General features: G+C 41.6%; 12 protein-coding genes across 16 annotated transcripts; 7 read left to right on the plus strand and 5 right to left on the minus strand.

Annotated features, from left to right (window-relative positions):
* Positions 1-20,255: 20,255 nt before the first annotated feature.
* LOC124148705 lies at positions 20,256-30,049 on the plus strand. Its single transcript, XM_048383250.1, has 5 exons — positions 20,256-20,436; positions 23,351-23,441; positions 24,915-25,039; positions 26,504-26,588; positions 29,849-30,049. The coding sequence occupies exons 1-5, from the start codon at positions 20,273-20,275 to the stop codon at positions 30,047-30,049; spliced, it is 666 nt and encodes a 221-aa protein (XP_048239207.1). The 5' UTR covers positions 20,256-20,272.
* Positions 30,050-35,199: 5,150 nt separating this feature from the next.
* LOC124148704 lies at positions 35,200-44,334 on the plus strand. Its single transcript, XM_046519950.2, has 6 exons — positions 35,200-35,411; positions 37,928-38,018; positions 39,236-39,360; positions 40,729-40,813; positions 42,661-42,863; positions 44,121-44,334. Exons 1-6 carry the CDS (start codon positions 35,242-35,244, stop codon positions 44,278-44,280), a joined length of 834 nt encoding a protein of 277 aa, XP_046375906.2. The 5' UTR covers positions 35,200-35,241; the 3' UTR covers positions 44,281-44,334.
* Positions 44,335-50,683: 6,349 nt separating this feature from the next.
* LOC124148706 lies at positions 50,684-62,121 on the plus strand. The gene is made up of 7 exons (XM_046519952.2): positions 50,684-50,983; positions 53,827-53,923; positions 54,637-54,758; positions 56,607-56,691; positions 58,008-58,123; positions 59,189-59,315; positions 60,698-62,121. The coding sequence occupies exons 1-7, from the start codon at positions 50,832-50,834 to the stop codon at positions 60,752-60,754; spliced, it is 756 nt and encodes a 251-aa protein (XP_046375908.2). The 5' UTR covers positions 50,684-50,831; the 3' UTR covers positions 60,755-62,121.
* Positions 62,122-64,650: 2,529 nt separating this feature from the next.
* On the minus strand, positions 64,651-65,673 carry LOC124148673 (trace amine-associated receptor 1-like). The gene has a single exon (XM_046519905.1). It carries the CDS (start codon positions 65,671-65,673, stop codon positions 64,651-64,653), a length of 1,023 nt encoding a protein of 340 aa, XP_046375861.1.
* A 9,751-nt stretch (positions 65,674-75,424) lies between these two features.
* On the plus strand, positions 75,425-76,390 carry LOC124148674 (trace amine-associated receptor 1-like). Its single transcript, XM_046519906.2, has one exon. The coding sequence runs from the start codon at positions 75,425-75,427 to the stop codon at positions 76,388-76,390; it is 966 nt and encodes a 321-aa protein (XP_046375862.2).
* Positions 76,391-84,887: 8,497 nt separating this feature from the next.
* On the plus strand, positions 84,888-89,356 carry LOC124148707. 3 transcript variants are annotated; one of them, XR_007218217.1, is made up of 3 exons: positions 84,888-84,999; positions 86,523-86,606; positions 87,448-89,356. XR_007218217.1 is itself a non-coding variant. In XM_046519953.2 (3 exons), exon 3 carries the CDS (start codon positions 86,951-86,953, stop codon positions 88,214-88,216), a length of 1,266 nt encoding a protein of 421 aa, XP_046375909.2. In that variant the 5' UTR covers positions 84,888-84,999; positions 86,523-86,606; positions 86,947-86,950; the 3' UTR covers positions 88,217-89,356. The 3 variants fall into 3 exon arrangements, 2 of the variants coding, with proteins under 2 accessions (XP_046375909.2, XP_048239157.1); XM_046519953.2 differs by having other exon boundaries at positions 86,947-89,356; XM_048383200.1 differs by having other exon boundaries at positions 86,523-89,356.
* A 3,590-nt stretch (positions 89,357-92,946) lies between these two features.
* LOC124148708 (60S ribosomal protein L37a) lies at positions 92,947-97,084 on the minus strand. The gene is made up of 4 exons (XM_046519954.1): positions 97,029-97,084; positions 94,726-94,854; positions 93,982-94,064; positions 92,947-93,045 (listed from the first exon to the last, which is right to left on the minus strand). The coding sequence occupies exons 1-4, from the start codon at positions 97,029-97,031 to the stop codon at positions 92,982-92,984; spliced, it is 279 nt and encodes a 92-aa protein (XP_046375910.1). The 5' UTR covers positions 97,032-97,084; the 3' UTR covers positions 92,947-92,981.
* A 229-nt stretch (positions 97,085-97,313) lies between these two features.
* Positions 97,314-116,148, plus strand: LOC124148709 (zinc finger protein 622-like). Of its 2 annotated transcripts, none has more exons than XM_046519955.2 (8): positions 97,314-97,452; positions 100,245-100,437; positions 102,153-102,444; positions 104,990-105,166; positions 108,261-108,423; positions 111,200-111,327; positions 112,329-112,460; positions 115,208-116,148. In XM_046519955.2, exons 2-8 carry the CDS (start codon positions 100,252-100,254, stop codon positions 115,333-115,335), a joined length of 1,206 nt encoding a protein of 401 aa, XP_046375911.2. In that variant the 5' UTR covers positions 97,314-97,452; positions 100,245-100,251; the 3' UTR covers positions 115,336-116,148. The 2 variants fall into 2 exon arrangements, with proteins under 2 accessions (XP_046375911.2, XP_046375913.2); XM_046519957.2 differs by having other exon boundaries at positions 100,245-100,422; positions 115,208-116,147.
* Positions 116,149-122,604: 6,456 nt separating this feature from the next.
* Positions 122,605-144,310, minus strand: LOC124148690 (fibrinogen alpha chain-like). The gene is made up of 4 exons (XM_046519920.2): positions 144,290-144,310; positions 129,336-129,657; positions 125,699-125,798; positions 122,605-123,443 (listed from the first exon to the last, which is right to left on the minus strand). The coding sequence occupies exons 2-4, from the start codon at positions 129,654-129,656 to the stop codon at positions 122,788-122,790; spliced, it is 1,077 nt and encodes a 358-aa protein (XP_046375876.2). The 5' UTR covers position 129,657; positions 144,290-144,310; the 3' UTR covers positions 122,605-122,787.
* Positions 144,311-160,763: 16,453 nt separating this feature from the next.
* On the minus strand, positions 160,764-177,073 carry LOC124148711 (tubulin gamma-1 chain-like). Its single transcript, XM_046519959.2, has 13 exons — positions 176,959-177,073; positions 175,645-175,695; positions 174,897-174,958; positions 173,877-174,044; positions 172,117-172,185; positions 171,084-171,163; positions 169,772-169,898; positions 168,749-168,835; positions 166,210-166,359; positions 165,024-165,182; positions 164,261-164,422; positions 162,911-163,102; positions 160,764-162,319 (listed from the first exon to the last, which is right to left on the minus strand). The coding sequence occupies exons 1-13, from the start codon at positions 177,005-177,007 to the stop codon at positions 162,296-162,298; spliced, it is 1,380 nt and encodes a 459-aa protein (XP_046375915.1). The 5' UTR covers positions 177,008-177,073; the 3' UTR covers positions 160,764-162,295.
* A 3,045-nt stretch (positions 177,074-180,118) lies between these two features.
* On the plus strand, positions 180,119-201,895 carry LOC124148712 (reticulophagy regulator 3-like). Of its 2 annotated transcripts, XM_046519961.2 has the most exons (9): positions 180,119-180,362; positions 180,565-180,671; positions 184,311-184,341; positions 189,419-189,545; positions 190,745-190,765; positions 194,346-194,430; positions 196,477-196,605; positions 197,793-197,996; positions 199,621-201,895. In XM_046519961.2, exons 1-9 carry the CDS (start codon positions 180,190-180,192, stop codon positions 200,199-200,201), a joined length of 1,458 nt encoding a protein of 485 aa, XP_046375917.2. In that variant the 5' UTR covers positions 180,119-180,189; the 3' UTR covers positions 200,202-201,895. The 2 variants fall into 2 exon arrangements, with proteins under 2 accessions (XP_046375917.2, XP_046375918.2); XM_046519962.2 differs by lacking the exon at positions 190,745-190,765.
* An 18,100-nt stretch (positions 201,896-219,995) lies between these two features.
* Positions 219,996-243,593, minus strand: LOC124148675. The gene is made up of 11 exons (XM_048383233.1): positions 243,460-243,593; positions 237,806-238,120; positions 236,617-236,826; positions 235,599-235,774; positions 234,706-234,762; positions 231,297-231,418; positions 229,867-230,003; positions 225,733-225,900; positions 223,641-223,729; positions 222,131-222,314; positions 219,996-220,562 (listed from the first exon to the last, which is right to left on the minus strand). The coding sequence occupies exons 2-11, from the start codon at positions 238,106-238,108 to the stop codon at positions 220,479-220,481; spliced, it is 1,530 nt and encodes a 509-aa protein (XP_048239190.1). The 5' UTR covers positions 238,109-238,120; positions 243,460-243,593; the 3' UTR covers positions 219,996-220,478.
* Positions 243,594-251,485: the final 7,892 nt, after the last annotated feature.

Here is a 251,485-nt window from a genome sequence, read left to right on the forward strand (position 1 = left end):
GATATCCAAAATCGGCTAACAGAGTTTGATGTGATATGTATGGAGACAGTACTCAGAAGGTTTGGATGCATTTCATGCAGTGGATTCAGAGGAGATAGGATTTGAAGACAGGTACCCCCAAAACCCCGTAAAAACTTTGAATCCAATATGGCTGCCAAAGCACGTGACCAATGACCCAGATCAAAGAACAGAAAATGTTCAGCACCCGAAGCAGCAGACATGTGTAAAGTTTGAAAGTAATCGGACGAGCGGTTGCGGAGCAATAAGGCGAAATATATCTTCAAAAAATACTTGTTTTTCAGTTATCTGCCCTTGGCCATTGGGCCTACGGCCTTGGAATTTTTGTGGTATCTGGTACCTAACAACTTGCACCCACACACAAAATTTGAACAAAATCGAGCCAGTGGTTAAACTGCTATCTCTGGAACAAAAAACGGCGGAATAATAAATAATAATAATAATAATAAATAATAAATCGAACGATTACAATAGGGCTCTACAGCCTTTCGGCTTGGAGCCCTAATAATAAATAATAAATCGAACGATTACAATAGGGCTCTACAGCCTTTCGGCTTGGAGCCCTAATAATAATAAATCGAACGATTACAATAGGGCTCTACAGCCTTTCGGCTTGGAGCCCTAATAAATCGAAAGATATCAACAGGACAACAGGATTACAATAATAAGCTGGACAATCCCAATCTACACACGAAATTTGGTCGAAATCGGACCAGTAGTTTCCGAGTTACAAGTGTTCAGAGGTCTGCCATTCAGAGGTCTGCTGTACGGCAGCTTGTGGCAGGGTGACAGGCAGGGTGGGTGGCTGGCAGGGTGACAGGCCGACAGGCCGGGTGGCACTTTGTGACAGGGGGTCAAATAGTCCGGGAGAAGAATGAGCGTAGCTCCTTTGTCCATTGAGCTACAGACAAACGGATCAGCGTTCCGAGCTCGCCAGCACCCCGGCTTTCTGTCGCACTGCTCGGATAAAGTGCCGAACCCGAACCTGTTTCCGACCTCGTCCATGTTCGAATCCCCAGATGGTTTGGTTGTACCGACGCCGTCAAAAGCAAGGAAACGCTTGCGAGACATCGCCGCTACGAAACTGACGTGTCCCGGAACGTCCCGCGATGTTCTACGCCCATTTCAGACGTCGCGCATGTTCGAATCCGCATAAGGTTTGCCTGTACCAACGCCGTCAAACGTAAGGAACCGTTTGCGAGACATTACCGCATGTGTCCCAGTGAGTTCTTAACCCATTTCCGACCTCGAATCCTCATGTTCGAATCCTGAAAGGGTTTTGCTTGTCCCAACTCATGCAAAAGATGGTCACTGTTTGCAGGACATCGCCGCTACAAAATTGGCGTGTGCCTGAGTCAACCAGAATGTTCTAAACCCATTTACCACCCAGACAATGTTCGAATCCCGATAATCGCCTCTTAAGACAAGCATGGGTTGCTGAAGACCAATTCTAACCCTCATCTTCAAGGGCAGCATACATACTGCAAAAGACACTTGACGGTCAAAGGGAAATAACCCTAGGTTTTCTGAGCGATGTATTCGGTATTTTGTCAATATTACCACCAAGCGGTGTTACTTTTAGCATGCAGCCAAGAACAAAAGATGAGCTACATGTGTCCGACTAACTTCATGTAAACTTTCAATAGTTTCTGTGGAGAACCTTACAAGATGTGATCTTTATATAAAGGAAAAATTCGGTGAAAGAAATCATCAAAATCAAAATCAAACAGAGCCGTCACTAAGACAGATATCCCAAAACGGCTAACAGAGTTTGGTGTGTTATGTGTGGAGACAATTCTCAGAAAGTTTGAAAGCATTTCATGCAGTGGATTCAGAGGAGATAGGATTTGAAGACAGGTACCCAAAAAACCCTGTGAAAACCTTCAATCCAATATGGCAGCAACTAAAAAAGATATCCAAAATCGGCTAACAGAGTTTGATGTGATATGTATGGAGACAGTACTCAGAAGGTTTGGATGCATTTCATGCAGTGGATTCAGAGGAGATAGGATTTGAAGACAGGTACCCCCAAAACCCCGTAAAAACTTTGAATCCAATATGGCTGCCAAAGCACGTGACCAATGACCCAGATCAAAGAACAGAAAATGTTCAGCACCCGAAGCAGCAGACATGTGTAAAGTTTGAAAGTAATCGGACGAGCGGTTGCGGAGCAATAAGGCGAAATATATCTTCAAAAAATACTTGTTTTTCAGTTATCTGCCCTTGGCCATTGGGCCTACGGCCTTGGAATTTTTGTGGTATCTGGTACCTAACAACTTGCACCCACACACAAAATTTGAACAAAATCGAGCCAGTGGTTAAACTGCTATCTCTGGAACAAAAAACGGCGGAATAATAAATAATAATAATAATAATTAAAGCTGCTAGCAGCAATGGCGGGCTCCAAGTAACACTGCGCACAAAAGTCCAGGTTCGAATCCTCAAAGGGTTTCCTTGTGCCAAATCCGTCATATGTAGGCAGCACTTGCAGGGTATCGCCGCTACGAAATTGTCATGTGCAGTGGCATCCAAGTCTGTTCTAAACCCATTTCCGACCTTGAACATGTTCGAATCCTCAAAGGGTTTGCTTGTACCAACTCCGTTCAAAAATTGTCACCTAACATCGCTGCTACGAATTGGCGTGTTCCAGGGGTGTCCCAGGGGTGTCCCAAATATTGATCAAATATTACCACGAAGCGATGTTACTTTAAGCATGCAACCAAGAACAAAAGATGAGGTATACATGTCAGACTAACTTCATGTCAATTTTCAATAGTTTCTGTGGAGAACCTTACAAGATATGATCTTTCAAGTAAAATTTCGGTGAAAAAAATTATCAAAATCAAAATCCAATAGGGCCGTGACTAAAAAAAAAATCCAAAAACGGTTAACAGAGTTTAATGTATAATGTATGGAGACAATTCTCAGAAAGTTTGGATGCAATTCAGACTGTGGATTCAGAGGAGATAGGATTTGAAGACAGGTACCCAAAAAACCCTGTGAAAACCTTGAATCCAATATGGCTGCCAAACCACGTGACCAATGACCAAAGTCAGAGAACATCAAATGTCAAGCACCCAAAGCAGCAGACACATCTAAAGTTTGAAAGTAATTGGACAAGCGGTTGCGAAGCAATAAGGCAAAATATAGCTTTTAAAATTGCTTATTTTTCAGTTATCTGCCCTTGGTCTTTGGGCCTACGGCCTTGGAATTTGTATGGTATCTGGTACGTAAGTATCTGGATACACATACAAAATTTGAATGGAATCGAGGCAGTGGTTATTATGCTAGCTCTGGTACAAAAATCGGCGGAATGATAATAATATTAAATCGAACGATAGCACTGGGACTCTTCAGCTTTTCGGCTTGGTGACTCTGAACCAGACTGTAACTTCTTTGTCAGTTGTGCTCCAGTCAAATGGATGAGCATTCTGAGTTCGTCAGGGCCCCGGGTTTATGTCGTATTGCTGAGATAAAGTGCTAAACCTGTTTCCGACCTCGTCCATGTTCGAATCCTCAAATGGTTTGCCTGTACCAACGCCGTCAAATGTAATGAACCGCTTGTGAGACATCACCACGTGTGTCCCAGTGTGTTCTTAACCCATGTTTGACTTCGACCATGTTCGAATCCTCAAATGGTTTGCCTGTACCAACGCCGTCAAATGTAATGAACCGCTTGTCAGACATCACCACATGTGTCCCAGTGTGTTCTTAACCCATGTTTGACTTTGACCATGTTCGAATCCTCAAATGTTTTGCCTGTACCAACGCCGTCAAATGTAATGAACCGCTTGTCAGACATCACCACATGTGTCCCAGTGTGTTCTTAACCCATGTTTGACTTCGACCATGTTCGAATCCTCAAATGGTTTGCCTGTACCAACGCCGTTAAATGTAATGAACCGCTTGTGAGACATCCCCACATATGTCCCAGTGTGTTCTTAACCCATTTCTGACCTCGAATCCTCATGTTCAAATCCTGAAAGGGTTTGCTTGTACCAACTCCGTCAAAAGATAGTCACCGTTTGCAGGACATCACCACTACGAAATTGGTGTGTGCCAGAGTTAACCAGAGTGTTCTAAACCCATTTACCACCCAGACAATGTTCGAATCCCGATAATCGCCTCTTGAGACCAGCATGAGTAGCTGAAGACCAATTCTAACCCTCATCTTCAAGGGTAGTATACATACTGCAAAAGACACTTGACGGTCAAAGGGAAATAATCCTGAGTTTTCTGAGCGATGTTTTCGGTATTTTGTCAATATAACCACCAGGCTGTGTTACTTTTAGCATGCAACCAAGAACAAAAGATGAGGTACATATGGCACACTAACTTCATGTAAACTTTCAATAGTTTCTGTGGAGAACCTTACAAGATGTGATCTTTATATAAAGGAAAAATTCGGTGAAAGAAATCATCAAAATCAAAATCAAACAGAGCCGTCACTAAGACAGATATCCCAAAACGGCTAACAGAGTTTGGTGTGTTATGTGTGGAGACAATTCTCAGAAAGTTTGAAAGCATTTCATGCAGTGGATTCAGAGGAGATAGTATTTGAAGACAGGTACCCAAAAAACCCTGTGAAAACCTTGAATCCAATATGGCAGCAACTAAAAAAGATATCCAAAATCGGCTAACAGAGTTTGATGTGATATGTATGGAGACAGTACTCAGAAAGTTTGGATGCATTTCATGCATTGGATTCAGAGGAGATAGGATTTGAAGACAGGTATCCCCAAAACCCTGAAAAAACTTTGAATCCAATATGGCTGCCAAACCACGTGACCAGTGACCAAGATCAAAGAACAGAAAATGTTAAGCACCCTCAGCAGCAGACATGTGTAAAGTTTGAAAGTAATCGGACAAGCGGTTGCGGAGCAATAAGGCGAAATATATCTTCAAAAAATACTTGTTTTTCAGTTATCTGCCCTTGGCCATTGGGCCTACGGCCTTGGAATTTTTGTGGTATTTGGTACCTAACAACCTGCACACACACAAAAAAATTGAACAAAATCGAGTCAGTGGTTAAACTGCTATCGCTGGAACAAAAAACGGCGGAATAATAAATAATAATAATAATAATAATAAATAATAATAAATCGAACGATTACAATAGGGCTCTACAGCCTTTCGGCTTGGAGCCCTAATAAATAATAAATCGAACGATTACAATAGGGCTCTACAGCCTTTCGGCTTGGAGCCCTAATAATAAATAATAAATCGAACGATTACAATAGGGCTCTACAGCCTTTCGGCTTGGAGCCCTAATAATAATAAATCGAACGATTACAATAGGGCTCTACAGCCTTTCGGCTTGGAGCCCTAATAAATCGAAAGATATCAACAGGACAACAGGATTACAATAATAAGCTGGACAATCCCAATCTACACACGAAATTTGGTCGAAATCGGACCAGTAGTTTCCGAGTTACAAGTGTTCAGAGGTCTGCCATTCAGAGGTCTGCTGTACGGCAGCTTGTGGCAGGGTGACAGGCAGGGTGGGTGGCTGGCAGGGTGACAGGCCGACAGGCCGGGTGGCACTTTGTGACAGGGGGTCAAATAGTCCGGGAGAAGAATGAGCGTAGCTCCTTTGTCCATTGAGCTACAGACAAACGGATCAGCGTTCCGAGCTCGCCAGCACCCCGGCTTTCTGTCGCACTGCTCGGATAAAGTGCCGAACCCGAACCTGTTTCCGACCTCGTCCATGTTCGAATCCCCAGATGGTTTGGTTGTACCGACGCCGTCAAAAGCAAGGAAACGCTTGCGAGACATCGCCGCTACGAAACTGACGTGTCCCGGAACGTCCCGCGATGTTCTACGCCCATTTCAGACGTCGCGCATGTTCGAATCCGCATAAGGTTTGCCTGTACCAACGCCGTCAAACGTAAGGAACCGTTTGCGAGACATTACCGCATGTGTCCCAGTGAGTTCTTAACCCATTTCCGACCTCGAATCCTCATGTTCGAATCCTGAAAGGGTTTTGCTTGTCCCAACTCATGCAAAAGATGGTCACTGTTTGCAGGACATCGCCGCTACAAAATTGGCGTGTGCCTGAGTCAACCAGAATGTTCTAAACCCATTTACCACCCAGACAATGTTCGAATCCCGATAATCGCCTCTTAAGACAAGCATGGGTTGCTGAAGACCAATTCTAACCCTCATCTTCAAGGGCAGCATACATACTGCAAAAGACACTTGACGGTCAAAGGGAAATAACCCTAGGTTTTCTGAGCGATGTATTCGGTATTTTGTCAATATTACCACCAAGCGGTGTTACTTTTAGCATGCAGCCAAGAACAAAAGATGAGCTACATGTGTCCGACTAACTTCATGTAAACTTTCAATAGTTTCTGTGGAGAACCTTACAAGATGTGATCTTTATATAAAGGAAAAATTCGGTGAAAGAAATCATCAAAATCAAAATCAAACAGAGCCGTCACTAAGACAGATATCCCAAAACGGCTAACAGAGTTTGGTGTGTTATGTGTGGAGACAATTCTCAGAAAGTTTGAAAGCATTTCATGCAGTGGATTCAGAGGAGATAGGATTTGAAGACAGGTACCCAAAAAACCCTGTGAAAACCTTCAATCCAATATGGCAGCAACTAAAAAAGATATCCAAAATCGGCTAACAGAGTTTGATGTGATATGTATGGAGACAGTACTCAGAAGGTTTGGATGCATTTCATGCAGTGGATTCAGAGGAGATAGGATTTGAAGACAGGTACCCCCAAAACCCCGTAAAAACTTTGAATCCAATATGGCTGCCAAAGCACGTGACCAATGACCCAGATCAAAGAACAGAAAATGTTCAGCACCCGAAGCAGCAGACATGTGTAAAGTTTGAAAGTAATCGGACGAGCGGTTGCGGAGCAATAAGGCGAAATATATCTTCAAAAAATACTTGTTTTTCAGTTATCTGCCCTTGGCCATTGGGCCTACGGCCTTGGAATTTTTGTGGTATCTGGTACCTAACAACTTGCACCCACACACAAAATTTGAACAAAATCGAGCCAGTGGTTAAACTGCTATCTCTGGAACAAAAAACGGCGGAATAATAAATAATAATAATAATAATAAATAATAAATCGAACGATTACAATAGGGCTCTACAGCCTTTCGGCTTGGAGCCCTAATAATAAATAATAAATCGAACGATTACAATAGGGCTCTACAGCCTTTCGGCTTGGAGCCCTAATAATAATAAATCGAACGATTACAATAGGGCTCTACAGCCTTTCGGCTTGGAGCCCTAATAAATCGAAAGATATCAACAGGACAACAGGATTACAATAATAAGCTGGACAATCCCAATCTACACACGAAATTTGGTCGAAATCGGACCAGTAGTTTCCGAGTTACAAGTGTTCAGAGGTCTGCCATTCAGAGGTCTGCTGTACGGCAGCTTGTGGCAGGGTGACAGGCAGGGTGGGTGGCTGGCAGGGTGACAGGCCGACAGGCCGGGTGGCACTTTGTGACAGGGGGTCAAATAGTCCGGGAGAAGAATGAGCGTAGCTCCTTTGTCCATTGAGCTACAGACAAACGGATCAGCGTTCCGAGCTCGCCAGCACCCCGGCTTTCTGTCGCACTGCTCGGATAAAGTGCCGAACCCGAACCTGTTTCCGACCTCGTCCATGTTCGAATCCCCAGATGGTTTGGTTGTACCGACGCCGTCAAAAGCAAGGAAACGCTTGCGAGACATCGCCGCTACGAAACTGACGTGTCCCGGAACGTCCCGCGATGTTCTACGCCCATTTCAGACGTCGCGCATGTTCGAATCCGCATAAGGTTTGCCTGTACCAACGCCGTCAAACGTAAGGAACCGTTTGCGAGACATTACCGCATGTGTCCCAGTGAGTTCTTAACCCATTTCCGACCTCGAATCCTCATGTTCGAATCCTGAAAGGGTTTTGCTTGTCCCAACTCATGCAAAAGATGGTCACTGTTTGCAGGACATCGCCGCTACAAAATTGGCGTGTGCCTGAGTCAACCAGAATGTTCTAAACCCATTTACCACCCAGACAATGTTCGAATCCCGATAATCGCCTCTTAAGACAAGCATGGGTTGCTGAAGACCAATTCTAACCCTCATCTTCAAGGGCAGCATACATACTGCAAAAGACACTTGACGGTCAAAGGGAAATAACCCTAGGTTTTCTGAGCGATGTATTCGGTATTTTGTCAATATTACCACCAAGCGGTGTTACTTTTAGCATGCAGCCAAGAACAAAAGATGAGCTACATGTGTCCGACTAACTTCATGTAAACTTTCAATAGTTTCTGTGGAGAACCTTACAAGATGTGATCTTTATATAAAGGAAAAATTCGGTGAAAGAAATCATCAAAATCAAAATCAAACAGAGCCGTCACTAAGACAGATATCCCAAAACGGCTAACAGAGTTTGGTGTGTTATGTGTGGAGACAATTCTCAGAAAGTTTGAAAGCATTTCATGCAGTGGATTCAGAGGAGATAGGATTTGAAGACAGGTACCCAAAAAACCCTGTGAAAACCTTCAATCCAATATGGCAGCAACTAAAAAAGATATCCAAAATCGGCTAACAGAGTTTGATGTGATATGTATGGAGACAGTACTCAGAAGGTTTGGATGCATTTCATGCAGTGGATTCAGAGGAGATAGGATTTGAAGACAGGTACCCCCAAAACCCCGTAAAAACTTTGAATCCAATATGGCTGCCAAAGCACGTGACCAATGACCCAGATCAAAGAACAGAAAATGTTCAGCACCCGAAGCAGCAGACATGTGTAAAGTTTGAAAGTAATCGGACGAGCGGTTGCGGAGCAATAAGGCGAAATATATCTTCAAAAAATACTTGTTTTTCAGTTATCTGCCCTTGGCCATTGGGCCTACGGCCTTGGAATTTTTGTGGTATCTGGTACCTAACAACTTGCACCCACACACAAAATTTGAACAAAATCGAGCCAGTGGTTAAACTGCTATCTCTGGAACAAAAAACGGCGGAATAATAAATAATAATAATAATAATAAATAATAAATCGAACGATTACAATAGGGCTCTACAGCCTTTCGGCTTGGAGCCCTAATAATAAATAATAAATCGAACGATTACAATAGGGCTCTACAGCCTTTCGGCTTGGAGCCCTAATAATAATAAATCGAACGATTACAATAGGGCTCTACAGCCTTTCGGCTTGGAGCCCTAATAAATCGAAAGATATCAACAGGACAACAGGATTACAATAATAAGCTGGACAATCCCAATCTACACACGAAATTTGGTCGAAATCGGACCAGTAGTTTCCGAGTTACAAGTGTTCAGAGGTCTGCCATTCAGAGGTCTGCTGTACGGCAGCTTGTGGCAGGGTGACAGGCAGGGTGGGTGGCTGGCAGGGTGACAGGCCGACAGGCCGGGTGGCACTTTGTGACAGGGGGTCAAATAGTCCGGGAGAAGAATGAGCGTAGCTCCTTTGTCCATTGAGCTACAGACAAACGGATCAGCGTTCCGAGCTCGCCAGCACCCCGGCTTTCTGTCGCACTGCTCGGATAAAGTGCCGAACCCGAACCTGTTTCCGACCTCGTCCATGTTCGAATCCCCAGATGGTTTGGTTGTACCGACGCCGTCAAAAGCAAGGAAACGCTTGCGAGACATCGCCGCTACGAAACTGACGTGTCCCGGAACGTCCCGCGATGTTCTACGCCCATTTCAGACGTCGCGCATGTTCGAATCCGCATAAGGTTTGCCTGTACCAACGCCGTCAAACGTAAGGAACCGTTTGCGAGACATTACCGCATGTGTCCCAGTGAGTTCTTAACCCATTTCCGACCTCGAATCCTCATGTTCGAATCCTGAAAGGGTTTTGCTTGTCCCAACTCATGCAAAAGATGGTCACTGTTTGCAGGACATCGCCGCTACAAAATTGGCGTGTGCCTGAGTCAACCAGAATGTTCTAAACCCATTTACCACCCAGACAATGTTCGAATCCCGATAATCGCCTCTTAAGACAAGCATGGGTTGCTGAAGACCAATTCTAACCCTCATCTTCAAGGGCAGCATACATACTGCAAAAGACACTTGACGGTCAAAGGGAAATAACCCTAGGTTTTCTGAGCGATGTATTCGGTATTTTGTCAATATTACCACCAAGCGGTGTTACTTTTAGCATGCAGCCAAGAACAAAAGATGAGCTACATGTGTCCGACTAACTTCATGTAAACTTTCAATAGTTTCTGTGGAGAACCTTACAAGATGTGATCTTTATATAAAGGAAAAATTCGGTGAAAGAAATCATCAAAATCAAAATCAAACAGAGCCGTCACTAAGACAGATATCCCAAAACGGCTAACAGAGTTTGGTGTGTTATGTGTGGAGACAATTCTCAGAAAGTTTGAAAGCATTTCATGCAGTGGATTCAGAGGAGATAGGATTTGAAGACAGGTACCCAAAAAACCCTGTGAAAACCTTCAATCCAATATGGCAGCAACTAAAAAAGATATCCAAAATCGGCTAACAGAGTTTGATGTGATATGTATGGAGACAGTACTCAGAAGGTTTGGATGCATTTCATGCAGTGGATTCAGAGGAGATAGGATTTGAAGACAGGTACCCCCAAAACCCCGTAAAAACTTTGAATCCAATATGGCTGCCAAAGCACGTGACCAATGACCCAGATCAAAGAACAGAAAATGTTCAGCACCCGAAGCAGCAGACATGTGTAAAGTTTGAAAGTAATCGGACGAGCGGTTGCGGAGCAATAAGGCGAAATATATCTTCAAAAAATACTTGTTTTTCAGTTATCTGCCCTTGGCCATTGGGCCTACGGCCTTGGAATTTTTGTGGTATCTGGTACCTAACAACTTGCACCCACACACAAAATTTGAACAAAATCGAGCCAGTGGTTAAACTGCTATCTCTGGAACAAAAAACGGCGGAATAATAAATAATAATAATAATAATAAATAATAAATCGAACGATTACAATAGGGCTCTACAGCCTTTCGGCTTGGAGCCCTAATAATAAATAATAAATCGAACGATTACAATAGGGCTCTACAGCCTTTCGGCTTGGAGCCCTAATAATAATAAATCGAACGATTACAATAGGGCTCTACAGCCTTTCGGCTTGGAGCCCTAATAAATCGAAAGATATCAACAGGACAACAGGATTACAATAATAAGCTGGACAATCCCAATCTACACACGAAATTTGGTCGAAATCGGACCAGTAGTTTCCGAGTTACAAGTGTTCAGAGGTCTGCCATTCAGAGGTCTGCTGTACGGCAGCTTGTGGCAGGGTGACAGGCAGGGTGGGTGGCTGGCAGGGTGACAGGCCGACAGGCCGGGTGGCACTTTGTGACAGGGGGTCAAATAGTCCGGGAGAAGAATGAGCGTAGCTCCTTTGTCCATTGAGCTACAGACAAACGGATCAGCGTTCCGAGCTCGCCAGCACCCCGGCTTTCTGTCGCACTGCTCGGATAAAGTGCCGAACCCGAACCTGTTTCCGACCTCGTCCATGTTCGAATCCCCAGATGGTTTGGTTGTACCGACGCCGTCAAAAGCAAGGAAACGCTTGCGAGACATCGCCGCTACGAAACTGACGTGTCCCGGAACGTCCCGCGATGTTCTACGCCCATTTCAGACGTCGCGCATGTTCGAATCCGCATAAGGTTTGCCTGTACCAACGCCGTCAAACGTAAGGAACCGTTTGCGAGACATTACCGCATGTGTCCCAGTGAGTTCTTAACCCATTTCCGACCTCGAATCCTCATGTTCGAATCCTGAAAGGGTTTTGCTTGTCCCAACTCATGCAAAAGATGGTCACTGTTTGCAGGACATCGCCGCTACAAAATTGGCGTGTGCCTGAGTCAACCAGAATGTTCTAAACCCATTTACCACCCAGACAATGTTCGAATCCCGATAATCGCCTCTTAAGACAAGCATGGGTTGCTGAAGACCAATTCTAACCCTCATCTTCAAGGGCAGCATACATACTGCAAAAGACACTTGACGGTCAAAGGGAAATAACCCTAGGTTTTCTGAGCGATGTATTCGGTATTTTGTCAATATTACCACCAAGCGGTGTTACTTTTAGCATGCAGCCAAGAACAAAAGATGAGCTACATGTGTCCGACTAACTTCATGTAAACTTTCAATAGTTTCTGTGGAGAACCTTACAAGATGTGATCTTTATATAAAGGAAAAATTCGGTGAAAGAAATCATCAAAATCAAAATCAAACAGAGCCGTCACTAAGACAGATATCCCAAAACGGCTAACAGAGTTTGGTGTGTTATGTGTGGAGACAATTCTCAGAAAGTTTGAAAGCATTTCATGCAGTGGATTCAGAGGAGATAGGATTTGAAGACAGGTACCCAAAAAACCCTGTGAAAACCTTCAATCCAATATGGCAGCAACTAAAAAAGATATCCAAAATCGGCTAACAGAGTTTGATGTGATATGTATGGAGACAGTACTCAGAAGGTTTGGATGCATTTCATGCAGTGGATTCAGAGGAGATAGGATTTGAAGACAGGTACCCCCAAAACCCCGTAAAAACTTTGAATCCAATATGGCTGCCAAAGCACGTGACCAATGACCCAGATCAAAGAACAGAAAATGTTCAGCACCCGAAGCAGCAGACATGTGTAAAGTTTGAAAGTAATCGGACGAGCGGTTGCGGAGCAATAAGGCGAAATATATCTTCAAAAAATACTTGTTTTTCAGTTATCTGCCCTTGGCCATTGGGCCTACGGCCTTGGAATTTTTGTGGTATCTGGTACCTAACAACTTGCACCCACACACAAAATTTGAACAAAATCGAGCCAGTGGTTAAACTGCTATCTCTGGAACAAAAAACGGCGGAATAATAAATAATAATAATAATAATAAATAATAAATCGAACGATTACAATAGGGCTCTACAGCCTTTCGGCTTGGAGCCCTAATAATAAATAATAAATCGAACGATTACAATAGGGCTCTACAGCCTTTCGGCTTGGAGCCCTAATAATAATAAATCGAACGATTACAATAGGGCTCTACAGCCTTTCGGCTTGGAGCCCTAATAAATCGAAAGATATCAACAGGACAACAGGATTACAATAATAAGCTGGACAATCCCAATCTACACACGAAATTTGGTCGAAATCGGACCAGTAGTTTCCGAGTTACAAGTGTTCAGAGGTCTGCCATTCAGAGGTCTGCTGTACGGCAGCTTGTGGCAGGGTGACAGGCAGGGTGGGTGGCTGGCAGGGTGACAGGCCGACAGGCCGGGTGGCACTTTGTGACAGGGGGTCAAATAGTCCGGGAGAAGAATGAGCGTAGCTCCTTTGTCCATTGAGCTACAGACAAACGGATCAGCGTTCCGAGCTCGCCAGCACCCCGGCTTTCTGTCGCACTGCTCGGATAAAGTGCCGAACCCGAACCTGTTTCCGACCTCGTCCATGTTCGAATCCCCAGATGGTTTGGTTGTACCGACGCCGTCAAAAGCAAGGAAACGCTTGCGAGACATCGCCGCTACGAAACTGACGTGTCCCGGAACGTCCCGCGATGTTCTACGCCCATTTCAGACGTCGCGCATGTTCGAATCCGCATAAGGTTTGCCTGTACCAACGCCGTCAAACGTAAGGAACCGTTTGCGAGACATTACCGCATGTGTCCCAGTGAGTTCTTAACCCATTTCCGACCTCGAATCCTCATGTTCGAATCCTGAAAGGGTTTTGCTTGTCCCAACTCATGCAAAAGATGGTCACTGTTTGCAGGACATCGCCGCTACAAAATTGGCGTGTGCCTGAGTCAACCAGAATGTTCTAAACCCATTTACCACCCAGACAATGTTCGAATCCCGATAATCGCCTCTTAAGACAAGCATGGGTTGCTGAAGACCAATTCTAACCCTCATCTTCAAGGGCAGCATACATACTGCAAAAGACACTTGACGGTCAAAGGGAAATAACCCTAGGTTTTCTGAGCGATGTATTCGGTATTTTGTCAATATTACCACCAAGCGGTGTTACTTTTAGCATGCAGCCAAGAACAAAAGATGAGCTACATGTGTCCGACTAACTTCATGTAAACTTTCAATAGTTTCTGTGGAGAACCTTACAAGATGTGATCTTTATATAAAGGAAAAATTCGGTGAAAGAAATCATCAAAATCAAAATCAAACAGAGCCGTCACTAAGACAGATATCCCAAAACGGCTAACAGAGTTTGGTGTGTTATGTGTGGAGACAATTCTCAGAAAGTTTGAAAGCATTTCATGCAGTGGATTCAGAGGAGATAGGATTTGAAGACAGGTACCCAAAAAACCCTGTGAAAACCTTCAATCCAATATGGCAGCAACTAAAAAAGATATCCAAAATCGGCTAACAGAGTTTGATGTGATATGTATGGAGACAGTACTCAGAAGGTTTGGATGCATTTCATGCAGTGGATTCAGAGGAGATAGGATTTGAAGACAGGTACCCCCAAAACCCCGTAAAAACTTTGAATCCAATATGGCTGCCAAAGCACGTGACCAATGACCCAGATCAAAGAACAGAAAATGTTCAGCACCCGAAGCAGCAGACATGTGTAAAGTTTGAAAGTAATCGGACGAGCGGTTGCGGAGCAATAAGGCGAAATATATCTTCAAAAAATACTTGTTTTTCAGTTATCTGCCCTTGGCCATTGGGCCTACGGCCTTGGAATTTTTGTGGTATCTGGTACCTAACAACTTGCACCCACACACAAAATTTGAACAAAATCGAGCCAGTGGTTAAACTGCTATCTCTGGAACAAAAAACGGCGGAATAATAAATAATAATAATAATAATAAATAATAAATCGAACGATTACAATAGGGCTCTACAGCCTTTCGGCTTGGAGCCCTAATAATAAATAATAAATCGAACGATTACAATAGGGCTCTACAGCCTTTCGGCTTGGAGCCCTAATAATAATAAATCGAACGATTACAATAGGGCTCTACAGCCTTTCGGCTTGGAGCCCTAATAAATCGAAAGATATCAACAGGACAACAGGATTACAATAATAAGCTGGACAATCCCAATCTACACACGAAATTTGGTCGAAATCGGACCAGTAGTTTCCGAGTTACAAGTGTTCAGAGGTCTGCCATTCAGAGGTCTGCTGTACGGCAGCTTGTGGCAGGGTGACAGGCAGGGTGGGTGGCTGGCAGGGTGACAGGCCGACAGGCCGGGTGGCACTTTGTGACAGGGGGTCAAATAGTCCGGGAGAAGAATGAGCGTAGCTCCTTTGTCCATTGAGCTACAGACAAACGGATCAGCGTTCCGAGCTCGCCAGCACCCCGGCTTTCTGTCGCACTGCTCGGATAAAGTGCCGAACCCGAACCTGTTTCCGACCTCGTCCATGTTCGAATCCCCAGATGGTTTGGTTGTACCGACGCCGTCAAAAGCAAGGAAACGCTTGCGAGACATCGCCGCTACGAAACTGACGTGTCCCGGAACGTCCCGCGATGTTCTACGCCCATTTCAGACGTCGCGCATGTTCGAATCCGCATAAGGTTTGCCTGTACCAACGCCGTCAAACGTAAGGAACCGTTTGCGAGACATTACCGCATGTGTCCCAGTGAGTTCTTAACCCATTTCCGACCTCGAATCCTCATGTTCGAATCCTGAAAGGGTTTTGCTTGTCCCAACTCATGCAAAAGATGGTCACTGTTTGCAGGACATCGCCGCTACAAAATTGGCGTGTGCCTGAGTCAACCAGAATGTTCTAAACCCATTTACCACCCAGACAATGTTCGAATCCCGATAATCGCCTCTTAAGACAAGCATGGGTTGCTGAAGACCAATTCTAACCCTCATCTTCAAGGGCAGCATACATACTGCAAAAGACACTTGACGGTCAAAGGGAAATAACCCTAGGTTTTCTGAGCGATGTATTCGGTATTTTGTCAATATTACCACCAAGCGGTGTTACTTTTAGCATGCAGCCAAGAACAAAAGATGAGCTACATGTGTCCGACTAACTTCATGTAAACTTTCAATAGTTTCTGTGGAGAACCTTACAAGATGTGATCTTTATATAAAGGAAAAATTCGGTGAAAGAAATCATCAAAATCAAAATCAAACAGAGCCGTCACTAAGACAGATATCCCAAAACGGCTAACAGAGTTTGGTGTGTTATGTGTGGAGACAATTCTCAGAAAGTTTGAAAGCATTTCATGCAGTGGATTCAGAGGAGATAGGATTTGAAGACAGGTACCCAAAAAACCCTGTGAAAACCTTCAATCCAATATGGCAGCAACTAAAAAAGATATCCAAAATCGGCTAACAGAGTTTGATGTGATATGTATGGAGACAGTACTCAGAAGGTTTGGATGCATTTCATGCAGTGGATTCAGAGGAGATAGGATTTGAAGACAGGTACCCCCAAAACCCCGTAAAAACTTTGAATCCAATATGGCTGCCAAAGCACGTGACCAATGACCCAGATCAAAGAACAGAAAATGTTCAGCACCCGAAGCAGCAGACATGTGTAAAGTTTGAAAGTAATCGGACGAGCGGTTGCGGAGCAATAAGGCGAAATATATCTTCAAAAAATACTTGTTTTTCAGTTATCTGCCCTTGGCCATTGGGCCTACGGCCTTGGAATTTTTGTGGTATCTGGTACCTAACAACTTGCACCCACACACAAAATTTGAACAAAATCGAGCCAGTGGTTAAACTGCTATCTCTGGAACAAAAAACGGCGGAATAATAAATAATAATAATAATAATAATAATAATAATAATAAATAATAAATCGAACGATTACAATAGGGCTCTACAGCCTTTCGGCTTGGAGCCCTAATAAATAATAAATCGAACGATTACAATAGGGCTCTACAGCCTTTCGGCTTGGAGCCCTAAATATCTGTTGACAACGAGTTAGCGGTGCACATGCTTTGCAAATCCTGCAGTCGACCGAAACCTGCATGACACTTTACGAACCGGATTTCGATTTCGGTGCGCGATTTTGATTGGACTATGCATAGACTCGTTAGTCCAGCCTAAATGTAACTCCATAATACCAGCCTAGTTCGCCAAGGGTGGAAACTGGAATTTTATAGTCAGTTAACTCACTTGCCTCGGGAAGATGGACATGAACAAAAGCCAACAAGCTTCATAAGGTCTGAGTGAGTGTGTGAGTGAGTATGGTTTTACGCCGCTTTTAGCAATATTCCAGCAATATCACGGCGGGGGACACCAGAAATGGGCTTCACGCATTGTACCCATGTCGGGAATCGAACCCGGGTCTTCGGCGTGACGAGCGAACGCATTAACCATTAGGCTACCCGACCGCCCCTCATTAAGTCTGAGGATGTTGACAGTGGAATCAACAGTTGAAGAATATGGTGTTCATGTCTATGACACACTGATTGGATGATTATAAACATGGGGAAATGGACAAAGACTAATAAAAACAAAGAAGAGTTCAGGATTGAAGGTGATAGGAAAAAGCTACCCAAAACACCCATTGGTTTGGACCATGCACGTGCACTACGTGAGAATTAACAGTCAATGTGGGTATAAAATGGTTCATTCCACATGCAATTGTGCTGAAGTTGAAAATGCGACGTTTTTAAAAAATACTTCTATCTCTTATCATCTGTCTGTTAATATTAGCCCACTCAGACACAGAATCCTGACTCCGAGACAAACAAAAATGTTTTGTATCTTAATGCCGAGCACCAGGCTTGGTAACAACAAATAGCCTCTTTTTGCGCCTTTTGGGGATGATGCAGACGGAGATTGAACCACCGACCTTTCGCTCTCAGACGGATGCTCTATGCACTAGAACACGGAGGGCCCACCCACCCGGATGCTCTATCCACTAGACCACGGAGGGCCCACCCACCCGGATGCTCTATCCACTAGAACACGGAGGGCCCACCCACCCGGATGCTCTATCCACTAGACCACGGAGGGCCCACCCACCCGGATGCTCTATCCACTAGAACACGGAGGGCCCACCCACCCGGATGCTCTATCCACAAGACCACGGAGGGCCCACCCACCCGGATGCTCTATCCACTAAAACACGGAGGGCCGACCCACCCGGATGCTCTATCCACAAGACCACGGAGGGCCTGCCCACCCGGATGCTCTATCCACTAGACCACGGAGGGCCCACCCATCCGGATGCTCTATCCACTAGAACACGGAGGGCCCACCCACCCGGATGCTCTATCCACTAGACCACGGAGGGCCCACCCACCCGGATGCTCTATCCACTTAAACAAGGAAGACCCACCCACCCGTGTTACCTACCTGGGACTTCCATCTTGGTTTCCCAGCGGGGTAATATCAACTCTGCCAGACACAGTGTCCACCACACAGGAATTCAGTCCCGGGGTAGCCGCTGTGGCTCCTTGTAGGACTAAGCCTACAGCTATGACACAGAGATACACAGGGGTTGGCATGGCTGCTGTGAGTGTGTGAGGGCAAACTGACCTCGTGATGGATAATATATCACATGCTGATAAGATAATCAGTTGATATCGTATCCTTGTGATATACAGGGCCCATTGACTCAGATTTGAAATTTTGTTATGAATCAAAGTAAAATATTATACAAAATAAAATTGTTGGATGGTGGCTAGAAATGAAACACACAAGAAATGGTTATTCGATGATGATGATGATGATGATGATGATGATGATGATGATGTTTTTATACGGGTATCATAGTCGTGTTTTGGACCTTTTGTTTGCAATGTTTGCAACGTTTGTAATTATTTGTTCAAATCTTTCCTTGCCCTATAGTTTGCAATTAAAGTTATTTATTTTAGGTGATATTTGAGATTTGAGCTTGTTATGTATCTGTGACACAAAGGTGACGTGAATGGTTTAAATATTTCATTGGGGGACACTAGACATGGGATTCGAACCTGGACCCGGTATTCGGCATAACGAGTGAACACTTTAACGACTGTGCTTCACTGATGAATTCGTTGCCCCGAGAGTTTACGGTTTGCGGTTTCTGGTCGTTGGTCTGTCAGAAGGAGGGTTTCGTAAATGTGGAAATATGGTCGATGCGAAGTTAAATTTCATCTCACTCAAACATCTAGTGAAACAGTATGTAGGCTAATGTCAACGGTCAGTTTTATCGCATATTATGTCGAATACTCACTCGCTTAATTTTGAATTATAATGACAGGTTTTGGAGACGAATCTCTCATACTGCCTTGGGAGTTGGGTTAGCCTTGTTGTTATAGCGAGAGAGGGCATTTCTGGGGATATTTTCCGACACCATCAAAAGCAGTGTAAAACCCCACTCACTCTTTTCATATCTCTTTCTCTCTCTCTCTCTCTCTCTCTCTCTCTCTCTCTCTCTCTCTCTCTCTCTCTCTCTCTCTCTCTCTCTCTCTCACACACACACACACACACACACACACACACCACACACAACCACACCACACCACACCACACCACACCACACCACACCCCAATTCCCGCTAACGAATCTTAAATGTGATATGTTCTGATATTTATTCATATTTAAAGTGTACTGATACGGCTACTATTAAGTGAAGTAACGTGATCCATTGTTTTCACCAGCGCTGTATACGTTATACTGCTAATTCGTATTGACAAAGGCCAAAGATCGACCCCTACTACCGCGACCCGCCTCGGCAAATGAACGAATGATGTGGTACATTGCCATCCTCATAGAGAGCCTCATTCGGCCGATGAGACTACCAATTTGTATATACATATCAATATTACATGTGGTATTAAAATATTTTTAGTTTAAATCTTACGTCATAAGATAAAGAAAATATATCATGTTATTTTTAAAAAAGATTTACGTGGAGAGTACATTTTAAAACACATTTCATCCAAATTCCCTAAAATAACACATTTGGCATTAAAAGATCCATCCTCTTTGGTGTTATTAATAACAAAAAATAAAAGCGTCAAAATCCTTTCTATATTCATAAGAAGTCTCTGCTAAAGGTGTTGTCAGCAAATGCTGGATTATTTAAGTATTCGTAATTCAGCTTAACGAATATCATAATAAAAAAGGACATTGTAAAAAGAAATGTTTTTCTTCTTTTATACAGTTCAAACAAAATGTTCATATTATTAAATTGGGGGACGAGGGGATTACAATAATACCCGTTTCTATTTCTAGTTTTAAAGAGCCACGCCTTTAAGAAGCTAAAAATAGAACGCCTACGTCATGTGATCTGTCGGGGGGGTGTACCATGGTCCGGCAGATAAGACAACCTGTCCGGCCTTCATTCGTCACCCCGCTGCAATAATGACCCGGGTCTTGACCCTTGCGTTGTGTCTACTGGTCATGTTTAAATCTGGAATCTGTGACTTTCCTTTAAACACTTGCGACCCCATAAGCACGTGTTCATGTGAAACTTGGGAAGGACGAATTGACCTTCACGCACTTGCTAATACCGACGGGACTCCGCGGTGAGTGTGAAAGTGTGTATGATGTTGAAATGATATGCAAACGTAAGGTTTACCTGATGCGATTTCGCATTGGTTCAATTTGGTCACGTGGTGTTTTTATTCTGTCTCAAGGCAGTTCTGGCATGGGTACGTTTTCTGATTTAGTCGGGTGTTGCTCAAACAATGCAAGACGCCTCAGTGGTCTAGTGGTAGAGCGTCCGCCCGGAGAATGGAAGGTCTTGGGTTTGATCCCCGGCCGCGTCATACGGCCTCAGACCACAATTAATTTCCTTCTTTGCTATCTACAGTGACATGACAGCCCACCATAATTATTATCAGTCGTAGGCTGTTCTCCTGTTGCATGCTGACCAACCTGCCACTTGTCACTTAATACAAGTTTCGGCCTGCATTGACCAGCTCCCTTTCGCGGTAACCACTGTCAACAGTGCTCACCGGAAGTTTCGAGCCGAAACACACAGAGCGGCCTTCAACTTGGGGGCCAAGTCATGGGAAGCTGGAATCAATACCTTCACAGCATGTGGCTAACAAAAAATTGGAAACATACTACAATGTCTAATCTTTCATTTAAGCTATCACAAGTCACTCCCAAAAAAATTGGCACAGGCTGAACAGCCCATTTGAACAGGGCACTATATTCTCCTATTTTCCTTCGGTTCATGGTCAAACTTAGGGGGGATAACTGTGGTCTGAGGCCATACTAAAAGACGTTAAAAGATGGTACTTGTTGCATGCAGAGTGATCTCCCTTTAACCCGGACTCCGCTAATCCGGAATGTTGGGAACAAACAGGTATATGTCATTTAAATGAATGGATATGATTTGCAAAGTTTGTTAAAAATCCGTCAAACTGATCGGGATAAAAAAAATACTTTTCTTTCATATTTAAACATTTCAGTGTCTCCAAACATTTCGGATGAGTGAGTGAGTTAAAATATGACGTCGCTTCGGCATTATTTTAGCCATATGGCGACGAGACAAAGTTGGTATATACACAATTTATTGATAAATATAGAGCTATATATAAGAGCAAATTATCAAAGTTATTTGGGTATAACAGCATTTGGGATGAGCTGAGGTGAGATTTTGGTATGACGTGGTCAGAGGATCGAACCGCTGACCTTCCATGCTCGTCGTAGTTTATTAAAATAACGATCGGATTCTTGCCTGAGAGTAATCACAGTATTCTCAGGAACCTTGTTCTTTTTCTTGGTCCAGGCTTGATTATCTTCAGACAGTCGTGTCATTGCCGTTATATTGAAGTAAGTGAGTGAGTGAATTGGGTTTAACGCCGCTTTTAACAGTATTACAGTTATATCACGGCGTGTCAGCTTAATGTGGGAAGAAAGCCCGAAGTGATGCAGGTCTCAGACGTTTACCACTTCGGTAAAACCCACCAGCACGGGTATGGTGCTGGCAAACCTAGAAACATAATCGGGGCGAACCGGGATTCGAACCCACACTCATAGGTTTCTGGCGTGCCCAAGGGACGCAACTCTGCACAGCGAATCGCGGCGCCTTAGACGACTGGGCCACCCGTGCCCCCGTAATATTGAAGACTCATTCACTCACTGACAACTCAAAGAAACTCATTTCTCGGAGTGAAGTTTATAAATTTAGCCAGTGTCAACATGACATATATCGAGGATGTATGTTACACGCAGCAATACTAATCCGCAATGGGCTGGGATTCGCTAGTTTCACTAGTTCGTATTACAGTTCACAATCCGGTAACCCTCTCCACCCTAAAATAAGTTTTAATTAATTATTATTGATATCAAAGTGTATACCTAATTTCTATTTACAAGAGGTTTTGTTATCAAAATCTGCCTGCACATGTTGAACGAACTATATGCGGAAGTTCGTTCGGAATGCGGTTTAAAGTGAAATCAGATCCGGGGTAGAATAGGTCTTCAACAACCCATGCTTGCCGTAAAAGGCGACTATGCTCTGTGCCTAGTGTTAGAACGGCGACTTTTGGAGGTCGGAGTTTCGCCAAAGTTGCCCCTGAGCTATGGAATAGGCTGCCATTGGATATCAGGAACATTGACAGTCCTAGCTTGTTCCGATCAAGACTCAAAACCTATCTTTTCACCAAATCTTTCTTGGAGTATTGAGGTTTTGTGTTTTCCTAGCTGTGTTATGTCTCTTTTTTGTGTAGACTCAAATTAAATGAAGCGCTTTTGAGCAGTTCTTCGAACTGGATACCAGCGCTATATAAATCTGTAGTTATTATTATTATTATTATTATGCTTGTCGAAGAGGTGACTAACGGGATCGACTGGTCAGGCTCTTTGACTTTGTTGATGCATGTCATCGTATCCCATGTCTGGTCCAAACTCGATTACTTACAGACCGTCCGTCATATAGCTGGAATATTGCTGAGTGCGGCGTTAAACAACAAACAAACAAAAATAAAGTGAAATCATGCAATATCTCTACTCCATTGCTGCCTGGGGTATTATATAGGTAACGGAATAAGCCGATTTGACCCGAATGACTGCAATTATTGATCTCTGTCTCTTGTTCAGTGACGAGTGGACGTTCTTTCAGTACTGCTTGAACTGGTTTTGTTTCATGTCACAGAGCATTCCAGATCTCAATCTTTTAAAATAAATCTTAATTAATTTGATCAAGTGTTATCGCACATCAAAACCATGGTTCGTTCATGTGGTGGGGACACGGCACGTGTGCCCTGGACCTTCAAGGCGTCCACTGTTGAAATTTGCGTCCCATGGTCTGCAATTATCCCTGATGATGTTTCTAGGTTTGTCTCCACCATGCCAATCCTCGTGGACTCCTACATCAAGCTTGAAATAACTGAAATACCGTTCAAAGCGGCGTTAAACCCAACTCACTCACTCACTCACTCCTGCCGCATAGGACGTGTAATATATCCTCCAATACTCCCCCTGCAGGTTCCGGGACATCCCCGACCCCGACGGGAAGACGTTCTACTCCTGGAACCCCTGCTATGGATTCGATGAGGAAGGATGCCGGGATGTGGCGGTAAGCTGGGCAACCTGGGCTATTTTATACACGAATTAAAACAGAGGCTCGAATCCGATTTTCAATATGGCCACCGCGGCTGCCATATTGAAAACGCTTTTTATGGACATTACTAATCCATTTTCTTTCAATATGTAAATGAAGTGTGGTATATGTGTAGGTCTTAAGACATAGGTTACTTTTTTCGCAAACAAGCACCGACTACCCCCGCCACTCACTCAACTTCTGGTGTGAAATTACCAAACCTAGGCAGTTGAACGTTGGCTTTTTTCCATGCCGATGACTGTATTTTGTTGTTTGGCGTTATAAATGAAGGTGAAAGTACATACGGCTCAGAGTTGAAACATTGTGTGATGTAATTTTAACTGTAACTGTTGTATATTGCCATTTAGCTCTAAATGAGTTCATTTGTTCTTGCAGATTTAGAAACATTCTGGATATTTAGTTGTTTTATTTTTTATGATACTTTTGTCCTCTGTACGTATGTACTTTAGCTAAGTGGCTGCTGACATTTTCAACTGTAGACGAAATAACCAGGTGAGCTACATTACAGTGGCACTATTTTTTGTTTTAGAACGAATATTACATGGTTATGTAAGAACTAGAGGAAATGATAAAATTGCAATCTTCATAATCACGACTTTGGTGGGATCACTATAAATATCATTGCGCCATGTACACAGTTTTCGTGCAACACGTTGTGCCGTTCGCGAACCTGACAGGTGGGAACTGAGGTGAGGTTAAATGAGGTTTAACGCCCCGTTTAAGATTATTGCACTTATATAGCGATGTGTATGAACGTGTGTGAGGCTGCTTGTACTAGTCCGGACTAGTGAAAGTTTTATAGTGTTAGCCCACTGAAATTCCATGCCGCAGTTAACATGGATACCCACTCAGACACACTATACTCACTCCGAGACGTCCAGTCTCTGTTTGAACCCCTTAATGCCGAGCGCCAGGAACTGTTTCACCTCTGCTTTATCGTTGCGTTGTTAAGAGGATCGTGTTTGGAAAATAAAGAATACAACTTGCAGTATCCCGTGACATCATTTGAGTTCAGTCATTGCTTTGCACTACAAGTAAGATTTCTGTTTCCACAGGACCGCCTCCGTGGTCTTGTGGTAGAGCGTCCGCCCGGAGAGCGGAAGGTCCGGGGTTCGATCCCCAGCCGCGTCATACCAAAAGACGTTAAAAGATGGTACTTGTTGTTACCCTGTCTGGCGCTCGGCATTAAGGGGCTAAAACAAGGACTGGTCGGCTCGGAGTCAGTATACTGTGTCTGAGTGGGGTATTCCTGTTAAACTGCGGCATGGTATCTCAGTGAGCTAGCACTATAAATCGGCATCAGTCCGGACTAGTACAAGCAGCCACACAAACACAAACACGTGCATGCACGTCGCTATATAAGTGCAATAATCTTGGACGCGACGTTAAACCCCATTTCACCTCACCACCTCACCTCTGTTTCCACAGATGTGTAAGATCACGGACCACGGCTTGTCCAGCATGAGTCTGGGTCAGCAGTCCAGTCGTCTCTATGTGGCCGACACACGGTATGGACAGTTGCTGCAATACACGCAGTGGGGAGGTGCGAACAAGTACGTATATCATGATACCACGGTGGCCCATAAGGGACATGGAGTCTGTTTTTCAATATTTTGATGTTTAACTTACTTTTATCTTAGCCTTTTGCAAATTAACACAATCTGCCATACAAATATGTGATAAATCATGTATAAAAAACATCCGAAAACATAGAAAATGTACTTTTAAGTAGCTTTTGAGTCGCTGAAATGTGAAGTGAAAATGTCAAAAACTAAAATGGAAATGTCACGATAAATGTAAGTGAAATATCAAAATATGGAAAAACAGACTCCATGTCCCTTATGGGCCACCGTATGATACAGTATACAGCCTGACGTGAATCCCTCTCGCTGGACAAGAATCCATAGAAATATATCATCTCAATAAGTTGGGTAGGGCAATCATTGTGTAGCTGACAATATGCTTCACTCCGTCATTTACACACGAGGACCCCACCTAAGCACCACCGCTTCCTTATATTTCATACAGCTCAAACTTATTTATCTACTGTAAAACAAACTCACGCACTCACAGTGGCATTTCATTTATCTTGATTAATGTCTGTGATATTCCTCCGATGCCTGCTGAGACATTGATACAAAACACTCAGTGATGATACCTAGACTAACACTTAGTCTGTGAAACATCTTTTTAAAAGAGTCTTTCTTCATCTGCTGTTCATATGTGAAATAAAAAAAAATAGACTTGGTTTAATTTGATCCTGTCTTGCCTATGCTTTTAGCACACACACACACACACACGCACACGCACACACACACACACGCACGCACGCACACACGCACGCACGCACAAACACACAAACACACACACACACACACACACACACACACACACACACAAACCCAAACACACACACACACAAACCCAAACACACACACACACACACAAACACACACACACACACACACACACACACACACACACACACACACACACACAAACACAAACACAAACACACACACAAACACACACACACAAACACACACAAACACACACACACACACACACACAAACACACACACACACACACAAACACACACACACACACACACACACACAAACCCAAACACACACACACACACACATATATATATATACATACATGGCTCAGAATCACTGCAAGAACGTGCGTGGCGTCATCATAATTTAAGGATACTGTTATTAGATGCCATTTAATCTAATTGAGCCTATTGCTAGATTCCATATTGTAATTACCTAATACAAAAGAACCCGAATAACTCAGTACACACTCTGTAATACATGTATTGTACATCATAAGCATATAAACAGCATATATACATCAAATGCCCGGGACTAAAAAATAAGTTCGTTATATCCATCAGTTCATTATAAGAGTGTTCGTTATAAAAGTAGTTTACTGTATAACTGTTTGCTGATCTTTTGAATCAGTACTATATCGAATATTTCTGTCCGCCTTCTATCCACGTCTCGCGTAGTTCAGGAAACGTCATCCTAACCTGTGATCACACTGCGGAAGGCAGCGTTACTCGACGCCCGGACAGTGACAGCGGCAGGTACTTCGTGAGTACAACGTCCAGCCTTCTAATACCAATCGGTTTTTTTACCGCTGCCATCTTTGCTGTTTTTATCTCAAAATCTTAGGCAAGGTCCGTTTTTATGTGTGGATTTGTTTGACCATCATGTTAAGACGGTAACATGTTTGACCAGTATTCTAAGACGGTATCATGTTTGACCAGTATGCTAAGACGGTATCATGTTGTTTGACCAGTATGTTAAGACGGTATCATGTTGTTTGACCAGTATGCTAAGCCGGTATCATGTTATTGGACCAGTATGTTAAGACGGTAACATGTTGTTTGACCAGTATGCTAAGACGGTAACATGTTGTTTGACCAGTATGCTAATACGGTAACATGTGTTTTTACCAGTATGGTAAGAAGGTATCATGTTGTTGGACCAGTATGGTAAAGCGGTAACATGTTGTTTGATATTATGCTAAAGGGGTAACATGTTGTTTGACCAGTATGCTAAGACGGTAACATGTTGTTTGACCAATATGCTTAGCCGGTAACATGTTGTTTGACCAGTATGCTAAGACGGTAACAAGTTGTTTGACCAGTATGCTAAGACGGTATCATGTTGTTGGACCAGTATGCTAAGACGGTATCATGTTTGACCAGTATGCTAAGACGGTAACATGTTGTTTGACCAGTATGCTAATACGGTAACATGTGTTTTTACCAGTATGGTAAGAAGGTATCATGTTGTTGGACCAGTATGGTAAAGCGGTAACATGTTGTTTGATATTATGCTAAAGGGGTAACATGTTGTTTGACCAGTATGCTAAGACGGTAACATGTTGTTTGACCAATATGCTTAGCCGGTAACATGTTGTTTGACCAGTATGCTAAGACGGTAACAAGTTGTTTGACCAGTATGCTAAGACGGTATCATGTTGTTGGACCAGTATGCTAAGACGGTATCATGTTTGACCAGTATGCTAAGACGGTAACATGTTGTTTGACCAGTATGCTAAAGCGGTAACTTGCTGTTTGACCAGTATGCTAAGACGGTAACATGTGTTTTTACCAGTATGCTAAAGGGGTAACATGTTGTTTGACCAGTATGCTAAGACGGTAACATGTTGTTTGACCAGTATGCTAAGACGGTATCATGTTGTTTGACCAGTATGGTAAGACGGTATCATGTTGTTGGACCAGTATGGTAAAGCGGTAACATGTTGTTTGATATTATGCTAAAGGGGTAACATGTTGTTTGACATTATGCTAAAGCGGTAACATGTTGTTTGACCAGTATGCTAAAGCGGTAACATGTCGTTTGACCAGAGTGCTAAAGCGGTAACATGTTGTTTGACCAGTATGCTAAGACGGTAACATGTGGTTTGACCAGTATGCTAAGACGGTAACATGTGTTTTTACCAGTATGGTAAGACGGTAACATGTCGTTTGACCAGAATGCTAAAGCGGTAACATGTTGTTTGACATTATGCTGAGACGGTAACATGTTGTTTGACCAGTATGCTAAGACGGTGACATGTTGTTTGACCATTATGATAAGGCGGGAACATGTTGTCGGGGATTAAACATTGTACATATAATACAAGTTAATCCAGCAGCTTCATGTTTTTGTTCATTGTGGCAGACTTTATGTCAATCATATTAAGACAGGAAAGAAAATGAAGCCTTGCAACGCTACTTATCTCAGCTTTTCCAGCCTCTTTGAACATTATTTGGGTTAAATGGTTAAATCTTGTTTAAATATACACAAAGAAAAAGGTAAAGCACACCCTTATATATTTCATTATTGTTTGGTCCCAATATTTGTAACAGTCATGAAAGATATAATTACGGGAAGAATTATGTTTTCTCGAGATGTAATAAGTCATACGTGACGAAAGCTCACGTACCATGCACTGAATGCCTGTGCAGCATGCTACACTCGAGTATCTCTAAAAACAGTATATCCAAACGTTAAAATTGCTTTCTTAAGCTCGGTTTTAAAGAGTTATTCCATGACATTGTGTGACCATGGCACGAAGGCGATTATCAAACGCCACAAGATGGCAATTAATGGGCATGCATAGCGCAGGAATGACTTGTAATTCCATTGGTCGGAATTTGGGGTATCACACTGTCGTAAGCCGTTTCGTCGAGAAACATGCTCAGACCGTTGATGTACAGGACCGTCCCAGATCCGGAAGACCCCTTGTGACGACACATCGCGAAGACAGGCACATTCTTCGTCTCATACGCCGAGAACCCTTTTTAACAAGTACTCGTCTTAAACAGCTGTGGTTGCCCAATCGTCGTTTCAGCACCAGAACCGTCAGGAACCGACTGAAAGCAACAGGCCCGAGGGTAAGACGAGTCATAAAGCGTCCCTTGTTGAGAGATCACCACAAAGCCGCTCGTTTAGCATGGTGTATTGCGCGACAGAACTGGAATCTGAGAACTTTGAGATGAACCCATTGGTCAGACGAAAGTCGCTTTCTGCTCCACGTCACTGATGGAAGAACGATAGTTTGGAGGCACCGGAACACGGCCTACACCCCCAGGAACATTAAACCGACTGTTGCATACGGCGGGGGCTCGGTAATGGTTTGGGGGCTGTATCTCTCATTATTGCAGGTTGGATTATGTCACCATGAGGGGCAACTTAACAGGAGCTCAGTACATCCAGTCGCCATTCCTCATTTTGACAAGCATCTCCTTGCTACTCGACATCAGTACCTGGATGACAATGCCAGGCCTCATCATTCGCATGCAGTCGTGGATTACATGAGGGCCAATGCAATAACGACTACACCCTGGCCAGCAATGAGCCTAGATTTGAACAAGATTTACGCCAATTGGAAGCAGCATTGGTTGTTGTTGACCCATCAACAGATCCAACGGAGGCATGAGGCGTAGGGTGGAATGCGTCATCCGGGCACGTGGCGGTTGTACCCGCTACTGATCTGTTTCACGTGTCATGTCAAGTAGAGACACATGAAACATCAAACGTAACTCGTTTACTTAATCCTGCAGCTCCATACTTTTTTTAGGTATTGTCTTGGTCAAAAACAGTACCTGTGTTACTTTGATGTTTTCGTCAGTAAATTTCAATCACAACTCACCAATATCTTCTTTAATTGTTGTCAATGTTTGTTCTATCCGATGACATTGGTATCGCCCAGCTCCTGTGGTCAGCCATCCCAGGCCATGATTTTTGCCATTTGTCATGGTTAAGAAATAGGGGGTGCTTAACCTTTTTCATGTTGGATGGTTTTTTTTGTTATTCTGTAGCAAATCTCGTTTCAGTACCTAGAATTGAGGAGTAAGTACGCATGTCCGGTCAAAATAAATAGAAGCACAACAGCGCCGCCCACTGAGTCCACAACTAGGCATCGACGGCCGATACCCCTTGCGTTCATTAGACCAGCGATAACACCCTCCTCTCCTACCTCCCCGCCACTGTTAGCTCTGAACACACTAAGTACAGTCTTCATCTGTCACATGTAAGTGGAAGCAAGACCGTCACAGTATTAGGTAGTAAATAGGTTAAGTAGAAAAGTGGCGGCCATATTGGCGGCCATCTTGGATTTCAGGGTGACCGCAGTGAAAAAAATTGAGCACACCAAAAAATTATTCTTTCTCATCACATAATCTATCAATCTAAATAGGTGAACTTAGTTTGTAAAGCGGGTACAATGGTAGTGTCAGATATGAGAAACAGACCTTCGCTTAGGGGCACTTACGTGCACACAGAAATGAATTGAAACCTGAAAAGTTTGATTTTGATGACATGAACTGTATGGCGTTTACGGTCTTCCAAATATGAACCCCCCAAAATGAATGTGTAAAACTTAACACCACACCTTATATAATCCTGTCCACATTAATAACAAATTGTACGATATCATTATCATGTGTTTATGAATCACTGTCAAATTGTGGTGATGTTCTCGAAAGGAAGAGCGTATCCTGCCCCATCGGTGGCATCCGTCACAATCACATGGTGTATTTCCTTTTGAAACTATTGTCTATCACTGTTGTATATCATGAAGATACTGACGTAAAAAGACGCTTAGTAACCACTCCGTTTGCACAGATTATTAAAATTTCCAGGAAGCAAACAAATTAAATATTTTTAAATATCAGCTAAACGAATGGGCTGTCAGGAAAGAAACCTTTAGAAGATTTTAGTTGTAAACTTCCTAAAGCGCAGATGCACGAGTTCTGTTTCCCGCTCGTATAGGTAATTATATACTACTCAATGTTTGCTAAGGGTCAGCACTTTAAAAGGTAATGTACTGATGGAAACGAATAAGGAAGCAATAAAAGAAAGAAAGAAGCAGTACATAAAAATTCAAGCTAAGAACATGTGAGAATCAAATGTCAAAATCTGGTGAGTCCCCCATGTCTACGGATATTTCCTTCCTCATTTATTTCCACCAGTATAGGTCAAATTGTGTGCATTTGTTGAAATAGAAAAAGACAATATTTCGTGAAGACATGTTTAATGATCAAAAGTCCGTTGTAGACTCGTTTTGAGTCCGAAACGAAATATACTACTCAAAGTTTGCCGAGGGTCAGCATGTTATTAGATGGTAATATGCCACATTGTATGCATCTGTTGAAATAGCCATGCACACATGTTTAATCAACAAAAGTTCGTTGTCATAAGCCAAACAATTCCAACAAAGAACATCAATAATAAGTCAGGTCACCCGTCAAAATGAGCGTATCTGATCAAAACTGAAACGTACAAAAACCACGACAACAAATTCATTATCAAAAGAAAAATCACAGTAGCGAGTATGTGATCCATGACAGCCTGGCACCGCCGTCTCATGCTCCCAATAAGGATGTGGAGTGTGGCTAAGGAACAATGGCCCACTCCTCAGTGAAAGCATTGCCGAGATCCTTTTGAGTTGCCGGAAGGACAGGGTGTCGTGAGAGGGCGATCTGCAGCTCGTTCCACGTGAGAACGACCCTGTCACGATAAGGTCGTGCGATATCGTCCATGAGGATAAAGTCCGGTTCCATTGCACCAGTAAACGGCCTCATGTACATATCCAGAATGTCATCCCTGCAGCGCAAACTGTCATCGTGCCCCGCTGTAGGACAAGGAGACCGTTCTTTCAGCTCTACATATCCTACCTCAAGTCATGATTGAGCCCCCTCCATAGCGACCATAGCGGCTACGTTAGAATCCTGAAATCATTCTCTTTGTCTATGCCACACTTGGGTACGACGATCTGTGAAGTCTAGGCAGTATCTCGATTCTTCAGTGACAAGGACTGGGACTCTGTTCTGTACAATTGACGTGATCTTCAGGACAATCCGAACGTGCCTTCCTGTGATGTCGGATCAAGGAGATACGAATGCATGCCCCCCGTGATCGGAGACCAGCATCACGGAGACGATTACGCACTGTCATTTCTGAGTGCGGTGGCAGTCACGAAATGAAGACGCCTTACTGCAATCAAGAAGACCTTTCTTCCCGCTGTGTAGTGGAATGCTGTCGACGACCTGCATGGAGCTGGGTGGCTGATCCAAACGTCTGGTATCGATTCCATGCCCTGCTGATCACACATTGGCTGACACCAAAGACGTTTGCAACGTGACGTTGTGTTGACCAATTTTCTAGCATTCCTATGCATCTGTGTAATTCTTCGGTCGTCAAACGTCAAACGCTCTGGCGCCAAATATGCATTGTTGTTGTGCTCTTTGATGATGATGTGCAACGATTCTGTCACGATACACCCAAACACAGGATTCCATGCACCTCGTGCACCTCGTGCACCTCGTGTACCTTGAGTCAATGACTTCAACGTGAAAATGAAGTTCCATGGGAGTTACCAATTCATTGTGTACCGGGATATTTCAATCTTTGCTTTGTCGATTTGTTTTCATCAGAACTTGACCCTGAGCAAACTTTGAGTGGTATATATTTGAAAATATAGAAAGAAGAAGAGTTGAAAAGAGGATCGTGAGATCGAATCCCGTTCGCCCCGAATATTTTTCTAGCTTTGGCAGCACCATACCCGTGCTCGTGGGTTTCACGAAAGTGGTAAACGTCTAAGACTGCATCGGTTCGGGCTTTCCTACCACATAAATCTAACACGCCGTGATAGAACTGGAATCATAGTTCAAAACGGTGTTAAACCCAACTCACTCACACACTTCTTTTTCAATTACATACATTATTTCTCGTTCAAGTGCAAGTGTCACATTGAAAATGTTGTACCATTGTATGAATGATGAATAATGATGCAACGATATGGTTAACAAAGTACTTTTTATTCCAGGGTGTTGATGGTCCTTCTGATTGTCCTAGCGTCAGTCATGTTCTACTTTCTCTTCCGACGGCTGAAAGCTATCGCTGGGCTAGGATCTTCATATAAACCGTCCCCTGTGGCAATCAATGGCAAACATCGCATTGGCGAGCCTTAGTACAAATGCCCTAGAAAGCGAAACATGGCCGAAACGATGAAACTCGGATCACCTGTCACATTCACTGCTGCTTTGTCCTGTAAAGACTCTCAGTAGGAACTGTGCATGCATATAATCTGGCCCAGGATTAAAAGTCATTGTTTTTCGATCCATTGAGATATTAACAAAAACAGCAAAGTGCATAGGAAACCATAGGAAATCATAGGAAATCATAGGAAACCGAGATTGTAATTTGATGTGCACGTCCATCCATTCATTCATGGGTAATAATTGTGTACACCAATGATCCTGCATTAGTGCATGGCAAAATATAATTAAAATTTCTAATTGAAGAGAGTACGTAAATTGTATTTTAAAATTATCAACACCGCCAATAAGCTGTCAATCATATATAGCTATCGGAATCAACATCAAATTCAACCAATCAGAAGCGCGTAAACAACTTGAATCTTAACCACCCTGATGCAGTGACGTCATACAAGTGTAATGTTGAACAAATAAAAGATTGTGCATACATTTTTTCGACTCACTCATTAAGCTGTTTGTTTCCAGTTCCACAAATATCTGTTCCTCGATAGCCAATCAAAATGCTGGAATATATATATATTGTTTGTAAAAAATGCCCGATAATAACTGTTGAATCCTAGAAGGGACATTGTCGAGTTGTCGCGATGGCGCATTGTCTCTCTTAAAAAAACAAGTAAAAAGTGTAAAAAATTTCCCAAAGCGCGGAAAACGCGAACGCGAGATCTCTAAAATGTCGCAGTTTGATTAAGGTTTTTGTGGAATATAGGGAGGGAGTGAGTATGGTTTTACGCCGCTTTTAGCAATATTCCAGCAATATCACGGCGGGGGACACCGGAAATGGGCTTCAGACATTGTACCCATGTCGGGAATCGAACCCGGGTCTTCGGCGTGACGAGCGAACGCTTTAACCACCAGGCTACCTGACGTTGACCACAGCGATGAAACCCACGAGCACGGGTATGGTGCTGACAAACCTAGAAACATAATCGGGGCGAACCGGGATTCGAACCCACAATCATAGGTTTCTGGCGTGCCCAAGGGACGCAACCCTGCACAGCGAATCTCGGCGCCTTAGACGAGTGGGCCACCCGTGTCAAATGGTTTTTTTACAAATCGATCAAAGAGACACGCATTTTCTTATTATTTCATTTCATGTTTTACTATATATTAAGAGATCATATAAATTTATGTGGTGATAACTCTACTTTATTTTACTGTATGCGTTCAGAAACAATCAATTGTGACCATTTTGTGTTTTGTGAGTGACTGGTGTGTGGTGTCTTATGGCTACTTTTATCCCCCAATGCGGTTTCCGATATCGTGATATTTTTTAGTCTCATGGATTTTTTACCCGCGCAAGTCCTAATTGGTAGCTATAACAATAGTGGCACGTGCAGAGGTGAGGTGGGTGAGGTGAAATGGGGTTTAATTAGTCAATTAGTCATTGATATAGCGACGTGCATGCACGTGTGTGGCTGCTTGTACTAGTCCGGATTGATGACGATTTATAGTGCTAGCACACTGAGATACCATGCCGCAGTTTAACATGAATACCCCACTCAGACACAGTATACTGACTTCGAGCCGACCAGTCCTTGTTTTAGCCCCTTAACGCCGAGCGCCAGACAGGGTAACAACAAGTACCATCATTTAACGTTATTTGGTATGGCGCGGCCGGGGATCGAACCCCGGACCTTCCGCACTCCGGGCGGACGCTCTACCACTAGACCAATAGATAAGAAGTTACATATTTTTTCCAAATGTACAATATTCAGTAAACTACGGTTATAACGAACTCAAGGGAACCACTAATTTCGTAATAACCGTAGTTCGTTATAAGCATATATACATCATTTATACAATAAATGGTCGGGACTAAAAAATAAGTTCGTTATATCGGTCAGTTCGTTATAAGCGTGTTCGTTATAAACGTACTTTACTGTATTACAAATGCCAATATTCATGTTTGTAAAATACAGAAGTGACCAGTATGAGACCTCGATGTGTCAATATTGAGTTTTAGGATGTATGCGCTTGTTCATTAAACTACCAAGTACTCTGACCCACATCCCACATCCCACCCCCAACATTGATACATATGATATACTAGACACATGTCGGGCTTGGTGATGGTCAAAGTTTACTCGGAACGTGTCACAGAGATAAACCTCAATATAAACCTACGTATCAGGCTTCAGTGGCCACTTCAAACAGCCCTAGATGCAGCCATGGTGAAGTCAGTAAGCATTGTGTTGATGATCGGTCTCCTTAGTATATTTATACAAGGGACCTGCAGTGTCCCCTTGAAACCCTGTATTCCCAAGTCTAGATGTTCCTGTGTTAACGCTGACGGGTTAATAGATCTTCACCCCCTTGCAAACAACGATGGAACACCCAGGTGAGTGTAGACTGGCGCAGTGTCCATTATATTATTAAAACGTAATAATATAATGTCTCAAATTACCTGACACAAACAAACAGACAATATAGAACCAGAAAATCTTGAAACATTTGTCCAAAAATTGTTTCCGGGGGTATTTTGCTGTTTTTATCATTCTGAACACCCCAGGGACGAGGAAAAAAATATATATCGCATTTTTTGTATTTAGTTTTTGTTCATTCAGAGACTGCTTCAAGTCTAAGGTGGGTTGTGATTATGTACTTATACCTAAAATGATGTCATCTAAAACAAGACACGATAACTAAAAGGCTGTCCCACGCAATGCAAGATAATCCGTAAGTAACTTGAGATTATGACATTTATCACATAACAGGTAGGATAAAGTATATATAAGGTCGACCGCCTCCGTGGTCTAGTGGTAGAGCGCCCGCCCGGAGAGCGGAAGGTCCGGGGTTCGATCCCCAGCCGCGTCATACCAAAAGACGTTAAAAGATGGTACATGTTGTTACCCTGTCTGGCGCTCGGCATTAAGGGGCTAAAACAAGGACTGGTCAACTCGGAGTCAGTATACTGTGTCTGAGTGGGGTATTCATGTTAAACTGCGGCATGGTATCTCAGTGTGCTAGCACTATAAATCGGCATCAGTCCGGACTAGTACAAGCAGCCACACACACACATACACGTGCATGCACGTCGCTATATAAGTGCAATAATCTTGGACGCGACGCTAAACCACATTTCACCTCACCTCATATATAAGGTCAGGTAGGTACTGCTTACAGTGTTTACAAACATGGAATGCCCCTTGTCTTTCGGCGATCTATTCAGATTTGACCTTTGGGGTTCTGGACAAATTGCTTGGATTATATATCACAATTCAATAGAGAAGTCATTGTTACTTCAGATCAATAGGAATGTAGACACTTGAACCAAAACATACCTTTGTAGTTGTTTATCAGACGTACTCTGAAGCATACTGTGCGTCCTTCCATGCGTTTGTTGTCATCTAAATAATTGCCAAAGAAACTAGAATTCAGTCTTACGAATTTCCATTTGGAGTGATGTTGCCTGTTGTCACTGTTCGACTGGCTAATCACTGACCTTGAGACGTAATATATTACCCTGTACATTCCAGAAAACACTTGCGACAGACAATCATTGAGCCTGTTGACAGTGAAAATCGTGTTTCACTTCATGCATTCGGGGGGGGGCACGGGTGGCCCAGTCCTCTAAGGCACCGCGATTCGCTGTGCAGAGTTGCGTCCCTTGGGCACGCCAGACACCTATGATTGTGGGTTCGAATCAAGGTTCGCCCCGATTATGTTTCTAGGTTGTCAGCACCATACCCGTGCTCGTGGGTTTCACCGAAGTGAGATGTTTAGATGTTTGGATGCCGTATGTGAGATTGAAAATACCTTTTTCGACGATGGAATTTAAGAATGACATTATTACGCTTGTTTGATTTAGGAAGGTAGATATCATGTGTTAGGAATAAACATTATGCATTTAGCCCACAACTCACTGGCGTGATAACCTTAATGTATTACCGGTAGTCTTCTTTGGTAGTCACGAAAAAGGCATCGCTTCAGTAAAAAGACATCTTCACGTCCTGTTTTCTGTGATGACATAAGCAGATGATGGACGTTCTTTAGGGCCAGCACGTTATTGCTTGATGTGAGAGGTGAGATGAGGGGTTTAACGTCGCGTCAAAGATTATTGCACTTATATAGCGACGTGCATGCACTTGTGTGTGTGTCTTCTTGTACTAGTCCGGACTGATGCCGTTTTATAGTGCTAGCACACTGTGATACCATGCCGCAGTTTAACATGAATACCCCACTTAGATACAGTATACTGACTCCGAGCCGACAAGTCCTTGTTTTAGCCCCTTAATGCCGAGCGCCAGTCAGGGTAATAATAAGTACCATCTTTTAACGTCTTTTGGTATGACGGGGCCGGGGATCGACCCCCGGACCTTCCGCTCTCCGGACGGACGCTCTACCACTAGACCACGGAGGCGGTGCTTGATGTAAGAAGCGATTACACGGACTACGTTTATCAACCACTGTTTTTTTCTGGTCCATACTTGATTATTGACAGGCCGCCGTGATATAGCTGGAAATTCAGCCGATTTCGAAGTAAAACCATCAAAACATCAGGCCACGTTCACCTCAATAAAAATGTTTCTGATTTCTCTGTTAGTGTGTCTTTGCGTTTAACACATTATGTAATATAGTTAGCCTAACTTAATGTACCTTTATTGGGGCGGTCGGGTAGCCTTGTGGTTAAAGCGTTCGCTCGTCGCGCCGAAGACCCGGGTTCGATTCCCGACATGGGTACACTGTTTGAAGCCCATTTCTGGTGTCCCCCGCCGTGATATTGCTGGAATATTGCTAAAAGCGGCGTAAAACCATACTCACTCACTAATGTACCCTTATTAGATGATAAAACATTTTAATGCCCTCTTCAGCCTAGATTCCAGTGTACTTACCTTAAATATACTCCCCCTGCAGATTCCGAGACATCCCCGACCCCGACGGGAAGACGTTCTACTCCTGGAACCCCTGCAATGGCTTCGATGAGGAAGGATGCCGGGACGTGGCGGTAAGCAAACTGGAATACTCTACAGAAGGATACAAGTTATCATATCAGTAACATTTCAAAATGAACAATGAGGTTACTAAATGTAGAATTATCGAGAGTAGTAGCTTTCCAATATTTGAACATGCGTATTTAGCAATTCCCAATGCTGAAGCGACATGACGTCACATTGATTCATTTTTGAGAATAATAGGGTATAACGCCATCGATTGTTCATGACGTGATTACACTATTACGTCATCAGAACCAAAGGCGTGTTGGATTGACACTTCATACGTTTCTCCCAGTGCGTACCATGCAGTATAACGTCCTTAAATCTCGGAATTACAACATTCATTGACGAAGAACAGACAATCCTTGAGCATGTTGACAATGAAAATCGTGTTTCACGTCATGCATTCGAGGGGGCACGAGTGGCCCAGCAGTCTAAGGCGCCGCAATTCGCTGTGCAGAGTTGCGTCCCTTGGGCACGCCAGAAACCTATGATTGTGGGCTCGAATCCAGGTACGCCCAAATTATGTTTCTAGGTTGTCAGCACCATACCCGTGCTCGTGGGTTTCACTGAAGTGGTAAACCACTAAGACCTGCATCACTTCGGGCTTTCCTCCCACATTAAGCTGACACGCCATGATATAACCGGAATACTGTTAAAAGCGGCGTTAAATCCAACTCACTCACTCACTCACTCATGCCATTCGATCCTCACTTACCAGAATCCGAGATCGATTCCTTGTTTTGCCCCGACTGGTCGATCAGCTATGTCTTCTCGAAGGACACGACTTCCTTTCCTCCAACAGTAAGCTGATACGCTTTAATATAACTGACGTGCACACCATTCAGTGTTGCGCCAGCCCGACCATTCGTTGAATATTTACCGCGCATGTCGTTAATCCAATGGCGACAGATAGATACAGGGGGCACAAGTCGCCTACAAGGCAGAAGTTCTCTGTGCAGAGTTGCGTCCATTAGGTTTAAACCTGTCGTGGGACTGAAACCCATAATCGTCTGGTAATGTTTCTTTGTTTGTCAGCACCTTACCCGTGGTTTCTCTAAAGTGAACAACGTCTGACTTCCGTATTACTTTCCTCCCACACCAAGCTAACACGCTGTGAGGTATCTCGACTATTGTTCAAAGCAGCGTAAATCACATTTACTAACTTACTTACTTGAACAGACCAAAGGAGACCATGTGTTCCACAAACCTGTTTTGACCATTTCAGGTGTGTCAGATAAAGGACAACGGTGCCACCAGCCTAAGCCTAGGCAACCAGTCCAGCCTGGTGTTCGTTGCGTCCTCCGCGTACGGCCAGGTGTATCAGTACACCAACTGGGGAGGTGCTAACTTGTAAGTGACTCGATTGGTAAAGAAAGGCGAGTTAATAGAATCCCATACGAAGCACAAGAGAAATATGGATTCCGTGCGTTCAATGGCATATTTCTGGGTGAGTGAGTGAGTTAAGATTTAACGTCACATCGGCAATATTTCAGCCATATAGTGAAGAGGGCATATATTTAAATGTGAAGGTTATATCACATACGACTTTTTCATTTAAAAAAAGAGGCTAGTAACATGACTGCGAAAGTGACGTCCATGTGCGCATTCGTGAACAACACAGTTTGATGGATTTTTCACGAGACTTGAAGTGACGAGAACACTGGGAATTCCCCATCTTGAATAACTAAGGAACAGTTAAATCGTATCGTTTTGACACGTTAATCTTGAACTCTGAGACTGCCTTCTTGTGATCGAATATTATGGCTACGAACCAGGGCCCCGTTCCACTAAGTGATCTTAACATTACGGCTGTCCTAAAGTCCTATACTTAAGCATTGACTTACGATTGTCGTAGCTCTAAGATCGCTTTGTGGAAGCAGCCTGCCTTGTCAACAAAAAACACATGCACACAACTCGATCCGTCCCTAGACTGTTCATTGAGAGACCCGTGAAGATCCAGAGTGGAGAAGGTCTTCAGCAACCCATGCTTGCCGTAACAGGCGACTAAGTTTGCCGTAAGAGGCGACTATGCTTGCCGTAACAGGCGACTATGCTTGTCGTAAGAGGCGACTATGCTTGTCGTAAGAGGCGACTATGCTTGTCGTAAGAGGCGACTATGCTTGTCGTAACAGGCGACTATGCTTGTCGTAAGAGGCGACTATGCTTGTCGTAAGAGGCGACTGACGGGATCGGGATTTGGCCTTGACTTTATATAGGTTAATACTCCAATGAACTCATAGAAGATTTATATTGTAGACTTTCAACAGACAGCATTGTTCACACATTGCAATGACGTCACAATAATAACAGCATCACAGCTTATCATTGTTGATGTCACGTTGAACCTGTTAACTTCCCTGTCGTCTATGGCGCCGCGATTCGCGGCGCAGAGTTGCGTCCCTTGGGCACGCCAGAAACCTATGATTGTGGGTTCGAATCCCGGTTCGCCCCAATTATGTTTCTAGGTTTGTCAACACCATACCCGTACTCGTGGGTTTCACCGAAGAGGTAAACGTCTTAGACCTGCATCACTTCGGACTTTCCTCCCACATTAAGCTGACACGCCGTGATATAACTGGAATAATGTTAAAAGCGGCGTTAAACCCAACTCACTCACTCATTTCGTAAAATTAGTCCGACACACAGACTCTTAAAAGAATCTCAATTCTTAGTAACAATGACCCAGAACAGTGAAGAAAGGTTCACTTCTTATTTCAGTTCCGGTAACGTGATCCTGACATGTGACGCAGGCGAAGAGGGCGTGGTCACAAGACGCCCGGATGCTGATTTTGGCAGTGAGTTTGTGAGTAGTGTAGCTTGGTCTAAGCTTCTTCTTCATCGAAATCTCGAGTGATTATTCGTTTCATGTCAACATAAGGCTTGAAGCTGTCAGCATCCTATTGTTCCTATTGATCACTACTACACTCCGGTGCAGTGGTGATAGCAGCATGCTACCACTGCCACGGGCTAATTTGCATATCACGTGACCGGACTTTTCTCTTGTTTGTAAACAAACGCGCTTTTTCAGAAATCAGAATAGAACGGACTAATGCATGTATTTGGGTGCGCTTACATATTGTTTTGCATAATTATATAGATATGATACTACAACTGCGGCAGTGAGTTGCATGACGATACATATTTACAGATCAAAGTGACCGTGTCGCTAGCTCTCCGTAGGGATTCGATGACAGCACGTGGAGGCGTACAACCAATGTAAACATAGGATAACTACGCAAATGGATATAGATTTTCACGATTTAAGATATGTTCTCAATGAAAGTTAACCATTCTATGACATATGTTTATCTAGATATATAGACGTGTCAAAAATGAAACAGATGAAAAAAATATGCAATATCTTGAATGGACTGTGTAAGATGTGACGAATCGTCACATGGCGCTGGCCTGTGGCAGAGGTACTATGCTGGGCGCATTGAACTCTGGGTAGGAGAGTAGATCACTACTTCGCGTGGCAATCACTTCTAGTTTAGATTCATACACCAAGTCTAAATCATATAATGCTTATACAACCGTCCCTAAAATTGGCCGTCGTGTGATACGTAATATAAGCGGAGGGATCGGTCGTTATGCGGTTTTCAGTGAAATTATGCAAAATCTCTACCCCGTCACTGACCGGTGTATTAAGAAGGGAACGGGAAAAGGCGAGTTTCCCCGAATGTATACTGTACGAAGAGCCTTCCCAGGGCGTGAGAACTTCGCTAACTTCTTGGTACCTGCGATGGCACCAGTATGGACGCGATTATTGCAAGAATCTTGAATATTTTCAACCAAGCACAAATTGTATTAACGTGTATATTTTGTGTGTGTATGTGAATGTAATTAAAATGAATTGCGAAATGGTTTCCAATTGATTTACTATTTCCCAGATTTATTAACTCGTTAGTTTGATAAGACATGTGCGAGATTCCAGACTTGACAAATTTATCCCAATTATTTTCAGTACACAAACTGCATGTAAATTAAAATATAGTTTCAAATGGACAAACGATCAAATACAATAACGCAGGGGTAAGCAATATTCTGTGTCACGACAATCGCAGTGTGATTGTAAACAGAAATCCCAGTAGGATTTCCGCCTAGCAACCCCTGCTTGTTGTCTATGGCGACTTAGTGGATCGGGTGGTCTGGCTCAGTCTCCTGGCTGATTGCATGTCGACGTACCCCGGAAACGTGGAGCGTTGCTCATGATATCAATCACTGGATTGGCTAGTCCAGATTCGATACAGACCGGCGTCATACAGCTGGAATATTGCTGAGTGGGGCGTTAAACAAAACGCCGAGTAAGCAGGTCAGTAGGCTGACCTATCGCTGTGAGGAGCTTTGCCTACTATGAGTGAGTGAGTGAGTGAGTATGGTTTTACGCCGCTTTTAGCAATATTCCAGCAATATCACGGCGGGGGACACCAGAAATGGGCTTCACACATTGTTCCCATGTCGGGATTCGAACCCGGGTCTTCGGCGTGACGAGCGAACGCTTTAACCACTAGGCTACCCGACCGCCCGCCTACTATGATGGGGATGAAGGTGTTATTATAACAATGTCATGTGAAATTTTGCAATCTGTTTGCAAAGTAACCGTTGATATCTGCATATTGTTTCTTTGTATAAAGTGTGATTTGTTCACAGTACCTTGAACTGAAAAGCAAGTACGCATGCCCACAAAAGATCAACGTAAGTACCTCATCACTACCTACGGCCTCCACGACAACGCATCGACGGCCGACAACTCCGGCCTTTATCGGAACAGCTAAGACTCCGTCCCCACCTCCCACTACGGAGAAGCCACTATTTGACATGGACCACCTCGGCGTCTTAATGATTGTTGTTTTGTACGTAACATGCATACTTCTTTCCTTGTATAGTTTATTGATGTCTAACACGATAGAGGGTATGATGGGCAAAGTCTTCCATGGCAGCGGAACACTGTGCAAAGTTGCCTCCCTTTGGCGCGTCAGAGGCCTATGATCATGGGGTCGAGTTCCTCATAAAGATGCTTGGTATGTCAGCACCTTTCCCTGTTCGGGGCCTTCGTCAATTTAGGAAACGATTAAGACAAGAGTCACTTCGTGATGTTCCCCACACTGTAATATTGAAACTGAAACACACTCACTCTACCATACCTTCTTCCAATTTGTTTTGGACCGCCTCCGTGGTCTAGTGGTAGAGCGTCCGCCCGGAGAGCGGAAGGTCCGGGGCTCGATCCCCGGCCGCGTCATACCAAAAGACGTTAAAAGATGGCACTTGTTGTTACCCTGTCTGGCGCTCGGCATTAAGGGGCTAAAACAAGGACTTGTCGGCTTGGAGTCGGTATACTGTGTCTGAGTGGTGCATTCATGTTAAATTGCGGCATGGTATCTTAGTAGGCTAGCACTATAAATCGGCATCAGTCCGGACTAGTACAAGCAGCCACACACACACGTGCATGCACGTCGCTATATAAGTGCAATAATCTTTGACGCGACGTTAAACTCAATTTCACCTCATCTCACCTCCAATTTGTTTTGCTGTGTGAGATATTTGTGTTCAACGCCGCTTCGAGAGTACTTCCGTTATATCACACGTGCCTATCTAAGGTGAAAGGAGAGCCCTATTAAAATGCTAGACGTGCTGGACGTGTACGAAGGAGACTACATAATTGAATTACCTCATTATTAGACCCGTGAAGATCCGGATAGTATAGGTCTTCAGCAACCCATGCTTGTCGCAAAAGGCGACTGAGCTTGTCGTAAGAGGCGACTAACGGGATCAGGTGGTCAGGCTCGCTGACTTGGTTGATGCATGTCATCGATCCCAATTGCCTGGATCGATGCTCATGATATCAATCACTGGACTGTCTGGTCCAGACTCGATTATTTACAGACCGCCGTCATAGAGCTGAAATATTGCTGAGTTTGGCGTTAAACAACAAACAAACAAAACCTCATTATTATTCTCGTCTGTTGTTTCTAACATATTTATGTTTCTTCAATGTCACTGAATATCAGCAACACTTCAGCAATTTCAGCCACAATATCCTTATCCTTAATATCTAACTATTATTTGTCAAACCGAAGCACTTTACAAGTTTTGGTATTTTTTATTTACAGGGCATTGTTGTCTCTGCTTGTTGTGGCAGTGTCAATGATGATATTTTACATCTTCTACCGTCTCGGCGATGCGATGACGACTGCAGCATCCCCAAAGCAGGACTACGGTAGCAACTCCTCCCTGAGAGGCAATGAGAAACAGAAGCTGGTCACACCTTGAGACAACACCTCCATGTATCTGTCAGCAAACCCGTAGTAAACTAACTCAAGACAACGTTTGTTTGTCTGTTATTATCAGCTGTGGGTATTCGGCGTTAAATTTCTCAATCGTTATTCATTAATACCGTAATCGAAATAAACAGGGCCTTTAAACACACACACTCGCGCACACACACACACACACACACACACACACACACACACACACACACGCACACATGCACACATATACACACACATGCATACACATACACACACAGACAGACACACACATGCATACACATACACACACACATACATATGCACACACACGCACATACACATACATATACACACGCACACATATACACACGCGCGCACACATACACACGCATACAAACACACAACACAACACATACATACACACATACAACAGAGACACAACCGAACACACAACACACAAATACACACACATGCACACACACACACACACACACACACACACACACACACACACACACACACACACACACACACACACACACACACGGATTGTTGAGTGGCTCAAATCAGGTCGAAATAAACCATCACCTGATCCAATGTAGTCGCCCATTACGACAATCAATGGAGTGTGTGATCATGAGATCCATTCTCGCCCGGGTCACTGCATTACATAACGTTAGAGAGCTGCATTATTGCATCAATGGAATGTGCACGTTACAAATATTGCCAATTATACGTACATGCACAAGAATGTATCTATTTTTTGTAACATTTTCACACAACCATACAAAATCATAATGTTGACTAACAGATGAACGTTGTAACCATACTTAAATTATTTTTAAAAGTTTAATACTATCAATTATGCTTTTATGCATATCTGTTACGACGGTGAGTAATTTTCCCCTGTGCATCTTTAGTAACTGAATTTGGCCGTTAATAAATGTTTCCAGTGCAACCGAATGCATACTGACTCCTTTTTTTCAAATAGTACTTCTGATAGACCTAGTTTTAAAAGAACTAAATATTGAATACAACCAGCTGACATCCACACCAAGACAACAGCTATAGGGGAACAAGGCTCAGAAATATACACCCAACGGAATTAGTTCGCTTCCTCCAAGTAAACCTCCCAATATCCTGTATGCCACAACTATAAAATTTACTTGCAACAAAGGGATGTTCCCTACTCCTGTGAGGTGAGGTGAAATGGGGTTTAACGTCGCGTCAAATATTATTGCACTTATAGCGACGTGCATGCACTTGTGTGTGTGGGGGTGCTTGTACTAATCCGAACTGATACCGAAGGTTGTGAAGAATTTGCTAAGGTGGTAAAACGAAGAAACAATAAGATCCTAACAGCTTCCTGACCTTGTATGAGACGAATAATAAAACTCGAGGTTTGAATGATTGATTGTGTGTGTGTGTGCGTGCGTGCGTGCGTGCGTTTGTGTGCGTGCGTGCGTGCGTGCGTGTGCGTTTGCGTGCGTGCGTGCGTGCGTGCGTGCGTGCGTGTATGCCTGCCTGCTTGTACCAGGCTCGACTAATTCCAATCTTATAGTGCTAGCTCACTGAGATACCATGCCGCAGTTTAACATAAATACCCCACTCAGACACAGTATACTGACACCGAGCCGACCACTCCTAGTTTTAGCCTTTTAATGCCCAGCGTCACGCAGGGTAACAACAAGTACCATCTTTTAACGTCTTTTGGTATGACGCGGCACTGGATCGAACCAACTTAAGGGATTAGAGAATAAGCGGGTTTGAGCTTAAGAGGGAACTTACGTCTTATAACAGTTACACGTGATCAAACAGGTTTGTGTTTTTCTTCTTTGAGGTGCATTTTAAAGTTGGAACAGTAATCCACGAGATTTATAACGTTTTTGATTGCAACTAAAGATGTCATAGTCGGTAAATAGATTTTGCAAAATAGCATGCCCATTCATACACATTGTCTCTATTAAACAGAAAATGTCATAATTTCTACAAAAGGCAGAAAAATCTGAATCCACAATTTTATATTTCAAGCCGTTACTATTCCGTGAACATATGGTGGTAATCAAATCTTGTATAACTAATCGACTGTAGTCACTCATAGCATCAGTTGTATTCCTGTCTGATGTTGAGTCAATGTTTACAGGGGGCACGGGTGGCCCAGTCGTCTAAGTCGCCGCGATTCGCTGTGCAGAGTTGCGTCCCTTGGGCACGCCAGAAACCTATGATTGTGGGTTCGAATCCCGGTTTGCCCCAATTATGTTTCTAGGTTTGTCAGCACCATACCCATGCTCGTGGGTTTCACCGAAGTTGTAAACGTCTGAGACCTGCATCACTTTGGGCTGTCGTCCCACATTAAGCTGACACGCCGCGATATAACTGGAATACTGTTAAAAGCGGCGTCAAACCCAACTCACTCACTCAATGTTTACACTGGGTTTTGCCTGACAAAAGTATTGAGTACTCTCTTCATGACTGGTAAACTTGGTTGAGTCTGGTATTCGATTATCTAAGATCTGTAGTATCAAGGTTAGTATCTACATTGATAAACACACCACCACATGGTTCCACAGGCTGTTGTGCAGAGAAATGTGTGAACTCTGTACTAGAATTCAGGTTTGAGTTTACATACATAACAGTTTGTCCAGAATTATTGTCTGTAACAATGTAATCATAAGCGCTAGATTTAGTGTCACTGTGGCCATTGCCATATCCCTGCCCTGATGACTGACTTGGGTCAGCTCGTGACTCGTCTCACTGATGGAAGTGGTCCAGTTGCGACGTCTTCCAACCTTGCGAATATCAGAGATTTCATGGTCGTATATAAACACCGGTACCATCGATAACCAATTTGTCGTAGCTCATATAAGCGACATTTTTATCCCTCCTCGCTGCCATCGTCAAGGGAATTAATTTCGATCTAATCTGTCGCACTCGCTCCGTAAAATCTTCAGACACTCTAAATTGCTCATTCCAATCTCATTAAAATCAGATCTAAGTTCTAGCTGCCGCTTAACAAAGATCTGAGGACATCCCATTACGGGTCACGTCAGACCGACCTCACGGAAGTGAGAGATAACTTTGACAGAATCAGTCGTACGGGCCGTAAAGGTCGTTCGGAATACCCCGTGTAAACGTTTTCGAGGTTGCATGATTAGAAAACACATTCCGACTGTCACTTTCAGGATCTGGTAAGCGACGCTTTGATTGGTCTGATGAAAGGTCCTTCTGACGTGACCCGTAATGGGATGTCCTCAGATCTTTTTTTAGCGATAGCGAGAACTAAGATCAGATTTTAATGAGATTGTGCTCATTCCCTGTTAAGGTTTTTCTTGCAGCATCCAATACTTCAGATTTGTCCTTAAAGAAGGTGAATTTGGCGACCACAGGTCTGTTTCCTCTGCGACACTGCAGCCCGTGTGCACGTTCAATACTAACTGTGCTGGCGGAGCTTATGTTCAGTGACGAACTCATAAAATCCCTCACCGTGCTCTCTGTTTCACTCCATGCCTCACCCTTTCTTTCGCCCATGAAATATCAAGATGCAACGCCGGGACTGAGCCTCCAGATTATCAGGTTTTTTATTTCCAGGTCTGATACGTACGTGGACCCATAAGGGACATGGAGTCTGTTTTTCAATATTTTGATATTTCACTTACTGTTATCGTAACCTTTTGCAAATTAACAAAATTTGTCATACAAATATGTGATAAATCATGTATAAAAACAACCGAAAACATGGAAAATGTACTTTCAAGTAAATTCATCCTCTCTATCACCAGGGCGACCGCCCCCGGCCGCGTCATACCAAAAGACGTTAAAAGATGGTACTTGTTGTAACCCTGTCCGGCGCTCGGCATTAAGGGGCTAAAACAAAGACAGGTCGGCTCGGAGTCAGTATACTGTGTCTAAGTGGGGTATTCATGTTAAACTGCGGCATGGTATCTCAGTGGACTAGCACTATAAATCGGCACCAGTCAAGTACAAGCAACCAAACAAACACACACACACACACACACACACACACGCACGCACGCACGCACGCACGCACGCACGCTCGCACGCACGCACGCGCGTATGCATGCACGTCGCTATATAAGTGCAATAATCTTGGACGCGACGTTAAACCCAATTTCACCTCACCTATCACCAGTGCTCGCATTTCGGTCAACCTACACTTACCCCACGACCTTCACGTTAATCAAACCCCATTATAATGGTCTCTCGCGTGATCAAGTTCATGGTGGGTGTAGTGATTCTGCTGTGGGAAAAAAGTTTCATACCAACACAAGTCGTGGACCCCTAGACAGACTTCATAGACTACCAAGCTGTTAAGTATACACACTTTCGGATTAATCAACATGAACATTGATATTAAAGTTTGGAGATCTAGAATCGGGTGTTTTGTCCCTCGGGGCAGACGGCCACGATGCATGTATCCCGATATACCAGTGTTCGAAATACCTGCCTGCCCGACCGTCCGAGACGGGTTGATTTCAACTCGGGCTGCCAGATTTTCAAATCCCCCAGCCCGACGGTCGGGTTATATTTCATATGTGAAAATATTTCCTGATGATAAGCATTAATTAACATGTAAAGATGAATGATAAAATGTAACCCAAAAGAAACCCCATTAGCTTATCCTGAGAAACATATGATTATAGTGGGATTATAGTGATTATTATGGTCAGGGCTGGCAAGTATTTCAGCTAGCCAGTCCTGTGGTCTGGCTGAAATTTTTGGGAGTTTCATACCGTGGATATACAGCTACCATGTGGAACGAGGTTGGGATGTCGCCTGCTCTTGCTGTATTTAACATTGCTACTTGCCTCATGGGACGTCGAGTCTAACCCAGGCCCACCTTAAACACCCAACAGTTCTTCAGATACTAGGGTTCAGACTAGTTTATCATATCAGAATGTGGCAGGTCAATGTGTGACCCCGGATAATGAGATCACTCTTAGTGAGTGAGTGAGTTGGGTTTAACGCCGCTTTTAACACTATTCCAGTTATATCACGGCGTGTCAGCTTAATGTGGGGGGAAAGCCGAAGTGATGCGGGTCTCAGACGTTTACCACTTCGATGAAACCCACGAGCACGGGTATGGTGCTGACAAACCTAGAAACATAATCAGGGCGAATCGGGATTCGAACCCACAATCATAGGTTTCTGGCGTGCCCAAGGGACGCAACTCTGCACAGCGAATTGCGGCGCCTTAGACGACTGGGCCACCCGTGCCCCCCACTCTTAGTGACCTCGCAAAAACGCTTGAATGTATTCAATCACAAATGACATCACTCAATTCAAAGATCGATCAGTTTCTTAAGTAAGTGAGTGAGAAACTGGATACATTACAGGATGAAAACGACAAGTTGAGAAAACACGTACCTACGGTTGCCCAAAAGGGACATGGAGTCTGTTTTTCAATATTTTGATATTTTACTTACTGTTATCGTAAGCTTTTGCAAATTAACACAATTTGTCATACAAATATGTGATAAATCATGTATAAAAACAACCGAAACTTCCAGAATGTTGTGGACTTGTGTTGAATATTCTGTAATGCTCTAGTGCCGCTAGACTGGCGATGCCAATGTGTAGAAATTTCCAGAAGCAAATTAGACTCTATATAAGGGGAGAAGAGCATGCATGTCGTATCTCTCACACATCTGAGAACACATCAAGACCAGCTTTCGTGGGAAGATCACGCGGAATCTCTGCATAGGCCCATCTCGGAAGTTTGACCACCGTCGCGCTGGGTGGAAAAATTATTATCACTGACCTTTACTTTTACAACTGCATTTTTGTATTTGATACTGACCACTTTCATCATATGATATATACTTTCATTGAATATTTTACTGCCGCTCTATTTTGTACTGCCATTGTAATTGCGGTGTAGTAATTTGTTGTAATTCGTAATCCTAGTTATTCTAGTTAGTTGTATACTATTTGTTGGTTGTTTGATGGTTTCACACGAAGTTCTTTCACAGATTTCTGGGTTAAAATTGACACGTAACAATATGCTGCCACATAACACACTTCGTTTCGCTATCAAATCAGTGAAAGTGGTGGAAGTCAGCTAAATGTCGAGGGAAAGCCGGAAGATTCGCAAGTGTGGTAACAGGAAGCCATTTATTGCCAAATCATGCTTATATCACGCATATACAAATAAACATTACAATGCTCGTCACTCCCTCGTCACATGTCTGTCTTATCGGAAACAATGACAGTGAACAGTCTATTGTTTGCATACCTGGAGTACATCCTAATCAATCTAAGGGAGATAACTGTTGAGTGTGATGAATGCTCCACAATCTACTGATATCTTCATATACAAGTTCAAATACGATAATCTTTGCAGAGTTCATTGTAATCATATGACTGGCATCTGCTTTCATTCGGAAAACTTCGGAGAACCTCGGTCAATCGTGTGGTTATTGTATCTCCGTGTCCCTCAAGATCCAACGAGAAGGTGCGGATCGCCGTGTCACATGATTCTCACGTTTGATGACATTGTTGAACCGGAGTGGGGTTATGATTGTCTGATGCAAGTTTCTCTCCTGATCAACAATGAGTGCCTCTACGTTGATTTTAATTCTGTGCGTTTATTTCATCACGCACTGTTCATCTGAAGATTGTAAACTTATAAATCCGTGTTCATGCAAGAACTCTAAAGGAACCATTGATCTAAAAGCCCTGGGGAAAAATGACGGAACGGCAGCGTAAGTATAACAATGTTATCACGTTTGTTTGATAACCGATCAAGTATGTGCTAATGGAGTAAATAATATTTTATTCAACTTCGACCCCAGGGGGCACGGGTGGCCCAGTCGTCTAAGGCGCCGCGATTCGCTGTGCAGAGTTGCGTCCCTTGGACACGCCAGAAACCTATGATTGAGGATTCGAATCCCGGTTCGCCCCAAGTATGTTTCTAGGTTTGTCAGCACCATACCCGTGCTCGTGGGTTTCACCGAAGTGGTAAACGTCTGAGACCTGCATCACTTCGGGCTTTCCTCCCACATTAAGCTGACACGCCGTGATATAACTTGAATAATATTAAAAGCGGCGTTAAACTCACTCACTCACTCACTTCGACCCCAAACTGATATTACAATATTGGGATATGCCTAGGTTATCTATATCTACTGATAAGTGAGTCATCCTAACTATATCAAGGCGGTCAGTACATAACTGAGGAATGTCAAACCAGTGAGCGATAGTATGAGCAAGGAAATTGGCAAGATGTAATGTCACAGAACGTGGCCACCCGAACCCAATTTTCGTGAGCACTTTCTCTACTTATATATGGATCCTGTGCCATTAGCGTTATAACAATCGTAGGTCGTATCCACGAAAGAGATTATTTGATAGCTTTCTTACATACGTATTTAAGGAAAAATACTTAAATGAAAATGACAAAAACAAAAACAAAAATGTCAAAAACAAAAGCGAAAATGTCAAAAACTAAAATGAAAATACAGAAAACGATTTCCACCGCGGTGATAAAATTTCCACCGCGGTGGAAATACTTTTCACCACAATGGAAATAGTTTTCTGCATTTTTCATTTTCGTTTTAACATTTTCGCCTTTGTTTTTGACATTTTCGTTTTTGTTTTTGTCATTTTCATTTAAGTTTTTGACCTTTTCGTTTTTGTTTTTGACCTTTTCGTTTTTGTTTTTGACATTTTCATTTTAGTTTTTGACATTTTCGCTTCACTTTTCAGCGATTCAATATCTTCTTTATACATGATTTATCACATATTTGTATGACAAATCGTGTTAACTTGCAAAAGGTTACGATAACAGTAAGTGAAATATCAAAATATTGAAAAACAGACTCAATGTCCCTTATGGGCCACCGTAGCCCTGGTTCACAACGAATGTCGATAATCATGGTACAGGGCTTCAGAACTGATTAGAATTATAACCTTTGCTGATAGGAGACAAGTAAGGATTGTAACCACACGTGGCCGTACACAATGTGATGATAGCACAGGATAACGTATGCACTTGACCACAATAAAGATACATACATAAAACCAGGTTAAATGTTTACAACTAAACTGACGGCCAAAAGAACCTTTATCACTTTACCAATTAAATTATAAAAATTAAAATCACAAGTTCAAACTAAAACAAGGCAAAACACATCGTCCAAACACAGCAATGCTCTATACAGAAAGTGATTACACGTCCATTTGAAGAAAATGCGAAAAAGCGAAAAACACGTACCACTTGGGCAAACTACACGTGCTAAAAGGGTACATACATTATGAAAAGGCGGACCCAGGGTAACTACGCCCAACGAAGACCGGTACTTGCGTACTTCGCATCTCCGCAATCGATTCCTGACAGTAACGTCATCAGCGTTGAATACTTTAGGGAATTGGTTAGTCGAAAGACAGTAGCCACATGACTCAGGGCTCAAAGAATTTGGGCCTACAGACCTTACAGAGGACAGTTATTTACAGCGCAACATCGTCGTCAGAGATTGAGATGTGCCCGGGCTGTACGTCGTTGGCGGCGACATGACTGGCAGAGGATCATCATCACTTATGGAAGCCGGTTCTGTCTGTTAAGAGCCATCTTCCCGATGCAAGAGAGTTAACTGACTTTAAAAGTCCAGTTTCCACCCTTGCCGAACTACGCTGGTATTATGCAGTTATATTTTGGCTGGACTAACGAGTCTATGCAAAGTCCAATCAAATTCGCGCAACGAAATAGAAATCCGGTTCGTGAACTTTCATGCAGATTTCAGTCGATTGCAGGATTTGCAAAGCATGTGCACTGCCAAAACGTTGTCAACAGATATTTTCCTAATCTATTCATGTTTTTAATCAAGGTGCTCACGTGATTTGATGCACTTCTTTATGTAAGGCCCGTTTTATCACAGTATAGATAATCGATCAGATCGTCTTGACTGGGAGCTGCCATTTTGGTTGAAGCAAATGCAAGTCACACGAGAGGTGGAATCTGATTGGTTCATAGGAGAGGCATAGCTGGGACATAACTCGTAATAGCCAAAGGTGGCGCGATGATCGAGGCCAGAAATTTCAGTATAGTTAACAATAACAAAGTTAATTATATAATAAAGAATTACTATAACACACAGTTAACTATAACAAAGTTAACTATAGCAAAGAGTTACTATAACACACAGTTAACTATAACAACGTTAACTACAACAGAGTTACTATAACACACAGTTAACAATAACAAAGTTAACTACAATAAAGAATTACTATAACACACTGTAAACTATAACACACAGTTAACCATAACACCAGGTAAACTCTATACCAAGTTAACTATCACGTCTGGTTAGCTGCAACACCAGGAATACCATAACTCCAGGTAGCTGATATTCATACATAGTATGTAACGCGAGACACGTAAATGTCAGCATGTGATGATAACATTACGTTTGAAATGACACAGAGAGAAATGTTCTCGCTTTCTGATGATAACCTGCTGATTTGCACCATAAAAGGAGTCCTTGCCTCGCAACAGTAGTGAAGCCATTGTTCAGACTATAATGCCCTGTTATTGTTACTACACCGACAGGTATGCCGACAATCCGGACGGTACAGGGCACTGGTACTACTCCTACAATCCTTGCAACGACTTCTCCGAGGGCAGTGGAGGATGTCAAAATGTTGCGGTAAGTGGGAATTTTCACCGATGGAACACCACCTAGGAGTGGTTGCGGAAGCTGCAGCATTGTGAGTGAGGGTGACAGGGTCCATTTTTTTTTCGATAAAATCCGAGCCCCCCAGAATATCATATGGTCGGTTCCTAATGTAATTTTACCAGCTGTGTATACTGATACCTCTCAAGAGTGCGTAAACTGGATGCCATTAAGTGGTATGCCGTATGCCTAGCTCCAGGCGCAGGGTTTGCACCCTCCATCATGTTGACATGTTTGCAGGAAGTTGCAGTGGTGCAGATGCATGTTTATCAAATCCTCATCTTGTAGGTAACAACAAGTATCTTGAGATACGAAGAACGGTGCTTTGGTTTTGTCATTCTGTTATTTTGTTAAAAAGCCTAACTAGATTCCTTTGCGTGTATGGCTGGGAGGGCCAAGCAGCTTCTTGTGTTACGGTGATCCATGTCATAGTTCACCTTGCTCGAAGACCGCGTGGTCTTGTGTATACATATATACTATAACACAACAACCAAATGTATTCTTACATTGATTGGAAGTATTTAATGTTGATTTAAACATAATTGAGTTGTCTCAAGGTGTTTCAAATTAATGATAAACTAAGGATCATAACTGGATTTGAACCGGTTAAGGGGCGCAATTGGGTATCGTATGGCCGCTTCTGGAAACGATAGAGACTCAGCTGACATGTAAGTCTTGGTGTACAGGCCTGTCAGACGGACCAAGGCAGCTCCTACTTCAGTCTCGGCGATCAAAAATCGGCAAAGTTCCAGGATGACCCGACAAGTGGACTCCAGGTAGTGTACAGCGCCACGACAGATACTACAAGGTAAAATTATCTACTAATCTCACTTGAGAATCACTTCAGATACTACAAAATGTATAGAACTAGTTGTCTTACCTGAGCATCACTATAGATACTACAAGGTGAAAATATCTACTTGTCTTACCTGAGCATCACTATAGATACTACAAGGTGAAAATATCTACTTGTCTTACCTGAGCACCACTATAGATACTACAAGGTGAAAATATCTACTTGTCTTACCTGAGCATCACTATAGATACTACAAGGTGAAAATATCTACTTGTCTTACCTGACCATCACTATAGATACTACAAGGTCAAAATATCTACTTGTATTACCTGACCATCACTATAGATAATACAAGGTGAAAATATCTACTTGTCTTACCTGACCATCACTATAGATAATACAAGGTGAAAATATCTACTTTTATTACCTGACCATCACTATAGATACTACAAAATGTATAGAACTAGTTGTCTTACCTGAGCATCACTATAGATACTACAAGGTGAAAATATCTACCTGTCTTACCTGACCATCACTATAGATAATACAAGGTGAAAATATCTACTTGTATTACCTGACCATCACTATAGATACTACAAGGTGAAAATATCTACTTGTCTTACCTGACCATCACTATAGATACTACAAAATGTATAGAACTAGTTGTCTTACCTGAGCATCACTATAGATACTACAAGGTGAAAATATCTACTTGTCTTACCTGACCATCACTATAGATAATACAAGGTGAAAATATCTACTTGTATTACCTGACCATCACTATAGATACTACAAGGTGAAAATATCTACTTGTCTTACCTGACCATCACTATAGATACTACAAGGTGAAAATATATACTTGTCTTACCTGGCCATCACTATAGATACTACAAGGTGAAAATATTGTGTCCCCACTGTTCTTTACGGCGTCTGAGTGAGTGAGTGAGTGAGTGAGTTGGGTTTAACGCCGCTTTTAACAGTTATATCACGGCGTGTCAGCTTAATGTGGGAGGAAAGCCCCAAGTGATGCAGGTCTCAGACGTTTACTACTTCGGTGAAACCCACGAGCGCGGGTATGCTGCTGACAAACCTAGAAACATAATTGGGGCGAACCGAGATTCGAACCCACAATCATAGGTTTCTGACGTGCCAAAGGGACGCAACACTGCATAGCGAATCTCGGCGCCTTAGACGACCGGGCCACGGCGTCTGACCTAATGAAAGCAAACAGAAATGGACAAAAACGATTGCCATTGATCCCTTGATCCGAACATTCATGCCCCTTCTCTTATCACGTCCGCTTTTACGAGATATTACGCGCTAACCCTTTAAGTTCCGAATGCAATGTACAGGTGGTAAGGTTTATCTTCTAATTAATACCGCTGGCGGTCCAATCAGAATACAGAAATCTAAAATGTGATACTGGTGAATATTAATGAATATAGATCAAGATCATTTTCATTTCCTGGTTAGTCTTTATCAGTGTTGCACTTCTCCGTTGTCTAGTGGTAGAGCGTCCGCCCGGAGAGCGGAAGGTCCGGGGCTCGATCCCCGGCCGCGTCATACCAAAAGACGTTAAAAGATGGTACTTGTTGGTGGTACCCTGTCTGGCGCTCGGCATTATGGGGCTAAAACAAGGACTGGTCGGCTCGGAGTCAGTATACTGTGTCTGAGTGGGGTATTCATGTTAAACTGCGGCATGGTATCAGTGAGCTAGCACTATAAATCGGCATCAGTCCGGACTAGTACAAGCAGCCACACACACACACGTACATGCACGTCGCTATATAAGTGCAATAATCTTGGACGCGACGTTAAACTCCATTTCACCACCACTTTATCAGTGTTCTTTATTTTCAGAACATCTTATGTAACTCTTAAATGTGATGAAAGTACTGAAAGTTTTACGGTTGATGGAGAAAACCCCCCAGGGAGTGCAAAGTATGTGAGTAATTTGCTGTATATATTTCAAGTGAGTGAGGTTGGTTTAACGCCAGCTTGCATGTTGGCTTAATATGTGATCTTTGGTAGACGTTGAGGTTGGTTGGTTGGTTTGTTGTTTTACGCCGCCCTCAGCAATATTCCAGCTATATAACGGCGGTCTGTAAATAATCGCGTCTTGACCAGACAATCCAGTGATTGACATCATGAGCATCGATCCACGTAATTGGGATCGATGACATGTATCAACCAAGTCAGCGAGCCTGACCACCCGATCCCGTTAGTCGCCTTTTACGACAAGCATAGTCACCTTCTGCGGCAAGCATTGGTTGCTGAAGACCTATTCTACCCCGGAGTAGACGCGGAGGACATTTCCAAATTTGATGCATCAGTGACAAAAAATGATGTCCGATGCAGTTCCCTATCTGGACATGTACGTAAGTTCCCATGTTCCCAGGTAAACAATTGACTTGCCTTTTCATGTGTTTGTGACGGGTGCCACCGGTGGGGCAGGATGCGCTCACCTTTTCGCGAACACCTGGTATCATTACTATTTGATAGTTATTCGTAAACACATGCTCATGACATAGTCGGAATAGTACAATCGACTCTGCTTTATGAAGAGATTTCTATTGGATATGGAAAGGGTTTTGTTGCTTTATTATTTTCGTGAAACCCACGGTCACGGGTATGGTGCTTACAAACCCAGATTCATGATCAGAAGGAAATGACTGCATAACGAATTGTGGCGTATTTGAGAAAGGAGTTGAGAGTTTATGAATACCGATCACGTGACCTGGGTAATACCATCAAGAAGTCGGGTATACTCGAACAATCTATACCAGAAGTGAGTTTGTTTTTACGCCGCATTGAACAATATTTTACTTATAACTCAGCGTATCAACTGTGTGAAACAGGTCTTAGATGTTTACTAAGAGTAACAAGTGACACCCATTGAGCTGATTGAATGGACACATTGAACTTCGTTTTTCGTTAGTACACTAAAAGTAAAACGATCCGTGAAGATCCGTGGTAGAATAGGTCTTCAGCAACCCATGCTTACCGTACCAGGCGACTATACTTGTCGTAAGAGGCGACTTACGGGATCGGGTGGTCAGGCTCGCTGACTTGGTTGATGCATGTCATCGTATCCCAATTGCGTAGATCGATGCTCATGATGTCAATCACTGGATTGTCTGGTTCACACTCGATGATTTACAGACCGCCGTCATATAGCTGGAATATTGTTGATTGTGGCGTTAAACAACAAACAAACAAACAAACTAAAAGTAAAATTACAAACAACTTTGTTTATTTCAGTACTTTACGCTGACCAGTAAACACTGCTGTCCAAAAGCGGGACCAGGCCCAGGCCCTGGCCCGGGGCCCGACAATGGCGGGGAGGGACTATCTGGAGGCAGCATCGTTGTCATAATGTACGTACAGTTGGGTTCCTACATTGTATAGAGTTCGAGTGAGTGAGTGAGTGAGTGAGTGAGTATCGTTTTAAGCCGCTCTTAGCAATATACCATTAATATCACGACGGGGGACACCAGAAATGGGTTTCACACATTGTATCCATATGGGGAATCGAACCCGGGTCTTCGGCGTGACGAGCGAACGCTTTAACCACTAGGCTACCAGACCGCCCCCTATAAAGTTCGAGTGAGTGAGTGAGTGAGTGAGTGAGTGAGTATCGTTTTACGCCGCTCTTAGCAATATACCATTAATATCACGACGGGGGACACCAGAAATGGGTTTCACACATTGTACCCATGTGGGGAATCGAACCCGGGTCTTCGGCGTGACGAGCGAACGCTTTAACCACTAGGCTACCAGACCGCCCCCTATAAAGAGTGAGAGAGTTGATAGTAACGCTTCCGTGGGAGTTTCGGCTTAGAAATAATCCTTAGGTCCAATGGTACCAATGGTCCAATGGACCAAATGGACCGGATGGTGGGACTATGTGACTTGGTTGTTGTCGTTTCAACGTGCCCCGGCGGGGTGGATCGTTGTTCATGATATCAATCACTGGTTTGTCTGGTCAAGATTGGTTTGTTTACATGCATATAGCTGGAATATTGCTGAGTGCGGCGTAAAACAAAACATATTACCCGAACTGCTAACACTCTCCACACCAATGGTCCAATGGACCAAATGGACAGGATGGTGGGACTATGTGACTTCGTTGTTGTCGTTTCAACGTGCCCCGACGGCGTGGATCGCTGCTCATGATATCAATCACTGGTTTGTCTGGTCAAGATTGGTTTGTTTACATGCATATAGCTGGAATATTGCTGAGTGCGGCGTAAAACAAAACACATTACCCGAACTGCTAACACTCTCCACATCCAAGAGATATCACAAAACGTGTGAGATTCTCTTACATGTCCCACGCGAGTATTTATACATGCGACGAAGCCAAATTTTCATGAGTGGACCATGATAGGAAAGCCAAGTTATCTTCTCTATATGTAAAAATTCTTCTCTCTCTCTTGCAGATTTTTTGGTGTGGCATTTTTATACATCTTGGTGGGTCTGATGTTCCAAACCTTCGTACGAAAAGCATCTGGAAGAGAGATGGTGCCGAACTACGGTCTTTGGTCCATACTACCGGGTCTCATTCGGGTGAGTTCTAGTAACTCGTATTTTACAATCATTGTCGAATCAAACACTACAATGTTACTTTTTGTACCAGCTGCTAATAATGGGGGAGTGGGGGTGAGGTGACGGGTGGCCCAGTCGTCTAGGGCGCCGCGATTCGTTTTGTAGAGTTGCGTCCCTTGGGCACGCCAGAAACCTATGATTGTGGGTTCGAATCCCGATTCGCCCCGATTATGTTTCTAGGTTTGTCAGCACCATACCCGTGCTCGTGGGTTTCACCGAAGTGGTAAACGTCTGAGACCTGCATCACTTCGGGCTTTCCTCCCACATTAAGCTGACACGCCGTGATATAACTGGAATACTGTTAAAAGCGGCGTTAAACCCAACTCACTCACGCACACTTAAAATGGGATTGTTTGATCAGCTTTTATCACACGCTGCACTGTGATGTCACAAGCAGGGAAAGCATTCCACCAGTTTGACCACAGAACGCTTTAGCCACTCGGCTAACGGCTCCTTGTCAGATAACGTGATGACCATATCATTCCAGGTTACCTATTCTGACCAGCTTCATGTTATTTAGAGGTTCACCGCCTCCCGATAGGGGGAACGATTGACCAGGTTGTCTGAGGCGCGGCAATTCACTTCAGAGAGTTGCGTCGCTGTGTCTTGCAATGGTTCGTTAGTTCGAATCCCGGGATTACCCTGATTATGACCCTTGATGCATCAACACTAAAGGGGCAAACAACTCAAGCCTTTTCTACTCGGTATTGCCGCTTACACTAACCGATATCACTAAAATACCACGAGTCATGTAAAGTAAAAAGCGTTATTTCTGACGCCTTCAAACGGGACACGTTAATATTTTAGAATTGGAGAGGAAAACTTGTTAACTGAGATTGTTAGTGGCTTTACGCTTGATGGGTGTTGAAGTAGTGTAAAATGATTGTCCCCCAGAGAGGGTATGTCAGACCACGTCATTCAAAGTAATGTTTTTCCACCACAGTTTTAATCGTAGTATATCTGTTCCTTAACCTGGCTAAATTTGTCATTAATCGCCAACAGCGGAAGGGATGATGTAAATCCGGCTGGGAACTATGCAGGTAGCAAAAGTACTGTAAGTCCCCATGGTCTCTAACATGGTGATCTACCTTCAGCTGCTGGCGATCTATAGCCCTTTTTTATATTGTACCGTTATTTATAGTGATATCTTTTTATACTTGTATGCTAGTTTTAAATATTAATCTGTGATATTCTAGGAATGTTACTGTCCATCGGTGACAGGTTTTTATTTAGTTAAAATACGTGTATTAAAAATGTATAATTTCTCGTCACGATATGGCTGAAATATTGACGATTTGACGTAAAGCATTAACTCACTCACTCACTCTTATTGTCTGTTACAGGACGGGTTCATTCTCACATTCACCTGTGGTCGACGGTCTGGCTACGGGAAGGTTTGAAAGACGCCTGTGTATCTGTGCAGGAAAGGAATCACACACGTCCATACAAAGCTAGGCACACAACTCACACCGTGGTTCCGAATAATCGATCGTTCAACAAAATAGCTCTAACAAGTATATTAACAGCTACGATGTTTCCCTTATCCTGCAAACTTTTGATGAACAGGCCGTCTTTAGATTTTTATTTTTCATCCAGAGTGTCCCGATTATGGCAAGGGCGGGTATTTCTAACATACAGTCCTTAATCTCTTGATATTCATACCTTGTGTAAAATTCCCAGCATGGCCACGAGCGTGAGGGTCTTGGTTGAGGGGAATGTAATACAATGACGCAGATCAAATGAGTGAGTGAGTATGTTTTTACGCCGCTTTTAGCAATATTCCAGCAATATCACAGCGGGGGACACCAGAAATGGGCTTCACACATTGTACCCATGTCGGGAATCTGTTCCCCATCAAAAGATAAACCTTTGTTAAGTTCAGTGCAGACGTGAGTACCCACTGTTTTGACACTGAACCCTTCGTCAAGGATACGGGTGGCCCAATGGTCCCAGGCTCCGCAACTCGCTGTTTGGTAGCCGTGCTAAAATCCGATGATTCTGAGTTCAATTCCAGATTCATCCTGCTCCTAAAGTTTGGCTTTGGTTGGTTTGTTGTTTAACGCCGCACTCAGCAATATTCCAGCTAAATGACGGCGGTCTGTAAATAATCATGTCTGGACCAGACAATCCAGTGATTGATATCATGAGCATCGATCCACGCAATTGCTTGGCCTTTCATAACTGTACTCGTGGATTGCACCAAAGGTAAGGTCTAGGGTCCACTTGCACAAAGCGATCTTAGCGCTAAGATGATCGTAACTCCCATACTTTAACATAGGCTTACAATAGTCGTAGCGCTAAGATCGCTTTGTGCAAGTGGGCCCTGGAGTTGCATCAGTTCAGGCCTTCCGCGTGATATAACTCATCAATGAAAGCGTGCAGCACCAAATTCTCCTCAATCACTTGATGTGTCGCCCAGACAGTTACCATGGTTACCATTAGTTATTAATGTATCTATTTATGTTCAATGTGGTACTTGTTGACGATATGAACTGGTAATGAGTTAGAGGCCAACAATACATCAACTATCATTTAACAAGCACAGTGTTATTTCCTTCCGGTCGCATACTTATTTCAGCCTCATATGTTAGATATGTCGATCCCTATTTGAATTTCTCCAGTTGTTGCCACAGTATTGTGTTTTTGCTTCACGTTTATCCCAATGCCATCCGTATTTATTATACTTAGAAAATGTTATCCATCTGTACATTTACCTTGTAGATTGTATTGCACGTCTGTTTCGTAATAAAAATCGTGTTCACCTCCATCAATAGTTTACTATTCATGAAAGTTGGGACCGCCTCCGTGGTCTAGTGGTAGAGCATCCGCCCGTTCGATCCCGGGCCGCGTCATACAAAAAGACGTTAAAAGATTGTACTTATTGTTACCCTGACTGGCGCTCGGCATTCAGGGGCTAGAACAAGGACTGGTCGGCTCGGAGTCAGTATACTGTGTCTGAGTGGGGTATTCATGTTATACTGCGGCTTGGTATCTCAGTGGGCTAGTACTATAAATCGGCATCAGTCCGGACTAGTACAAACAGCCACAAACACACAGACACACACGTGCATGCACGTCGCTATATAAGTGCAATACTCTTGGACGCGACGTTAAACCCGATTTCACCTCATTAATGTTGAGTTTGTGAACGGTTGTGGTGCTAGCAGTAAGGACGCGGTAATATGACATTATTTGGAGACACCAAGAACATCCTCTTTTATCCAATGTATTGTTTGTTTGTTGTTTAACGCCAGAATCAGCTATATTCCAGCTATATGGCGGCGGTCTGTAAATAATCGAGTCTGGACCAGACAATCCAGTGATTGACATCATGAGCATCGATCTACGCATTTGGTATACGATGACATGCATCAACCAAGTCAGCGAGCCTGACCACCTGATCCCGTTAGTCGCCTTTTACCCCGGATCTCCATGGGTCTCCATGGGTCTCCAATGTTTTGTATCTCCACCATGTCGTAACTACCCTACACCTATCCGCCACTGTTTGACCAAATAGGTATGACGCTACGAATAGCCGTCGAATCAAATAACCCACATGAACGAAAGAAATGCTGTGTTTATTAGTGATAAGGGAAAAGAAGATAACGTCACTTCCTGTGTTGGCGAATGGGTCCATGGGGATGTAATACCCTAGATAATCGAGGATGCCCAAAGAAATCATGCACGGATTTCATGACGTCAGACAATCCTCACACTTGCCTTTCGTTGGTGAATAAAGCGTCTGTACGGAGCGTTAAAGGCCGGTTGCCCGATCCCCGACCGCGTTAAACTAAGAGACGTACTTGCCATTACACTACCTGGGGCTCGGCATTAAGGGGATAAAGCAAGGCCTGGTCGGCTCAGAGTCAGTATATCCATGTTAACGCGGTTGCCTAGTGATATATAACCGGCATAAGTACCATACACAAACGTGCATGCACGTCTCTACATACATGTAAGTGCAATAATCGTAATCGCGTCATTAAACACAATTTGACCATCACCACGACAGGCTCATTGCATATCACAAGACCGTATTTTTTTTCTTGTTTGTAAACATATGAGCGGTTTGCTGAAGTTAGATGCGTCTGGGGCAAATGTAAGTATCAATTGTATTGTACAGTACACTACGTTTATAACGAACACGCTTATTACGAACTTCCGGATATAACGAACTGTTTCTTGGCGCTTATTACGTCGAACAGACCGAGGCCTCATGAACTTTAATTCTCTGAAAATACGATACAACATAAAAGGAACCTTCTTAGATTATGATAGGATGTTATATAACATACCGGAAAGAAGGAGAGAAACCGTAGCAAATTCACCTTAAATTCCTACATGATGACTAAATGATTCCGGGGCCGTCAGGTAGCCAAAGACCCGGGTTCGAGTCCCGACATGGGTACAATGTGTGAAGCCCATTACTGTTGTCCCCCGCCGTGATATTGCTGGAATATTGCTAAAAGCGGCGTAAAACCATACTCACTCACTCACCCACTCACTCACTAAATGATACCCAACTAACTATTATAAATCCTTCAAAAGGTTCTAGGATTTTTTTATGATCAGTTTCTTGCAACGGAAAACTTACCTATTGTTTGTTCAAATTGGTGACATCATGTAACGGATGACATTTCATGGAACGAAATATTTCTACAATATAGGAAATGCACTACAGATAACAAACCAAAATAGATTTCCAGTATAAATTTCTGCATAGAATTGTGTATACAAGTGCATGAAGGAATTACTGGTAATGCGTTTTGTTGACAATAGTGAATGTTCATTCTGTGAAATCGAAAATGAATCGCTAATACATGTATTTATGGAATGTCATCATGTTAGAAAATTGTGGACAGAATAGAACATTTCATAAAGAATATTTCTCCACAAACTTTTCAATTGGATAATAACTTAATTATGTTTTGCTCCACACCAAGATTCAATGAGGTAATAAGTCAAATTACCATAGCCTGTAGTGAATGAGTATGGTTTTACGCCGCAATATTCCAGCAATATCACGGCGGGGGACACCAGAAATGGGCTTCACACATTGTACCCATGTCGGGAATCGAACCTGGGTCTTCGGCGTGACGAGCGAACGCTTTAACCACTAGGCTACCCGACCGCCCCACCATTGCCTGTAAACGAGACGTGAAACACATTTCGCCTCACCTCATGTAAGCTGAACTCCTTCTCTTCATATCAAAACAGAGACACCAGGATACAAGCTGGATTTTACAGTACGTCTCGAAATGATAACCCGTGGGAATAAAAGCATAATTTCAGTTCACTAGACGGCGTCACAGCATTCTCTGATGACGTCACTCTCAGTTGTATATATTTCTAATACGTCCCTCCGGCACATAATGTTCTGTGATGACGCCTCCCGGGTTCCATATGTCCTCAATACGTCCATCCGGCGATTCCATCGGTTGTAGGAGTGGCAGAAGATAGAGGTCAGAGCTTTGCAAAAAGGCCGGTAGGAGGCAGTGTAAATAAGCACATTCCATAAACTGTTGGAAAATATGGCAACAACACCAAATTTCAACCAGCCACTGATATCTTCCTCCTTCACGCCAATAATCAGCTGAATAATGCACACAAACACTGGCACATAAGATACACAGAACACACAAGCGGGCAAAAGTGCCATCAGAGAGATTTTAAGTCTTCGACGAAGATTGACGTTGCTAACGATCTTTAAGAAACAAAATACAATAACTCCAAATGTACTCAAAGGCAGCACCAAGACGCCAGCCATTCGACTCCCTATTCCAGATGTACTGTTGGTAAAAGCGGGAAGAGACATGGCCAAATGTGGATCGTATTCTGTGTCGATACCGGTCGATGTGATCAGTCCGATACGACACACGCCCAAGATAACCGTCAACACAACAGCTGCCATGAACCTTTTGGTTGTTACAATATTCATGTACTTCAATGGCCATTCAATTGCTATGTACCGATCTAACTCAGCCAAGGCGATGTTAAATGTCGTCTGCCCCAACAGAAACATGTGTATACAAAAGGACACATTCTTCATGACATCATAGTAGACGAAGCGGCGGGAAAACGCAGACGGCATGTAAAACACTAATATGAGACAACCCATGAAGAAGTCACAAACACCCATGAAGGCTATCACCCACAACGTCGGCATATGAAGTTCACGGGTCCTCACCACGACGAATACAACGACGCTGTTTGCCGAGATCACCAGAATACCAACAACGAGGTACGTCCAACCCAAGACCGTTGTGTCTTCTGAACTTCCAATCACGTGGTTTGTAGAGTTTACATCCGGGTCTGCCATCGTAATCTTCTTTTAATTGGATCGCTTCCTCCAAAAAGATATGAACCTCTCTTGGACAATAATCAATAACGATAAAATGTACTCTTTAAAACGGTCTCTGTGTCCGACACATTGAACACCGCTTTCCAGCAAGTGTTGCCCTTAGTTGTACGAAGTGTATACCCAATGATCCCGCTTTAGATGAGTGTTCTTCTCTGTCAGCTGGATCGGGGCTGATCAGGGCTGTAATGTAGATTCACCTCAGCGTGTTGATGAAAACTGCCAATATCAGCACCAAGGAAGACACTGCCGCCTAATATAGAGACGATAACAAGAGACGACGGCCAATGAAACTGTATGTTGGTCATGTAATGTAGATTCACCTCAGCGTGTTGATGAAAACTGCTAATAGCAACACCAAGGAAGACACTGCCGCTTGATATGGAGACGATAACAAGAGACGACGGCCAATGAAACTGTATGTTGGTCATGTAATGTAGATTCACCTTATCAAATAAGAGACAGCTCCACTTTGTTCACGCAAGGGAACGGGTTGTATCGACGACACGAGACGTTTTATCGTTTTTGATGAAAACTGCGAAAACACAGCACCGAGGGAGGCACTGTCGTCCAACATGGAGACGGTGACGAGAGAAGATGACCAATAAATCTGTACACTGATTGTGAGTTACCATGATCCGTGTATTGATGTTCTGAATGCAATAAGAGACAGTGACCACTTGTTACACAAAATAGCGGGTTGCGTTAACGACATAAGGCATTATCACGTCTTGATGAAAACCATCAATGCAGTCATGCTCGCTGCCACCAAACACGAAGACGAAATTATAAATATAGATTATATATTAATTTAAATAAATAAGTCGTGATACAATATGAGCTTCTTCTGATAAAAATAGTAATTATATACCTGGTTACTTTGGAAGAGCAAATGTGTCCTGCTACAAATTGGTTTCTTACTACGGTGGCCCATAAGGGACATGGAGTCTGTTTTTCAATATTTTGATGTTTCACTTACTGTTATCGTAACCTTTTGCAAATTTGTCATACAAGTATAAAGAAGACATTGACTCGCTGAAAAGTGAAGCGAAAATGTCAAAAACTAAAATGAAAATGCCAAAATCAAAAGCGAAAATGTCAAAAACTAGAATGAAAATAGAGAAAACTATTTCCACCGCGGTGAAATTTCAGCGATTCATTAGCTACTTGAAAGTACATTTTCCATGTTTTCGGTTGTTTTTATACATGATTTATCACATATTTGTATGACAAATTGTGTTAATTTGCTAAAGGTTATGATAAAAGTAAGTGAAATATCAAAATATTGAAAAACAGACTCCATGTCCCTTATGGGCCACCGTATCTTTCAATACATAATGGTAATTGTCACATTGTGGGTCTTCTTGGTAGACAGTGACAGTAAGTGAAACCTCACGTCCATCATGAGTTATTACACTGTCCGTATTCTTTTCAACAGGAACAATAACACACGTTCACTGGTTGTTACTTATGAAGGCTGGATGTGGCATGGAGGAAAATATATTCGCCCAAGGCACTTATTGCTTACGATGTATTAGAAGTGAGGTGAGGTGAGGTGAAATTGGGTTTAACGTCGCGTCCAAGATTATTGCACTTATATAGCGACGTACATGCACGTGTATGTGTGTGTGTGGCTGCTTGTACTAGTCCGGACTGATGCCGATTTATAGTGCTAGCTCACTGAGATACCATGCCGCAGTTTAACATGAATACCCCACTCAGACACAGTATACTGACTCCGAGCCTTGTTTTAGCCCCTTAATGCCGAGCGCCAGACAGGGTAACAACAAGTACAATCTTTTAACGTCTTTTTGTATGACGCGGCCCGGGATCGAACCCTGGACCTTCCGCTCTCCGGGCGGACGCTCTACCACAAGACCACGGAGGCGGTCACGATGTATTAGATATGTTGTCACATGGTGACATGCATATATTGTACCATAGGGGCGGTGGGGTAGTTTCAGGTTGGTCTTCTGCAATCCATTCTAGTCGACTAATGGGGTCGGGTGGTCAGGCTGATTTGGTTGCTGCATGTCATCGTGTCCCAATTACGTAGATCGATGCTCATGATGTCAATCACTGGATTTTCTGGTCCAGGCTCGATTGTGTACAGACCGCTGAGTTCGGCGTTAAGCAACAAACGAACAGACAGACAAACACAGTTATTCTGACGGTAGTAAACAGATTATACAGTAAACCTAGCAAACAGATTATACAGTAAACTTAGTAAACAGATTATACAGTAAACTTCGTAAACAGATTATACAGTAAACTTCGTAAACAGATTATACAGTAAACTTAGTAAACAGATTATACAGTAAACTTCGTAAACAGATTATACAGTAAACTTAGTAAACAGATTATACAGTAAACTTAGTAAACAGATTATACAGTAAACTTCGTAAACAGATTATACAGTAAACTTAGTAAACAGATTATACAGTAAACTTAGTAAACAGATTATACAGTAAACTTCGTAAATATCATATGAAGTAAACGAAGTTCTAAATTTTCTGTCGTACTGGAGAAAGACGGAAAACAGTGCCGCGATGTCAGTAGAGGTACTGGTGGCCCAGTCGTTCAAGGAGCCGCAATTCGTTGTGCAGAGTTGTGTCCCGTTGGCACAGACGTATGGTCTCCCCGATTATCTTTGTCAGCACCATACCCGAACACGTTTAATAATCGAGTCTGGACCAGACAATCCAGTGGTTGATATCATGAGCATCAATCCACGCAATTGGGATCGATGACATGCATCAACCAAGTATGCTTCATTAGTTAACATTGAAGGTGTATTACTGAAGCAGCCATATTAACGCTGTTTTGAAAAGTATATATTTATATATCACAATGTCCCAGATGAGCGTGTGATCTGACGGATTAACGTGAGTGCGGGTTCTGCCAGCAGAGTGGGACATGCTTACCCTTTCCGCCGGTGTCATCACTAATTTTCAGTTGTCCTTTCATCGAATTATCGCCCCTATTTTGCCCTTTATGCCAAACAGAATCTATTTCGGCATCGTTTATTCTCTTATATTGACGTTTTATATTTTACACTGTCAACGCATACATGTTGAATTATTTCATCATATTTTAAGTGATGATGGGTCAAGATGCAATCAATTATCTGTCATATCCATCTACTACATCAATAACCCTTCTATAGTAAATTAAACTTCTTTCATTATGACTATGCTTGTCGTAAAAGGCGACTTACGGGATCGGGTGGTCAGGCTCGCTGACTTGGTTGATGCATGTCATCGATCAAATTGCGTGGATCGATGCTCATGATGCCAATCACTGGATTGTCTGGTCCAGACTCGATTATTTACAGACCGCCGTCATATTGCTTGAATATTGCTGAGTGCGACAAACCAACCAACCAACATATCACACATCCCTATCACATATTAAACCATTTGTCCATGGTTTGATGCGCATATTTTAAGCCATCTTCCCGAGGCAAGAGAGTTAACTGACATTAAAAGTCCAGTTTCCATTCTTGCTGAACTAGGCTGGAATTACTGGGCTCGATCGTAGCGCCACCAGTGGCTATTACCAGTTATGTCCCTTCTATGCCTCTCCTATGGACCAATCAGATTCAACCTCTCGAATCACTTGCGTTTGCTTCACACAAAATGGTGGCGCCCGGTCAGGACGATCTGATCGATAATCAAAATCTATATTGTGATAAAACGGGTCTTACATCGCGAAATGCATCAAATCTCATGATCACCGTGATTAAAAACATGAAAAGATTTGGAAAATATCTGCTGACAACGAGTTGGCGGTGCTCATGCTTTGTAAATCCTGAAATCGACCGAAATCTGCACGACAGCTTACGAACCGGATTTCGATTTCGGTGCGCTATTTTGATTGGACTAAGCATAGACGCGTTAGTCCAGCCAAAATGTAACTCCATAATACCAGCCTAGTTCGGCAAGGGTGGAAACTGGACTTTTACAGTCAGTTAACTCCCTTGCCTCGGGAAAATGATTTTAAGCAGCTCAGATGGTCTTATATCGCCTCAGGCCGCAAAGATTTCTTCTTGTTGCCAAGGGGCTGTTCTGAACCCTTGGGCTATTCTGAACACTTTGACACGTGAACTCTACTGGAAGATATTACATTGTAATATAAACATCTTACATGTATACTCTGTACACATCTTGCTCACCTTGGATATTCATTTGTTATTAATAACATCATCTTACATTTATACTCCGTACATATCTGGCTCACATGGGATATTCATTTGTTATTAATAATAACATCATCTTACATGTATACTCCGTACATATCTGGCTCACATGGGATATTCATTTGTTATTTATTATAACATCATCTTACATGTATACTCCGTATACATCTTGCTCACATTGGATATTCATTTGTTATTAATAACATCATCTTACATATATACTCCGTACACACCTTGCTCACATTGGATATTCATTTGTTATTAATAACATCATCTTACATATATACTCCGTACACATCTTGCTCACACTGGATATTCATTTGTTATTAATAACATCATCTTACATATATACTCCGTACACATCTTGCTCACACTGGATATTCATTTGTTATTAATAACATCATCTTACATATATACTCCGTACACACCTTGCTCACACTGGATATTAATTTGTTATTAATAACATCATCTTACATATATACTCCGTACACATCTTGCTCACACTGGATATTCATTTGTTATTAATGACATCATCTTACATATATACTCCGTACACACCTTGCTCACACTGGATATTCATTTGTTATTAATAACATCATCTTACATATATACTCCGTACACACCTTGCTCACATTGGATATTCATTTGTTATTAATAACATCATCTTACATATATACTCCGTATACACCTTGCTCACATTGGATATTCATTTGTTATTAATAACATCATCTTACATATATACTCCGTACACATCTTGCTCACACTGGATATTCATTTGTTATTAATAACATCATCTTACATAGATACTCCGTACACATCTTGCTCACATTGGATATTCATTTGTTATCAATAACATCATTTTACATATATACTCCGTACACACCTTGCTCACATTGGATATTCATTTGTTATTAAAAACATCATCTTACATATATACTCCGTACACATCTTGCTCACATTGGATATTCATTTGTTATTAATAACATCATCTTACATATATACTCCGTACACACCTTGCTCACATTGGATATTCATTTGTTATTAATAACATCATCTTACATATATACTCCGTACACACCTTGCTCACATTGGATATTCATTTGTTATTAATAACATCATCTTACATATATACTCCTACACACCTTGCTCACATTGGATATTCATTTGTTATTAATAACATCATCTTACATATATACTCCGTACACACCTTGCTCACATTGGATATTCATTTGTTATTAATAACATCATCTTACATATATACTCCTACACACCTTGCTCACATTGGATATTCATTTGTTATTAATAACATCATCTTACATATATACTCCGTACACATCTTGCTCACATTGGATATTCATTTATTATTAATAACATCATCTTACATGTATACTCCGTACGCATCCTGTTCAAATTAAATATTTAATATTATTATCATGGACATTTTTAATTTTTTATTGTGGTCGTTATGACTTTTTTTGTTGTGGTCGTTATGACTATGGAATTGTGGCCATTTTGACCATTTTGTGGCCGTTTTGACTTTTGAGTCTTGAGGCCGTTTTGACCACAACCAATAGTTGCCAACATGCTGCCCGCATCTCTTCTTGATTGGGAAGTGACTACCAGACACTTATAAACCACAAATAATTTCAATAAGTCGATTAAAGACCAACATATTTTAGTTGGGGACATGGGACATGGGTGATTCAGACATCTAAGGCACCGCATATCGCTGTGAAGAGTTACGTCCCTTCTGCGTGCCAGAATCCTTGTTTCGTGGTTTCGAATCCGAGATCCGTTAAATTATAACTTTTGCACCATACCCGTTTCACCTAAGCGGTAAACGTTTAAATAAAAGTGACAAAACCCTTTCTATAATCTTCAGAGCCCATTGCATAATTCCGACTATATCATGCATCTCTTTCGGCTTTCCTCCTTCATTAAGCACTAGTACTGAAATACTGTTCAAAGCTACGTTAAACCAAACCCACTCACTCACTCACCATTTTGTAGTTTCTGTAGAACGACCCAGCTCCAGTCCTTCTTCAAATTACTACACATGAGCTACATATATGAAACTAAATCCGGTGGCGTAAATTTGGAAAAACCCCAATGCAATTGTTTTCGTCAATACTCGAAATGCATCTTACCGAGGCAAGGGAGTAACTTGGCCTTAAAAGTCCAGTTTCCATCCTTGCCGAACTAGGCGTCATTTATGGAGTTACATTTTGGCTGGACTAACGAGTCTATGCATAGTCCAATCAAAATCGCGTGACGAAATTGACATTGGGTTAGTAAACAACATGGCGACTGCCGTGCAGATTTCGGTCGACTGCAGAATTAGCAGCGCATGTATGCCGTCAACAGGGCGTGTAGAGATATTTTCCAAATCTTTCCATGTTTTTAACGAGGGTGCTCAAGGGAAAACCCGTTTTATAACAATAAAAGTCTTGATTTTCTACCAGATCGTCTTAACCGGGCGGCGATATTTTGTTTGAAGCAAATTCAAGTCATAAGTCATATGTAATCTGATTGGTCAATAGTGGGGACATAGAAGGGAGATAACTCGTAATTGCTCTTGGTGTCGCTACGATCGAGCCTAGAAATTCCAGCCTAGTTTTTCCACCCTTACCTGGATGCTCGAAATGAAGCATGGACTTGTCTTGGTAAACGTCTGAAAACTACAACCTACTACAAATATCCTTCACATTGGCGTGGACGTGGTCAAGGACGTGTCAGAATCAACTCAAGCTGGAAAGGCCATTATTCCAATTTAAAGATTCTTATAGAAGACAAATAATATATGCAGTTACCATTTTCTTGTGCCTGTAAAATATTTCAACAAATTTCACCAATATTATTATATGCATGTGGAAAATGTGGGGAATAAAATATCAAGAAAATATTGAAAAACTTCACGCAGTCTAGTTAAATGTATTTCTGGGAGTTGGTACGAGTGCTGCTGCTGGCAAGACAGGACGCTATTGTATGCATGTCTCTTCTCAGATGACAGTGGTTAAATATGTCCCTGCAGCCTACGTCAAGTGATTTTTGGGAGTTGGAAAGTTTGCTGCTAAAAAGCTTCCCTTGGCGAGGCAGGAAGTACTTGTCTGCATTTATCTATTCAGTTGACAGTTGTTAGAAATTTGATTATCTCATTAAGGATGAATGATGAGATGTCCAGATCAATGTTATACCATGCTGATGAAATTGGGAGAATAAATAGGGTTCTATTCTCACATGTATGGATTGCACAAGACATCGGTGATGATAAACAATTGTTATATACATTAAGACAACGATTTATAGATATGTACATCCAGACCTGATACAATTACAAATTCTATTTTTTTTTATCTTATTACAGAGCAGTTAAAGTATTTCCCTTTGATTTTGTTTTATGTTGTTTTGCGCACTCGGCAATATTCCAGCTTTTTGACGGCGGTCTGTAAATAATTGAGACTGGACCAGACAATCCAGTGATTGACATCATGACCATCGATCCACGCAATTGGGACACGATGACATACATCAACCAAGTCAGCGAGGCTGACCACCCGATCCCGTCAGTTGCCTCTTTCGATGAGCAAAGTCACATTTTACTGCAAGCATGGGTTGCTGTAGACCTATTCTACCCGGGATCTCCACGGGTCTTTCTCCATTTGAACCAGAATCTTACATCAGTAGCCTGGAGGATCGAACCCTTCAGAGTTGTCTGTAACATTACAAAACTTTAACGTGAATAAACCAAGGAAATTCAAAAATATAGATAACTCGGATACTCTGTGTACACAATGTAATCTAGCTTCTGTTGAAGACGAGTATCCTATTGTTCATATAACCTACGTACTCTAGATTTAGAATAAGGTATTTACCTCATTATAGCTTTGCCATTATTCGTCCAAAAATAAATTTGCTAAACACGAGAAATGTACATCTCCTTAAATTTGTTGCTCTGTTTACAAACATGTTTTACAATTCCCAACTCTCACGTGACCACTTACTTTGTCACGTAAAACTGTACTATATGTCATCTGGCCATACAGCTGAACTGAATAAACCACTACTACTACTACTACTACTACTACTACTACTACTACTACTACTGCTGCTGCTACTTCTACTACTACATAACTTTCGCTTCAATCACAGCAATGGCAATTGTGAGGCACGGGTACTCTCGCAGTAACTGCTTCTATAATCGATGCTAAGGGCAAGGCCATACAATAACATTAGTGATGCATAACAATCTAAATCTAAGTGTATTCTTGTTCTATTATATTGTGCTTGGTCAAAAAACATATTGAATAAATCCTTCACGGATTGATGTAAATACACTGCGTCCAACTGATGTGAAAACGGATATTACAAAAAGTACTTAAAGACCAACAGCGGTTCATAGTTTTGGAGCCTGGACACATCTCGTCAGCGCGAACGACAAACGAAGGTTTTTTGGAACCTATTGTAACCCGCTACTGACAATGATTGGGAAAGAACTATTTTTCTCATGAATATTAGCATGCGTTGTGATCAAATCAACTGTTGCAGGTTGAGGTATATAAGAGGTTGCAAATAAGTCGTGTAACACCTTGAGATTTTCGAGATGAGAGTCATCAATTTGATGTTCTTGAAGTCACATGTCGAGGGGCAGGGGGCTCCCTCAAATGTTGAGTGTTATTAATCACTCATGATTCGACGCTGCCAAGGATGCTCCAGATGGCATTACAGCAAATGACTCTGGCAATGTGCATTCACTGAAAGTCATTTTCTTCGGATAATATAGAGTCGTTGAAAGAGACACGTCATTGTTGTGAACAATAGCTTGTTAGTCCCTTTAGAAAATGCTGGTCAATAGCATCGCAGTGAATACACCCAACTGTTTAGCCCTGTATTTCAAACAGCCTATCTATAATTAGTACATAATTATCACCAACATACAGTTTCAATGGTCGTCGTCTCTTGTTACAGTCTCCATATCAGGCGGCAGTGTCTTCCTTGGTGCTGCTATTGGCAGTTTTCATCAACACGCTGAGGTGAATCTACATTACATGACCAACATACAGTTTCATTGGCCGTCGTCTCTTGTTACCGTCTCTAAATTAGGCGGCAGTGTCTTCCTTGGTGCTGATATAGGCAGTTTCATCAACACGCTGAGGTGGATCTACATTACATGACCAACATACAGTTTCATTGGCCGTCGTCTCTTGTTACAGTCTCTAAATTAGGCGGCAGTGTCTTCCTTGGAGCTGATATTGGCAGTTTTCATCAACACGCTGAGGTGAATCTACATTACAGCCCTGATCAGCCCCGATCCAGCTGACAGAGAAGAACACTCATCTAAAGCGGGATCATTGGGTATACACTTCGTACAACTAAGGGCAACACTTGCTGGAAATCGGTGTTCAATGTGTCGGACACAGAGACCGTTTTAAAGAGTACATTTTATCGTTATTGTTTATTGTCAAAGAGAGTTTCATATCTTTTTGGAGGAAGCGATCCAATTAAAAGAAGACGACGATGGCAGACCCGGATGTAAACTCTACAAACCACGTGATTGGAAGTTCAGAAGACACAACGGTCTTGGGTTGGACGTACCTCGTTGTTGGTATTCTGGTGATCTCGGCAAACAGCGTCGTTGTATTCGTCGTGGTGAGGACCCGTGAACTTCATATGCCGACGCTGTGGGTGATAGCCTTCATGGGTGTTTGTGACTTCTTCATGGGTTGTCTCGTATTAGTGTTTTACATGCCGTCTGCGTTTTCCCGCCGCTTCGTCTACTCCGATGTCATGAAGAATGTGTCCTTCTGTATACACATGTTTCTGTTGGGGCAGACGACATTTAACATCGCCTTGGCTGAGTTAGATCGGTACATAGCAATTGAATGGCCATTGAAGTACATGAATATTGTAACAACCAAAAGGTTCATGGCAGCTGTTGTGTTGACGGTTATCTTGGGCGTGTGTCGTATCGGACTGATCACATCGACCGGTATCGACACAGAATACGATCCACATTTGGCCATGTCTCTTCCCGCTTTTACCAACAGTATATCTGGAATAGGGAGCCGAATGGCTGGCGTCTTGGTGCTGCCTTTGAGCACATTTGGAGTTATTGTATTTTGTTTCTTAAAGATCGTTAGCAACGTCAATCTTCGTCGAAGACTTAAAATCTCTCTGATGGCACTTTTGCCCGCTTGTGTGTTCTGTGTATCTTATGTGCCAGTGTTTGTGTGCATTATTCAGCTGATTATTGGCGTGAAGGAGGAAGATATCAGTGGCTGGCTGAAATTTGGTGTTGTTGCCATATTTTCCAACAGTTTATGGAATGTGCTAATTTACACTGTTTCCTACCGGCCTTTTCGCGAAGCTCTGACCTCTATCTTCTGCCACTCCTACTACCGATGGAATCGCCGGATGGACGTATTGAGGACATATGGAACCCGGGAGGCGTCATCACAGAACATATCTACTTGTACTGAGTAATGTGTTTCTTCCTACGGGCTACCACTTCAAGGTAGTAGATGCACTTTAACATGGAGCTGGTTCCCTGGTGTCCCTGCGTCTTCAGCGTATATTTGGATATGGAGATACGGAGTTCAGTTAACATGGCCGTGCGATCCCAGGAAGAATACACGTGCTTGGTTGTCTGATTTACACTACCTCAAAGTCAGACATTTTGCGAAACTTTTACCTGTGTTCTCTGTATTTCTAGTCGACGTAATGGATCGGGTGGTGACGCTCGTGAGGTTGATGACGTCAACAGAAACCGATGGCGTGGGTAGTTGCTCAAAATATCAACCTCAGGAGTGCCTGGTCCAGACTCGATTATTTACAGGCCTCGGTCATATAGCTTGAATATTGTGCAACAAACAAACACACACATTACTTGGGAGGACCACGGCCGTACAGTTAATAGTGTGGAAGGACACTCAAGCTCTGTTGGGTCAAAATATAAGTTAAGTAGAGAAAAAACGTTTAAGAACTGTACCTCCTTTGTTACAGATTTTCTTGGCTTCTTTGGATTCTCATAGATGAGCGAATTCCTTATTACAACTGAAGCGACGGTGTAGATTCTGACATCACTGTCAAGCAAGTTGTTTGACTTGCCCCTGTCACTATGTGTATCTTTGTCAAAGAAAAAACAAACAATGTTACGCAAAATGATGTTTGGATATATTCATACTTAAAACTTACTCCGCCGTGATATAGCAGGAATATTGCTGGGTGGGCCGTTAAACAACAGTGAGTGAGTGAGTTTGATTTTACGCCGCTTTTAGCAATATTGCAGCAATATCACGGCGGGGAACACCAGAAATGGGCTTCACACATTGTACCCATGTCGGGAATCGAACCCGGGTCTTCGGCGTGACGAGCAAACGCTTTAACCACTAGGCTACCCGACCGCCGCCGTTAAACAACAAACCAACCAACTTAAAACTTAGGGCATATACTGATTTTGTTGGAACCTGCTTGCTAGTTTGACTCCTGGAAGTTTCTAGGGCTTCGGTCCTAACCACACTGAAACATATGTTCCGTATGGTGTCTCCACAGGCAAGCGACATGTTTGAAACACGCCTCTGTTCAGCCAGCAGCGAATGGGTAACCGGTAGGATGAGATCGTATTGTGACTGTTCACCCAGCGTCTTATACGCAACTTGGGTTGTATGCTTCCGAGCACACTGACAAACTGGTCAGGGTATTAACGATGTAGCGCTTTGAACATACACTACTGTGTGGGATGTAGCCTGTATGGATGATAACGAATACACGCCCGATGCATGTGAATCGGAATTTCTGCTCGGATCGGATTTTCAAAATCAAAACACTTGAATTTATCTAAGTAGCTTGGGTATAACGATAATCTAAAATTGTACATATCTCACTCCAATGAGTTTCATCAGAGTGAGTGAGTGGGTGAGTTTGGTTTTACGCCGTTTTTAGCAATATTCCAGCAACATCACGGCGGGGGACACCAGAAATTGGCTTCACACATTGTACCCATGTCGGGAATCGAACCCGGGTCTTCGGCGTGACGAGCGAACGCTTTAACCACTAGGCTACCCGACCGCCCCCTGTTTCATCAGTCAGAACATGCAAGCCTTATGAACCGACAATTTGATGTTTCTATAATATCTTGCAACAATTTATTTTTTCGAACCTTCATATCTTCCTTACATCCAAAACATTTTGTCTGAATGATTGCATAGGACGGTTGTTTTAGTGCACTTCGCTAAGTCTATCATAACTGTACCATTTGCCTTGGACAAATTTACTTAAGTTGAAGAAGTGGCCACCATTTAGGCAAGAAATTACCAAAAGTAGCTGAAAAAGAAATAACATGTTTTGTTATAAATGGTATAATTTGGAGATAGACATACTGTGTTTTCAATGTAAAGGTACGTAACCTGCATCTTCCTGAGGCAAGGGAATTTATTAACTGTAAAAGTCCAGTTTCCACCCTTTGCCAAACTAGGCTAGAATTTCTGGGCTCGATCGTTGCGCCGACTGTGACTATTACGAGTTGTGTCCCATCTATGTCTCTCCTATTGACCAATCAGATTCCACCTGTTATACCACTTGCATTTGTTTCAAAGAAAAGGCGGTGCCAAGTCAAGTCGTTCTGATCGATAATCAAGATTTTTATTGTAATAAAATGGGTCTTACTTCGCCAAGTGCATCAAATCACGTGAGCACCTGCAATTAAAAACATGAAAAAGCTTTGGAAAATATATGTTTACAGTACAATTGCCTTACAAATCCTGTAATCAACACACAGTTTACAAAACGGATGTTGATTTCGTTAAGCGATATTGATTGGACTGTGCGTGGTTAATTATACAGGTAACCTAGCTTTACACTGAAAACACAGTATGTTTATCTCCATTCTACCATGCATGATATAAAACACGAAGTCTTTTGTGTGAGCAAATATGAAGCGGCATGTGTTGAGTCCAGTGTTTTGAGCGGGTTGTCGATCTGAATTACGGAATCACCGACAACAGCCGGAAAACAAAATATGGCGCTGTAAATGTTCAAGCAGTTTGTTTACACTGTAATACTTCACTCAACACAATGCAGGCATTGAAAGCATATAATTTTTGTTGTTCCAAAACGATATGTCATGTGTCGAGTGAAATATCATGTTTCTCTCATCGAGTGACGGGGGAAGGAGATAATTTCACGAGTGGCATCTTTTCCCCCGTCACGAGGTGAAAGAAAAATAATATTACCCTCGACACATGACGTATCTTATTTATTTTTTGTGTCGTTGTCTTCCGGAAAATTATATTATTTTACTACAAATATAAAACCTTGAAGAGTACATTCTCCCTACCTGACGTTCTCCAGCCCTTGTGGGGGCACGGGTGGCCCAGTCGTCTAAGGCGCCGCGATTCGCTGTGCAGAGTTGCGTCCCTTGGACACGCCAGAAACCTATGATTGTGGGTTCGAATCCCGGTTCGCCCCGATTATGTTTCTAGGTTTGTCAGCACCATACCCGTGCACTTGGGTTTCACCGAAGTTGTAAACGTCTTAGACCTGCATCACTTTCCTCTTTCCTCCCACATTAAGCTGACACGCCGTGATATAACTGGAATACTTTTAAAAGCGGCGATAAACCCAACTCACTCACTGACTCAGTCTTGGAAGCGAAAGAATACGCGCTGGCAGAATGAACCGTCTCGATTCACGAGTTGAATGAGAAATTTACAATTTAAAATGAAACATTTTCAAGAGAATAACAAACGGAAGAAACGATATTAACTCCATAAATTACCACCTGTCATTATTTTTTGCCTTGTCAATGTGGAACTAACGTAAAAAGGAACTTACGATAAAGGGAGACAACTGCGGGGAGGAAGCTCATGTATGACAATAGTTACGTCAAAGTGTTATGTTCACTGCAAAATAAAAATATCACTTTCCTCAACTTCAGAAAACTCAGTCTTTCACACTGAAGTATATAACAAATTCTCTTAGTAGATATATATTGTGTTTTCTGCATGAAACGTATTGCCACACATCCTTTACATAGTGTAGTAACCACAACTTTGCATTTTGTAGCCGGTAATTGTAGATATAATTATTTAAATATGCCTACCGACAAAGACTGAAAAAAAATAAAAATCTTTAAATATTAGCTTCCGCGGTAATACGGCGGTGAAACCAGCTGTTTCAATCAGAGGGGTGTTATTGTGATTTAATAGCCTCTGATTGACCAATCAGTATCGAGTAATGCCTAATTTCACGGTAGAATTTATTTTTAAAATTATTATAACTGTAAAAATATGACAATGATATGTATGCCTATATAGCTTACATAATACCGATGTAGTGATACACTATTTATATATCTTGGACGCGACGTTAAACCCCATTTCACCTCACCTCACACTATTTATATTCCTGATGTGGTATACCTTTGGTGTTTGTATTTTTGTGGTTAAGACAATCATAATACTATTTGTGTGCCTTGAAACCTTGTTTAATAGAGCAATGATTAAAACGTTCTCGGTGTTAAACTTTCTATCTGTTATATATATAGGCTATAGCTGTGACAAAAGAGGAGATTGAATTTACCTACCACTGTACAACTGGCGCAAGACAAAGTACCTCAATCACTTTCTTCAAGCCATCTAATTCGATGTGGGGCGGTCGGGTAGCCTAGTGGTTAAAGCGTTCGTTCGTCACGCCGAAGATCCGGGTTCGATTCCCGACATGGGTACAATGTGTGAAGCCCATTTCTGGTGTCCCCCGCCGTGATATGGCTGGAATATTGCTAAAAGCGGCGTAAAACCAAACTCACTCACTCACTCTAATTCGATGTAATTTACTTTTTCCCGAACACCTGGTATCATCACTGATTGGTAGTGACTCGTAAACACATGCTGGTGATACAGTCGGAATCGTACAATCGACTACTGATTGTGGAAAGAGTTATTGTCACATAATGTTTGTTTGTTTGTTGTTTTACGCCGCACTCAGCAATATTCCAGTTATATGACGGCGGTCTGTAAATAATCGAGTCTGGACCAGATAACCCAGTGATTGACAACATTAGCATCGATCCAAGCAATTGAGTGAGTGAGTGAGTTGGGTTTAGCGCCGCTTTTAACATTATTCCAGTTATATCAGGCCGCCCCCGTGGTCTTGTGGTAGAGCGTCCGCCCGGAGAGCGGAAGGTCCGGGGCTCGATCCCCGTCCGCGTCATACCAAAAGACGTTAAAAGATGGTACTTGTTACCCTGTCTGGCGCTCGGCATTAAGGGGCTAAAACAAGGACTGGTCGGCTCGGAGTCAGTATACTGTGTCTGAGTGGGGTATTCATGTTAAACTGCGGCATGGTATCTCAGTGAGCTAGCACTATAAATCGGCATCAGTCCGGACTAGTTCAAGCAGCCACACACACACACACGTGCATGCACGTCGCTATATCAGTGCAATAATCTTGGACGCGACGTTAAACCCAATTTCACCTCACCTCCAGTTATATCACGGCGTGTCAGCTCATGTGGGAGGAAAGCCCGAAGTGATGCAGGGCCCGGATCCACAAAACCTTCGTAGCGCTACGAACATCGTAAAAACGATATGTGTAAGTTACGAAGGCTTTGTGGATCGGGGCCAAGGTCTCTTATACACGCCGAGTCAAGGGCTCTCGCGAATTTAATTGACGGCGTAGTGTCAAATAGAGGAAATACGGTAGATCTAGTTTGATATCGGATGTTTGGGGCGTTCTAGGCCGCAACCCAGACTGCTTCGATGATAACATTAAAATATTTAACGAAGGCATATCTTTTGCATACAACGAAATTTTTATGAAACTGTTAGAGAAATGTTCTATGGTGAACAATTTAAGCTATTTCCTCATTGAAACAACCGACAATGAAAGTAAAATATAACATTATAAAAATTGTTTGAAAAAACAACATCACACGAGCAGGGATAGTTAGTCAACATGTTAAAGTTGAACAGCATCACACGCACAGTACTGGGTTGTCTTCTGGTTTAATGCAATTCTTTAACAGCACTGTTACTGTTAACAATTTCTTTGGCAGCCATAACTGAGAGTGCAGTGCAGATATAATGACAACCGGGACACGTTAGGACGGTTCTCATTTCAGGGTGGGGAGGTATAATTCAAAGATTCACACATTCAAAATAAGTGATATCTAATACATTTTGTTGAGAAAATAATAGATCTAATTGTTCATTTTTGGGTAACTTTTTCTGAACCCACGAACATGTAATTTCATTATTGAAACAACCGACAATGAAAGTGAAATATAACATAATAAAATGTGTTTGAAGACATTTTATTCATGACAACATGGTGTTTATAAACCTTTTTCTGTTCGATATCCATTGCCATCTCCGTCAACCACCACCGTTAGAATTTGGCAGGAGGGGATTTGAAAGTGCATCAGAAAACACTCCCCTTCGAAAGTTCACGAAAACAATGTCCCAGATGAAGTGACAGCTTATCAAATTTGATGAAATTCATTTCAGAACACGCACACTTATGAAAAGTATACACGACCTTCTATTTCTGGCTGCAGCGCAACCAGCAGTACATTTTTTTTAAATGTAAGTTTTATTTTGCGATTATGATTTATATAATGTTCTACTGGACATAGAGGCATATTTCCATTCGTGAATACAAAAAACTTTTGGTTAAAATCTATTTCCGGTGTTGCTACGGTAACAGTTCAAATTTTATTCATGACAACATGGTGTTTACAAACCTTTTTCTGATCGATATCCATTGCCATCTCCGTCAACCACCACCGTTAGAATTTGGCAGGAGGGGATTTGAAAGTGCATCAGAAAACACTCCCCTTCGAAAGTTCACGAAAACAATGTCCCAGATGAAGTGACAGCTTATCAAATTTGATGAAATTCATTTCAGAACACGCACACTTATGAAAAGTATACACGACCTTCTATTTCTGGACCAGAAATGTCTAAGTTCTGTCACTATTTGGCTTTGGATCCGTGAAATCTTGAAATTGACAGGTCACGCCATGCAGATTCCTCATTTAAAAATATCCGGCCCGTCTGCAGCCTAAACAGCGTCTGTTCAAGTCATACTCAGTTGCATTAGTAATCATATGGATGTACCCGCAGGCTCGATCAATCCCAGTAAATCTGCTTCTTTCAACTAGATCTAGTTAATGTTAACACATGATTGTCAGCCATTGACAACTGTGAGGTGTCGAGTAACCGTGATATAGGTCAAGTTCTGCCACATCCAAGTTCGGGGTGGAGAGGCATTTACTTTGATGATATTATTGTTTCCTGGGGGTAATTGCTAACTAACTAATAACTCTTAGACATGTTAAATGTATATTAGAATGTTAATTCATAACGTTTGCTGTAGAAATATATTCGTTTAGCATTTTTAAACCTTTTTCTATTACCCGTCATGTGGCATGTTCGATTTCCAAAGAAATAACCTCTCGCACAAATTTCCGAGAAACGACAGCCAGTCCACAGTGTCCAACAGTGTGCAACAGTTTGATTGAAATTAAAACATCTCTCTTTGGATTTTTAAAAAACTATGTGTTTTGAACACTTATTATGAACTACTCACGACTATAGTGTTTTTTAATCTTGAACTTTAGTAATAATTGTTACATATAAAACTACCTGTGACCACTTTTCGGAATGTTATAAAATTGCGGACCTGTGCACCTGTGTTATTACGCGTTGCAAAAGAGCGCCGTTTTCACAGCGTTGTTGCCGTCGTGGTAGAATGGAGATAAACCTACAGTGTTTTGAAATTTGATTTAGCGCTTGACCGAGCGCTTTAGCGCGAGGTTCCAAATTATAGGTTGGTATCTATTCTACAGTGGGACTACATCAAATTTAAAAACACAATAGGTTTATCTCCTAAATGCACACACATATATAAAGTAAAAATAATGACTCTGTGAGCCTGCTTACCTTGAGAAGGAACCTGTGAGCACAGTGTTTAGTAGTGACGTTAACGCGGCGATAAACACGAAAAAAACCAAGCCAAAGATGGAAAGAAATATAATCATCAATACTCTGAGTATATCACTACTGCCTGAACATAATCGTCTTGGTAGCATCAACCAAGTCAGCGAGCCTGACCACCCGATCCCGTTAGTCGCCTCTTACGACAAGCATAGGTGCAGAAGACCTATTCTAACCCGGATCTACACAGGTCGGTATGTCATGTAAGTGAGTGGGTGACTTTTCACGCCGCATTATACAGTTTTTCAGTTATACAAACGGCGTGTCTGATCAGAATGGGAGGAAATCCAGAAGTGATGCAAGTCTGAGACTATTACATTTTGTAAAAGCCCACAAACACAGTGTGGTATTTACAAATAAAGGATATAATACTTGGGCCTATTTGGGATTCATTTTGTCAGAATGTGAATTGTGAATATAAATAGGCGCGGGTTTATTTAATTATATGTATGTAACCATGGTGATTATGTTTCGTTTTTACACACAAATATGAATGTAATCTGTCCCGCGTACACGGACAGCCGAATCCGAATCAATTGCGGCAAATGTAGGAAGTCGGCACTTCTAGTATAATAAAAGGATGAAGGTGACCCATTCGTCTAATGTACCGAAGGGTTGTAGCCTCCCTTGAATAAATATTTTCTTCAATCTTCATAGGCACCGTCATGTCACGTTTAAACCTAAAAGAGACTAACTCCCAATATCGCTAACGATTGTCATTGATGTTGCGTGATAATTTGCGGGTCTTCGCGTGAACGAGTTGACTAGTTTCCTTTCCGCCAGGCTCCGTCTCTACATGTTACAAAGTTGACGCAGCGCAACCAGCAGTACATTTTTATTAAATGTAAGTTTTATTTTGCGATTATGATTTATATAATGTTCTACTGGACATAGAGGCATATTTCCATTCGTGAATACAAAAAACTTTTGGTTAAAATCTATTTCCGGTGTTGCTACGGTAACAGTTCAAAACAAGTTCAAGACCCGGCTCCTACGATTCTTCGTTGACAGAAGCGTATCGTTGCTATCTCAGTTGTTATTTTAACAGATTTCAGAGACCTGTTTGAGTTCAAACGTCTTCATTATTTCTGCAGACAGGTTTGTAGATGTTATTCTGTATGAATTCCTTTCCGAAATGTCTCCGGATTTGTCTTTGTTGGCATTGTAAACAAAACAGGCCATCTTTGACAACCAGCAAATATTCAACATTTTGAAGCCCATTTTGCTTACGTTTTCCTTTAGATTAGTGTTGTATTATCTATTCCTTCATTTACCAGCTTGTTTGCCTATCATATTTAGACGCACGTTGTAAGTATTTCGGTAATTCTGGAGCCACCACGGTTGTTTCGACCCCCAAATTGACCACTATTCTGATCATGTTTATGAACGGCCCCACACAAAAACGTCATCGATTCACCTAAACCACAGTCTGTGACTTTAGCCACCTGTCCGTAGCCCAAGTCTAGTAAACCTTTCTTTCAGTGTAGTAAGCTTTGCTAATAAAGGTCCATACATGAACACTAAGATCTACTGAAAATGATGGGGTGTTGCCTAAACCGTCATCGGTTAATGTGGACTAAAACGCTAAAGCTTTCTTTCGCAAAAAAGTTTAGGGAAGATCCATCAAACTGACAGGTTTTGGCAAGCAGCAAGTTACTGCCACAGGCTGTCATACGCACTGGGATATTTTCCAGTCCCGTAATAGTTATGTGCTTTGGAAAATTGAGAATGATGTCTATTAGACCTTCTAAAGGTCTAATGATATTTTTAGTAAAATCTGGTTGAAATCCTTACTGCACTTCAAGTCCAGTATTCTTCCGTTTGGTCTAGGGATTTCCTAGACCTGCCCAGAGGCCGATATTTGACCCAAATCCATGTAGTCTGCTAAGGTCAGCTAATAGTTCTCCATATCATAACAGAAATACCCACTGAAATGATGCCAATAGACAATTGCAGGCCAGTAAACTGGGAATATATAAGGTGTATCAAAATTGGGCTGATCAAGTTTTGCACAGAAATATATTGTGCTTTACTAGGAAACTGACTTGTCAGTCAAAATGTCCGATTTCAAACTACTTTCATTATTTAATGATGATACATGTGATATAGAAGAATGTCCTCTCAAAGGTTGATAAAATCATGAAAATTTACTGATGTCATTTAATTGATATCTCAAATCAAAAGTCAGTAACTATGTCCAACGACTATGAATGTACATACCAGTGACTACACATTTTTATGTACTTTTATGTTCTATTGAAGTTATTTCTTTCTTCCTCATTATTATTATTCTCATTATTCTCTTTCTTCTAAACAGATACTTTTTGTGGACTTGTTAAAATAAAGATGAATTATCACAATATAATTAATTTCTCACCCTGTAACAGGTCCTAGGTTGTTTTTTTTATTACCTCATTGTCATTACTACATGCCTAGCAAGTGTGGGAGATATGTACTTTGCCGCTAACACTGTCTTCATGACCTTTGGTATTTAGCTTTTAGCCATGAATTATGCTTATAGTTATAACATAAAAGCATCTTTCGATATAGAAAAGCCCACTCTATTTATACTGATAAAACATCAAGATGTTATAAGTAACTTCATGTCTGTCTTTTGACAGGTTTCTGTTGTTGTGATCGATTATCTGGATTCTACAGTTTTTCCTGTGTTTCACCTTGATCTGGTGCAAAGATCAACTCTAGAGGTATTCTCATCTAAACAACACACATAATATTGACATGTCCCACTTCAAAACACAAGAACTCTAGCTTTTACATTCATCAAGGCAGGGTTTTTAGATGGGTTCACTTTCCAGGACATGGATTGTCATCTAAAATGTCCAACAGATTGTTTTAAAATTTGGTATATATTTATATATCGTTGATAAAATGATGAAAATGTCCTCATGCCAATTGTCTCCATCAAAATCCCTGTATAAGTACACAATGTAAACCACTCATGTAAACAAGCTTAACACGTGTCAATACCTGTATTTTGTCCTTTGTGTGAAATGAATCTAAATAAATCCCACATTGATACTTCAGAGACATGCTGTGTCCTAGTGAGAGTTGGGTGAACCTGGATGACCCTCCCTGCCCCGACACTGATGCTGTCATCCCCTCCTGTCCTACAATGAGGTCCACCAGCCTAATATGCCCCACCCCTAGATCCTCCATCTTCTACAACAGCATCCTACAACAGTTTGAACAACCTATTTCCTTCCCATCCTTCATCCCAAGCGAGTATCTGAATATTCATAATGCAGGTTTTTTCAGTCCAAATACCAGTGTGCTTCATTCAGACTATCCTAACTGTACTTCTAACTGTACTGACACTAATGACCTTCCTTCTATGTTTCTATTAGAGAGCAGACATGTCTTCCCCAGCCGAAATCATACATCTCTCCCTGCCACCAGTGCAAGCATAGTCCCAAGCCCATGTGATATGTCCCTCCCTGCTGGCACCAGTGCAAGCCAAACCTCAATCGTCGAAGAGTTTATTGCTGAACTCTCACCACCTCATTTCATGCCTGTTACTATTTGCAGTGAATCAAGCCTGAGTCAGAACATCAGCCAGACGTCATTGGGTTTCGATGGTTCCACCTTCCAGCCTCTTCAAGTTGACAGCACATGCAGCCTACATCAAGAAACAATCAGCCAGACGTCATTGGTCCCGGATTTCGATGTTTCCAGCTTCCAGCCTCTTCCAGTTGACAGTGAATGCAGCCTGGATCTCCCAACAATTAGCCAGACTTCATTGGTACTGGATTTTGATGATTCTACATTCCAGCCGCTTCCAATTGATAGTGAATGCAGCCTAGGTGAAGCAGCAATCAGCCAGGCATCATTGGGCCCAGATTTCGCTGTTTCTCGCTTCCAGCCTCTTCCGGTCGACAGTGAATGCAGCCTGGATCTACCAACAATCAGCGAGACGTCATTGGGCCCAGATTTTGATGATTCAACATTCAGGAAGCTTCAGGTTGACAGTGCTTGCAGCCTAGATCAAGCATCAATCAGCCAGACGTCATTGGGCTCTGAGTTTCATGATGCCACCTTCAGGCTGCCTTCAGTTACCAGTGCATGCAGCCTAGATGAAGAAACAATCAGCCAGACGTCATTGGGCCCAGATTTGGATGATTCCATCTTCAGCAGTGAAAGCAACCTGTCACAAGACTACAGCCAGACTTTGATGAAATCCATTGTCAGCCCTGTTCCTGGGAGCAGTGGTTCCAGCCTGTCACAGACCATCAGCCAAGTATCAAGTATTGAGGATTTCAGTGAATCCATCCTCATAGCCTATTCCTTTCAGCTGTGAATCCAGTCACAAGATATCAGCCAGAATGAATGAAAGTTTTGGCAAGAGCTCAAAATATACTAAACATGTAAAAGCAGAAAGAAACAATTTACTATTACCATACCCCCCACACACACACACACACTTCTGCACTTTTAATGCCTGTTCTCATGTCGGGTTTCTTTTGTATTTCTACAGATTTCTTCCTTGAATTTGTCCCAGGATAATAATCTAATGAAGGTTGCAGTGACTCTCCTGCTGTGAACCTTGGCTTCATTTCATTTCAGATCTATATATCACTTCACACCACGCTGTGTCCAGCAACAGAGATCCAAGATCTAGCTCCAGACAAAACTCCATCCACCTTGGTGACCCCTTCCTTGGCTCAGGACTCAAGATTTAGTTTGAACTTCATATATATCTGTGTTCAATAACAGTGACCCATCTCCAGCCAAAAATCCACCTGCCCTTCTACTCTTTCCAGAAACTCTTAAATGATTGTCTGCATCCCAAATACAACCTGCTGGAACCATAATCTGATTCTGTGAAAGAGATTTGTCAGTGACAAGATTCCCAGTCTAACTGGTAGCCAATGCAGTTCTTTCAGGACCATAGTTATGTGGTTGGTAATTAGGCATTGTGTGCTGAGCCTGACGCCTGTATTTAGCACACACTGTATCTCGTGCAAATGACTTTGCTGAATGTCCTGCAGGAGATATTATTATTAGATTAAAGCACAAAATGCAGCAAATTGGGTTTGGGTGATCCTTGCACAGTCAGGCTGGTTAGGCTTATCATCAGCTCAGGGTTCTTGCCCCCTCTACACGCAGCCCAGACAGCAAATGGGAATTCTTCCAGGAAGCACTGCCTAGTCAAACCCACTAAGAATGTTTTGGAGAAAGTGAAAACTCCTCAACACTGCAGCCTTCTGCAATACACATATTGTCAGAAGGGCTTTATTCCCAGGAACAAACCTGGGTACTCTCCCAATTTCAGTCAACAGATTGGGAGGTACCAAACCTGAGGCACCGAGAACAATGAGGAGTTGGACAACTTGGTTCTTGGGATGTAAGCGTGACATTTCGAAAGCGAGGTCTGCATATTTGCCATGTTTTTCCTCCATCTTGTCAATCACATTAGTGTCAAAAGAGACAGAAAATTCAATAACAAAAATGATTTCATTAGACTTTTCAAAAAGGTCCAGATCAGGTTTGTTGGCCTGGACAGGCGTGAGGCCTATTCCAAAGAATTTTGTATTGATGATTTTCCATGACGCCCTTGCGGGTCTTACCATGGATGGACCTCTGTGTCAAAACCACCAGCAAGGCAAAGATGGTATTATTATTATTATTATAATTATTATTATTATTATTATTATTATTATTATTTTTTACGGGTAAAACAAAAAATGCAGCCAATTTGATTTGACTGATCTGGCACAGTCAGGCTTGTTAGGCTCATCATCAGCTCAGGGTCCTTGCCTCCTCTACACACAGCCCAGACAGCAAATGGGACTTCTCCCAGGAAGGGCTGCCAAGCTAAACCGTCCCAGAACATTTCTGAGAATGTTAAGACTCCCTAACACTGCAGTCTTCTGCATTACCCAGGGCTGTATTTCTGGCAACATACCCGGGTACTCTCCCAATGTCAGTCAACAGATTTGGAGGTACTAAACCTAAGGCACCAAGAACAATGGGGAGTCGGACAACTTGGTACTTGGGTTGCGAGCGTGCTACATACTGACAGTAATTGGCAGTAATTAGCATTCCTCATAATTCACTATCACCAAAGATCTGTTATTTTAGGAGTTTACCTGCTTTTCATTGGCAACATGGTCTTTCATGGTTTTTCACTTGTGGCATCATAAACATTGCTTAAGTTGGGCAACCAATTGCCACATATATTGGCCCACAAGTTGTAGTTGTCATTTAGGCCGGCAGCGGTAGTTATCATGTCCCTGCTAGCGGTAGTTGCCACGATGCTTTTACAACATTAGCTGCTATTTTCTCCAAGCAGCAGTAGTTGCTACCAGGGCCAACAGTGGAAGGTATCATGTCACTGGCGGCGGAAGTTACCACAATCCTTTTACAACGTTAGTTGCCTTGGGCAAGCAGAGGGAGCTGCTAATTGACATTGACAGAGGTAGTTGCCACAGTAGCTTTTCATGTAATTAACTGGAAGTTTCATAGCACCAGGACCTGCACACCCTCAACCCTTGTTCTTATTGGCAAGGGCATCCTGTGTATGGTAACCCCCTCCCTTCTTTCCTCAGCATAACGTGCAACAAGTGCTATTTATTTCAGTGGATATGTTTGTTGGTGGTGAAGGTGTGGCTATAAGGGGAGGTGGAGGCCACCTTTACTAGTTATTGTTTGCTTGTTAAAAAATAAATACAAATATGTCATTAGTTCGGTTTTACTGCACTCCTAAGCCATCATATTGAATCACTGGTGTTCATTGATAAGTATTTCATAAAGCCAAGTTTACTTCACTTATACATCTCTCTCTTGCTATTACATTATAAAGGTACACACAACATGTATAATCTGCATGGTAAGTATATCAACAATGTGCAGACTGCCTGTTGTTTATTTGAACTGCCAGTAATTACCATGATTAGTGTTATTTTATTCAGTGGATATGTTTTGGTGGCGAAGGTGTGGCTATAAGGGGAGGTGGAGGCCACCTTTACTAGTAATTGTTTGCTTGTTCAAAAATAAATACAAATCTGCCAAATTTGGTTTTACTGCACAACTTAGCAGTCATAACAAATCACTGATGTTTATTGATATGTATAATCTGCATGGTAAGTATATATATCAACAATGTACAGACTGCCTGTTGCTAATTTGAACTGCCAGTAATTACCATGATTACTATTTTTTATTTCAGTGGATATGTTTTGGTGGTGAAGGTGTGGCTATATGGGGAGGTGGAGGCCACTTTAAGTGTAAAACAATGTATTTGTTTTCCCCTTGAAATATGTGACACACAATTAATAAGACAACTTATTTTTTATGGATTTAATAAATACGATTTTAATTGCAGGCACAATTTTGTCTTATGTTTTTATTCCCCTAATCAGTGAGTGAGTGAGTTGAGTTTAACTCTGCTTTAGCCAGTGTTTCATTCATATCACACTGCGTCTGCTCAAAGTGACAGAGGCTTGTAGTGGTTTCCCACTAATGAAATGCATAAGCACTGTACGAGGATGACAAGCTATGTATTATGATTGGTCTTTGAACCTGTAACAGGCAGGTCCTGGCATGACAAACACCACTGGGCCACACAAAGGACTGTCACTGGGGAGAGAATCAGTCAGAATGATTCCCATTTGACATAGTTATCCAAATAACACAAATAAATGGGTCTGAATAAACAGTTTACCAAGATTCATCAAGATCCAATTCCATTAGTAGTGAGGTAACAATAAAACAAATATTATTTTGTGGATCGGTCGTAAATATTAGTAAAAGTATCTTAATTTCAATCATAAACTCTTACGATATGTGTAAGTTACGAAGGCTTTGTGGATCGGGGCCCAGGTCTCAGACGTTTACCACTTCGGTGAAACCCACGAGCACGGGTATGGTGCTGACAAACCTCAAAACATAATCGGGGCGAACCGGGATTCGAACCCACAATCATAGGTTTCTGGCGTGCCCAAGGGACAACTCTGCACAGCGAATCGCGGCGCCTTAGACGACTGGGCCACCCGTGCCCCAATCACTGATTAAGAAAAATGATGTTGCCAGTTTTTCCACTAACTTTTGTGGCAGGCATCTTGGGATTTCAATATTTCATCCATTTCTTATTTCAAAATATACACCTGTCTTTGATACTGTTACACATGGGCATAGTACATATCAAATGAAACCTCGTTATGGTATATAATATGGATACATAAGATTCATGCACCCAAAGTAAATGGAAAATGATCACTCAAAAACTGTTTTCAAACATACATGAATGAACTGAATTTGACTTATTGTTTACACCCTATCATACATAAGACAATTACAGAAGATCTTGAACATTTTACTGCTTATGATGAATTAATAATCATAATAAACTTCTGTTTGTTGAATTGCACACATTTTCTAAAGAGGCATACATCATTGAAGGAGAGTCCGACTAAGTAGATTAGCTCCAGATAACTTTCTATGAGTTTTGACTCTAGGGTTTCTATATTAATTGAGTTATTACATTTTTCATTGGGTTACAATTTTTTTTACTCATCTATTCATGACTATGGGATTTTTCCCCAAACGAGTCAACATTTGAAGATTTTAAAAAAATGAAATAATGTTTTAGATGTATTTTACCATAACTTTTCTAAATATATAGGCTTGACTCGGAAAGTAAATTAGCTCTTAATTGTGCTACGGAAATTAGCTCCTTTGTACACATGCTGAAAAATCTTCATTGGGTATTTACACATGCTTTTTTTATACATTTGAGTTTTTCATTTAATGCATGCGTTTCTGTACACAAGTTAACTGAAAGTAATTGTTTTTTGAATATTTTAGGAGGTTATTTTATGCAGGTACACTGCTTATCTGTAGCTCTGGCTTAGTACAGATAATGTCACAGTTCCAAGTGTCTGCAATCACTGTATTGAAGAATTCAGACAGTTACTCTTCACCATTAATTGATTCAGTATCTGTGTGAATAAATCAAAGACATGCTGGAGATCTATTCTACCCCGGATCTCTTCAAGGGTCATTTCCATATGAAGATAACCAACAGTGAACGTTGTGGCGACTTTTTATTGGGTATTTACAGCTTAGGACTCTTTCATTTCTCTCAGACGACGGATGGCACTTCTAACAGTTGCAGCTGCAGTTGTGCTGGAAGACGAAACAAAGAAGTCAAAGTACAATTAGGGGGTGAAGAATGGAAAATCCAGTCCAGTTCCTCTATATAGTATTATCCCAACTGAATCATGTGAATGTTTTCAACCTTATCGTCTAAAGCTGAAACACACTTTTCAGTCTTGTTGAAATATACTCAGCATCATTAATGAAGGGTCACCTAGGTATGTTTGTTTGTTGTTTAATGCCGCACTCAGCAATATTCCAGCTATATGAGGGCGGTCTGTAAATAATCGAGTCTGGACCAGACAATCCAGTGATTGACATCATCAGCATCGATCCACGCAACAACAAAACCAGTGTCAAAAAAAAGGGATATTCCATCCATAACTCATCAGAAAGTAAATAATTGTGTGGGCCACCTACCAGGCCGCACTCAGCAATATTACAGCTATATGAGGGCGGTCTGTAAATAATCGAGTCTGGACCAGACAATCCAGTGATTGACATCATAAGCATCGCTCCATGTAATTGGGATCGATGACATGCATCAACCAAGTCAGCGAGCCTGACCACCCGATCCCATTAGTTGCCTCCTACGACAAGCATAGTTGCCTTTTACGGCAAGCATGGGTTGCAGAAGACCTATTCTACCCCGGAATCTTCACAGGTACCAGGTAACCAGGAGTTGATGGCATGAGCAAGTGAGCATGCCATTACGCCAGTTTCTTGCATTATTCAGCAGCATCAGTGAGGCAGGGGATACAAGATGGGCTTCACAATATTCACACGTGTGGGGAATCAAACCAGGCTTTCAGATTGACGAGCAAGAGCCCTAGTCACTAGGCTACCCCTCGGCCCAGGATAATAGCACTGTCATGGTACAAATACACACACCAGCCGAGTCATACACATTTAGCCAGCTCAGTGACAAGCATAGGATGTTGTGAATCCCAGTAGTGAGAAACTCACCTGTATACCCATGCACCACCAGCGACAATCTTCCTGCACTTGGAGCAGAACCAGATGCCCACTGCTTTCCTCTTCATACTGTCCTGTAACACAAAACACCAGCTTAGGAAGCACCTAGTCATTCTCCTCAACCCACAGACTAAACAGGCTGGGTTTTAGTGCTTTTAGGGGTCACAAAATATTACATACTACATGCATAAAAATAAGAAAGGACACAAATTATTTACATTGCAAGTCCTGGGGATGCATATAAGTATGGCTGTTTGAATCATTAAGATTAATCAAAGTTGTCAACTTTTAAAAGCAACTGACATTTCAATTCTGGGAGCGGAAGAAACTAACATTTTTAGTCCTCTAGTCCTTATAATGATAACATATAGCAAAACCCTTAAACATGTTAAAAAAGGCTCAATTCTACTAGTCCTTATGATACCTTAACTATTGGGCAAGGACTACAGGACTAGTGCCAATTTCTAACACTGTTCTGGTAAGAAATTAACTGAAAGTTTATTGTGTCAACGGTTAATAAATAATTCAATTCAATATTTTTTCTGATTATGGAGATTATGGAAACTGGTGTACACAGTGTAAATCTGTGCAGGCTAAATCATTATAGGCTGAAGCAAAGCATGCCACTTGTCGCAAGCCTTATAGTGAAAGGAAGGTAAAAGATACAGACTATCTAATAATTCTAACATGTCAACGACATGTACATAACAATACACAAAACATAAATAGTTATACCTTTCCACAGAATTGACAGGTATATTTGGAGTGCTGTGAGATTTCCATTCTCTTGACAGTCTTACGAAGAGAGGCACCATATCTGGTACCATACTTTCCAACAATGCCAACCTTCTTTGTACGCTTGGCCTGAAACAAAGACATTCAAATATATAACACTATTTGTGTAAACCATGGTGAAGCTAAGAAAGTCGATCATTATAACTTTGCAGGGATTCCAGGCCACAATAGGTCCTAATACTGCAAAGATGATCATAAAGATTACTAAAATGATTGGCTTGTTTGATGTTGCATAACGCTGCACTTAACACTATTCCACGTATTTGATGCTAATCTGTAAATAAACAAGTCTGGTGTTTATAAACACTTGGGATGAAACAATATTTACATACCATCAATACTGTGTCTACTACCACTTACGTATCCCTACCACAAAATTGCCAGATGACTAATTGCTTAGCATGACAAATGTAAAGAGACGTACTTCTGGTCCAAAGAAAATAGAAATTTGTACTTTTACTATTACAAAAACAAAAACAATTTGAAAAGATATTATTTAACAATTATGAATTATTTCATGGAAAACGTCTGCAAACAGGGATAGGCTTGGGGACAATATACAAGTCACATTCGACATATGACACAGTGTTGAACTTTCGTAAATATTGTATTTTCCAGAGGCATTTGGCACTTGATAAACAGTAAATTTGCACCAACATGAACCTGTATCACCCTCCATTATCACCTTATTACTCAGAAAGTAATGGCGACAAGTGTAGATATTTATACTATTGATCAAATCATGGTTACAAAAACGGACCATCCAATCCATAAAGCATGAGGATCTATGCCAACCCCGATTCCCCACAAGAGAAAATGCATTATTTCTTACAATTAATGGTTTCCAAATAACAAAAAAACATTTAAATCTTTGCAAAACAATATTTGAAACGTAAGTGTCAGCAGGCTACACTATGACAATGAAGACGTTTATTTGTTGTTTAATTACTCAGCCAGCAATATTCAACATGTATCATGGCAGCCTATACATGATCAACATCTGTCAAACCATGACCATACAATCTCCATTTCTGTCATCTCTTGAAACAAGCATGCATGTTATGAGGTACTGAGCCCTGACTACAATGATCAGATCTTCAATCCTGACGGTGTCTAAACATTTACGAGAGACACTCTAATTAGTTAGCACATTCATGTTTTGTGTTGAAATTATTTGAAACATGTTGGACTTTTACAGCTCACAACTTTGATGGATCCTGATTTCTAAAGTTTGGACTTCCAAGTCGTTGAATTTCAAATTATATTTTTGTTTGTTTCTTGTTTAATGCCGCACTCAGCAATATTCTAGCTAAAAGACGGCAGTCTGTAAATAATCAAGTCTGGACGAGATAATCCAGTGATTAATATCATGAGCATCGATCCACGCAATTGGGATCGATGACATGCATCAACCAAGTCAGCCAGCCTGACCACCCAAACCTGTTAGTCGCCTCGTACGACAAGCTTAGTCCCCTATTCTACCGCGGAATCTTCACGGGTCTTAAAATGAAAACACTTCCCTTCCTTGTAAAACTATAGAAACTCGCGGAAGCTGCACTGGGCACCACTTTGTACAGGTTCTATGTGTGTGTGTGTGTGTGTACGTGTAACACTGTAAGAATAATTGACAAAAGATTAACGACGACAAATTCAAAACATTTTCACAAAATATGTATGTTTGTCAAATTAAGTGCTCAGCCACACAATTTCACTCTTTACAAAAATTCTGAAAAGACGACGGTCTGTTCTAATGGGTGTACAGTACTTCACATAAAACCAATGTTGACAGGTCGCATGTTTGCACTGTCAAGTTGGCAGTTTTGATGCTGAGACACCTCTCTATATAATACTACAAATCAGGATCAATGAGGCTAATGCAAGTGGTAGCAAGATTTTCGTAACATAAATACTGTGAATAAATAGCAATAAATCATTCCGAAACTACTGCGGATATATTCTAAAAAGGAAATTGCTAAACACGATTAAGTTTGCGACAGTAATTGTCATTAATTTTCTACGATCTATTACTGTATTAGGCCTAGCCCATGTCTGTTTATGTACGACAAGCGCAGGCTCCATCAAAATGTGTGACATACGATATATCTTTATTGTGGGACGCTAATACTCAGAACAATGTATATACATATACATTTATTCAAGTTACAAAACCATGTTTCCAAATTAGCCCGTTGATGAAGTCGGATTAGGTGGATAAATACACTTGAAAATAATATCTCCCATACCATCTTTTCGAGTCTGCAGCGGAAGAGGAAAAAGGGTTTGCAAGCGACGGCGCATGTCTAAGATGAAAGTTTATTTCCTAACAACTAGTACACGTTCTTAAAATACAATATAAGAAATCACATAAAATATAATAATAAACAGATATCTACAGTGTAGTACTTGTGTAAATTACAAAATAATGTTTTAAAGGTATATATATATATAATTTTATTTGGAACTGAATTGATATTGTATCTGTCCTAGGCCATTAACTGTAAATAGTTGTAGGCATATTTATTTTGAAATTGACAAGTGCATTGCACAAGATTTTGCCACACGTGTTAATGTTTTTATGTGGTTGTAGCCCATTGAAAATACACAGACCGACAGGAGATAGTGACATTTCATAATAACAGTTCTCAGCCGACACAGTGCTTGTGCATGGTATGTATTTAGTTGGTAGTTTAAATGGCATAACACATATGTCATATAGTTTCGGACCTGAATCAGTTCATGAATGTAGTCCTACATTCTCAGCAGATATCTCGACTTATCCGCTAAACTTCAGTTGATTACATTGTACGTTCAAGCAGGGCCCACCACATGCTCATATGGTGATATACTGTATGTGTTTGGTCGTTGACAAAGGCCAATTAAAACAAGATATAAGCAAGATTTTTTAGATGTACACCTCAGCTGATAGTTACACGCTCATTTACATATTTATCTTGCTAATGTCAGTATTCAAATGGTCACTTAAGTCTTATTAAACTCACTATCCTCCCGTTTTCACAGAAGTAATTTTTATTATGTCATAATATACCGTATTCGATGTAATAAGCGCCCAGGGCGCTCTCAAAATTAGAAATTATTTGGGTGAAAATAACTCTGAAACAGAACTAATTTCGTGGTTTATATGAAATGTTTATATACGACAGACATATTTTTCCAGAATTAAATTGCCCATAATTAAGGGTGCATATAACACACGAGTGCGTATTATACGGGAATAAATAAGTCTTGTGTACATTGATAAATCGGAAGGGGTGCTAGATGGTATTGTTCACTAGCCAATATATTAGCAAATATCGCCCTGGGCACTTATTAGAGCGGGGCGCTTATTACGTCGAATACGTAATAAAATAGTAAATATGTCCGTCGAGGTCAGCCTGATGCACATGTAGTGATGATTCTACCATTCATGACTGCCATTGATAAGATGGGAGAAGATGACTTGTTAATTATGTCATTGCTATTACGATGTTTTCTTCAGAACACAACAGTTGTGGTATTTAGGGGTGAAATGATGCTCCAGTGCATCGTGAGTTTTCATGATACATGATGCGTTTTATTCTGTATCAATACAAGACGATACACTTGCTAAAATAAATTGCTTACTACTTGTTTAATGACCCCAACCCAGGGTTTTGTCAGTCAAATATTGCAAAGTGTGTTGTAATTAGCATCATTAGCTTTTCAAGTTCACTACTAAAAAAAGCCGCTACAAACATGTGTCTACAGCTAGCTTTTCCTTTGGAACCTGCTCTGAAATATTTATAAACAAAATGTTTCCACATGATTTCAAATAAATATATCACATCGTGACTTATGTATCTTGATACATATTGTATCGTGACCTCGCTGTATCGTTTCACCCCTAGTAAAGTATATGAAACCTCCCATATAGGGTTGAAAAGACCTGTGTCTATAAACATGATAAATAAATAGTACGAAGGAGATATTCATTTCCCAGAGACCCCCTCCGTGGTCTAGTGGTAGAGCATCCGCCCGGAGAGCGGAATGTCCGGGGCTCGATCCCCGACCGAGTCATACCAAAAGACATTAAAAGCTGGTACTTGTTGTTACCCTGTCTGGCGCTCAGCATTTAGGGGCTAAAACAAGGACTGGTCGGCTCGGAGTCAGTAGACTGTGTCTGAGTGGGGTATTCATGTTAAACTGCAGCATGGTATCTCAGTGAGCTAGCACCATAAATCGGCATCAGTCCCGACTAGTACAAGCAGCCACACAAAAACACACACACGTACATGCACGTCGCTATATAAGTGCAATAAGTGTTAAACCCCATATCACCACCTCACCTCCTTTCCCAGATTTTAACAATATTTTTTATGACAAATTAAGTGACAAACGCCAATATTTTACAAGATAAATTATAAAAGTAGGTGTACTGTATTTACTACCAACAACCATGTAGTCTTATTCACAGGGATTGTACAATTTTCAAGCATGGTTGACCGAGACCCCGCAATTCACACCATTCACACCATGAACCCCCCCAAAATTTCGCCCCATATAACAGTGAGTGAGTTTGGTTTAACACCGCTTTTTAACAGTATTCCAGTTATATCACGGCGTGTCAGCTTAATGTGGGAGGAAAGCCAGAAGTGATGCAGGTCTCCACAAGCATGGGTATGGTGCTGACAAACCTAGAAACATAATCGGGGCGAACCGGGATTCGAACCCACAATCACAGGTTTCTGGCGTGTCCAAGGGACACAACTCTGCACAGCGAATCGCGGCGCCTTAGACGACAGGGCCACCCGTGCCCCCCCATATAACAACACAGGCAATAGCAAATAAAGATCTGGTTGACAACATTAAAATGTACTGAATATGATGCTAAGAGCCAAGTCCGGGCTAGTAGACAGACTGGTGTGCAACCAAAACATAGAGATTATTAGTACTAGCTGAGAGGTGTTCGTGTGGTAAATATCGCAGCTCCAGTTTCATTTACAAAATGTATAAGCAGTAGAGGATGTAACATGTATGCGAGACAGGTCCCCTGAATATGATATTTTGTCTGGATTAACACACACACTGATCTATTCGCTCATATTCAAGTTGTAACTGGGGCTGGCTAAAAAGATCGATAATCGGAATTATCGTTGATTGGAAGAAATATTAGCAATTATGGATATGAAATTGTTGTCATCGATAATAACTTACATATACTGTTGTGATGACATTAAGTTTTGATTTTCTGAAACAGGCCTGTTTTTTACGGAAAACAACTTATTTTGTTATTTCTCAAATGTCCACAAAATAACCTATGTAGCAATGTGTCACTGCTTACCAGTGGCATGAAATATGTTGATTTCTTTGGGACTTCTCCGATATTTATCGATAATTGATTGATAATTATTTAGCGATTATCGACCTCTATAATCTATATCGATAGCCAGCCCCAGTCATAAATATGGAGTGTTTGTTTTCAGTGAGACGATGTCTGTGTATACCTGTATCACCTGTCGAGTGGCGTTTGCCGATGCTGAGCTGCAGCGAGCACACTACAAGACCGACTGGCATCGCTACAATCTGAAGCGCAAAGTAGCGGAGATGCCACCAGTGACTGCAGAGAATTTTCAACAGCGTGTTCTTGCTCAAAGAGCTCAGGTATCTCTCATTAGAGTATGTTTCTTTGCATGTTTTGAGTACAGACAACATATACAGTCAAGTCCTGTTAATCCGACATGGTTGGTTGCATATGATTATGTCGGATAAACGAAAAAGTATCAACGTTCGTGATCGAAAATCGGACAACTACACGATAGATAACGATACAAACACGTAATAAAAAAAAATAATAAAATAATATTCATATTGTTATGTTACATTGTTAGCGGAATATGTTTTCTAATCATTCAACCTCAACAGAAAAAAAAACAAAAAAGCTTTTACAGATTATGTGACTTATTCAAAATATTTTAAAAAGCATAGTCTGGAATGGAAGTCGCCAGTTTTAAACTGGTACCGCAAAGCTTAAGAAAGCTGCTTTCTTAGTGGCTAGCGTTGACGTCCTGTTAGTCTTTTTCATTGGTCGGTCATAGTTCGCGAAAGGTTGTTCTGACGTAACCTGTAATTGGATGTCCTCGGCAATAACGAGAACTTGTTTTCGAGTTTAATGCGATTGAGTTAATCTAAGTATGTGATTAATCCTGTTTTCTTTATTTAAAGCATTAATTGTTTATTGTATGGAAAGTTTATCTCTGCAGCCGTTGTAATATGCACCTACCAGCCGATTCGTCTTGCATCAAAACACGGGCTGTGTACTCGTGGGCTGATGACCACGGAGTACGCTGATCACTGTGTCGGATTAACGAGACTGTCGGATAAAGCCGAGTGTCGGATTTACGAGACTTGACTGTACTTTTCACTTTGATTAGGCAAATACATAATAATCATTTAATATAACTTATAAGTCATATTTTATGTACATGCATGGAATAGGTTGGCATGTATGGCCATTATGTCTTTATTTGTTGGATTACGGATCCCTTGACCTTAATTTCTTTAAAAATTGGAAAAAAATATAATTTCAAATTTACACATATTTTTTCCCTGCCGTCACATCATGCACTCAAAAATATTTTGAGGTTACTCGAAGCCACCATCGTCAGCTTCTTTTTATATTTTTTTTCGCTCCTCCAGTTTCTCACTTTCATAAAGAATGGCCTAACCATGCTAACTAATATAAGAAATTCTTTCATAAGATTATGACAAAACGATTAATTTTCTTGCATAACAGACAATACTATGTTATTTGCATAAGGAAAAGAGCATAATTTGAAAGGAATATTTTGTTTAATTTCATATGTTTTTGCAATAGTATATCTGTGGGTTTGATAGGTTTGTTTCATTTGCCAAATTTAAGTCATGTCCTTTTGTTTGTTTGTTGTTTAATGCTGCGCTCAGCTATATGACGGTGGTCTGTAAATAATTGAGTTGGGACCAGACAATCCAGTGATTGACATCATGAGCATCGATCCATGCAATTGACATGCATTAACTAAGTTAGCGAGTCTGACCACCTGATCCTATTGGTCGCCTCTTACAACAAGCAAAGTCGCCTTTCACGGCAAGCATGGGTTGCTGAAGATCAATTCTAACCCAGATTTTCGCAAGTTGGTTTGATGGGTACCTGTTCCGTCCTACAATATGACAAAAGAGCCTAACATTCTGCTACCAAGCAAGTCCCAGGTTCAGCACTGAATGGGTACCCGGTAGGATGAGATTGTAATGTGACTGTTAACTTTCTCACAAGTAGGTTGGTTTGTATACTCAAAGGGAGTTGATGATATAAGTTATTTATATTTGTTGCTCTGAAAATGATGCTTTCTCCTCAGTTGGCTGATGAAGAAAAGGATACGGCTCGCAACTGCCAGATCTGTGGGAAGCACTTCAACACACAAAATGCATTTGATAATCACATCCAGTCGAAGAAACACAAGGAGATGGAGGCGAAACAGGAGAAGAAACTGGCACAGCGTGTTAAGCAGCTGAATGCTAAGAATGCAGAGAAAGGGTTAGACGAGACTGATATTCGGGACAAAGATACAGTTAATATGGCACTGAAAGAGAGGCTGCAAGGCCAGAGGTCAAAAGAAGGGGATGATGTTGATATGGACTCTGAAGATGGTAAGTATTATCTTTCATTCATCATTTTAATGAATATTATTGAAATGTTTTGAATGTTTTTTTAGGTTGTTAAGTAGAGAATCACGCCCACATGTCTTTTGATATCAAATATATCAACATGGTTTGATAAGTTTAGAATTTCAAGGCTTGCAAAGAAGTTTTAAACTTTTATTATATTTTATGTCAAAAGACACACCAGTGAGATTCTATTTATCCTCCAAAATCATTCTTCTTACCTTTATGCTTTGTAAACAGTTGTCCATGGAAGGGACATTAGTGATGTCATTTGATTCTGACATCATGGTAGCCGATGATGTCACAATGGGCTGTGAAGAACTGTGGTGCAAGTCCATTGAGGCGATATCTCATCCAAGCATATCTGTTGTGAAAGCCAGTTTGGGAAGATAAAATATCATGACTTGGTTGATGCATGTCATCATATCCAAAGTATGTAGATCGATATACATGTCAATCACTGGATTGTCTGGCCCAAATACGATTATTTGCAGACTGCTGTCTTACACCTGGAATATTGCTGAGTGTCACTAAACAAAAACAAACAAACAAACAAACATTGTGTGACAGATCTATATATGGATTTAATGTGCAAATAATAAATCAATGTTTCACACACTATTTATGCTCGCATTCAGAATAAGCATGTATTTTTGTATTGTTATCATTATCTGTTAACTGCCTTTGAGTGAGTGAGTGAGTTGGGTTTAATGTTGCTTTTAACGCTATTACAGTTATATCACGGCGTGTCAGCTTAATGTGGGAGGAAAGCCTGAAGTGATGCAGGTCTCAGACGTTTACCACTTCGGTGAAACCCACGAGCACGGGTATGGTGCTGACAAACCTAGAAACATATTCGGGGCAAACTGGGATTCGAACCCACATCATAGGTTTCTGGCATGCCCAAGGGATTTACTGCTTTTGAATCTCTTCAAGCATTGTAAAGTTCAATGCTATGATAAAACCGTCCATTGTTATAATTATTGTTCTTCTGCAATTTCATAAAATCACATCTTTGTTCTCGGTACCACTAAACAAAGATCTGAGGACTTCCAATTATAGGTCGGGGGCATGGATGGCCCAGTCGTCTAAGGCGCCACGATTCGCTATTTAGAGTTGCATCCCTTGGGCATGGCAGAAACCTATGAATGTTGGTTTGCATTCCGGTTCACCCCAATTTTGTTTCTAGGTTTGTCAGCACCATACCCGTGCTCATGAGACCTGCATCACTTTGGGCTTTCCTCCCATATTAAGCTGACACGCCGTCATATAACTGGAATATTGTTAAAAGGGACATTAAACCCAACTCACTCACTCACTCACTCCAATTATGGGTAGTTTCACAATGACCTTTCATTCGACCAATCAGAGCGTCGTATACCAGATCGGGAAAGTGACAGTCAGAATGCGTGTTCTAATTATGCAACCTCGAAACAGATAACACAGGGTATTCCAATCGGCAGTTGCAACCAATTCCATCAAGATCATTGTCGATCTCTCCTTCAGTGGGATAAATATTTGAAACATAAGAGATTTTCCATAGCCTGTGGAAAGTAATGTCCTACAATCCCGGTCATACATATTGACGCCGAAGACCCGGGTTCGATTCCCGACATGGGTACAATGTGTGAAGCCCATTTCTGGTGTCCCCCGCTGTGATATTGCTGGAATATTGCTAAAAGTGGCGTAAAACCATACTCAGTCAGTCAGTCATACATATTGTATATCAGACATTCCAGAATTTTCTTTTGTTCAGTTTGCAAGTTTTTAATCTATATTTTTCAAACCTCGTCTGAAATGGAAGTGCCAGTTTGTGACTAATTCCGTAAAGCTTAAGAAAGCTGCTTTCTGATTTTTCATTGGTTGGTCAAAGTTTGCAAAATGTTGTTCTGAAGATTTGGGACAGAATAGATCTTCAGCAACTCTTGCTTGCCGTAAAAGGTGACTATGCTTATCAAAAAGCGACTAATGGGATCGGGTGGTCAGGCTTGTACACTTGGTTAAAGCTTGTCATCGATCTCAATTGCGTGGATCAATGCTCATGATATCAATCACTGGATTGTATGGCCCAGACTTGATTATTTACTGACCACCATCATATAGCTGGCATATTGCTGAGTGCGGCGTAAAACAACAAACCACCAACAACAAAATCAATGAGATTGTGATCTACTGATGATCAAGCACAATCAATGAACAGATATTTATTCAAATATTCAAATCGTTTTTGTGATCTGTAAATATGGTACTTGCCATTAATCTCATGGGCGCTCGGCATTAAGGGGATAAAACAAGGAATGGTCGGCTCGGAGTAAGTATGTTGTGTCTGAGTGGGGTATTCATGTTAAACTGCGGCATGGTGTCTGAATGGGCTAGCACTTAAAGCCAATATTAGACCGGACAACAAGCAGCCACACACATATGCACGCACACAGACACACACATACACACACATGCATTCACGCACGCACACAAGGAGATGGACGTCGTGTTCAACATAACAATTGTGCTTCATCTCTCACTTTTGCAGAGGGTTCAGACGCAGGTTCATGGGAGGAGAACATGCTGGGCCTGGAGGAATGTCTGTTCTGTTCTTACGTCACCTCATCCCTGGAGGATAACGTCAGTCACATGACGGAAAAACACAGCTTCTTCATCCCCGACATTGAGTACATGGTCGACATGGAGGGACTGATTACGTATCTAGGTAATTCACATTCTTTTTTCATTGCATTTATTATTTCTCGCCATATGGCCGAGATAATGCCAGTGCAATGTCAATTTTTAACTCACTCACTCACCCATTGCATATATTTAAATCCAAGTTTTACGAAGAGGAGAGTGACGTTTTTCACAATGATATTTTTTTCTACTGTGTTTTGTTATGGCATGCTGAAATGTGTAATCTGTTAGATATTTTTGAAACATCAGATATTGGTCATTGATTTGATGTACTGTATTCGACGTAATAAGGGCCCAGGGCGCTCTCTAATTTAGAAATACAGTCAAGTCCCGTTAATCCGACATCGATGGTGGCATATGATTATGTCAGATTAACAAGTATGTCGGATAAACGAAATAAAGTCGTATCAACGTTCATGTCTTGGAAATCTCACAACTACATGATAGATAACAATTCAAACACATAATAAAAGAATATATAGTAAATATTCATATTCTTATGTTACATTTTTGGCGGAATATGTTTTCTAATCATACAACCACTAAAGTTTAACACAAAACAACTATTATGGACTGTATGACTTATTTAAAATACTTTAAAAAGCATAGCCTGGAATGGAATTCGCAACTTTGAAACTGGTACGGCAAAGCTGAAGAAAGCGGCTTCTAAGTGGCTAATGTCAACTTCCTGTTAGTCATTGCATTGGTAGGTCATAGTTCGTTCATGAAAGGTTGTTCTGACGTGACCTGTAATGGGATGTCCTCACCGATAGCAAGAACTTGTATCTGATTTTAATGAGATTGAGGTAATCTAAGCATGTGATTTATCCTGTTTTCTTAATTTAAAGCATTATTTGTTTATTGTTAGGAGAGTTTATCTCTGCAGGCTTTGTAATATGCAGCTACCAGCCGACTCGTCTCGCATCAAACACGGGCTGTCTACTCGTGGGCAGATGACCATGGAATACTCTGATATCTGCGTCAGATTAACGAGACTGATTAATGAGTGATTTCGGTAATTCGTTGCAAATTAAGTGTGTCGGATTCGGAGAGTGAGACTGTCGGATTGATTAATGGGTCTAAATAGCATTGATTTAATTGGTTCCCATCTTTAGTGTCGGATAAAGCCGATTGTCGGATTAATGAGTGTCGGATTAACGAGACTTGACTGTAGGGGCCCCTTATTAGAATATTATTTTGGTAAAAAAAAATAGAGTTGAAAGAATTTTGTGGTTTATTCTGACAGCCTGAAATGTTTTTATACAACAGATATATTTTTTCAGAATTTAAGTGCCCATAATTAAGAGACATATAACACACGAGTGCATATTAAACACGAATAAATAAGTCATGTGTACATTGATCAATCGGAAGGGGTGCTAATTGGGATCGTTCACTAGCCAATATATTAGCAAATGTCTAGAGCTTATTAGAGCGGGGCGCTTATTACGTCAAATACGGTATATGGGTCAGGATTGGACCCATGAAAGTCAATGATTTGACACATGTAGGTCATCGATTTGACATCATGTAGGTCATCAATTTGACATCATGTAGGTCATCAATTTGACATAATGTAGGTCATCGAATTGACATCATGTAGGTCATCAATTTGACATCATGTAGGTCAGGATTGACAACTGGGAATGGCCAGGATATGACTGATATGTCGACGTCAATGATTTGGTATGTTATCAGCGTTCCCGTTTACCGGTAATTACCAGTTTTTTACCAGTAAAATTTGGCTTGGACCGGTAATTCATGTGACTGCCAGTCCCTTTGGACCAGTAAATAAAGTACCTTATAAATCTTTGTTGTTGAACAAAACATCAGCGATATTCATATAAGTATACTTTTCGAATGAAGTCAGCTTGTCTGTTATCTTCAGGGTTTCCCCTTGTCTATTTCCAGTGCAAGGAAATAACATTTTGCTTTGGTTCGAGGTTAAACATATATTTCTAGACTCAGTCTAGAAATATAAAAAAAAAAGAGAAACTTGTGACCGAACTTTGTGTGAATGACGTGTAGATCTAACTAAGTTACTTCAGAGATGATGTTACGTTGAATGAATTAAAACCAGGTAATTTTTATAAGTTTTTTTAATTGTTGAAAGTTGGGACTGACAAAAATTAGGAGGGGCCAGCGGGAACACATGGTATTACTTCTCATCTTTGGTACATGTGAGAAGATAGGCGTAGGACATGAATGTGACTCGTCAAGGATTTTGACACAAAAGGCCAGATACAATGGCAAAAGTCATTAAGTCAAATAGGCAAAGATGGCAGATGCAGTAAAATTTTGAAGTTAAATCAGTACTTTTAAAAGATCGGGCATAGCTTCCGTGCAACCGGCTACCCGCCAGGTCTGGGAGTAGGAGCAATACTGCCATAAACTTCACCCCCCATCCCCCGGACAACTGTCACAAGCATGCAATGTCTGACCCTTTCTCCATGTTGAAGCCAATTGAAAAATACTTACCTTTACTTACTTACCTTTTGTTGAAAAAAACAAAACAACTTAAAACAGTAATACGAAATATAACCCTGTGCTATGGGTTTCCGGACGCTGAAGAAACATTCATAGTTTTTTAGCTAATCACATGAACAACTGTAAAACATCTCATTCACGTATAAAGGACAACTTTATCTTAAAAACAAGCCATCATCTGAGTATTTACAATTTCTATGTGACGCCACACCCCTCGTTATAGTGCAAGTATTCGTGATAGAAAACGTATGATGTCCGAAAACCTGTGATCTGATGATAATAGTATTGTGTCATGAATAATAATAAAGGCATGTATGATGCTGAAAGCTATGATCGAAAACAGGACAATATGTGTACTGTTCTTTCTGTCGGTTGACACAAAACTTTATGAGAGCATTTCATTGGTCATTAAAATCGATACCGTAAGAAGGAATAATCCTTACTATTTTACTTTTTAATCATGAAATTATGCCACGTGTGACCCCTTGCTTAGCATTTCTATCGGTCAAAAGTCCGACAACTTGAACAAACCATCGGTCAAATTGAAATTTTATCGGTCTACGACGGGTGACCGACGGCCATATAAGGTATGCACGGCTATTGCAGATTTGAGTGATTACCTTTGGTTACAGGTGAGAAGATAGGCGTGGGGCATGTGTGTCTGTGGTGCAACGAGAAGGGCAAGACATTCCACAACACCCAGGCCGTCCAGCGCCACATGGTGGACAAGGGCCATTGCAAGATGCTGCACGAGGGAGACGTCCTGTTTGAATACACCGACTTCTATGACTACAGGTAGGCGCTGTCGAGTTGTGTAGTTGATGGTTGGTTGACCGTGTCAACCAGAATGTGAGGCCAGCATCAGGGATTTATCTAAGATTTCAAACAAAGTGCCCGTAGCAAGCAAATATATTTTTGTCAAAATTTGGATTTTTGTTAAGTAGTCATTGGCACAAATTTAGAGATATGTTAAAATTGGATTCAATGCAATAGTGTAAGACTAAGCTTTATAGTCCAGCAGAGAAATGAATATTTTACCCCAACCCAGATTTAGGGGATAAAGTTTTTTCATAGCTGGATTTGTTTAATGATGTACTGTAGATTATGAAACTAACTGATGACACTCTGTCATCTTTGGGCATTTTGAAATATTCAAGATGGCCGCCGAAACATGAAAATATTGCTACCTTGCTAATAGTATTGAATATGGAACTACTTTTGGTGCGTATCACTGATATTTTGCCTTCAACTAATTAGAATTTGTTATTCTAAATAAACTGGTATCAGTGGTGACTTCAGTCTTGCAATTTAGGCTTTGGTGGCTCTCAGGACTCATTGTCAAAGGGCACTGGCATATCTTCCTTTCTAATTCACGTGATCAGATCTTTGTTGTCAGATGATTATTATTATTATTAATATTATTGGGTTTTTTTGTAATTTAATTTCAACATGCAGTGTAAATTTATCTTATTTTGTATCTATATTATATTTATTATCCTTAGAAACCCACAAGCATCCCAGTTTACACTTAAGATAATAATAAATGTAGATACACTGATTTGGGGGTTTTCATAGACATGTTACCTATTATTTTGATTAATTACATTTCCAAATAAAACTATTTCTTTAAGAATAACATATTCTAATATGTTGAAGGCACAACAATAGTGATATGAACCAAAAGTAGTTCCATATTCCATACAACTAGCACGGAAGAGATATGTTCATGTTTTAGCGGCCATCTTGAATATTTTAAAATGCCAAAAGATGACAGAGTGTCATCAGTCAGATTCATAACCTAGAATGTGTACTTAAACAAATCCAGCAATAAGAAAATCTTAATCCCCCAATTCTAGGTTTTTGTTCTCTCTGCTGGACTATTAACATGATTAAGGCCTTTTTTATTCTCTCGGGGAAGAGGTGGCCTGGTCGTCTAAGGGATTGCAATTGCATTCGCGGTGCAGAGTTGCTTCCCTTGGCACGCCAGGAATCTATCAGAGCTCCAGATAAGCTTTGTATCTGCGTAAAATACGCATCAGAAATGCAGAAATACGCAGTAAAATAAAATCCAAGCGTGTCAAATATGCAACGAACATTACAGATACGCTACAAAAATAGAACTTGTGCGTATCATCAAAATATTGTGAAGTAACGCTGCATATTCAATTAGCAAATCAGCAACTTATTTTAAAATTATAAACGGGCATTCTGTCAACCTTGCCAAACTCCATGATGTCAGTTACATCATGATCATTTGCCATCACACTTTCTTGTGGAGGTATCGTGGTATCATCCTATAAAGCTCTCGAACCCACACGGCACCAGTTTGCAGGGACTAGATGAATAGTGTTTTTTAAAATTTAACTTAAATACCCACATGTGTTACAACTAGTGGGTAACAGAAATTTGAAAACCCAAATAGAATTACTGATACCCAATGATTTTAAAATGCATGGGTAAAATACCCACAACACCAAAAGCTTATCTGGAGCTCTGCCTATGATTGTGGTTTCAAATCCCGGTTCCCCCTGATTATGTTTCTAGGTTTGACAGCACCATACCCGTGCTCGTGGGTTTTGCCAAAGTGATAAACATCTGAGACCTGCATCGCTTTGGACTTTCCCTCCTACATTAAGCCGTGATATGACTGGAATACTGTTAAAAGCAGAGTTAATCCCAACTCACTCATTTTTTGGTCCTCTTTATTTTTCCCTGTTTTCAGTGAAATACAAGTCTCCTCTTCAAAGACATTATCATGACAACATAACTTTGTAATTTGTATTTCCAATTCCAATTTGGGAATTAGTACCAATATTGGATCCAGACTTGAGGCCAAATATCAGCATCCAAGCAGGTCTTGATAATTCTCATCATATTTGTTACTTGGTGGATTCAAATATCCTGTGACAAAAGCAGACGTATTAGATTAGTGGGTTCAATGAGTGACAAGGATGACAGTGGTGAGACCTGGCCACCAAACCCCCAGTTGACCAGGGATAACGGGGATGTATCTAGACCTGTTCAGAGACCGATATTCGACCCCAACTCCCTATACATGTTAATTAGGGCTGGGACGAGTCCAAATTTACTACCCGGGGACCCAGCCCCCTATTACCCGACCCTACCCAGGTACGCAGTGTTGGTCTCAAGAGATAGGTACAAAAGGTCAGAATGGGTAACGTTTGACCGTACCCCTGTCAAAATGTATTTAGATACATGTATAAAATGTTCTTGTCTTGCATACACTGAAGTTGACTGAAGTTTTATCTTTATGCAAACATATAAAGTCAGAAGGAATGTGTGCATAGTCAGAAAGAAATGTGAACATTTGTCATTTATAGTGTAAACATAGAGTTTTAGATAATTTTTGCGATTAAGCAATATAATCACGTGACTAACCATGGATCTGGGTAGTCCTGCAGGTACCCGGGTCCTACTCAGTACCCACCTGACCCGAGTACCTGAGTTACCCATTCCAGCCCTAATGTTAATGTTTATTATTATAACCACCTGTAACTGGTAATGTGGAATTAAGTAAGGCTGTTACACTTGAGTTGTCTTTTGAAAACAGGAGCAGCTACCCAGAAGAGGAGGGGTCAGGAACTGCCGCCGTGGGGGGCAGCGGGGACATTGACATGGAAGATGCAGTGGAGCCCGAGAGTCTCATCAGTGACGGCTACGAGCTTGTCCTTCCTTCAGGTAAGTGTTGCCTTGGTTACAGAATGAGAGGATGCATCGTAGACGTGGGATGATACAGCCATTTATCATGATGCAGTAGGTTTTTATGTTTACCAATTTACCAACACAGAGAATCTCACTGGAGTATATTAAATATGTCTACATGAGTCGCAAAAATTTCAACTCTGAGGCTTGCCAAGGTGTTTTAAACTTTTATCGATGAGTTTTGATATATACACTGTAAAAGAAGTAGGGGATACTCCAAAATAACTTAAAGTTTCCAAAATTGTAAGAGATTTTAGTTTTTAGTAATAGTTGTATGAGAATAATGAAGAAATTTGAAAAACATTACAACATTCCCGAATATATTGAATAACCTACTTCAGACTTCGAATTATGGTATATCTATGAATGAATGAATGCTGTAAGTCCCTCGCCAAAAGTTTGGAAACTACCCCATTTATTTACTCGGGATAAATAATCCGTTATTCCTCGTAGCTCGTTGTTATTTTCTAATGGTGCCATGTTGATTCTGTGTCCGAATAGTTCCCCAGCTCCCTATCAGTTACAGTGAACACATATCTCTCACTCACTGGTTTTGTGTCGTCACACCCCAACAGCGTTGACCGCTGCTCAAGTTTCAATTACCCAGAGGGGGCACGGGTGGCCCAGTCGTCTAAGGCGCCGCGATTCGCTGTGCAGAGTTGCGTCCCTTGGGCACGCCAGAAACCTATGATTGTGGGATCGAATCCCGGTTCGCCCCAATTATGTTTCTAGGTTTGTCAGCACCATACCCGTGCTCGTGGGTTTCACTGAAGTGGTAAAAGTCTGAGACCTGCATCACTTCAGGCTTTCCTCCCACATTAAGCTGACACGCCGTGATATAACTGGAATACTGTTATAAGCGGTGTTAAACCCAACTCACTCACTCACTCACTCACCCAGACTTGATTATTTACAGGTCGGTTGCTGGCTATAGTAAGTCTCACTGTAAATGATCTCATACGTTTGTTTGTCTTCAGGAGCCACACTTGGTCATCGGTCTCTTGCGAAATACTACCGCCAGAATGTGCCACCAACACGAAGGGAAACACGGTCAATAGTCCCCCGAATGTTGGCCCAGTACAAGGCTCTAGGCTGGACAGGAGCAACAGGTGAGATGACAGTTGTCATTCAGGGCCCTGTTCCACAAAGCGATCGTAGCGCTAAGGTGATTGTAACTCCTGTACTATAACATGGACTTAGGACAGTCATAGTGCTAAGATCGCCTTGTGGAACAGGCCCAGAACAGCGCCGTAAGTCTGTGTTTATATAAGCAGTAAGAAAAAATAAGAAAAACGTACAACTTTATAGACAGCAACTTCTGCTTTATTGCATATAGCGATGTTACGATATAGATTCTTACACCATTATGCTGGAGTGACAACAACCAAGTGATGAGAGGTTTATATATATGTTGATATTTTGTGATAAGCAGCAGACTAACATTGACAACAACAGGTAATAGATAACATGTAGATGATTGGATGAAGCCAAATGTACAGTAAGAATAAAAAATAGCACACAGGTAATGAAGCACACAGGTAAGGAAGCCAGATGTACAGTAAGAATAAAAAATAGCACACAGGTAATGAAGCACACAGGTAAGGAAGCCAGATGTACAGTAAGAATAAAAAATAGCACACAGGTAATGAAGCACACAGGTTAGGAAGCCAGATGTACAGTAAGAATAAAAAATAGCACACAGGTAATGAAGCACACAGGTAAGGAAGCCAGATGTACAGTAAGAATAAAAAATAGCACACAGGTAATGAAGCACACAGGTAATGAAGCCAGATGTACAGTGAGGATAAGTATTAAGGATTATGCAGTTGTGACAAGCTGATTGGATGCTAATTAACATAGTCTATTACTTAATAAGATCTTCATAGGCAGAGATGTGATTGCCAGGGAATTTTTGCTGGTGATCTGAGAGGACAGGTTTGCTGTCTGCTTTGGCTGTTGAAATCTTACGTTCTTTGGTGCGGGTAACTACTCATGGCTATTTACAATAAACCAGAAGTTGTTGTCCATTAAGTTGTACGTTTATCTTACTTACCAACTTCTAGAATGCCAATCAAGGAGTTACGATCATCTCAGCTCTACAAGTCTCATAAGTCGTGAAGATCCGAGGTAGAATAGGTCTTCAGTAACCCATACTCGCAATAAAGGCGACTATGCTTGTCGTCAGAGACGACTAACTGGATTGGGTGGTCAGACTCGCTGACTTGGTTGATGCACGTCATCGATCCCGATGGCGTGGATCAATGCTCATGATGTCAATCACTGAATTGTCTGGTCCAGACTCGATTATTTACAGACAGCCGTCATATAGCTGGAATATTGCTGAGTGCAGCGTTAAACAACAAACAAACAAACTATATTTGTGTATGGGAGCTAATTAAGGTGGGAAATTGGTTGTCTTTCTGTCCTAGCAAATTTAGTTCAAGTCAATCAAACACCATTGTATGTGTCTGCTATCTCACATGTTGTGATGTCAATCCAACTGTCAGGTATTGATTACCCTTGTGACACAATGTCTCAGTTCAATTAAAACGGACCAACAATAAACTTTCGATTCATGTTTTGGATTTTGGTCTTTGAAACTTGGTGGATATCCACCAGGATGACAAGCTCAAACATGAACAATTTAGAGGTTATAGACAAAGATCAGAAATGGTCAAAGACGGTGGGGCACTGCCTCTTTTTACTGCTAAATGACCGCGTCCATTGTCGGGTGAATAGAGCGCCTGCCTGGAGAGTACAAGGTCAGTAGTTCGAACCCCGGCCAAAAGATGTTAAAAGACCCCATTTCACCTCCCCTTTACTGCTAAACAGATTTAAGACCTGATGACTGAACCTGCAGCTCTGCATAATCCTTGCAGCTGATAACCGCAGGAATGGAAGGTTTGCTTGTGGGCTACAGTGTGTGTGTCTGGCTATGACGCTTTGAAGAAATCCTTGTGCCCCACATCACACCCCACTTCAGACCCCCCATTCATTGGAAATCAGTTTGATTGAAGAACACCTACTGTCCATAACTTGGAGTGTCAACACTGATTTTGGTTTAATTTCGTGAAGCAGGAAGTCCTTATTTTGTCCCTGTAATGTGAAAGACGACTGTGTTCTATAGAATCTCACCCGAGTGTCTTTTGATATCAAATATATCAACACTCGTTTAAAAAAGTGGAAAAACTCTGAGGCTTGCCAAGGAGTTTTAAACTTTTATCGACGAGTGTTGATATATTTGATATCAAAAGACACACGGGTGAGATTTTATTTATCATTTAACATCTTTCTTTCAATTTTTTCAATTTGTAGAAAGTAATTAGCAGTGTCTTCAGTGTAAAAAGTACTGCTAACAGCTTCACTAGCAGAGCCATTAGTGATGTCATTTGATTGTAACGTCATGGTAACCAATGACACCACAATGGTCTGGAAAGCATTGTGATGCAATTTCATTGCAGTGACATCTACAATGTAGATACCGCTTGATCTCACCCAAGCCATATCTCTATTGTTTTGGATGATCAAACGAGATATGATCTGCCTATTGCACACCCGTGAAGATTCCGGGGCAACCATGCTTGCCGTAAAAGGTGACTATGCTTGTAGTAAGAGGCTACTAACAGGATCGGGTGGTCGGGCTCGCTGACATGGTTGATGCATGTCATCGATCCCAATTGCATGGATCGATACTCATGATATTAATCACTGGATTGTATGGTCCAGACTCGATTATTTACAGACCGCCGTCATATAGCTGGAATATTGGTGTGTGCGGCGTTAAACAACAAACCAAACCAACCTTCCAGACTATAGATCCGACGGGCAAAGTTGTCATCTGATTTGCCTGTTGCAGGTGTGGTGAGTCAGCAGCGCGTGAAGGACCTGGGCTACATGCAGAGACTGAAGCACCGCCACTTCATGAGACTGGGCTGCAAGGCCAACTACCTTCAGACACACTTCCGCTCCCAGAACCCCATATAGACCAGTGGTTGCAGTTGCCAACCTCCACAACTTTGGCAGAATCATTGCACTATCTTGCACCAAATTCTGCCAATATGATAAAGTGAAATACACTACTCCAAAAAGGTTAGGCTTAAAAAAAATATAAGAACTGGTTCTCAGGCAATGATTTTTGAAAATATAGTGTGGGCGGGAGATGGGGTTTGTTTTTTTAGCTTGTTCAAACTAGTAGGTAACCAATAAACAGTTGTGTACCTTCAACCTGGGAAAGAACCTCCCTCATAAACAACCTCCTATTGCAGCCATTGCAATAACACGAGATGCGCAGTTAAGCAGCGAGCATGTAAAGGGAAGTAACTGTGTGCTATTTTGGATCTGTGTGTGTATTAGGATTTGTGTGTGTGTGTGTGTGAAAATGGAAATAAAAACGAAACGTACGGCAGACTTTATGATGATGTGGGCAGCGTCTGAGAACCAAGACTTAGTTTTTTAGCCTTAATGTACACCCAATTCTTTCATATTACTATTATTGATCTGTCATGGCATCACTGATTAACTATAGTCATATGAAAGAATTGGGTGTGCTTTAACTTCTCTTTAGTTTATATATTAATACCAGTGCAAATTGTGTCCAAAGAATATGACTTTGTTGTTTTTCCGCTTGTAAATCACAATCGTTGACAATAATGCTGTATAGTGATTTCTACATGACATGATCAGAGCTCCAGATAAGCTTTTGGTGTTGTGGGTATTTTACCCATGCATTTTAAAATCACTGCGTATCAGCTATTCTATCTGGGTATTCAAATTTCTGTTACCCACTAGTTTTTACACATGTGGGTATTTAAGTTAAATATTTAAAAACACTATTCATCTAGTCCCTGCAAACTAGTGTTGTGTGGTTTTCGAGAGCTTTATAGGACTCAAAAATACCACGATACTTCCACAAGAAAGTGTGATGCCAAATAATCATGATGTAACTGTCATCGTGGAGTTTGGCAAGGTTGACAGAATGCCCGTTTATAATTTCAAAATAAGTTGCTGATTTGCCAATCGAATACGCAGGGTTACTTCACAATATTTTGAATATACGCACAAGTTTTATTTTTGTAGCGTATCTATAATGTTCGTTGCGTATTTGATACGCTTGGATATTATTTTACTGCGTATTTCTGCATTTCTGATGCGTATTTTACGTAGATACGCAGCTTATCTGGAGCTCTGCATTATTGCCTTCCGTTAATTAAGTAGGTTGCCAAGTTGCTTGACATGGCAGAGAGCTGAAGAATCCCTTGGGAAAACAATTTCAATTCACAGTGATTTCCAGTGTCATGACCAGTTGTATTATACAGTCATGTCACATACAGTCATGTCACATACAGTCCACGATGGTCATGGTAATAAGTGTTGGGAAATCTACCAATGGAGTCCTGATTATCCCAGCTATTCCCACTGCCTCAATATGAGGTTGGCATACACAGTGTGTCACGTGTCCCCATAAGTCATTATCAGCATGGACAGACACCATGTGTCAAATCCATCTAGTCATTCAGACTACTTGTTTTAACACTACTACTAAAGGTTTTGGCAAAAACTGTCCAGATTAACAGACAAGCAGCCTCGTCTTACCCAGATTAGATCTAATTATCAGGTCATTATTACAATTGAAATATTAATTCCAATGTTGGCATATGAGAGCCTTTATTAATCTCTAATGAGTGAGTGAGTATGGTTGTATGCCATTTTTAGCAATATTCCAGCAATATCATAGCCGGGGACACCAGAAATGCTTCACACATTGTAACCCATGTGAGGAATTGAACCCAGGTCTTTGGCGTGAGGAGCCAAAGCTTTAACCACGAGGCTATCCCCAATCTCTAATGTTTTTAGTGCTTACTGTATTCGACATAATAAGCGCCCCGCTCTAATAAGCGCCCACCCATGGCGGTACATGTATTTGCTAATATATTGGCTAGTGAACAATCCCAATTAGCACCCCTTCCGATTTATCAATGTTCACAAGACTTATTAATTCGCGTACAATACGCACTCGTGTGTTATATGCACCCTTAATTATGGGCAATTAAATTTTAGAAAAAATATATCTGTCGTACATAAACATTTCAGGCTGTCAGCATAAACCACGAAATTTATCTTTCAATTCTGTTTTTTTTTCACCAAAAGAATATTCTAATAAGAGCCCCTATTTCTAATTTTGAGAGCGCCCTGGGCGCTTATTACGTCGAATACGGTAATTGCCTATCAACAGAATCTGTTTCATCATCTACTTTTTACCATGTGGCAAATATTGTTGATGTAAAGATTTTTGTGATGAGGAGACTCTTGGGGATGTTATGGATAAGCAGGGAGCTATTATATTTGGTATATTTTTATTTATATACCTGATCCTAAATAATATTTTTATTCATCTGAGAAATAAACAAAACATCCCTTCTTGATGTTGTAAAATTGTTTTGTCAATTTTCTTAACAGAACATGTTAAAATTATGGATCCCATTTATCTAAGCTTTCTATAATCTAGTATCCTGATAAATGAACTCTATCGTGTTAAAGTGTACAAATTATATATATATTAAATACAAAAGAAATGAACTTGTTTTTTATTTTGTTTTGTTTTTATGATGATGGGGGGCACTGGTGGTTTCAAGTACAAGAAAGGTACTGTGTGAGGACCGTGAAGATCCGGGGTACAGTAGGCCTTTAGCAAACCATGCTTGCCGTAAAAGGCGACAAATGGGATCGGGTGGTCAGGCTCACTGACTTGGTTGATGCATGTCATAATGTCCCAATTGCGTGGATCAATGCTCATGATGTCAATCACTGGTTTGTCTGGTACAGACCTCCGTCGTATAGCTGCAATATTGCTGAGTGCGGTGTTAAACAACAAACAGTTCATAAGAAGTACGGACACTGGTTTAGAGAAAGGAGAGACTGTGTTGGATAATTGGAGAAAATAGACCCTGTATTCAGAGCTACAGATAAGTTGCCTATTTGCCCCAAAATATACCGCCCAAAAATATTCAAAACACAATTACTTTCAATTAACTTGCATACAAATGAAAAACTCAAAGGTATAAAAACGGCAGGCGTAAATACCCAATGAAGCTCTTTCAGCATTTGTACAAAGGAGCTAATTTCCAAAACACAATTACAAGCTAATTTACTTTCAGTCAAGCGTATATATTTAGAACAGTTATATACGTTTTAAACCTTATTTCAATTTTTTTTAAATCTTAAAATTTTGGGAAAACCCAGCAGAGTGATAAAATGATGAGTGAAAAAATATTGTTTACCCAATGAAAAATGTAATAACCCAATTAAAATAGAAACCCAAGAGTAAAAACTCAATTGCTCAAAAAGTTATGTGTAGCTCTGGTATTAGACAATGTGCGAAACAAAACTGGAGTAAAACACTTGATTAGAGAAAACAGGTGAAAAAAAGACACTGTTGGAGAAAAAAAAGACTGGGTTAGAAACGGCAGAAAACAGACATTATAGGTTTTGACCGTTTTGAAGAGTGAGTGAGTAGAGATTGACGCCGCTTTTAGCAATATTCCAGCAATATCACGGCGGGGGACACCAGGAATGGGCTTCACACATTGTACCCATGTCGGGATGCGAACCCGGGTCTTCGGCGTGACGAGCGAACGTTTTAACCACTAGGCTACCCGACTGCCCCCGTATTGATGAAAACAGACAAGTACGTGGCGAGTGAACTATGGACACAGGGTTAGGGATAAATGCAATCTCATTAAAATCAGATCTTAGTTCTCGCTATCGCTACACAAAGATCTGAGGACATCCCATTACGGGTCATGTCAAAACGACCTTTCGCGAACTTTGACCGACCACTGAAATGACTAGCAAGAAGTCGACATCAGCCAATTAGAAAGCGACTTTCATTTCAGACCACGCTTGAAAAATATGTTGACACAGTTCTCGATTAAAATTTTGAAAACTGAACAAACAAACATTCTGGAATGTCTAATATATGGTTGAGATTGTATGGCAGTACTTCCCACGTACTGTGCAACGCCACCTTCGTTCAAACATTTATCCCACGGAAGTGAGAGAGAATTTTGACAGAATCAGTCGTAGGGGCCGTAACTGTCGTTCGGAATACCCCGTGTTAACGTTTTCGAGGTTGCATGGTTTGAAAACACATTCCGACTGTCACTTTCATGATCTGTCTGAAACTTATATAAAGAAGATGTTGGACTAACGTAGACTTTATTATTGTATTATATATTACATGTACACCGAGTGAACATTTGCCTCATTTGTGTGTGTGTGTGTGTGTGTGTGTGTGTGTGTGTGTATTGTAAAAGCCGCAACCAAAATAACTCGATGTTCGAATATTTCATATCTGATAAAATAATAGTTTAAGATACTATTCATGCGACCATTGCATCAAAATTCTTTGTATATATTGGGTTCTTTTTAACCGAATCACCGGCAGAGTGGTAGAAAATGTGCGTACAGCTGATTTCTATTTCCGGTTCAGTTTACGAGAACATAAACGCGAGAGTGTAACGAAGGTTCACGCGCTGGGAAGGAGCTTGCATCCACCCAACGCAAGGGAGTTAACTGACTGTAAAAGTCCCTTTACCACCCATGCCGAACTAGGCTGGAATTTCTGGAGTAACATGTTGGCTGGACGAGTTTATGCATAGTCCAGTCAAAATCGCACAACGATCTAGGCATCCGGTTCGTAAACAACATGGATTTCAACTTGAAGATTTCGATCGACTGCAGGATTTGCAAAGCATTCGGCCGTCAACTGGGCGTCGACAAATATTTTTTTCCAAATCTAGTAATGCTTTTAATCAAGGTGTTCAAATAATTTGATGTATTTCGCGAGGTAAGGCCCGTTTTATTACAATATAGATCTTGATTATCAAGCAGATAATCTTGACTTGGCGCCACCATTTTGAAGCAAATGCAAGTGATGTTAGATGTAGAATGCGATTGGTCAATAGGAGGGATCTCTAGGCCACGCCCCCAAATACGTTTGTTTTGGATGCCGATTACGGAGAGTGTGATTTTAGCACTTTCACTTGGACATTTAAGTATTTTAATTTTTCGCTCTCTGAAACTGACTTAATGTATCTAGGAAACTTGATATTCACAAAATCGCAATCTTTATTTTTGTCCGTTTACCATCCCTTTAATACCTGCTTAAAGGGGCACTGATCTAACGCAATTCCCCGGGACTGGTTGTTGCCTTTGTTATTGTTTTTTCCCAGTGAGTACCCGGATGTATAGCAGAATTCTAGACTAGTTCGCGACCTCTGCTGCGCCATTCGTAAGCGCATTAGTCACTTGTATGGGTAGTAATATAGAGGGCGTATGGTCACATTGATCAACAAAATGAAATACAGTTTTGGAGATAATAAGGAAATGTAGGTATCTTTGTGGTTAGCATCGGTAATGGTGACGAAGTTTTGATAAGTCACTTGCTTGGTAATTTTGCGATTTTCGTTTACACTATTTTGACTTGCAACACAAAGTAAATATTTCACCTGAGCATTGCTTTTTGATAGTGTGTATAATTTTTACTGTCAAAATGTGTAACATTTTCAAATTTATTCAACGCCTAAATATTCAGTTATTTAACAAAGTGACTGAAAAACATTTCCATCTGTATTATTATGATAACGAATTCCAAACATTTTGATGTTTAATGTCATCACCAAGAGACTGAAAATGCTACGTTGAAAAGTACATTTCTATGTTGTTTGGCTTCTAATCCTACATAATAATCTGTTGTGATGTTTGTAGGCCCTTTTGATCGCCTTAATCAATCTGGACAGATTTTTTAGTCAAAATGACTGAAATATTTACACATTTTATAAATTGCCTGAGAGAATTACATTTTACAAATTGACGGTAATATATACACGCTTACAAGGGAAAAGGCCTGTGAAAACAAGGTATATCGCGCATTGAAGAATTTCCCAACCAAGACGTAGAGGAACAAGGACGAATCGGTTCAATGCTACAGCAAATGAAGGAAAACAAAATGCAAATACCATAATTACAACCTACCAAATTTATGTGTATAAATTTTAGGCAGCTTCCTTGTTCGAGGAATGTATCCGTGAATATCCACACAAAGGAACAATATCCCATTCGTCTGCAGCTGTACAAAGAAACCTATTCGATGTCACGTGTCTCTGCAACAATCACATATTTTAAAAGATATATATCGTTTCGGGATATTATAACCCGTGTTCGTTTCTCAACTGATCACTTGGATTGTTTCAGGTGTTTCACATAGGTGTCAAGTCTCAAGGGTCAGCTGAGAAAGCCCACGTGACAACTATTTTCATAACGTCCACGGTTCCTAAAAAATCCATTGAGTGATAGATAACAATGATCAATCAATCAACGTATTATCAGTTCACCCTTTGAACAACTATGTTGTTTTTACATCGGCACTTCACGCAAGGATATGTGTGTATTCCCTTTGTTTTAGTAAACCTAGACATGTAAACACTCACTTTTGACATATCCACTGTGCAAGATAACAGTGATTAATCAATCAACGTATTTTCTGTTAATCCTTTGATGACTAGGAACGATCCGTTGATTTACAAAAAAAAGTAAATCAACTGATCATTCACCTCTTGCTGGTCTGCCACGTGCATATTACATAACACACATTTCACCTCACTTCAAACCTGGATTTAGATTGAATAATTACCCCAGACACAATAAATGCCAAATGGGAACCTTTGTCAGGTAATCTATGTGGTGCTACCACTAATTGTACCTGTAATAAATTCATTAACTGAGCATCAAGTGAATGACGACTAATACACAAGTGTAGGGTTATGCGAGAAAACGTGGATGACAACAAGGGAGTAGTAATCGTATTATCGACGCAATCCGAAAACCGAAAATGCTTTCACTGCATGGATACTTTTTTTAGTGTTAACTATAACCATCTGGGGTATTTCCAAATGACGACATCCGATGAGCTCCGCCGTTCTTTTTGTCTGTTAGTTTAGGCTGAAGAAATTAATTAACATGAGCCCTTTGTCGAAATCTTTTTAGATCACGGTTAACAAATCAGTGTTTATGCAAAAATGCGTAAAACAAATATTGCCTCCAGCCTCCAAGTTTATTTAGCTGTCCTTGCAGACGGTAGCCCAGTCTCTGGTCACGCTCAGTTGCGTTGCGTATCATCCGGGTACTCACGGGGGAAAAAACAATAACAAAGGCAACAACCAGTCCGGGGAATTGCGTTAGATCAGTGCCCCTTTAAATTCAGTACAATTCGGGACGATAACATGATATGCATCACCATTTTTTTACTTTAAATATTTAGACTAGGTTATGTCCTTTAACGATTAATAATACATTATATTAATCGAAAATATATACAGAATAAATGATATGTTCCCAGTGGTTGCTCTGCTGAAGGCCGCATACATCGACGTCCCTGCTCTACCAATAGTACGAGGTGGGCGAGAACTGCATCACGGCTAGACTCAGCGTCCGATTTGCTCCGTCGATTGGCCATAAAACTGTCCCCTTCTCCAAGGTCAGGGGGAAGTTATCACAGTTGGGCGTGTACCACCACCCGACTCCCCTGTCCTGCGCGCAAGTACCACAGTCCCGGTCACGAGTGCAGAACTTGGTCGGAGTAAACGACCCCAACATCAAACCGTCCTCTGCGTTATCAGCGGATGAGAAGGAGCTGTACTGGATAGGGTAACCTTCCGAGTCCGATCCTAGCCGGAAGTTCCAGTAATAAATATTGGCAATTTTTGGATCTTTGTCTGTTGGGTTTTCATAGTATTGAAGGTAGATGTGGAGGTCGTAACTGCCTTGGCGAAGGACGTGCCATAGGCGTTGAAGGCCCAGGAAATAGTCGCATCTGACGTCGCCGAACTGTGAGTTGAAACCGCTCCAGTCCATGTTTGGGTCGAGCTCGTTTCCGGCACAGACACTGATGTCAGTAAAGGGGTGGTTCCTCCTCAGGAAGTACATGGAACCCCAGGTGAAGACGCAGTAAGCTTCAAATGAGTGCGGACACTTTATTGGTTGGATTGTGGACACTTTCCCTCCAGTTTGACCAGACTCCTGCCCCTCCTTGCAATCTAGCAACAGAACGAAAGCAGTAACGCAGCCGTAGCGTAAGTCGTGGATTGTCTGTATTGGAATTTCGACAGTCGTAACACTAAGATCGCTTTGTGGAACGGGGCCCTTGGCCCAGTTCCACAAAGCGATCTTAGCGCTAAGTCTGTCGTAAGTCTATGTTAAAGTATGGGAGTTACGATCATCTTAGCGCTACGATCGCTTTGTGGGGATGATATGTATATACGATACGTTAAGCATACTGCTTGGACTGTATTGTGAATAGCGTAAGTTGGTTGGTTGGTTTGTTGTTTAACGCCGCACTCAGCAATATTCCAGCTATATGACGGCGGTCTGTAAATAATCGAGTCTGGACCAGACAATCCAGTGATCAATATCATGAGCATCGATCCACGCAATTGGGATCGATGGCATGCATCAACCAAGTCAGCGAGCTTGACCAACCGATCCCGTTAGTCGCCTTTTACGACAAGCATAGTCCCCTTTTACGGCAAGCATGTAATAGCGTAAGTGACATCATGAAAGAACAGCTTTAAGAACAACGTCAATTGCTGCGAAGGCTTTGTGAATATTAGGGGCACTACCACAAGAACAGGAACGATTCTTGTCTATGTTAAATATTGTGAGTTACGACATGTGTAGTGAGTGAGTGATTGAGTTGGGTCTAACGCCGCGTTGAACAGTATTCCAGTTATATCACGGCTTGTCAGCTTAATGCCCGAAGTGATGCAGGTCACAGACGTTTACCATTTCGGTGAAACCCAGGTGCACGGGTATGGTGCTGACAAACCTAGAAACATAATCGGGACGAACCGGGATTCAAACCCACAATCATAGGTTTCTGGCGTACCCAAGGGACGGAACTCTACACAGCGAATCCCGGCGCCTTAGACGACTGGGCCACCCGTGCCCCCAAGAGTGAGTGAGTAAAAATGTAACATCGCAACGGCATTATTTCAGACATATGGAGGCGTTTTTCCATCTACAAGCACGTCATGTGAATACACAGAAGTTAAATTTAAAAGCAAATTTGTCAAATATATCCAGTTAGCATCACAATATTCTTTACAACTATTTTAAACGGGCTATAAACTAATAACAACCAAAGATAGGCGATCTCGATGGGCATCGTGGGGATTTATGTCGTCTAAGCGTCCTGCATGATTCCCAAGCAGGGGAAACTATCGAGAAAATAGCTAAGGATGAAAATCGGTGTTAAAGTATGTGATAGCGATGTCGATGGATCCATGAATAGCAAAGGTGGTGTTCCTTGTACTTACGACCTTACTTCATGTTAAAATATTGACTAGGATCGGACACCCTAACAACTTGGAATCAGGACATTCAAACAATAATTTATCTGCCTGCTAACTGAAGTTTTATTATTTGGATATCGTGTCTTAATTTCGACGTTGTACGCTTCATAACTTTTTCACATTCATTAAATATAATCCGTAGAATGTCTTCTTTGTTTGTTTGTTTGTTTGTTTGTTTGTTTGTTGTTTAACGCCGCACTCAGCAATATTCCAGCTATATGACGGCGGTCTATAAATAATCGAGTCTGGACCAGACAATCCAGTGATTGACATCACGAGAATGTCTTAAAGTTGAAAACGTCGAAATCGAAACCACGATACCTTGGATTAGTAGGAATTTACAAATGTAGGTCAGTTTAAATTATCTAAAACTCCGGTCGCGTGTTATCTCACCACCCATATGACGTCATAGAGTAACATCATTGCGATTTTTTATCAGCAGGTAGTTTAACAACCTAATAGTTGCATCCATGTATAAGGATTATATGAGTAGCCCCTTCTACGTAACCTTATTTGCATATTTATCAGATCGTGACACAAAGTTTAACAGGTTGGTTTATCTCATCGACAACACCATCTATTTTAGGATACCGTATTCGACGTAATAAGCGTCCCGCTCTAATAAGCGCCCACGGCGATATTTGCTAATATATTAGCTAGTGAACAATCCCAATTAAGACTTCTTCCGATTGATCAATGTACACAAGACTTATTATCGTGTATAATACGTGTTATATGCACCCTTAATTATAGGCAATTAAACTCTGAAAAAATATATGTGTCGTATGTAAACATTTCAGGCTGTCAGCATAAACCAAGAAAATTTATGTTCTAATTCTGTTGTTTTTTTCACCCAAATAATATTCTAATAAGAGGCCCCTATTTCTAATTTTGAGAGCGCACTGGGCGTTTATTACGTCAAATACGGTAATACACGTTACCTCGAACTATTCTTTGACAGTAGTATCCCGCCCAGCCGGGCAGACACAGGCAGGGCTGGGCGTAGAACCAGGTGCCCCCGTTATAGCACGGGTTGTGTTCCTGTAGAAGAAATCAATTTCACGTTGTTGTATACACTGTGGAGGGGCGTTGTAATATCAACCCGTGCAGTAATGGCGATGTATACACAGTGGTGGGGCGTTATTATATCAACCCGTGCAGTAATGGCGATGTATACACTGTGGAGGGGCGTTGTTATATCAACCGGTGCAGTAATGACGATGTATACACTGTGGAGGGGCGTTGTTATATCAACCCGTGCAGTAATGACGATGTATACACTGTGGAGGGGCGCTGTTATATCAACCCGTGCAGTAATGACGATGTATACACTGTGGAGGGGCGTTGTTATATCAACCCGTGCAGTAATGACGATGTATACACTGTAGAGGGGCGTTGTTATATCAACCCATGCAGTAATGACGATGTATACACTGTGGAGGGGCGTTGTTATATCAACCCGTGCAGTAATGACGATGTATACACTGTGGAGGGGCGTTGTTATATCAACCCGTGCAGTAATGACGATGTATACACTGTGGAGGGGCGTTGTTATATCAACCGGTGCAGTAATGACGATGTATACACTGTAGAGGGGCGTTGTTATATCAACCCGTGCAGTAATGACGATGTATACACTGTAGAGGGGCGTTGTTATATCAACCCGTGCAGTAATGACGATGTATACACTGTGGAGGCCGGTTGTTATATCAACCCGTGCAGTAATGACGATGTATACACTGTGGAGGGGCGTTGTTATATCAACCCGTGCAGTAATGGCGATGTATACACTGTGGAGGGGCGTTGTTATATCAACCCGTGCAGTAATGACGATGTATACATTGTGGAGGGGCGTTGTTATATCAACCGGTGCAGTAATGACGATGTATACACTGTGCAGGGGCGTTATTTTTCAACCCGTGCAGTAATGACGATGTATACACTGTGTAGGGGCGTTGTTATATCAACCGGTGCAGTAATGACGATGTATACACTGTGGAGGCCGGTTGTTATATCAACCCGTGCAGTAATGACGATGTATACACTGTGGAGGGGCGTTGTTATATCAACCCGTGCAGTAATGACGATGTATACTCTGTGGAGGGGCGTTGTTATATCAACCCGTGCAGTAATGACGATGTATACATTGTGGAGGGGCGTTGTTATATCAACCGGTGCAGTAATGACGATGTATACACTGTGCAGGGGCGTTATTATATCAACCCGTGCAGTAATGACGATGTATACACTGTGTAGGGGCGGTGTTATATCAACCGGTGCAGTAATGACGATGTATACACTGTGCAGGGGCGTTATTATATCAACCCGTGCAGTAATGACGATGTATACACTGTAGAGGGGCGTTGTTATATCAACCCGTGCAGTAATGACGATGTATACACTGTGGAGGCCGGTTGTTATATCAACCCGTGCAGTAATGACGATGTATACACTGTGGAGGGGCGTTGTTATATCAACCCGTGCAGTAATGACGATGTATACACTGTGGAGGGGCGTTGTTATATCAACCCGTGCAGTAATGACGATGTATACATTGTGGAGGGGCGTTGTTATATCAACCGGTGCAGTAATGACGATGTATACACTGTGCAGGGGCGTTATTATATCAACCCGTGCAGTAATGACGATGTATACACTGTGGAGGGGCGTTGTTATATCAACCGGTGCAGTAATGACGATGTATACATTGTAGAGGGGCGTTGTTATATCAACCCGTGCAGTAATGACGATGTATACACAGTGGAGGGGCGTTGTTATATCAACCCGTGCAGTAATAACGATGTATACACTGTGGAGGGGCGTTGTTATATCAACCCGTGCAGTAATGACGATGTATACATTGTAGAGGGGCGTTGTTATATCAACCCGTGCAGTAATGACGATGTATACACAGTGGAGGGGCGTTGTTATATCAACCCGTGCAGTAATAACGATGTATACACTGTGGAGGGGCGTTGTTATATCAACCCGTGCAGTAATAACGATATATACACTGTGGAGGGGCGTTGTTATATCAACCCGTGCAGTAATAACGATGTATACACTGTGGAGGGGCGTTGTTATTTCAACCCGTGCAGTAATAACGATGTATACACTGTAGAGGGGCGTTGTTATATCAACCGGTGCAGTAATAACGATGTATACACTGTGGAGGGGCGTTGTTATATCAACCCGTGCAGTAATAACGATGTATACACTGTGGAGGGGCGTTGTTATATCAACCCGTGCAGTAATAACGATGTATACACTGTGGAGGGGCGTTGTTATATCAACCGGTGCAGTAATGACGATGTATACACTATAGAGGGGCGTTGTTATATCAACCCGTGCAGTAATGGCGATGTATACACTATAGAGGGGCGTTGTTATATCAACCCGTGCACTAAAGGCGATGTATACACTGTAGAGGGGCGTTATTATATCAACCCGTGCAGTAATGACAATGTATACACAGTGAAGGGGCGGTGTTATATCAACCGGTGCAGTAATAACGATGTATACACTGTGGAGAGATGTTATATCAACCCGTGCAGTAATGACGATGTATACACTGTGGAGAGATGTTATATCAACCCGTGCAGTAATGGCGATGTATACACTGTGGAGGGGCGTTGTTATATCAACCCGTGCAGTAATGACGATGTATACACTGTGGAGGGGCTTTGTTATATCAACTGGTGCAGTAATGGCGATGTATACACTGTAGAGGGGCTTTGTTATATCAACTGGTGCAGTAATGACGATGTATACACTGTAGAGGGGCTTTGTTATATCAACCGGTGCAGTAATGACGATGTATACACTGTGGAGGGGCGTTGTTATATCAACCCGTGCAGTAATGGCGATGTATACACTGTGGAGGGGCGTTGTTATATCAACCGGTGCAGTCATGACGATGTATACACTGTGGGGGGGGCGTTGTTACATCAACCCGTGCAGTAATGACGATGTATACACTGTGGAGGGGCGTTGTTATATCAACCCGTGCAGTAATGACGATGTATACACTGTGGAGGGGCGTTGTTATATCAACCCGTGCAGTAATGACAATGTATATACTGTGGAGGGGCAATATTATATCAACCCGTGCAGTAATAGCAGTGGATACATCTAATTTGAAAATTTCTATTCCTAGATGTTTCATTAGTATTGTGGATGATGGATGAGATGAGGATGAGAATGAGAATGTGTTCCTTTATGTGAAGTTCATCTGATCTTCATGTTTTAATGGGATGATCATTTATGGGTTTTGTTTGTTTGTTTGATTCATTGATTTAATGGTGTAATAACGCTTTATTTTGTTTTGTAATTGACTTGTTTTGTCAGCCATGTTAATATGTTTTTCGGTCTCTGTGTCTTGGCTGAGTGCGGCACTCTCAGTCATTCATTCTCACATTGATTTAACGTTTTATAGGATTGCGTGTTGTTGTTTTGTTGTATTTTTCCTTTCTGTATTGATTTTTCAATTTGTGTTTTTCTCTTTGGTTCTCTGTGTGATGCGGATGTTTGTTCTCTCGGCTATAACCTTCGGGTAATGGGTATTGCAATATTCGATACCTGAACATCTTTTTCCTTATATTTACAGCCAGATCTTGGCACCAGCCCGCCACAACCCCCGCTCCGGGCACCCAGGAGCTCACACGTATTGTATCCCGGGCCTTCACAGATGTTCACCGCCTCACAGTCATCTCTGCGCGCGCACAAAGTGGAACATTCTATACCGGAACTAGTCGATGAAGTAGCTATGGGAGCACTTCCGGGGGCCATGTCACTGGTGCATCCTGGGTATGTAATGAACCGCTTCATGGAGACGTCTGCAGCGTTTACAACGTGTATGGCGGCGAGCAGAAGAATTTTAGTAGTCAGTAGACACACCATCCTGGAATGGAATTTGACAACAATTAAAAGTGAATGGTTCTTTGATTCTTTTTCTAATCAGGTTATCAATGCCTTATTGAAGCTTTCAAAAGGATTACGGTAGACATGCTGTGGACATTTTCAAATTTGACGCATCAGTGACAAAAATTATGTCTGATGCATTTCCTTTGGGGTCTTTTTTAGGCAAACAGTTGACTTGCTTTTGCATGTGTTTGTGACGGGTGCCACCTTTACGAACATATGGTATCATCATTATTTGATAGTGATTCATGAACACATGCTTATGATATAGTCGGAATCATACAATGGACTCCAGCAGAGGTATGATTATAGAAAGGGTTTTGTCGCTTTTATTTACTGAAAGATAGAGAGAAAGTAGAACGCTTGCTTAAAGGAGTATATGACACATCCCCTCAGCATAATTAAATGTAAGCTGCTTGAGAGGCCAATCTGGTACTGATGATCACCACATAAATAGTACAAGATCCGGGGTAGGCAAGGTCTTCAGCAACCCATGCTTGTCGTAAGAGGCGACTAACGGGATCGGGTGGTCAGGCTCGCTGACTTGGTTGATGCATGTCATCGATCTCAGTTGCGTGGATCGATGCTCATGATGTCAATCACTGGATTGTCTGGTCCAGACTCGATTATTTACAGACTGACATCATGTAGCTTGAATATTGCTGAGTGCGGCGTTAAACAACAAACAAACCAACCAACCTCTACGGACGCTCTACCACTAGACCACGGAGCCGGTCTCGTGTGTTTTATATTACCAATTCCCTACATAGTAAAATCAATCTATCGGTACCATACCATATTGATAAAAGCGTCAAAACCCTTTCCATATTCACAAGAAATCTCTAGTAAAAGCAGAGTCGATTGTACGATTCCGACTGTGTCATAAGCATATGTGTTTGTATCGCTATCAAATAGGGATCATTCCAGGTGCTCGCGAAAAGGTGGCAACCGTCACAAACAAATCAATGGCAAGTCAATTCATCTTTTAAAAAAACCGGGAACATTTGGTACAAGTCAAAATAGGAAATAATTTCATCGGACATCATTCTTGTCACTGACCAGCCTTGATGTCTACATTTCGCAACTTTTGAGGTACAATCGAGAATGCTCTTTCTACCAAGATTTCATAGAGTATCATTCGACTCTTGCTCAAGGTGTTTAATCGCGATTACAACATTCAAGGTCTCGGGAAAACTTTCAGAGTTTTGTGCGATTTATTTCTCATATGAGCCAAAGCCAAAAATACAAGTTCATAATAACGTGTAGGTACAACAGACAACCATCAATATCACCGCCCACTTCCCCCGAAGTCCATTTTCCCCAATCATAAGAGAATGTGAACTCAATCGACAAAGTATTTGAGCTACTCTATATTTAAATACATATATTATCGATATATGTCATTCCAAAGTTAGAGGATGATTTATATTTAGATATTGCGAGATAGTGTTTCAATTTGTGATGTTGACTGGTTTCTCCACATCTGTGTATGAATAAGATACTCTTTGCCTAAATTCACTTTTGAATCCTGTCTTTTCATTATTTCCTGGGGGCACGAGTGGCCCAGTCGTCTCAGGCGCCGCGATTCGCTGTGCAGAGTTGCGTCCCTTGGCCACGCCAGAAACCTATGATTGTGTGTTGGAATCCCGGTTCGCCCCGATTATGTTTCTAAGTTTGTCAGCACCATACCCGTGCTCGTGGGTTTCACCGAAGTGGTAAACGTCTGAGACCTGCATCACTTCGGGCTTTCCTCCCACATTAAGCTGACACGCCGTGATATAACTGGAATACTGCTAAAAGCGGGGTTAAACCCAACTCTCTCACACACTGTCATTATTTCCTGTGCCAGCCATACATAACCATATCCATATCGATATAATAAATACCTAATTAGGATAACGCCTGTTTTTGTTCTGGTTTATGCAACACATTTTCCAACAGAGCCTGATGTAATAATGTGTCTATACTCATTTTTTGCATCACAACAAAAAGTAGCAACACGAAGCAATCTAACTATATACAACTCCCACAACGGACAAAAGCTGACTTTTAACACGTAATAGTTGCTTAGTGATTGACGGCCGGGGCTTCCATAAACCATAACACAACCATGACACAAATTAGGGGGTATTAAACATCTGTACAGTTAATATCGCTGCACAACATATTTAAATGGAGTAGAAAGTTTTTATATCTTTTTCCGAGTCTTTTGCGCCTGAAAAAACTAACCATTGGTGCAAAAACTAGAACCTAAATATTCAAAACTATAAAAAGGTTTCTAACTTATTATCACTATAGTTTCATAATATCCTCCCAGCAATTCTAGGCCTTTTCTAAATATTACAACTTTTGTTTTGATTGTGTTAACGCGGATGTCTCACTTGTCACAATATTGTGTTGAGAAAATTAAGACCACTTTGCAAACCACTACAGAACTAAACCCTTCATTGGCCAACAAAAACAAAAATAATCTACCACAAGCAAAGGTCATACCAAATCCTGACACATACTGGATAACTGACAATGCCATCAAGAGAGAAAATACTCCAAAATAGTATCGGTGACAAATGTTCACCTTGCCTGACTCCCGAATACTAAGAGAAGAACACCGGGTGGCCACAACATAGAAGCTTCACACAGGAAGACACGTGGTCGAACGAGTGTCAATAATCTAGACAACCGTGAAGATCCGGGTTAGAATAGGGCTTCAGCAATCCATGATTGGCACATGAGGCGACTATGCTTGTCGTAAGAGGCGACTTACGACAGGCTCTCTGACTTGCTTGATGCATGCATCGTATCTCAAGAGCGTGGATCGATGCTCATGATGTCAGTCACTGGATTGTCTGATCTACACTCGATTATTTACAGACCGCCGTCATTTAGCTGGAATATTGCTGAGTGTGGCTTTAAACAAACAAATAAACAAAAATTTAGAACTTATACCCAATGCATACGGTTAAACCAAACAGTTTGTCTATTAACATAACCGAAATCCAGATTCAGTTTTCGAAGATAGGAAAAGTGACATTTTACTGCAGTGAACAATAACACTTTGACGGAAATATTGTCATACAAGAGTTACCTCCCCTTTAATTGTCTCCCTTTGTCGTACTGTCTAGCCCGAAAACAAACTATTGACTTCCTTTTTGCCTTAGCTCCACATCGACAAGGCAAAATAATGACACATGGTCATTTATGGAGTTAATACCGTTTGTTATTCTCTTGAAAATGTTTCGCAATAAACTGTAAATTTCTCATTTAAATCGTCTATCAAGACTGTTCGTTTCGCAAAGCGCCATTTTTGCGACTTGACCAGCGTGTATCCTTTCGCTACCAACAGCGGTCTCGTAGATTTCAAGAATATGTTTTGTTGAAGTTGATTTTGTATCTTATCATATCTGCCATGACCCTTAATATTTTTTATTACTTTTGTTCATATTTTTTAAGATTTTGTAAACACGGAACTACTATTTTAAGACGCAAGTACCATGGGTGGTGAAACGATCCTGTGTGTGTTAGGTAGAGACAATTTACGTTTCAAGGTTTTACATTTGTAATGAAATAATTTAATTTTCCGGTTTACAACTACACAAAAAGATAATTTGAAAAGGGGATAAAACAGGAACTTGAATTTTCAGGGTCTGAACAACTAAACTGCAACACACATATATTATTTAAATCTATATTAATGCAGACAAAGTTTATAATATATTCATCTCTCTCATTTTGTCAACCAATCGACCAACTAACCAGATGTCACACACCTGATTACCCAACGTGTAATTTACATAAGTATTGTCAGAAAGGAAATTTACTGAAGTGGAGAGAAAGTCATGGAAGTAATCAGACAAGGGAGATAACTGACCATAAAAGTCCAGTTTCCACCCTTGCCGAACTAGGCTGGTATTATGGAGTTACATTTTGGCTGGGCTAACGAGTCTATGCATAGTCCAATGCAAATCGCGCAACGAAATCGAAATCCGGCTCGTAAACTGTCGTGCAGATGTCTGTCGATTGCGGGATTTACAAAGCATGTGCACTGCCAACTAGTTGTCAACAGATATTTTCCAAGTCTTTTCATGTTTCTTATCAAGGCGCTTACGTGATTTGAAGCACTTCGCGATATAAGACCCGTTTTATCACAATAAAGATCTTGATTATCGATCAAATCGTCCTGACTGGGTGCCGCCATTTTTTGTTTGAAACAAATGCAAGTGGTACGAGAGGTTGAATCTGATTGGTCCATAGGAGAGGCTTAGAAGGGACATAACTCGTAATAACCACTGGTGGCGCTACGATCGAGCCCAGGAATTCCAGCCTAGTTCGGCAAGGGTGGAAACTGGACTTTTAAAGTCAGTTAACTTCCTTGCCTCGGGGAGATGCCGACGGGTGTCACGAAGCCACGCCTACCACGGATCAAACAAACAAACGTGTGACGCTCAGGACCCAGGATTCAGGGTTGTTACATGGTGTTCTATCATATAACGAAACCCTTTGTGCGAGTTTGATTCTCCTACACAATACACACAAGTTTTTGTCAAAACGGAAATTTACTAAAGGGGATAGGAGGTGATGGAAGCAGACATATGATTACCTGACCAACAGGCATTCCCGGTTTCGTTTCAGAACCATTGTTAACGGTATGAATGTAAACAATGTACTGCTTTACAATGTTTGTCATAACTATTTGCAGATTATGACATAGCAGCCCCAAATAAATGAGGATCTTCAAATTGTCAACAAATTGGCAAAATGTTTAATTGTGTCATTTAACAGTCCGTTTGGCTCCAATTGAGAACAATGAATTGCAAAGAACTCAAAATTTGGAATATTCTCTTAAATGTCAATATGGACGCGACGTTAAACCCAATTTCACCTCACCTCACCTTAAATGTCAATAGGGTACACGGCAATGAATTACCTGTACCAAACAATATATGCTGTTAGTAATTTTTATTCCCTTCAATGGAAAAAGTTGTTTAAGAAACTTCTATGTGTTTTATGTGTGCAGGATGACACCTTGAACGGAGGGGGGCACAACGGTAGGACGAACCGCGTAAACTCGAACTGCACGTGCCACATAGCGTACGTCGTTGTTGACTGACAAATTGCGCTACTCAGCTGATGTGAAATTGTTGATTTTTAATGTGATTTATTTCAATGTGAGGCAGAAAGAGGAAAGCCTTTTTATGCCCTTAATAAAGACTAATAATAGAAACGAGCTTCTAAAGCTCTTGGTATGTCTCCTAACAACCTGAGACCCGTGAAGATTCCGGGGTAGAATAAGTCTTCAGCAACCCATACTTGCCGTAAAAGGCGACTATGCTTGGCGTAAAAGGCGACTAACGGGATCGGGTGGTCAGGCTCACTGACTTGGTTGATACATGTCATCGATCCCAATTGCGTGGATCGATGCTCATGATGTCAATCACTGGATTGTCTGGTCCAGACTTGATTATTTTACAGACCGCCGTCATATAGCTGGAATATTGCTGAGTGCGGCGTTAAACACCCAACCAACCAACCAACCTAACAACCTGAGAAATGTTGTCCGTTGACGGGACACAAGCAATCAGGCGTAACGGGCGGACAACATATCAAAACCACGTAGGGTTGATAAATAAGATTTTTCAGAAAAATCAAGCCAGACGTGTAATTATTGAACAGAAAATAAGTACATGTTACTAAGACTCTTGAAGGACTACCTTGAAACTGAACTTGATTTAATTGTTACAAAATACAAGGTGTTTGCATACATTTCGATACAGATGCAAAAATAAAAGTGGTGAAAATAGGGCTGTGTTGTGTGAACGTTCTGACATGCTTCCTCTTCAAAATCAGTATCTTCGAACCATCAATCAGAAACTTGAAAAAGGATATGTGAGCCTGTTTTCCTAGAGTAGACGTAGGTAGATGCCTCTCACACAGCCAGCAGTCAGTGGTGTACCCGGTGGAGACTGTATGGGGTCTGGGAGGACGTTACCCGTGGGATAAGGTGAAATACTGATCGTTCTCCATGCTGGCTGTGCTAGTCAGGGTTTTCTCCAAGGCTGTGACCTCGTCATACGAGCCAAGGCCAGGGACATCAGGGACTACCACACACAAATGAACGGGGAGGTACTTCTAGAGTGGGTGAAAGATAAATTGGCCCTGCTTTGCCTGCCGAGTCCCTTATTATCATGGACAACGCTCCAGACAACAAGGCCCCGACGTCCATTAGCCTTTAAGGAGATATGGTGACGTGGCTGCAACGGATGAAAACCTTTCCTTCCAGGGCTACAAAACCTCAACTCTATGAAATCATCAAATCTAACAAACCTGAGCCTGTGTATATGATTGGCAATTACACCAAAGGTCAAGGTCCCCCTTACCACTGTGATCTGAGAATTATATTCCTATTTTTGTTTATGTTTACAAATGAAACCGCTTTTTGGACGCCATGTACAAATTTGAGTCTCACTATGTCCCACGATTTTACAGATGGATGATTGCAGGTGATGTATCCTTGTCCTTAACCAGTGTTAAGTGATCATGTACAAGTGATGCTGCATTTGATCGGTAATCAAGGACCTGTAAAGAAAGATATGCACGCAAGCTTACAAGGCGACACTGATTGGGTAATAGCATTGCCTGCGTATTTGTACGCAGGCAAATCAAAATTAATTAGGCAAGGGTCGTGTATCTTTCGTAGTTTACTCAAATCATGGCATATGTTTCTGGGTCTCTTTTTCTTTGCATATACAGCTCTGACGCGTGACGATCCGGGGTAGAATAGGTCTTCAGCAACCCATGCTTGCTGTAAAAGGCGACTATGCTTGTCGTAAGAGGCGATAAATGGGATCTGGTTGTCAGGCTCGCTGACTTGTTTGATGCATGTTATCGTATCTCAGTTGCGTAGATCGATGTAATTGCAATAGTTTGCACTGCACTCGCACACAGCGGACGTAAATTAAAACTGACATCTCGTTTCTAGTTTCAACAGTGTGACTGGATTTCTGGTCCATCCCTTGATAGTCTGGTTTGTTTACATGTTGCCGCACTGCTGTGCGGTTTCAGAAAACAAACAATACTTCTGCATGCAAATTGTGTGAGGAGTGGCACCGATGGAGTCTATTTCGTCGGATATAAGCTAGACTGACATGCGTGTGGCCAATGCAGACAACCCGTGAAAATCTATTCTACTATTTTCTTGATTGTATTTTGTTTATTTATTTGCGTGGATGTTGTTTAAATCCGCAATCGAGTCTGGACCATATATTCCAATGATTGATATTATGAGCAATGGCCACGCTGGACAGAGGGTCTACTTATAGTAAGAGCCAACATTATCGACTAGAGAATATATTTTTGGCCACACCAGAAACAGACTCCCCTAAAGCAGACAAAGACCGTATGTTCTTGAATTTGAAATTTGCAAACAAGGGAATTGATGCCTTAAATTTAAGTAACATTCTCAGACAAAAGTCAGTTTCCCCAAATGTGCCACACTATTTCAAATTTTTGGAAGCACTAACAATTTCATTTCCCAATACGAACACCATTTCATCCAGGGTCAATCCAGGTGATGCCGAACCTGGACCTGGCAGCTCATGATGAAAATTCCACTAATTGTTGCTGCCAAGACTCATCACACTGCTATCAACCTGTAGGTCATATAATCACAGGTGACCTCTCCATTGTTGACAATAACAACCTTCGTCAGTTATTCAAATATGGACCAAAATATCCTCCTTCCATTTGATATCACAACTTGAAAATCATCACGGATGCTGTCGAAGCATATGCCTAAAAATGGGCGAAAGAGACGAGGCATGTTGCATGTCTTTAGAGAGGGTTAAGTCAGTGTGTGATGTTGTCCTTGGTAGAATGCACAAACTTGAAAGGAGGACAACGGAATTGGAATAAACCCAATCTGTCCGTGCAAGCTGTCATCCAAAGTCTGCACATCTTCCCGGGGCAAGAGAGTTAACTGACTTTAAAAAGTCCAGTTTCCACTGGACTTTTATAGTCAGTTAACTATCTTGCCTAGGGAAGATTAAGGGTGCATGAAAAGGGCAACTTGGTATGAATGACCCATCAAATAATGCCACATATAAGGCAAGTATGTAACTGAGGAAGAAATCTGCTAAAATCATGCATCACTACTATCAACTTTGGATTTAAATCTAAAACCTAAAGACATGTCCTTTCCTCTTTGACCGCTTCCGTGGCCTAGTGGTAGAGCGTACGCAAGGAGAGCGGAAGGTCGTCATACCAAAAGACGTTAAAAGATGGTACTTGTTGTTACCCTGCCTAGCGGTCGGCATTAAGGGGCTAAAACAAGGACTGGTTGGTTCGGAGTCAGTATACTGTGTCTGAGTGGGGTATTAATGTTATCTCAGTATCTCAGTGGGCTTGAACCATCAATCGGCATTAATCCGGCCTAATACAAGCAACCACACACACACACGTGCATGTACGTCGCTATATAAGTGCAATAATCTTGGACGCGACGTTAAACCCTATTTCACCTCACCACCTAAACACACCAGTCTAGTCGTGTTCTATTGTCCGAAGCACATTATCTGAAACAGGCATGATCGATATTATTTGTTCTACTCAGCACACAGTTCTACAAATACAACTCATCTTCTTCATCAAAGGCAAGGGACTTTATATATCGTTTTAGAGGATACTTATCGAATACTGTCTTTCACTGTTTTTCTTCACATGCCTAAGATTTCGCTCACACAAAACCGTAATAATGCACGATCAAAAAGCATCTGATGAGGTCAGAAAACCTGCTTCGAAAAACATCGGGTATTGTTGCGAGTGACTAGGGAAAAACTAAATCAATACATAGACAATTGTACGGCAAAAGAATTATAATGGACGGATGTGAAATGTGTTATGTCTTAACAGACAGTGGAGCACATCTAGAGACGCTGTTAAATGTTTCATGAGTTTCAATTAAAACTATTGTGACGCGCAGTTACAAAATCTCCGAATTAAACATATATATTTGTAAAAGACAGAATTTGTTGTCATATATCATTTCACAATTGCTACATACAACTGAGGGTTTGCTAGTAGTGTCTGTTATTGGGTTGATGAATGATCGAGCATGGTTTTAGGCCGATTTTAGCAACATCCCCGCCATATCAGGATGCGGGACACCAGAGATGGGCTTCTCACATTGTACCCATATGGGGAATCGAACCGGAATCGGTTCGGCTCGGAGTCAGTATACTGTGTCTGAGTGGGGTATTCATGTTAAACTGCGGCATGGTATCTCAGTGAGCTAGCACTATAACTCGGCAACAGTCCGGACTAGTACAAGCAGCCAAACACACACACGTGCATGCACGTCGCTATATATGTGCAAAAATCTTGGACGCGACGTTAAACCCCATTTCACCCCACCATTCCTCCTTTGCACAGGATTCCAAAGCTCAAATAAAATCCGTACAAAAAGAGATATATTGTTGGGTACAGGAAATGCCCCTCCAAATCCCTGTCTCAAGGCCTAAGAAAGTAGAACAAGTGGACTTAATATAATGTGGATTCTCAAGACCCAGAGAATTTGCTTGATTTATTACAACCTCAGAAAAGAACGAAGTTCAATTCTGTGAAAACATTCTTCAACTTCGTACACCACTATCCCTCAGGACAAACTAAAGTAAAGGCTTCATTCCTTGATCAAATAGCTAATTCCTCAACTGATTTACCCACCTGAACTAGAAATAAAGGAGACCAGTGAGACCGCCTCATTCGTTTCATGTTTAGATCTATGCATAAATATTCAGAGTGACAAAACACTCTCCACAAGACTGTGTGACAAGACTTCAACTTTCCAATGCTCAACTTGTCCTTCGTGTCAATATTCGAGCAGCTCCAGCCTTTGGTGTTTACATTTCACAACTTTTGAGAAACAATCGAGCATGCTCTTTCTACAAAGATTTCAAAAAGCGCCCTAGACTCTTGCTCAGAAGTTTTATAATCAAGGTTACAACATTCAAGGCTTCGGTAAAGGAGGACATTTCCAAATGTGACGCATCAGTGACAAGCATTATGTCAGATGTAATTCCCTATTTGACTTGTACAGTCTGTGATGGTGCCACCATTGGGGCAGTAAGTTCACCTTTTTGCGAACACCTTGTCATCATTACTATTTGATAGTGATTCATAAACACATGCTGGTGATATGGTCGGAATCGTACAATCGACCCTGCATTGTGCAGAGATTTCCATTGGATGTGGAAAGGGTTGTGTCGCTTTAATTACGATCAGCACAGATTCCTGGCAATTATGTTATTATCACTTTACTCCTAATGAATGTTTTTTATTATAATCACTTAGCCCCATCGTCTCATAATTCCTCAAGGACTGATCAAAGACCACCGGATTCTTTCATGTATAGTAATGGGAAAGAATCGGGTGGTCTTTAACTGAATTCTTTCCTTCTACTTTAGTAATGGGAAAGAATCGGATGGTCTTTAACTGAATTCTTTTCTTTTACTATAGTAATGGGAAAGAATCGGGTGGTCTTTAACTGAATTCTTTTCTTTTACTATAGTAATGGGAAAGAATCGGATGGTCTTTAACTGAATTCTTTTCTTTTACTATAGTAATGGGAAAGAATCGGGTGGTCTTTAACTGAATTCTTTTCTTTTACTATAGTAATGGGAAAGAATATGGTGGTCTTTAACTGAATTCTTTTCTTTTACTATAGTAATGGGAAAGAATATGGTGGTCTTTAACTGAATTCTTTCCTTCTACTATAGCAAAGGGAAAGAATCGGGTGGTCTTCAACTGAATTCTTTCCTTCTACTATAGCAAAGGGAAAGAATCGGGTGGTCTTCAACTGAATTCTTTCCTTCTACTATAGCAATGGGAAAGAATCGGGTGGTCTTCAACTGAATTCTTTCCCTTTACTTTAGCAATGGGAAAGAATATGGTGGTCTTTAACTGAATTCTTTTCTTTTACTATAGTAGAATCGGGTGGTCTTTAACTGAATTCTTTTCTTTTACTATAGCAATGGGAAAGAATCGGTTGGTTTTTAACTGAATTCTTTCCTTCTACTATAGTAATGGGAAAGAACCGGGTGGTCTTTAACTGATATTTTTCCTTCTACTATTGCAATGGGAAAGAATCGGGTGATCTTTAACTGAATTCTTTCCTTTTACTATAGCAATGGGAAAGAAAGGGGTGGTTTTAACTTTTTTTTGAGTGGTACATTTATGGCTGTAGTAGCATGATCGATGCCATCTTTCATAGGTCAAGTTAAGGTTTACACTTCTAAGACTGATGGTCAGTGTTTCTAGATCACTTTCGCAAAACGTAAACAATCTGTATTTTACATCCAAACGTGTCATCATTGATGTCTTACCCTGGAAAAGTTTTGTTTGATTGGGTAAATTCTCGATTATCTGCCGAAACAGATTCAACTGATCGTAAAAGACAAAATAGTAATAAACATTTTATGAATGGATCACTGAAAGTCTGTAAAACTCGAATTTGGGATATCAATAAATACATTTCGGTCGATTGCAGGATTTGCAAAGCATGTGCACTGCCAACTCGTTGTCAACAGATATTTTCCGAATCTTTTTATGTTTTTTAATCAAGGTGCTCATGTGAATTTGATGCACTTCGCGATGTAAGACCCGTTTTATCACAATATAGATCTTGATTATCGATCAGATCGTCTTGACTGGGCGCCGCCATTTTGTTTGAAGCAAACGCAAGTGATACGAGAGGTGGAATCTGATTGGTCCATAGGAGAGGCTAAGAAGGGACATAACTCGTAATAACCACTGGTGGCGCTACGATCGAGCCCAGGAAATTCCAGCCTTGTTCGGCAAGGGTGGAAACTAGACTTTTAAAGTCAGTTAACTCTCTTGCCTCGGGAAGATGTCTTTGACAGGGCATTACCTTATAGTAAGTTAAACACCCCGTTTGGCATTTATCTTGATGATAGAACAATGGAACGAAAAACGTTTGTCGCCAGCAGGATTAGAACCCATACCGAAGGCTAACGTGCGTCTTCTGCCACAGCGATATGGAACCAATTGTGTGGAATTAACCAAGACATATGTATTAACATCAAGAGTATTACATATCTTTAATGAATGGAGATATTTTGTGATTAATTCAGTATGTGATAATATTGCTGTTCTGGGCTACGTTTGCCCATAATAGACCCATTAACATTTGGCTGATTGATAAAATGTGCTCGGCCCGGTCCAATGCGATTTTTCGCAGGACATGCATTTCAAACAGTGCACGTGCGAAAGGTTCAGTAAACATTTTCAGTGTTCTTAAAGTTAAGCATTGAGTTCTTGAATATCTATTTAAATACAGTTATCGAAACAATGTTGTTTAAACATTTTAGGTGCTATTGATATGTGAATGAAAGTTGGCCATGATGTACATAGGTTATACACAGAGGCTCTGGTTTCACTGACCTTTTCAGTATAAAAACATAGTATCCGGGAGGTCTAACCTTTTATATCATGATATCCCCGAGAGTGGTACACTAAGTGATATACATCATGTAAAATATCCTCAGAATGCCTGCGTCCTCCAGGTGTTCCAGAAAGCTGTGATCGTGGATTCGAATCCCGGTTCGACCCGATAATGTTTCTAGGTTTGCCAGCACCATACCCGTGCTCGTGGGTATCTCCAAAGTGATAAGAGTCTAAGGTACCTGCATCACTTCGGACCTTTCTTCCACACCGTGAAAGTAATGAAATACATGTATAAAAACGAACTTCGGTTATGTTTGTTTCTTTGTTTGTTTGGTTGTGTGTTTGGTTGGTTGGTTGGTTTGTTGGTTGTTATTTAACTCCGCACTCAGTAATATTCCCGCTATATGACGGCGGTCTGTAAATTCTGGTATGACGGTCTTATGGCAGACCGGCGTGATATATGCCGAAATATTGAGGGTGCCAACCCCCCTCCTTCCCCGAATCCCGAATACCATCCAATTGCTCATCCGCGAATCCCGAATACCATCTAACTGCTCATCCGCGAATCCCGAATACCATCTAATTGCTCATCCCCGAATCCCGAATACCATCTAATTGCTCATTGCTCATCCCCGAATCCCAAATACCATCTAATTGCTCATTGCTCATCCCCGAATCCCGAATACCATCTAATTGCTCATTGCTTATCCCCGAATCCCGAATACCATCTAACTGCTCATTGCTCATCCCCGAATCCCGAATACCATCTAATTGCTCATCCCCGAATCCCGAATACCATCTAATTGCTCATTGCTCATCCCCGAATCCCGAATACCATCTAAATGCTCATTGCTCATCCCCGAATCCCGAATACCATCTAACTGCTCATTGCTCATGCCCGAATCCCGAATACCATCTAATTGCTCATTGCTCATCACCGAATCCCGAATACCATCTAATTGCTCATTGCTCATCCGCGAATCCCGAATACCATCTAAATGCTCATTGCTCATCCCCGAATCCCGAATACCATCTAATTGCTCATTGCTCATCACCGAATCCTGAATACCATCTAATTGCTCATTGCTCATCCGCGAATCCCGAATCCCATCTAATTGCTCATTGCTCATCCCCGAATCCCGAATACCATCTAATTGCTCATTGCTCATCCCCGAATCCCGAATACCATCTAATTGCTCATTTCTCATCCCTGAAACCCCGAATCCCATCTAATTGCTCATTGCTCATCCCCGAATCCCGAATACCATCAAATTGCTCATTGCTCATCTCCGAATCCTGAATACCATCTAATTGCTCATTGCTCATCCGCGAATCCCAAATACCATCTAATTGCTCATTGCTCATCCCCGAATCCCGAATACCATCTAATTGCTCATTGCTCATCCCCGAATCCCGAATACCATCTAATTGCTCATTGCTCATCTCCGAATCCTGAATACCATCTAATTGCTCATTGCTCATCCGCGAATCCCGAATACCATCTAATTGCTCATTGCTCATCTCCGAATCCTGAATACCATCTAATTGCTCATTGCTCATCCGCGAATCCCGAATACCATCTAATTGCTCATTGCTCATCCCCGAATCCCGAATACCATCTAATTGCTCATTGCTCATCTCCGAATCCTGAATACCATCTAATTGCTCATTGCTCATCCGCGAATCCCGAATACCATCTAATTGCTCATTGCTCATCCCCGAATCCCGAATACCATCTAATTGCTCATTGCTCATCCCCGAATCCCGAATACCATCTAATTGCTCATTGCTCATCCCCGAATCCCGAATACCATCTAATTGCTCATTGCTCATTGCACATCCCCGAATCCTGAATACCATCTAATTGCTCATTGCACATCCCCGAATCCTGAATACTACTTAACACAAATCTCAAAAGCATTGAGAAAAGGGTGTGATTTGAAGTTAAATAACTGAAAAGAATATCGAAAAAATAAAATATATAGAGACAATCTTTATGTACACCAGTTCTTGAATCTGCGTGCCCAAAACGATTATATTTGCGTTCCGCGTACCACACGGCGGGGTCCCGGATATATTAATCAACCTAATAGGGGTTGGCAGCCTCATTATTGCTAAATACGTTGAATAACATTCACTCAGGTTGTATCTAGACTCACCTGTCATGTGCCCGTTGCGTCTGTTCACTGGAACCTGTATGACAGCATTATATATACAGAAGCAGTTTACAAGGACCTACACGGCTAGTATAGAAGGGTCCTGAGACGTGCGGAAACAATCGATCATACAACACGACACGCCATTGTTCCATCATGAGAAACTAGAGATCAGATACCATACAAACTCTATCACGTGCATCGCGACTCCTTCCCGAACATATAAGAAAAGAGTTCGTCATGAAAACACATGAAATATACCCGTCACGTGTTTCCAGCTATGGCTCAGTAGTTATTTTGTGTGTAACTTTACCAAAGATAACATGTTCTTTGAATAAGCTTGGTTATTGATCAACGCTGTAATATATAGGGTGTGTTAACGTTATGTGTGATAGCTTAATCAGATGCTGCGTTTGCCCTAGCTTCAAGGAACACAAGCTGTCTATCAAGAATCATCAGATTCAGAATGGTATACAGTTGACAGAACTTTATTATGAGGTCACGCCCGGTCGTTGTGATCCGGATATCTGTTACTCCGGATTTTAAGAAGGGATGAATTCATTATTGATATATTCCACGGATTTTCGATTAGGTGATGAAAAAAGATACAATGTCTTATGGTGTATCAAGAATAGACAACGCATTGGTCTTTCTAGTGACAGTTCACAAAACATACTTAGTCACTGAGAGAAAGGGATACAATTAATACAGAACGCGCAAAATGACCCAGTGTTGCAGCACGGCACTTTTTATCACGCATGTACAATAAGCTACATTAGCATGTAACGATTGTCTGAGATCACAATATCGTCTCTATACACGTTGAAAATGGTGTGAAGTCGACAGATACATGTACCAAGCACGTTGTAAAAAAAATATTTGAAGGGTCTGATTCTCTTTCTTAGCATACAAACACTTGCGGCATTTGAATTCCTATAACTAACACCTTAAGTTTTTTGTATTGGCGCCTGAATTGATGGAATTTCCGCAAATCATTTGGCTGGAAGTTACAAAAACAGTGATCCAAAGTTTATTGCCGGTTTATATTCATCTTATTCATGATAAGCATGGGAATGGTGTATTTTTTACCATAAAAACTTGGTAATAATTATTATGTGACAAAACCAGAAAGGCCACCGATAGAAACTGTTGTCTTCACAACAGCTCAAATGAGTGAGAGAGTGAGTTGGGTTTAACGCCGCTTTTAACATTATTCCAGTTATATCACGGCGTGTCAGCTTAATGTGGAGGAAAGCCCAAACTGATGCAGGTCTTAGATGTTTACCACTTTGGTGAAACCCACGTGTACGGGTATGGTGCTGACAAACCTAGAAACATAATCGGGGCGAACCGGGATTCGAACCCACAATCATAGGTTTCTGGCGTGGTGTTGGGGGAAGACTAAACATACTGAACTCCCTTCCCGAAATCCAGCACACAAAAGATTATATGTGTGAGATGGAACCGTATAGACAACCACGATGACGTCAGTTTGACACAGGCACACTCATAGTAATCATACTTCTATGTCAGAATGACGAGATCTGATTGGTTCACGTGATCTTCATAAAATACTATGTATCACGCCTTGGAGGGAAATACATTTCTCAGCGGGAGAATAAATCCATTATACCCCGCCACGACCAAGACAGGTTTCACGTGGATTTCTAAAAAAGAAAATAAATAACTTATACCCCGCTTCGAAGCAAGAAGCCGCACGCTCAATGAAAGTCACGTGACATAGGACAAGTGAACCTCAGCTCAACCGAACAGCCATAAATTTTGATTTGTTTTTATTATTTTACAATGTCATATTAAATCATGTCGGTAAGATAAAATCGTTGGAGCCTACATGTGGTTGAATGCGTCCCGCGTTAGGTTTTATACCACGAGCCGGAGGTGTTGATGACACAATGGTTTGAAGATCCTCTTCATTTGCAGATATTTCAACTTCCCGACTGACCTATAAAGTTGGGCCTCCATGGCATGTAACTCAATGTGGGGTGGTCGGGTAGCCTAGTGGTTAAAGCGTTCGCTCGTCACGCCGAAGACCCGGGTTCGATTCCCGACATGGGTACAATGTGTGATGCCCATTTCTGGTGTCCCCCGCCGTGATATTGCTGGAATATTGCTAAAAGCGGCGTAAAACCATACTCACTCACTCACTGTAACTCAATGTGGCTCTGAAGCAAGTTAGAGCGATAAAACAACATGAAAACAATATTTTGATTCATAAACATTTGCTCAAGATATAGTCGGAAACGTTCATAGGACTCCGCTTTCAGGAGCAACTTCTTATGATTAGTGAAATGTTTTTTTGACACTTTTATTTACGTATTATCTTTACATACATGTATATAACTTGGGGGATGTTTTTTTTAATTTACTGGCATTGACAAATCTGAATCCATCACACGTCATAAAAGAATGTTTCAGATTGCCCTAGGCAACCAATATGATTTCATCGCCTTTGATAAAAAATCAGATCGGCTTTGCTTTCTCACCCTCAGAAAAAAAGTATTTGTTCAAGTTCAATCGATAATGTTTCTGAATCGATTATTACATACGATACGAGAAAGATATTATGAAGTGTTTTCACCTAGTCCAATGTGTCAAATAGTAAACAAGTAGTCTTCATGGCTTCGTGTTAGAGCCATTGTTACTACGACGACAAGCAGATGGATGTTTGCCGGTGTTGTATCAGTCACTCCACCAGTGTGGCTCACAGTGCGTCCAGCCCCAATTAAATGAAGATCTTCAGATTGTACAAAGATAGCCTAAACAATTTGCTTGTGTCTTTAAACTCCCAAAACACTGCCCTATGGTATTCATTGTGAGTGAGTGAGTGAGTTGGGTTTAACCCCGCTTTTAACAATATTCCAGCTATATCACGGCGTGTCAGCTTAATGTGGGAGGAAAGCCCCAAGTGATGCAGGTCTCAGACGTTTACTGCTTCGGTGAAACCCACGAGCACGGGTATGGTGCTGACAAACCTAGAAACATAATTGGGGCGAACCGGGATTCGAACCCACAATCATAGGTTTCTGGCGTGCCCAAGGGACACTCTGCACAGCGAATCGCGGCGCCTTAGACGACTGGGCCACCCGTGCCCCCGTATTCACTGTGAACCGCCATAGCTCCAGATAACATTTTTAACCATTAAATATTTACTCATAGACAGACAGACAGAATTGTTTATTAATTGGTACAGTTGATAAAACAAAGTATAAAATGCATGAAAAATAAAACCCTGACCAATCGCCCAGCGATTTATGAGAGACTATATACATATAGTTCAAACAATGTATAAACAGTAAACAAGCATTAAAATACACAATAAAAAGGATTTATACAAAGTTAAACGACGTTTTGATAACATACTTTGGCAGGTTTTGGCAACGTGAAAGATAAGGTCCTTGTCAGTTAAAACATAGTGTATAGCTTCTCTTGTATATTGCGATACTGAAAGTTAGCGTTTTGTTGACATTTGGTTACGAAATCTCTTCGTTCTTCTTCGTATAATGGGCATAATAGAAGGACATGCATCACATTCGAACTCATTGACACAGTTGAAGCAAAATCTCTCGGTTCTGGAGAGCATTTACTCAGCTGTATTCCCCCCCCACACACACACACACCACCACCACCAACCCCCCCCCCCCCCCCCCCCCCCCAACCCAGCCCCACTCCCACCCCGCACCCCCCACCACCCACCCCCAAACAGCAGCACTGTATTCAACTATCGACCATACCATTGTATCATAAAGTTTAGTAAACACGTCAAAAGGCGTTCCTCCAAGTAACTTGAGGTGCTAATTATGTTATCGTTCGATTTGGGTGTTTGTAGTTTTATTTCGGTATTCAATATCTCCTTTTAATCACTTGGTTACAACAGCGCTTTTATGTCTTATTTACTGCTGAAGATTTCATGTATAAGTGATGCTGCAGTTGCTAGGTAAATAAGACCTGCAAGGCAACATCCAATGAGTAAACTATTTCATGCGTTTCGAGGCAAATCGGAATTAATTAGGTAATGTTGTTTTTTCTAGCGTGTTTAACTCAAATAAGGCGGGGTTTTTTCTGGATATGTGTGGATCTTTGTACACACAGCTCTAATCCGTGAAGATCAGGGGTAGAATAGGTCTTCAGCAATCCATGCTTGTCGTAAGAGGCGGCTAATGGGATCGGGTGGTCAGACTCGCTAACTTGGCTGATGCATGTCATCGTATCCCAACTGCGTAGATCGATGTCAATCACTGGATTGTCTTATCAAGACTCGATTATTTTCAGACATCCGTCACATAGCTGGAATATTGCTGAGTGTGGCGTTAAACAGCAAACACACTGCTCTAAATTTGAAGGAATATTATAAACATTTAGGGATGCTATTTCCCATCAACATAAATGGAAACATACTTTCAGCAACAATGAACTGTAAACTCATTCTCACAAGACAAATGTTACCATTAGAAAAAAAAAAAACGAACAAGATGCAATTAAACTTGTTAAACTCATTTGTTCACAGGCGTCATTCAAAATTAACATGTCGTTTTGAGTTTCAACCAAATCAATAAAGGCGCTATCGTGTGTCTGCATTTCTGGTCAATATCTTGATAGTCTGGTTTGTTTACAGGCTGCCGTCTCATGGCAGGAATACTGCAGTGCGTGTCAGGCAACAAATATGAAACATGTGTGAGTAGCCCCGATGGAATCTGTTTCGTCGGATAATCTAGTCTGGATATTCTGTGGCACTGACGTCTTATATTACGTAATAGGTGTGAAACGTGTGATGCAAAAGCATTTATGTCACCAATAATTCATTTATTAACATCACAAAATGAATTATTGATATCGCATATTTGATTTTACATCATAAAATAATTATTGATATCAAAAAATAATTATTGATATCTCAAAATCTAATTTGTGATATCAATAAATGAATTATTGATATCACAAAATAGGGAATAAATTGTAAAACGGGTTTTTAAGAAATAACCAATTAACAACGACAACGAGTTGTTTATTTCTTATATGAGACATCAACATTATGTTCAGCCTCTATAAGGATGTTGATAAAATGTACCAGCTTTAACAATATTAACCCAAATTGTAATAAGGATGACTCCCTCAATAGAATCCGACTTCGGCAACGTCGGAAAACTCCATTTTATGCACACATTTCCCGCATATTCCCCCTCACATCGATGACCTTCGCGTTTTCTCCCAAAACCGATTGTCATATCTCACCCGGTTTTGGTAGTCTGTCTTACAGACCCTGATACAAATATATATCAAATACAGCCCATGCAAGTCTATAATGTTTGGCAAGTCTAGATCACTGCAGTATCAGACTGAAAATGAAGAGAGTCACTGGGCTCCTTTTTATTATATTTTTATTAAGATAACTGAACAACTGTTTTTTTATGTAAGATATGTTCATTTCAGAGACTAGATGTTAGTCTAGCGGTTTTGGATGCGATCGTTTGGCCATCGCGTTTATCTGCGTTGCCCATCTACATCTGTGGGAAACAACCCACAAGACACTCCCCTCAAAAATAACGTCGTCAACCACATATTTATACATATAATGGCGAGAGTAATAGACGTACAGCTTATGAATGGGTCTATTTGTGATTAATTCAGTTAGTTAAATTCTTGTTCAGGGCTACGTTTGCCCATAATATGCCCATCAACACGTAATATTTGGGTGATTGATAAATGGGCTCGGCTTGGTCCTGTGTGAACTGTGTACTCGCCGCGGACACGCATTTCATTTTTATAACCCGAATCATCAAAGAATAATGCACGTGCGAAAGGCTTCCAACATATTTCACGTGCATCACGTAAGGCCGACTCACACAGTGTTCTCACGGACGAACATAGAGTTATTGAATATCTTTTTAAATACAGTAATCGAAACAATGTTGCTTAAACATTTTAGGTGCTATTGATATGTGAATGAAAGTTGGCCATGACGTTATACACAGAGGCTCGGATTTTACTGACGTTTTCAGTATAAAACAAAGGATCCGAGAGGTCTAACCTTTATATCATCAAACATCCTTGAGAGTGGTACACTAAGTGATATTCATCATGTGAAATAGCGACACAAAAATTCTGCGTCCTCCAAGCGTGCCAGCACCTCTGGTCATGGATTCGAATACCAAGTTCGCCCCGATCATGTTTCTAGGTTTGCCAGCACCATACCCGTGCTCGTGGGTTTCACCGAAGTGGTAAAAATCTAAGGCACGTGCATCTCGTCGGACCTTTCTTCCACACCGTGATAGAAATGAAATTTGGTTCAAAGCGGCCAACGGACTCATGGTAAAGACGAAACTTCTGACATGACTGACTTATGACACGCCGTCGTGATTTACGCCCAAATACTAAGAGTGCCAACTCCCCCCTCCCTTGAAGTCTGAATACCATATAAGTTTAACGGACCTTATTTTTAAGCATAAAACATCGGATTCGATAAGTCCAACCTATATATATATATATATAATACATCTTTGTTTATTGTTTAACGCCGCACTCAGCAATATTCCAGCTATATGACGGCGGTCTGTAAATAATCTAGTCTGGACCAGACAATCCAGTGACTGACATCATGAGCATCGATCCACGCAATTGGGATCGATGACATGCATCAAAATGAAATATTGTTCAAAGCGGCACGACCCGTGAAGATTCCAAGGTAGAATAGGTCTTCAGGAACCCATGCATGCCGTAACAGGCAAAGATGCTTTTCGTTAGAGAAGACTAAGGGGACCGGGTGGTCAGACTCGCTGACTTGGTTGATGCATGTCATCGTATCCCGATTGCGTCGGCCGCCTCCGTGGTCTTGTGGTAGAGCGTCCGCCCGGAGAGCGGAAGGTCCGGGGTTCGATCCCCTGCCGCGTCATACCAAAAGACGTTAAAAGATGGTACTTGTTGTTACCCTGTCTGGCGCTCGACATTAAGGGGCTAAAACAAGGACTGGTCGGCTCGGAGTCAGTATACTGTGTCTGAGTGGGGTATTCATGTTAAACTGCGGCATGGTATCTCAGTGAGCTAGCACTATAAATCGGCATCAGTCCGGACTAGTACAAGCAGCCACACACACACACGTGCATGCACGTCGCTATATAAGTGCCATAATCTTGGACGCGACGTTAAACCCAATTTCACCTCACCTCACCCAATTGCGTCACTGGACTGTCTGGTCCAGAGTCGATTATTTACAGACCACCGTCATATAGCTGGAATAGTGCTGAATGCGGCGTTAAACAACAAACTCACTCAAAGCGGCCAACGCTTTGCTCATAAAAAAAACGAACTTCTTGTATGACGGACTTTGGACAGACGGTCATGATATACCCCGAAATACTGAGAGTATAAAATAAAATGTAAAAATAAAATGTTTACGTTCACCAGAATTTTCTTAATTGGTAAAACCAAATACGATTTTATTCGCGTTCGGCGTACCACACCATAGAGTCCCGAATACCCTCCAAATGGACCCCCGAATCCCGCTACCCAAAGGGGGTTGGCAGCCTCATTATTGCTAAATGCTTATAACATTCACTCAGTTTGTATCAAGACTCACCTGCCATGTGCCCGTAGCGTCTGGTCACTGGAACCTGTATGACAGCATTATATATACAGAAGCAGTTTACAAGGACCTACACGGCTAGTATAGAAGGGTCCTGAGACGTGCGGGAACAATCGATCATACAACACGACACGCCATTGTTCTATCATGAGAAACTAGAGATCAGATACCATACAAACTCTATCACGTGCATCGCGACTCCTTCCTTAACATATAAGAAAAGAGTTTGTCATGAAAATACATGAAATATACCCGTCACGTGTTTCCAGCTATGGCTCTGTAGTTATTTTGTGTGTAACTTTACCAAAGATAACATGTCCTTTGAATAAGCTTGGTTATTGATCAACGATGTAATATATAGGGTGTGTTACCGTTATATGTGATAGCTTAATCAGATGCTGCGTTTGCCCTAGCTTCAAGGAACACAAGCTGTCTATCAAGAATCATCAGATTCAGAATGGCATACAGTTGACAGAACTTTATTATGAGGTCACGCCCGGTCGTTATGATCCGGATATCTGTTACTCCGGATTTTAAGAAGGGATGAATTTATTATTGATAGATTCCACGGATTTTCGATTAGGTGATGGAAAAAGATACAATGTCTTATGCTGTATCAAGAATAGACAACGCATTGGTCTTTCTCGAGACAGTTCACAAAACATACTTAGTCACTGAGAGAAAGTGATACAATTAATACAGAACGCGCAAAATGACCCAGTGTTGCAGCACGGCACTTTTTATCACGCATGTACATAAGCTACATTAGCATTGTCTGAGATCACAATATCGTCTCTATACACGTTGAAAATGGTGTGAAGTCGATAGATGCGCACGTCGTTAAAAAAAGTAGTTACATGGGTCTGCTGGCGTACAAACACTTGGACGAGAAGTCTCGTGGTTTGTCCTTGTTGAAGATCTGATAGCTGAGATCCCGCAAGCGGTTTCGTACACTATACAAGCAATATTTTGTTTCTGTGAGGCACAAAAACGATATCATCCTCAAGCACGTTTTGATCAATAAATTGTTTGATGACGTAAGTCATATCAAACACTACACAACCAAAACATGTCGAAACAGTGCATTATCAAAATATGTATCTTTAATATTGATCATTAAACCAGTTCGTAAATAGCATTAAATTGCCTACATTTCCGTTAATCCCCGAATTCCGATCACTCAACGCAAGATCTGGGTCTTTGGAATATTAAACAATGCCTCAGGGCGGTCGGGTAGCCTAGTGGTTAAAGCGTTCACTCGTCACGCCGAAGACCCGGGTTCGATTCCCGACATTGTACATGTGTACATTTGTGTGAGGCCAACTTCTGGTGCCCCCCGCCGGGATATTGCTGGAATGTTGCTAAAAGCAGCGTTGAACTCACTCACTCACTCTCCGTAATCTCTACCAAGTAGGGGCGGTCGGGTAGCCTAGTGGTTAAAGCGTTCGCTCGTCACGCCGAAGACCCGGGTTCGATTCCCGACATGGGTACAATGTGTGAAGCCCATTTCTGGTGTCTCCCGCAGTGATATTGCTGGAATATTGCTAAAAGCGGCGTAAAACCATACTCACTCACTCACTCACTCTCCGTAATCTCTACCAAGTAGGGGCGGTCGGGTAGCCAAGTGGTTAAAGCGTTCGCTCGTCACGCCGAAGACCCGGGTTCGATTCCCGACATGTGTATAATCAGTGAAGCCCATTTCTGGTGTCACCCGCCGTGATATTGCTTGAATATTGCTAAAAGCGGCGTAAAACCATACTCACTCACTCACTCTCCAAAGTGAAAAGCCCTTCTGTTCTTCACACTGATTTAACACAGTGAGAGACAGCCGCTGATGAAACATTGAGTTGAGAAATTGGTCTCCAATTTTCAAGAATTCAGTAGGCTTACTTTCCTTTGCAATGCATGTCATAATACCCTGGAACCGATATACAGATAAGGACCCATTTCTCTACGCATAATTTAGGGAATTTAAAAGTTATTTGTTCAAATGGCAACCAAAGAACTTAATTCAGTCGTTAAGCTATCTGGACTTGGACTTTTTCATGTTTTATATTTTGTAATGCATAAAATATTTTATTGTAAGTTAATTCCCCCATCCAGATTATGATTTCTATAATGTCAGGGACAACATCATGTAAATTGACTGTATGCTTACATCTCGGCTAGTATATAATGTTTCACAGCATGACATGGTTTCATTTAATATTCCGGTTATATCAATTATTATCTGCCCCTTTCTATTTTTCAATGAATTTTTAAAATAACATTTTAGCTTCCATTTTCCGGAAAATATAAGCGACGACATAGCCCTTTCCATATTCATGAGACATTTCCACCAAAAGCAGAGTCGATTGTACACATGTCATGAGCATGTGTTTACGAATAACTATCAAGCAGTGAAGATACCAGGTGTTTGCGAAAAGGTGAGCGTATCCTGCACCACCAGTGGCACCCATCACAAACACATGCAAATGCAAGTCAATTGTCCACCTGGAACGTATTGTACAAGTCAAAATAGGGAATTGCATCGGACATAAGTTTTGTCATTGATGCGTCAAATTTGGAAATGTCCTCCACATGTCTACCATAAAACTTTTGAAAGTTTTATTGGGTCTGCGATCATACCACCAAGGTCATCTTTCATACCACAAAGGACTTTTTGCATGAGGTAGGATATGGGGTCATTTGGATTGTGATTTGTTTGTTTGTTGTTTAACGCCGCACTCACCAGTATTCCTGCTACATGGCGGCTGACAACGTAGACACAATTTTATGGATAACAACTTCATTAATACTGTAAAAAGCGACGTTTCGTTATACATGGTATAGATCCTTATACCGTTGTCAAGCAAGTCTTATCACGGACTTGTTATATAGGTCCGTGGTCTTATCCATAAATTGTGTCTACCTTGTCATCCGTCAACTTCTAAGTAATGCCTATCAAACAATTTACATGACGGCTATCTGCAAATAATCGAGTCCGGACCGAAAACCCAGTGACATCTCCCCGAGGAAAGCGAGTTAACTGACTTCAAAAGTCCAGTTTCCACCCTTGCCGAACTAGGCTGGTATTATGGTGTTACATTTTGGCTTGACTACCGACTCTATGCTTAGTCCAATCAAAATCAAAAACGAAATCGAAATCCGGTTCGTAAACTGTCATGCAGATTTCGGGCGATTGCAGGATTTGCAAAGCATATCCACTGCCAACACGTTGTCAACGGATATTTTTCAAATCTTTTTATGTTTTTCATCAAGGTGCTCACGTGATTTGATGTACTTCGTGATGTAAGACCCGTCTTATCACAGTATAGATCTTGATTATCGATCAGATCGTCTTGACTGGGCGCTGCCATTTTGTTAGAAGCAAATGCAAGTGACACGAGAGGTGGAATCTGATTGGTCCATAGGAGAGGCTTAGAAGGGACATAACTCGTAATAGCCACTGGTGGCGCTATGATCGAGCCCAGGAATTCCAGCCTAGTTCGGCAAGGGTGGAAACTGGACTTTTGTGGTCAGTTAACTAACTCTCTTGCCTCGGGGAGATGCCCAGTGATTGATACCATGAGCATTTGTTCTACACAGTTGGGACACGATGACATGCATCAACCAAGTCAGCGAGCATGACCACCCGATCCCGTTAGTCGCCTCTTACGACAAGCATAGTCGCCTTTTTTAAAGAATGTCTCCTACCAAGTCGTGTCGTATAACCCATTAGTCAACTGAAACTTCGGATGAGACAAAAATAGTCTTTTATCTCCTTGACTCAGAAACATGAGATTGATTTTCACGTGAAAATTTAATAAAGGGAAGACGCCATCATCTTCGTCATGGCCCAAACATTTATTGATATGTCATGTTGTTTTTCAAATTTTGAGGGTTTTTACAAAATAACTGGTATGTCGATGTAAGATGACTACAACATGCTGACCTTTCCCTTGTGGATCTATAACGGTGGTTGTTGACAAATACGTTGTTTATATGACGAATGGCGTTGACACGTGTGAACATATAAAATCTAACCACGACGCAAGTGCATTTTAAATAATTTTGTATCAAATATTTTGTGTGTAAAACAATGAAGTATATTAGGTATGAGTTAATTCAAAGAATGTTATAAAAAACAAATATTGTCCTTAAACCACTTTAACCACAAGGCTACCCGACCGCCCCAGATCACGGAGACAAGTCTATGATTTAATGGATTACACTGATACCCAACATATTCCAAGACTTTTGCTTTTAATAGATTTTGAAAATGCTTTTGATTCTATAGAATGAAAATTCATTCAGAATGTACTTAATTATATTAATTTTGGACCGTCATTTAGAAACTGAAGCAAATTGTTTGTTTGTTAGAGTCTGTATTTGATTTAGTTGAAGACTCATATGGGACATGGGGTCAATATTTTGATATTTCACTTACTTTCGTCGTAACCAAATATGTGATAAACCAGGTATAAAAACAACCGAAAACATGGAAAATGTACTTTCAAGTAAATATTGAATCGCTGAAATGTGAACCGAAAATGTCTAAAACTAAAATGGAAATGTCAAAACCGCGGTGGAAATACTTTTCTGTATTTTCATTTTAGTTTTTGACATTTTCGCTTTTGTTTTTGACATTTTCGTTTTTGACATTTTCATTTTCGTTTTTGACATTTTTGCTTCACTTTTCAGCGATTCAGTATCTACTTTATACATGATTTATCACATATTTGTATGACAAATCGTGTTAGTTTGCAAAAGGTTACGATAACAGTAAGTGAAATATCAAAATATTGAGAAAACAGACTCCATGTCCCTTTGGTCTTTTCAGCCTTCGTACCTGTATTTCATAACAAATCTTTATTTACTGATCGAATGCAGGCATGACATATTTATGAACTCTGCGGCACAGTTACATATTGGTTTGTTGGTTTGTTGTTTAACGTCGCACCCAGCAATATTCCAGCTATATACGGCATTGGACTCAAAGGTTAAAACTATACTGAATACCCTGAGAAAAATCAACACTCAGTTTGAATAATGTGATCATGAGTTAAATATTACGACAAGCATAGTCAGCTCTTACGGCAAGCATGGGTTGTTGAAGACCTATTCACCCGGATCCTCACGGCCGACATATAAGGACCAGACCATCGATAAAATAAAACTATTTTGGTCCTTAGCAAATGTTGAGTAGTATATTTGCACGTCTTTCCAAATTTGAGGCATTAGTAACGGAATTACGTCCGATGCAATTCCTAATTCTGTGTTGTACCATGTGTTCTAGTTTGTTTCAGATGAACAATAATTGTCTTGCCTTCGCATGTGTTTGTGATGGGTGCCACCCATGGAGTAGTATACGTTCTATTTCCTAACACCAGGGGCGGTCGGGTAGCCTAGTGGTTAAAGCGTTCGCTCGTCACGCCAAAGACCCGGGTTTTGATTCCCGACATGGGTACAATGTGTGAAGCCCATTTCTGGTGTCCCCCGCCGTGATATTGCTGGAATATTGCTAAAAGCGGCGTAAAACCATATTCACTCCCTCACTCACTCACTCCTAACACCAGTTTCATCACTATTTGATAGTGATTCATAAACACACGCTCATGATATATTCGGAATCGTACAATCCACTCTGATTTTGGCAGAGATTTCTTATGATTGCGGAAAGGGTTTTGATGCTTTTATTAAGATACAAAACGTCGACAGGGGATAATCAGTCTTGATTATCACCCGAAACAGATTCAATTGTGTGTAAATAATTGTGAACATTATATGAATGGATAAATGAAAATCAGTGATGACACCAGGTGTTCACGAAAAGGGTGAGCACACCCAGCTCTACCGGTAGCACCTACCACCTGCCAATTGCTTGAAGTTACTTACCGTATTCGACGTAATAAGCACCCCACTCTAATAAGCACCCACGGCGACATTTGCTCATATATTGGCTTGTGAACAGTCCCAATTGGCACCCTTCTGATTGATCATTGTACACAAGACTTAATTTTTCGCGTATAATACGCACTCGTGTGTTATATGTACCCTTAATTATGGGCAATTAAATTCTGGAAAAATATATCTGTCGTACATAAACATTTCAGGCTGTCAGCATAAACCACGAAATTTATCTTTCAACTCTGTTTTTTTCCACCAAAATAATATTCTCTCTAATAAGAGCCCCCTGTTCCTAATTTTGAGAGCGCCCTGGGCTCTTATTACTTCGAATACGGTAACCCTGTCCGACAGGGGTACGTGCCTTGCTGGTATCCTGCGATAGGATATCATTGTTCGTACTGAGGACCAGGAATGGGGGTTAAAACATTATATATAAAAAAGTAAAAGTAAAGCAGTATCGGGATTGAAGTTGAATTACTGATGGAGGGAACACGTCCCAGGAGCCAGAATGTGCTGTGTTGAGTTGAGTACCTTCAGCATGATCATATGGTTGTGTGTTCGAATCCAAAATTCGCCCTATGGTCCTTGGTTTGTAATCATTATTCGTGATCATTGATGGTGCACGTGGGTTTCACCAAAGTGAGCGAGTGAATTGGGTTTAACCCCGCTTTTAACAGTAGTCCAGTTACATCACATCGTTTTAGCTAAGCTTAATGCAGGTCTCAGACGTTTACCACTTCGGTGAAACCCACGAGCACGGTGCTGACAAACCTAGAAACATAATCGGGGCGAACCGGTATTCGAACCCACAATCATAGGCTTCTGGCGTGCCCAAGGTATGCAACTCTGCACAGCGAATATCGGCGCCCCAGACGACTGGGCCACCAGTGCTTCAGTTTCAGTTGGCACAAAGCTTCCATTTTGTACATAACCAATCTTTATGGCACCTGCCCATTGAATCTACTGGCATTAAAGGAAGCTTCATTAATATTTTAAGTTTACTTTTAAAGGTATGTCTGAAATAACAGAGATTTATCTGTACTAATCTGGTAATACAAACACTGCCAACCTCAACATGCAATATACCGGAACATTGCGACTCTGCCCATTTTTGCTGCTGGGTTTAGTCTAAGCGCAAATGTGCCTAACTAAAAGAATTGTCAACTCATTACATAATGATTCACAAATATTTCCACAACATATCATACATATTCCAGGTGCTATCCACATCGGAACTTACAGTATCATCATACAGAATGATTGAATACATTTTCATTCTTATTGGTTGTGTTTTCGCGCATACATTCATGGATAGGGGGAGTGAGTGAGTGAGTGAGTGAGTATGGTTTTACGCCGCTTTTAGCAATATTCCAGCAATATCACAGCGGGGGACACCAGAAATGGGCTTCACACATTGTACCCATGTCAGGAATCGAACCCGGGTCTTCAGTATGTTTTAACGCCGCTTTTAGCAATATTCCAGCAATATCACAGCGGGGGACACCAGAAATGGGCTTCACACATTGTACCCATGTCAGGAATCGAACCCGGGTCTTCAGTATGGTTTAACGCCGCTTTTAGCAATATTCCAGCAATATCACGGCGGGGGACACCAGAAATGGGCTTCACACATTGTACCAATGTCGGGAATCGAACCCAGGGCTTCGGCGACCACCCCTTGATAGGGGGGAGAGTCTTCTTGCAGGTTACCAAGGTGGCGAGTGATCCGGGACGTGAGACAGATGTTGGTTTCAGGGACTGCTTCCAAACACAATTTTTTGTCAGTGAAACCAGGACAGAACAACATTTTTTTCTTTTCACAAAACATTTTCCAGGAGTCCAGCATTTCCAGACAGGCAATTTTGCAGATTAAAACCTCAGGACATTTTTTTCTCTGTGGAACAAATTATTTTTTTCAGAATATTCTGCAGCCCCTAGTATTATCTCAATACTTGCATCAGTCCACATCCTCCTTTTCAAAGTTGTTCTTCTATGAAACAAACAGGCTCTCTGGGATTCCTTGTATTTAACATACTCTCTCCAGTATGTTGTCCTGTGCACACTCCGTTATCTCAACACGTTCCATGCAATAAAGATTTACAAATATGATATTTCAGATAGAAATAAAAGGTTTTATTTCAATGCATGATTTCAGTTGAGACAATATGTACATCATATTTACATGTATATACAGGTATACAAACAAAACAGAGAGAAGCACCTGACCAAGCAAATACACTTGTGTGCAGCTATCATATCTCCTAATGACCATCAACCCCAGTCTTTCTAACTATTACAGAAAGTTGTTTAATCCAGGGAATAGATACAGCTATAACATTTGTGTGCAAAGCACATTATCAAAACGGTCACAGAGTTCTCTTAAAGAACAATGACAATGATGCCTTGTGTTTGTTAGTTGTTTATCGCCACACTCAGCAATATTCCAGCTGTAGTCTGTAAATAATCGAGTTTCTGCCAGACAATCCAGTAATTGATATGAGCATTGATCTATGTGATTGGGGTATATGACATGCATCAACCAAGTCAGCGAGCCTGACCACCCAATCACAGAATATGATGAGAAATCCAATGTGACCACATTGGTGAGTGAGTTTTGTTCAACACCGCTTTTAACAGTATTCCAGTTAGTGATGGTCTCAGATGTTTACCACCTTGGTGAAACCCACGAACATAGGTATGGTACTGTCAATCCAAGAAACATAATCAGACGAACCAGCATTCAAACCCACTATCATAGGTTTCTGGTGTACCCAAGGGACGCAACTCTGCACAGTGAATTCCGGCACCTTAGACAACCTGGCCACCCATGCCCCCCACTTTGGATTTGTTTGTTCGTTTGTTGTTTAACGCCGCACTCAGCAATATTCCAGCTAGAGGACGGCGGTCTGTAAATAATCGAGTCTGGACCAGACAACCCAGTTATTGATATCATGAGCATCGATCTACACAATTGTGATACAATGACACGCATGAACCAAGTCAGCAAGTCTGACCCCCCAATCACATTAGTCGCCTCTTACGACAAGCATAGTCGCCTTTTACAGCAAGCATGGGTTGCTGAAGACCTATTCTAACCCGGATCTTCACAGGTCATGACTGCATGTACTAGTCCAGGCTTACACTGTTTCTAGTCCAGGATTACACTGTATCTAGTCCAGGCTTACACTGTTTCTAGTCCAGGCTTACACTGTTTCTAGTCTAGGCTTACACTGTTTCTAGTCCAGGCTTACACTGTTTCTAGTCCAGGCTTACACTGTTTCTAGTCTAGGCTTACACTGTTTCTAGTCCAGGCTTACACTGTTTCTAGTCCAGGCCTATACTGTTTCTAGTCCAGGCTTACACTGTATCTAGTCAAGGCTTACACTGTTTCTAGTCCAGGCTTACACTGTTTCTAGTCCAGGATTACACTGTATCTAGTCAAGGCTTACACTGTTTCTATAGCTAGTCCATGATAGTAGATACAATGCCACAGTTTTAACATGGATACCCCACTCAGTGCCAACCAGTTGTTGTTTATTCCTTTAATGCTGCATGTCAGGCAACAAGAACCATCCTTCAAAGTCTTTTGGTTGGATGCGGCCAGGCACAGTAAGAACCATCTTTTAACAATAGCATAACAGTAACAATAACAAGACATCAAACAAAAGTATATCCTTTCTAGATGAAGTACGAAAGGATATCTCATGATAAATGATATATGTACACCATCACAAACATGAACACAGATATTTGTACCAACTGTAATATGTGACCTTAAATGCAAAAACAGTTGTGTATGTTGGACAATCTTGTGCAAAAATATACATCTTGACTTGACATTCAACCCAGAGATTCAGTGCTTGTCATCAGACCACCTCATACTGTTACTCTCAACACTCATATAAACACACCCAGTGTAGGCATACATCAACATAACACCCATGTTAGCATGATATACACAATTAACTGAATAATGCTCTGGCATCATGTGACAGTGGGATTGTATACTTAGAGACCAGACATAAATCAGAGACTTGCATACTGTACCAGGAATTGCCATCGGGTATGAGCTCAGTTAGTTAGGTTAAACAATTTGAACTTATGTTTTTCAAGTTATCAAACTTCTGTGTGTTATGGGAACTCTGAGAGATATCACCATGACAACCAAACCTGGGAGCTCTGCATACTAATCGCCATGACAACCATTCCTGCATGTGTATCACCATGACAAACATTCCTGGGAAGTGTGTATAGAATACTGTGACAACCATTCCTGTGAACTCTGCATATATATCACCATGACAACCATTCCTGGGAGCTCTGCATATGTATCACCATGACAACCATTCCTGTGAACACAGTAGAAATACAACCATTCCTCAGAGAGAACAAGTTGGGTTTAACACAGCTTTGAAAAGTATTTCAGTCATAAGACAGTGTTATTTCTCGCTTCTCTATTGCCTCTGTTGTGTGTTGACATCCCAGTGAGACAGCTCGCACCACATCCTGTCCTTGTCTCTGTATCACATCCGCTCAGCAGCAGCTCCCTGCAATAAGACGTGGGGAAATTGAGAAACACTTGTCAGGTTTAACTCCCAAGAGAGGTTTGTCCATTACGGCTACACACAGCGTTAGAAACTGGCACTACAGTCTTGCCAAACAGCCCAATAGTTCAGGTATCATAAGGACGAGTAGAAATTTGCCCTTTTTAAGTTTGTTGCTCTATGGTATTATAAGGACTAGTGGACTAACACAGTTAGTTTCTAGTGCTGTATACACATTGTACTTGTCCGTGTCAACTATCTGTGAATAACAAGGCCCTAAACACCTGTCCTATGAAGGAACAAAGATGATGATGGAAGGTGAGTTACCTACCTGTCGTGTGCCCCAGTCAAGGTAGCTGTTACAGCCCTAAACACCTGTCCTATGAAGGAACAAAGATGATGATGAAAGGTGAGTTACCTACCTGTCGTGTGCCCCAGTCAAGGTAGCTGTTACAGCCCTAAACACCTGTCCTATGAAGGCACAAAGATGATGATGGAAGGTGCATCACCTACCTGTCCTGTGCCCCAGTCAAGGTAGCTGTTACAGCCCTAAACACCTATGATGATGATGATGATGGAAGGTGCGTTACCTACCTGTCGTGTGCCCCAGTCAAGGTAGTCATGTCGCGTGGCGGCCTGGTACTCGTCAACCAGCTCCTGCAGGACTTCCCGAGAGTTATCAAACTCATCCAGGTTGTCCTTGAAGATGGGCTCCTTCTTATACTGCTCCATAAAAGCCTCTCTCTTTCTCAGCTTGTCAAACTGGCGGAGGGTTCTATCAAACAACTGCAAGAAGATAGCAACAATTTCATATCAGTTTCTTTATTGTTAACAATATTTTGTAGCATATACCATGTTTCATGCAGGGAAGAGTGAGCACTGGTACTTTGAGAAAGTAATGAAAGCCTAAATCCAGAAATAATTATCTCCACTCGGAGCTTAAAATCTGCCTCTTCTTTAAATACACAATAACACCTATGACCACTGCTTGGGGATAAAATATGAGCTTGCTATAGCCAACCACATGCTATCTGTCTTGCATATATCCTGACTTGACTGTAGGTATTCTACTGCAAGGAGTCACATAGAGAACTTTCCTTAATATCAGTGAGTTGGGTTTAACACCGCTTTTAACAGTATTCCAGTTAAATCGTGGCGTGTCAGCTTATTGTGGGAGGAAAGCCCGAAGTGATGCAGGTCTCAGATGTTTACCACTTCGGTGAAACCCACAAGCATGGATATGGTGCTGACAAACCTAGAAACATAATCAGGGCGAACTGGGATTGAAACCCACAATCAAAGGTTTCTGGCATGCCCAAGGGACACAACTCTGCACAGTGAATCGCTGTACCCCCTCCTAAATATCAATCAAATGGGCATCCATGGACTTGGCAGCAAGCAAAAACTCAATTCTGTGGGTCAGCCGAGGTCAACTATCAGGGAGGACACCTCTGGTTAAATCTAAATTGTCTGCAGCTCATTCCGGACCATTGGCTTATGCAAACTAACTAGATTTGGAGAAAACAACTAGTCCTCTAAGAGTTTCACTTGTCTCGGACTAACGGACAAGTGGCTAAACCTGACTATGTCGGACTAACAGACTAGTGGCAATGTCCATTCCTGACTATGTCGGACTAACAGACAAGTGGCTAACCCTGACTATGTCGGACTAACAGACTAGTGGCTAACCCTGAATATGTCGGACTAACGGACTTGTGGCTGTGTCTATCCCTGACTATGTCAAACTAACAGACTAGTGGCTAACCCTGACTATGTCGGACTAACAGACAAGTGGCTAACCCTGACTATGTCGGACTAACGGACAAGTGGCTAACCCTGACTATGTCGGACTAACAGACTTGTGGCTGTGTCTATCCTGACTATGTCGGACAAACAAACTTGAACATACTAGAACATAAAAAGTCCATGTATTGTTGGACCTACATGAGAGATGCTTGTGTGGTTGGCCATCATGAGGCCGCTGACACGATGGGCCGTCTGGATGTAGGGAGACTTGCGTGACAGCGCCACCTGGATGCTGGCTGGACCCCAGGGGATGAACTGGGCCAGCTTCCGCTCTCGGATCCTCTGAAGGCTCTTGTGTACCTGCAGATCAGACAGGACAGTGTGAGTGAGTTCAACATTTAACAAACACAATTCTCGCAGATCCTCCAGAGGCTCTTGTGTACCTGCAGATCAGACAAGACAGTGTGAGTGAGTTCAACATTTAACAAACACAATTCTCGCAGATCCTCCGGAGGCTCTAGTGTACCTGCAGATCAGACAGGACAGTGTGAGGGGAAATGCAACAAACTCATCAATGAATTGACAGAACTTAGAGCAATATTCCAACAGGACACCCAAAGCATGACATTCAAACCTTGTACTCATTTTGGGAATCAAAACTGGGACATCAGTGTTACAAAATCAACTCTATAGATTGTCCCAGATGGTCCTCCTGTATGTGCCTCACCTGTGTGGGGTCCACCTCTCTCTGTATGTGCCTCACCTGTGTGGGGTCCACCTCTCTCTGTATGTGTCTCACCTGTGTGGGGTCCACCTCCCCCTGTATGTGTCTCACCTGTGTGGGGTCCCCCTGTATGTGTCTCACCTGTGTGGGGTCCACTAGTATGTGTCACACCTGTGTGGGGTCCACTAGTATGTGTCCCACCTGTGTAGGGTCCACCTCCCCCTGTATGTGCCTCACCTGTGTGGGGTCCACCTCCCCCTGTATGATGTTGAGAATAGAGATGTAGCAGTGGCTGGCCTGGCGATGTGCTCCCACCGGCGTCGACACCATCATGTTCTTGGGCTGCAGCAGCCGTCTCATCACATCCAGCACCGTGGTCTTCCTCACACTGGCCACCTGAATCAGTCAACAGTCAGGTAGGGATGCTTTCAAATATTGGAAATAAGTTAAATCTACTGTAAAACTATTGGTTTGTTTGTTTCTTTCTTTCTTTCTTTTTTAATGCCGCACTCTGCCATATGACGGTGGTCTGCAAATAATCAAATCTTGACCAGACAATCCAGTGATTGACATCATGAATATCAACCCACTCAAGTGGGATACAATGACATGCATCAACCTAGTCAGCGAGCCTGACCACCTGATCCCGTTATTCGCCTCTTATGAAAAGCATAGTCGCCTTGTACGGCAAGCATTGGGATTCTGAAGACCTATTCTACCCCGGATCTTCACAGGTACACAGCTGGTACATACCCTAAGTGGCACTCTAGAAGCTGATATAATGAGGATAGAGTTGACTTAATGGTGTCTAGTTCTTTATAGTTTCAATGCAACCTTTCAGTACAGATGCTAGCACCACTCAACTGGTCGTCTCTTTCCTCACAAGTATACATGAGAGATGACTGTGTTGTGACCCCAGTGAGTGACTGTCTACATGTTTGCAGGGGTTATGTCTATGCTCAGAGACATGTTTAAAGTATCTGTCGATTTGCTTTAATGCTTGACAGTTCATGTTCCGACAATATGTCCCTGCTTGTGAATGGCATCACCTATACCAGTATCATGCACCTGCCTGGTGTGTACATTGTGCATATTGCAATCAGTCTCACCTCACGATGAATCGGATGTACCCCTGACCACTTGCAGACTTGTATGCCAGCAGCCACCACTGACGTAAGGCTTACCTGAATCGTTTGTTTGGGCATGTACCCAGACATGAGGAAGTGGAGTCTGGGGTTTGGGATGAGAGGGGAGAGCCTCACCTGTTAGTCAGTTGTGAGGGGCGTGTGTCCAGTCATGAGGAAGTGGAGTCTGGGGTTGGGGATGAGAGGGGAGAGGCTCACCTGTGAGTCAGTTGTGAGGGCATGTACCCAGTCATGAGGAAGTGGAGTCTAGGGGTGGGGATGAGAGGGGAGAGCCTTACCTGTGAGTCAGTTGTGAGGGGCGTGTACCCAGTCATGAGGAAGTGGAGTCTGGGGGTGGGGATGAGAGAAGCTATCAGGCCAATCAGATCATTGTTCATGTAACCAGGGTAACGCAGAGTGGCTGTACTTGTTGACATCACAGTTGACACCTGTAGTAAATGAAATCATAAAAATAATGACATGAAGAACTGATTTCAGTGGATGTGCAAGTAGGATGACTCATCCCTCAGCCCTCATCTTGGTATATGAGCACAATTGAAAACAGGAAATGTTTACTCACCCAAAGATGATACCTTCGACATGGAGGAACACCTCAGTGACTAAACGTTTTCTGTGATGAATTGCAAATGTTTTCAAGGGAAGCTGCATGTTTTGTTTATTAGTGATCATATTTTTGTTCTCTTATTCTAACAACGTACAGACTGGATATTACACTTTCCAACACAGGCTTACAAAGCCTACACTGAACATTTTCAGTGAGTGAGTGAGTGAGTATTGTTTTACGCCGATTTTTGCAATATTCCAGCAATATCACGGCGGGGGACACCAGAAATGGGCTTCACACATTGTACCCATGTCGGGAATCGAACCCGGGTCTTCGGCGTGACGAGCGATCGCTTTAACCACTAGGCTACCCGACCGCCCCCTGAACATTTTGAGAATAAACCCCAAAAAGAAAACTTCATGTACATTCATGTACATTCTCATCGCACATGTGAGATTTGTTTAATTATGATTTATACTGTTTGGAAAAACTGGTGCTCCCACCTTTGTCTTCTCAATTTAAATAACAGGATATGAATGTTTAAAAACTAATTGTGTACTGAATAGGCACTTAATCAGATGACAATATTGTTACAGCAATTGACCAGGAGAGATCAACACTGAGTTAAATGCATCCCCAAAAAAGAAAACTTCATGTACATTCATGAAATAAAAATGTTTAAATCAAACAGGGCTGGAGTAGATTCTGGGAGCTACTAGATTATACCCCGCAGTAGATTCTGGGAGCTACAAGATTATACCCCGCAGTAGATTCTGGGAGCTACTAGACTATACCCCGCAGTAGATTCTGGGAGCTACTAGACTATACCCCGCAGTAGATTCTGGGAGCTACTAGATTATACCCCGCAGTAGATTCTTGGAGCTACTAGATTATACCCCGCAGTAGATTCTGGGAGCTACTAGATTATACCCCGCAGTAGATTCTGGGAGCTACTAGATTATACCCCGCAGTAGATTCTGGGAGCTACTAGATTATACCCCGCAGTAGATTCTGAGAGCTACTAGACTATACCCCGCAGTAGATTCTGGGAGCTACTAGATTATACCCCGCAGTAGATTCTGGGAGCTACTAGATTATACCCCGCAGTAGATTCTGGGAGCTACTAGACTATACCCCGCAGCAGATTCTGGGAGCTACTAGACTATACCCCGCAGTAGATTCTGGGAGCTACTAGATTATACCCCGCAGTAGATTCTGGGAGCTACTAGATTATACCTCGCAGTAGATTCTGGGAGCTACTAGATTATACCCCGCAGTAGATTTTGGGAGCTACTAGATTATACCCCGCAGTAGATTCTGGGAGCTTCTAGATTATACCCCGCAGTAGATTCTTGGAGCTACTAGATTATACCCCGCAGTAGACTCTGGGAGCTACTAGATTATACCCCGCAGTAGATTCTTGGAGCTACTAGATTATACCCCGCAGTAGATTCTGGGAGCTACTAGATTATACCCCGCAGTAGATTCTGGGAGCTACTAGATTATACCCCGCAGTAGATTCTGGGAGCTACTAGATTATACCCCGCAGTAGATTCTGGGAGCTACTAGACTATACCCCGCAGTAGATTCTGGGAGCTACTAGAGTATACCCCGCAGTAGATTCTTGGAGCTACTAGATTATACCCCGCAGTAGATTCTGGGAGCTACTAGATTATACCCCGCAGTAGATTCTGGGAGCTACTAGACTATACCCCGCAGTAGATTCTGGGAGCTACTAGAGTATACCCCGCAGTAGATTCTGGGAGCTACTAGATTATACCCCGCAGTAGATTCTGGGAGCTACTAGATTATACCCCGCAGTAGATTCTGGGAGCTACTAGACTATACCCCGCAGTAGATTCTGGGAGCTACTAGAGTATACCCCGCAGTAGATTCTGGGAGCTACTAGACTATACCCCGCAGTAGATTCTGGGAGCTACTAGAGTATACCCCGCAGTAGATTCTGGGAGCTACTAGACTATACCCCGCAGTAGATTCTGGGAGCTACTAGACTATACCCCGCAGTAGATTCTGGGAGCTACTAGAGTATACCCCGCAGTAGATTCTGGGAGCTACTAGATTATACCCCGCAGTAGATTCTGGGAGCTCCCAGAGTATACCCCAGGAGGTTGATTCTGGGAAAGGGGGGTAGAGTCTGTGAGCTCCCAGAATCTAGAATCTATCCCAGGGTAGATACTGGAAGGCCCCATTATCTACCCAGGTATACTTTCAGACTTTACACCGGGTTATACAAAGGCATCCCGTGTCCTCACCAGCTGGTTGATCTGTGCCAGGGAGGGAGTGTCTATGTGAAGCCTGTCGGCGGCGATCCTGTTGAGAGCCGTGTTGTCCAGCACCACCTGGGGTCAAGCAGGGAAGCAACATTCATCAACAAGACACACATTGCAGATTGTAATGATCTGAAAATATTTGTACAATTTCACAAGTCTATACAGGAAAGAGTAGACTGCAGGGATTTATAGACATGCACAGAGGCCAATATTCAGCCCCAACATGTTCAGCACCAAATGTCCGGAAAAAATTCAAAATTGGAACGAAAAACTCCCAAATCATGTAAATATAGCCATAACTAATGTTATGGTTTTGTTGATGTGACTTGTATGTCACTGGTAGCAAAAACATGGCAGGGGACTCTTTTTTTAACTTTAGCATCCATTTGGGAATCGAGTGAGTGAGTGAGTGAGTGAGTTGGGCTTAACGCCGCTTTTAACAGTAGTCCAGCTTAATGTGGGAGGAAAGCCCGAAGTGATGCAGGTCTCAGACGTTTACCACTTTGGTGAAACCCACGAGCACGGGTATGGTGCTGACAAACCTAGAAACATTATCGGGGCGAACCGGGATTCGAACCCACAATCATAGGTTTCTGGCGTGCCCAACAGACGCAACTCTGCACAGCGAATTGCAGCGCCTTAGACGACTGGGCCACCCGTGCCCCCTTTAGGAATCGAACCTAAGCATAATCGTCCAATGCATTCATCATTAGCCAGCATTCATCAGCAGCGCCAAGGGAACACTACCTACACCACAACACCATACTCAGCAATATTCAGATGCATGAGGACGTCCTGTAAATAATAGAGTCTGGACCAGATAGAGGAAATAGCTACCTGATTGCAAAAGTTTTGGTGGGGCTAAAGATTCTGAAATTTGAAACTGGCTAGAAACTTTAAGGCGAGCCAGCCCACCAGGCCAGCAATATTTTAGCCTATGTTACACATTGTTGCTATTTACTAAGATGTCTGATCTGTACAGCCAAGTGTCAGTAACATGCATACCACACAGTCTGCATTCTGAATCAGCCTCTTGAGAGTCAGTATGGAGTTGTACGGCTGAACCACAACGTCAGAGATCTCGTCCACATTCGGGAACACTGAGTACGTCTGGATAAGCTTCTTTGGAAATCTAAAATAAAAATCTCATGCTCTACAATTTTTAAACAGTGATTCCTAAAACTTCATTAAAATTTCTTCTAGTCAAATGAATACTAAAACACAACTTAATAATGTTTAGAGCGAGTGAGTGAATGTTATTTAAAGGCTGAAGTCTGAGATATTCCAGCATTTACTGGGCCAGGGTAACGATCCATGCCCCAGGGGTACGAGGACACACATCAACCAAGGCACCAGGCCTGATCACGTGATTATAAGTCGTCCCTCATGATCAGCATGGGTTGCTGGTGACAATTCTAACCTACGATTCTACATGGTCATCATCGGTCATCATCGGTCATCACGGTAATAGAATGTGTGAGCGAGTGAGTATGGTTTTACGCCGCTTTTAGCAATATCCCAGCAATATCACGGCGGGGGACACCAGAGATGGGCTTCACACATTGTAACAATGTCGAGAATCAAACACGTCTTTGGCGTGACGAGCGAACGCTTTAACCACTAGGCTACCCGACCGCCCCCACGGTAATAGAATGTAAGATGGAGCATGAGTGAATGAGTTGGGTTTAACGCTGTTTAGAACAGTATTCCAGTTATAGATGTAGGTCTTAAGACATGAAACCCAAGAGCATAGGTATGGTACAGTCATTGAGGTGAACAGGGATTCAAATCCACATGATGTCTGGGGTGGCCAATGGACACAACTCTGCACAGCTAAATGCAACACCTTAAACCAGGGTTAGAAACTAACAGTTTTTGTCCACTAGTCCTTATAATGATAACATATAATAGCAAAACCCTTAAAATCGGCCAATTTTTACAAGTCCTTAAGATACCTTTACAATTGGGCAGTTTGGTAAGGACTATAGGACTAGTGCCAATTTCTAACGCTGTTAAACAACTACTCCGCACATTCCCCCTGAATGTAGTATGAATATTTCACTGGACTCGTGTATGGTGAACAAGGAAAGACATGGTAATATGCCACACAATCGCCATGTTGTCTTTTTCTTCGTACCATCCAAAATATAAATAACGTAAGTCAAGACATAGAACAGCTTCTCTTCCAGTTTGCAACATGTGCTTGAAAAGTGAAGAAGAAAACATAATTTTGTTTGTCTGAGTTATCTGTCCTGGTCAAGTCCAAGAGAGTTTGTTCTAGGATTGTTGGTTCCGACTGTGATATATCTGTACACACCTGTCGTTAAGTCTCTCCAGCAGGTAGGATCCCATTCCGGACCCTGTTCCACCAGCAATAGAGTGACTCAGCACAAACCCCTGGAACAGACACACAGCCTGTTATGATACGATCTATTATTAGCCAATAACAATGCCAGGGAAACAGAGCTCAAGTGAGTGAGTGAGTGACTTATCTTCTTGTTCTCAGAGTGCCATATGTAGGCCCAAGATTAATGGAGGCATAAAGAAAAACATAGTGAGCACGCTTTGCACAAAAATCCACGAAATGTCAACCATCCCACTTCAAGACTCTTAAACAGCTCTCACAAGCTCTGAGTATTCATGGTGCAATACAAGTTTAACTAGCACTGCTTCTATGCCAACAATAATAAAATCATCAAAAATGTCTCCTTTCTCTTTTTCCAAATACTCACACGTAATTTTTTTTTTTAATTTATAAATCAAGAAATAAGAGTGAGTGAGTTGGGTTTAACGCCACTTTTAACAGTATTCCAGTTATATCGAGGCGTGTCAGCTTAATGTGGGAGGAAAGCCTGAAGTGATGCAGGTCTCAGACATTTACCTCTTCAGTGAAACCCACAAGCACGGACATGGTGCTGACAAACCTAGAAATATAAACGAGGCAAACCATGATTAGAACCCACAATCATAGGTTTCTGGCGTGCCCAAGGGATGCAACTCAAGGCGCCTTAGACGACTGGGCCACCCGTGGCCCCTCAGGAAATAAGAACAAAATCTGGTCCAGTTGGTTAAAGAGTCCGTACAATCAGTCATTTGATCAGTTCTTAGACTGAACTATGTTGCCCTCCAAACCAAGCTAATACAAACTGTGCAGTCTTTTCGCTTGTGTGTTTGTTTTGGCTGTCTGTAATAATCAAGTCTGTACCAGACAATCCACTGACTGACATCATGAGCATCTATCTAGTTGGGGCACGATGACATGCATCAACCAGTGAAATCTTTAAGGGAATTGTACAATCAGTTATCTAAGAATAATTCCATCAATATTGACAACAGAACATTTTCCATACCTCCAAACTGTCACTTCCATCTGCCTCCCTGTCTATGATGTCAAACACATCCTCGTACAGCCCTTCAGCCTGAAAACAAACACAGACACTCGAAAAACTTACCATGCAAAATCTGTCCAATGACACCCGATGAAAAGATTATATACTCCTCATTTTCTACATTACTTTTTATTTACTACATTATTTATGACAAAGATCACAAAATAACAATTGATGAAAGTTCTGAATATAAATGCATCAAACCAGTGACCTCTATATATTTCACCTCAAATTAACCAAATACTTAACAGCTTTTAGAAAGCTACATATAGTATCGCATTTATTATATTAAATACTGCTCCCGATACAACACATTGCAATTTCATTCTTCCTTCGAATCTGATACTACAGAGCCACAAATGGTCAGTGAGGGTCCATCTTGCAACATCACATATTCATCGAAGCCTGCAACTTGCTGTAAGATTACCAAAGCTGTTATGGCATGTAAAACTAGGTCTGCGATGCTATGAGTTTTTGTATTGCCAGTCATGCTCCAGTGGTAGAAACTAACCGTTTTAGTCCACTAGTCCTTTAAGGCTTATAATGATAACATGTAGCAAACCCCTTAAAAATGGCAAATTGCTACTTGTCCATATGATACCTTAACTATTGGGCAGTTTGGCAAGGACTACAGGACTAGTGCCAGTTTCTAACACTGTCAGCTCAGTTTACTTTCACAATGGCGACGTGTTCAAACTATTTTCCCATATTTTCAAGAGCCGTCTCTTAGCTGTCTCTAAGCCACTTTGTCCATCACAGAATAATGACATGAATGAAGTAACTATTGATATTACTGCCTGTGTTTAGTAGGTGAATGAAGCACCTGCATGCTTGCATCGAATCACAGAATTCAGCATTGAGATGTAACACGAACAAGATGACTTTGTCTGCCATGTTATGAACTTGTCTGACAGTAAAAAACTCATTGGAGTGAGCGAGTAAGTGAGTATGGTTTTACGCCGCTTTTAGCATTATTCCAGCAATATCACGGCAGGGGACACCAGAAATGGGCTTCACACATTGTACCCACGTCGGGAATCAAAGGCGTGACAAGCGAATGCTTTACCCACTAAACTAAACTAATTAGCCCCTAAACTAATTGGAAAGCCAAGTGATGCACAAACCGAGCAAGGTGCCTGGTCCACCACATGGCAGACTAAAAGAATGTGACTTCTCTAAATTTCAATGTGGCTCCAAAAGTTTGAAAAAGCACCAAGAATGGCACAAAAATCCAAGCTTACGTCACTGGACAGCTTTCATGGGAGAAAAATACTATCACCAACATACGAACCATTAACACTTTCCAAACACAAAAACCTGCAAAGTAAATACAACAAGAAGGCATAAAAATATGTGTAGAGTTCGATGGGTAGGGATAAAAAATCACACGCTTTGTGTTAGCACCAAGTAAACAGAAGGAAGTAGCGAGATCAGGGGAGGTGACTCTGGCTGAGGACCATGTATGTGAACATGGTGATGGTGATGGTGATGGTGATGGTGATGGTGATGGTGTTGGTGTTGGTGTTGGTGATGGTGATGGTGATGGTGATGGGCCCCATGTTTACCTCTGTGGTATAGGTTTCGAAGAAGGTAATTGCAATATGTTGTATCAGGACAAAAATTAACTTAGGTAATGGTTTATAAAAGGACTGTTATTGGAAATGCTTACACGATGGAATATTACAACATTTACTTGATACTAATGGTGAAAACAAACTTACCTGTGTGTAGCCACTGGCCCAGTTGTTTCCAGCACCACCGCCATGTTTTGACAGGTACACGTTCTCAGGGTTATACAGCTTGGCATAGGGTGAGCTGAGGATTGAGTTGATCACCCTGGGCTCTGTGTCCAGTAACACTGATCGGGGGATGTAGTGTTCGTCATCAGCCTGCAAGGAAAGGATGCTTTACTCATCAAGTGGTATTTCTCTTCCTTGTTTTTCTACGTAAATGTAGCTTACCTCGATATGAAGTCAAAAGTTTCAAATATCAACAAAAACAGCCTCCAAACTAGAGCTGAGTATCTCTTGGTGTCTTGCGATACGATTTGAATCACGATGCAGACTGACGATACTACAGGTATCATGACACACATCAAATAGTAAGAAATGATGAAATCACAGAAATACAGCTCTTGTACATGTACAGGTCTTTGATTTTGAGTCTTAATATTGATTGTGTGACACCAAGGGATGTAACTCTTGCTAGAATCAGATTTATGTCTAACTCTAAGCCAGACTAAAACAGGCTTAAATGTCGTTCCAGTGCAAGTCTAGTTTCGACAGATTTAACTTTATATATGATTTATTTTTTTTATTTAATATTCTTCACAAAATAGGCAACAATAAAATCAGAATGATTTTATGACATCAACATGAGGAGCAAGTATGCAAAATTTCAGCTTCAACAGTCTTTCATTATGATATCAAATGACAGCCCAGAACAAATTTTGAAGGAATTTAAGAACATCTTCAGAAAAATTTCAATCCATCAAAATTTGTATACTGCCTGTCTAGGCACTATATTATGACTCCCCTAATGATGAGAGACAAAGTCATTATGAACCTCACATATCCAGGGATGTTTTTCGTAGGTTGTTTTTAACACTGAAACTTAGCCAGGGGTCTATATGATATGGACCATATGATTTATGCATATATGGTAATGGCATGTATCACAGTGGTGACCTTTGATGTAAAAGAAATCTGCGGAAAATTCTGGAGAAAAAAAACTGATCCTACCTGGTAAAAGAACACATCCTTTCTGTCTGTTCCTTCCGTGGCATACTCCTCAAGAATACCCTCTGAAACATGCATTATGAAATTATCAGATATGTTAATGCATAATCATTGACTGTCTGTGCCAAACATTTGCCCAAACTTGTATTTTGGCATTATTTTCGGTAGTTGTTAATCTTAGTACTACACGGGATAGTACAAGCCTGATTTTACTTGACCATAAGGAAATTTTACTAGACAGGGTCTAGTGGATACAAACTGCAATGATAATACATTCAATGGACAAACCCTAAACTTGTTTGTTTGTTATTTAACACAACACTCAGCAATATCTGTAAAACAAATATAACATAACATATGGTATCCTGCCTACTGTCCCATCCCAACCCTTGAAGATCCGGGAATAATAGGTCTTCAGCAACCCATGCTTGCCGTAAAAGGCGACTAAGCTTGTTGTAAGAGGCGAATAACGGGATCGGGTGGTCAGGCTCGCTGACTTGGTTGATGTATGTCATCGTATCCCAATTGTGTGGATTGATGCTCATGATGTCAATCACTGGATTGTCTGGTCCAGACTCGTTTATTTACGGTCTGACGTCATATAGCTGGAATATTGCAGCAATAACACACATACAAACAAATAAAAATTACCCATACCTGTCAGTTCCATGTTACTGGAAACCCAAGTAGTTTTGTTTGATCCTATCATGTACTTTTAACATAAAAGCAAATTTCATCTGTGTACTTATACCTGGACTAATCCCATGTTCTGCACACAGCTGCTTCCAAAACTCCAATCCAACTGCAAAGAGAGAAAAGCAAATGTAAGCAACAATCTGAATGACTAAGCGACATCAGAAATTCCCAGGAAACAGTTGTTCTTTCTGTCACGATAAGTGATTGTCTGTTCTTTAAAAGGACAGTACATTGACGGTTCTGTGTATTTTTAAATCATGAATGAAATAATTTCCGAGCGTGATGTCACATCCCCGATTCAGTTCTCAAACCAAAACAATAGGGCTCCGTACTGTGAAGCATGTGTTTTTCTAATAGAGCAGCAGTTTGTATTTTTTGTTAAGGAGCCAAGCAGCTACTATTTAAACATGAATATTTTAGGAGCCAAACCTAAGATTTGGGGAGCCAACAGATACCAGTACCGTAAACAGGTTTGTCGCCAGTTACGTTTCATTACTTTAAGGTAGCCAAGTGGCATGCAGTAGATAAATTTAGGACACCAATCATAGATTTAAGTAGCAGTTGGCCACCAAAATGGTCGCTACTTAAAGGGCTGTAGAGTCAAATTGGAGAGAAAGCTTGTGTGATTTCCTTATGGCTAAGGTACAAAATACCCCAAAGTACTAATAGCCAACTTAACCTACTACCTTAGCAGGGTTTCCATGAATGAACAGCCGTGTAGGGTAGAGTCATCAACAATATATTCTTGCAGGTCAGCCACCATTAAAACTCAGAAAATAATTGAAAGTCTTAAACCTATTCACAAAATATGAATGTTTGTCAAATTATAACATTCATTAGAGTGCTTTACAGAAACATTCACACTATTTAACATGTTTAACTCTTCATTTTCACTAAAGATTTGAATGACAACAGATTTATTCTGATAGATGTGTATGTACACTGTCAAGTCGGCAGCTTTGATGATATCACACCTCTCTTTATAGCTCAACAAATCATGATCAATATGGCTGTTCGAAAACAGAGAAGTCAACAATAATCAAGAATTCCTTGGCAAAGACATTTATTTGCGGGCATGGTCATGTCTTGACTGTCAACTTCATTGCTGCTATCGGTTACTGAAATGTTTCATTTTGGTGAGCCCTAAAGGCACAGGTATGATGCTGACAAACTAGGACTCATAATCAGAGCGAATCTGGGATTCGAACCCATTGACATCGGATCCTGGCACGACTAAGGGATGCAACTGCACAGCGAAGTGCAGTGCTGAAGATGACAGGGAAACCTATCCCTTATAGCTCATCCGCAAGAAATTATGTCACGAAATAGCAATATTGCATTTCAAATAATGGAAAAGTGGTAAGAATACCTTGATTTCCACATTGCCCAAGCTGTAGAGTTATAATTTCTCGGGGCATGTTTGTTTCGGTCGTATTTCCTGAACTTGAAAATGGCGGCAGTCTGATCGGTGCATATAAAAGATGAAATGTAAATGATACGGAAAACGAACTGTGATCACGACTACGACTTTTCGTAAAACAAAAGTCTTCAGGGAGTGGATATGGTTTCGCGTATAATATCGTGAAGTTGAGCGCAGCATTTTGTGTTGAAACGCAATAAATGTTAAGTTAATGTAATGTTGCATCCAGGGTTAACTATAAACGTGTGATGTTTTCCTAATGTACCTGTTTGGCGTGTTTATCACTTTCTGAAGACCTCCAAAAGTTTCCTGAGTTTTGGAAAGTAACGCACAGTCATTATAGTCTTACGAGACACATTAAAACATCATTACTTTAAAATCGTGATAATAGATTAAAGTTCATAATAAAATATGATCGGTACAATATTATCAAACAAAATTACAAAAGTTGTTTACGTTTGATAATTTTAAAAAACACACTTGCAAATAAAGGTTGTATTTGAGGCCATTTGAAAATAAATAACAGTTTGTCCTCTTCATTAAAAGTTTAAATTCAATTAAATACATTGCTTTAAAAAAATGTCTCTTAAATCTTTAAAGAATGGACATTATATCAAAACGTGAACGTTATCTTTGACATTTCTATGTAACAGGAATTATGTAAACAATATGACAAATCCCATCTTATATAACTAATTTGTTAGTGAAACGGCCTTTTTCAAAAGCCATAAGTAAAGATCCACATCTAAAACTTGTTAATAAGCTAAGCGGCAGTGGTCTCTATCTTTTACAGCTAAAACATATGCTTTAACACTATTTGTTGTTTGATATAGCTGTAAGTTCAATGCTCATAGGCGGGTCCAGGGAGAGGCTTGTTACCAACAAATATTTTCGTTGTCATAATTCTGCTGCCCATCGTTCGATATCATTTGGTGAGAGAATATCTCTTGCCTTTCTTTTCTAATTTCGTGGCTGTGGCAAGGTTAGCATGTCAAAAAACAATTCAAGCCGACAGCCATAATCACAACAGCCGATAACAAGCCGTATCCCAATTGCGCGGATCGATGTTCATGATGTCTATCACTAGATTGTGTGGTCCAGGCTCGATTAGTTACAGACTGGCGTGATATAACTGGAATAGTGCTGAGTGCGGCGTTAAACAAACAAACAATTAAACAGTGTCATGATTCCTTCAACTAGATTCAATATTTTACATTTCATGCCACAATGCATTCACTTAATCTTATCACACCCTTTGTTGTTACAGGTGTCGTCCCTTGTCATACACAATTTGGTATCCTAAAAGCTGTTATGTTAATCTCTGTGTACATACATGGACCCTAAATATAGATTACTAAGTGTCCGTGGTAGGGCTGGGACGAGTCCAAATTTACTACCCAGGTACCCACCCCCTATTACCCGACACTACCCGGGTACCCACTGTAGGTCTCAGGAGATGTCTCAAAATGTCCGATTGGGAAAATGTTTAGCATATTTGTATATGCATGTATTAAACAATCTGGTCATTTATACAATGAAGTTGAATTAAGTTCTATCTTTATTCAACCATATGAAAAATCAGAAGGAATGGATGGATAGTCAGAAAGAAGTGCGAACTTTAGTGACCAGTAGTGTAACCATAGAGTTCTAGATAGTTTTTGTCATTAAACAATATATCACGTGACTAACCACGGGTCTGGGTAGTCCTGTGGGTCACAGTCCCGGGTCCTCCTCAGTACCCACCCGACCCGGGTACCCTAGTTACCCGTCCCAGCCCGAGTCCGTGGTATATGTAACCTTTATATAACCGCGTTCATCACTTTCTTGATAAAGGTAACATATCTGCATGGAAGGAGCTAATACCGTATTCAACGTAATAAGCGCCCAGGGCACTCTCAAAATTAGAAATAGGGGGCTCTTATTATAATATTATTTTGGTGAAAAAAAGAGTTGAAAGATAAATTTCGTGGTTTATGCTGACAGCCTGACGTGTTTTTGTACGACAGATATATTTTTCCAGAATTTAATTGCCCATAATTAAGGGTGCATATAACACACGAGTGCGTATTATACGCGAATAAATAAGTCTTGTGTACATTGATCAATCGGAAGGGGTGCTAATTGGGATTGTTCACTAGCCAATATATTAGCAAATGTCGCCGTGGGCGCTTATTAGAGCGGGTCGCTTATTACGTCGAATACGATATTGCTGGAATATTGCTAAAAGCGGCGTAGAACCATACTCACTGCATAGAAAAGTCGCATGGAAAGAATAAAAAATGACTTTAAATCCAAGTCAACCCTGTCTTCAGTCAAACATTTTCCAAATACCACTTAAAGATACCCCCCTTTAATTTTCCATAAATGTTTGTTTTTTACTGTATATAAATCTATAGTGTGTTTAATCCGATCAACATGGACAGGTAATCCGATTGGCAAATGGACCGTTAATCATCGTGTGTTGGACACACCATAAGTAAGCCCGTAGAATCTTAATTATCTGATAACAATAAATTGATATTGACGGCAACATTACTCCCACTTACACATAGTGACTGTATAATTATATCTGAAGACTCATAAGAAGGTCTAAAACACTTTAGCAAGTCTAGATTTCTTCAGTGAGGGGATGCTCTGGGTTCCTTTCTATTGTATCTCAAAATAACATTTTTCAAAACTAAATGTTAGTCTCTGTAGTATTTTTGGCACTTATTGGCGTATTATAAGTTATTACCAGTCTGTTAGTACCCTACGTGTTTACTGTGCCAATCAAATAATTAACTGATAATATGAAATTAAATAATACTGTTTAGCGGTAACATCAGCATGTCCACTGTTATATTCCTATATAAATACTTATAGAATCTCCTTTCATTTACGAACTTAAAAATAAATAATTCCGTTTTCGTCACAGAGTTTAGCTTTTTATATAATGTTATTCCCGCAGTGACGTGATTATAGTTCTTTTACGTCCTTAATAGAACTTTCATATATAATATGATTAGTATCTTTTCCATGTATTATAGATATTAGTGAAAAGTGGCTACCGTCAACGAAAAAACACATGGTTTTCATAAAATCCGTAAATTCTCATGACGTCATACCAAAACAAAAATACTGCGAGCACTTGCTGAACGAATGTTTCTGACGGACGCATAATTTGAACATTTGCGCTTCAAAATGGACAGTAGAAGTTATTCGGGAGGCTATGGGGGCGTTAGAGGCCTCGAAGAAGATATTATAAGTCTTCTAAGCCCGATCGAACCGATCGTTATGCGAATACAAAGCCTCTTGGTTTGGGAGTACCCCCATAGAAGTGCGGTCATGTTCATCTGCGTTCACCTCTTGTTTTGGTTTGTATTTATTTATTATGCGCAGTTTCCAGATTTTATGCAGTTACAAATTCTGTAGTATAATTTTAGGGGCCTAATTAAGATATCAGGAAATATCGCTTGTCTCAGAATGAAAGTCAATGTTAATTGTTTTGATTGTGACGGAGTTAAGTCAGAAGTAGGGCATGTCAAAGAAAGTAAGATTCACCTCGTTTGTTTACAGGTATTTAGCCGCAACTTCCATGAGTTCATACTTTCTTATATCGAGTGCAACGTTAATTCTTTTCCTTGTGGATACCTGGAAGAAGAAAATCTGGCCAGAAATAAGAGGTAAGTGACTTCAATGTGATGAAAGTGTCAGGTAAATCTGATTGCTTGGCCTATGACCTAAATACTGTGACAGTTGTGTGTCAGCTGTTGGAAGCCCATATTTGCTCTACACAGATATCATTGTTTATTCGGTCAAGCAGTTATGTCGCCTCAGTGTTATTTGTAAACAATAATGTTATCAATGACAGTTATTTCCGATGCATGTTGACATGCAATTTTACAGCTGAAATAAACCTGAGGTGATTGGGTCCCATGTAACATTTTATTGGGAGTAGGGTATTTCAGTTGCAGGTATGATGTAAGATTGTGACTTCTTAAATTAATGCAGTTTGTGATTTTTTAATTTGGATGAACTGAAAAATGTTAATCATGATAATGCTGAATCTCGAGAAGGGGCTGTTGCTTGTATCTGTGTATACTTGCTCAGAATGTCAAAACTAACAAATTGACTTGTTTTAAATTACCTTAAACATTATTAAAAGTTACCAGTGTTTGAAATAACAGTAACACCCATGTTATTTGATGTAGCAGTTCAGATTAATTACAGCATCCCAATCCCTTTAAAAATAATAAGATTTGATTACACCTAATTTCAAAATATAGTAGGTAGACATATTTAAAAACACTGCATTTATGTTGGAAAACTATGGTTAAGCTACATATTTGGTACATATTTGTATGCATGGTATGTGTGCACTTTGTTTTGTCACAAACAATTTGTACCACGGGAAAAGTTATATTCGGCAGGTAAAGTTATAGTTGATTGGGTAATAGGAACCATAATAATTTTGTTTCCTCCTCAGCTTAGATGTCCGCAGCAATGAAAAGCACGAAAGACACATAGTGTCAATAATGCATAGAAATATGGATGTTTTTAGGAAATGTATGACATTCATGGTTCACAGCATTGTTAACAAAGTTGCTTTTCTAGTTTGATTATTTTCCTGATATTGTGTTAACTTCATCTCCAAGCTCCATCTGGTTTGAATTGAGGAAGTAGGTTTAAACTATGTATTTAACACGTTTGAATGTGATGCTGGACTGAGGAAACTCTTCACTTATGATGGTAATCAACTTACATATCACTGACCACACGGTAACAGGCAGCAGGTATTTCAAACCTGCAGCATTACAATTTGACAAGCTGACCTGAAACTAGTGTAAGTTGTTTAGTCCTGTCCATGCTGTCGATCAGCAACGTTAATGAGGTTATGAATGGTTCACTGATCAGTTTATTCAACCATGTGGCAGGCAGCTTAATTGCAATTAGGAGATAAACATACTGTGTTTTCAATGTAGAGCTAGGTTACCTGTAGATTTAACCCCGCTAAATTGAATTTGGAACCGAACGCGCAGCGTGAGGTTTCAAATGTTATATTTAGCGCGGTTAAATCTACAGGTAACCTAGCTCTACATTGAAAACACAGTATGTTTATCTCCATTCTACCATGACTAAATAAAACGCGAACTCTTTGGTGTTAGCAAATATACCGAGTGAAGCGGCATGGGTTGAGTTCAGTGTTTTGAGTGGGTTATCGATCTGAATTACGGAATCACCAAACAAAATATGGTGCTGTATATACTCAAGCAGTTTGTTTACACCGTTATACTTCACTCGAACATATGACAGGCATTGAAAGCATATAAGCACGGCAACTTGGTAAGCTAACATGAGGTGGGCATCCCTAAAGAAAACAAAGCAAGCTTTGCAAGGCTTTCGCTCTACATCGCGCGTCACCATTATGACGTCATATCGCTCATTGTGATGCAAAAAATATGACGTCACAGTCGTATATAGAAAAGCGCCAAAATTCCAAGCGCTCTGTTGTCTCCAAAACGTAAATACATTCCCTTTGTTGATTTCTGTCGTGTTTTTCTGCACGAAATGTATTGCCACGCATCCTTTGAATATTGTAGTAACCGCATCTGTGCATTTCGTAACCTGTAATTGTAGATATAATTATTTAAATATGCCTACCAACAATGACTGAAAATAGTACTAATCTGTGAATATTAGCTTCCGCGGTGATGCGGCCGTCAAACCAGCTGTTTCAATCAGAGGGGGTTTATTGTGATTTAATAGCCTCTGATTGACCAATCAGAATCGAGTAAATTCCAAATTCATGGTAGAATAACAAGGATACATGGTATAATCTTTGAACGTCTTTTGGTGAACGTCAAGAGTATCAAACCATTAACCTTCTTCTCTCCAGGCAGGCACTGTATCCATTAGACCACAGAGGCAGTCCAACAATTAAACTTTACAGCATTAGAAATTGGCACTTGTCCTGAAGTCCTTGCCAAACTGCCCAATAGTTAAGGCGTCATAAGGACTAGTAGAGATTTGCCATTTTTAAAGGTTTTGCTATAACAGTGCTATTAGTTATCATTATAAGGACTAGTAGACTAAAAGTGTTAGTTTTTACAGCTTTTTTATATGATTTTGCTTAATGTCCTGGAAGCCCTGTGATGGAGAAGTGGAGTGTAGGGAACCCATGAAGTATTGACAATGCTGTTATGTTGGAATACTGTATTCATCGTAGTAAGCTTCTTGGGTACTTAAAAAATTCATAAAGGGGGACTTTTATTAGAACCATACAAATTTGTTTACAGAGATTGAGCGGCCGCGAACACAGAAGTTCAAAAGTAATTTAAATTGACACTCTTTCCATAATAGATACAAGGCGATTATATGCCTATTCTACGCTGCTGTTTTCTGTACAAAGTGTGTAATATACACATGGAAATATGGAATGTCGTGTAAAGTTTCGATCTTACTTTTGGGCACTAACTTACAGACTGGTCTAGAAGTAGGTCAGGGTCCATTTATCAGAGCTCCAGATAACTTTTTGAGCAATTGAGTTTTTACTCTAAGGTTTCTATCTTAATTGGGTTATTACATTTTTCATTGGGTAACCAATATTTTTTCACTCATCTATTCATCACTCTATTGGGATTTTCCCCAAACTACTGAACATTGTAAGATTTCCAAAAAATGAAAGTTATGTTTTAGATGTATATAACTGTTCTAAATATATAGGCTTGACTCAGAAAGTAAATTAACTCCTTCGTACGCATGCTGAAAAATCTTCATTGGGTATTTACGCGAGCTGATTTATACATTTGAGTTTAACTGTTAACTGAAAGTAATTGGGTTTTGAATATTTTTATATATTTTTTGGAGGGGGGTGGGGATTTTATGCAAATACGCTGCTTATCTATAGTTCTACATTTATGGAATCAGAGTGTTTAATATGGTGAATATAGGTGTATATGTTTTAATAGAATAGCTCAAGTACAGATTACCATGACCGGTTATCAGATTATGGGTGGATCATAAGTGGTCCTCTGCATTTATCATAAAGGCCGACTCAAATGAGTATCTAGTGTTCACAAATACTCTGTGTTCTGTGTGACCCAGCTGAAAGGGTATCAGCGCAGGCCAAGGTCACGGCCTATTGCCCCATGTTGTCCTGGTCCATAGTCACTCACAGGCTCAGTTTAAAAAATACAGACAGGCTAAAGTAAAATACTTCTGAATTCAAATTTGCATAAACATTTGGACAAGACAGATGTGAGTGCCTGACACCAACCTCTGTAATTTGCAAGTTGTACAGTTGTGTCATTGTTGTCTTTCAGTCCCGCCTCCAGTGCCTGACGATATAGATGGGTGAGTAACATAGTTTGTTTGTCTCCGGAATATTGTATGTTCTTACGATGCTGACGGTAGGGATGTTGTGTTGACACATTACAGCGGATCCAGAGGGAGGGACCAGGGGTGTTATACTGACTGCAGGGGGGTAGAGTTGACACATTACAGCGGATCCAGAGGGAGGGACCAGGGGTGTTATACTGACTGCAGGGGGGTAGAGTTGACACATTACAGCGGATCCAGAGGGAGGGACCAGGGGTGTTATACTGACTGCAAGGGGGTAGAGTTGACACATTACAGCGGATCCAGAGGGAGGGACCAGGGGTGTTATTCTGACTGCAAGGGGGTAGAGTTGACACATTACAGCAGATCCAGAAGGAGGGACCAGGGGTGTTATACTGACGGCAAGGGGGTAGAGTTGACACATTACAGCGGATCCAGAGGGAGGGACCAGGGGGTGTTATACTGACAGCAGGGGGTTAGAGTTGACACATTAAAGCGGATCCAGAGGGAGGGACCAGGGGTGTTATTCTGACGGCAAGGGGGTAGAGTTGACACATTACAGCGGATCCAGAGGGAGGGACCAGGGGGTGTTATACTGACGGCAGGGGTGTAGAGTTGACACATATAGCTGATCCAGAGTGAGGGACCAGGGGGTGTTATACTGACGGCAGGGGTGTAGAGTTGACACATTACAGTGGATCCAGAGGGAGGGACCAGGGGGTGTTATACTGACGGCAAGGGTGTAGAGTTGACACATTACAGCGGATCCAGAGGGAGGGACCAGGTGTGTTATACTGACGGCAGGGGGGTAGAGTTGACACATTACAGCAGATCCAGAGGGAGGGACCAGGGGTGTTATACTGACGGCAAGGGTGTAGAGTTGACACATTACAGCGGATCCAGAGTGAGGGACCAGGGGGTGTTAAACTGACGGCAGGGGGTTAGAGTTGACACATTACAGCGGATCCAGAGGGAGGGACAAGGGGTGTTATTCTGACTGCAAGGGTGTAGAGTTGACACATTACAGCAGATCCAGAAGGAGGGACCAGGGGTGTTATACTGACGGCAGGGGGGTAGAGTTGACACATTACAGCAGATCCAGAAGGAGGGACCAGGGGTGTTATACTGACGGCAGGGGTGTAGAGTTGACACATTACAGCGGATCCAGAGGGAGGGACCAGGGGGTGTTATACTGACGGCAGGGGTGTAGAGTTGACACATTACAGCGGATCCAGAGTGAGGGACCAGGGGGTGTTATACTGACGGCAGGGGTGTAGAGTTGACACATTACAGCGGATCCAGAGTGAGGGACCAGGGGGTGTTAAACTGACGGCAGGGGGTTAGAGTTGACACATTACAGCGGATCCAGAGGGAGGGACAAGGGGTGTTATTCTGACTGCAAGGGTGTAGAGTTGACACATTACAGCAGATCCAGAAGGAGGGACCAGGGGTGTTATACTGACGGCAGGGGGGTAGAGTTGACACATTACAGCAGATCCAGAAGGAGGGACCAGGGGTGTTATACTGACGGCAGGGGTGTAGAGTTGACACATTACAGCGGATCCAGAGGGAGGGACCAGGGGGTGTTATACTGACGGCAGGGGTGTAGAGTTGACACATTACAGCGGATCCAGAGTGAGGGACCAGGGGGTGTTATACTGACGGCAGGGGTGTAGAGTTGACACATTACAGCGGATCCAGAGGGAGGGACCAGGGGTGTTATACTGACGGCAGGGGTGTAGAGTTGACACATTACAGCGGATCCAGAGGGAGGGACCAGGGGTGTTATACTGACGGCAAGGGGGTAGAGTTGACACATTACAGCGGATCCAGAGGGAGGGACCAGGGGGTGTTATACTGACGGCAGGGGTGTAGAGTTGACACATTACAGAGGATCCAGAGGGAGGGACCAGGGGTGTTATACTGACAGCAGGGGGTTAGAGTTGACACATTACAGCGGATCCAGAGGGAGGGACAAGGGGTGTTATTCTGACTGCAAGGGGGTAGAGTTGACACATTACAGCAGATCCAGAGTGAGGGACCAGGGGGTGTTATACTGACGGCAAGGGGGTAGAGTTGACACATTACAGCGGATCCAGAGGGAGGGACCAGGGGTGTTATACTGACGGCAAGGGTGTAGAGTTGACACATTACAGCGGATCCAGAGGGAGGGACCAGGGGTGTTATACTGACGGCAGGGGTGTAGAGTTGACACATTACAGTGGATCCAGAGTGAGGGACCAGGGGGTGTTATACTGACGGCAAGGGGGTAGAGTTGACACATTACAGCGGATCCAGAGGGAGGGACCAGGGGTGTTATACTGACGGCAAGGGTGTAGAGTTGACACATTACAGCGGATCCAGAGGGAGGGACCAGGGGTGTTATACTGACGGCAGGGGTGTAGAGTTGACACATTACAGTGGATCCAGAGTGAGGGACCAGGGGGTGTTATACTGACGGCAAGGGGGTAGAGTTGACACATTACAGCGGATCCAGAGGGAGGGACCAGGGGGTGTTATACTGACTGCAAGGGGGTAGAGTTGACACATTACAGCGGATCCAGAGGGAGGGACCAGGGGTGTTATTCTGACTGCAAGGGGGTAGAGTTGACACATTACAGCAGATCCAGAAGGAGGGACCAGGTGTGTTATACTGACGGCAGGGGTGTAGAGTTGACACATTACAGCGGATCCAGAGTGAGGGACCAGGGGTGTTATACTGACGGCAAGGGGTGTAGAGTTGACACATTACAGCGGATCCAGAGGGAGGGACCAGGGGTGTTCACCCCCACCCCTTTTGTTACAGAAAAGTTACATCTGAACTGCGCCCTAAGCCAAATCACTTTGTGACGTGGGTATAATGTGCAAACCTCCTTTTTCAAAATCCCAGATCTGCCTCTGCACACGAAACAAGGGTGTCCTTGGAGAGTTTCTATCTGTGTCATCTTGATTTAAAATAGAAACAGCTTCAGAGTTTAACATTCCATTTAAACTTCCAACAGCACATTTATTAGACTTCCTGGTGCCTTGAGGGGATGCCTACACATCATATTTCTTTCCATTGTGAAGGTACTGACTTTTTGAAGCCAGTGAGAAATGCACAGCATTAAGCATGTTAAGTGGGAATACACATGCTTCATCACAGAATTTCAAATATACTATTTCTTTTTCTTCTTTAAAGTGGGGGATGGGTGGCCCAGTCGTCTAAGGCGCCATGATTCGCTGTGCAGAGTTAGTTCCCTTGGGCCCACCAGAAACCTATGATTGTGGGTTCGAATCCCGGTTCGCCCCGATTGTGTTCTAGGTTTGTCAGCACCATACCCGTACTCGTTGGTTTCACTGAAGTGGTAAACGTCTGAGACCTGCATCACTTCGGGCTTTCCTCCAACATTAAGCTGACATGCCGTGATATAACTGGAATACTGTTAAAAGCGGCGTTAAACCCAACTCACTTAAGAATTGAACGTCATACTCACTCACTCACTCACTATCATGAACTGGGAAATATTTAATTCCAGTTTGGGAATTTGTAAAGACATTTGCAAAAGAACATGCAGAATATCTGCCTCTGACAGTCTGAGCAGGTCTAGATCAGTGAAATTCCTGCATTACGAGTTTGATGCAGGCTGGTTGATGGGATGGTTTGGTTGTTCAGGTATGGGCTCAGCAGGGATAAGATATAAGGGGTAATAACTTCTTTATTACAATTAGAAGTGACGTTTCGGTGTAGGTTTTAACACCATTATCAAGCAAGTGACGTACAGAGTATGGATGACAAGTATGTTATCAGTGTTCCCATTTACCGGTAATTACCAGTTTTTAACCGGTAAAATTAGGCTTGGACCGGTAATGCATGTGACTGCCAGTCCCTGTGGACCAGCAAATACAGTACCTTATAAATCTTTGTTGTTGAACCAAACATAAGCAATATTCAATTTTCTCCGAACGAAGTCAGTTTGTCTGTTACCATCAGGGTTTCCTCTTGTCTACTTTTAGTGAAGGAAATAACATTTTGCCTTGCTTCGAGGTTAAATATTTGTAGCGACTTTGTCTCGAAATATTCAAAAATAAGAGAGAAAATTGTGACTGAACTTTGTGTGAATGACATGTAGATCTAACTATGTTACTGCAGAGATGATGCATTGCATTGAACGTGATGTTGAAGGAATTAAAACTAGGTAATTTTCATACATTTTTTATTTATTGAAAGTTGGGACTAACAAAAATTAGGGGGACTGGTAAATTTTGGAGTTGACAGTCCTCCAGGGCCCACTTGCACAAAGCGATCTTAGCGCATCGACTATTGTAAGTCTATGTTAAAGTATTGGCGTTACGATCATCTTAGCGCTAAGATCGCTTTGTGCAAGTGGGCCCAGGACTGACAGTTTTAAAAGCCAGCGGGAACACTGATGTATACAGGTATGAGGCAGTGTTTATACAGTAGAGTAGATTGGGATGCAGTTACACTGGGGTGGAGAAGCCTGTTATGTTCACAAAAGGGTAAACATCTCATGACCAAAGAAAAGGATTCAAATCCATAGATGGATTATGTGTGCATCCCCTGCGATGACATGACAAATTGCTAAGAGTGGTGTGACACAGTATTCACTCATTTAACCTTCACCATGTTGACTGGATCTCTAGTTTGGAAGCCCATGGGACTGCAGGTTGGGTGGCAAGGCTTGGGTGGCAAGGCTTGGGTGGCAAGGCCTGGGTGGCAAGGCTTGGGTGGCAAGGCTTGGGTGGCAAGGCCTGGGTGGCAAGGCTGGGTGGCAAGGCTGGGTGGCAAGGCTTGGGTGAAGGCTTGGGTGGCAAGGCTTGGGTGATTGCATGTTGATCATGGCCTGGCAGCATGGGACATTGGTCAAGTCTCGATTGCTTAGAGGCAGCCATCATTTAGCTGGAATATTGCTGAGTGCCATGTCAAACTACACTCATCTTAAAAAGTCATACTTTATGAACCAGGTAAGATGAGACCACTTGAAACTGACTGAGAAATTCATTATAAAAAGGTGTCGACTTTTGCACTTGTGATTTATTTCCAAGGTAATTGAAACCATCTGTTTGTGACCATGTGAATATTATGTTTCAGTTGGACCCCTGTCCACCCTCGTCTGCTAAATGTGCTCGAAATTTCCCATCATGCAGCTGAAGTTCTTCACAACATTCTCAACACACTCCATGAATTACGCTTGTATCGTAGGAATAACCCAAGAATTGTAAGTTTGCTAAATGGTTTAAGTTATTGTTTTGTATATACTCAAAGTGCATGAGGAATGGTGTCCGTGAAAGTGTTGATTTTGGGAAGAAATGTTGTGAAATAGGTACATGTGAAAGAAAAATAGGTACATGTGAAACAGAGCTGGGACGAGTCCAAATTTTCTACCCCTATTACCCGACCCTACCCAGGTCCCCGCTGTAGGTCTCAATAGATAGGTCCAAATGTCCGACTAGGAATAGTTTTGACCGTAGCCCTGGCAAAATGTATTTAGATACACGAATAAAAACAATCGGGTCATGCATAAACAGAAGTTGACTGAAGTTTTATCCTTAATCAAACATATAAAGTCAGAAGGAATCGAAACATTAGTCACTTATACTGTAACCATAGAGTTCTAGATAATTTTTGTCATTAAACAATATATCACACGATTTTAACCACGGGTCTGTGTAGTCCTGTGGGTACCCGGGTCCTACTCAGTAGCCACCCGAGTACCTGAGTACCCGAGTTACCCATCCCAGCCCTAATGTGAAACAAAAATAGGTACATGTTGAAGAATGCATTCATCAAATATTCATAAGCAGTGGATATTTAAGATGGCAAAATGGTGGTTTTCAGACACACGTGACCAAACGGTTGGGGACATTTGTAACAGTGTAACTGTAAGCACGGCAAAGGGGGTCATTCTGAAGAAGGGAGTACCAAGAACCTTTTTGAATAAATGACAATCTCTTGATCAAATAGGTCTTCAGCAACACATGCTTGCCGTAAAAGGCGACTATGTTTGTTGTAAGTGGCGACTAACAGGATCGGGTGTTCAGGCTCGCTGACTTGGTTGATGCATGTCATCATATCCTAATTGCGTAGATCGATGCTCATGATGTCAGTTACTGGATTGTCTGGTCCAGACTCGATTTATTTACAGACCGCCGTCATATAGCTGGAATATTGCTGAGTGCAGCGTTAAACAACAAACAACAAACTTAAACATAGTATGCATGTTAAGTGCATGTTATTGGGCTATGTTTAAATATGGGATTTCTTTTGTAAATGGAAAGTTTGTGCTACACTTAGCAGTCAATATTTCTTGAATCATAATTGAAATAATATACACAAAGATTCTTTGACACTGCACTCTTGTACCAGAATGAGCCAAAGTGCCCCTCTATTTTCAAAATGGTTCATGTTTTTATGCAGACATGTTGCATGGGTGTACTGGTAAGGACAGGATAAATTAATTATTAGACTCTATCCCTGCACGCCTCACTACTAAACACCACTCCCACCTCACTAACAAACACACGCCTTCATTATATTTTGTCTCTATACAGATAAAGAAAACCTCTGTGTGTGTTCTTTTCTTTCTTTACCATTGTTCCCTTTATGAAATACACCATATATGTTTTTGTTTGAGAAGGAATTGAGTGAGTGAGCATGGTTCTAGCCGTTTTTAGCACTATTTCAGCAAAGTCACGGCTGGGGACACCAGAAATGGGCTCACACATTGTACCCATATGGGGAATCTAACCCGGGTCATCAGCTTGACGAGCGAACACTTTAACCACTGGGCTACCCGACCGCCCCGAGAAGGAATTGACAAGGGCAGTGTTGGACTACTAGTTCTTCTAGACCTGAGTGCAGCATTCAACACCAATGACCACAACAACATTTGTCTGCCCCGAGACAATGGTTTCAGTCATGTTGGTATCAGACTGTCATCGTAGATAGCTCTTTCTTCAGACCTGTCAAACTGCTGTACGGTGTCCCTCAGGGCTCAGTTCTGGACCCTGTGTTTTTCACCTTCATACAATCCAGCTCGGCAATGTCATAGAGAAACAGTCTTCCAGAGCTACAGATAAGTTGCGTGTTTGCGTAAAATACACCCCAAAACTATTCAAAGCCCAATTACCGTATTTTCTTCAGTATAGTGCGCACCCGAGTATAATGCGCACCCCCCTCTAGTGGATTCAGCATTTTGTAAAAAATTTTTTTTTGAATATTATGGGCAGAAAATAATTGCACCGTACCCCTTCAGTGAATTGCGGATAACGAACAGGTGATGAACATCATCAATCCGGAATAATAACTATCAATGTCGGGTCATCCACTCTGTAAAAGATCTTCGTGTCATCCTTGACAGCAAGTTGACACTATTAAAGCCATGTTGATCAACTTTGCAAAGTGTTTTCCCTCAACATCAGAACCATCAGTACCATCAGGAAATATCTGACGACACAATAAACACAGACACTTCTGTCACATATCCTATCCAGATTGGACTATTGTAACAGCCTCCTCACCGAATTGCCCAAATCCCTGGTATCACAGTTCCCACGCATTCAGAAGATGCTAGCCAGGATTGTCATATCCCAAGATCTGAGCATATTACACCAGTCTTCTAAAGCTTGCACTGGCTCCTACACATTCAGAAGATGCTAGCCAGGATTGTCATATCCCAAGATCTGAGCATATTACACCAGTCTTCTAAAGCTTGCACTGGCTCCTACGCATTCAGAAGATGCTAGCCAGGATTGTCATATCCCAAGATCTGAGCATATTACACCAGTCTTCTAAAGCTTGCACTGGCTCCTACGCATTCAGAAGATGCTAGCCAGGATTGTCATATCCCAAGATCTGAGCATATTACACCAGTCCTCTAAAGCTTCCACTGGCTCCTACGCATTCAGAAGATGCTAGCCAGGATTGTCTCACCCAAAGATCTGAGCATATTACACCAGTCTTCTAAAGCTTGCACTGGCTTCTATGCATTCAGAAGATGCTAGCCAGGATTGTCATATCCCAAGATCTGAGCATATTACACCAGTCCTCTAAAGCTTGCACTGGCTCCCATGGAGTTCAGAATCAGTTTCAAGATGCTCTGTCTAAAGTACCAATGTAATGCTGGGATCGCACTACAATAACTGTCAAACATGATTGGTGTTTACAATCCTGCCAGATGACTCGGATCACAAAATAACAACCTCCTGATTGTACCAAAGACAGATATGGTGAGCGTTCTTTCTCCGATCAGGCAACTGTGGAGTGGCACAAGCTGCCTGAGGACATAAAGATGTCTTCCTCACTACAACCCTTCAGATCACAGCTGAAGACTGATATTACTTATTCTGACTAGCACACAGGGTAGCTTCTCCAAGCTTTATTCAAGCCTGCATGTGCGCTTAGAGCATGCTTATGCGTGGATTACAGCACTTCTTTATTATCATTATTATTATTATTATTATTATTATTATTTTATTTTTTATACATAATTTTTTTAAATATTTTTTAAAATTATTATTATTATTAATGTAGAGGGATAGACACAACCTCTAGTCTGTTAGCATGGTTAGTTCTAGACAAGTGAGCATGCAGAGGGGCTAAGTCTTTGAAGGTGAGGTTTAGAGGTGATTTAGAGGTGATGCACATGACAAGCGAAGCCAACAGTTAATTAGCGATGCAATGAGTTGACACGTGTGTGCGGCAAAATCCCTTAATATATGTCTGCTCTTTGATGTGAACAGTTTACTGAATGTGGGAGTGAGACGTGTGAAAAGTTCATTCAAAATTGGAAATGTCAGTTACATGATACATTCGTCCTTTGTCTCAGTTTGAGTCCAGAATCCAGAGTGAGGTGAGGTTAAATGGGGTTTAACATCACGTCCAAGATTAGTGCACTTATATAGCGACATGCATGCATGCACGTGTGTGGCTGCTTGTACTAGTCTGAACTGATGCCAATTTATAGTGCTAGCTCACTGAGATACCATGCCACAGTTTAACATGAATACCCCACTCAGACACAGTATACTGACTCTGAGCCAACCAATCCTTGTTTTAGTTTGAGTCCAAAATCCAGAGTGAACGCATCAGAGGCATGAGTCAGATCAATCTCAATAACATTTTGATCTTAGTTCTCGCTACTGCTAAGCAAAGATCTGAAGACATCCCATTACGGGTCACGTCAGAACCACCTTTCATCTGACCAATGAGAGCGTTGCTTACCAGATCATGAAAGTGACAGTATGAATGTGTTTCCTAATAATGCAACCTCGAAAAAATTTAATATAGGGTATTCCAAACGACAGTTATGACTGAATCCATACAATCTAGGCTGTCTATTAGCCATTCCAGAATGTTCTTTTGTTAAGAATTTGTCAAATTATGTTTGAAGCGTAGTGGCCAGTTTGAAACTTATTTCATACAGACTTTGAAAGCTGATTCTGATTGGTTAATGTTGACTTCTTGTGATTCCATTGGTCAATCAAAGTTTGCGAAAGGTCGGTCGGACGTGACCATAATGGGATGTCATCAGATCCTTGTTTAACGGTAGCGAGAGCTAAGATCGGATTTTAATGTGATTGGAGTGTGATTTTCCTTGATGATATTTGTCAGGCTTGCTGACTTGGTTGATGCATGTTATCGTATCCCAATTGAATGGAGCGATGCTCATGATGTCAATCACTTGATTGTCTTGTCATAGCTGGAATATTGCTGAGCGTGGGCGTGCAACAACAAACAAACAAACGAACAAAACCTTGATGATAAATTTATAAGGAACATTCGGGACCATAATTGTGGTTCACTATTGACAAAGATCCAGATTAAGCAGTGTCTGGATTGGACAGTTTCCTTTGTATAGAGCAATGTTGTCAGTATATAATAATTTCAAACCCTGTGATAGATGCAAAACTATAGATTAACATGACTTTAGGGGATTATAAAGTGATACTAGAGTCTGTGATATCAACAACATGCTGACTGACACTTGTTATTTTTATTATATTTTTCATCATTTCAGTTTTCGATAGTGTGTATGATAATCTGCTTCGTCCTAATGGTGATTGGTCGGTACATCCCAGGAATAATGCTTTCGTATATTCTAGGTAAGTATAAACTCAACAATAGTCTATGTAGTACATCTGAGCAGGACGATATGAGAAGGGTTTCCTCCTCAAAGTGTACATCTTCCAGAGGCAAGAGAGTTAACTGACTATAAAAGTCCAGTATTATGGAGTTACATTTTGGATGAAGTAACGAGTCTATGCATAGTCCAATCAAAATTGTGCACCGAAATTGAAATCCGGTTGGTGAACTGTTTTACAGATTTCGGTTGATTGCATGATTTGCAAAGCATGTGCACCGCCAACTCGTCAATAGATATTTTCCAAGTCTTTTCACTTTTTTAATCAAGGTGCTCACGTGATTTGATGCACTTCGCGAGGTAAGACCCGTTTTATCACAATATAGATCTTGATTATCGATCAGATCATCTTGACTGGTTTGAAACAAATGCAAGTGATACGAGAACTGGAATCTGATTGGTCCATAGGAGAGGCTTATAAGGGACATAACTCATAATAACCACTGGAGCCCAGGAATTCCAGCCTAGTTCGGCAAGGGTGGAAACTGACTTTTACGGTCAGTTAATTCTCTTGCCTTGGGAAGATGCAAGGTGTATACATGGTATTGCTGACAGCTAGTCCTAGGATTTATCAAGGATTCTAAACTAAGTGCCCTTGGCGGGGGAATTAGGAAAATTTGTTATTTTGTTTAAAATTGGGGTTTTCTTTAAACATCTTACCTTCTTAAATTCATAGGTATTCTAACTTTGAATTGCAGCATTGAGTTATTACTAAGCAATAGAGCCTCTTCCTCTTTATTGGTCCTGTGATCTGTGAAATACAAGTCAACCCTACAAAGCCTTGCCAACAGTTAGAATCATGAGAGCAAGAACTGGGGAATGTTTAATCCCAATTTGGGGATGTTTATAGACGTTGGCTGCAGATGTTGGGCCCAAATATCAGCCTCTGAGCAGGCCTTGATAAACCTCTGAATAGGCATGGCAAACTTCTTTGTCTCTCCAGAAACCTGGACGTGTTCTATTTTAACTCAACGTTACGAAAGTTGCAATGCTGTGAACAGGCCATTGGGATTGGTCCCCATGTTGTTACTGTTGGACTTTGTGGGGACAAGGGATATGACATTTGGAATAGATTCCCAGCTTGTTGCGAAAAGAGAATAAACTGGACCACAATGTAATGTCTTCTTATCCAACATTTGAATTACTTGATTATTGGCTACTAAGATGAGACTTTGTTGTATCTAGACCTCATCCTCCTTCACTAAGGGATCTCAGGTGCAGAGTGTGTCTTGGAGTTAGGCTAAAGATTTCCTCGGAGAGCGGATGGTTGGTGATTCGATGCCTGGTCTAGTCACACCAAAACGCGTTAAAAGAGGGTACTTGTTGTTGCCCTGCCTGACTCAGCATCAATAGGATGAAACATTGACTGCTCCACACTCACGCGTCTACAACTTATGGGTAGACTTTGGACTTTCCGGACACATGAAGTTTGATATAAAAACTACAATTCCTAGTTTTGAAATATACCAAATGCACCCTAAGAGTTAATTAAAATGTTGACATGCTCATCTTGACAGAGAAAAGAGCTGTGTGAAAATCTTGCTTGAAGAAGTTGTTTCAATGTAATAGTTTTGTTACACAATACACTTGTAGGCCTATAGCCCCTAAACTTAAGACTTTGTCTAACATCAAACATGTCAAATGCTTGAACTGTTTTCTATGCTAGTTTGTGGGTGGTCCATTGACTCGTTTGTATACTGTGAGTGAGTGAGTGAGTTGGATTTAACGCCGCTTTTAACAGTATTCCAGTTACATCACGGCATGTCAGCTTAATGTGGGAGGAAAGCCCGAAGTGATGCAGGTCTCAGAGGTTTACCACTTCAGTGAAACCCACGAGCACGGGTAAGGTGCTGACAAACCTAGAAACATAATCGGGGCGAACCAGGTTGTATACTGACATGTGTCAGGGGTCAAATGGCTAAGGAACATTCAGGCTATATATGGGGACATCAAGTGTAAAAGGGTCCTGGATCAATGGGGATGGTGAGACTTGAGCTGTCTGTTTCAGTGATGAGCGTGATGCTCTGGCCTTGCATCGTCTACCACAATGTGTTGAAGAAGGCGTACCTCAAAGTGGAGCCAGCTTTCATGTGGCTGGAATATAACCTGAAGATCAAGATGTCAAGGTCACCCAAAGGTATACCCAAGCAAGATGAATTTGATGTAATTTGGCAAGAGTAATGTATTTTCTTGTTTTACAAGGTTTTGGTTGAAAGAGAAATGATATTTGATAAGTTATAATGTTATTGTTTACACAAGTATTGTTTGTTTGTTTGTTGTTTGACATCGCACTCAGAAATATTCTAGCTATATGACAGATGTCTGTAAACAATTGAGTCTGGACCAGACAGTCCAGTGATTGACACCACGAGCATCGAACTACGCAATTGGGATACAATAACCTCAATCAAGTTTGTCTGCGAGTCTGACCACCCGATCCTGTTACATTAAGCATGGGCTGCTTAAGACCAGTTCTAACCCAAATCTTCAGGGGGCGTTCACACAAGTAACCAACTGGAAGGTCCTTTGATGATCTTTCTGAGTGTGACCCTGTGGGGACCAAGAACAGATCTCTAACACTCAATTAAGTTTATTGCTTGTTGTATGCGGCTACTGGCTTGGATCAAGACTTTGTGACTTGGTGTCATCATACCCAATAGAGGTGGTTCTCATAATATCAACCACTGGTTTGTCGGACCCAGACTTGATTGTTTGAAATATTGTAAAATATAAGATAGATACGCGATATATAGCAAAGAAAAAAAAGGAAGCATGGTTTATTTCATGATATATCATTGTTCTATCATGACGTCATTTCTGGAGATTTGAATATGCGCTCGCAACTTGATATTGGAAGATGTTATTTTTGAGAGAAGTGTCTAGGAAGTTGTTCGGCATAGATGTAGCTGGGCTATGCAGATAAAAGCAGTGGCCTAACCATCGCATCCGATAATAGGAGAGATATGACAATCGGTATTAGGAAAAATCCGAAGATCTGAGTTCGTTTCCCGACATGGGTACAATGTCCCCCCGCCGTGATATTGCTGGAATATTGTTACAAGCAGAGTAAAACCATATTCACTCACTAACTCACTCCTATAAGACATAAACAATTTGTGGTCATTGTGTATCGTACAATAAAACACTGCAGAGAAAATAAACCACTCGGGTCTGAACCCCTAATGGTTTATTATCCCTGCAGTGATTTATTGTACGATAGATAAACAGCTCCCACTCGCCCTTTATTTCTTAAACAACAAACAATCAAATTTTGGAATTAACTGTATTTCTGCTCACATAAATTCTATTGTTCTCCTCCACAAGTGACCAGTGGGTCATCTGTGTCCGGCTCTGGCTCCCTGAATGCCACTGTTGAGGATGATTATGATGAGTTCTGTCCACCGACGGACCCGACAACCACGGCACTGCTGGCTCGCGCCATCACAGACAGCGAGGACGAGGGCGGGCCGTCAGCCATACCGACACCCCAGCTGTCTAAAGAACCTTCCATGGATAACAGTGAAAATGGTAGGTGGTGTTTGGGAGAGTTCATGGTTTCCCCGTCAGCGTGGAGGAAAGTATGTCCTAGAACTTCAGTTATCATGGCTAAACTCCATGGCAATTGAGCTATGATAATACCATTGACTTGACAGTGTACCGAGTGCTGGAGTTACGCACGCGACCAATCATCGTAGAAAAAAACCGCAAGATAAACATATTATTATTGCAAATATAAGGTTTGTGTGCGCACTTGTGATGTGTTTCTTTCATGGTTGCCTTATACACGGAGTATAGGATTTTGGGTCGATTTTTGAAGGCGTGTACAGGGGGTCGATATACTGTATTCATTGACATCATGTGGAACGTCCATTCATATTTGTTCAAAATGTCATAAAATATCAGTACATACATAGTTAGTAATTGGCCACAGCTTTTGTGGTTGAATTTTTGTGATATTTTGAATTTTGACAATGATTTTACCTTTGCACTTGAAAGGTGAAAGTTTCTATGGCCATAAGTCAGCCATTTTGTTTCAAAATGTAATGATAATTGGCAATAGTTGGACAATACACAAATACATCGGTGGATCATGTTTTTTTAACTTCTTGATTCAAGAATCGATCACAGCCGCACACTAAGTAGAAAATAGCAATTCATACCTTACATGTTTGCTTTAGTAATTGCTACACAAAACACTAAGTGAAAATTAGTTGTGAAAATGTAAATATTTTCATCCTTTGTGCCATCCTTGGCACTGCCAAATGTAAATCGTCAGTGTGCCAGGTATTTGGCCGTCCTGTCTATGAAAAAGATGGCATACGCACCACAGATAAGAGTACATGCATGTATCGTGATATGTATCAGATCATGAACAAGGTATCATGATACGTAGCGGATCGCACAGTTGGTGTATCATATCAGCCCAAGTTCTAAGTTTAAGATGTTAAGTGTATTATAAGCAGGTTATGTTTAAATTTCGGATTTCTTTTGTATTGGAAAGCATGTGCCAGACTACTGCACAGTCAATGTTTCTTGAATCATGATTGATATAAAATACACAGAAATTCTTTAATGTCGCACCGTTGGACCTGTTGGATCACACAGTTGGTGTGTCATGCCAACCCGAATATTTAGTATAGGTATAGTACTAAGTAACTGACTATTGACATAAGTCATTCAAATGTTGGAATACATAGGTATGGTGTAATACATCATATACATCAAGTAAAGACAATGATTTTCTTCGTGTGTAGGTAAGGGCATGGGTGGCCCAGTCGTCTAAGGCAGCGCTATTCGCTGTGCAGAGTTGCGTCCCTTGGGGACGTCAGAAACGTATGATTGTGGGTTAGAATCCCAGTTCGTCCCTATTTTGTTTCTAGGTTTGTCAGCACCATACCCATCCTGTGGGTTTCACCAAAGTGATAAATGTCTGAGACCTGCATCACTTCAGGTTTTCCTCCCATATTAAGCTGACACGCCGTGATATAACTGGAATAAGGTTAAAAGCGGCGTTAAACCCAACTCACTCACCCATCTGTAGGTGCTTGTGAACAATAAAATGATGTGAGGGTGCATCTCTGGTAGTGAAGCTCCAGCTATGGTTATCTAATAAGTAATTACATGGTCTCATGATAAATCCATTAAATTTCAGAAGAGGAGGACTTTGCACCAGGCCTAGAACGTATGCCTTCATTTGATGACCTGGATCAAACTGACGATGAATTCATGCCCAGTAACGGCCACAGTGGCAGCATGCCCTTCAACCCCTCCCACTTCGGCGACAACTCTGACTCAGACGAGGATGACATCAACTTCCCGGACATCTCTGAAGTTGACTCTTCTGTGCTGGAACGCACACCAACATCAGAAGGCATCCTCAGCTCTCCTTTCAGTGCCCTCGCCAGCTCTGTCGTCAGCCAAACCCTGACTTCCATGGTTGAGAATGCCCTCCAAGGTGTGTCCAGGAAGGGAGATCACTCTAGCACTTCCTCCTATGGGCGTCTGCCTGGCACAGATGCACAGATCACCTACACGCGAACAGACATTGGGGAGGCAGTGGATGTGTTACCGCAGGATATAACGCTCGAGGAGGAGGAGGAGGAGGAGGAAGAAGAGGAAGAAGAAGAAGAAGAAGAGGAGGAGGAGGAAACTGGAAGACAGATTGAAGCAGACATTGAAAAAGAATTTGATTTTTTGGACGATTTTGAACCCAGGAATAAACCCAAGAAATGAGACTGCTCAATTGGTTGTGAGTTTGTATTGGTTTTCTTTTGATACTAAAAGCTTGATGAGAATTTAAAGGTTATATTTTTGTATCTAAACAGTGAAGACATGTTTTTTAAGTGTTCAAGAGGTTATGGTACAGTTGCTGCTTTCCAGGGGAGTTGTCATGGGATTTATGATGAGTTGACGACTACCATATGACAACAATGAATTGTTCTCTTGTTAAGTGGGCATCTGAATCTAGAAGAATCACATATTTGTGTTTTTGAAATAGTTTGGTCTTTTACGGATTTCACAACTTATTTATTTCGTTACTAAAAGAACTAGACTATTTCATTGCATGTTTCATGATTTTTGTGTTGACTTGCATAAAGATGCCATACTTTATCATGTGTATTTAGAAACATTGCCATCATAGTCAGCTAATAATAGCGACCATTCATGGCAGAATTATTCTGGTTATTGGATTGTGAGTCCAACATGATTTGAATCTAATGTTATATCTTATGAACACGTTCAATAAGAAACTGCATTTTGAACCATATTCTGTGTAATTCTAAAATGTAAATATAGTTATTCTTCACCAACCACTGAATCAATATGTTGCATATATCCAGTATGAAATCTATCACAATCAGTATTTGAAATTAACTGGTCAAGCAATAGAAAAAACTATATATATTTGTTTTTTTATGGAAACCTTGTAGAAATTAAAACACTAAATGGAAATGTCAGGGACCTCATGATTGGCCTTTCTGACACAGATAAGGCTTTAGGAGATGTTTAGAGACGGAGAGAAATTAAGTTGTTTTTTTTAGTTTTCTTCTTTATTTAAACGGGGGTGCTCGTCACGCCAAAGACCCAGGTTTGATTCCCGATGTGGGTACAATTTGTGAAGCCCATTTCTGGTGTTCCCTGCTGTGATATTGCTTGAATATTGCTAAAAGCAGCGTAAAACCTTACTCACTCACTCACTTATTTAAACCAGGCATCATTTTGTGATCAGCCCCAAATTAATTTTGTTCAACTTAACTTCCAAAGTAACAACTGTATTGGACCTGTGTTTGCCTCTGATTTGTGAAAACATGTCTTTGTGACTGCAGAACCTATTCAGATTTTTTTATATTTGGAGGAAGCTGCATCTTGTCATCTGGCTGAATTCCTATCATGAGTTTCTCATTGATAACGTCAAAATATTTGATAACAAGTTTTGTCACAGCTGTGATGATAAACATGTGGGTACTGTGATTAATACTAAGTATATTCTCCATGTTGGATTTCACCTTCAGCGTGTTTACATGATGTCTTAGATCTCAAGGCCGCTCCTTGGGCTACACTGGTGCATTCTGGGATGTGAATAACTTAACGTTTATTTAATACCCTCATCAAGGATGACGATACTTTAAGCTGAGTTTCCTTGGTGCTTGGTTTTGTATCTCTCAAAAATTGTAAACAAAATCTTTTTCATTATTTGATTCCAATTTGGGTTTGGGTTTGTCACAATGAATGAAATCAATGCCAAATCATGGTCCACCTGTTTTCTTCTGTGGCAGTAGGGATATGATCTGACGTTGTGATTGACCGTATTCAATGTAATAAGCACCCAGAGCGCTCTCAAAATTAGAAATAGGGGCTCTTATTAGAATATAATTTTGGTAAAAAAAAACAGAATTGAAAGATCGTAAATTTTGTGGTTTATGCTGACGGCCTGAAATGTTTATATACGACAGATTTTTCCAGAATTGCATTGCCCATAATTAAGGGTGCGTAAAACATGTATAACACACGAGTGCGTATTATACACAAATATTGTGTACATTGATCAATCTGAAGGGGTGCTAATTAGGATTGTTCACTAATCAATATATAAGCAAATATCGCCGTTGGCGCTTATTTCAGTGGGGCGCTTATTGCGTCGAATACGGTAGTTAAAGATAAATTAGATCCAGAAACCTGCTGGAAAAGATATTTTGCATCAGATTTTACAACAAAATTGTTAACTAGAAGTCTTGAAGAAAATTGTATTGTAGGTCCCCAAGTCTTTTGTTCGCTAATCTTTTAGGAGAATAGCTGAATGTCTTATGAATGTCAGTAGTGACTAAAAAACTTCTGTCTCTAACAAAGATCCCAGGCGTCCTCCACCAACCACAACTCACCATCAGGGGTTGAGCTTCTATATTTCTTAACAATTGTCTCTGACACCTGCATCACTTCGGTCTTGCCTCCCACGTTACGCTGACACACCGTGATATAACAGGAATAGCAATCTCATTAAAATCAGATCTTAGTTCTCGCTGCCGCTAAACAAAGATCTGAGGACATCCCATTACGGGTCACGTCAGAATGACCTTTCTCGAATTTTGACCGACCAATGAAATGACTGACAAGAAATCGACATTAGCCAATCAGAAGGCAGCTTTCTCGAGCTTCACGACACTGGCGACTACACTTCAAAACATATTTTGAAGTAATCTCGATTAAAAAAATTAAAACTGATAAGAAGAACACTCTGGAATGGCTTATAGATGGCCTAGATTGTATGGATATAATCATAAAACTGTCATTCGGAATACCCCGTGCCAAATATTTCGTGGTTGCATGATTAGAAAACACATTCCGACTGTCACTTTCATGATCTGGTAAGCGACGCTCTGATTAGTCGGATGAAAGGTCGTTCTGACGTGACCCCTAATGGGATGTCCACAGATATTTGTTTAGCGGTAGCGAGTACAAAGATTTGATTTTAATGAGATTGCAGGAATAGCAGAGTTACTCACATACTCACATAACTATTGTCATCCTTGATGGTAGTCAAGCTCATATCAGATCATTTCAAAGTGCTATGTGTATCACCATGTATATTTGAGTTCATTCATGATGTAATTACTCATTTCCTTTATCTAGGGCTAATATTATCAACTTGTATAACTTCTCTTTCTTAGTTATACATGTTTAAGCATATAAAGGTTATAAAGTATGCATTGTTAGTTTCAATTTTTCAGTATCCTTTGTAGTGATTTGGTATGTTGTTTTAATGGCATATTTTTGGTTTGAAAAGTTTTGTTGAATGTAAATATATATATTGAACATTACCCAAAGTTCCGCGTAGTTTTAATCAAGTTTATTATTGTTTTTTGTTAAATCATGTTTCTGTTCAGCATGTTCTTTGATCAAGTTATTATTGTATGTTGTTAAACGTAGCAAAATATTGAAGTAACATTTAGGAAAAAGATCTTTTTTTTGGAGGGGGGTGGGTGGGGGGGGGAGGGGGGGGGATTCTAAAACTTAATGAATAGGTACCCTGACTTGTTGTAAGAGGTGACAAAAATGGAATCGGATGTTACAATGTCGATGAGGCTGATTCTGTGTCATCGTACCCCAATGGCATGGGTAGCTTATGCAGTCTCCCTCAGTGACTACATTGGGGTAGCCTAGTGGTTAGAGTGGTCGCTCGTCACACCGAAGACGCGGGTCCGATTCTCCAAATGGGTGGAATGTATAAAGCCCATTTCTAGTGTCCCCCACCCTCCTATTGCTGGAATAGTGCTAAAAGCTGCGTAAAACCATACTCATTCACTCACTCAATGACTACTGCATAGCTGAGAGGGGTGGCACATTCCATGAAACGATCTTAGCGCTACATCGATCGGAACTCCAATACTTCAACAAAGACTTACAACAGACATAACGCTAATAACACGTTTTGGACTGTGGCCCAGGGTCCGTTCCACTTAATGATCATAGCGCTAAGATTATTGTAACTGCTATATTTTAACACAGGCTTACGACAGTCACAGCGCTAAGATCGCTTTGTAGAGTGTGACCTTGGTTGTTTTCATGCCATTGTGATATAACTATAATGTGGGTGTCCGCAGTGTGGAATAACAGGCACTCACTCTCTCACTCACCAGATTATGTACTTAGGTATCTTATGATTGAAGCTGAATCGTCCGTAAATACAATTTTCAGGGGCTTTAACCGATAACGCATGCCGTCCACAAAAGTGCCCAAACACTAAGTTTGGTTCACTATGGCATTATCAGACTAAGTAAATGTGATTGCTGTCCAAGTTGTGTATTCATGGGTTGTTTATGTCATGGAAACTAATCGGGTCCCACTTTCTTTTTAATGATTTGTAGATATTTTCGGTACATGTTAGGAGTCATTACAGTGCCCTGGAATCTTTGATTACCGGTAATAGCCATGAAAGCTGATTTTTAAATTTTTTTTAAATTTTTTTATTCAGTCTTTAGTATCAGGTGGGAATTGTTTTTTCTTCTATCGACATGTATTCTGTTGGATGTTTTGGGTGTCGTCCGACTGTGAAATGAAAGACAGAGGGGACGAGGTATCGATATCAACCTTAGGATTACAAGGACTTGGAACCATCTTGTAGTGCTTCATGATTAATTCCTAGATTTATTTCTTAATTGTAATGAAAGATGTTGGAACATGTGTTTGTTTTATCACACATACAAGGGATATTTGGACTTCAAATGATTTTGGGACATACTGCTATACCTTGGAAATCATCACATTAGGGATACGTTCAGCCCTCCAGGTAGAAAGACTGCATCAAGGAAACAGTATTAAAGATAAATCTTGTGTAAAACGATGTAAATATTTTTTCCCTGTGAAGAATTATTACACACAGTCTGCACTTCATTGTAGAAAATGTTCAAATCACGTTTCATTTTTCTTGTCAGAATAAAAGGCTTTTTTAGATATTTTATATTTCTGTTTGAAAAGTGGTAGTTGTGGAACATAGTATTAAAACAATGATGGACAACAAGTTCTTAATGTATTTCTAGAATGTTAGTCTCTGCAGCTTTTGCAATACTAGTCAAGTCCCTGATGTATTTTTAAATGAATTCATAATGCAGGGTCAAAGGTCACATTTGTTGCAGAGCAACTTGAATTAGAGACTTTAAATTGTTTCATTCTTAAATACTCCAAGAAATTCCCATCATCTAGGTGTATTCCGATAAAACATTAAGTATACATCTTGTTTTATGTATCAATGTTTAGCTCTGTCAATTAGTGCTTTGATTTTTGAGTTTTGCTGTAAGACTTTATTCAGATCTTCCATCAGACTTTATCTGATTATTGTTGGTGTCAGAAGATCTCTCAACATCAGTGCTTATGCTAAAGTGCTGACTCGGGGTCATCCGTTTAATCCATGATGCACATACCTTTATTTATAAATTAATTATATGTAACGGATACAATATATGACTGTGATGTGCCGCTAGCAACTAGGGGTAGGTTTATCCTGAGATGTGTTTTGAGGTCGTTATCACCAGGATCTGCTGATTGTTGGTTTATATCCCAGATTTGCTGACATGACACGCCATCTTGGTCTGTCAGCACCAGACCCTTGCTTGTGGACTTTCACCAAAGTTGTTAATATATTGTCCGAGACTGGCATCCACAGATGTTGCTTGGTGAGATATATCACTACAGTGAATTGCATCCCAATGCTTTGTGGGGCGGTCGGGTAGCCTAGTGGTTAAAGCGTTCGCTTGTCAGGCTGAAGACCCGGGTTCAATTCCCGACATGGGTACAATGTGTGAAGCCCATTTCTGGGGATCCCCTGTCATGATATTGCAGGAATATTGCTAAAAGCGGCGTAAAATTATACTCACTCACACAATGCTTTGCAGGCCATTTTGACATCATCAGTTGCCATGACGTCACAATCAAGTGACATCACCAGTATCTCTGCCACAAGCTGTACTTGTACTATTAACACTCAAAATGTTGATTATTACTTGTAAACAGAAAAGGTCGGAATGATTTTGGATGATAAATAGAATCTCACCCTTGTGTCTGCCAAGCTCAAATATATCAAGACTCGTTGATACAAGTAAATATTTACTCAGCAAGCCTTGGTTATTTGTAACTTTTATCAACTCGTCTTGATATGTTTTACATTAGACGAAAGTTAAAGTGATTTGTCCAAAAATGTAATTAAAGTAGTCTGGCCTATTACCTGTTGAAACTTCTGCCTAATGCTGCACATATAGAGAATCTGACCCGAGTGTCTTTTGATATCAAATATATCAACACGAGTTGATATATTTGATATCAAAAGACACTCAGGTCAGATTTTATTTATCATCCAACATCATTCTTCCAACTTTTTCAGTTTGTAGACAGTAATAAGCAGTGTCTTAAGTGTAAAAAATACTGCTAACAGCTTCAGTAGCAGAGCCATTAGTGATGTCATTTGATTGTGACATCATGGTAACCAATGACATCAAAATGGTCTGCAAAGCATTATGATGCAATTTCATTGTAGCGATATCTACACTGTAGATATCGCTCAATCTCACCCAAGCGATATCTCCTGTGAGAGCCAGTTTTGGATGATAAATATAAGTGTTTGTGTGATAGAGTAGATTCATCTGAACAAGTGCTTTATTGTGATTGTATTTTAAACTGGGGTGCAGTTGCACAAGCGTGTCTTACTATAAGGATCATTGTTAGCCTATGCTAAGATGGCGATCATGACAGTCTTTACACTAAGTTACGTTTGTGGATAGCCTCCTTTCCGGTCCCTGGATAGCCTCCTTCCCGGTCCCTGGATAGCCTCCTTCCGGTCCCTGGATAGCCTCCTTCCCGGTCCCTGGATAGCCTCCTTCCCGGTCCCTGGATAGCCTCCTTCCCGGTCCCTGGATAGCCTCCCTGGACCATGTGTTCTCTTGTCCGCTATGCAGATTCAAATGCTTTTACCAAAGTGTCACAGTTCCGAAATCCTCTACCAGTTTACCCTGTATGCCAAAATGTCACTACTAATAACTTGTTCAGTTTCCCAAGTAAGTGTTAACCACGTTTTTCTGGTTAACAGATTTTCGTTCATGAAGCATGGTCAGTATCGGGTAGCTTAAAAAGAAATTTTAACAACAAATTAGGTACCATGTTTCTCGAGTAACATTTATTAAAAATATTAGGGAATATTTTACACGAAATTGATTTTGAATATTGTGATGATATTGAAGTATTTGAACAATTGACATATTTGAACGTCTTCTGTTAGTTCACTGAGAAATCTAGTGCATCCTATTACCATGATCATGTTGATATGCCTGATATTTCTATTCAAAATCATGCTTTGTAAGACCTGAAAATTGGTCTCCTTGAAGTTCAGCATAGCCAGGTAGATATGAAGAAATATTGTCTGAAATACGATAAGAGTTTTGTATAATTTGCAGCCTATTATCCTCTATGCCAAAGATGCTGAAGACGCCAACCCTGTTTGAGGTGATGATTGAGCTTTGTGATCTGTAAAGCAGTACTGTACATAATAATGTTTTTTCAATAATTAAGTTTTTTAAAGTATTTTTCCTTCTTTTTAAAACTCAAACATGTCAAAAACTTGTCTCAGATCATGAATATGATGAAAGGATTCATGTAAATTGTAATAGTAAATAGTTTTGTAATAAATTAAATTTCACTTCTTTATTTTCTAGGCATGTCAGAAACTTGTCTTATAATTTTGAAAGGATAAATGTAATATTAAGATTGTTTCGTTCAATAGTAGAATAATTTTTATATATTTTATTTCTTTTGGAAACACAAGAATGTCAGAAAATTGTCTTATAATTTTGAAAGGATAAATGTAATATTAGATTGTTTTGTTCAATAGTCGAATACTTCTTATATATTTTCTTTTTGTGGAAACACAAGAATGTCAGAAACTTGTCTTATAAATAATGAAAGGATGCATGTTGTATTCAGATTGCCACAATGTGTATATAATTGTGTATAAATGTTTTATAATGATAACAGAATTATTCAAATTATAAAATGTCTGTGATTGAGATATTCTCAGCGACAAGGTGATAAAGCGGGCGCCTGCTCACAATGTACCTGGATATATAGTGTGAATAATAACATGACAAAGAATGACATCATTCCATGGCTAATACATCATTCTTCAGTTAAAGTTTTGTCTGCCTCATTTGTTGGTATTGTTACTGACACACGATAAGTAAAACTGTCATTTTCTTATTCTGTAAATAAACGTTTGTTCTATACATTTCAGCATGTTCAGCACTGTCATATTTTCTATGTTGTTAAGGTGGAAACATTCTGTTGTTGTTACGATTGTCAATATTTTCCTCTTCCGTTTTCAGTTTATACAATTTACCAATAAACACTACAGCTTCTCTCATTGAAACTATAAATGTTTATAGAAAGATGTGTAATTACAATAAAACAAATTAGGTCACAGCTTTTATCCTGAAGAAATAGATATGTGCATGAAGGGGTATACCTGTACAACAGAATGTTACCTATCTCTCCTGGGTAAGAGTGTCCACTAGCCTATAGCAGAGCCTAGTTTTCTCCCTTGCCTTTTCAAGCCAAATTTTCCTGGCTCAATCGTGGTGACATCCTATGTAGAGCATGAGTTGTGTCCCTTGTGATGAAAACGTGATATCCAATCAGATCGCTGTTTTTATTTCGAATGGAACCTGAAATTCTCAGCAGGGGTTGTCTAAAAATAGGACTGCATCTCAGTAGCTGCAATAAGCGTTCAGATGTTTGAGTTAAAATACAATGAAGTTTGCATTCAAATATATAAAAGTACCAGGGCATGATTGAACACTTTGAACGACTTCGAAAATACTTGTCTTTGCTGAATTGTTGGAATTTTTTGGCACAAATTCATCATGTAATGGCTGTGATTAAACAGCGGCCATGTTTTCAGAACCCGTATGTTGATTTTGTTAAACGTTCTCCGAATGGACTATAGATAGTCCTCACCAAAGCCAGTCTGTTTTAGCAGAACAATATCGGCTTGAAAGAGCACATGTGAAAACTAGGTGAGTGTGAGTGAGTTGGGATTTAACGTCACCCCAACTCAAAACTAGGCTTTGATAATAGGCTAGTGGACACTCTTGCCTTTGGAAGACGAATGTAACTATGGTAACCAGATTCAAGCCTGCAAGACATCATTTTGAAAAAGAATTTGTTGTAATTGTGTTCGCATGTATTTGATTTTGACTATTTGCTGAGGCACTCAACACTTGTATGACACGTTTAGTTCATACATATACTTGACAAAAAATGTTTTTCGGTCATGTGAGAGTCCAAGCTAACTGGCGCCATCAGAGGGAAGAAACGTTTTTTTAATACCTTGGTGCAAGGCAGTTCATGATTAACATCATAAACAGATATTTTTGTGAATAGTGTTTCATCTACAACAAACCTGTGAATGCCAGTGCATTTCTGGGGATTGCTTTTTGCCAGTGACGCCAGTGATTAGACACCTTGGCTCTATATTCTCTAGAGGCACAGCCGGCCCAGATGTGTAGGTCGCTACAATTAGAATTACATGCCACAATCTGTTTGGTTCAAATCCCAGATTCATCCTGATTCTGATGCTTGTTAGCCATGCCACATGTTTCACCAAAGTCGTACATGTGTAAGACCTATGTCACTTTACATACACCACCCACAAGCTGACACATAGTCATACATGTAGAAGCTAATCTGTGTCTTCCGTTTGCTAGGGGGCATGAGTGGCCCAGTAGTCTAAGGCGCCGCGATGCGCTGTGCAGAGTTGCGTTCCTTGGGCACACCAGAAACCTATGATTGTGGGTTTGAATCCTGGTTCGCCCCGATTATGTTTCGAGGTTTGTCAAAACATACCCGTGCTCGTGGATTTCACCGACCTTCATCACTTCGAGCTTTCCTTCCACATTAAGCTGACACGCCATGATGTAACTGGAATACTGTTAAAAGCGGTGTTAAATCCAACTCACTCACTCACTCATTCTTCTGTTTGCTAACCTTCTAGATAGCATGCTCCTGGCATACATATCAACATACCAAAAACAGTCTGTGGCCAAAATACAAATGTGTTTAGTACTGTATACCGCCATCTATAATGTGTGTATTTGGTACCTGGAGTGGGGGTATGAAAGGGGGTTGGTCGTATTAGGCGTTGGGTAAAAGATCTCACCTTTTTTTTCTAGCTGTTTCAGGTTCCACTGGCGATGTCAATCAGTAGTTCTTATATTCTAAATTCAGAGGTATTTTAATACTGCATATAATTAAATAATTTCAGATTAAGTATTAAAGCCTATTCTACTGGTTTTACCTCATCTTTGTCATAAATTGCACCTTTGTTGTTTTCTGATCTGCCATTAATATACTGAAGGAATAAAATAAGGGAACACATGGCAATGTAGCACGATATTACAGCTGTGTTTATTAGGAATATTTCATATGCATGGCTTAGCCACAATAAGTTATAAGATTTTCTTCAAAAATGTGATCCAAGAGGCATGTTTTTAATACCTTAAATATTTTTAAACAAACTATTCAAGACATCTGTATACATGATACACAAGAAGCAGAAGGACTTGTTAATATCAGGTGTGTCCACCAAACTGCCAAACAATTTCTGTATATATATATGCTTTTGAAAACAAGTTAAAGACCGCCCAGAACTGGAAGGCTGCGTGTTGCCACCAGCCATGACAGGTTAACTATAGTCGTGAAATAATCGGGTGTTCCGTAACTTCTTTTGAGTGGTTTATTAATAATCGATATGTACCGTTTGTCAAACATCTGCTTTGTTATCATGTTCCCTTATTCCTTGTGAACAGTTGAATGTCTCATACGATGTGTTCAGCTCTCAATACGCAACTGTAGTGCTAATGTTGATGGACAACTTTTTCTAGAAAAATCTTTTTACAACACCCATTATTCAAGCATGTCCAAGAGCAGCTAATGATATACAAATGTTTTCTCCACATATTTGATGCAAAAAAGTGACACACAAAATGCAATTCACATTTACTTACTTTTTCTGAATATAAGTTTTCACCCAAACATTCTACAACATCCCTCTAAAGCTGTTATACCTTCTACTAGTTCGAGGCAATACTTTTACAATATGTTCATGATTCATACCAATTGTGGATGATCTTTTTAAACTTTCAAAGAAGCTGGAAAAAATGTAAGTTAATATACCGGTACCAACAAGGAAAATAAACTAGCTATGAATTAGCATCAAATCAGTGCTAGGGTCGTCGTTGACTGAATATGCAGGGCTGTTTAGCCACAGTTAGTTTTAAGACCAGATAGATTATATCTGTGGTGGGAATAACTGGGAATAATCAGTACATGAACTACCTGTCACTTTAGAATATTGTCATGCCTTTGATTAGTTGGAGGGAAGGATGTTCGGAGCACTGCTTCAGTGAACTGTGTGTGTAATGGAAAGTAAATTTGTATCTCTGGTTTGCATTTGACGTGGTGATTTTGAGGATGGCTATGATGTTGATTTCAACTGAAAATGCTCCACATTTTGCATTTATACCTCTGTATATTGTTGTGAAATTTTCACAGTGTAGGAGCTTGTTATTTCAGAGTGGGAAATAAATGGATTTTAATACCATCAAAATGTTACATTACTATCATTTTTTATTAGATCATACAGTGACTGGAGGCAGGGTTTGTTGTTCATGGCCGCACTCCGCAATATTCCGGCTATATGAATGCGGTCTGTAAATAATCGAGTTTGGACCAGACAATCCGGTGATTGACATCATGATCATTGAGCCACACAATTGGGATCGATGAAATGCAACAACCAAGTCAGCGAGCCTGACCACTTGATCCCGTTAGTCGCCTCTTACGACAAGCATAGTCTCCTTTTACGGCAAGCATGAGTTGCTGAAGAGCTGTTCTAACCCAGATCTTCTCTGTAAATTATTGATCTACACAGGTCAAATTCGATGACATGCATCAACCAAGTCGGGAAGCTGCCCACCCAATTCTGTCAGATGCCTTTTTTGACAAGCATGGGTTGATGAAGAAACTAACCGGATCTTCATTGGAAATGGAGGACTTAAAACAGATTAACTTTACTTTTTGGGCAGGGAGAATCTGGGATTTGCACCCACAGCCAACACGTCCTTTCATGGCTTCGGCTAAAGGGCTGTGTGTACCTCCTAACCTTGAGTGTGTGAATGTTGTTTTAAGCTAGCAGTATTTCAGATAGCTTGGGGCCCTGTTAATAATCGGGCCAGACAAACCAGTGGTCGATAGCATGAGCAATGTCTCAGTCAGGGTAGCGTGACACTCAACCCCAATGTAACTAGATATCATTTTCAACATCTTATCTGGAACCTCCAAGTTCTAAAAGCTGATAGTTTGTTTGGATGATACCTATTGCCCACAAAATCCTCCCACCATTTTACCTGGCTATGGACCCGACTGCCTCCATGGTCTAGTGGTAAAGTGTCTATGTCCGGAGAGAGGAAGGTCCGGGGTTTGATCCCCGGCAGCGTCATACCAAAAGACGTTAAAAGATGGTACTTGTTGTTACCCTGCTTGGCGCTCGGCATTAAGGGGCTAAAACAAGGACTGGTCGGCTCGGAGTCAGTATACTGTGTCCGAGTGGGGCATTCATGTTAAACTGCGGCATGGTATCTCAGTGTGCTAGCACTATAATTCGGCATCAGTCCGGACTAGTACAAGCAGCCACACACACACACATGCATGCACGTCGTTATATAAGGGCAATAATCTTGGACGCGACGTTAAACCCAATTTCACCTCACCTCACCTGGCTGTTGCCTATTACAAAATCATGCTGTTTTGTTACATGGAATCTTCTGTCATTCATTGCTGCCCTTTTATTATAAGGCTAAAAAAATAATAGTTTTGGTTCTCAGGCACCATCTTGATCATCATAAAGTCTGCCGCACATTTTGTTTAATTTCCATTTTTTTTTTTAAATAAAAAAATCCTAATACTTAAAACACAATGCATACAAAAAAATTGAAAATGGAAACGAAAAGGAAACGTGCAATGAACTTTATGATGATGTCTGCGGTGCCTGAGAACCAAAACTGTTATTCGTTTAAGCCTAACCTTCATAACTTTCTGTTCCAGAAAGAAATAAGGCGAGCTAAAGACCAATCTGGTTTTTTTTCAACTTAAAGAAGTCAATTGAAAATATAACAAAATACGGTCAAAATCTAAAATGTTTAATGAAAAGAGACGTAGTTTTCTTACTGAAACAAGGTACAATACTTCCAGGAAGTCAAAAGTGACATCGCTATTGGTGGTACAATACCACAGCACAACACAACAACATTTCATTGACAATCTCTTCAGCATCTCTGAGCTAACCTTCACAGCCCAATCCAGTTGAAGGATGTGTGGGTTCTTGCCCCCATCAGATATATGCTTTCTAAACCTAAGATTCATTTTACCACGTGAATTCTGCAATTTTGACCAGTGTTCTTGCATCACCCTTGCGAGCTACAAGTCAGATAACCCCGAACCTCTTCCATTCAAGAAATGATGGTACAAGTGTCATCAGATTTGAAGGTGTTTATTCTGTAGATGGAGGTTCTCATAAAGGGTAAAAGGCTGTAGGAAATACAAACACAAATGATTACTTAACCTGGTCGCTAGCATATAATATCATGTGTTTAACAAAAAGTGTCTACATTTTAAGATAATTACAGTAAACTACGGTTATAACGAACACGCTTAAAACAAACTGGCAGATATAACAAACTTTCTTTTTTGGTCCCGACTATTTGCTGTAGTTATGCTGTATATATGCTTTTAACGAACTACGGTTATAACGAACTAAAATTAGTAGACCCTTTGAGTTCGTTATAACCGTACTTTACTGTACGGTAATTTGCTATCCAATTTATAAAACAACTTTTAGTCCAAAATACCTTAAAACAGAGTTTAAAGACACACCTAGACAACATAAGAAATATCCTTTTGCAACCTTATGCAACAATAAATTATACGGGAAATCGAACACATAAATTGAATGCGTCAGCATATTCAAAATGCGCGAAAACTTAGTCACATTATAAGGCTTGTCAAAGTGAATTCAGGACATATTATCCTATGACAGCGCAATTAAACTGTACACAAACAATCTTAACCATACTTTCATGAATATACTGCCAATATGCACACTGTGGTGTTTCACAAGTGGTCAAAACCTTATTTTCCTTATTGCGAGAGCGAATGGCATGGTTTGTCTCGCTTACCTTTAAGCAACGACAAATTTGACTCATGCACAGGAGAGTTCCGACAGTCAGGGAGCATACATTGGGGAAAACTGTTACGCTGTAAGAGCACAACCACAATAGAAAACCCACACAGAAATACAAATTCCTCAGATGGTTGGTTGTAGATGCCACTGTAAGAGCACAACCACAATAGAAAACCCACACAGAACACACAAATTCCTCAGATGGTTGGTTGTAGATGCCATTGACCTAAACGACAGTGTGAATAATATATCCGTAAAACAACGGCGCATCTTTAATCATTCATGTTTGGAACTGGGCGTTTTAAATTTGTTTTTGAGATACAGAAATCAGATATGCTGGTCTGAGTGCTTTGCCCACTTGTAATGTCAATTCAATGGAGAAGCCTTGATGCTGACTGGCAGATTGGAAAGTTTATGTGATGACCTCCTATAGACATCATCAGATCATATGCCATACAGAGGTATCATGTCATTAATTTTTATTACATTGATGTCATTCCCTACCTACAGCATAACAAATGTAGGCAGTGGGGTGGGCTACATGTTCCCAAGGCAAGGTAGTTGACTGACTATAAAAGTCCAGTTTCCACCTAGGCTGGAATTTCCAAGCTCGATCATAGGGACACCAGTGGCTGTTAAGAGTTATGTCCTTTCATGTTCCTCCTTTTGACCAAGAAGATTCCACCTCTCTTATCACTTGCATTTGCTTCAAACAAAATGGCAGTGCCCAGTCAAGACAATCTGATCAATATCAAGATCTATCATGTAATAAAACAGGTCTTACTTCGCGAAGTGCATCAAATCACGTGAGTACCTTGATCAAAAACATAAAAGAATTTGCAAAAATATCTGTTGACGCCCAGTTGGCGGTACACATGCTTTGCAAATCCTGCACATTGAAATCCATGTTGTTTACGAACCGGATGACCAGTTCGAAATACGATTTTGATTGGACTCTGCATAGACTCGTTAGCCCAGCCAAAATGTGACTCCATAATTGCAGCCTAGTTCAACAAGGGTGGAAACTGGACTTTTATAGTCAGTTAATATCCTTGCCTCGGGAAGATGGGTGGGCTAGTGGTTAAAGCAAACGTCACAATGAAAGTTTGAGTTCCATTCTCCGCATTGGTAAAATGTGTGGCGCTCTCTCTGGTGTCCCCTGGCATGAAATTGGTGGAATATTGCTAAAAGAGGTTCAAAACCTGACTAGTGACTAGTGACTAGTGGCTAGTGACACACTCTGTCAAATGGGTTCAACTGTAGCGATCCAACAAATGACACTCTGTCGAATGGGTTCAACTGTAGCAGTCCGGCAAATGACACACTCTGTCGAATGGGTCCAACAGTAGAAGCACGGCTAGTGACACACTCTGTCAAATGGGTTCAACTGTAGCGATCCAGCAAAGGACAAACTCTGACGAATGGGTTCAACAGTAGAGGCACGGCTAGTGACACACTCTGTCGAATGGGTTCAACAGTAGAGGCACGGCTAGTGACACACTCTGTCGAATGGGTTCAACAGTAGCGGCACAGCTGGTGACACACTCTTTCGAATGGGTTCAACTGTAGCAATCCGCCAAATGACACACTCTGTCAAATGGGTTCAACAGTAGAAGCACGGCTAGTGACACACTCTTTTAAATGGGTTCAACTGTACCGATCCAGCAAATGACACACTCTGTCAAATGGGTTCAACTGTAGCAATCCGGCAAATGACACACTCTGTCGAATGGGTTCAACAGTAGAAGCACGGCTAGTGACACACTCTGTCAAATGGGTTCAACTGTAGCAATCGGGCAGATGACACACTCTGTCAAATGGGTTCAACAGTAGAGGCACGGCTAGTGACACACTCTGTCAAATGGGTTCAACAGTAGAGGCACAGCTAGTGAGACACTCTGTCGAATGGGTTCAACAGTAGAAGCACGGCTAGTGACACACTCTGTCAAATGGGTTCAACTGTAGCAATCGGGCAGATGACACACTCTGTCAAATGGGTTCAACAGTAGAGGCACGGCTAGTGACACACTCTGTCAAATGGGTTCAACAGTAGAGGCACAGCTAGTGAGACACTCTGTCGAATGGGTTCAACAGTAGAGGCACGGCTAGTGACACACTCTGTCGAATAGGTTCAACAGTAGCGGCACAGCTGGTGACACTCTGTCGAATAGGTTCAACAGTAGAGGCACGGCTAGTGAGACACTCTGACGAATGGGTTCAACAGTAGAGGCACGGCTAGTGACACACTCTGTCAAATGGGTTCAACAGTAGAGGCACGGCTAGTGACACACTCTGTCAAATGGGTTCAACAGTAGCGGCACAGCTGGTGACACACTCTGTCAAATGGGTTCAACAGTAGAGGCACGGCAAATGACACACTCTGTCGAATGGGTTCAACAGTAGAAGCACGGCTAGTGACACACTCTCTCAAATGGGTTCAACTGTAGCAATCCGGCAGATGACACACTCTGTCAAATGGGTTCAACAGTAGAGGCACGGCTAGTGATACACTCTGTCGAATGGGTTCAACAGTAGAAGCACGGCTAGTGACACACTCTGTCAAATGGGTTCAACTGTAGCAATCCGGCAGATGACACACTCTGTCAAATGGGTTCAACAGTAGAGGCACGGCTAGTGATACACTCTGTCGAATGGGTTCAACAGTAGAGGCACGGCTAGTGAGACACTCTGTCCAATGGGTTCAACAGTAGAGGCACGGCTAGTGACACACTCTGTCGAATGGGTTCAACAGTAGCGGCACAGCTGGTGACACACTCTGTCGAATGGGTTCAACAGTAGAGGCACGGCTAGTGACACACTCTGTCGAATGGGTTCAACAGTAGAGGCACGGCTAGTGACACACTCTGTCAAATGGGTTCAACAGTAGAGGCACAGCTGGTGAGACACTCTGTCGAATGGGTTCAACAGTAGAGGCACGGCTAGTGAGACACTCTGTCGAATAGGTTCAACAGTAGAGGCACAGCTAGTGACCCACTCTGTCAAATGGGTTCAACTGTAGCAATCCGGCAAATGACACACTCTGTCGAATGGGTTCAACAGTAGAAGCACGGCTAGTGACACACTCTGTCAAATGGGTTCAACAGTAGCGGCACAGCTGGTGACACACTCTGTCAAATGGGTTCAACTGTAGCAATCCGGCAAATGACACACTCTGTCGAATGGGTTCAACAGTAGAAGCACGGCTAGTGAGACACTCTGTCGAATAGGTTCAACAGTAGAGGCACGGCTAGTGACACACTCTGTCAAATGGGTTCAACAGTAGAGGCACAGCTGGTGACACACTCTGTCGAATGGGTTCAACAGTAGTGGCACAGCTGGTGACACACTCTGTCGAATGGCTTCAACAGTAGAGGCACGGCTAGTGACACACTCTGTCGAATGGGTTCAACAGTAGAGGCACGGCTAGTGACACACTCTGTCAAATGGGTTCAACAGTAGCGGCACAGCTGGTGAGACACTCTGTCGAATGGGTTCAACAGTAGAGGCACGGCTAGTGACACACTCTGTCGAATGGGTTCAACAGTAGCGGCACAGCTGGTGACACACTCTGTCGAATGGGTTCAACAGTAGAGGCACGGCTAGTGACACACTCTGTCGAATGGGTTCAACAGTAGAGGCACGGCTAGTGACACACTCTGTCAAATGGGTTCAACAGTAGAGGCACAGCTGGTGAGACACTCTGTCGAATGGGTTCAACAGTAGAGGCACGGCTAGTGACACACTCTGTCGAATGGGTTCAACAGTAGCGGCACAGCTGGTGACACACTCTGTCGAATGGGTTCAACAGTAGAGGCACGGCTAGTGACACACTCTGTCGAATGGGTTCAACAGTAGAGGCACAGCTGGTGACACACTCTGTCAAATGGGTTCAACTGTAGCAATCCGGCAAATGACACACTCTGTCGAATGGGTTCAACAGTAGAAGCACGGCTAGTGACACACTCTGTCAAATGGGTTCAACTGTAGCAATCCGGCAGATGACACACTCTGTCGAATGGGTTCAACAGTAGCAGCACGGCTAGTGACACACTCTGTCAAATGAGTTCAACAGTAGCGGCATGGCTAGTGACACACTGTCAAATGGGTTCAACTGTAGCGATCCGACAAATGACACCCTCTGTCGAATGTGTTCGACAGTAGTGGCACGGCTGATTATGAAGGTCTTAGATGTTTACCACTTCAATGAAACACTTGAGCACGAGGACGGTACTGACAAACCAAGAATCATAATTAGGGCCATCTGGGATTTGAACCCACTACCACAGGACCCTGGTACAGGTAATGTGTCACTCTTTGAAATTTCTTTTCCAATACAAAGAATCAAAAACAAAATACAGGAACGATGAATCAACAAAACATGTATGAAGATTAAAACAAACAAAAATATTGACACCGTAAACAATCAACAACAAGATCTCTCTCATGCAAAGGTAAATTGTTCTTAAAATGAACAAACAAATTTTTAAAATAAATCATATTAAGAATGACAGCCTCATTTTCAATTGTTCAACACAAAATATATGAAGAAACTGATACATCTATTTCTTTTTGTGACATTTACCTTTTATTAAATTAAAAATAAATACATTTTACATATATTGTATAAAAAAAGTGTTAACATTGCAACAAAAATCACTTTTATACCTTAAACCATATAAGCATAGCACTAATATTCATTAATACATTGACAACAAACACTCCTGGTACAAGTCTCACCTTAACTACACATAATGGCATAAATAATTCTACTATCTCACTTAATAGTGTTACATAGTAATTGGTCTGTAAGTAGTCGCATAATTATTTACACCCTCACTGTGTTACAGTTGGTTTAAAGTGTTATTGCTCAACTCATGAGAGATATCATGTCAGAGTTAAAGTGTCTGCACCAGTCTGGACCAGACAATCCAGTGATTGATATCATGAGCAACATTATATGCAACTGGGATAAAATGGCATGCATCAACCAAGTTAGCAAGCCTGACCACCAGACCTGTCAGTTGCATCTTACGACAAGTAGGAGTTGCTGAAGACCAATTCCATGCCAGATCTCAACGCGGGTATAATTACACGCAGTTAACTAAGTCAGCAAGCCTGACCACCCGATCCAATAGGCCGCCTCTTACAGCCAGCATAGGCTGTGGGGTTTATTCTAGCCCGGAATCCCCATGGTTGAGTTGATTGAACACAGTATGGTATAGTTATTACTCTACATAATGCACTTTTACAATGGAAGTATACGTGAGTGCATGATGGGAGATGTGATCCCCAAATGCAGTGCATGATGGGAGATGTATGATCCCCAGCTGCAGTGCATGATGGGAGATGTATGATCCCCAGCTGCAGTGCATGATGGGAGATGTATGATCCCCAGCTGCAGTGCATGATGGGAGATGTATGATCGCCAGCTGCAGTGCATGATGGGAGATGTATGATCCCCAGCTGCAGTGCATGATGGGAGATGTATGATCGCCAGCTGCAGTGTATGATGGGAGATGTATGATCCCCAGCTGCAGTGCATGATGGGAGATGTATGATCGCCAGCTGCAGTGCATGATGGGAGATGTATGATCCCCAGCTGCAGTGCATGATGGGAGATGTATGATTTCCAGCTGCAGTGCATGATGGGAGATGTATGATCCCCAGCTGCAGTGCATGATGGGAGATGTATGATCCCCAGCTGCAGTGCATGATGGGAGATGTATGATCCCCAGCTGCAGTGCATGATGGGAGATGTATGATCCCCAGATGCAGTGCATGATGGGAGATGTATGATCCCCAGCTGCAGTGCATGATGGGAGATGTATGATCCCCAGCTGCAGTGCATGATGGGAGATGTATGATCCCCAGCTGCAGTGCATGATGGGAGATGTATGATCGCCAGCTGCAGTGCATGATGGGAAATGTATGATCCCCAGCTGCAGTGCATGATGGGAGATGTATGATCCCCAGCTGCAGTGCATGATGGGAGATGTATGATCCCCAGCTGCAGTGCATGATGGGAGATGTATGATTTCCAGCTGCAGTGCATGATGGGAGATGTATGATCGCCAGCTGCAGTGTATGATGGGAGATGTATGATCCCCAGCTGCAGTGTATGATGGGAGATGTATGATTTCCAGCTGCAGTGCATGATGGGAGGTATAACTTCAAATACAGAATATCGTTAAAGCAATTCCTGTACATGGCAGTACTAGCAGACATACATCAGTTGGTTAATGAACACAGTAATCGTCTACGTCTAGGAATTTTTTCTTTATGATGCAGTCGTACAAGAACTCTTCCCTCACAATGGAAACCTGCAACACATACAAAGAAATATGTTACATTAAAACAGTAATAGAACATACAGAGAAATATGTTACATTGAAACAGTAATAGAACATACAGAGAAATATGTTACATTGAAACAGTAATAGAACATACAGAGAAATATGTTACATTGAAACAGTAATAGAACATACAGAGAAATATGTTACATTAAAACAGTAATAGAACATACAGAGAAATATGTTACATTGAAACAGTAATAGAACATACAGAGAAATATGTTACATTGAAACAGTAATAGAACATACAGAGAAATATGTTACATTGAAACAGTAATAGAACATACAGAGAAATATGTTACATTGAAACAGTAATAGAACATACAGAGAAATATGTTACATTGAAACAGTAATAGAACATACAGAGAAATATGTTACATTGAAACAGTAATAGAACATACAGAGAAATATGTTACATTGAAAGAATAATAGAACATACAAAGAAATATCTTACATTGAAACAGTAATAGAAACATGAATTAGGATTTGTTTTTCATTATGGTGTCCCAAATAATGATACCAGCCTTCCAAATGCACCATAACCAAAGCAGTTTCCTTGAACATCAGTACATGAAATAACTGAATTAATATTTCTTCACAATCTTCCGGAACAATCTCATTGCTTGTACAACCTTCTCTGATACATTCCATCCCATTTTCACCACCACCCCACCCCCAGCATCCAACCCCCCACATCCACCCCAACCCCCACATCCACCCAACATCCAACCCCTACATCCACCCCAACCTCCACATCAAACCCCCACATCCACCCCCCAACCCCAGCATCCACCCCCCATATCCACTCCACTCCCACATCCACCCCAGCCCCCACATCCATCCCAAACCCCCACATCCAACCCCTACATCCACCCCAACCCCCACATCCACCCACCCCCACATCCACCCCACCCCCATATCCAACCTTACCCCCATATCCAACCTTACCCCCACATCCAACCTAACCCCCACATCCAACTTAACCCCCACATCCACCCCAACCCCCACCTCCGACCTAACCCCCATATCCAACCCAACTACCACATCCACCCCAACCCCCACATCCACCCACCCCCACATCCACCCCACCCCCATATCCAACCTCCACATCCAACCTTACCCCCACATCCAACCTAACCCCCACATCCAACTTAACCCCTACATCAACCCCAACCCCACATCCAACCCAGCGTGCTTAGGCATGGAGTTAAGCACTAAATAAATAAACCTATTAATAACCTATTAATGAGTTAAGTTTGTTTAACAGCAGTGCATGCTTAAGTCAGAGGACTAGAGTACAGTCAAACACTGTTGTGTCGAACTTACAGTTGTCTCGAAGTAAAAGCTTGTCCCTGTGTATTCCTTCTTTATTCATCAGTTTCAGTTGTGTCGAAACTTGAAGCATTTACGTAGGTCCCTTCAACTTCGACACAAACGTTGTTTGACCTTGTTTCAGTAACACACAATGCGCTCTGAGTGTGCTTGGGCTTGGAGTCAATATATAAACCTATTTATTACAATCTACTGCCAGAACTCACCCCCTTTAACTCCGCCTTCTTTACTTTTGTGCTCTTGGCACAGAACTCGGCTTCACTGGCCACCAGCAGCGTCATGGTGCCCACAGTACCAACGCCTCCTTTATGCTTCACGACCAGCGTGTTCATGTTCGCCTGCGTGTCACAGAAGCTGCCGGAAAACAGGATTTTCTGTCCCTTGAAGACACTGGAAATATACGTTAACAATTTGATTATTTGTTTTGGAAATTCTTTTTCATCCAAACTGAGGACACTGTAAACAGTTTTAAGAGTGAGTGAGTGAGTTGGGTTTAACGCCGCTTTTAACAGTATTCCAGTTATATCACGGCGTGTCAGCTTAATGTGGGAGGAAAGCCCGAATTGATGCAGGTCTCAGACGTTTACCACTTCGGTGAAACCCACGAGCACGGGTATGGTGTGGACAAACCTAGAAACATAATCGGGGCGAACCAGGATTCGAACCTACAATCATAGGTTTCTGGTGTGCCAAAGGGACACAACTCTGCACAGCGAATCGCGGCGCCTTAGAAGACTGGGCCATCCGTGCCCCAAACAATTGTAAGAAACATTAAGATGAGTTTTACTGCTTTATCTAGGAGTTTATTCTAAAAACCTCGCTGAGGATGTGGCTTGGGGTAGCTTTTAGCCTAGTGGTAATGTGGTTGCTCTTCATGCCAAAGGCTTAGGTTCTAGTCACATTGGCTCAGTCCCGAAATGTGAAGCTCATTCTTGGTACTACCATTACATGGGTGGAATATTGCAGGGGGTCACGAACTAGTCACTCGGAAATTTTATGGCCGCTACACTACAAACCAGGAGTTTTGAACCAACAACATACATACACCAATGTGTGTGTATATCATGTATATATCACTGTTCATCCAATAAACTAGGTGTGGTGGGCATGGTGCCTGCAGGACAGCACATTAATAACAAAAATAATCCTGGGTTCCTGGTTGCTGCTTCTACAGCGGCAGTCTAAATCTTCCTGCCTGCTGTTTCCGCGGGAGGGAGTACAAAGACCCCCATGCCTACACCTGTATGCCTTGCCGCGGTGGCCACGGCGGAGGGCCACAACTATGCTGCCCATGCATACTGTCCCTTCAGCGCCATCCACACCACGACCTATTTTAATCCACAATCCTCTTTGTCTCATTTATTACATTTACATATACTAGATCAATCGACTCAACTCAGTCCAGTATAGCACCTCGGACAGCAGGGTTAGGAATCCATATAGGAACCAGTTTCGTGCATAAGACTAACATGACACAACAAAAGTCATGAACCTTACATAAACATTTCCAATAGTTTCCGTTTTGTCTTTTAAAAAAGTGTATCATTCACCTCATTTCCGATAAGCACAGAAAACCTGTATTCCAAACAGCCATCACACTACATGCAGTGGAGTCTGGCAGTTTACAGTGAATTCATGCAATGTCACTACTCCAATGCTGCCCCAGGTTCTATTCAGGTGGCAGCATTAACTAGGGGGCCTGAGTGTCTGGAATACCTTGTTGCTTTCAGTCCCGAAACTTTGGAAAACTTCTCTGTGACATCTTCATCTGCTGTATCACTGGACGTCGAAGGCCCGGAAGAGCCCTGTAGACAGAGATCGAGAATGTCAACCCCTGTAGACAGAGAGAATGTCAACCCCTCTAGACAGAGATCGAGAATGTCAACCCCTGTAGACAGAGAGAATGTCAACCCCTGTAGACAGAGATCGAGAATGTCAACCGCTGTAGACAGAGAGAATGTCAACCCCTGTAGACAGAGATCGAGAATGTCAACCCCTGTAGACAGAGATCGAGAATGTCAACCCCTGTAGACAGAGAATGTCAACCCCTGTAGACAGAGAGAATGTCAACCCCTGTAGACAGAGAATGTCAACCCCTGTAGACAGAGAGAATGTCAACCCCTGTAGAGAGAGAGAATGTCAACCCATGTAGACAGAGATCGAGAATGTCAACCCCTGTAGACAGAGATCGAGAATGTCAACCCCTGTAGACAGAGATCGAGAATGTCAACCCCTGTAGACAGAAATCGAGAATGTCAACCGTTGTAGACAGAGATCGAGAATGTTAACCCCTGTAGACAGAGATCGAGAATGTCAATCGCTGTAGACAGAGATCGAGAATGTCAACCCCTGTAGACAGAGATCGAGAATGTCAACCCCTGTAGACATCGAGAATGTCAACCCCTGTAGACAGGGATCGAGAATGTCAACCGTTGTAGACAGAGATCGAAAATGTCAACCCCTGTAGACAGAGATCGAGAATGTCAACCCCTGTAGACAGAGATCGAAAATGTCAACCCCTGTAGACAGAGATCGAGAATGTCAACCCCTGTAGACAGAGATCGAGAATGTCAACCCCTGTAGACAGAGATCGAGAATGTCAACCCTGTAGACAGAGATCGAGAATGTCAACCCCTGTAAACAGAGATTGAGAATGTCAACCCCTGTACACAGAGATTGAGAATGTCAACCCCTGGAGACAGAGATCGAGAATGTCAACCCCTGGAGACAGAGATCGAGAATGTCAACCCCTGTAGACAGAGATCGAGAATGTCAACCCCTGTAGACAGAGATCGAGAATGTCAACCCCTGTAGACAGAGATCGAGAATGTCAACCCCTGTAGACATCGAGAATGTCAACCCCTGTAGACAGAGATTGAGAATGTCAACCGTTGTAGACAGAGATCGAGAATGTCAACCGCTGTAGACAGAGATCGAGAATGTCAACCGCTGTAGACAGAGATCGAGAATGTCAATCGCTGTAGACAGAGATCGAGAATGTCAACCGTTGTAGACAGAGATCGAGAATGTCAACCCCTGTAGACAGAGATCGAGAATGTCAACCCCTGTAGACAGATATCGAGAATGTCAACCGTTGTAGACAGAGATCGAGAATGTTAACCCCTGTAGACAGAGATCGAGAATGTCAACCCCTGTAGACAGAGATCGAGAATGTCAACTGCTGTAGACAGAGAGAATGTCGACATTCTCTCTGTCTACAGGGGTTGACAAGCAAGCTCGGAGGTTCACACAGTTTAACCGTCGCTTTTAAATCGTTCACACTTAAATGAACCCATCCAAACTGACATTCAATTCTTAAGTGAGTTGGGTTTAACGCCGCTTATAACAGTATTCCAGTTATATCAGGGCGTGTCAGCTTAATGTGGGAGGAAAATCCCAAAGTGATGCAGGTCTCAGACATTTACTACTTCGGTGAAACCCACGAGCATAGGTATGGTGCTGACAAACCTAGAAACATAACAGTGGCGAACCGGGATGCGAACCTGGCGTGCCAAAGGGACGCAACTCTGCGCAGCGAATTGCGGCGCCTTAGACGACAGGGCCACCCGGTCCCCCCTCTGTTGTAATAAGAATAAGGCATAACACATACTTTGTACTTTACTTGCTGTTAATACAGTGATGAAGGAATGCAGTGCATACAAACCCCAGAAGTAGTGACGATGTATATTTCTAAAACTAAACAGTTAAACACTGCATTTTCGTGTCTCAGGAGTTAAGATGTTAATAACACACAAGATCTCCAAACTCAGAGTTAAACTATATTCTTATTATATAGGCATATACTTACTGCTTTCTTGTAGGTGAAGTCCCCAGAGCTAGTTTCGTAGTGCACGATGTAGCAGGGAATTATGTGATGGCTGTTGAAGATGACAAGTTCCTTACCGTCCGGCGATGTGTGAGAATCATTACCTTTCGCCAGAGACGCTCCATGGATGAGCTTTGTACATTTGTACACCTGCAACAATCACAGTGCCATGAATTCTAGTGTGAGTGAGTGAGTTGGGTTTAACGCCGCTTTTAACATTATTCCAGTTATATCACTGTGCGTGTCAGCTTAATGGGGGAGGAAAGCCCGAAGTGATGCAGGTCTCAGACGTTTACCACTTCGGTGAAACCCACGAGCACGGGTGCTGCAGGTCTCAGACGTTTACCACTTCGGTGAAACCCACGAGCACGGGTGCTGACAAACCTATAAACATAATCAGGGCGAACCGGGATTTGAACCCACAATCATAGGTTTCTGGCGTGACCAAAGGACGCAACTCTGCACAGCGAATTGCGGCGCCTAAGACCCATGCCCCCCATGAATTCTAGGGTTGAAGTTGTGTATACTTCACAGACATGCAGCTCTTCTAGGCCCTGTCCAATCTGAGACAGAAACGTTTTAGTCTTTTATTGAGACTGTTTCAGAAGATTTTAGCCTGAACGTACTTATTACGATTCAGTTTGGTTAATGCCTTCAGACAAGTAGTCAGAGCATCTTCCTGAGGCAAGGGAGTTAACTGACTGTAAAAGTCCAGTTTCCACACTTGCTGAACAAAGCTGGAATTATGGAGTTTTATTTTGGCTGGACTAATGAGTCAGATCATCTTGACTGGGCGCTGCCATTTTCTTTGAGGCAAATGCAAGTGATATGAGAGGTGGAATCTGATTGGTCAATAGGAGGCGCACAGAAGGGACATAACTCTCAATAGCTACAATCAAGCCTAGAAATTCCAGCCTAGTTCAGCAAGGGTGGAAACTGGACTTTCAGAGTCAGATAACTCCCTTGCCTCAGGAAGATGTGTCAGAGTTGCAGACTGCGAAACCTGCAACAAAATTACTGGTCAACAATCATTGGGTGAGGGTTGAATCTGAGATACAAACCAACAATCATTTGATTCTGTCACGAGTGAATGAAGCAACAAGAATACGAGCCAGCTACGATCTATATTTACACAGATACTGATTAGTGGATACAATTTAATGAGGTGTTTAATTGTGTCCTGGATATAATTACACAAGTTCTGACAAGATGCTAAAATCAGTCTTCCCTTGTCTTCAACACACAATGATAAAACTTTCTGCTTTCACAGATTAGATCTGGACACGGAGGTTTTCTGTAGTTTTGATTTTTGATGAAATCAACTTCGGCACATGTGGACACAGGCTACGGCAATGGCAAAATGATTGACGACCATGTCATCTGTTGTTCATGACTTCACACAGGGTTTAATGTAACACCATTCCAACACTACCCTGACTTTGTGAAGTGTTCTTCTTGTGATGGGTGAACCTACAATTTTCAACATTTTCTGGGGGTGGTCAGCTCTTGGTTCAGAGTGTAGTCCTGGTAGTACCTGACACAGCAGTAGCTCCTTGAATGTAGCCCTGTACTCACCTTCCCTGGGAGCACCTGACACAGCAGTAGCTTGGTTGCCCCCTGAATATAGCCCTGTACTCACCTTCCCTGGGAGCACCTGACACAGCAGTAGCTCCTTGAATGTAGCCCTGTACTCACCTTCCCTGGGAGCACCTGACACAGCAGTAGCTCCTTGAATGTAGCCCTGTACTCACCTTCCCTGGGAGCACCTGACACAGCAGTAGCCCCCTGAATGTAGCCCTGTACTCACCTTCCCTGGGAGCACCTGACACAGCAGGAGCTTGGTTGCCCCCTGAATGTAGCCCTGTACTCACCTTCCCTGGGAGCACCTGACACAGCAGTAGCTTGGTTGCCCCCTGAATGTAGCCCTGTACTCACCTTCCCTGGTAGTACCTGACACAGCAGTAGCTTGGTTGCCCCCTGAAAGTAGCCCTGTACTCACCTTCCCTGGGAGCACCTGACACAGCAGTAGCTTGGTTGCCCCCTGAATATAGCCCTGTACCCACCTTCCCTTGGAGCACCTGACACAGCAGTAGCTTGGTTGCCCCCTGAATGTAGCCCTGTACTCACCTTCCCTGGGAGCACCTGACACAGCAGTAGCTCCTTGAATGTAGCCCTGTACTCACCTTCCCTGGGAGCACCTGACACAGCAGTAGCTTGGTTGCCCCCTGAATATAGCCCTGTACTCACCTTCCATGGGAGTACCTGACACAGCAGTAGCTCATTGAATGTAGCCCTGTACTCACCTTCCCTGGGAGCACCTGACACAGCAGTAGCTCCTTGAATGTAGCCCTTTTCTCACCTTCCCTGGGAGCACCTGACACAGCAGTAGCCCCCTGAATGTAGCCCTGTACTCACCTTCCCTGGGAGCACCTGACACAGCAGTAGCTTGGTTGCCCCCTGAATATAGCCCTGTACTCACCTTCCCTGGGAGCACCTGACACAGCAGTAGCTTGGTTGCCCCTGAATGTAGCCCTGTACTCACCTTCCCTGGGAGCACCTGACACAGCAGTAGCTTGGTTGCCCCTGAATGTAGCCCTGTACTCACCTTCCCTGGGAGCACCTGACACAGCAGTAGCTTGGTTGCCCCCTGAATATAGCCCTGTACTCACCTTCCCTGGGAGCACCTGACACAGCAGTAGCTTGGTTGCCCCCTGAATGTAGCCCTGTACTCACCTTCCCTGGGAGCACCTGACACAGCAGTAGCTTGGTTGCCCCTGAATGTAGCCCTGTACTCACCTTCCCTGGGAGCACCTGACACAGCAGTAGCTTGGTTGCCCCTGAATGTAGCCCTGTACTCACCTTCCCTGGGAGCACCTGACACAGCAGTAGCTTGGTTGCCCCTGAATGTAGCCCTGTACTCACCTTCCCTGGGAGCACCTGACACAGCAGTAGCTTGGTTGCCCCCTGAATGTAGCCCTGTACTCACCTTCCCTGGGAGCACCTGACACAGCAGTAGCTTGGTTGCCCCTGAATGTAGCCCTGTACTCACCTTCCCTGGGAGAACCTGACACAGCAGTAGCTTGGTTGCCCTTGAATGTAGCCCTGTACTCACCTTCCCTGGGAGCACCTGACACAGCAGTAGCTTGGTTGCCCCCTGAAAGTAGCCCTGTACTCACCTTCCCTGGGAGCACCTGACACAGCAGTAGCTTGGTTGCCCCTGAATGTAGCCCTGTACTCACCTTCCCTGGGAGCACCTGACACAGCAGTAGCTTGGTTGCCCCCTGAAAGTAGCCCTGTACTCACCTTCCCTGGGAGCACCTGACACAGCAGTAGCTTGGTTGCCCTTGAATGTAGCCCTGTACTCACCTTCCCTGGGAGCACCTGACACAGCAGTAGCTTGGTTGCCCCCTGAATGTAGCCCTGTACTCACCTTCCCTGGGAGCACCTGACACAGCAGTAGCTTGGTTGCCCCCTGAGTGTAGCCCTGTACTCACCTTCCCTGGGAGCACCTGACACAGCAGTAGCTTGGTTGCCCCCTGAGTGTAGCCCTGTACTCACCTTCCCTGGGAGCACCTGACACAGCAGTAGCCCCCTGAATGTAGCCCTGTACTCACCTTCCCTGGGAGTACCTGACACAGCAGTAGCCCCCTGAAAGTAGCCCTGTACTCACCTTCCCTGGGAGCACCTGACACAGCAGTAGCTTGGTTGCCCCCTGAATGTAGCCCTGTACTCACCTTCCCTGGGAGCACCTGACACAGCAGTAGCTTGGTTGCGCCCTGAGTGTAGCCCTGTACTCACCTTCCCTGGGAGCACCTGACACAGCAGTAGCTTGGTTGCCCTTGAATGTAGCCCTGTACTCACCTTCCCTGGGAGCACCTGACACAGCAGTAGCTTGGTTGCCCTTGAATGTAGCCCTGTACTCACCTTCCCTGGGAGCACCTGACACAGCAGTAGCTTGGTTGCCCCCTGAGTGTAGCCCTGTACTCACCTTCCCTGGGAGCACCTGACACAGCAGTAGCTTGGTTGCCCCCTGAATGTAGCCCTGTACTCACCTTCCCTGGGAGCACCTGACCCAGCAGTAGCTTGGTTGCCCCCTGAATGTAGCCCTGTACTCACCTTCCCTGGGAGCACCTGACACAGCAGTAGCTTGGTTGCCCCCTGAATGTAGCTCATGGAGTAGCTGGGGTACTCACTGAAGTACACCCCTTTCCCGTACCACCCCGTGTCAGTCCGGTGGCTGAAACCTGCTGAACCTGTTGACGAGGAAAGCAAATAAATGTACACATTCCTGGTATGCTCAAATAAGAGTAAGATAATATCCATTTGTGCTTGTATCTTTGTCTCAAGTTCATAACTCATGTCCTACATTTCAAATTTCTATCTCTTACATGGTGTGCAAAACTCAACAAAACTATATATGACTTGATGATTTGATTGTGCATTAATAACAAGACATAAAACAAGTTATTATTATACTTAAAGACTGAGTTTTCCGAAGTTGAGAAAAGTGATATTTTCATTGCAGTGAACATAATAATTGATATTTTACTGCAGTGAACATAACACTTTGACGGAACTATTGTCATACAAGAGTGACTTCCTCTCCCTTTTCGTCTCCCTTTATCGTAAGCGTCTAGCCCGTATACAAACTGTTGACTCCCTTTTTACGTTAGTTCCACATTGACAAGGCAAAATATCACAGATGGTCATTTATGGAGTTAATATCGCTTCATGCCGTTTGTTATTCTCTTGAAAATGTTTCGTTATAAACTGTAAATTTCTCACTTAACTTGTCAATCAAGACTGTTCGTTTTGCAAAGGGCCATTTTTGTTACTTGACCAGCGTGTATTATTTTGCTTCCAACTGCGGTTTCGTAGTTTTCAAGTATATTTTTTTGTTAAAGTTGATTTTGTATATAATCATATCTATATAAAGAATTCTCATGACCCTAAATATTTTTTGTTACTTTGGTTTATACTTATTAAGATTTTGCACGAAATCTACTTTTTTAGTTACAAAGTACAAGGGTGGGTGAACCGTCCCTGTGTGTTAGGTAGGGAGAACGTATGTTTTAAGGTTTCACATATGTAATGAAATAATTTAAGTTTCCGGTAGACAACTACATGAAAAATATATAGTAGAACCGGGTGAGATATTCCATGTTCCAAAGGATTTTCTTGTTTGAAAGTAAACTTCTCGTGTCTGAATAGAGAAAATTGGACATGGATAGTCTGAATTTCAATTGCATTTCTGATTAGAAGAGAAATATTATTTCACATGTATCAAATAAACTTACATGCTACAATTGAATTTATTTTAATGATTCTTACAGCCGTAACTACTCTTTTGTGTCCCATGTGCTGCATATGTCTGTGTCTATTCTCAATTTGTATGCATTTTGTACACATTTTGTTTATCATTTGGTAAAACCCTGTGAGAAAGTATTGAATTAGTGCAAGTATGTGATCAACGAACACATCACAAAAACTCCAAGGGAGATAATTCATATCTATCAGCCAACTGCAGACCACTAAAAGAATAGTACCTGGCACCCTGAAGCCAGTCTCACAGATGGGGACGATGTTCTTTTCCTCGGTGCCATGGAAGGCAAGGACTGGGTAGGAGTTGTCTTCCCCTCGTGTCTTCTTCAGATGTTGCCGAGCATCCCTATGAGTAAAAAGCAATGTGTTGAAAAGTACGGTAGTGATTAGGGGTGCAACGAATACACAGTGAGGCTAAAACAACTCGTATCATGTGTAGCCGGGTGGTGGTGCTAACTCTGAATGAGTTATAGCCACATAAGTACCACCCACTTATAACCCCCCTTAGATTCATTCTATACATATATACATACATGTTCATCTATTATCACCATCACTTCATTCTGTGTTCATTATATGTTCATCATATGTTGTCCTTGTCTGCAGTTGAATGTCAGCCAACTAACACCAACCTGATACCCTTCTGCAGCCTCTGTAATTTAGACATGTCCACCACTTTATGTGACTGAAGCATCTTGACTTCCTTTTAATACCTGTCAGATGCTACCTTTCTTCTGATTGGCCCTTTGGTCCACTTCTTTAACTTCCTTTCTCACCTGCCCTCCTCATGCATTCTGCATGAACTCTTTATGGAGGGAGGACTCTTGTTTACAGGTGAGAAACATTTCAATATTCTTATCTCTTTCCATCCTGCTTTAGAAACAATTATATTCATAGAAAGGGTATCACAGCTTTTCATTAAAGTAAAATATATTTAATTGCATTATTATTTAATTTGTCATATCTAAATATTTGCCAGCTCACACATTTTGTGTTATATAAATTGAGCACATGGTCTTCAACCATGTGCTTCAACCATGTGCTACCCAACATATCCTTATAAATTAATCTGTTTCCTTTTGGCTTAAATTAAATTATAACATATTCTGCATGAACTCTTTATGGAGGGAGGACTCTTGTTTACAGCTTCCCTCCCACCATCTACTACAAAAGAATAAAATCATCATCATCTTCAACTTCATCATCATCAACTTCAACTGCCTCATGTTTTGACTAGCAGCCCAGTGGCTGGACCCATGACACCACGCCCGGCTACACATGGATATAGGGTAACGAATACTAATATTTATTCTCGATTACAATACGAGTCAGCAGTTGATGTATTATTATTATATTCAGTGAAGCAATAACAACAAAAATGCTTTGCCATAGTTTGTTAATTATTTATTTATAATACAGTTATATACTGCACTTATCCAGGTATCTGCTCAAATGTAACAATGACCAGTGACCACAATACTGTCAAATGATAAGAGTGTTGTCTTTAAAGAAATGCATATAATATATTTTTAGGGATATTTGAAGGGACAAGGTATGCAAATGAACATGACTGTATATTCAAAACTATTCGATTCTAGTGACCACGAATAAAGAATTCAATTGATGAATGGATACGGTAGTAGTGATTACAGATTCTGAAAGCACTTTTCTTGTGCAAGGCCATATCACATGTGTTTGTTAATTATAGCACCACCCTCACCAAATTCATTATTTTGAAAGCATGATTTTCAGTAGTCTGTCTTACAGACCCTGATACAAATATAAATCAAATACAGCCCATGCAAGTCTAATGTTTGGCAAGTCTAGATTACTGCAGTATCTGAAAATGAAGAGAATCACTGGGCTCCCTTTTTATTATATTTTTATTAAGATAACTGAGCAACTGTTTATTCTGTTCGATATGTTCATTTCAGAGACTAGATGTTAGTCTAGATTTTCAGCTACTCTGGTGGCTGCAAATCTTAGGATAAATGTCAGGCTTAGTTTATTTTCAAACATATAAGTTTAACCAAGCAGATATTTATTTAGTTTGGTGCATCAGTTGAGTAGAGGTCATTTAAAGGTTAACGGTAAACTGTTGAGCGAGGTGATTGGGTATGAAGGTTATCCATCTGTGTGAGTTGGATTTAATGAATCAGTCAGTCTCACACATGCAATGTAGGTCAGCAAATCTGCATTGTCTTGACGATTCAATTTCAATTATAGTCCATGGCGCCACTACCCATGATGATCCGGGGTAGAATTGGTCTTCAGCAACCCATGCTTGTCATAAGAGGCGACTAATGAGATCGGGTGGTCAGACTTGGTCACTTGGTTGATGCATGTCATCGTATCCCAATTGCGTGGATCGATGCTCATGATGGCAATCACTGGATTGTCTGGTCCAGACTCGATTACCCCAGTACTTACAGTCGTCGTCATGTAGCTGGTATATTGCTGAGTGTGCGTCAAACAACAAACAAAGAAACCATGGCACCACTGACATTCCTTACCTTTCTACCAGAGCCTAATATTGCATGACTGCCAATGCCAGCAAGCCATATTTTGAAAAACATGGATATTTGTCATTTACTACTGCCATCTTGAAACACGAAGTGCGCAGTAAAGGCACATTTTATTTGATCACAAAGTTATTAGTGCTGCAGTATTTCACAGCCACGGTAGTGTGTTCGGGACACATAACATTTACCAATAAGTAGGAAATACCAACCCAGTGTGATTCAGTCATTTTGATATGTGCAGGTGCCTTAGAAGCAAAGATTTTTAAGCCTCATAATTACTGACAGTGTATGTAACAAATCTGAAGACCTTCTGGTCCTATTTCAGTCATCTTCCCGAGGCAAGGGCATTAACTGACTATAAAAGTCCAGTTCCACCCTTGCCGAACAAGGCTGGAATATCTGGGCATGATCGTAGCGCCACCAGTGGTTATTACGAGTAATGTCCCTTCTATGCCTCTCCTATTGACCAATCAGATTCCACTTCTCATATCATTTGCATTTGCTTCAAACAAAATGGCGGCGCCCAGTCAAGACGATCTGATCGATAATCAAGATCTATAATGATGATAAAACAGGTCTTACATCGCGAAGTGCATCAAATCACCTGAGCACCTGATTAAAACCTGAAAAGATTTTTAAAATATCTGTTGACGAGTTGGCGGTGCACATGCTTTACAAACCCTGCAATGGACTGAAATGTGCATGACAGTTTAAAAACCGGATTTCAATTTGTTCGCCTGATTTTGATTGGACTATGCATAGACTCATTAGTCCAGCCAAAACGTAACTCCATAATACCAGCCTAGTTCGGCAAGGGTGGAAACTGGACTTTTATAGTCAGTTAACTCTCTTGCTTCGCGTAGATGTATTTCAGACTCAGACAAAAACAGGGAAAATGGCCGAAACTATTATATTATTAATCATGGAGTTTACAGGATTCAGATAACTGGCCAAATGTCACTGATTGATTACTTGAAGTGACATAGGTCGTAGATGTTCACCACTATAGCGAAATCCACCAAAGTGTGCATGGTGCTAACAAACCAAGGACCAAGGTCTGCCAATTCAAGAAAGAGTAGTTGACAGAATCTGTTTAGTCCAAAGAACTTACTTGAAACGTTTTACCAAAGTTGGGTTGACGACATACTCCACTTTTGAAACTCGGACACTGAAATAAAAAATTGGTCATTAAGCTCAAAATATCAGCTTCTCTGCCATGTCATCAAGGGCCATCCATTTCACCTCCCTTCACCCATCTCCCCCTACATCAAGACCCTTCCCCTCCTCCTCCTCTTCCTCCCTTCACCCATCTTCCCCTACATCAAGACCCTCCTCCTCCTCCTCTTCCTCCCTTCACCCATCTTCCCCTACATCAGGACCCTCCTCCTCTTCCTCCCTTCACCCATCTTCCCCTACATCAAGACCCTTCCTCTCCTCCTCTTCCTCCCTTCACCCATCTTCCCCTACATCAGGACCCTCCTCCTCCTCCTCTTCCTCCCTTCACCATCTTCCCCTACATCAAGACCCTTCCTCTCCTCCTCTTCCTCCCTTCACCCATCTTCCCCTACATCAGGACCCTCCTCCTCCTCCTCTTCCTCCCTTCACCATCTTCCCCTACATCAAGACCCTTCCCCTCCTCCTCTTCCTCCCTTCACCATCTTCCCCTTCAAGACCCTTCCCCTCCTCCTCTTCCTCCCTTCACCATCTTCCCCTGCATCAGGACCCTCCTCCTCCTCCTCTTCCTCCCTTCACCATCTTCCCCTACATCAAGACCCTTCCCCTCCTCCTCTTCCTCCCTTCACCCATCTTCCCCTACATCAAGACCCTCCTCCCCCTCCTCCTCCCTTCGCCCATCTCCCCCTACATCAAGACCCTGCTCCCCCTCCTCCTCCCTTCCCCTATCTTCCCCTACATCAAGACCCTGCTCCCCCTCCTCCTCCCTTCCCCTACATCAAGACCCTCCTCCTCCCTTCAGACCCTGAATATCAAATAGTTGTCCCTTACTTGGTGGTGTAGGTTGATGTGAGAAGCCTGTAGAACTGAGACTCCGCCAGTCGGAAGTGAGTCTGAGCTGCCGACCCCTCCTTGTAAGCGCGCTCCGCGGCCAGGGGGAAGTACACTGTCTGGTCCCCCTCCATAGCTTCCTTCTCCCCATCCACCAGTAGAAGCCCTGTGCTCACCTGGCAACACAACATAGATCTCTCACAGTCGCGACCAACTCATTTTATTCCGGGCAAGCCGAATAGCGACTCGCGCCCCTCTCATGGCCATTTTTGCGACCGGGTTCCGTCTTAGCGCAAACGGGCATACCTAAAACAATTGTCAACTCGTTGCGTAATGGTTCACATATATTTCCCCATATATTATATATATTTCAGATGGAATTTAAAGCACATCGGGACGTGCGGAATTATACAGTATTATTGAACACATTTAACTGTGTCTTTGGTATATTTTTAGATGCAAGACATATGTGAATTCAAAAATTATTCCTGAGTGATTCTTTGACGAAGAACTTGAAATCATAATCACATTCTGATTGGTTTGTCGTATTTTCGCACATAACATTCATCGATAGGGGGACGAGTCTTCTTGCAGGTTACGGAAAGGGGCGAGTGGTGACGAATGAGATCTCTCAGACAGGTGCCCTCACCTGGCAAAACATATGACACACATAGCAACACAACTCAGCCCTCACCTAAACTCCATCCCACCCCCTCATCCGCCCCATCACCATCCACTCACCTTTTGTTTGTTTTTTTCCTGTTTAACGCCGCACTCAGCAATATTTCAGCTATGACGACGGTCTGTAAATAATCGAGTCTGGACCAGACAATCCAGTGATTGAAATCATGAACATCGATCCACGCAATTGGGATACAATGACATGCATCAACAAGTCCGCAAGCCTGACCACCCGATCCTGTAAGTCGCCTCTTACAACAAGCATAGTCGCCTTTTACGGCAAGCATGGGTTGCTGAAGACCTATTCTCCCCCGGATCTCGTCGGGTACCCACTCACCTGGTCCTGCAGTGACTTCACTTCCTTCTCCTTCTCCTCGACCTTCTTCTTGGTCTGTTCCAGCTCCTTCTGCAGCTGCTGCTTGGCCTCGAAGGCCTTCTTGATGAGCTCCTTCCTCTCAGCCTCGGTCATCTGGGAGAAGCTCTTCACCAGGGACATCCCACGATTCAACACGTCCTTCCCATCCTTCTTTGGCGCAGGCTTCTTGTCCTGCATAATCATCATAATCATCATAATCATCATAATCATCATAATCATTCATTCAAGCCTTGGAGTTTTGGCAACTTTTGATACATTTTATTCTGTATGTATACGCTCCATACTCACTTTATTTGAAGCGTACATGTATTCAATATCTAGCTCTGTACCTTATTATGCAATGCTCCTACGTAAAATAATTCTGAGAATATAATCGCAACAATCTTCTATCTTGTCAACTATTTTATATAAATATGTTGTATGTATTCTACACATCATGTAATGGAATGTAAACATGGGCCGTTGGCCTACAATTTACCGAAATAAAGAGTATAAGTACACACTTGTTACTCTTCTGTAACAAGTTCAGCATAGATGTACATTCAAAATCGCACACGTAAGTCCTTGATAATTTTAATTGAATCATACATGAAGTTGTTCACATGAGTGCTTAAACAGACTGTCCCTTAGCTACAAGGCACTGGCAGTTGTATTTGAGATGGGACACGACAAGTCCAGTACTGGTCATATCAAATTTGTTTCAATCCTGAAACAACAGTGTAATTTGATTGGATGGCTATTTTTGTCAAATTTGTTATTCGAACCAAACTCAAAACAAAGGAGGGAGGACATTTGGTATATATCACAACAGATCCAGTGAGTGAGTGAGTGAGTGGGTGGGTGGGTGAGGAGTGAGTGAGTGAGTGAGTGAGTGAGTGAGTGAGTGAGTGAGTGAGTGAGTGAGAGGGTTTAAACTGCTTTAAGCAATATTCCAGCAATATCATGGTGGGGGACACAAGAAATAGGCTTCACACATTGTACCCATGTGGGGAATTGAACCTGGGTCTTCGGCGTGCCGAGAAAACACTTCAACCACTAGGCAACCCCACCACCCCCATAACAGAGTGAAGATTTTATACACTAGATTATCGAGGATGAGTAGGATCGGGTCTGTATGCGACATCCCTGAGACAACACAGTGTCAACTTACGTCTTCGTCAGAGTCCACTACATCAGTGTCACTCCCGCTACCAGCATCAGCAGCTACACCAGAACTCGTCGGATGCGAAAACTCCGCAAAATGAAGCAGGTTCTTGCGGTAGCACTTAGCTCCATACTGACATGGGGGCAGCGATGTTGAGTCAGGTAATTTAGGTTTCGGGTCCTTCTCCCCATCTTTGGGATGATCAAAGTCGAGAAAATGCTGCGGATTCTTCCTGTAGCATCGAGATCCATATGGACATTTTGGTAGATCTGTTTTAGCCTTCTTTGCTGCACTAGGTCCATCTGCCATTTTGGTTTGATACTGGAATCACACAAAATAACTGAATATCAAATATCATACTTACACTCATCTTCCCGAGGCAAGAGAGTTAACTGACTTTAAAAGTCCAGTTTCCACCCTTGCCGAACTCAATCTCATTAAAATCAGATCTTTGTTCTCGTTTCCGCTAAACAAAGATCTGAGGACATCCCATTACGGGTCACGTCAGGCCGACCTTGCGCGAACTTTGACCGACCAATGGAATGACCAATCAGAAGGTAGCTTTCTCGTGCTTTACGGCACAAATTTCAAATTGGCGACTACGCTTCAAAACATATTTTGACAAATTCTTGATTACAAATTTGAAACCTGAACAAAAAAACATTCTGGAATGGCTAATAGATGGTCTAGATTGTAAGGATTCAGTCGTTAAACCTGTAACTATCGTTCGGAATACACCATGTTAAAGTTTTCGAGATTGCATGACCAGAAATCACATTCTGACTGTCACTTTCATAATCTGGTAAGCGACGCACTGATTGGTCGGATGAAAGGTCGTTTTGACGTGACTCCTAATGGGATGTCTTCAGATCTTTGTTTAGCAGAAGGGAGTACTAAGGTCTCATTTTAATGAGATTGCGCCAACTAGGCTGGAATTCCTGGGCTCGATTGTAGCGCCACCAGTGGTTATTACGAGTTATGTCCCTTCTAAGCCTCTCCTATGGACCAATCAGATTCCCTCTCTCGTATCCCTTGCATTTGTTTTTGCACAAAATGGCGGTGCCCAGTCAAGACGATCTGGACCCGGTTGTATCAAACTTTAATGATGCATTAACGTGTCATTAAACCTTCATTAACTAATGTATCATTAAATCCAGTTGTACTAACATTTTAATGACGTCGTGGTGTCATTAGCGCGTCATTAACTTAATGAAGGTTCTGGGGCATCATTAGCGTGTCTTTAAAAACAAACATGGCAGCGAACATATTGTTTGAACGCTTAGGACGCACAAGGAAAGACGGTGTTTTCAGAAAACGAACTCAACACCTCGAATCCATGAGCGATGAAGAAGCAAGGGCCCGCTACCGTTTTGGGAAGGCAAGCATCAGATATGTCTGCGATCTTGTGAGAGATGAATTACAGCCCAAATCTGCAAGATCGCACGCACTTAGTGTTGAACTACAGGTAAATGTTTGATAATTAACACGTCGTCACTAGAAACTCAGCTACACGCATACAATGAGTTTGATTTTGTTGCACAACGCCAAGACTTCACGGTGAGCATGTAAGGTTCTTTGAGTATCTTTAGCAATGAGTCTATCACATTAATTTTATTCAAGATATATTTCAATATGGTTTACATAAATTTCGTCAAAATCGTGTATTAACTGATCGGCTTATCTCATCAACTCATCGTTATTGACAGCTACATACCGTATATGACCGCGGATAAGCCGACCCTGTAGATAAGCCGAGGTGTTAACTTGACCATTGAAATACGAAAGAAAATGATATGACCCGCAGATAAGCCGAACCAGGAAGTGCAAGGCAAAAAAACACTGCGAAGTCGGACTGCGCCGATGTTGAAGACATGTGCCGGTACTCGCAGATATTCAATAATATAAGATGAAAAACGTTGTAATTATATTGAAAAAGTCATTATTATTTCTAATAAAGATTTAACAAACCAGTCATCCACTTTCATAATGTGGAACGCTGTTCAAACTTTGAACATTCAATTGAAAACTTATTATCGTAAGTAGTAATATGCATAACATTTTTTTAATAATGACAACATTGGTGTATAATAATAACTTTATTGATAATTTTAACTTTATTCCAAACTTTCGGGTTGTAATCTATCGGACCGTCATTCAGGCGATGTTTCTGTCGGATCACGATCTGAAAAATACTATCATGAAAGTATATCCCGTGGATAAGCCGACCCCTTTCTACAGAATCTTTTTTCTGGTCCTCAAAATTCGGCTTATACGCGGTCATATACGGTACGTAAAGATCTCCCAGCAATATACCAAGAGAGAGAATTAGCTATGGATCACGATAATACATTTTCTTTTGTTGTCTTATTTTTCTTCAACAAAACCGTTTCTACAGAAATAATTATCCCAACCCATGACAAATGATGAAATCGTAGATTAAAAACAACAAAAATCTTCACCCCTTTATAGTGCAAAAAATATTCTGATTGTATATGTGTTTTTCTTTCACTCATGTTGGCACCAGTGTTATTATCATTAGCCTTATAGCCAAATGAAATGATATATTAGAATTGTATGTTAAAATTGTGTTTGATAACATGGCCCATTCAACCAGGTTGAAAAAAAAATGACTTTGATATAATGAGGCATATGTTTCACCCAATTTTGTCGTCATAAGTAAATTCTCTCTTGAAAAGTAAAAATGCTTCACATAAAATATGCATTTGGAGACGAAGAATGTCAAGATTTGAACTTAACATCGGAAGACACAACATGAACTTTTGGGTTTGGAATAGGGGTAGTGAGAGTTGCCCCCCTTCTCGTTTCACAATGGCTGCTGGTCGGAGAACAGATGAAAAATATGAAACTGTGCACTGTGTATTTTATCACAACCGGCAATTGTACTGAAAGAGTGGTGAAAAAGGTTGGTTACATTTCCTCTTGATATATGATCATCAAATCATGTGCAACATCCGATTCCCCATAGCCTTGTTCAACGTGTATGAGCAGCTGATTTGATTAGGCTACTTGTTTGTTGTCTCATGTAAAGTACTTTTTAACACTTACAACAATTTGCGTATCAATATTTTATTGAACGCATGCGACATACCCATTTGCATCACTAGATCATCCGATTCGATGCCCATGAGTCCAGTGAAACTGGGACATTCCTTGTAAATGTCGACTATCTTTTCACTCGTCGTGGAAAGTGGGGCAGTTCAGGGCCCTCCCAAGTCTTCCTCATGTCCAGCTGTCTGTTGCTGAATTCCCTTTGAATTCTGGTGCATGTTCGTCCATTTTGTTTTTATTTCTTTTGTTGTTCGCTGACAAACACTGAGAGCGTTAACTTTGGAAGTTATGTCTGCCCAAATAGCCTTCTTACTTTCGTGGGTAACGGTGCTACACAACTTACTGTTAAGTATGGAGATGTGTTTCTCCACCAACTCGGCTAATAGCTGAATTTCGGAGCTGTTGAAATTCTTGTTTCTATTCCTAGGTTTAGGTGGATACGATGCCATTTTGACAGACGACCGGAAGTAACGCATACGTGTTTACGTCAAGGAATTGTGGGAAATATTTAGGGGAAACACCGAATTTAATGACAGGTTAATGAAGACACTTACATTAAGGCATCATTAGATAATGATATGCTATTAAACGTTTGATACAACCGATTTTAATGATGCCATTAACTAATGGTGCATTAAGCATTTAATGAATCATTAGGGTTTAATGTAGCCATTAGTTAATGAGGCTTTGATACAACTGGGTCCTGATCGATAATCAAGATCTATATTGTGATAAAACAGGTCTTACATCGCTAAGTGCATCAAATCACGTGAGTACCTAGATTAAAAACATGAAAAGATCTGGAAAATATCTGTTGACAACGAGTTGGTGGTGCACATACTTTGCAAATCCTGCAATTGACCGAAATCTGTACGACAGTTTATAAAACGGATTTAGATTTTGTTGCGCAATTTTGATTGGACTATGCATAGTCCAGCCAAAATCCAACTCCATAATACCATCCTAGTTTGGCAAGGGTGGAAACTGGACTTTTGTAGGCAGTTAACTCCCTTGCCTCAGGAAGATGGCGTTCCCTATTTCAACAGATGACTTTCTTCTAATTTTGCAACAGTGAAACTATACATCAAGGAGAGTTCAAAATGTCAGATGTCAGATGCCCTTTTCGGATCTACTGCATCAACCGAGTCAGCAAGTCTGACCCCCCGATCCCGTTAGTTGCCTCTTACTACAAACATAGTCATCTCTTACAGCAAGCATCGGTTGCTGAAGAGTAGCAATGCTGTGGTGCATATCTAAAGTAAAACACAAGATTATCCATTAAATATCCTTCAATACTCTTTGTGTACTGTTTAGTTTTGCCAGTACTCCTATATTAAAATAATAAGAGCACTGGTACAATTGTGTTTTAGTTCAATTTACTAGAGGGTCTGGTTGGATTTGTGTCAACCAGTGTCAATCTCTCTATCATGTTCAGTTCCGGGTTAGAATTGGTGCCTCAACCTATACTGGTTGTAAGAGGTGAATTAATGGATCAGGTAGTCAGACTTGGTGAATTGGCTGATTGTGTGTCATAGTATCCTGGGACATGAATCTATGCTCACAATATCAATCACTGGATTGTCCATCTTCCCAAGGCAAGGGAGTTAACTGACTAAAAAAGTCCAGTTTCCACCCTTGCCGAACTAGGCTGGTATTATGGAGTTACATTTTGGCTGGACTAATGAGTCTATGCATAGTCCAATCAAAATCGTGCATCGAAATCGTAATCCGGTTCGTAAACTGTCCTGCAGATTTCAGTCGATTGCAGGATTTGCAAAGCATGTACACCGCCAACTCGTTGTCAACAGATATTTTCCAAATCTTTTCAAGTTTTTAATCAAGATGCTCACCCATTGCGCGATGTAAGACCTGTTTTATCCCAACATAGACCTTGATTATCGATCAGATCGTCTTGACTGGGCGCCACTGTTTTGTTTGAAGCAAATACAAGTGATATGAGAGGTGGACTCTGATGGTCTAAAGAAGAGGCTCAGAAGGGACATAACTCGTAATAGCCACTGGTGGCGCTACCATCGAGCCCAGGAATTCCAGCCTAGTTCGGCAAGGGTGGAAACTGGACATTCAAAGTCAGTTAACTCTCTTGCCTCGGGAAGATGTGGATTGTCTAGTCCAGACAGTAATATTTACCGCCACTGTCATATATACAGCTGGAATATTCCTGAGTTAAACAACAAACAACTACCATACTTGGATCTACTCTGCTATTGCATACATGACCTGCTTGCCTATATCCATGTGCTTATCAAACACTTAATAGGCCTAACTGTGATATTGTTTCATAGATCTACTGTCACACATGTACCTATTTGATATGAATTGGATGAATTAATGATAAATGGCTGTCACCGATTTATGGTCGGTCTTCACGTTTTCATACAATTTCATACAATGAACAGACAATCTTGTGGCGACATATATTTCTTCAACAGACTCTATACCCATCTCAAATTATCAAATTTAAAACTGTCTACATTGACCTACATACACCTCAGATGCATTTGAGAGCAGATCCTGACAATGTCCGTGTACGAGCAACGTATTTTACCTGATAAATAAAACTGACAACTTACATGCTGCGTCCACTCGATCTGAATTTGAGACGACGTCAAAATTTCGCTGATTCGGTTTGTTTACAACGATGACTTCCGTGTCAGCACATGGTTGAACTTGTATAGACACGCCCAGGGACGCTGGCACAATTCTGTTACAACACGCGGAGACAGGTTCACGCATCACTGAAGTTGTTTGATGGTGTTGTTTCCAACATTTTCGTATTTTAGTTAAGTGTATATATAAGCTAAACAATATAACAAATAGTAACATTTGACCTGTTTACAAATAGGATACTTTCCCCTGGAAGTCAAAGTTACAAATGAAGTATGTTCTAGGTGCAAGGGGACGTAAGCACCCAACAAAATATAAATGTTAACCGCTATACAGAAATGACAAATGCGCTTCAAGCGCGACATGATAAGGGTGATGATGGTTATAGTTTTTATTTTGCTCACTCAGTGTTTGACATCTTAATTCACTGGTGAAAAAGGTCCCGTGGCACTAAGTGGGTGTGACTGAAAGGTGAAAGACCATTATATGGTCCAGTGGCACCAAGCTCCTCAAATTAGAGACTTGGACCACAGGCACTCGTACCAGCACGCAAATAGATACACGACATTGCATATTTCTATTGACCAATGTATCTTATTAAGCCGAATAAATATATTTACTTGTGTACAGCTATGAATTCCCCAGTTAAAAGAGTATAATATATTATAATATACTTCACTGTGAAAGAGTTTTCCGAAGTGATATTTTCATTGCAGTGAACATAACACTTAATTGATATTTTACTGCAGTGAACATAACACTTTGACGGAACTATTGTCAAACAAGAGTTACCTCCACTTAAATTGTCTCCCTTTGTCGTACGCAACCAGCCCGTATACAAACTGTTGACATTCTTTTTACGTTTGGTCTACATTAACAAGGCAAAATAATGACAGACAGTCGTTTATGGAGTTAATATCGCTTCTTGCCTTTTGTTATTCTTTCGAAAAGCGGTCTCCTAGTTTTCAAGAATATATTTGTTAAAATTGATTTTGTATGTAATCATATCTAAATATATGTGAAAGAATTTTCGTGACCCTAAGTATTTTTTATACTTTTGTTTATATTTTTTAAGATTTTGCAAACACGAAACTACATTTTAAGTCGCAAATACAAGGGGTGGTGAACCGTCCCTTTGTGTTAGGTAGGGAGAATTTACGTTTCAAGGTTTTACATTTGTAATGAAATATATTTAATATTCTGGTAGACAACTACACAAAAAGTATATAATAAATAGGATATATCATGTTTCCCTCATCTCGTGACCTCGTGACGGGGGGAAAGGAGATTCTCGCCCCTCGATGAGAGAAACAATTTATACACTCGATCCATGAAATAATTATATCCTCTATTCATGCCCATCTTTACACAGGGTATGTGGAGCGGTAGAAACGGGTTCCTTCTGTCTAACAATGATAAATCCACGCAGTAATGGAATGTTCTACGATGAAAATCAGTATTTAAAGTTAATAACACATTATCTTGTTCAACCACGACATATATATTCATTTAGCTGAATATGTTTGGGTAGGCCACATAAGGGGTAAAAACTGTTGGTTTAAGTTGCAAGATGTTTGATGTTTTAATGAAGACTTTGTTCGTTATCGTGTGTCTGCAGCGAAACTTTCGTGAATGTCAAAGGAACTGGCGCAATGCATTTGTAATTACTATGCCTCAAGTGAGATGGACCAACTAGAGAGCAGGACTACTAATGGCATAAATATATATATAACCCCACATGAGCCCATATACCGTCAGTAAAAATCCAAGATGGTTGTTACCAATCTCATTAAAATCAGATCTTAGTTTAGCGGTAGCGAGAACTAAGGTCTGATTTTAATTAGATTGGGTTGTTACTGACCTAATCTGAGACCGTATACAGTCAGTAACAGCCGACTTGGATTTTCCAACACCCTACTCACATATTTCACATGAACATTCTGGTACCGAAATTCATTATTTGACACTGTTTTGTATTTTATTATCTTTAATTGTGATGTGCAAGGACATTAATCTGTGTTTTAGATCACGTTCGTGACTTTATTGATAAAGATTATAGTTAAAATTGTCAACAAGGTTTGGTCTCTAAGGTTTGAAGAGTAGTCTCCCTTTGACCCTCACGTCAGCGAACGGTTGTGTCAAGTTTATGGATACCAGAGAGTGTAAATTTTTCGGCATAATAAATTCGTTATGGTGTCTTTTGTTGCCGTATACGGTGTTATATTAGGTTAGCAGAAAAATGTTGGGCTCGGCTCACGCTATGAAGACGCCATAACTAATATTATTCACTTAAGAGTTACACAAGCTTCACCCAATGTGCTGATCGACCCAGTTCACTGCTGTACCTTATCCTTTATACTGTCACAATACTATTAGTTATTAGTTATGTTGTTCTTAGTGGCCGTATACGGCAACTGAAGACACGTCTTGCAAAGGCATTGATACACATTAAGGAAGAGAATATATGGATGTCAACTTCTTTATTATGAGGAACACAGCGTTTCGGAGTATATGCTTACTCGTTCATACACATTACTAAATCAGCATTCACAGCGTTATTTACAGCATTTTCTAAACGCCATTCAGAAGACACTTGCCACGTTCTACGTTTTTTACGCCAAGCTGCACTGAAGAAAACAAACCATGTTCCTTTGACGTTCTTCTTTTGCATTAACAAACATATAGGCGAAACGTTGCTTACAGCGGAACTTTACATCTTCATACTATCATGAGACCCGTGAAGATTCCGGGTTAGAATAGGTCTTCAGCAACGCATGCTTGCCGTAAAAGGCGACTATGCTTGTCGTAAAAGGCGACTAACGGGATCGGGTGGTCAGGCTCGCTGACTTGGTTGATGGATGTCATCGATCCCAATTACGTGGATCGATGTTCATGATGTCAATCATTGGATTGTCTGGTCCAGACTCGATTATTTACAGACCGCCGTCATATAGCTGGAATATTGCTGAGTGCGGCGTTAAACAACCAACCAACAACCGTGATCATACTATCATCAACCCATGGGGTTTATTCATTGCCCCACTTCCTCAGTCATCATGGCACACAGGTGTCATGTTAAACAAACGTAGAAATGCAATCGTTTTTCTCAGTAAATCAAATCTACTTGGTCTGGGAGATTGACAGACCTCAAAAACTGGCAGTGTTTCATTTAACAGATCGCATGCTATTGTTACACCGGTTGTACAAAACACTCAAAGAGGATATAAATTTAGATGAGCCTCTGCTAATAAAGCTACATAATCGGCACATGTGTAAATGTTTCAGCTTTAACCCCTATGCCTAAATAAGTGACTGTATGCGTATGCCATCCATAAACACACTGATCAAAGACGTATTGCACTGAGCAATGTCTGATGACGTCATCATGTTGTTGCGCACAACACTATAACCTGTTCGTAACACCTCGGTGATATCCTGTTTAAGATCATTAAACTATCGGTACATGCTTTGATACTTACAGAATTCTTCGAAATGATTTTAAGAAGCTGTTTTGAGGAAAAAAGAACTGTGTTAATAAATTCAAGAAAGAATCCCTGGTGTTTTGGGGGAAAAAATTAAAGAGGGAGAAGCATTCGTACAATCACCATGAATATATCAGTTGAGCAGTAGTGTAACCATTTTAAAATCTTCTGTATGTCAGTGACACTGTATTTAATTATTCAGCTATAATTGATATCAATTGGGATCTCCATCTGACAGAACATTTTACGTAAATGATCTGAACAGACCATTTACAGAGGAAGAATTATATTCTTGTTGAAAAGTGTTAAAATAAAAAAAGACTCCTGGACCTGGTCTTCTGGGTGACTTACTGCACAACTTTACACCAACTCGAAGAAAACTGTTCAATAAACTGTTTGACCGTGGTACATTCCCTCCCAAGTGGGGAAACAGTATTATTTGTCCACTGCACAAGGCAGGAAATATTCAAGAGCCTAATAATTACAGAGGAATATCCTTTATTGACTCATTTTGTAAAATACTCTTTGTGGTTTTGAAGAAAAGACGGTAGCTGTGGTGTCATGATCATGAAATGCAAGCCGGTTTAGTAGATGTAGGTATATTCTAAGCTATGTTCATCATTGACACATACACACCGCACTATCCATGGATCCTCATGACTTTAGGCCAGCTGAGGAACGACCATTTGATATACTGATGGGGGGGGGGGGGTTGGAAACACTGCCTGCCATAAAAATCATATTGCTGCAAGGTGTTTTTCTTTTCTTTTTAATCAGGGTCTCAGTTTTAAAAATTGTAGCTGAGAAAAAATTTCTCATCTCGATACAAAATCGTCAGCATCCAGCTTGGATATGATGCTTCTCAGCATGTTTCTAAGTGTACATTGCTTCTACAGCCTTCTGAAGTATGCATAATATAATACATTCGACACAAACCCTGTTGTCCATCTTTCTGAGTGAACACTGTCTGTCGCCTTTCATCCTGAACGATGTATATATCATACCCGATATACACACACCCGCCTTTCATCCTGAACGATGTATATATCATACCCGATATACACACACCCGCCTTTCATCCTGAACGATGTATATATCATACCCGATATACATACACCCGCCTTTCATCCTGAACAATGTATATATCATACCCGATATATACACACCCGCCTTTCATCCTGAACGGTGTATATATCATACCCGATATATACACACCCGCCTTTCATCCTGAACGATGTATATATCATACCCGATATACACACACCCGCCTTTCATCCTGAACGATGTGTATATCATACCCGATATACACACACCCGCCTTTCATCCTGAACGATGTATATATCATACCCGATATATACACACCCGCCTTTCATCCCGAACGATGTGTATATCATACCCGATATACACACACCCGCCTTTCATCCTGAACAATGTATATATCATACCCGATATATACACACCCGCCTTTCATCCTGAACGATGTATATATCATACCCGATATATACACACCCGCCTTTCATCCTGAACGATGTATATATCATACCCGATATACACACACCCGCCTTTCATCCTGAACGATGTGTATATCATACCCGATATACACACACCCGCCGTTCATCCTGAACGATTTATATATCATACCCGATATACACACACCCGCCTTTCATCCTGAATGATTTATATATTATACCCAATATACACACCCCCGCCTTTCATCATGAACGATGTATATATTATACCCGACATACACACACCCGCCTTTCATCCTGAACGATGTATATATCATACCCGATATACACACACCCGCCTTTCATCCTGAACGATGTATATATCATACCCGATATACACACACCCGCCTTTCATCCTGAACGATGTATATATCATACCATATATATACACACCCGCCTTTCATCCTGAACGATGTATATATCATACCCGATATATAACACACCCGCCTTTCATCATGGACGATGTATATATATATCATACCCGATATACACACACCCGCCTTTCATCCTGAATGATTTATATATCATACCCAATATACACACACCCGCCTTTCATCCTGAACGATTTATATATCATACCCAATATACACACACCCGCCTTTCATCCTGAATGATGTATATATCATACCCGATATACACACACCCGCCTTTCATCCTGAACGATTTATATATCATACCCAATATACACACACCCGCCTTTCATCCTGAACGATGTATATATCATACCCGATATACACACACCCGCCTTTCATCCTGAACGATTTATATATCATACCCAATATACACACACCCGCCTTTCATCCTGAACGATGTATATATCATACCCGATATACACACACCCGCCTTTCATCCTGAATGATTTATATATCATACCCAATATACACACACCCGCCTTTCATCCTGAACTATGTATATATCATACACGATATACACACACCCGCCTTTCATCCTGAATGATTTATATATCATACCCAATATACACACACCCGCCTTTCATCCTGAACGACGTATATATCATACCCGATATACATACACCCGCCTTTCATCCTGAACGATGTATATATCATACCCGATATACATACACCCGCCTTTCATCCTGAACGATGTATATATCATACCCGATATACACACACCCGCCTTTCATCCCGAATGATTTATATATCATACCCAATATACACACACCCGCCTTTCATCCTGAACGATTTATATATCATACCCAATATACACACACATATACATGTTTCCTATTTATAATGAAGAATTTAATGTAGGTTATTATTTGGAATGGATCATGGAAATATACTCTTAAAAAATGAAACGCAAAGTCAGATGTGTGTGAGGCAGGAAAATACATTTATACATGGAACCGTACAAGGTATTGAGCCAAAATGTTGTGGAGAGAACACTTGGTGATTGTAGTCATATCAGTTATCGGTACATAGGAAATGTCCAAGGTGAAGGTCATGTACCATCAATAACGCGTATGTCCCCCGTTGGAATCGATACCGGCATGACATCTCCCGCCCATGGAATAGACGAGTATGCGAATCACATCCTGGGGAATGGTAGCCCACTTGGCCTGCAACGCAAAAGCCAACTGCTGCAACGTCTGGGGTTGTGGTTGACGTCGCCGTAGCCGTCTATCCCATTCATCCCACAGGTGCTCTATCGGCTTCAAATCAGGGAATCTGGAGGGCCAGGGGAGAACATCAACGTTGTTGTGTATACAGGCCCTTGTGATCCGTGCTGTATGCGACCGAGCGTTGTTCTGCTTGAATACACCGTTGCCGTTGGCTGCAATTAGGAGGACGTGTGGTAGGATGTATCGTTGAGCCGTAAGATTGCCCTGGATATGGACCAAACCTGTTCTGCAATGATGAGAGATAGTCGCCCACAACATAACGCTAATCCCACCAAACCTGTCCACTTCCTGTACGCAGTTTCCGGCGTAACGTTCTCCCCGACGTCTGTAGACCTGTGCTCTTCCATCCCCTCCCTCGACGGAGGAGAAATCTTGATTCGTCGCTGAACCAGACACCTCTCCATCGCAGTCGAGGCCATACCCTGATTTGGCGACACCAATGCAGTCGTTGTTGACGATGTTGTCGACTCAATAAGACGCGTCGAACAGGACGTCTTGCTCGCAGACCTGCTGCTCTTAAACTGGTTCGTACGGTCTGGTCGGAGATTCTGCGCAGTCCGGGTATTTTGGATGGCGGTTGAGGTGACTGTGGTCGTCCATTCACGTAGTTGGCGCACCGACCTTGGCCGATCACGTGTTGACCAATGCTGTTGAAACCGCTTTCTGATGGTGCTGGGCGCGACATTGAAAGCCCTGGCTGCAGTTGATCGGGATTGCCCTGCCTGCAAGCGGCCTATGACGTTGTTTCTTTGCACTTCTGTTAATCTTGGCATGTTGTTGAACTGTCACTGTTCGATTGACGCAGATGCCAGGCAATCAAGACCCCTGCACTTTTATACCGTTCTGCTGCACGCGCAGTGCGTGCAGCTCCGTGGCCCTTTTGTTAATGCACTGGGCGCGATTTCCGAATCGTACGTGTATCCCGACTAATGGTTTCCATGTCCTTCTTGTGATCATTTTGATCCGGGAAATTTGTCCCTGACACTATAACACATTAAACCTCTTAATTTTTTGCACCTCTTGGTCCGCTAATTTTGCTTTCATGGCCAAAATTATCTGTGTTGCGTTTCCTTTTTTGCAGAGTATATATAAAGGATCGTATACACTATGGTTCGCAACAAGAATATGAACTAAATCATATTCCGCATACATATCGCCAAACGTTTTAGAGTTAACCGAAATTATTACCATAGTAAAGTTTATCCCAGTTCTGGTCGCGCCACCGCTGACCCCGGTTAACTATAATGTCTTCGCGGTGTATTATTCTTCCGGAAAATGACTTTTGAAGTGTCCGACGGGACGTGTTTTGGTTCACAATTTGATGGCTTGAACTAATCTTAATGCAATTATGTCGGAACTG

Source organism: Haliotis rufescens, unplaced genomic scaffold (genome assembly GCF_023055435.1).
Source record: "Haliotis rufescens isolate VD_foot unplaced genomic scaffold, xgHalRufe1.0.p SCAF_46, whole genome shotgun sequence".
NCBI lineage: Eukaryota > Metazoa > Mollusca > Gastropoda > Lepetellida > Haliotidae > Haliotis > Haliotis rufescens.

What these genes read in the sequence shown, in the direction of transcription:
- LOC124148705 (XM_048383250.1), top strand. Translation starts at nt 20,273, where the DNA reads ATGACCCGGGTCTTGACCCTTGCGTTGTGTCTACTGGTCATGTTTAAA. An exon ending in AATACCGACGGGACTCCGCG is followed by an intron (nt 20,437 to 23,350) that starts GTGAGTGTGAAA and finishes CTCCCCCTGCAG; the next exon opens with GTTCCGGGACATCCCCGACC. An exon ending in CAGTGGGGAGGTGCGAACAA is followed by an intron (nt 25,040 to 26,503) that starts GTACGTATATCA and finishes CGTCTCGCGTAG; the next exon opens with TTCAGGAAACGTCATCCTAA.
- LOC124148704 (XM_046519950.2), top strand. Translation starts at nt 35,242, where the DNA reads ATGGTGAAGTCAGTAAGCATTGTGTTGATGATCGGTCTCCTTAGTATA. An exon ending in AACAACGATGGAACACCCAG is followed by an intron (nt 35,412 to 37,927) that starts GTGAGTGTAGAC and finishes CTCCCCCTGCAG; the next exon opens with ATTCCGAGACATCCCCGACC. An exon ending in CTGATTTTGGCAGTGAGTTT is followed by an intron (nt 40,814 to 42,660) that starts GTGAGTAGTGTA and finishes ATTTGTTCACAG; the next exon opens with TACCTTGAACTGAAAAGCAA.
- LOC124148706 (XM_046519952.2), top strand. Translation starts at nt 50,832, where the DNA reads ATGAGTGCCTCTACGTTGATTTTAATTCTGTGCGTTTATTTCATCACG. An exon ending in AAAAATGACGGAACGGCAGC is followed by an intron (nt 50,984 to 53,826) that starts GTAAGTATAACA and finishes CTACACCGACAG; the next exon opens with GTATGCCGACAATCCGGACG. An exon ending in CCCCAGGGAGTGCAAAGTAT is followed by an intron (nt 56,692 to 58,007) that starts GTGAGTAATTTG and finishes TGTTTATTTCAG; the next exon opens with TACTTTACGCTGACCAGTAA.
- LOC124148673 (XM_046519905.1), bottom strand. Translation starts at nt 65,673, where the DNA reads ATGGCAGACCCGGATGTAAACTCTACAAACCACGTGATTGGAAGTTCA.
- LOC124148674 (XM_046519906.2), top strand. Translation starts at nt 75,425, where the DNA reads ATGGCAGACCCGGATGTAAACTCTACAAACCACGTGATTGGAAGTTCA.
- LOC124148707 (XM_048383200.1), top strand. Translation starts at nt 86,951, where the DNA reads ATGCTGTGTCCTAGTGAGAGTTGGGTGAACCTGGATGACCCTCCCTGC.
- LOC124148708 (XM_046519954.1), bottom strand. An exon ending in CCTGTCAATTCTGTGGAAAG is followed by an intron (nt 94,065 to 94,725) that starts GTATAACTATTT and finishes TTTGTGTTACAG; the next exon opens with GACAGTATGAAGAGGAAAGC. An exon ending in GGTGGTGCATGGGTATACAG is followed by an intron (nt 93,046 to 93,981) that starts GTGAGTTTCTCA and finishes TTCGTCTTCCAG; the next exon opens with CACAACTGCAGCTGCAACTG.
- LOC124148709 (XM_046519955.2), top strand. Translation starts at nt 100,252, where the DNA reads ATGTCTGTGTATACCTGTATCACCTGTCGAGTGGCGTTTGCCGATGCT. An exon ending in TGATATGGACTCTGAAGATG is followed by an intron (nt 102,445 to 104,989) that starts GTAAGTATTATC and finishes TCACTTTTGCAG; the next exon opens with AGGGTTCAGACGCAGGTTCA. An exon ending in GGGACTGATTACGTATCTAG is followed by an intron (nt 105,167 to 108,260) that starts GTAATTCACATT and finishes CTTTGGTTACAG; the next exon opens with GTGAGAAGATAGGCGTGGGG.
- LOC124148690 (XM_046519920.2), bottom strand. Translation starts at nt 129,656, where the DNA reads ATGGTGTGTCTACTGACTACTAAAATTCTTCTGCTCGCCGCCATACAC. An exon ending in ATAAGGAAAAAGATGTTCAG is followed by an intron (nt 125,799 to 129,335) that starts GTATCGAATATT and finishes TTTCTTCTACAG; the next exon opens with GAACACAACCCGTGCTATAA. An exon ending in CTGTCAAAGAATAGTTCGAG is followed by an intron (nt 123,444 to 125,698) that starts GTAACGTGTATT and finishes TTCTGTTGCTAG; the next exon opens with ATTGCAAGGAGGGGCAGGAG.
- LOC124148711 (XM_046519959.2), bottom strand. Translation starts at nt 177,007, where the DNA reads ATGCCCCGAGAAATTATAACTCTACAGCTTGGGCAATGTGGAAATCAA. An exon ending in CCCTCACAACTGACTCACAG is followed by an intron (nt 165,183 to 166,209) that starts GTAAGGCTCTCC and finishes TGACTGATTCAG; the next exon opens with GTGGCCAGTGTGAGGAAGAC. An exon ending in TTGACTGGGGCACACGACAG is followed by an intron (nt 162,320 to 162,910) that starts GTAGGTAACGCA and finishes GTCTTATTGCAG; the next exon opens with GGAGCTGCTGCTGAGCGGAT.
- LOC124148712 (XM_046519961.2), top strand. Translation starts at nt 180,190, where the DNA reads ATGGACAGTAGAAGTTATTCGGGAGGCTATGGGGGCGTTAGAGGCCTC. An exon ending in AATCTGGCCAGAAATAAGAG is followed by an intron (nt 180,672 to 184,310) that starts GTAAGTGACTTC and finishes GTTGTCTTTCAG; the next exon opens with TCCCGCCTCCAGTGCCTGAC. An exon ending in GTGCCTGACGATATAGATGG is followed by an intron (nt 184,342 to 189,418) that starts GTGAGTAACATA and finishes ATTATGTTTCAG; the next exon opens with TTGGACCCCTGTCCACCCTC.
- LOC124148675 (XM_048383233.1), bottom strand. Translation starts at nt 238,108, where the DNA reads ATGGCAGATGGACCTAGTGCAGCAAAGAAGGCTAAAACAGATCTACCA. An exon ending in GTCAGGTGCTCCCAGGGAAG is followed by an intron (nt 225,901 to 229,866) that starts GTGAGTACAGGG and finishes TGATTGTTGCAG; the next exon opens with GTGTACAAATGTACAAAGCT. An exon ending in ACTTCACCTACAAGAAAGCA is followed by an intron (nt 223,730 to 225,732) that starts GTAAGTATATGC and finishes CTCTGTCTACAG; the next exon opens with GGCTCTTCCGGGCCTTCGAC.